At 43.5% G+C, this 256,569-nt stretch overlaps 2 protein-coding genes across 9 annotated transcripts in view; both read left to right on the forward strand.

Moving 5' to 3' along the window:
- The first annotated feature begins 33,383 nt into the window (after positions 1 to 33,383).
- Positions 33,384 to 229,121, forward strand: LOC110499114 (thyroid hormone receptor alpha). 6 transcript variants are annotated; one of them, XM_090212664.1, is made up of 12 exons: positions 33,384 to 33,917; positions 79,607 to 79,825; positions 115,889 to 115,963; positions 185,709 to 185,959; positions 206,026 to 206,087; positions 206,997 to 207,035; positions 216,880 to 216,980; positions 217,487 to 217,634; positions 217,817 to 218,022; positions 223,250 to 223,396; positions 224,621 to 224,879; positions 225,694 to 229,121. In XM_090212664.1, the coding sequence occupies exons 4-12, from the start codon at positions 185,904 to 185,906 to the stop codon at positions 225,942 to 225,944; spliced, it is 1,269 nt and encodes a 422-aa protein (XP_090068790.1). In that variant the 5' UTR covers positions 33,384 to 33,917; positions 79,607 to 79,825; positions 115,889 to 115,963; positions 185,709 to 185,903; the 3' UTR covers positions 225,945 to 229,121. The 6 variants fall into 6 exon arrangements, with proteins under 6 accessions (XP_090068790.1, XP_090068791.1, XP_090068789.1 ...); XM_090212665.1 differs by lacking the exon at positions 206,997 to 207,035; XM_090212663.1 differs by lacking the exon at positions 79,607 to 79,825.
- An 18,307-nt stretch (positions 229,122 to 247,428) lies between these two features.
- LOC110499112 (ATP-dependent RNA helicase DHX8) overlaps positions 247,429 to 256,569 on the forward strand; it is a 23,210-nt gene continuing 14,069 nt past the window's right edge. The window contains exons 1-8 of one of the 3 annotated variants that reach the window (XM_090212669.1): positions 247,660 to 247,841; positions 249,633 to 249,898; positions 250,857 to 250,942; positions 253,006 to 253,078; positions 254,565 to 254,656; positions 254,785 to 254,888; positions 254,982 to 255,344; positions 255,456 to 255,600. In XM_090212669.1, coding sequence (XP_090068795.1) covers positions 253,045 to 253,078; positions 254,565 to 254,656; positions 254,785 to 254,888; positions 254,982 to 255,344; positions 255,456 to 255,600 — 738 coding nt within the window. In that variant the 5' untranslated portion in view covers positions 247,660 to 247,841; positions 249,633 to 249,898; positions 250,857 to 250,942; positions 253,006 to 253,044. Of the gene's footprint in view, positions 247,842 to 249,632; positions 249,899 to 250,856; positions 250,943 to 251,708; positions 251,790 to 253,005; positions 253,079 to 254,564; positions 254,657 to 254,784; positions 254,889 to 254,981; positions 255,345 to 255,455; positions 255,601 to 256,569 lie in introns of those variants that run through there. The other 2 variants (XM_090212670.1, XM_036955957.2) reach the window with 2 other exon arrangements.

Genomic DNA, 256,569 nt, shown 5'->3' on the forward strand with positions numbered 1-256,569 from the left:
ACCCTACCTAATCTGTTTCACCTGTTCTTGTGATTGTCTCCATCTCCTCCAGGTATCGCTTATTTTCCCCAATGTATTTATCCCAGTGTTTTCTGTCTCTGTGCCAGTTCGTCTTGTATATTTTCAAGTCAACCAGCATGTTTTCCCGTGCTCCTTGCCTGTTTTTTTCTGGACTCTGTACCCACCTGCCTGACGGTTCTGCCTGCCCTGACATTGAGCCTGTCTGCCACTCTTTACCTCTTGGACTCAGAATCTGGTTTTGACCTTTTGCCTGTCCATGACCATTCTCTTGCCTACTCCTTTTGGATTATAAATAAACTACAAAGACTCTAACCATCTGCCTCCTGTGTCTGCATCTGGGTCTCGCCTTGTGCTCTTATAGTACGAACTGGCCATGACAGACCCAGCAGACTTGGACCAGCTCCACCACGCTATCTCCCTGCAGGGAGCCACCATTGGGAGACATGAGGAGCTGTTACAGGACCTTCTGGAAGGGCTCCGTTCCTTGACGGAACGCCACGACCAAGTGTTTAAGGAAATGATGGACCAAATCAGTGAGTCAATTCAGCTGCTTCTCATTGATTCTCCTCACAACCCTGTGGTTTTGGCATTTTCTTGGCTCCAGAAGCACAATCCCAATATTGACTGGTCCACGGATTCGCAAAGCACAACGTTCCCAGCCGGACCCTGGGGGAGGCCCGGCTAACCGGATGTTCGTTCCTGATTCTGTCTGGTCCCAAGTCCTGGAATGGACTCACTCCTCCAGGCTTACCTATCATCCTGGTGCTCGTTGTACCCTGGCTTTCCTCCGACAGCGCTTCTGGTGGCCCACCTTGGCTCCTGATGTCAAATCAAATCAAATGTTATTTGTCACATACACATGGTTAGCAGATGTTAATGCGAGGGTAGCGAAATGCTTGTGCTTCTAGTTCCGACAATGCAGTAATAACCAACGAGTAATCTAACCTAACAATTCCACAACTACTACCTTATGCACACAAGTGTAAAGGGTTAAAGAATATGTACATAAAGATATATGAATGAGTGATGCTACAGAAGGGCATAGGCAAGATGCAGTAGATGGTATCGAGTACAGTATATACATATGAGATGAGTAATGTGGGGTATGTAAACATAAAAGTGGCATAGTTTAAAGTGGCTAGTGATACATGTATTAAATAAAGATGGCAAGATGCAGTAGATAGTATAGAGTACAGTATATACATATGAGATGAGTAATGTTGGGTATGTAAACATTATATTAAGTGGCATTGTTTAAAGTGGCTAGTGATAAATTTTTTACATCAATTTCCATTATTAAAGTGGCTGGAGTTGAGTCAGTATGTTGGCAGCGATGGCCTTGAGATAGAAGCTGTTTTTCAGTCTCTCGGTCCCTGCTTTGATGCACCTGTACTGACCTCGCCTTCAGGATGATAGCGGGGTGAACAGGCAGTGGCTCGGGTGGTTGTTGTCCTTGATGATCTTTATGGCCTTGCTGTGACATCGGGTGGTGTAGCTGTCCTGGAGGGCAGGTAGTTTGCCCCCGGTGAAGCGTTGTGCAGACCTCACTACCCTCTGGAGAGCCTTACGGTTGAGGGCGGAGCAGTTGCCGTACCAGGCGGTGATACAGCCCGCCAGGATGCTCTCGATTGTGCATCTGTAGAAGTTTGTGAGTGCTTTTGGTGACAAGCCAAATTTCTTCAGCCTCCTGAGGTTGAAGAGGCGCTGCTGCGCCTTCTTCACAATGCTGTCTGTGTGAGTGGACCAATTCAGTTTGTCTGTGATGTGTATGCCGAGGAACTTAAAACTTGCTACCCTCTCCACTACTGTTCCATCGATGTGGATAGGGGGGTGTTCCCTCTGCTGTTTCCTGAAGTCCACAATCATCTCCTTTGTTTTGTTGACGTTGAGTGTGAGGTTATTTTCCTGACACCACACTCCGAGGGCCCTCACCTCCTCCCTGTAGGCCGTCTCGTCGTTGTTGGTAATCAAGCCTACCACTGTTGTGTCGTCCGCAAACTTGATGATTGAGTTGGAGGCGTGCGTGGCCACGCAGTCGTAGGTGAACAGGGAGTACAGGAGAGGGCTCAGAACGCACCCTTGTGGGGCCCCAGTGTTGAGGATCAGCGGGGAGGAGATGTTGTTGTCTACCCTCACCACCTGGGGGCGGCCCGTCAGGAAGTCCAGTACCCAGTTGCACAGGGCGGGGTCGAGACCCAGGGTCTCGAGCTTGATGACGAGCTTGGAGGGTACTATGGTGTTGAATGCCGAGCTGTAGTCAATGAACAGCATTCTCACATAGGTATTCCTCTTGTCCAGATGGGTTAGGGCAGTGTGCAGTGTGGTTGAGATTGCATCGTCTGTGGACCTATTTGTGCGGTAAGCAAATTGGAGTGGGTCTAGGGTGTCAGGTAGGGTGGAGGTGATATGGTCCTTGACTAGTCTCTCAAAGCACTTCATGATGACGGAAGTGAGTGCTACGGGGCGGTAGTCGTTTAGCTCAGTTACCTTAGCTTTCTTGGGAACAGGAACAATGGTGGCCCTCTTGAAGCGTGTGGGAACAGCAGACTGGTATAGGGATTGATTGAATATGTCCGTAAACACACCGGCCAGCTGGTCTGCGCATGCTCTGAGGGCGCGGCTGGGGATGCCGTCTGGGCCTGCAGCCTTGCGAGGGTTAACACGTTTAAATGTCTTACTCACCTCGGCTGCAGTGAAGGAGAGACCGCAAGTTTTCGTTGCAGGCCGTGTCAGTGGCACTGTATTGTCCTCAAAGCGGGCAAAAAAGTTATTTAGTCTGCCTGGGAGCAGGACATCCTGGTCCGTGACTGGGCTGGATTTCTTCTTGTAGTCCGTGATTGACTGTAGACCCTGCCACATACCTCTTGTGTCTGAGCCGTTGAATTGAGATTCTACTTTGTCTCTGTACTGGCGCTTAGCTTGTTTGATAGCCTTGCGGAGGGAATAGCTGCACTGTTTGTATTCGGTCATGTTACCAGACACCTTGCCCTGATTAAAAGCAGTGGTTCGCGCTTTCAGTTTCACGCGAATGCTGCCATCAATCCACGGTTTCTGGTTAGGGAATGTTTTAATCGTTGCTATGGGAACGACATCTTCAACGCACGTTCTAATGAACTCGCACACCGAATCAGCGTATTCGTCAATGCTGTTGTCTGACGCAATACGAAACATGTCCCAGTCCACGTGATGGAAGCAGTCTTGGAGTGTGGAGTCAGCTTGGTCGGACCAGCGTTGGACAGACCTCAGCGTGGGAGCCTCTTGTTTTAGTTTCTGTCTGTAGGCAGGGATCAACAAAATGGAGTCGTGGTCAGCTTTTCCGAAAGGGGGGCGGGGCAGGGCCTTATATGCGTTGCGGAAGTTAGAGTAACAATGATCCAAGGTCTTTCCACCCCTGGTTGCGCAATCGATATGCTGATAAAATTTAGGGAGTCTTGTTTTCAGATTAGCCTTGTTAAAATCCCCAGCTACAATGAATGCAGCCTCCGGATAAATAGTTTCCAGTTTGCAAAGAGTCAAATAAAGTTCATTCAGAGCCAACGATGTGTCTGCTTGGGGGGGGATATATACGGCTGTGATTATAATCGAAGAGAATTCTCTTGGTAGATAATGCGGTCTACATTTGATTGTGAGGAATTCTAAATCAGGTGAACAGAAGGATTTGAGTTCCTGTATGTTTCTTTCATCACACCATGTCACGTTAGTCATAAGGCATACGCCCCCGCCCCTCTTCTTACCAGAAAGATGTTTGTTTCTGTCTGCGCGATGCGTGGAGAAACCTGTTGGCTGCACCGCCTCGGATAGCGTCTCTCCAGTAAGCCACGTTTCCGTGAAGCAAAGAACGTTACAGTCTCTGATGTCCCTCTGGAATGCTACCCTTGCTCGGATTTCATCAACCTTGTTGTCAAGAGACTGGACATTGGCAAGAAGAATGCTAGGGAATGGTGCACGGTGTGCCCGTCTCCGGAGTCTGACCAGAAGACCGCCTCGTTTCCCTCTTTTTCGGAGTAGTTTTTTTGGGTCGCTGCATGGGATCCACTCCGTTGTCCTGTTTGTAAGGCAGAACACAGGATTCGCGTCGCGAAAAACATATTCTTGGTCGTACTGATGGTGAGTTGACGCTGATCTTATATTCAGTAGTTCTTCTCGACTGTATATAATGAAACCTAAGATGACCTGGGGTACTAATGTAAGAAATAACACGTAAAAAAACAAAAAACTGCATAGTTTCCTAGGAACGTGAAGCGAGGCGGCCATCTCTGTCGGCGCCGGAAGTAGTCTTGCACAAAGCAAGACTCTGTGGCAAGCTCCGTCTGGTCTCCTTCAGCCACTTCCTGTTCCTCATCGCCCCTGGTTCCATATTTCCCTGGATTTTGTCACTGGGCTTCCTCCGTCAGGTGGAAACACCACCATCCTGAAGGTGGTTTACAGGTTCTCCAAGGCCGCCCATTTCATCCCTCTTCCTAAATTACCTTCCGCCAAGTAGACGGTCCAGCTCATGGTGCAGCACGTCTTCCGAATCCATGGACTCCCGATCAACATTGTCTCAGATCAGGGTCCTCAGTTTTCATCCCAATTCTGGAAGGCATTCTGAACCCTTATCGGGTCATCAGCCAGCCTGTCCTCCTGTGTCTTGTTGTCAGTAACCCCACCACCTGGAGTCAGCAACTGGTCTGGGTGGAATATGCCAGGAACACTCTCCCCTGCTCGGCTACTGGACTATCCCCCTTCAAATACTCCATAGGATATCAGCTCCCGCTCGTCCCAGAGCAAGAAGCGGAGGTCAACATACCTTCAACCTTCCTGTTTGTCTGCCGCTGTCAGCGTACCTGGAAAAGAGCTCGGGCGGCTTTTCTCAAGACAACCTCCAGGTATCGTCGACAAGCAGAATCTGGTGAATCTGGTTTTGACCTTTTGCCTGTCCACGATCATTCTCTTGCCTACTCCTTTTGGATTATAAATAAACTACAAAGACTCTAACCATCTGCCTCCTGTGTCTGCATCTGGGTCTCGTCTTGTGCCCTTATAGATTCTAACTGTAAAATGTAGAATTTTGTTATTTCAGGGGGAATTGGCTAAATATAAATTGGTAGAGGATGGCGCTTGCAACGTCAGGGTTCTGGATTCAATTATCACGGAGGACCTGTACAAACAACGTATGAAAATGTATGCACTCACCACTAAGTTGCTCTGGATAAGAGCATCTTCTGAATGACAAAAATGTTAATGTATTAAGATAATAAATTATAAACGTTATCATTTTGTTGAGGGTAGACCTGTTTATCAGAGTATTGGACATAGGTTTAATGGATAGCCACCTGGTTTGTATGGATATATTAGGGCTGTAGTACAGATGTAGACATGGTTTGGATGAATATTGAGGCTTGCCCACAGCGGAAGACCTGTTTATTTTTGAGTACCATAAAGCTTTATGCCCATGAATTTACCTGGTTTATATGAGTAATGGGGTGTAGACATGTAACAGGCTCGTACAGGTAATGGATATGAATGGATGTCTATTGTCTTTTCAAATCCTTTCTGGTCAGTCTGTCGTCAAAAAAGTTAATGAGGCTGGGGAAAATGTGTTATACCACTGTACTATGAGTTTATAAAATTGATAGGGAATGCAGGTCAGAGGTCACAGGACTAAGATATGCAAAAGAAAACAGGGTTGGAGTGCGCAGCGGATAGCTGGATATATTGGTGACTTGGGGGAAAACAGGCCTTGGCAAAGTGTCTAACAGGGCATAGATAGGCAAGTAAAGGCATCCGCATACGTAGGTTCAGTTTGCTCCTAGCAGAACTCTACTCTGTCCTTGCATACTCCCTGAAGACCTTAACTTGAGCCACTGTAGCAACAACATAACCAGTAACACTTCCTCTAAATAGTCCAAATGAATATAAGATAAATCAAGAAATCTGTAACTCATTTTGACGTTTTTGCCGAGGAGGTCTTAGTCGCACATTTCACATCTAGCTAAGATATTTGGTGCAGTTCTTCTCAAGTGATAAAAATGTGCATAAACACTAGTAGCGCACTGCAGATAGTAGGGCCTATCTGCTGCTGCCCTCTCTCGTCACTCTCGTTGAATGACAGCAAACACTTAATTGAAGAAACCCGTCCATAGTTCCCACCCCTTCTGTTGACCAATCACCGAAGAAGGGGCAAAGACTTTGGCTATTGAACTTCGATATGCCTCAAGATGTTTTGGTGTGCGTGCGAACAGCTGAAAAAAACCCTGCCAACACCAAATCAAACAAAAATGTCACAACATTTCGTCATAATATATGTGCAAACTGTTTTGACTGGGAAGCATGTGATAGGCTTAACAAGGCTGAGGTGTTTTGGCAAAGGAACTGGAGTCTATGCATTAGAAATCAGGCTTTTGGGCTAGGATATGGGTTTATTGGGACTCGATTTTATCAATATTAGGGTATTGGCATGTGGGTGTTAGGGCATTGGGGTAACAGGGCTGGGGTGTGTATATAATTGGGTTTAGGTGTGTGGGTAAGTGGGATGAGTCATGTAGATATTGGGGCTGGGGAATATAAGTAAATGTCTGTTTTCTGTTCTATAGGGGACCAATGTATGTTCCCATCGGTCACAATTATGACAGAATAAAACATCGTTTTTCACATACTTTTCAATATTATTTTTTGAAAAGCAATATGGATTACATGTGAGTTACTAACGGCACAATATTTGCATAGTGGCCTGTCTGGAAAAAAATTGGGAACAAATGGGTTAATCGGTGCAACGAGGATATTATGTCAAATCAAATCACGGGGAACAACGTCTGATCTGGCAACTCTAACAGCTCTGACCAGGATTTGAACAGCTCCCACCATGTCATTACTACAACCATCTCCCTCCAATATTAGAAAGGACCAGACAGGAAGAGAACACATCAGCAAACATCCTCAGAAGGTCTGCCATCACCAAAGCAAGATTATTTGTAATTGTGCTTGGGACTGCTGCCTCTGTTAGAGAGTGTGAGAGAGTGACTATGTTTACCAGTTGATGTCTCTGTTAATGTGTAGTGCGGTAGCCAGTAGTGGCAATGGCTCGCCCCAGCACACTGGGTAATGCTAAATCACCGCTAAACAAGTTATACCTTCGCCGTGGAGCAAAGAGGTCCCCCCTCTCGGTGGACACGTCCGCTTTGATTCCACTCTGCAGGGATTTGTCTTCCTCATCTCGTTCTTGGGGCACTGGCCAACTGGTGGAGATTGATCTTCGCTGTTCCCCAAGCTAATGAAAGCCTCTCCTTTGAAAGGAAAAAAATATCAGAAAAATAGGTTTGAAATGCAAATCTCTCAGTGTGATGAGTTCTAGCCATCTACCTCAGGAACATTGCACAAAAAGTAAGTTTAGGCAGCCCAAGAAGTTGGAAAATCAGTTGACTGATTTTCTTCAAAACCTTTGAGTTTGCTTCTGGACCCAGATACGAGTCAAAATGAAACTCATTGGAGGACATAGCTCAATGATCGGGCGTCCTCATTCAACTCAATGATAGCCTAATGGTTGGAAAGGAAGTAAAAGCAGGAAGTGAACCCATCAATATGTGCAGTGATTTGTTGATTAAACTCAACTGACATTACAAAAATACATTCCATTGCATTCAAATAATGTTATATCAGTTAACATTATTTGAATGAACATTCTACATTACCATGGAAATTATTGGATCACAATACCAGGCAGCCATTGTGAGTGTACCCATGAGTTTACCAGTCAAGTTGACACACGGCAGCTCCGTCTACAGTCAGCTGTTCGTTCCACACAAACAGTTATGGTTCTTTTACTTTCATGACGGCCGAGCAGTTGCCATATCAGGCAGTGATGCACTCGATGGTGCAGCTGTAGAACCTTTTGAGGATCTGAGGACCTATGCCAAATCTTTTCAGTCTCCTGAGGGGGAATAGGTTTTGTCGTGACCTTTTCACGACTGTCTTGGTGTGCTTCGACCACGTTAGTTTGTTGGTGATGTGGACACCAAGGAACTTGAAGCTCTCAACCTGCTCCCCCGTTGATGAGAATGAGGGCATGTTTGGTCCTCTTTTTCCTGTAGTCCACAATCATCTCCTTAGTCTTGATCCCGTTGAGGGAGAGGCTGTTGTCCTGGCACCACACGGCCAGGTCTCTGACCTCCTCCCTGTCTCGTCGTTGTCATTGATCAGGCCTACCAGTTGTGTCATCGGCAAATGTAATGATGGTGTCGTGCCTGGCCGTGCAGTCATGAATGAACAGGGAGTTCAGGAGGAGACTTAGGACGCACCCCTGAGGGGCCCCTGTGTTGAGGATCAGCGTGGCTGATGTGTTGTTTCCTTCCCTTACCACCTGGGGGCAGCCCGTCAGGAAGTCCAGGATCCAGTTGTAGAGGGAGGTGTTACGTCCCGTGGTCCCGAGCTTATTGATGAGCTTTGACGGCACTATGGTGTTGAACGCTGAGCTGTAGTCAATGAATAGCATTCTCACAAATGCTCATATGATTAACCCTTACGCATCATCATGCAACCTTATTTTCAAAAGTTGCACAGTTGATCAAGTTATTTTCTCACTTTTGGGCGTGATGCATTGGTGCTCTGTCCTAGGAACAGAAGAGGTTGGTTTTCATGATGAGTCTTGACCCACCTTTGAAGCCCTGGGAAAATGTACATCCAGGACATTATTCCAACATCATTCCTAACCTATTACTGCATACCAGATTATATCAACACACCACTTCTCTGTGATCGTCCATGTGTGGTGAACGGTCTGGTGTAAAATGGTAACCGTAATGCCTTTGGTTGGTGAAACAGTGGAGAAAGTATTCTTTCACAATGTTGAATGTTTCGGTCTTCAGTCCCACCATTCACTGACTGAACAACAACGTGTTTAATTTTCTCTCATGTATGTAGTGATGAGTACCCAATACTGCCTATAAGTATGTATGAGCTCTGAGTGAACTCTCAAATATTCTATCAATAATTTATAATTTAAAAGTATGCCTTTTTTTTGTGACAGACCTGTGAACATTCATAACTGAGTTATCAACATTTAACTGCTAAAATACTTTATTTGAAAGTGACAATCAACTGACCATTAATTAACAAATTAGTTACTAACATGTGTAAATGCTGAAAAGACACCTTTAAAGTAAGTGGAAACCTACTGACCATTCATTAACCTTTTGGTTATATATTAATGAGTTGCAAACATTTATAACAGCATAGGCCTACCAATATTTAGAACTTACCGTAAATGAAAGTGGAAACCTATTGGCTATTTATTAATAATGAGTTGCAAACATTTTTAACAGCATATCATCTCCTCAAACATGCAATACATACTATAAACAAAATGTAATCTAATAGAAAGAGACATTGGGGAGACAATTTTAATTGCAGTGACTCAAATCTGTAGCCTATAATTGGTATAGTGAGTAGCCTAGCGAATTCAGATAAACAGGGGTGTCTTTTTCTCCCCTTTTTAACATTGCAAGTCAGAATAGAAATTGACAACAGATGAACTATTTAAAATACAACTTGGGCCTTCATGGCCCCCTTCTGTGTCTTCATCTGTTTCTTTCTTGTTAAGCATTTCCCTTCCTGGAGTCTGAGACCTTTTGGGAATCCAGGGCTGCCAACTTTTGGAGAAAGCTTTGCGTGAGATTAGCTATGTGAATTTCATTGCCCCTTGGCACAAACCCTAGATAGGGGTCCTCCCCCAGTAAAAATTTACAGTTTTAAAGTTAATTTCCTGCAATTCTACGTATGGCTAAGGCCTATGACCAGGGTGGACAAAAAATTAAAACCATAGATCAGGTGAATTCAGGATGCTTTGGACATGAAATGAACACTCAAAATGCAACAATGTTGGTTAGACATTTTTGGGGGATGAAAATTAAATTATGCCAATATACTGTATTTCAAAACACAACTGTCCATGAATGCTGCAAAAATAAGTAGACTTATGTAATTCATTTTCACAGATAAAAGCATGCTTTTCAGATGTAAAATATAATACCACAGTGGTAAAATTGAGAAGAAGTGGAATAAATTAGTGTTCTTGCTGACAAGCACACTAATTACCCTGTATTTTTGCCCTTTGTTAAGAATTATAATTATTTTCTATTCATTGTCCCCACTCTAGAATCAAACTTACACTTTTGGGTTCACAATCTGTTAGATAAAATTATTCTCATAGTTACAAGTCAGGTCCCCCTACCAAACTTCCCTGCTAAAACATACTGTAGGTCTGTCTGCTGTCTTTTTGTTGTCACAGCCTAAATGCCAATCAACAAACGAGGGGACTATGCAAGTGTGGATTAAATTGACTTTAATACATGCTGTCAAAAGGCTGAATTCTGAAATAGAGATGGGAGTAACAGCAATCAAATTGTGTTGACAACATTGAACATAAAACAGAGCTGCAGTGTTACTCTTCTGACAGTTTTAAAAACTCAGTAGAGAATGTTCTCTCACTCAATTCAGCTCTACTCTAATCTTGAGTGGTGTTTCTTTAAAAAGTGCATCCAATCTCCTTGATACCTTACATAACTAGACCAATTATATGTTTCAATGTGCTAGCACTTAATGATGACAGAGATGAGTGCTACGGGGCGATAGTAAGTTCAGTTACCTTTGACTTCTTGGGAACAGAAACAATGGTGGCCATCTTGAAGCATGTTGGGACAGCAGACTGGGATAGGGAAAGATTGAATATGCCCGTAACCCACCAGCCAGCTGATCTGAGCATGCTCTGAAGACACGGCTAGGGATGAGGTCTGGACCGGCAGCGTTGCGAGGGTTAACACGTTTAAATGTGTTACTCATGTTGGCCATGGAGAAGAAGAGCCCACCGTCCTTGGGAAGAATGTGTTTAGCCTGTCTGAAAGCAAGACGTCGGTCTCGGCGAAATGGCTGGTAGTCCGTGATTGTCTGTAGTCCCTGCCACATACGCCTTGTGTCTGAGCCGTTGAATTGCGATTGCACTTTATCTCTATACTGACGTTTAGCTTGTTTGATTGCCTTGCGGAGTGAATAACTACACTGTTTAAATTCTGCCATATTACCAGTCGCCTTGCCATTATTAAATGCGGTGGTTCGCGCTTTCAGTTTCACTCGAATGCTGCCATCTATCCACGGTTTCTGGTTAGGGTAGGTATTAATAGTCACAGTGAGTACTATATCTCCTATACACTTCCTTATGAACTCAGTCACCATATCCGTGTATGCGTCTAGATTATTTTTGCACGCTACCCGGAACATATCCCAGTCCACGTGATCAAAACAATCCTGAAGCACGGATTCTGATTGGTCAGACCAGCTTTGAATAGTACGGGCACTTCCTGTTTGAGTTTCTGCCTATAGGACGGGAGGAGCAAGATGGTGTCGTGGTCAGATTTGCCGATAAGAGGGCGGGGGAGGGCCTTCTAAGCATCCCAAGAGTTTGAATAGTAATGGTCGAGAGTCTTAGTAGCGTGTGTAGGACAGTCAATATGTTGATAGAATTTCGGCAGCCTCATCCTCAGATTTGCTTTGTTAAAATCCCCAGCAACAATAAAAGCAGACTCAGGAAATGTGGTTTCCAGTTTGCACAAAGTCCAGTGAAGTTCTTTGAGGGCCATCAAGGTTTCGGCTTGAGGTGGGATGTAACAGATGACGGAAGATAATTATCTTGGGAGATAATATGGTCGCCATTTAATTTTGAGGTATTCTAGGTCGGATGAACAAAATGACTTGAGTTCCTGTATGTTCCTAGAATTACACCATGAGTCGTTAATCATGAAACTCACACCCCCCCCCCCCCGCCCCCCCTGCCCTTCTGCTACCCGGAGAGATATTTATTCCTGAATGTGCGATGTACTGAGAATCTTTCTGGCTTTACTGACTCCGACAGAGTATCCCGAGAGAAGCATGTTTCCGTGAAACAAAGTATGCTACAGGTCCGATGTCTCTCTGGAAAGAAATCCTTGCTTTAAGCTCATCAACTTTATTAGTCAAAGACTGAACATTAGCAAGTAATATACTCGGAAGCGGTGGGTGGTGTGCGCACCTCCATAGTCAAACCAGCATGCTGCCTCAAGTGCCTCTCCTCCGCCGGCGATGTTTTGGGTCAGCCTCTGGAATAAGTTCAAATGCTCTGGGGAGAGTGAACAAAGGATCTGCTCCAGGGAAGTCGTATTCCTGGTCGTAATGCTGGTAGTTCCGCCACTCTTATATCTATTAGTTCTTCCCGGCTGTATGTAATGACACAAAACACTTCCTGAGCTAATAATGTACAAAATAGTACATTAAAAAACAGAACACTGTAAAGTTTTCTAAGAGCTAGTCGCAATGTTGCCATCTCTGTCTGAGCCATCTGGCTACTTTGGCTAGACTTTCATCTAGGCTCAGATTAAAGATATGACAGATAGGAGTGGCTATAGATTCAGCTACCATCCTCAGTAGCTTTCCATCTAAGTTGTCTGGAGGTTTGTCATTATCGATTGACAACAAAAAACATTCTCCCTCTCCCACACTAACTTTACAAAATTCAAACTTGCGATGCTTTTCTTTCATGATTTTTTTTTATGCATGAATATGATGGCTCACTGTTCGTTGTTGGCATTTCTTGCCTAAGTTTTCCCACTTTGTCAATGAAGTAATCATTAAAATAATTGGCAACATCAAATGGTTTTGTGATGAAAAAGCCATCTGATTCGATGAAAGATGGAATTTGTCTTTCTGCCCATGACTTCATTTAAAGTACAAAAAAAAAAATGTATATAATTCTTTATATCATTGATCTTGGCTTCATAATACAGTTTCTTCTTCTTTTTGTTGAGTTTAGTCACATCGTTTCTCAATTTGCAGAAAGTCAGCCAGTCAGATGTGCAGCCAGACTTACTAGCCACTCCTTTTGCATCTCTTTTCAATCCATGTGTAACCGATGTGAAATGGCTAGCTAGTTAGCGGTGGTGTGCGCTAATAGCATTTCAATCGGCGACGTCACTCGCTCGGAGACCTGGAGTAGATTGCCGCGGATTTTGTGGCGCGGTGGGTAACAATGCTTCGTGGGTGACTGTCGTCCGAGGGTCCCTGGTTCGAGCCCAGGTTGGGGCGAGGAGAGGGACGGAAGCTATACTGTTACACATGGAGCCTTAACGGTTCTAACAGTCAGTTTCTTAACAGGTGCATGTTCATCAATAATTGGAAGAAGCAATTTCATAAATTCATTAAGTGCAGCGTCTGGAAGCTCCTCTTTAATCACATCAGACCAAAAAATACTTTTAACATCATCCACATAAGAGTCACAGCTAAATGTTTTGTATGATCTCTTATATACTATTTTAGGCCCAGCTGTTGGAACTTCAGCTGTTGGCTTTCCTGGATATAGCCACTATATTGAGATCACTGCATCCAATGGGTACGGATACAGCTTTGTAACAAAGTTCTACGGTATTAGTAAAATGTGATCAATACATGTAGATTATGTGTTTGTAAATACCCTGGTAGGTTGATTAATAACCTGAACCAGATTACAGGCACTGGTTACAGTGAGAAGCTTCCTCTTGAGCGGACAGCTTGATGAAAACCAGTCAATTTTCAGATCCCCAAGAAAGTAGACCTCTCTGTTTGCATCACATACACTATCAAGCATTTCACACATATTATTTAGATACTGACTGTTCGCACTTGGTGGCCTATAGCAACACCCCAAAAGAAAAGGCTTTAGATGTGCAAAGTGAACCTGCAACAACAACACTTCACTAATACTTGACATAAGATCTTCTATAAGTATTACAGGGATAAGGCTCTGAATATGTACAACAACACCTCCCCCATAAGCATTTCTGTCTCTTCTATAGATGTTATATCCTTGTATTGCTACTGCTGTATCATCAAATGAATTATCGAAGGGAGTCTCAGAAATGGTTAATATATGAATGTTATCTTATGTTAGCAAGTTATTGATTTCATGAACCTTATTTCTAAGGCTACGTATATTAATATGGGCTATTTTCAGCCCTTTCCTGGGTAGCTTCTCAGAGATAGACATAATTCTGAAAATAGCAAACAAAGCAATAGAAAAAAGTATACATTCAGCAGGCCATTAATCAATCAAATGAAATCAAACGTTATGTCACATGTGCCGAATACAACAGGTATAGACTTTACAATAGATTCTTACTTACAAGCCCTGACCCAACAATGCAGTTTTAAGAAAAATTCCCCCAAAATAAATAAAAGTAACAAATAATTAAAGAGCAGCTGTAAAATAACAATAGCAAGGCTATATACAGGGGGTACTGGTACAGAGTCAATGTGCGGGGGCACCGGTTAGTCAAGGTAAATGAGGTAATATGTACATGTAGGTAGAGTTCTGTGACTATGCATAGATTATAAACAGAGAGTAGCAGAAGCGTAAAAGAGGGGGGGGGGGGGGCAATGCAAATAGTCTGGGTAGCCATTTGACTAGATGTTCAGGAGTCTTATGGCTTGGGGGTAGAAGCTGTTTAGAAGGCTCTTGGACCTAGACTTGCCACTCCGGCCGTGCGGTAGCAGAGAGAACAGTCTATGACTAGGGTGTCTCGAGTCTTTGACAATTTTTTAGGGCCTTCTCCTGACACCGCCTGGTATAGAGGTCCTGGATGGCAGGAAGCTTGGCCTCAGTGATGTACTGGGCCGTACGCACTACCCTCTGTATTGGAGTGTGTGAGTGCTGCGAACCCATAGACGTGGCTTTCTCATCCCCTCCAGGCTTCTGGGAGGGAGGGAGGACAATGAGCCTGTCATAGCGGATGTAAGCAATGTCCCCACGCATTCTGGCAGCTTTCATGGCTGGGATTAGTTCTTTCCTCTTCTGTTGCACAGCTTCAGGATAGTCCTTGTTGAGGAAGATAAACATTCCTCTCAAGTTCTTGGCTCTTTCCAGAACAGCTACCTTGTCCTTGAACCTCAGAAACTGGACCACTATAAGCCTGTGCCTGTCACCTGGGCCAGTGGTGGGTTTTCCAGTCCTGTAGGCGCGCTCCACCTCAATCTTCCTGTGGTCCATCTTTCCCTCACTTTGTCCTCAGACTCCGTCAAGGTCTCATGTGGAGATTCTGCAACTCAATACACAACCATGTTGTTCCACCTTGACTGTCCCTTAAGACAGTCTGATTCATCCTTTTTTGTTATCATGGATTCACACACAGAACTGATGTCGTCTCTTAATGACTTACAGATTCTGTCATCTTGCTCTTCCTGTTTCAACTCATCGAGCTGACCCTTGGAGAACTGCAAACTGCAAACTCTGGTGAGGTCGTCCATTCTTTTATTAGTTGAATCCACCAGTATTTGGACAAAACACTTGAAGCCATTCTCTTGCTGTTGTAACAACTGCTTGTAGAACTCTTTTTGTTTGTTTAAAAGATTATTCACATGTGATAGAGAGACACCACTGTCCTCAACGGTACTCATGCTGGCTTTGGTCTTTGTCATGGTAGCTAGCAACGTAGGTTACGCTGTTACTCCTCGCAGTTCCAGACAGGGCAGGTCGCGGAGAAGATTGAAAATAGCAAACAGCAGGGATCTAGACAGCCACAAACCCGGGACAATCCGCGGTCCCAGTCACAATGGCTAACCACGTCGCGGGCTGCGTTCAACCCTCATGAAAACCCTGCTAGCCTAATATGCAGCTAGCTAGCAGCTAGGCTAGCTGCAACGCCAAATAGCTCCTCAGACACGTCCTTGGTTAGCAGGATCACTGAAAGAGACTAGCAGTCCCAGCAACTTATGCAACTGCGTCGCGGGATCCAAACTAAAAAGTTAGCTAGCTACTAAGAACTTTCCAATACACAACAAACTTCTCAAAACAACAAAACCAAGCTCTTCCTCATCCCACGTTCAACAGAAAGTTCAACAGAAAGTGAGTGTTGTTAGTGTCGGCTTGGTAGCGATTATGGCCTCGAGTCATCTTGGGTATAATGCTACAAGCTTGGCACACCTGTTGGCACACCTCAAGCTCTGTCAGTTTGGATGGGGAGAGTTGCTGCACAGCTATTTTCAGATCTCTCCGGAGATGTTCGATGGAGTTCAAGTCCGGGTGCTGGCTGGGCCACTCAATGACATTCAGTAACTTGCCCGGAAGCCACTCCTGCGTTGTCTTATCTGTGTGCTTAGAGTCGTTCTCCTTTTGGAAGGTGAACCCTCACCCCAGTCTGAAGTCCTGAGGGCTCTGGAGCAGGCTTTCATCAAGGATCTTTCTGTACTTTCATCCTGTCCATTCATCTTTCCTTCCATCCTGACCGGTCTCCCAATCCCTGCCACTGAAAAACATCCCCACAGCATGATGCTGCCACCACCATACTTCACCGTAGGGATGGTGCCAGGTTTCCTCCAGAGGTTACGCTTTGCATTCAGGCCAAATAGTTGAATCTTGGTTTCATCAGACCAGAGAATCTTGTTTGTCATGGTCTGAGAGTCCTTTAGGTGCCTTTTGGCAAACTCCAAGCAGGCTGTCATGTGCCTTTTACTGAGGAGTGGCTTCTGTCTGGCCATTCTACCATAAAGGCCTGATTGGTAGAGTGCTGCAGAGCTGGTTGTCCTTCTGGAAGGTTCTCTCATCTCCACAGAGGAACTCTGGAGCTCTGTCAGAGTGACCATAGGGTTATTGGTCACCTCCCTGACCAAGTACCTTCTTCCCCGATTGCTCAGTTTGGCCAGGCGGCCAGCTCTAGGAAGAGTCTTGGTGGTTCCAAACTTCTTCTATTTAAGAATGATGGAGGCCACAGTGTTATTGAGGACCTGTAATGCAGCAGAAATGTTTTGGTACCCTTCCCCGGATCTGTGCCTTGACACAATCCTTTTTAGGAGAGCTATGGACAATTCCTTCGATCTCATGGCTTGGTTTTTGCTCTGACATGCACTGTCAACTGGGGATCTTATATAGACAGGTGTGTGCCTTTCCAAATCATGTCCAATCAAATTAATTTACCACAGGTGGACTCCAATCAAGTTGTGGAAACATCTCAAGGATGATCAATGGAAACAGAATGCACCTGAGCTCAATTTCAAGTGTCATGGCAAAGAGTCTGAATACTTAATTTAATGAGGTATCTGTTTTTTGTTTTGATTAAATTTGCAAAAGTTTTTTTTTAAATGCTCAAGCTCATTACGTTTGGTTGGGAATCACTAATGGACAGCAATATTCAAATATTGTCTTGTCTTGATTTATCAAGACTGAGACTAGGCCACTCAGGAACACGCCACACAGTTTTGAAAGCCATTCTGGTGTGAATTTATGCATTAAAATGTGTGAAAATAACACTATCCCTGGGTTAGATTTTCAGAAGACTGTGGCACGTTTTCCACTAACTTTTTCCCTGGGCTTTGCTCCTTTCGTATTTCTTTCGATCCTGACAAACTCCCCAGTCCCTGCCGATGACAAGCATAATACTTGAAGATTGAGAGAGTGTTTCACTCTGTGTTGTGTTGTGTTGGATTTGGCCCAAATCTGTAGCTTTCAATTTAGGCCAAAAAGGCGTCTTGTTACAAATAGAATGGATGACTTGGAGTGATTTTTTTAACCCACACTTATTTATTTTCACTTTGTCATACAGGCCAGTAATATGGAATGAATGCAATGTTGTTGATCCCTTTGTATTTTCAAGTATTATGGTTGCAGCGTCATGTTATGAGTATGCTTGTCACCGGCAGGATCTAGAGAGTTTCTTAGGATCCAAAGAAATATGAAAGGAGAAAAGACCAGATAATAAGTTCGAGAAAAATTCACCTCAGTCTTCTCAAAACCTAACCCTGGGATTTTATTTTTCTGTGGGACAATTACATACATTGTTATGCAAATGTCACACTAGAATGGCTTTCCAAGAGGTGTTAACAGTTCCTGGGTGGTCTAGTCTCAGTCCTGACTTAAATCTGCTTTAAAAAAATCAGAGACAAGGTTTGAATATTGCCTGCCATCAATGATTCCCAAACAAATTTTATGAGCTTTAGCATTTTTGACAAAAGCAATGGATATACTTTGTATGTATGTTGTCCTAAGAGTTGTGCAAAGTTGGTAGAATCTTATTTTGAATTATTCACAGGTGTAATGGCTGTCACAGGTGCTTCTACCAAGTATTAGTATTGGTGGAGACTTCAATTCTGATATTTCAGTTTTTTTCTCTTAATTTGGAAAATGTTCCACAACTTTCTTTCATTTTGAGAATGTGAAGTAAGTTGTGTATATCTGTAGGAAAAAAATCTAATTGAACCCCTTTTTAGATTTTAAAGCAGTAAAATGTGAAAAAAGTTTAAAGGGATGTAGACTTTCTATAGGAACTATATCTTATCAAAATGAATAGCATGTCACCTAATAGTCTGACACCTGATGAAGTTCAGAGTTGTCACATAAAACATTGTATAACAGCTACAATTCCAGATAGCTGCATTCGAGAGATATTGTTGCTCTCAATACAAGCATTCAGTTTGGCACTTCTTCTGACCCTAGTCAGTATCCTCGAGTCTGCTGCTGTGTTACCTCCACATCACACGCATCGACTAACCATGAATAGCTGGACTATGAATAGCTCAAAAACCTTGTAAAAGAAGTCATTAAAAACAACCTAGCATGAGGGTATCTAAGGACCAGGATAAGTTGTCTTTTTTTTCGCAAGCTTAAGGTCGCTTGCTGACATGCACGCCCGCAGACAGATAACGCAACCATGCATGTGTTCAGATACGTGTGCACACACAGACATGAAAGCACAGATATGTAGCATGAACATGCTGCCGATGACACAGATAGATAGACACCGCCAACTTAACTGGTGAAGTAAACAGTGCAGTTTCACGGGGCCCCCTGCAAGGTCAGAGAAAGTATTATAGCTAATCTCATGCCATTTTACATATTTTGCCATGAGGCTAAGAGCTGGTGAACGGAATGAGCAGCAGTACCGGGGGAATCTGTGACACTTATCCTCTGCAGCAGAGGTAAAATTAGGATGAAATTAACTTCAGAGAGAATATCCACTGTGATAACATTTGATGTATACATTTTAATGAAAAATGCACAATGCCAACCGTCGGCTGGTGCGGTGTAAAGCTCGCCGCCATTGGACTCAGTGGAAGTGGAAATGCGTTTTCTGGAGTGATGAATCATGCTTCACCATCTGACAGTCCGACAGACGAATCTGAGTTTGGCGGATGCCAGGAGAGCCCGAATGCCTAGTGCCAACTGTAAAGTTTGGTAGAAGAGGAATAATGATCTGGGGCTGTTTTTCATGGTTTGGGCTAGGCCCCTTAGTTCCAGTGAAGGGAAATCTTAACGCTACAGTATACAATGACATACTAGACATTCTGTGCTTCCAACTTTGTGGCAACAGTTTGGGGAAGGCCCATTCTTGTTTCCCCGTGCCCAAAGTAAGGTCCATTCAGAAATGGTTGGTCGAGATCGATGTGGAAGATCTTGAGTGTCCTGCACAGAGCTCTGACCTCAACCCCATCGAATACCTTTAGAATGAATTGGAACGCTGACTACGAGCCAGGACTAATCGCCCAACATCAGTGCCCGACCACACTCATTTTTTTTATGGCTGAATGGAAGCAAGTCCCCGCAGCATTGTTCGAACATCTATTGGAAAGCCTTCCCAGATGAGTGGAGGCTGTTATAACAGCAAAGGGGGGACCAACTCCATATTAATGCTCATGATTTTGGAATGAGATGTTCGAAAAGCAGGTGTCCACATACTTTTGGAGTGTTTCTGGAGTATTTTGCATTCAGAGTGTCTCGGCTGCTCATGGCCGTTCCTTTGCACTCTGTTATCTTGTGATTGACCATGAGGATTGTGTACACACCAGAAATAAACATATGTATGCACAATTCACAGGAACCAGAATTTGAAAATAATTTAAATTAAAGGAAGTAGAATTAAATTAAATTTAAAAAGCTTAATTATTCTACATATCAAAATAATCATTTTTATTTTGACATCATGTATGGTTACCAATAAATCAAATGCAGTTTATTTGTCATGTGCGCTGAATACAACAGGTAACACCTTACAGTGAAATGCTTACTTAGAGGCTCTAACCAACAGTGCAAAAAAGGTATTAGGTGAACAATAGGTAAGTAAAGAAATAAAAACAACAGTAGAAAGATAGTGAAAATAGCAGTAGCGAGGCTATATACAGTAGCGAGGCTATAACAGTAGCGAGGCTATATACAGGCACCAGTTAGTCGGACTGATTGAGGTAGTATGTACATGTAGATATGATTAAAGTGACTATGCAGAAACAGAGAGTAGCAGTAGCATAAACGATGGGTTGGCGGGTGGTGGGTGGGTGGCGGGACACCATGCAGATAGCTCGGTTAGCCAATATGCGGGGGCACTAGTTGGTTGGACCAATTGAGGTAGTATGTACATGAATGTATAGTTAAAGTGACTATGCATATATGATAAACAGAGAGTAGCAGCAGCGTAAAACAGGGGTGGGGGGGGGGCACACAATGCAAATAGTCCAGGTAGCCATTTCATTACCTGTTCAGGAGTGTTATGGCTTGGCTGTAAAAATAGTTGAGAAGCCTTTTTGTCCTAGACTTGGGACTCCGCTACCACTTGCCATGCGATAGTAGAGAGAGCAGTCTATGACTGGGGTCCTTGACAGTTTTTAGGGCCTTCCTCTGACACTGCCTGGTGTAGAGGTCCTGGATGGCACGCAGCTTAGCCCCAGTGATGTACCGGGCCGTACTCACTATCCTCTGTAGTGTCTTGCGGTCGGAGGCCGAGCAATTGCAACCAGTGCTCTTGATGTTACAGCTGTAGAACCTTTTGAGGATCTGAGGACACTTGCCAAATCTTTTTCGTTTCCTGAGGGGGAATAGGCTTTGTTGAGCCCTTTTCATGACTGTCTTGGTGTGTTTGGACCATTCTAGTTTGCTCCACTGCAGCCCTGTCAATGACAATGCTCTGCCCACCGTTTCCTGTAGTCCACAATCATCTCCTTAGTCTTGGTTACGTTGAGGGATAGGTTGTTATTCTGGCACCACCTGGCCAGGTCTCTGACCTCCTCCCTATAGGCTGTCTCGTTGTTGTCGGTGAACACTGTTGTGTCATCTGCAAACTTAATGATGGTGTTGGAGTCGTGCCTGGCCATGCAGTCGTGGGTGAACAGGGAGTACAGGAGGGGACTGAGCATGCACCCCTGGGGGGCTCCAGTGTTGAGGATCAGCGTGGCAGATGTGTTGCTACCTACCCTCTCCACCTGGGGGCGGCCCGTCAAGAAGTCCAGGATCCAGTTGCAGAGGGGGGTGTTTAGTCCCAGGATCCTTAGCTTAGTGATGAGCTTTGAGGGTACTATGGTGTTGAACGCTGAGCTGTAGTCAATGAAAAGCATTCTCACATAGGTGTTCCTTTTTTCCAGATGGGAAAGGGCCGTGTGGCATAGAATAGAGATTGAATAGAGACCCTCTAAAACCTTCATCACTCATCCTAGGGGGACAGGAAGTACCAGTGGTAACAACAACCAAGTATCTTGGTTTTCATCTCAGTGGTGACACATGTGGAGCAGTCAGTGGGGAAGGCTTCAAAATTCCTGCACATTTTGACTGTTCTTGACAGAAATGGTCTACCCACTGAAGATCTGGTCACAGTCTATACTACACTGGTCAGACCTTGTCTGGAATACGGTGGAGTGCTGTTAGTTGGATGTAGCAAAAAGCAGCAGGCTCAAACAGGGTGCAGAGGATAATTTCCAGAGGTGGAGCAGTCCAACCACAGCTCCCCTCACTGCAGAGCAGGCGAGAGCAGGCTGCAGTGCACATGGAGTGCACATGCACACTCTTGACCACCCACTAAATGACGTGCTCCCTCCGAAAAGAGTCAACTACACCACTAGCCACGAACTGTCTTGTATAACTGTCAGTTCGAACCGGCTGAGAAACGCCACTCTACCCACTGCTGTCAGACTGTACAATAACTCTTAAATGTTTTTCCCTAAAATGATCTTTTTAACAATCACATTTTTACATTTCATCATGAAATTTCCATCATGAAAAATGTCCTGTTTTATATGTATGCCATGTTTTATGTGTTATGTATTTTAAATGAGTGTTTTGCAATTCTAAATAATGTTTTATCTGTGAGCAAGAATAAATCAACTCAAACTAAGGACATGAAAAATTGTAGAGAAAATCTTGGTTCAGTCTGCTTTCCAAGTGATTCTAACATGTATTGACTGAGGGGGTTAAAAATGTATCTAATCAAGATATGTTTGTGTTTATTTATCATTAAAATCTTCCACTTTGACATTACAGAATGTTTTGTGTAGATCTATGACAAAAAAAATGAAAAATCAATCAAACCGTGACGAGATCCTGAGGCCCATTGTTGCCATTCATTCGCCTCCATCACCTCATGTTTCAGAATGATAATGCATGGCCCCATGTCGCAAGGATCTGTACACAAATCCTGGAAGCTTAAAATGTCCCATTTCTTCCAAGGCCTGAGTTCTCACTAGACCTGTCACCCATTGAGCATGTTTGGGATGCTCTAGGTTGACGTTTACGACAGTTCCGGTCTATATCCAGCAACTTTGCACAGCCATTGAGGAAGAGTGGGACAACATTCCACCGGCCACAATAAACTCTATGTGAAGGAGATAATGACGAAGCAAAAACAGGTTTTTAGAAATATTTCCAAATGAATACAAAAAAACCCAACTGAAATATCACATTTACGTAAGTATTGAGACCCTTAACTCAGTACGTTGTTGTAGCACCTTTGGCAGCGATTACAGCCCCAATTATTCCTGGGTATGACTCTACAAGGTTGGCACACCTATATTTGGGGAATTTCTCCCATTCTTCTCTGCAGACCCTCTCAAGCTCTGCCAAGTTGGATGAGGAGTGTTGCTGCACAGCTATTTTCAGGTCTCTCCAGAGATGTTTGATTGGGTTCAAGTCCGGGCTCTGGCTGGGCCACTCAAGGACATTCAGAGACTTGTCCCGAAGCCACTCTTGCGTTGTTTTGGCTGTGTGCTTAGGGTTGTTGTCCTGTTGGAAGGTGAACCTTCAGGCCAAAGAGTTCAATCTTGGTTTCATCAGACCACAGAATCTTCTTTTCTCATGGTCTGAGAGCCGTCCTTTAGGTGCTTTTGGCAAACTCTTGTCATGTGCCAGTTACTGAGGAGCAGCTTCTGATTGGTGGAGTGCTGCAGAGATGGTTGTCCTTCTGGAAGGTTCTCCCATCTTTACAGAGGATCACTGGAGCTCTGTCAGAGTGACTGTCGGGTTCTCCCTGACCAAGGCCCTTCTGCCCTGATTGCTCATCTAAGAATGATGGAGGCCACTGTGATCTTGGGGACCTTCAATGCCGCAGAAATTTGTTGGTACCCTTCCCCAGATCTGTGCCTTATCACAATCATGTCTCGGCGCTCTATGGACAATTCCTTCAACCTCATGGCTTGGGTTTTGAACTGACATGCACTGTCAAGGCTGTAACGTAACAAAATGTGGAACAATTCAAGGGTCTGAAGACTTTCCGAATGCACTGTATATACATTTATTATTTTTGTTTTGCCCATTTCAACCAACCCACCCCATAAAAGATTGTCCTTCTGGCATTTGCTAGAATTGCCAGATGACCAATCTGCCCGTGTATGTACATTGCTAGCTTGCTTCTCTCGTTAACCTACGTTCACTTGTTTGTGTTAACTGAACTAGCTGGTATAGCCTCTTGGCTCCACGGTCAGGGTAGAAACCATCCCAAGTAGAACTCTGCCTCCACTCGGATCACTTCAGCTAGCAGCATACCTTCGCCACAAGGTAGCTATCAAGTCCCGCTAGCATTCCTACCTGCATACACAGTAGCATTGGGTTAGCCAGACCGACCAAGTTTAGCCCCCTGGCTTCTCGGCCGAGGGAATTTACCTACCTGAAGGCTAACCTGCCCCCACGTAGTTCGTTCGGCTATTACTGTGCTATCTACAGGTTACCTTTATCACAAGGTGGCTGCTAAATTTCTATTACCTCTTTAGCCTCACGGCTACAGCGTTAATACCGTGCTCACCCTAGCTAGATATTAGTCCTCTTGGGTTTTCACCTAGCTATCTTAAGCATGCCTTGTCCTTAACAATGGCCCCGCTACCCTATCCCAGAGAAGGCCATACCCTCGAGCCCCCACATTCTTGTGCTTGTAGCTCTATGATTGCGGGGATTTTCAACTTCTATGCATCAACTGTTTGGGAAGGGAACATGCCCAAGCAGCACTCAATGATCTGAGTCCTGTGAGCACTGCAAGGTGCTTGCTGACTGGGGCTGGTCTGAAGAGGAGGCTCAGCCGGGCCTCCCTCACAGCTCCCCCTCTTGATTCCAGCCCACCGGCTGAGGATGAGATTCAACCCCCCACAACTGAGCCCAATTGGGGCAAGGAAAAGGATAGCCTTGATTCCCACTCGATTCCTCGATTCCCGCTCCTCACTGAAATGAAGGGTGGAGACCCTGTTCTCCCACCCTCCAAAGTCCTTACGTCTCCCTACCCCTGGGACAGGGGAGCTGCGTTACCCCCTTAGAGTTCGGGTTTTTAGACGTTTGCAAGCGAGCAGCAGCCAGACTCAACATCGAGTGGCCGGCTCCCTTGATGGGCCAGGACCCCGTTAGGGACCTGTACAACGGGAAGAGACTCCCTTCACATACGGCCCCTACTAAACAACTGCTCCCCACAGTACCAGCCAGACAGTTAAGGGCTTGTGGGATAAGCCCCTTTCCAGCAAATTCACTACTAGGGGTTCCCTTGGCCTGGTCATGCACAATATGGAGGAATCCAAGTTTGACAACCCTCCCTGGGTGGAGCCATCAATGGCTGACCACCTCAACTCCTTGCGACGTGCGGCTAACGCCACTGGTGCCTCCCTCTTTGGAAAGACGGGGCACTTTTCTTCTTCCATTTTCCCAATGACCAATGACCAATCAGAGTACTTGACGCGACCTCTCCTCTCTACCAGGCAGAGTTACTGGAGGAAGCAGGGAATCTGAATCTGAACCCAAGTGCCTGGGACAAGATCTGTATGACTACAGACATTAAACCTCCGCACTTCCATCTTGGGCTTTGGTCGTACCATGAGCCTGGCAGTGGTGGAAGAGAGGCCTCTTTGGTTAAGCTTGTCCATCTTGACTGACAAATGAAAAGCCCCTGTGATACCCAAGGAGCTGTTTGGGCCCACCGATGGCCGAGAAAGGGCAAAAATCGCAGCTGACAGGACAAAAGCCAGGTTAAGCCCCCGAACCAGAGCACATCTGCAGGTAAACAGTCATTTGCTGCTTCTGCCCCTAAATGGACCAAGAGGAGCCGGACAATTTAGGGCACTGCCCTTGCGGCTGAGAAGGACAGCGCCCTACCTTTTAGGTTTAACGTTAGCCATACCTCTCCCTCCAGACCTCTTGTGGCAGCGGGGAGACAGGCCTGCGTTGAATAAATGAACCCTGTTCCCTGTACAGCGGCTCACCTTCATGATCTTGCTCACATGGGAATGCATGGAGGAGCTGCACTTTACCCTCAAGTGCTCTTCCTTCAGCACCTTGTCAGGTTCTAGCCAGGGGTGGAAGTCAGCATGTTCACACTCCCTCCAGCCTCTTGACATACAGAGCAGGATGACAGATGGCCATTTGCCATCTGTCATGGCTATCCCCACTTTGCCTTAGAATTGTCTATGGCACGCAGGCGCACACAATAGGAAAAACGCACAGGTGCACCTCCCATGCCATCACCCTAGGTGAGCGAGGCAGGGAATAAAACCTTGGCCTTTGCGATTCCTCTGTGAGCCTATGGCAACTCAGCTCTATTGATAGACAACCCTTTCTATGAGGTTAGAGCAGTGGTTCTCAAACCTCTCCTTTCACAATTTTGTTGTGGCCCTAAACTAACTCACCTACTGTAGCTATAGAACAGGGCTAAGATATACTAGACACATAGCTGCTCCACTGCTTGGAATTAGTACATTTCGGAAAGCCATATGTTTCCTAGTTCCTCTTAGCTACACCGTCTGATGGCTTATGTCATTCTGTGGGCTGGTCTTTGGCAGACAGCCCCATTAGGCGAGACGGTATGGACATACTTTTCACCACCCTCCAGGGCGCAGTCCAAGAGGCCCGGGCACGTCGTTTTAAGAACTCTGCTCACTCGCCTCGGGCACGTTACGAGGTATCCTAGTTGCAACGACGTAATCTCTTCACCTCCACAACAGTATCACACACCTGGGTGCACTTTAAACGGGTGCGTTATCCCGCCCCCACCCCTCTTCAAAGAAGGGAAGGCAGTCACTCTGCATTGACACAGACTAGCTGGTAAGCTTATTCTGTGGAACAGAGCACTCTTACGCTCACTACGCCTCACCCATGCCAGGCGTACCAGTTCTGGCAGAGATACGGTCAAACCACCTAAGATCTTTCTACATTGCACAAAAATGTGCACCACCAGTTGTTTTATGCGATTTCAGGGGTCACACCACCAGGGATCGACACAATGGCACACCCTTGACGGAACAGGGCTGATCCCTCATTTTGGTAGCCCCTCAATGACCAGGCAAGCTCCAGTTGGCAAAGATCTTCTCCTGCTTTACAACGAGCCCTGGCAGCCCTGATCACGAAGGGGTCTTTTGACCCTCGTGAACAGGGATATTTTCCATCCTCACCCAGACACCCTGGTCCTCTGGGCCTGGCCTGTGAGAGGTTGACTCTTCACGTGACTGACTTGCCACTTAGAGTCATTTAGACTATCCAGAGTGCCAGAGCCCCTTCTACACACTCACTGATCAATAAAGCTGGTGTGTTTTTGAGACGTGTTGTGACTGAAAACAGATCATCCCTTACCCATGCTCTGTTTCTATGGTTCTATGCTTCTTGCAGGACCTTTTTGGACAGAGGGCGAAGGCTTCGACAACAACACTGTTGGGAGACATCCCCTACTATGTAATTTTATGAAGGGAGCGCATCGCTTACAGCCGGTCTCTTCTACTTTCTATTGCGCTTGACGCTATTCCACAGCAGCCTTCGAGCCACTGTAAAGCATGGAGACGAACTATCTCTCCTTTAGACCGCTTTTACTGCTTGCCCTTACATCAGCAAGCGAGTGACTGAGCTGCATGCCCTGTCAGTTTGCCCAGGGGTTGTTCAAGGTTACGTGGTTACTTAACCCCGCCTTTTGCCTAAGGTCGGTGACCATGCCGACTGTCTCGACTTGGAGCTTGCAGCCTTCCACCCGCCACATCTATGGAAGAAGAGCGTCTCCACCGTTTATGTCCAGTATGAGTTTTGCACATCTACTGAGATAGAACGAGAGCTACCAACTCCCTCTGCAAGGGGAGGCCTCTGTCTCGTCAACGACTATCCTACTGGACAGTGGAGGATATTATATTGACTTGTAACAGCAAGGCTTTGCAACCCCCAGAGGGCTTGTGAAGCTCATTTCACCAAACGTTTGGCTACCTCTTGGGCACTGTTCCGGTATCTATTACAAGAGATCTATTACATGAGATTTACTGACTAGATGTCGCTGCGCTGTTACTGGAATAGGGATAATCCCTCAGCTTGGTAGCTTAATAGTGTGGGAGCCTCTGAGGGGTGATGTTGTTGAGACGACCCTGGCTTCAGAGAGCACGTCTGCGATGCGGGACTTGGCCATATCCTACTGTGAGAAATCGAAACAAGTATTTGAAAGAGAACTCAAGAAATACCTGCGAAACCCCGGTTCACTGACAATATGAGTGAGATACTATCTCACCGCTTTTCCCTGCTAGCAAAAGAGCAAGGAATAGAGGCATGCTCGAGAAAGTAACCTTGAGTTACTGTACAAACAACAGGATCCACTTTACTAAGCATGCCCTGCAAGGTATGTTTCTTCAGTTCGGAGTATTTCAGCTCATTCAGTTCTGGGAATAGAACATAATCTGTATTTGAAACCTATTTCCAACCTATTCATGGTGAGTTATCCTGAATTGAAGTGAGTGTGGATTGACTGAGGGTAATTCCTTCTATTATTGAGACAGAGTGAATCCTCAGTGAGAATGGTAGCCTAATTAACCCTACTGCTTTCACCTGAGGAGGACACTCGTAATTACTAAAAAGCCTTTCTGAATGATGAATAACAGTGGCAGCTAAATGGCTCATATTACGCATCAACATAAAAAAACATGCTAACCTCCCTCCTTACTCCCTACGCTTGTTTAAGAGAGCTTTCGCTTGAATATTTACAAAATAAAATTTGCACAATCAGTCTAATGTAATTATGTTGATTTAAAAATGTTTTTACTGATGTCTGTAAAGGCTCATACGAACAAAATGCCTGAAATCCACTGGCATATGTAAATCATTGTGGACCATTAAGCAAAAACATTCCCTGTGACTAGCCTATTATTGATCCGAGGAACCGGTGCTCCGTGATACGATCAACATGACAGGAACCCGAGGGGTTAATCTGGTTCAGCACAAATAAGCCCGTACACATCTAATCAAGGTTCAGCACACATTATCTGAAAGTGAGCGTTATTAAATGGCAGTAAAGTAACAACTAAAAGCATTTGACAATACGAGATAACCTGGAGATAACAGATGAGGAAGATAATTGTGTGAACTGAGACATCTGTTTTTTTTCTGCTGCATCTAAGTCAAGAGGCTTAGGTGTGTGTGTGTGTGTGTTTTACTAGTAGTCCTCACAAGGATAGTAAAACAAGGAAAATTCAGCCAAGTAGGGACATTTTGCCGGTTCACACAAAGAAAAAATGTATGTTAGGCTTAGGGGTTAGGTTTAGGGTTACAATTAGGGTTAGGGGTTAAGGTTAGGGTTAGGTTAAGGGTTAGGGTAAGGGGTTAGGGAAAATTGGATTTTGAATGGGAATCAATTGTTTGGTCCCCACAAGGATAGTAAAACAATTATTGTGTGACATAAATAAAAATAATCTAAAAGTGGACATTTGTAATTGGGTTATAGGATTTAAAACTGACTATTTAAATAAAAACACATTTTTTGTCCATTAAAATAACATCAAATTGATCAGAAATACAGTGTAGACATTGTTAATGTTGTAAATGACTATTGTAGCTGGGAACGGCATATTTTTTTATGGAATATCAACAGTACAGAGGCCCATTATCAGCAACCATCACTCATGTGTTCCAATGGCACGTTGTGTTAGCTAATCCAAGTTAATCGTTTTAAAAGGCTAATTGATCATTAGAAAACACTTTTGCAATTATGTTAGCACAGCTGAAAACTGTTGTTCTGCTCAAAGAAGCAATAAAACTGGCCTTCTTTAGACTAATTGAGTATCTGGAGCATCAGCATTTGTGGGTTCGATTACAGGCTCAAAATGGCCAGAAACAAAGAACTTTCTTCTGAAACTCGTCAGTCTATTCTTGTTCTGAGAAATGAAGGCAATTCCATGCGAGAAATTGCCAAGAAACTGAAGATCTCGTACAACACTGTGGACTACTCCCTTCACAGAGCAGCCCAAACTGGCTCTAACCACATACTTTTGGTAATGTAGTGTATATGCATGACATTGTGCAGTGGCTGGGTTCAAATTATACTTAATAACTTGAAATGAAAGGATTCCCATTTAGAAGGAGGATTGAACAACAGTTTGCTGCTCTAGTAACACTGTTTAGACCGACTGACTTCTTCCAAACCGAATGACTAATCAGCTCTTTCAGCACTCTAGTCCTCCACTCTGATGAAAAAACAGAGGAAGAAACAGAAAATACTCCAAGGCCAGTGCGGCCCATTCAATCACTACACACACATGCCACCCACACACAGACACGTAAAGGGGAGCAGGTCACATTGTGTTACAGAATGACTGCCCTACCGGCCTATACTGCTCAAAACTATGACATAATACATATGGAATAATGTAGTAACCAAAAAAGTGTTAAACAAATCAAAATCAATTGCATATTTGAGATTCTGCATATTTGAGACCCTTTGCCTTGATGACAGCTTTGCACACTCTTGGCATTCTCTCAACCAGCTTCACCTGGAATGATTTTCCACCAGTCATTGTCCTGTTGAAAAACAAATGCTAGTCCCACTAAGTCCAAACCAGATGGGATGGTGTATTGCTATAGAATGCTGTGGTAGCCATGCTGGTTAAGTGTGCCTTGAATTCTAAATAAATCAATGGCAGTGTCACCAGCAAAGCACCCCCACACCATCACACCTCCTCCTCCATGAACCACAAATTGGAGATCATCCTTTCACCTATTCTGAGTCTCACAAAGACATTTGGACTCATCAGACCAAATGACAGATTTCCACTGGTCTTATGTCCATTGCTCGTGTTTCTTGGCCCAAGAACGTCTCTTCTTATTATTGGTGACCTTTAGTAGTGGTTTCTTCGCAGCAATTCAACCATGAAGGCCTGATTCCCACAGTCTCCTCTGAACAGTTGATGTTGAGATGCATCTGTTACTTGAACTCTGTGAAGCATTTATTTGGGATGCAATTTCTGAGGCTGATGAATCTCTAATGAACTTATCCTCTGCAGCAGAGGTAACTCTGGGTCTTCCTTTTCTGTGGCGGTCCTCATGGGAGCCAGTTTCCTCATAGCACTTAATGGTTTTTGTGACTGTACTTGAAGAAACTTTCAAAGTTCTTGACATTTATGGAATTGACTGACCTTCATGGTTTAAAGTAATGACGGACTGTCATCTCTCTTTGCTTATTTGAGCTGTTCTTGGCATAATATGGACTTGGTCTTTTACCAAAAAGGGCTATCTTCTGTATACCACCCCTACCTTGTCACAACACAACAGATTGGCTCAAATGCAATAAGAAGGGATGAAATTCCACAAATGAACTTTTAATAAGGCACACCTGTTAATTGAAATGCATTCCAGATGACTACCCCCCCCCCCCCCCCCCCCCATCTATCTCTGAAGATCATCCAATTTGATTTATATTTTCCATATATTTTTAAGTGTGCTGTTTCCCAAGTTCTGAACCTATATACATTTTACAGACACATTATATTTTACATTGTATTGGTTGCAAGAATTTTGTATAATAATTTTTAAATAAAAATGTTGAATCCGGCGTCGTTTTGCGTATCAGTTCATTAACCATGTGCCATGGAATTGGTACATGGAAACAATTTTACAATCTATGAAACTGGTATACTTTTTCATTTATCATAATTATCACCAATTTAACTGAAGCCCACAATTGGTTTATTTTTAAGAGTATGCTTTCAGAAAATGTTTTGTGGCATAATTTCTGATTTGGTCAAGGCACACACACACACACACACACACACACACACACACACACACACACACACACACACACACACACACACACACACACACAGTCTCCACCAGGGTTAATTTCTGTCTCCTGGTGTGTGTGTTTCGATCAGGCTGTCGGTAGGTGAGCCTCTGGTGGAGTAGCTGCTTTGTTCCGGGAAAAAGTACTGTTGCTCAGTGTGATGAAATGGAGGATGCTGTCATCAAAGAGAGCCACCGCCAAATCAAATGGTAGCAACTACCCACTGGGCACACACTGGTTTCAATGAAATTACGTTCAAGCAATGTGGAATAGACGTTGAATTGACGTCTGTGCCCAGTGGGTACCCATATCAAACCTCACAGATCCTATCTTTTGTACATCAGTCAGGTACAAACTATGTTGACGAGGGTTTAGTAAAGAAGGGAAAGATCTTTAATCTGACTGGCACAGTAGTACATGTATTTGCACAAAAGCAACAACCAACAACCATTTCCTTCCCCAGTTGATCTGAATCGGTAGTTGACTCCGTCCAATGTAGAGTTCACATGTTCTAGCATTAAATGTTTAGAAAACACATCTCAATACACTTTACACTGTGCTTTTCTCTATACATATTGGTACAGAAGATTAGATGGATGTGTCTGATGTTGGGCTAGTAAGCATACATTTTCTCAGCCAAGTCCATGCAGCGGTTAGATGAGATGGAAATGGATAAAATGGCCTGAATCATCGTTAATGCCTTGGCAGCATACAGCTTATCATCATGCATCATGATTTCTCAAACCCAGCGTCATTTAATGGGTGAGTTATCTCTAATAGTGTTACGCTCATCGTTTGAATGAGGAGACCAAGGTGCAGCGTGGTAGAGGAACATCTTACTTTTATAAAAATTAACATTTGAAAAACAACAAAATACAAAACGAACATAAAGTTCTGCAGGCTACACAGCAACTATACAAAATCAAGATCCCACAAACTAAGGTGGGAAAAAAGGCTGCCTAAGTATGATCCCCAATCAGAGACAACGATAGACAGCTGCCTCTGATTGGGAACCATACCAGGCCAAACAAAAAAATTGGAAAACTAGATTGCCCACCCTAGTCATACCCTGACCTAACCAAAATAGAGAAGAAAAAGGATCTCTAAGGTCAGGGCGTGACAAATAGCAGAAATATCATAATGTTTACTGTATATGAGTTCTTAACACCTTGGAAAGGGTCTAGTAGGCTACTGATGGAAATATCTGCAGTCAGCCATGATAGGAATGTTAGTGTGCTAGAGGGTGATTATTCAGACCGAATGGAAGCGAGACTTGTGTTTTACCACGTCACCTTAGAATGAAGCAAGGGACAGGTTGGAGTTGAGAGAAAGTATAAAAGTAGTTGCTTTTAAATCTAATTAAGTATCAAAGGTAAATGCAATTGCTAAAATATACTTAAGTATCAAAAGTTAAAGTAAAAGTATAAATCATATCAAAAATCTTATATTAAGCAAACCAGACAGCTTTATTTTCTAGTTTAAAAAAAAGAAAGTATAGTCAGGGGCACACTCCATCACTCAGACATCTTTACAAACAAAGCATGTGTGTTTAGTGAGTCCGCCAGATCAGAGGCAGTAAGGATGACCAGGGATGTTCTCTTGATAAGTGCGTGAATTTGACAATTTTCCTGTCCTGCTAAGCATTCAACATGTAACAGTACTTTAGGGTGTCAGGGAAAATGTATGGAGTAAAAAGTAAATTATTTTCTTTAGGAATGTAGTGAAGTAAAAGTAAAAGTTTACAAAAGTATAGATAGTAAAGTAAAGTACAGATACCTCAAAAAACACAAGTAGCACTTTTAAAGTATTTTTCCTAAGTACTTTACACCACTGTTGAAGGTCTAACATAATAATTATAAGCATAGCCTATAGTAAGAATTGTTGTATTCATGTTTTCCTCTCGTATGCTTAATGTATTATAGTGTATTTAATTGTATGTTTGGAAAATGTTATGTTGTATTATAGAGAAAAAGCTCCTGATCCTCAACTCACCTCATCTTCAGGTAACACAAGGTAGAGGTCTTTCTAATTCCGAAGGGAGGAGGTGGAGCGCATCTTCAGCAGACCTTTATAAGGACGAGGATAACCCGCCGCGCCAGATACGTGTGGATGCCAAGAGATGCTCAACATCTCAGAAACTGTATTCATTTCTATTCAGACTGATGGCCTCATATTCAAAACAAGTATTGCTATTTTTTTATTGTCGTTTTTATCAAAGAAGGCAGATGTGTTTGTAATTTACTGTGGTATTCCTGTAGAGAGCGGTAGATAGTTTTCTAAAAAATGGTTTTATGCTCACCCCATACTGTATACATAAGCGGAGGGAAGAGAAATCCTAGCAGTTCTCTTGATTCCATTTCACTGTCGAAACGATACTGGAGCACTTATTTTGCACATACCTAAAGGAAAATCCCAAATAACGAGCACCTAGCGACTTTGTTTAAGTGCAATAGAGGAACTGTACGAGACAGTACGTTGCGGAGGGATTTAGAAATAAAAACCCAGTGTTGTGCAGTTGCATTCCCTACCACTTCACTTGCACTGGATACGGGGAGGCTTTGACTTTTTTCATCCCAGTTTCTGTCTCAAAACAACCGTATTCTCGTCTAAATCCGCTGAAGAACCTGACGGGTGAGTCTCATTGACACGTACTTGCTTCCAAACGTGTACTACCCACCTTGCATGTTGCATTTGTGCGTATTCATCTGTCCAAGCTAGCCACTGTAGCTGCATGGTTTGACAGATAAGCAGCACCATGTAGGCTACAGTATAGCTTCAGTTTGGCCTCCTAAAGTTTGGTTGCTAAAATATAATCCGACGCAATTAGGCTCCTGTTGTTGTTAGTGTTTTCATTGTGCATGCAGTTGTGTCAGTGCAGATAGTCAGTGTGCAATGTGTTCAGATAGTCCATTGAAGGGCCTAATTTGGATTTATGATACTGCACACAAGCACGCACGCGCGCGCGCACACACACACACACACACACACACACACACACACACACACACACGCGCGCGTATGTGCGTCTTTGTCTATTAGTGTGTAAGCTATGTGGTGTGTATTTTTTGTGTAGGAGGTTCAAATATTATTTTGGCATAAAATTAGACAGTAAATGTCATATTGTTCAAAGCTGTTGTGGGTATGTTTGCAACACATTTGCAGAAAATACTTTAGATAACTTATATTGACTCTGACAACTTCCAAGGGTTACAGTACAAATGACACATCACATTTGCTATGATACTGCAGAATGAAAGTGATAATTATAGGCCTATAACAACATTAATATTGATACGATAATACCATTTTCCTTCTGACTCTCATAGTGCATAATAATACAATATAGTCCTGAAAAATATAATGGGACACATGACAGTTATGCACAGCCATATATCATTTAGCCTTGTTTAGGAAATTCACGAGTTACTGTGTAATATTAATAGCTTGGTACAATGTTACTTACTATTCTATTGTAATAAATGTGTTGTTCGTCTTTTTTCTCCGCCCTGTCAAACAGTAAAGACCCTTAAATGTTCTTGAATGGAATTTCTCCTCTATCTTCAGATATCACTTTTACATCTGTCATACTATGGACCCATATTTCAATTCTGACAGCTATATTACAATGGCTCAGGTTTCCATATTCAAAGCACATTCAGCGCACGTCCTCTCTCTGCGTAGAATGTTGAAGTTCTTGATCTTCACAGACTTCAATTACCGATGGAAGGCTTTTTTGTTTTTGTACTGATTCAAATTGACAACTCGAAGATAGAATGCCCTTTCTTTTGACATTGTCAGTATGCAAGCAAGATGACCTCCCAAGTCGTTTTTCTCGGGGATAGCCTACTGATAACTGTTTTCATTCGTGAGGAAGATATTTTGTTCCTAGCTTCACGATAAAGCCTAATACAGCGAGCCCTTGGCTTTCATCCAGATTTCCACCTATACAGTACATTAATCATTACCTACTTGTTTTAAAAAACCCGTGTTCTTTGCCTCTGTTGATTATTAGCCTTGGTCAAATCAGACATTACACCATAAACATTTTTCTGAAAGCATACTCTTACAAATAAACCCAATTGTGAGCTTTGGAAAGCATCTGTAATCACATTTTAGCACTTGTGTACAGTAACTCAGCCTCCTACATTTTGAGTTCCATCACAAACAAATGAATGCACTAATGTCTACAGTACATGGTCTATTACATGTGTATTAGTGCATACTGTTTATGTTTGGCATGGGGGAATATCAGTAAGCATAAGGAATGAATAAGAGAGAAGGAGGAGTGGAGCAGTCATTCCGTAGCCCTATGTGACCTGCTCCCCTCTGTGTGTGTGTGTGTGTGTGTGTGTGTGTATTTGAGATGGCTGGCAGGCTGGCCCTCTTCAGGGGTGCTGAGGTGACCTTCTTCAGCCTCTCCCAGCTTATTTTTGTCTACAGTACTGTATATGTCTCTGTCTCTCTCTCTCTTTTGGTTTCTCTCTCTCTGTTTCTCTGTCTCTCTGTCTCTCTCTCTTTTGGTTTCTGTCTCTCTGTCTCTCTGTCTCTCTCTCTTTTGATTTCTCTCTCTGTCTCTCTGTCTCTCTGTCTCTCTCTCTTTTGGTTTCTCTCTCTCTGTCTCTCTGTCTCTCTCTCTGTATGGGGCAGTGGTGCTGAAAGCTTAGAAAAAGTTCAGTTATATAAGCAGGCTATGCAGTGCAGCCGATGTCCTGATCTGAATCCACTGTATTATGATGTAAGAGAGAGCAGAAAAGAGCAGAGCAGAGGAGCCTAGAGAGAGGCAGGGGCATGCTGGGTAGTCAAACATGTCGAACCCTTTCCTGAACACTCTAGGGCTTGGCTGAGAGTGGACAATAGGGCCAGACTGGAATTCGACCAGATTTTCATTAGTGTCTTACTTATACAATATTGACTGAGACTGGACAATGTACTGTCTATGAGAATGATGTATTTGGTTCCAATGTTCTTAGCGTTGACAGTGAATGGTTTTAATGTTGGCTGACTTGACTTGAATACAGTGCAGCAGAGTAAGTCATACAACACATGCCCCCGAAGCACTCTTGCGCAATTGTCTCTGCTCATGTCTATGATTAATTCGATTATATCACCCCATATGCCATGCGCTCACAGGTTGCTCTCACAGTCTCCGTTCAGAAAAGCGCAGGCAGTAAAGCAGACAATGCCATCAGCTGATCTGCATGTTTTTGCTCTGCTGGGAACATTGACAGTATTTGGGGCACGTTGTCTTTTTTAATGTCAGACAACATTCTAAGCTGGATAAACCTATATCAAAGTCCATTTGATTGATAGCTTCAGATGAAGGGAGAAATAGATGTGAGCGGATAACATTTTTGATTGTTTGACTAGTTATTGTTTTTTTTATTTTTTATTTAACGAGGCAAGTCAGTTAAGAATAACAAATTCTTATTTACAATGAAGGCCTACCCCAGCCAAACCCTAATCCGGTTGGGCCAATTGTGCGCCGCCTTAGAGGACTCCCAATCACGGCCGGTTGTGATACAGCCTGGAATCAAACTTGATTGGTTTATTCGGTTCCCCAATAGCTTTTCTTCCTGGGTTCCACAAAAAAAACACAAAACGTGACAGGTAACAAAACACGGATACACTGATAGACAAGAAGAGTTTCACAAACTTAAAATACAACAATATACAAACAATAGTTAGCATTGTCTGCCCTGACAATCAGTGCCTTCAGAAAGTATTCATATCCCTTGACTTATTCCACATTTTGTTGTGCTATAGCTAGGGCTAGGCGGTAATCTGTATTTGAATATATTGATGCACAGACCGGTTTGGGTTTTGACTTTACATTCTATAATGGTATTTGAATGTTTGGTTTGTTAAATGTGATATGCCGCATGTAACGTCGATTTTTATCGTTTACACCGCTACTTGAGTAAACCCTTTCCACTTTCCCCCTCTCTCTCTCTCCATGCCACTTTCCACACAGATGTAGCCCCGCCCCCTGTCACTCAAGGAGCGCATTTATTGCTACTTGACCACAAGACACTTGCATTCAGTCTGCATGGTCAATGCACCACATGCAACATGTTGTTTCCACTTTGCTTCTTAATATAAATCCACAAGCACTCTATAATTACACTATTACATCTGCAAACAGCTAGTTTTTCTTTTCTTAGCAAGTTTTAGCTAAATTGTTTTAGCCGCTAATGCTAATCGCTAGTAAGCTGACTAGCTAGCCTGATACCAGTGTTGGTGTAGGCCTAAATCAGCACTTGTTTGTGCAACAATATCTTCTAAATCAAAGAGGAATAGGTGAAGCATTGGCTACATGAAGAAACATTTAATGTAGCCAAAGATTACAGGGTCTAGGACTGTTCCCGACTAAAAAAAAAATCATGGTCGACCGAGAGTCGTCTGATCTTTCGACCAATCAATTGATAAATTTCTTTGGGCCATATATAGACACATCCTATGTGTTTTAATCAAATCAACTATATGCACTGAGGTTGTCTAATGCTTTAAGGGCACTGTTTGATTAAATAATTAAGACACAAATGATTAGAGGGAGTCAGGCCGCAATTGATTTGACTGTGAGGGGCTGGGCTCAGACTTGCTGTGCTGTGTTAAAGAAATGACAGCAAGTGACTGTGACTAGCACCCATTGTCTCTCTCTCCTCCCTGATGCAGCAATGACCACAGAACATTAACAGTGTTTATCATGCTGTCCGTGTTGCTGAAGATGCAACATAATTGCAGCCAATTCTGACTGAAAAGTTCTGTTACCGAAATCCCTCATTTGTTTAGGAAAAACATTCCCTATTCCCTCAACCCTTGCTCTCTTTACGTGACAGATGGTTTGGGATGAGTTGGACCGCAGAATGAAGGAAAAGCAGCCAACAAGTGCTCAGCATATGTGGGAACTCCTTCACGACTGTTGGAAAAGCATTTCAAGAGTGTTCAAAGCTCTCATCAAGGCGAAGGGTGGCTACTTTGAATTTAAAATATATTTTGTTTAGTTACTACATGATTCCGTATGTGTTATTTCATAGTTTTGATGTGTTATTATTCTACAATGTAGTAAAAATAAAGAAAAACCCTTGTATGTGTTAGTGTGTCCAAGTTTTAACTGGTACTGTATGTAATAGTGAATTGATAGACACTAACAATCAAAAGGAAAACAATTTACATAATGAAGATTTTTAAAATATATTTATTTTAATTTAACCTTTATTTAACTAGGCATGGCAGTTAGGAACAAATTCTTATTTACCCCGGCCAGACCCTAACCCGGACGACACTGGGCCAATTGTGCGCCGCCCTATGGGACTCCAAATCGCAGACGGTTGTGATACAGCCTGGAATCAAACCAGGGTCTGTAGTGACTCCTCTAGCACTGAGACGCAGTGCCTTAGACCGCTGCGCCACTCGAGAGCCCAAAATGAGACATTGAATGTGCACAAATTGGCGGGAGAGAGCACATTCCGGAGCGAGACGCTCCTAAGCGTCTAAGCCAGTCTCCCCTACTAAACTCAAGATTTTTAATTATACCCAAGACACATGATCTTCACACATACTGTAAGGAATACTCACAAATGGTTTCAGGTTCCAAGCAGTAGCAATTTATGGAAAACCATTGCAATTACACTTATTTCAACATTTTCTCAAATTGCTTGGCGTGCCTACACCTGCATTGCTTGCTGTTTGGGGTTTTAGGCTGGGTTTCTGTACAGCACTTTGAGATATCAGCTGATGTAAGAAGATCTTTATAAATAAATTTGATTTGATTGAAAGGCAAATACCCTCGCGGAATGTGTGCCTTACTTTGGAGATGCCTGTCTTATAATGATGGACTGTACCATCCCAGGACAGCTTGACAACAAAAAATCTCAGTCGACCAACAGCCTATTGACCAAACAATCAACCAGATGACTAAATGGGGTCAATGAAAAAGCTAGTTAGCTACCACATGTTCTTGTCAAGCCGTCAACAGAGTAGCTAGCAAGCAACAAGAGATGACAAATAACAGTCTAAAACCTACTTGAGGACCAGTAAATCAGATTTGACCGTTCAGACACAAGTCACATTGGAAGGAATCAGATTTGTATTTGACTTCAAATAATCTACGAAGGTGGCTTGAAATATCCAATTCCATGTGCTTTTTGGCTGTTAAGACTGCAGGAAAAATAACAGATTTGAATCGTATATGCATTATTTATGTGAACAAGGCTTAAGTTGCTCTGACATTCCTCCCCTCTGTCGCCATGTTAGCATCTTCACAATGAAATGACCCTGAGGAAGGTGGAAATGTGTTGGTCAGATGGCTTTTGTCTTGTACAACATAATGATGGATTCTAAAGGGTTAACCAGGAGTGCTATGTTAAAGTATTTCTTAATTACCCAAGAAGAGGACTTGCATCCAAATAGCACCCCTTCTACCTCACAATAAGCATAATTAGCATTTTCTCCATCTAGCAACTTGTCTGTTGCCTTTCTCCTTGGATGCAGTGATTGATGCAGGGCCCCAAACATTTTCATCCCACATACAATGAACCTCATTGTAGGTACCTGTTACAATACACCTGCAATGTGGTGTACCTGTTAACATCTCAGTGTGAACGTGAGTGAACTGGCGGTTGAATTCCTTTATGGTGACGTCCATACAGTACAAACAAAGCTTTGACAGGCCTCTTTTAGCCTGTGCAGAGTGCAACGCAGCCCCACACTACTGAGGAGCATACCTTCGTTGAACATCACAGAGTTGATCAGTGCTTGCTGCGATGGCGGTCGCGTGTCTCGCTGTCTTCGAGATAACACACGACCACAGACCACCCCACTCACACATAAACACACCACCACCAGCAAACCGTCTGCGTTTTGCTTTCAAAGCCAAACGTGGCTTTCCAAAGGTCACTCAACGCCTCGCTCCAGCCAAGCCGAGCTAAGCCTCCTCTCTTCATTTCCTAGCAGGCAGGGTCCCTATAGCGCTTCTGTTTCTGCTCCTCTTTATTCGCTTGCTTCTCCTCGGCCCGGAGTTTCCATGCAGACGGCTGCCAGAGAGCGCCCTCCTCCTCCTCCCCTCTTCCTTCTTCCTCCCTCTCCTGGTATAATCATGACTGCGAGACTCTCACGAGCCCTCTCCCCCTCTTTCTCTCTCGCTCTCTCTGTGTGCCTTTTTCTGCAGCCAATCTCAGCTCACAGGGGGAAAATAATTACACATAAAAACATCCTTTTATTGGACGGGGAGAGTTGAGAGGCTGTTTTACACAGCTACACCTTTCTATTATGAACAGCAGTCATGCGGCTCTGGCCCTGGTCCTGGCTCTGGTCCTGGCTCTGGTCCTGGCTCTGGTCCTGGCCCTGGCTCTGGCTCTGGCTCTGGCCCTGGCCCTGGCCCTGGCCCTGGCCCTGGCCCTGGTCCTGGCTATGGCTCTGGTCCTGGCTCTGGCCCTGGCTCTGGCCCTGGCCCTGGCTCTGGCCCTGGTCCTGGCTCTGGCTCTGGCTCTGGCTCTGGCCCTGGCTCTGGCTCTGGTCCTGGCTCTGGCTCTGGCCCTGGTCCTGGCTCTGGCCCTGGTCCTGGCTCTGGCCCTGGCCCTGGTCCTGGCTCTGGCCCTGGCCCTGGCTCTGGCCCTGGCTCTGGCTCTGGCTCTGGCTCTGGCTCTGGCTCTGGCTCTGGCTCTGGCCCTGGTCCTGGCCCTGGCTCTGGCCCTGGCTCTGGTCCTGGCTCTGGCTCTGGCCCTGGCTCTGGCCCTGGTCCTGGCTCTGGCCCTGGTCCTGGCTCTGGCTATGACTGCTTGCTCCCACCAGCTCCACAGCCCCTTTCATGAGCAGGAAGCCTTGGTGTGCGGCACGGGCGCTTTATTTTTTTGCCAGGGCGGTGGCTTTACGAGTGGGAGTCCAACTGACACTGGCTGGCACGAGCCTAGTAGCCACTCTGTTTATGTTCACGCACCGGGAGAGAAATAAAGTTGCGACAGATTTGCCGGAGATGTCACGGGCAAGAGTGGGGAAGACCATAAAGTTGGTTGGTTGACTGACTGGCGTAGCATAATGCAGTATAAAAATTGTCTCCTGACTACAACTAGTTTAGTCTACCCAGAATATCAACATCATAATTAAAGACAACGGTAGTAGTGTAATCTTTACTATCTTTTCAAGGAATATCTTCCTGTTTGCATCCAAATGTGTTGTATATTTTCATAATTTGAATGATGATATTATAATGGGTTTTCTCACTAATCAGCAAATACTGAAACAAAAGTGCAAAGATCAATGCCGACTCTAGTAACTCTAGGTGCTTATGAAATGGGATGATTAGAATGTTGTCAGTGGACCAAGTTCTTTGCCATGGCTAATCAGCTATTGCAGTTTCCTGCTCCTGGGGAACCAAATGACTGCACATTTTTTTGTTTGTTGCCCTAGTACTACACCCAATTCCAATAATCAACTCATCATCAAACCAGTGATTAGTGGAATGAGGTGTGTAGTGCTAGAGTGAAAACAAATATGTCCACCCCTTTGGGTCCCCAGGACCATGATTAGGGATCCCCGAGCCTTTGGGTCCCCAGGACCATGATTAGGGGTCCCCGAGCCTTTGTATCTTGCAGTTTGTAAATCGGTCATCGTTGCATTGCTGTATCAAAGGTTCTTGAATGAATAGTGAATTGCTATTTTTTTTTATTACCATCCATCAGCTTTGTATTGTACCTCCTGAATTGTACTGTATGTTTTAAATCTTTTTCTTCTTCTCACCCAGTATTTTAACTTTGTCAACAAACACTTACTCAGTTAGCATTCTTAGTCTGCATTTTGCCTTATAAGATTAATCAAACTGCAGTAAACCGGGTAGGAATCGACGAAGTAGCACCACCGTTTACATAAGATGACCATGATCTTAGCTCTCCATTACTTAAAGAACTCCCAATCAGGGTGGGAAAAATAATGGGTGGCTATGGCGAAGAAACACTAGCTTTTTATTGCCCAGTTTTTTTATCTATTCTTTCGTGCTTCAGGAAATTCGCATGGACTTATTCCAGGGGCACTCCCTCCACCTCTTGATCATTTCCCTTTTATTGCACCTTTTGATTTTAAGGCCACTTCTTACACTAGGGTCCTATTTTTGTAACGCTAAATGGCTGCACAGACAAGGCCAAATAAGAACTCCTTGTTGCAGAGTCGGCCCTTAAAATTGAAACATGCAGCTTTTCATTAAAGCCAATTACAAACATGGAGTGAATGGACCTAGGGATAATGTGTGCATACAAAAGGTAGTTACACCCCCCTCCCCCATCCCAATCGCATCCCGCCCGAAGACCTAAGGGATCAAACTAAATAAACATACATGGGAAAAAAAGAAGGAAATAAAAATAAAAACTCATGAGCAATATATCACAAAGTGAACACCTTGCTAATGTTGAGTTGCACCACCTTTTCCCCTCAGAACAGCCTCGGGACATGGACTCTACAAGGTGTCGAATGCATTCCACAGGGATGCTTGGCCCATGTTGACTCCAATGCTTCCCACGGTTGTGTCAAGCTGGACCATTTTTGATACACGCAGGAAACTGTTGTGTGAAAGACCCAGCAGCATTATAGTTCTTGACACACTCAAACCAGTGAGCCTGGCACCTACTACCATACCCCATTCAAAGGCACTTAAATATTTAGTCTTTAACCTGTCTCTTCCCCTTCATGTACACTGAAGTGGAACCCACAAACACCAGGGTTGTGGGTTTGATTCCCACGGGGGACCAGTACAACAACATGCACTCACTACTGAAAGTCGCTCTGGATAAGAGCATCTGCTAAAATGTGTAATGTCATAGACAGAACAGGTGTTCCTAATGTTTTGTATGTCAGGTGAGGGATGATAAACCCTTTTGTATAAAGTCCCCCCATTTTAGGGCAACAAATTCACTTATGTTTGTATTGATGAAGTGTTTGGGCCCATATTCATAGCACACAATGACTCTATGCATTTGCCGTTTGTTTTGGTTGTGTTTCAAATGGATGATATTACAAAGGTGAGACAATGGGGCTTGAAATGACTGCAATATTTCTAAATATAGTGAGAATCAAATTATAAACGACTTACTATAAGATTTCACCTTTCTTATAACGGTCAAATAAATGTGATCATACTTAGCGAAAGTACAATATTGGCACCGTTTCATATAACTAAGGACAGACTTCTCTGCCAAACGTCCACTGAGCGACGCAGACACCATTCAAATATGTGCAGACTCGTTAAAACTTCAGCTTTAAGTACAAAGTAATATCTGTGACCAAGAGACAGTGGTCTGGTATAAATGCTATGAGAATTCTTTTTGTATTTTTTTCCTGTTGATCCATATGAGAACATCACAGCGAGATGGAACTGCTATTGTTGCATCCGCCAGACTCTCGTTCCATATGCAAGCACAGCCACGAGGTTCACAGGCACAGGAAATCGCTCCTTTGTCTGGATAGGCCAGAAAATGTCACGTGTCGCTCCCTATTCAAATATACGATTTCCTGTGTCTGTGATCCTCACAGCAGGGTTCGATACTGCGACCAAAACAGTCGCATTTGCCAATGTTTGACTTGGCAGTGTGACACACATTTTGTATTGGTTGCAAGGGTGCCTGTGCCATTTTTTTAAAACCTGGTCACGTTCGTTTCTGGTCCACAATTTGCTTCTTTTTTTATGATCATTATTTATTTAAATAGGCTGTCTGTGTGTGTCAGAGGTCGACATACACTACATAGCCAAAAGTATGTGGACACCTTCTCGTTGAACATCTCATTCCAAAAGCACAGGCATTAACATGGCGTTGGTACCCCCTTTGCTGCTATAACAGACTCCACTCTTCTGGGAAGGCTTTCCACTACATGTTGGAACATTTCTAAGGGGCCCTGCTTACATTCAGCCACAAGCATATTAGTGAGGTTGGACACTGATGTTGGGTAATTAGGCCTGGCTCTTAGTTGGCGTTCCAATTCATCCCAAAGGTCTTCGATGGGGTTGAGGTCAGGTCTTTGTGCAGGCCATTCAAGTTCTTCCACACCAATCAAAACAAACCATTTCTGTATGGACCTCGCTTTGTACATGGGGACATGCTGAAACATGAAAGGGCCTTCCCCAAACTGTTGCCACAAAGTTGGAAGCACAGAATCGTCTAGAATGTCATTGTGTGGTTAATGCTGTATGGTTAATGTTTCCCTTCACTGGGGGCCTAGCCCAAACCATGAAATACAGCCCCAGACTATTATACCTCTTCCACCAAACTTTACAGTTGGCACTATGCATTGGGGCAGGTACCGTTCTCTTTGGCATCCTCCAAACCCAGATTCGTCCATTGGACTGCCAGATTGTGAAGCGTGATTCATCACTCCAGAGAACGCGTTTCCACTGCCATTGTTGCTCCGGGAAATTTCCACTTCACAATAAAAGCACTTGCAGTCGACCGGGACAGCTCTAGCAGGGCAGAAATTTGACGAACTGACTTGTTGGAAAGGTGGCATCCAATGAAGGTGCCAAGTTGAAAGTCACTGAGCTCTTCAGTACGGCCATTCTACTAACAATGTTTGTCTGTAGAGATTGCATGGCTTTGTGCTCGATTTTATACACCTGTCTGGCTGAAATAGCCGAATCCACTAAATTAGTAGGGGTGTACGGGCAGAGAGTGTGTAGCTCTCAAACAGCTGGTTGTTGCGTGGAGTGAAGACTGACAGCGGTAGAAGCATGAAAGTGTAGGAAAGATTTTCCAAGTTATGATATCGACCAGTAGGCCTAAATGCTAAAACAAGAATGGATAAATCTTGGTTCAATATTTGCAATGCGCAGTTCAGTCATCGTGGAATTAGCCTACCTTGAAAATCAGACATTTCCTCTAGGCTCCTTGGTAGCCGATTTAGAAGTTATACTTCTCCCCCCAAAATATTCTGTGATTTCATTTCTGATCAGCTTTTATGGGAGATGTGGGCTTCACGTTGGTCTTCCATACAAAGCGTTCCATTACAAAGGGAACCCAGATTTTGGTCACTTTCTCATTTTTAAACATGATACAGTAACCCCTCGATAACTTTTCAACATCTCAAATGGCAAGACTGACTAGCTACCACATAGACAGACATCTTAAAGTGGTAATGCATACTTTTTGCATACATTTTGGGGGGATTTTTTTCTATAGGCTATTACAACAATTACATATGAAATGTAGGTCCTTGAACATTACGATTAAGTGCTTTAAAAAGTGCTTGAAAGTCCTTGAATTTAACTTGCCAATGTCTGTATGAACCTTGTATAGGCTGCTTGCACAGCCTTCAAATGAAAGATACCACTTTGTGTTGCCGTTAGCGATGTTAATGATAGCCTAACCGGCTTCCAGTAGATGGAAAGGCAATTAAAAGGTAACTACAAAGTAGCCTATGCAACCTAGCAGAATCATGATTATTTGCATCAATCCCGCGGCCATTTGTTTTGAAAACTCCATCACAAGTGCACTACAGAAACACCACTAGCTAAACACAACTATTTGGCTGGTGAGCACCATCATTTAAAAAATCTACATTTCTCAGATTTTTCCAGGACCTCAACAATTGTCCCCTGATGTGGTTTAAGCATTGTTGTGGACATAGAAAATCCCGTCTTGTTGTTTTTCTATAAGAAAAAGTGGGATTTTGAGAGTGCAAACATGAAAAAACTTCTACCCGTTTTTATTTTTTGGGTCGTGGTATCGGTTTTGTATCAAGTATTATTATTTTTTAAATTGCCCTCTAGAGGATTTTGCACTTCATTTTAACATTTTCTTTTCTTTGCTGTTACAGTAAATCTATCCAAATCGACGTAAGAACAAGGGCACACACATTCATTAGCCTGGTTCTGTATGGAATGCAGGCACATTATGGGACACAAACCAGGTCATTATCAATTATTTAAGAAGATATATATACAAATAAATTGGTATGGCCAAATCATGTGCTGGTGCCACTAACTGAAAAAGTTTGTAGCACCAGTGCCACCAGTGGAAAAAGTTAGTGTTGAACCCTGCCTCACAGCTGCGCTTGCAATAGTGCATATGAATCAAGACAACCAGCGCTTTAGGGAGTATAAAGCAATTGATGTTGAGCCATTCACACTGTGCGCGGTGCACAGAACTGGTCCAGAACCACTCAAAGTCCCCCATATAGGGGACTTAACATCTTATGAGGATCTTGAAATGAACAAAGTCTATCATCCCCGTAGATATCTCCCAGTACATGAATTCCCCTATCCTTCCATTGAGGAAAACGTATTGGTCGACGACCAAGTAAAATATCTGAGTTGTTAAAAATAGGGGACCCCCCCGCGTGCCATTTACGTTAGATATTAAAGGATTTTTCTGCAGTGTTCCAGGTAGTAACCAGCTGTGGAACCAAAACGTAGCTTAGATTGTTTGATGGAAATATTCGAAAATAGGAGATCTTGGAATCGCCAAGGGTGCACCAAACCTTCCTCCAAAGCACGCCATGACACGGTAGAAGAAGAATCAAACCAAGTGACTAGAGGGCGTAAGCTAAAAGACCGGTAATATAATAAAACATTCGGAAGAGGAAAACCTCCATCTGTGTATTGTTGAGAATGTTATACGCAGGTGTTTGCCCTTCCAAATGAACTTGGAGATAACGGAATGCAGTTCACTCCAGTATCCCACAGGGGATTTTGTCAACATTGAGCTGACAAAATGACCACAGGGAAGCACATTCATTTTACTAATAGCAATGCGAGCTCGAAGGGAATTTGGAAAGCTAAACCATATGTCTAGATGACAAGTAACCTAATCGATTGTGTCTGTGTAGTTTCTCTTAGCAATAACATTTAAGGTGGGAAGGATTTCAACACCAAGATATTTGAAATTCTGAACTACTGAGATAAAGGGATAAAACCAGGGAGACTGGTCGACTTGCAGCCTCATTGAGTGGCAATAGAGTGGATTTCAGCCAATTGATCTTCAAATCTGGTAAAAAGTTTTAATGCCTTGTTAAGCTTTTAGTACACTGGGTAATGACAGCCTGCCTCCTTTTGACTGCCACTACACAGCTTACTGCAAGCTGCTTCAGTTGGAGAGCGCTCCAGTTTTTGGGTCACATTTCTGGCTCTCTCCCTCAGTCCCACGTCGGTTTCCCCGGGGGCGATGAACAGAGAAATGTGTATAAGATATTAATTTGGCCACAGAGAGAGTAACTGAAAGTGCTGATGTTGTCCCTCCATCATTTTTTTTTTATTAACAGGACATGACCCTTTGCCCAGTGGGCCTCAATCCCATTCCCAAATGTTCCTGCATCATCGTATTGTTCAGCTGCACATGATTACACTCCAACTAAGTTACATGCGACAGTTATCCATGCCTGTGACACCAATTTTGTTTTGATCCCCCCCTCAAGATTCTGAGTATGACATGTCATACTCTTTTTGGCCAGACAGCATCAGACACATGGGCTACAGATACTAAGACAGAGGGGCGCTGTTTGCCTCGCTTGGATGATTTGTCTGGTGAAATAGATTTAGCCTCTTGCGAATTGAAGGAACGTTAATTGTTTTATTGTAAACATCTGTGGCTTCCCTTGGCATTCATGAATACAAACAAGCCAAGCGCGTTTTACACACAGAAGGTCCTGTTAAAAAAATGGAGACCCCTGAATGTCACTGTATAATTCACACTCTGGATGGCCTTTTCAAGTGAATTTACTGCTGTATGCTAATATCCTTATATAAAATACTGACCTTGAATGCCAACACTGTAACACGACTTTTGAAATTGATTTATGATATATTTGAACAGGGAAGCCAAACCTAAAAGTTGACGCATTTACCGCATTGAACCATTATAATTCTATCTTTTGAAAAAATCTACCTTGCATCAATTTAGGTTCAAAATGTTATGGTACCCCTAAACTGGGTCTGTGCCCCACTTTGGCTACCCTATTCAAAATGTTCTGGACACGCCACTTCCTGTGGTGAAATGACCTTGTAAACCACAGTAATTAGTTGAACACCTACAGTAATTGATCACTACCACTGATATTATTATCATATGAGTTTTGATACTAATTAATGCAACACATGAAGAGAACATGATACAGTAATGTACTGTACAAGATGCAGATCATTTACAGTGATCTATTGTAGTCAAATGAAGAGAACACAGTGAGCTCCTCCATGTACAGTATGCAGAGAATGTGCAACCAATTTACTCTGTGTTAATTATGTTGATGGATAGATAGATGAGGGATGGATAGCAGGGCTGGGTCTGGGTTGCCAGCCAAGGTAAGATTCTGTAATGAGGGTTGCTGGAGATCTCTCCCATGCTGGAAACCCAACCGCTAAAGGCTCTCCACTACACAAAAACGTAACCCCCTTCCTTCCTTCCCTCCCTGCCCCTCTAGTCCTGGCACACCTGTTCCTTCATGCATGAGGTAGCTTGGCCATTAGAAGGCATCTTGATTGAACATTTACATTTCCTGTGCAGATATAGAGCACATTTAATTAGCATACCATTAGTGGTGATTGTTGTTAGCTAATATACCATTACCAACAAGTAAAAAAGTAAACGGCCATGTCTTTGACTGTGACACACCATAACTGTTGACTAAAATGTACTTTTTTAATTACATTCAGATTTTTTACCAGACAAAATATTTTTTTATGCTAAAATTAAGAAGTCATGTGGTATATTGTTTTATTTTTGTATTTTATTTTTTGTGTCCTGAGGCTTTTAACCAAAATATCATAGATGAGACGAAATGTTTCACTTGCCCCTTTAAGGGCGAGAGGTTGCCGTGGTAACGCGACTCCAGTCACGTTTGTGTCTATAGATAGTCTGACGAGTACCCGCGTTGTTTCTCTTCCCTTGCAGTTGAAACGCAAACATTGAAGAACAACCTAGCTTGTTAAAAAAACTATGCAAATAGCCAAGAAATACAACTACAAAGTCTCACTTCAGTAGTCTTTAGTTTCAAGTAAATTATATCTACTTTTATGCCTGTGCGCAGCGCTTCGAAAAATGAATCTGCCACTCATGTCTTCAAGCGCTCACAGCCCCCAGCCATGTAGTGCTGCAGCGCGAGGCAGAAATACTTTGAAAACAGCTACTGCAGCATTTATTTAGCTATAAATGTGATCATACTGGACCTTTTTACTCACAAATGCGACTGAAATGCTTGCACTGTGGAGCAGTGACCACCCGCAATTTTAGGCCCTGGTGCTGTGTCATTGCATGAAAAAGACCTCTGTACAACACCAATAAGTTATTTACAACCCAATTAAGGCACAACAACTTGCGCTACCAGTTTCGAGCAATGTAGGGCGTGCATGCACCGGAATCATCGTTGCTGAGTTTTCATCATCTTTCCCGAATGCAGGCTTCGGTGTCAGATTGACAGAAATGCTGTGTAACCAAGGCTTTGGAAGGGCGTCTCACCTGAGGCTAGGATTAATTTGGGAATGATCCATGGACATTAAGTACAGTAGAGTAGGCTGGGCAAGAAACCAATATGTTTTGTGCGTGTGTTTGGGGTGTTTTCAATCCCTACCTGCTTGTATCATTTGCCAAGTAGTCTGGACTAAAGAAAAAGGGAATAATGCCAAAAATGTGTGTTAAGGTCAACTATTGATCTAACATGAAATTCAGGAGTCTGCCGAGCGACAGTGACATACTGTTCCATTCAATTCACTGTATGGCCTGTATGAGCATGTACGTGTGCATTTGGACTGGGTTATACATGTACAATATGGATTTAAGATTTTGATATAAGTTTCAGGTGCTGTGTAGGTGTTTATGTTCTTATATGAAAGGGCAGATAACATGCATCTCACTATAGTTGCCCTTGATGTGAGGAAATGTCCTCAAAGACATGATGCAATGGATCTGTGATTACTGCATTGTGGTTACTGCACTGTGATTACTGCACTGTGATTACTGCAGTTTTCAGTGTTTCCCCTAGGATTGTTTTTATCGTGGGGCAGAGTGAAATGTTTTACAGTTTTAAAACAAGTTTCCAGCAATTCTACACATTTTGTCATGGGCCATTGACCAAAAAGCTACTAGCACTAACAGAATTTCTACTGGTCTGGACATGTGTAGTTTTTAAATGCATTGGGGTCATGCAGGTTGGCATGCTTTCTCTCTGTATTTCGCTAATAATAGGCTATATTTGGTTATACACTGCTCAAAAAAATAAAGGGAACACTTAAACAACACAATGTAACTCCAAGTCAATCACACTTCTGTGAAATCAAACTGTCCGCTTAGGAAGCAACACTGATTGACAATACATTTCACATGCTGTTGTGCAAATGGAATAGACAACAGGTGGAAATTATAGGTAATTAGCAAGACACCCCCAATAAAAGAGTGGTTCTGCAGTTGGTGACCACAGACCACTTCTCAGTTCCTATGCTTCCTGGCTGATGTTTTGGTCACTTTTGAATGCTGGCCGTGCTTTCACTCTAGTGGTAGCATGAGACGGAGTCTACAACCCACACAAGTGGCTCAGGTAGTGCAGCTCATCCAGGATGGCACATCAATGCGAGCTGTGGCAAGAAGGTTTGCTGTGTCTGTCAGCGTAGTGTCCAGAGCATGGAGGCGCTACCAGGAGCCAGGCCAGTACATCAGGAGACGTGGAGGAGGCCAACAACCTAGCAGCAGGACCGCTACCTCCGCCTTTGTGCAAGGAGGTGCAGGAGTAGCACTGCCAGAGCCCTGCAAAATGACCTCCAGCAGGCCACAAATGTGCATGTGTCTGCTCAAACGGTCAGAAACAGACTCCATGAGGGTGGTATGAGGGCCCGACGTTTGGCATTTGCCAGAGAACACCAAGATTGGCAAATTCGCCACTGGCGCCCTGTGCTCTTCACAGATGAAAGCAGGTTCACACTGAGCACATGTGACAGACGTGACAGTTTGGAGACGCCGTGGAGAACGTTCTGCTGCCTACAACATCCTCCAGCATGACCGGTTTGGCGGGGGGTCAGTCATGGTGTGGGGTGGCATTTCTTTGGGGGGCCGCACAGCCCTCCATGTGCTCGCCAGAGGTAGCCTGACTGCCATTAGGTACCGAGATAAGATCCTCAGACCCCTTGTGAGACCATATGCTGGTGCGGTTGGCCCTGGGTTTTTCCTAATGCAAGACAATGCTAGACCTCATGTGGCTGGAGTGTGTCAGCAGTTCCTGCAAGAGGAAGGCATTGATGCTATGGACTGGCCCGCCCGTTCCCCAGACCTGAATCCAATTGAGCACATATTGGACATCATGTCTCGCTCCATCCACCACAGACTGTCCAGGAGTTGGCGGATGCTTTAGTCCAGGTCTGGGAGGAGATCCCTCAGGAGACCATCCGCCACCTCATCAGGAGCATGCCCAGGCATTGTAGGGAGGTTATACAGGCACGTGGAGGCCACACACACTACTGAGCCTCATTTTGACTTGTTTTAAGGACATTACATCAAAGTTGGATCAGCCTGTAGTGTGGTTTTCCACTTTAATTTTGAGTGTGACTCCAAATCCAGACGTCCATGGGTTGATAAATTTGATTTCCATTGATAATTTTTGTGTGATTTTGTTGTCAGCACATTCAACTCTGTAAAGACAAAAGTATTTAATAAGAATATTTCATTCAGTCAGACCTAGGATGTGTTATTTTAGTGTTCCCTTTATTTTTTTGAGCAGTGTGTATTAACCTGTTAGATCTCTAGGGGCGCTATTTCATTTTTGGATAAAAAACGTTCCCGTTTTAAGCGCGATATTTTGTCACGAAAAGATGATCGACTATGCATATTCTTGACAGTTTTGGAAAGAAAACACTCTGAAGTTTCAGAATCTGCAAAGATTTTGTCTGTAAGTGCCCCAGAACTCATTCTACAGGCGAAACCAAGATGATGCATCAACCAGGAATTAGCAGAATTTCTGAAGCTCTGTTTTCCATTGTCTCCTTATATGGCTGTGATTGCGCAAGGAATGAGCCTACACTTTCTGTCGTTCGCCCAAGGTCTTAGCAGCATTGTGACGTATTTGTAGGCATATCATTGGAAGATTGACCATAAGAGACTACATTTTCCAAGTGTCCGCCTGGTGTCCTGCGTGGAATTCGGTGCGCAATTGCCAGCTGCTAGTACTTTTCCATTTGATATAGGGGAGAAACCATGTGTCCAAGAACGATGTATCAATGAAGAGATATGTAAAAAACACCTTGATGATTGATTCTAAACAACGTTTGCCGTGTTTTCAGTCGATATTATGGAGTTAATTTGGAAAAAAGTTCGCGTTTTGAGGACTGAATTTTCAGATTTTTTTTGGTAGCCAAATGTGATGTATAAAACGGAGCTATTTCTAATACACAAAGAATCTTTTTGGAAAAACTGAGCATCTGCTATCTAACTGAGAGTATCCTCATTGAAAACATCAGAAGTTCTTCAAAGGTAAATGATTTTATTTGAAGGCTTTTATGTTTTTGTTAATGTTGCGTGCTGGATGCTAACGCTAATGCTAACGCTAAATGCTAACGCTAAATGCTAACGCTAGCTAGCTACTTTTACACAAATTATTGTTTTCCTATGGTTGAGAAGCATATTTTGAAAATCTGAGATGACAGTGTTGTTTACAAAAGGCTAAGCTTGAGAGATGGCATATTTATTTCATTTCATTTGCGATTTTCATGAATAGTTAACGTTGTGTTATGCTAATGAGCTTGCTGATAGATTTACACAATCCTGGATACAGGGGTTTTTTCATAGCTAAACGTGACGCAGAAAACGGAGCGATTTGTCCTAAACAAATAATCTTTCAGGAAAAACTGAACATTTGCTATCTGAGAGTCTCCTCATTGAAAACATCTGAAGTTCTTCAAAGGTAAATGATTTTATTTGAATGCTTTTCTGTTTTTTTGTGTAAATGTTGCCAGCTGAATGCTAATGCTAAATGCTACGTTAGCCATCAATACTGTTACACAAATGCTTGTTTTGCAATGGTTGAGAAGCATATTTTGAAAATCTGAGATGACAGTGTTGTTAACAAAAGGCTAAGCTTGAGAGCTAGCATATTTATTTCATTTCATTTGCGATTTTCATGAATAGTTAACGTTGCGTTATGGTAATGAGCTTGAGTCTGTATTCACGATCCCGGATCCGGGATGGGGAGATCAGAAAGGTTAACCATCTTACATATAAAACCTTATTTGTTCATCGAAAAATTGTGAATAACTCTCCACAGGTTAATGAGAAAGGTGTGCTTGAAAGGATGCACATACAGTGGGGCAAAAAAGTATTTAGTCAGCCACCAATTGTGCAAGTTCTCCCACTTAAAAAGATGAGAGAGGCCTGTAATTTTCATCATAGGTACACTTCAACTATGACAGACAAAATGAGAAAAAAAATTACAGAAAATTACATTGTAGGATTTTTAATTAATTTATTTGCAAATTATGATGGAAAATAAGTATTTGGTCAATAACAAAAGTTTATCTCAATACTTTTGATGTTTTGGGGCTGTTGCTGGGCAACACGGACTTTCAACTTTCAAAAAAAACAAGTAAAAAGAGCTGACATAAAAAGTCTTAAAAAGAACTGTGAGGAGTGATGTTGAGTGAATTACAAGGATGAAAATCTCCAAAGATTTTCTATGGGGTTGAGATCTGGAGACTGGCTAGGACCTTGAAATGCTTCTTTACGAAGCCACTCCTTCGTTGCCCGGGCAGTGTGTTTGGGATCATTGTCATGCTGAAAGACCCAGCCATGTTTCATCGTCAATGCCCTTGCTGATGGAAGGAGGTTTTCACTCAAAATCTCACGATACATGGCCCCATTCATTATTTCCTTTACACGGATCAGTCGTCCTGGTCCCTTTGCAGAAAAACAGCCCCAAAGCATGATGTTTCCACCCCCATGCTTCACAGTAGGTATGGTGTTCTTTGGATGCAACTCAGCATTATTTGTCCTCCAAACACGACGAGTTGAGTTTTTACCAAAAAGTTATATTTTGGTTTCATCTGACCATATGACATTCTCCCAATCTTCTTCTGGATCATCCAATTGCTCTCTAGCAAACTTCAGACGGGCCTGGACATGTACTGGCTTAAGCAGGGGGACACGTCTGGCACTGCAGGATTTGAGTCCCTGGCGACGTAGTGTGTTACTGATCGTAGGCTTTGGTTCCAGCTCTTTGCAGGTCATTCACTAGGTCCCCCCGTGTGGTTCTGCGATTTTTGCTCACCGTTCTTGTGATCATTTTGACCCCATGGGGTGAGATCTTGTGTGGAGCTCCAGATCGAGGGAGATTATCAGTGGTCTTGTATGTCTTCCATTTCCTAATAATTGCTCCCACAGTTGATTTCTTCAAACCAAGCTGCTTACCTATTGCAGATTCAGTCTTCCCAGCCTGGTGCAGGTCTACAATTTTGTTTCTGGTGTCTCTTTGGTCTTGGCCATAGTGGAGTTTGGAGTGTGACTGTTTGAGGTTGTGGACAGGTGTCTTTTATACTAATAACAATTTCAAACAGGTGCCATTAATACAGGTAACGAGTGGAGGACAGAGGAGCCTCTTAAAGAAGAAGTTACAGGTCTGTGAGAGCCAGAAATCTTGCTTGTTTGTAGGTGACCAAATACTTATTTTCAACCATAATTTGCAAATAAATTCATAAAAAATCCTACAATGTGATTTTCTGGATTTTTTTTCTCATGTTGTCTGTCATAGTTGAAGTGTACCTATGATGAAAATTACAGGCCTCTCTCATCTTTTTAAGTGGGAGAACTTGCACAATTGGTGGCTGACTAAATACTTTTTTGCCCCACTGTAACTCTGCAATGTTGGGTTGTATTTGAGAAAGTCTCAGTCTTAAATAATTTTCCACACACAGTCTGTGACTGTATTTAGTTTTCATGCTAGTGAGGGCCGAGAATCCACTCTCATATAGGTAGGTACATGGTTGCAAAGTGCATCTGTGTCTTAACAGCGCGATTTGCCAAGGCAGGATACTCTGAGCTCAGACCAATATAGAAATCTGGCAGTCTTCTGATTAAATTCAATTTTAATAAGGCTCTTCAGATATCAGTAAGTGGACTGGAGGCAGGGCATGAAAGTGAGAACTATTCCAGTTGTTTGTGTCATCCATTTTGGGAAAGTATTTGCGTAATTGCGCACACAACTCACTCAGGTGCTTCGCTATATCACATTTGACATTGTTCGTAGCTTGAGTTCATTTGCATACAGAAAATCATACAATGATGTAAAGACCCGTGTGTTGTCCTTGTTAATGCAGACAGAGAAAGAGCTCCAACTTGTTAATCATAGCCTCAACTTTGTCCCTCACATCGAATATAGTTGCAGAGAGTCTCTGTAATCCTAGATTCAGATCATTCAGGCGAGAAAAAAACACCCAGATAGGCCAGTCGTGTGAGAAACTCGTCATCATGCAAGACAAGGAAAAGTTATGGTCAGTAAAGAGAACTTTAAACTCGTCTCTCAATAAAAAAGAAAAATGCGTCAATACTTTGCCCCTTGATAACCAGCACACTTCTGTATGTTGTAAAAGTGTTACATGGTTGCTGCCCATATCATTGCATAGTTCAGAAAATACACGAGAGTTCAGGCCTTGCTTTAACGAAGTTACCATTTTCACTGTAGTGTCCAAAACGTCTTTCAAGCTGTCAGGCATTCCCTTGGCAGCAAGAGCCTCTCGGTGGATGCTGCATTGTACCTAAGTGGCATCGGGAGCAACTGCTTGCACGCGCGTTACCACTTCACTATGTCTCCCTGTCATGGCTTTTGTGCCATCAGTACAGGTACCAACACATCTTGACCACCAAGAGGCTCCCACGCTGAGGTCTGTCCAACGCTGGTCCGACCAAGCTGACTCCACACTCCAAGACTGCTTCCATCACGTGGACTGGGACATGTTTCGTATTGCGTCAGATAACAATATTGACCAATACGCTGATTCGGTGTGCGAGTTCATTAGAACGTGCGTTGAAGATGTCGTTCCCATAGCAACGATTAAAACATTCCCTAACCAGAAACCGTGGATTGATGGCAGCATTCGCGTGAAACTGAAAGCGCGAACCACTGCTTTTAATCAGGGCAAGGTGACTGGTAACATGACCGAATACAAACAGTGCAGCTATTCCCTCCGCAAGGCTATCAAACAAGCTAAGCGTCAGTACATAGACAAAGTAGAATCTCAATTCAATGGCTCAGACACAAGAGGCATGTGGCAGGGTCTACAGTCAATCACGGACTACAAGAAGAAATCCAGCCCAGTCACGGACCAGGATGTCCTGCTCCCAGACAGACTAAATAACTTTTTTGCCCGCTTTGAGGACAATACAGTGCCACTGACACGGCCTGCAACGAAAACATGCGGACTGTCCTTCACTGCAGCCGAGGTGAGTAAGACATTTAAACGTGTTAACCCTCGCAAGGCTGCAGGCCCAGACGGCATCCCCAGCCGCGCCCTCAGAGCATGCGCAGACCAGCTGGCCGGTGTGTTTACGGACATATTCAATCAATCCCTATACAAGTCTGCTGTTCCCACATGCTTCAAGAGGGCCACCATTGTTCCTGTTCCCAAGAAAGCTAAGGTAACTGAGCTAAACGACTACCGCCCCGTAGCACTCACTTCCGTCATCATGAAGTGCTTTGAGAGACTAGTCAAGGACCATATCACCTCCACCCTACCCGACACCCTAGACCCACTCCAATTTGCTTACCGCCCAAATAGGTCCACAGACGATGCAATCTCAACCACACTGCACACTGCCCTAACCCATCTGGACAAGAGGAATAGCTATGTGAGAATGCTGTTCACCGACTACAGCTCGGCATTCAACACCATAGTACCCTCCAAGCTCGTCATCAAGCTCGAGACCCTGGGTCTCGACCCCGCCCTGTGCAACTGGGTACTGGACTTCCTGACGGGCCGCCCCCAGGTGGTGAGGGTAGGCAACAACATCTCCACCCCGCTGATCCTCAACACTGGGGCCCCACAAGGGTGCGTTCTGAGCCTTCTCCTGTACTCCCTGTTCACCCACGACTGCGTGGCCACGCACGCCTCCAACTCAATCATCAAGTTTGCGGACGACACAATAGTGGTAGGCTTGATTACCAACAACGACGAGACGGCCTAGGTCTAGGAGGTGAGGGCCCTCGGAGTGTGGTGTCAGGAAAATAACCTCACACTCAACGTCAACAAAACTAAGGAGATGATTGTGGACTTCAGGAAACAGCAGAGGGAACACCCCCCTATCCACATCGATGGAACAGTAGTGGAGAGGGTAGCAAGTTTTAAGTTCCTCGGCATACACATCACAGACAAACTGAATTGGTCCACTCACACAGACAGCATCGTGAAGAAGGCGCAGCAGCGCCTCTTCAACCTCAGGAGGCTGAAGAAATTCGGCTTGTCACCAAAAGCACTCACAAACTTCTACAGATGCACAATCGAGAGCATCCTGGCGGGCTGTATCACCGCCTGGTACGGCAACTGCTCCGCCCACAACCGTAAGGCTCTCCAGAGGGTAGTGAGGTCTGCACAACGCATCACCGGGGGCAAACTACCTGCCCTCCAGGACACCTACACCACCCGATGTTACAGGAAGGCCATAAAGATCATCAAGGACATCAACCACCCGAGCCACTGCCTGTTCACCCCGCTATCATCCAGAAGGCGAGGTCAGTACAGGTGCATCAAAGCTGGGACCGAGAGACTGAAAAACAGCTTCTATCTCAAGGCCATCAGACTGTTAAACAGCCACCACTAACATTGAGTGGCTGCTGCCAACACACTGACACTGACACTGACTCAACTCCAGCCACTTTAATAATGGGAATTGATGGGAAATTATGTAAATATATCACTAGCCACTTTAAACAATGCTACCTTATATAATGTTACTTACCCTACATTATTCATCTCATATGCATACGTATATACTGTACTCTATATCATCGACTGCATCCTTATGTAATACATGTATCACTAGCCACTTTAACTATGCCACTTTGTTTACATACTCACCTCATGTATATACTGTACTCGATACCATCTACTGTATCCTGCCTATGCTGCTCTGTACCATCACTCATTCATATATCCTTATGTACATATTCTTTATCCCCTTACACTGTGTATAAGACAGTAGTTTTGGTATTGTTAGTTAGATTACTTGTTGGTTATTACTGCATTGTCGGAACTAGAAGCACAAGCATTTTGCTACACTCGCATTAACATCTGCTAACCATGTGTATGTGACAAATAACATTTGATTTGATTTGATTTGATTTTTAATTGACTCCCCATAAACATAACGGATGTTTACCAGGATTTACCAGCCAAACCCGCCATATGTCTGTTGACTCATCCAGCTGTAATGCATAGAATTCACTTGCTTGTATGCGAAGCAGCAATTGTTTCAAAACATCTGCTGCCATTTCACTGATGCGTTGTGAAACAGTATTGTTTGATGAAGGCATTGACTGTATAGTTTTTATACATATAACACACTGTGGCTGAGGAAAGGCACTACTCCCAATATAAGTGAACCCCAAATCAATGTAGTTCTCATCATATTTGCGCCTCTTCGATGGTTCAACGTCCTTGTCTGTTGTTCGGTGCTTTCCCGGGTAAGGGGGTAGTAGCTCTTCGGCTGCATCAGATTCAGAATTGTCAGTGTCCATGCTAGCTGGGCTAACAACAAATGCAAAATTACTGATGCTAATATTAGATGTGCTCCTGGAAGCAGAACAACGCTTTTATTTATTTATTTCCCCTTTATTTAACCAGGTAGGCCAGTTGAGAACAGGTTCTCATTTACAACTGCGACCTTGACCTTGGCCAACAACAAAAACAACAACACACATAAACAAACGTACCGTCAAAAACACAATAGAAAAATCTTTGTACAGTGTGTGTAAATGTAGAAGAATAGGGAGGTAAGGCAATAAATAGGCCATAGAGGCGAAATAATTACAATTTAGCATTAATACTGGAGTGATAGATGTGCAGATGATGATGTGCAAGTAGAGATACTGGGGTGTAAAAGAGCAAGAGGATAAGTAACAATATGGAGATGAGATAGTTTGGTGTGCTATTTACAGATTGTCTGTGTACAGGTGCAGTGATCGGTAAGCTGATGACAGCTGATGCTTAAAGTTAGAGAGGGAGATATAAGACTCCAGCTTCAGTGATTTTTGCAATTCGTTCCAGTGATTGGCAGCAGAGAACTGGAAGGAAAGGCTGCCAAAGGAAGTGTTGGCTTTGGGGATGACCAGAGAAATATACCTGCTGGAGCGCGTGCTACAGGTGGGTGTTGCTATGGTGACCAGTGACCTGAGATACGGTGGGGCTTTACCTAGCAAATACCTGGATGACCTGGAGCCAGTGGGTTTGGCGATGAATATGTAGTGAGGGCCAGCTAATGAGAGCATATAGGTCGCAGTGGTGGGTAGTATAAGGGGCTTTGGTGACAAAATGGATGGCACTGTGATAGACTACATCCAGTTTTCTGAGTAGAGTGTTGGAGTGTTTGTAAATGACATCGCCGAAGTCAAGGATCGGTAGTTTCACGAGGGTATGTTTGGCAGCATGAGTGAAGGAGGCTTTGCTGCGAAATAGGAAGCCAATTCTAGATTTAATTTTGGATTGGAGATGCTTAATGTGAGTCTGGAAGGAGAGTTTACAGTCTATCCAGACACCTAGGTATTTATAGTTGTCCACATATTCTAAGTCAGAACCGTCCAGAGTAGTAATGCTAGTCGGGCGGGCGGGTGCGGGCAGCAATCGGTGGTAGAGCATGCACTTAGTTTTACTAGCATTTAAAAGCAGTTGGAAGCAACGGAAGGAGTGTTCTATGGCATTGAAGCTCGTTTGGAGGTTTGTTAGCACAGTGTCCCAAGAAGGGCCAGATGTATACAGATGTAAACTTGCATCGTCGACAGTTGCATGTGTAGTGCTGCTGGTAGTAGCATTACTACCAGTAGAGCTGGTATGTGTCTCTATGGACACGGGCCTTACTAAATGGACTGTTTAAAATTGTCATTATTATAAGTATAAAAAAAAAACAATTGTGAGTCACATTTTTATTTGGCGTACCCCCGACGGCATTGCGCGTACCCCTGGGGGAATACCTGTTCTACACTATACTTGGATGTTTTGTCATAATGAAATTCGGCAAACTATTAGAATTTCTGCAACCAAGAGATGACGGAGAGATTTCTGCATAGTGCATCTTTAAGAGAGTTGCGTTCCAAAATAGATATATTGTCTTGGCTACAGTAGGCTTTGCAGCCTTTTAACAGTAGCCAGCATATTGCTAGTATGTTCACTATTGAAGGTTTACTTTGGTAAATAACTTTCCCTAAAATAAATAAGCTCAGCAAGTAGTTCGATGGCATCTTATTTTTGCTCAGGACAGCTCGTGTGTGCTGTGTGAACATGTTAACTTCCGCTCGAGTGCTTGAGAAGTTGTCACTCACGGTAGCGTGGTGTAGGGTGTCCAATCAAATAAAATGACATTTGATTGGTCGCGTACACTTATTTTGCACATGCTATCACAGGTGCAGTGAAAGGCTTATGATGTTTCTGGCTCCAACAGTGTAGTAATACATAACAATACAAAACAATACACACAAATCCCCAACATAAAAATAAAGGAATGTAGAAATATCATAATGAGCAATGTCAGAGTCCAGAATATAAATATACACTGAGTGTACAAAACATTAGGAACACCACCATTTCTCCTCAGAACAAACTAAATTAGTCAGGGCGTGGACTGCCATGTTGACTCCAACCATGATGTTTCACCTGTCTTTGTGCTTGTCTCCACCCTCCTCCAGGTGTCACCCATCTTCTCCATTATCCCCAGGGCATTTATACCTGTGTTCTTTGTTTGTCTGTTGCCAGTTCGTCTTGTCTCGTCAAGCCTACCAGAGACTCGAACCATCTTCCTCCTGTGTCTGCATCTGGGTCTCACCCTGTGTCGTTATACTAAGTTTACACTGAATTGGAGTGGCAGCGGCGATTAAGCAGCGGCAACGATTTACCAGTGGCAGCCCTCCGCGAGTTTTAGAGCGATAGACTCACTGGCTGGCGATGGAGTACATACACCCAAATGCATGCACACACACATACATGCATGCATACATACATACCTACATACATACACAAGAGCATACCCAGTGCACACAGACAGGCACACAAATTTGACACACAGTCCTAAGTGCATTTGCAAGCAGCTCTCTTACATCCTCACACACACATGACCTTTCGGACAGCAAGTGTTATCCTGTACAGCTCTTATCACCCTAAGCGCCTGTAGACTGAGTTGAACTCAGGGACACAAGAAACGCACATAGCACAAGGCTTTTGATGTTTGAACTCGAGAACCCCGGACGATATATTCAGCATACACAAAAGCACTTTCACTTCATTTTTCACGAGGCCATGCATTTGTGTTTGTACAACTACGTCTAAACTCTCGTCTGCGAGCATTAGACCCAGCGCCGCGCGAGTAATGGGCTCTTGACGTGTGTGTGTGTGTGTGTGTGTGTGTGTGTGTGTGTGTGTGTGTGTGTGTGTGTGTGTGTGTGTGTGTGTGTGTGTGTGTGTGTGTGTGTGTGTGTGTGTGTGTGTGTGTGTGTGTGTGTGTGTGTGTGTGTGTGTGTGTGTGTGTGTGTGTGTGTGTGTGTGTGTGTGAGAGAGAGAGAGAGAGAGAACCGGCTTTGAAAATGTGCAGACGCGTGTTAGTGTTTTTATATTTTCCTTGTATTTTACAAACGTTACATCCTGAAAATGAGCTTTTCTTCTTGGGTAACTGTATTTCACATTCAGCAAACAAGAGACAGATTGCACGCCACTTCAAAAAAGTCTATTAGTAAAACAAATGCACGCCAAAAAAATCCAACAAGCTATTCTAGTTGAGCTTTTCCCGGGACTCCACAAGAGCTGATAAGGAGAGAGGCCAGCGAAGAGCAGGTGGGTATTGCACAAGAGAACATTGTGAAAACAAGAGGCTATAAGTTAGAAGCTTATGTATATTAACCCATCATTAATGAGCTAAATGCAAGACTAATACTGCGTTGACTGTGTTACCTAAAAGAGGTAGGCTACGACATCCATATATAAATTAGTCTGGAAAAGGATGATCTATTTTGGATGCAAATGGTAATGGGATTGATGGAGAGAGAAAGATGGCTCACATGGCCACTGATTTGAAACAACAATTTTCGAGTGATAGGCTGTTTTAAAACTCAGCAGCTGCAGGTAATTAAATGAAATAGTAATCTTCACAGTAAAAAAAAACAAGGTGACCCCTGAAAGTCAGATGGAGATGTGTAAATTAGATGCACATTCAGATATATTATTCCTAATATTACTCTAGCATAGGCTATGCTGCAGGAAATGTACCTAAAAAGCTATCAGCATTGATACATGTATTGTGAATCGTGCTTAATACTGAGATGCACTGTCTGTCCCCACCCTGAGTGTTGATGATTGATCATGCACATAACAGAGCAGAGAAGGTCGTGGAGTTGCACATAATTTAACAGTACCATTCCACGTCATTGTGTTCATACAAATAATGTATTATAATTGACCAGTTTCTCGCAGTTATTTATCCTGGGAAACGGAAGTGGGTTTGGGTGAGAAACGTCTGTAAGTCTTGGTAACCCAGTACCTGCTGTTAAACCCTAACACGCATGTACACAATTCAGGCATGGGCAATTCTGGAGATATCGCCACAACATACCGGTGTCATCAGCTGTTTGCATTTCCAGTAAGGGACACAATAAACACATGTGTTGTGTGCTTCTATACACCAGTAATCATCAACTAGATTCAGCCGCGGGACGATTATTTTCTTGAGCTGATGGTCAGGGGGCCTGAACATAATTACAAATTACTTGTAGACTGCAAATTGACCGCAAGAAGCCCAAACAGATATAGCATTTGATTGAAACATAATAATTTCAAGCCCTGCTTACATTTCTTTACGATCACATCTACAGTATCACTCTATTACACTCGGGATTACTTTGGAGCTGATTTTCTGTTGTTTGATTTTTAAACCATGGTCTAAGCAAAAGTTTACAAGTATAACCCCTACGGGTTTAAAATGACTCCAAATGTACACTCACTTACTGAAAGTTTCAAATCAAAAACACTTAAATGGGACGTAGATATGAAAATCCCTTTTGTCCCCCGTCATCCCTTCCAAAATCCATGAAAAGCTTAAAGAGCTTTCGCAGCCTCTAAAGATGGGACTTATAGCATCTGATGTGCAAACCCAAAAGGTACACACTGTGCCAACGACACAAAGGGGGTATTGACAAATTAAGGAGAAGATAGATGCCTGCACGAAGGTTAACACATTTGTTTAAAGGGTGTGTATACTGTACTCTACTGTCCTGGTTAAATTGCATTATGTTGAGAGAATGCCAAGAGTGTGCATAAAGTTGGGGAACACAGCTCTACACCATTAAAGAAAACACAGGATCTACTCGTCAATCTCTGCAATGCCCGCCTATCACAGCCAGAAACTCTCTCCTCTGTGGAACAGAACTGAGAGGGAATGGGAAAAGGCAGAGGAATAGGTCAGGCATTTCTTTTTCTGCAAAGGGTGTCAAAACGCTATCCGATCTTACCAGGCTGGCTTCGTCTTTCGCTCTCTTTTTTCCTTTCTTTCTTTCTTTCTTTCTCTCAATATATATATTTTTTTCACCCTGTCTCTTTGTATTTCTCTCTTTCTAACCCTCACTCTCTTTCCCTCGGGCTCCCCCTCTCTCTGGGCATTGAAGTGCAGAGGGGAGTGCAGGGAGAGGAGAGAGTTATTTGGCTTGGCCTGCCTGCGAAAGATGGGCCCCATTTTGGAGGGGCCCAGCTAATCAATTTCCACATTGGCTCGGCTAATGTGTGTGTGTTCGCTACAGCTTAGCTCTATAAACTATGCCGCTCTATAAACTATGTACACCAACAGGCCACTCTTAGATTAAAGTTAGTTTGAAACACAAAGATATTGGTTTTAGTTCAAGAGGGGTTTTGAAATAACAAATAATTTATGTATTATTATTAGAAAACAAATGGACTAGAATCGAATGTAATAGATCAGACAATTTAAAGTCAAATCCATTTTAGGTTCTAGATAGCACCTTTTTTCTAAGAGTGTACTGTGGTATATACAGTATTTCCTGCTCCAAGCCAGCAATTTACAGTGCCTTCAGAAACTATTCAGACCCCTTGACTTTTTCCACATTTTGTTACGTTACAGCCTTATTTTAAAATGTATAAAATTGTTTTCTTTCCTCATCAATCATCAATCGACACACATACGTTTTTTGAAAGTTTAGCAAATTTATAAAAAACACAAAACTGAATATCACATGTATTCAGACTCTTTACTAAGTACTTTGTTGAAGCACCTTTGGCAACGAGTATAGCTTCGAGTCTTCTTGGGTATGAGGCTACAAGCTTGGCACACCTGTATTTGGGGAGTTTCTCCCATTCTTCTCTGCAGATCCTCTCAAGCTCTGTCAGGTTGGATGGGGAGCGTTTCCCCAGAGATGTTCGATCGGGTTCAAGTCCGGGCTCTGGCTGGACCACTCAAGGACATTCAGAGACTTGTCCCGAAGCCACTTCTGCATTGTCTTGGCTGTTTGCTTAGTGTCATTGCCCTGTTGGAAGGTGAACCTTCACCCCAGTCTGAGGTCCTGAGCAGGTTTTCATCAAGGATCTCTCTGTACTTTGCCAGTTCAACTTTGCCTCAATCCTGACTAGTTTTCCTGACTAGTCTCCTAGTCCCTGCAGCTGATAAACATCCCCACAGCATGATGCTGCCACCACCATGCTTCAGCGTAGGGATGGTGCCAGGTTTCCTACAGACGTGACGCTTGGCATTCAGGCCAAAGAGTTCAATCTTGGTTTCATCAGACCAGAGAAACTTGTTGAACAGCCTCAATTGATTGGGGGATGGACTCTACAAGATGTCAAAATCATTCCACAGGGATACTGGCCCATGTTGACTCCAATGCTTCCCACAGTTGTGTCAAGTAGATTGGATGTGGTGGACTATTTTTGATACACACGGGAAACTGTTGAGCATGAAAAACACAACAGAGTTGCAGCTCTTGACACACTCAAACTGGTGCGCCGGATTGTGTATTTGTGCCATTCAGAGAGTGAATGGGCAAGACAAAATATTTAAGTGCCTTTGAAAAGGGTATGGTAGTAGGTGAAGTGCGCCGGTTTGAGCTAATTATGCATGATGAATAAGCTAAATCATGCAAATATAACGTATCTGTATATAAGAGAACTAACAGGTCTGCCCTGGGTGGAGCTCCTGATCGACATGTGTACTTGGTGTATTGAGTTGGTTGGAACCGCTCCAGCGCGCTGATGATAAACGATGATTCATTTAAGATTGACTTCGGGTGTCCCAGTGTAGAATTTCCACAACACATGCCTCAATTGTCTCAAGGCTTAAAAATCCTTCTTTAACCTGTCTTCTCCCCTTCATCTAGGGGCTCCCAAGTGGCGCAGTTGTCTAAAGCACTGCATCTCAGTGCTAGTGGCATCACAACAGACCTTGATTCAATTCCAGGCTGTATCACAACCGGCCGTGATTGGGAGTCCAATAGGGCGGTGCACAATTGACCCAGCGTCGTCCAGGTTTGGCCGTCATTGTTCTTAACTGACTTGCCTAGTTAAATAAAGGTTAAAACCTCTTTGGGCTGCAATCCCATTAACGGGATGATATGACAACAGCCAGTGAAAGTGCAGGGTGCCAAATTCAAAACATCAGGAATCTCATAATTAAAATTCCTCAAACATACATGTATCTTATACTGTGTTAAAGGTAGTCTTGTTGTTAATCTCACCACAGTGTCCGATTTCAAATATGCTTTTCAGCGAAAGCACCACAAATGATTATGTTAGGTCACCACCAAACCACAATAAAAACAGTCATTATTACAGCCAAAGAGAGGAGTCACAAAAAGCACAAATAGAGATAAAATGAATCACTAACCTTTGATGATCTTCATCAGATGACACTCATAGGACTTCATGTTACAAAATACATGTATGTTTTGTTTGATAAAGTTCATATTTATATAAAAAAATCAGAGTTTACATTGGCGCGTTACATTTACTAGTTCCAAAAACATCCAGGGATTTTGCATAGCCACATCGATTCAACAGAAGTACTCATCATAAATGTAGATGATAATACAAGTTATACACATGGAATTATAGATATACATCTCCTTAATGCAACCGCTGTGTCAGATTTCAAAACAACTTTATGGAAAAAGCAAACCATGCAATAATCTGAGACGGAGCTCAGAACAATAGTCAAATTAGCCACCATGTTGGAGTCAACATAAACCATAAATTACATGCTAAATATTCTGATCTTCATCAGAATGCACTCCCAGGAATCCCAGGTCCACAATAAATGCTTGATTTGTTTGAAAATGTCTGTTATTTATGTCCAATTAGCTACTTTTGTTAGCGCGTTTGGTACACCTATCCAAACGATGGTGCTGGTCGACCATTTTTTCAGACAAAATCTTCAAAAAGTTATATTACAGGTCGAAGAAACATTTCAAACTAAGTACAAAATCAATCATTAGGATGTTTTTATCATAAATCTTAAATAAAGTTCCAACCGGAAAATTCCTTTGTGTCTTGAGGAGGAACGGAACGCAGGAAGATATCATGCGGTATGCGCTTGACCTGGAACTCTGACAGCAGTCTGATTCATTCCCCTCTTATTCAGTCCCACAACACAGTAGGAGCCTCATTCAAATTTCTATAGATTTCTAAGCCCTAGGAAGTGAATCTTCATTCATATCGCAATGGGATTTCAATAGGGAATTGTTTGAAAATATACCAACCTCAGATTTCTCACTTCCTGTTTGGATTTCTTCTCAGGTTCTTGCCTGCCATATGAGTTCTGTTATACTCACAGACATCATTTAAACAGTTTCAGAAACTTCAGAGTGTTTTCTATACAATACTAATAATGATATGCATATATTAGTAACTGGGACTGAGGAGCAGGCCGTTTACTTTGGGCAACTCTGTGCACCTTTCATCCAAGCTACTCAATACTGCCCGTGCAGCCATAAGAAGTTAAATAAATAAAAAATCTGTATGAGGGATCATAGCTTTTACCTGGATTCACCTGATCAGTCTGTCATTGAAAGAGCTTTGTTTTGCATACTCAGTGTATATTTATCTCGTTTCTCTCCCTCTCTCCATTTGTCCTGTCATGTGCCACATGTTCTGAACTATGTAGTCCCCACCAGCATACAGGAGCAGGAATTTTAATGAAGAGGGGTCAGATTGAGTCCTCCCTCTCCCAGTCCCCCATCGTGTGTCAGAAACATACCCTGATAGAGGCTTCAGCTCTCTCTTTTTGTCCCTCAACCCTCTTGGTTCACACAAAGCCCCCAAATTCTGCTAACTGCTCTTTGCTCACTGTTTTTCTTTTCCTAAACAAATTAGGGATACAATGATGTTGACTTGGCTTCTGAGACGCGCTGTCCTGCACCTTCATATTGCCCTGCTAACTCACACATACAGTACAAACAGGCACAAGGCGAGCCACAGGAAGCGCCAGGGAGAGCTGGCTTGCTAAAGGTGTGACAGGCGACCAGGGGCCTTATATATCTCTGCTAGTTAACCTCCCCTACGCACGCTGATGAGAGGCCTGAATGCCCCTGAATGTGGGGTTGGAACGTTATTAGACCGTGAACTTTTAGCTACTTCCCACTGTCCTCCTGTTTGTGTAAAATGAAGGACACGGGAGGCCCGGGCCGCTGACGGTTTTAACCCTGCCTGCCCGCAGCTGGCCTTCTTATCTGGCCAGCCTGTGCCGGTGCATATTTATCCGTCTCTGAGAGGCAATGCCACCATACTGCCCTGGTTTAGCATTGGGATTAGCATAAGAATCAAATTCAAGGCCACAACAAACAGCCATAGACGCTGCACACTCTGTTAAAAGGGTACCATTGATGTGTGTGAACACAACACTTGATATCGGCGATGGGTCTAGATGGCAGCAATAGCAGTTGGTGGAATTATGAGTGCTGTCACAACCCACTGCTGACCCCTGACCCTGACCTGTGGTTAGAGGTTAGGGGTTAAGTTGTTGTCTTAGTCTCAAGCTGCTGCTGCTGAAATTATGTTTGTGCTTTTTAGGAATTTCCCTACGGGGAAATACTTGTAAACTTTTTCTTCTTAAACCATGGTCTAAAATGGCTAGCTGCTAGCTTTTCTCATAGGCCAACCTGGCCAAATTAGCCACGATGTTGAGGACAGCCAGCTGAGTAGATAATTATATCCGGTAACAAATTCAGTTTCAGCCAAGACATAAACATGTGAAGATATAATCAAGGACCAGCAGTGGAGGGTTTTCTCTTTAACAATAATCTTGCCTCAATGGGATTCCAACGCACAGCCACCATGCGTTGATACCGTGGAGTAGACTCCTTTAGAGTAGACTCCTTTAGTGGATCACTCCACCACTCCAGGCTATCAGTGGTGGGTGAATTACTGCTATTTGACAGCACCACGAGACTTGCGCTGTCTGAATACAAAGTTACATGCTATATAATCCTCCCACCTTTTTCAGTCAAAGTACATGTACAGTGCCTTGCGAGCCTTGCAAAAGTATTCGGCCCCCTTGAACTTTGTGACCTTTTGCCACATTTCAGGCTTCAAACATGAAGATATAAAACTGCATTTTTTTGTGAAGAATCAACAACAAGTGGGACACAATCATGAAGTGGAACGACATTTATTGGATATTTCAAACTTCTTTAACAAATCAAAAACTGAAAAATTGGGCGTGCAAAATTATTCAGCCCCCTTAAGTTAATACTTTGTAGCGCCACCTTTTGCTGCGATTACAGCTTGGGGTATGTCTCTATCAGTTTTGCACATCGAGAGACTGACATTTTTTCCCATTCCTCCTTGCAAAACAGCTCGAGCTCAGTGAGGTTGGATGGAGAGCATTTGTGAACAGCAGTTTTCAGTTCTTTCCACAGATTCTCGATTGGATTCAGGTCTGGACTTTGACTTGGCCATTCTAACACCTGGATATGTTTATTTTTGAACCATTCCATTGTAGATTTTGCTTTATGTTTTGGATCATTGTCTTGTTGGAAGACAAATCTCCGTCCCAGTCTCAGGTCTTTTGCAGACTCCATCAGGTTTTCTTCCAGAATGGTCCTGTATTTGGCTCCATCCATCTTCCCATCAATTTTAACCATCTTCCCTGTCCCTGCTGAAGAAAAGCAGGCCCAAACCATGATGCTGTTTGACAGTGGGGATGGTGTGTTCAGGGTGATGAGCTGTGTTGCTTTTACGCCAAACATAACGTTTTGCATTGTTGCCAAAAAGTTCAATTTTGGTTTCATCTGACCAGAGCACCTTCTTCCACATGTTTGGTGTGTCTCCCAGGTGGCTTGTGGCAAACTTTAAACAACACTTTTTATGGATATCTTTAAGAAATGGCTTTCTTCTTGCCACTCTTCCATACAGGCCAGATTTGTGCAATATACGACTGATTGTTGTCCTATGGACAGAGTCTCCCACCTCAGCTGTAGATCTCTGCAGTTCGTCCAGAGTGATCATGGGCCTCTTGGCTGCATCTCTGATCAGTCTTCTCCTTGTATGAGCTGAAAGTTTAGAATAACAGCCAGGTCTTGGTAGATTTGCAGTGGTCTGATACTCCTTCCATTTCAATACTATCGCTTGCACTCCTTGCTCCTTGGGATGTTTAAAGCTTGGGAAATCTTTTTGTATCCAAATCCGGCTTTAAACTTCTTCACAACAGTATCTCGGACCTGCCTGGTGTGTTCCTTGTTCTTCATGATGCTCTCTGCGCTTTTAACGGACCTCTGAGACTATCACAGTGCAGGTGCATTTATACGGAGACTTGATTACACACAGGTGGATTGTATTTATCATCATTAGTTATTTAGGTCAACATTGGATCATTCAGAGATCCTCACTGAACTTCTGGAGAGAGTTTGCTGCACTGAAAGTAAAGGGGCTGAATAATTTTGCACGCCCAATTTTTCAGTTTTTGATTTGTTAAAAAAGTTTGAAATATCCAATAAATGTCGTTCCACTTCATGATTGTGTCCCACTTGTTGTTGATTCTTCACAAAAAAAATACAGTTTTATATCTTTATGTTTGAAGCCTGAAATGTGGCAAAAGGTCGCAAAGTTCAAGGGGGCCGAATACTTTCGCAAGGCACTGTATGTATGTTAAATGGATGAGCAAAAACATGGAGTTTGGTCATATATGCGAAAATCCTTTTGAATTGTGTATGATGTCAGTAGCATAGTCAAAGATCTATCATGCAAAAATATATTGGCACACTCCAAATAGACCATGAGTAACAAGTTAAACCAAGCAATTGGATGATTTAACAATCTGCCTCTGGTGGCCAAATTGACCTGTTGCGATTGGATGGTGGCTCTACTGTTTGAGGTCTCTGATAGGTTGATTAGTTATTTTGTTATCGGATATAATTATCTGCTCAGCTGGCCATCTTCAGCATCATGGCTAATTAGCCAGGTTTCCCTATGAGAAAATCTAGCAGTTAGCCATTTTAGACCAATGGTTTTTAAACCATGGTCTAAGCAAAAGTTTACAAGTACGACCCATACGGGTTTAAAATGAGTCCCTGAAAACCCTCCAAATGTACACTCACTTACTGAAAGTTTCAAATCAAAAACACTTTAAAATCCCTTTTGTCCCCCGTCATCATGTCTAAAAGAGCTTTCGCAGTCTTTAAAGATGGGACTTATAGCATCTGATGTGCAAACCCAAAAGGTACACACTGTGCCAATGACACAAAGGGGGTTTTGACAAATTAAGAAGACAGATGCCTGCACGAAGGGTAACACATTTGTTTAAGGGGCGTGTATACTGTACTCTACTGTCCTGGGTAAATTACCATATGTTGAGAGAATGCCTAGAGTGTGCAAAGCTGTCATCAAGGCAAAGGGTGGCTACTTTGAAGAATCTCAAATATAATATATATTTTGATTTGTTTAACACTTTTTTGGTTACTACATGATTCCATATGTTTTATTTCATAGTTTTGATGTCTTCACTATTATTATACAATGTAGAAAATAGTCAAAATAAAGAAAAAACGTTCAATGAGTAGCTATGTCCAAACTTTTGACTGGTACTGTATATGTTTGCAGCTCTCAATGATCCAGTAGTCGCAGGGAGATATAAAGTTATAGTAGCAGTGAGCGGTGGACTGAGAGATGATTAGAGAATATCATATAGAACATAAATCCTTTGCACACTGCACCAGCCGCCCACTTTCCTGTACAAATGTTCCTAAGACGACCCATGTAAAGAGTTATAAGCAAGGTTTACTGTACATCATACAGTGCATTCGGAAAATATTCAGACAGCTTCCCTTTTTCCACACTGTGTTACGTTACAGCCATATTCTAAAATGGATTCAATAGCCCTCATCAATCTACACAACACAATACACCATAATGTCAAAGCAAAAACTGTTTTTTAGAAATGTTTGCAAATGTATTAAAAATAAAAAACAGAAATACCTTGTTTACATAAGTATTCAGACACTTATTCAGAGACGCAAAATTGAGCTCAGGTGCATCCTGTTTCTATTGATCATCCTTGAGATGTTTCTACAACTTTATTGGAGTCCAGCTGTGGTAAGTTCAATTGATTGGACCTAATTTGGAAAGGCATACACCTGTCTATATAAGGTAACACAGTTGACATGCATATCAGAGCAAAAACCAAGCCATGAAGTCTAAATAATTGTGTTGTGGCACAGATCTAGGGAAGGGTACCAAAACATTTCTATAGCTTTGAAGGTCCCCAAGAACACAGTGGCCTCCATCATTCTTAAATGGAAGAAGTTTGGAACCACTAAGACTCTTCCTAGAGCTGGCTGCCCGGCTAAACTGAGCAATCGGGGGAGAAGGGCCTTGGTCAAGGAGGTGACCAAGAACCCGATGGTCACTCTGACAAAGCTCCAGTTCCTCTGTGGGGATGGGAGAACCTTCCATAAGCACTCCACCAATCAGGCCTTTAAGGTAGAATGGCCAGACGGAAGCCACTCCTCAGTAAAAGACAGAACACTTGGAGTTTGCCAAAAGGCACCTAAAGACTCTCAGACCATGAGAAACAAGATCCTCTGGTCTGATGAAACCAAAATGAAACTCTTTGGCCTGAATGCCAAGCGTCACGTCTGGAGGAAACCTGCACCATCCCTGTGGTGAAGCATGTTGGTGGCAGCATCATGCGGTGGGAATGTTTTTCAGTGGCAGGGACTGGGAGACTAGCAAGGATCGATGGAAAGATGAACGGAGATGAATACAGAGACATCCTTGATGAAAACCTGCTCCGGAGCGCTCAGGACCTCAGAATAGGGTGAAGGTTTACCTTCCAACAGGACAACAACCCTAAGCACACAGCCAAGACAATGCAGGAGTGGCTTTGGGACAAGTCTCTGAATGTCCTTTAGTGGCCCAGCCAGAGCCCTGAACCTGATCGAACGTCTCTGGAGAGAACTGAAATTAGCTGTGAAGTGACACTCCCCATCCAACCTGACAGAGCTTGAGAGGATTGGGAGAAACTCCCCAAATACAGGTGTGCCAAGCTTGTAGCGTCATACCCGAGAAGACTCAAAGCTGTAATCGCTGCCAAAGATGCTTCAACAAAGTACGGAGTCTGAATAGTCATGTAAATGTGATATTTCCGTTTTTGCTTTGTCATTTTGTATTTTGTATTTTTTTTATTTCACCTTTATTTAACTAGGCAAGTCAGTTAAGATCAAATTCTTATTTACAATGCCGGCCTACCCTGGACGACGCTGGGCCAGTTGTGGCCGCCCTACGGAACTCCCAATCACAGCTGGTTGTGATACAGCCCGGGATCGAACAACGGTCTATAGTGACGCCTCTAGCAACACTCAGGAGCATTATGGGGTATTGTGTGTAGATTGATAAGGGAATAAAACAACTGAATCCATTTTAAAATAAGGCTGTAATGTAACAAAATGTGGAAAAAGTCAAAGGGTCTGAATCATTTCCAAATGCACTGTATATTGCCTTTGATTCCCCTGACAAGCGTAAGCCTTAGGTAAGACACCTCATTTGGCTGGAGGATTACGATGGTAAGCCTTTTAGAGGTAAGCTGGTCACATGAAATATACCGTAGAGTTTTGCATTGACCCCCCCCCCCCCCCCTTCAAACCCTTTACAGCCCCCTCTGGTTCCCACCCCTCCTGAACATTTAACTACTTGTTGCCCCATCCTGGCTAGCCAGAACACACACGGATCACCAATCCAAAAGATTAGGTGTTTTTGAAAATCAAGTCTTTTGTTTTTAGCTAACATTTGTCTTTTTCTAAAGTACTGTGTTATAAGGACTCTTTACCTTTCGGACCGTCCCTCAGCCCTATTGAGTTGTTTAATGGTGTGGATTCGTCGAAAGTTGTCGTTCAATGGGTTTCTGGAGGTCATTAATACTTTTGCTGAAGAGAACTACTTGCAATATCTGTGTGATATGTTAGTACAGTAGACACTTAACAGTAGAATAGGAGGGAGGGGAGGGTTTTATTCCCCCCCCTGTTCTAGTGCATTGTTTACGACCACAAGTGCAAATATCAGGTTTTGGTGGTTGGGAATGGGGAGGAGGGGGGTGGAGTAGGTTTATGGGGAGCTTTGCTTCTTGTATGAGCTCATTGACATGTCTGCCTCGCACACAGATGTACATACAGTACAAGGAGCTATCTTTGGCCATGGCCATGGGTCACCTTGTCTGCTCTTGCTCCCCCACCTCCCCCTTCTCCCCCTTTTTACATTCAGCTAATGTCCAGTCAGTCTTCACATGAATCACGTACCCGTTGTTCATGCGGATTCCTGTTGAATTAGACCACTCACGCTGACGGGCCGGGCGGGGCAGTAAACGGACACACTGGAATTAGCGTGATGCCGTAACAGGTGAAGGGCCTTTTTTCTTATTTTTATTTTTTTACAGCTGGCTGACTGGCATGGATCCAGCTGCATGGCACTGTCCTCAGGTTTTGTGCAGTCAGCACTTCAGGAGAATGAATATGTATTGCACAATGCCGAACTGGCACTTTTTCCCACTCGGTCAACACTGGCTCCTGTCAATATGCATTGTTGGATCACGTGAGGGAGCCTGTAGTTTTATGTGCACTGATTAGTTAGCGAAAAAGAAGACCTCCTCCCTCCTCCTCCAGAAGGACTTCCCCAACCCAGAGTTAGATTAGTGGTTCACAACAGCAGTCTTAAAGAGTAATAAGCTGATGATGGAGCGATTCATTTTTCTTTCATTGGCACTATGCATGCTACAGATATTTCCACGTGTTTAATGTCCATGAATGACCACAGCCACTGCTGTCTGTTTAAGGAATTAGGAGCCTGTCAATGTGAGGCTGTCATCAATTTGGGGATTGTCTAGCTTTCATGTTGAATAGTTTGTGCAGTAAGTTCTATGGGCAACATTGTGACGTATCATTTGATGGAAAGAGAGCATTCTTTACATTTTGAACATAGTGTGATAGTATGAAGCCATCGGGCGATATGTAACGGTTAGCATGTTGTGTGTGCAGTGTATGCAGGAACGTGTTAGCGAACAGATAGCTGTTATAGTTTGTAAGAAACAGCTTGATGTGGTGTTTTCAGAAGTAGAAGAATGCGAGTCAGGAAGCAGTTCAAAGTGAATGTGTGTTGACAGTACAGGATTTGCCAGAGAATCTGAGAGAAGAGGCACGGAGGGATGGAAAAGTGGTGACACAGATCCCTCACTCGTGCCTCTCAGGTGGAAAGAGTGAGAGTGTATTTCCCCTCTCTGCCCATCTGTCGCTGTTGGAGCAGCTAACCTAGTTAGGTTAGTTAGGTTAGCATCACTCAGTCCTTTTCTCTCTCTGTACACACACCTATTCCCACAGTAGAGACAATGGAGAAAGCAAGCTATGTTTTCAGTTCTTCCTCTTTTCTGTAGAGCTGGGTTGAGATGCATTTAGCATACAGTGTGGGATTTAGGCCAGTATTTTAGTTGCCTGCATCTCCCAACAGTATGATTCACAACCTGGCTCAGTGTAATCCCAGTCCACATGTTTGGACCGGATGTGTTCTGAACCTTGACTCTACATTTGAGAGAATTTATTGTTCAGGTGGGCATTTACGCCTATACTTTACTGGAAACCCGCTCATTGTTCCCTGCTGCATTACAATGCTTAGAGACTGTGAAATTTAAATCAAAGCCATTATATCCACAGAAAGCCAGTCAAAAGTTTGGACACACCTACTAATTCCAGTATTTTTAATTTTTACAATTCTTTAAATTGTAGATTAATAGTGAAGACATCAACCCCATGAAATAACACATGGAATCATGTAGCAACCAAAAAAGTGTTAAACAAATCAAAATATATTTAAAATTTGAGATTATACAAAGTAGCCACCCTTTGCCTTGATGACAGCTTTGCACACTCTTGGCATTTTCTCCAACAGCTTCACCTGGAATGTTTTTCCAACAGTCTTGAAGGAGTTCCCACAGGACTGGTTGCTGCTTTCCCTTCACTCTGCAGTCCAACTCATCCCAAACCATCTCAATTGGGTTGAGGTCAGGTGATTGTGGAGGCCAGGTCATCTGATGCAGCACTCCATCACTCTCTCTCTTGGTCAAATAACCGTTAGACAGCCTGAAGGTGTGGACAAAGCAGGAAAGCTATTTGTATACATGTGTGAAGGACAGACAGGTCCTATGGCACAAGATGCGACTGAAATTTTGCAGGTGGGAAGAGAGCGAGAGAGGGGTGAGGAGGAGGCTTGAAGTGCTAGGTATCTTGTTAAGACATGCATTATCTGAATTAGGTGCACAGAATTATACCTAGGAGGAGTGGCTTCTATGTAGAAATGGAATGTCCTTTGAGCTAGCTAGCTAACAAGCTTGTGTGTGCAGATCTGCACCAGAATTATACCTAGGAGGAGTGGCTTCTATGTAGAAATGGAATGTCCTTTGAGCTAGCTAGCTAACAAGCTTGTGTGTGCAGAGCGGCACCAGAATTATACCTAGGAGGAGTGGCTTCTATGTAGAAATTGAATGTCCTTTGAGCTAGGTAGCAAACAAGCTTGTGTGTGCAGAGCGGCACCAGCATTATACCTAGGAGGAGTGGCTTCTATGTAGAAATTGAATGTCCTTTGAGCTAGCTAGCTAACAAGCTTGTGTGTGCAGAGCGGCACCAGAATTATACCTAGGAGGAGTGGCTTCTATGTAGAAATTGAATGTCCTTTGAGCTAGCTAGCTAACAAGCTTGTGTGTGCAGAGCGGCACCAGAATTATACCTAGGAGGAGTGGCTTCTATGTAGAAATTGAATGTCCTTTGAGCTAGCTAGCTAACAAGCTTGTGTGTGCAGAGCGGCACCAGAAATATACCTAGGAGGAGTGGCTTCTATGTAGAAATTGAATGTCCTTTGAGCTAGCTAGCTAACAAGCTTGTGTGTGCAGAGCGGCACCAGAATTAAAAACACATCTTACCTTTTTGTAGTCAACAAATCCAAAGTGAAATGTGATAACTAGGCCTATAGTATCCTTAACTAGCATTGAAAAAGTGAATCCCTTCTTCTCTTACTAATAAAACATCTCTCCCTTTCTTCTGAATCAAGCTTGTAACACCAGTACAGTAGGTTCATTTGAGCCGGATCCGGCATCTCTCCGTTTTGGACTGTTTTGCCGTATCCGGTAACTCTCGTGGCATGAAAAATATGTTTCACTTTTTTCAATGTTAAAATTTGAATACAAGCGACCAAAAAAACGTAATGTGAGAAAGGAGATTTTCAGCCCGAGCCTAATATTCTAAGAGTTGATTCGGGTTGGGACGGCCCCGGTTTGTGGTTTGCTCAAGATTGTAACCTAATGTATGTGTGAGACCAATGGGTGGCCGTGGCTGTGTGAGAAGTGTGCCTGTATCTCTCACAAGATTCACTTTCTATGATCTCTCTCCCTCTCTGCTCTGGTAGACATGAGCCTGCAATTCTCACCTCTCCAGCGTTGCAATTGATCATTTATTTTTGTTATAGAATCACAGCTGCGCGAAAAGAGAACACTGTGCTGTAGGCTACCAAAATATTTGATCACCTTCCAAATATTGTTTTACAAGGTAAAACAAGACAGAGAGAGGCTTTTGGCACGAGCGCATCGGCCATCACCAGCAAGTGAGCTGGGCATCATTGGGTGAGTCAGTGAAACTGGAAAGCATTTGTAGGACTATAATTTCCTCCTCATAATTGTAGCCTGCAATATGTGTCTCCACACACCTAGGCCTAGGCTATTGATGGATTCAAGACAAGGTCGTTTTTATTGATCTCCGATTCTCCATTTGTCAGTGTCAAAGTAGCCTGCGATCATTTCTGCGGTATTACAAAAGATTATGCGAAAGTCTCCAGTCATGTAAAATTGCAGGAAAAGCGACTATAAAAAGGCCACATTTTTCCCGGAACCTAAGGCTACTGAAAATGTTCCCCCATGTGTGCAACTTCTGTAAGTGCCTCAACTCTACTGCTCTATGCCACTACGCAAACACGATGATATGCATGCTCCTCCACCCACTTTTTGGTTCCGACACCTCCCGATTTACAGATTAAGCACTGGTAGAGGGGCAGGTAGCCTAAACACACACACGCACAGGCAAATATTTTCAGCTTGCAGGTAGACACTGTAATATGTTTCTGAGTGACAGAGGGAGGACTTTGCATAGGCCCTTTGTTGCGTTTTGTTGTGGTACTAGAAAAAAATGCCAGGACCGTCAAATAACTTTATTAACCGATTCCCATGCTTTTGAAATAACGGTTCTGTTCCGAAACAGTATGGATCACTTACATTCCCGGTTTCGTTTCTGTTCCTTGGAAAATGTCATTCTTTTGCCGTTTTCTGTTCTGTTCCCGGAACCAGTTCTGTGCAGGCAGAGCAAGTGGTTACAATGCTGCAGGTTTTGATAGCAGTGCTGGATCAACAGTGGGATGCTATAATGTTAGGTTACAGTGTAGGGTCAACGGTGCCATGCTGTAATGCAGTGGAGGCTGGTTAGAGTAGCTATAAGAAGACGGGCTCATTGTAATGGAATGGTAAAGATGGAACGGAGTCAAACAGCGCCTGTCCTCCTATAGCTCCTCCCACCAGCATCCTCTTCTGTAATGTTAGGATGCAGTGAGGCGAAGCAGTGTGTGCTGGTAATCAGTGTTGTGGTTTCTTTGACGGCTCCGTCATTGAGTGGAGGGAAGAGGCTTGTCAATCTCTCCTCACAGTCAGCAGTCTAGAGAACACAATGTCCTCGAACTGCTTTCTCTTCAGTGATACTATTTGTTGTATTTTATTGACCTTCAGCTTTATATCAACAAAAGTATTAGAGCAGTTATTGTTTTTGGGTCAACCAGAGAGCACGAGATGAAGAGTTGGTTTGTGAAGGGACTGTTTACAATGTATTTTGGAGTCATAAAAAATGGGGTTATGATAATATTTCTTTCATGGCTCTATTTCTATTATAACCTCAGCTGACCGGCTGGAATGGTCAGAGCTAGTTCAAGATCATTTTGTTGTGGGTTACGGCTGGGGATGGGGGGGGGGGGGGGGGGGGGGGGGGGGGGGGGGTCCACAGAGAGGTGAAGGAAGGACAACAACTGCTTTGTTTAGTCTACAAACTCAGTGGAGGTATTGTATCATGTCAATTGAATCTAATCTGTTATTTCATGTTGACACAGTACATAGGCTACAGTGCTTTAACATAATGACAGATGACACTTTCTATCTTCGCTGCTTACATCCAGGTTACATGTTTCCACTTCCTGTGGTTGCAGAGTAGGCCATGTGACATGGGTCATACAGGTGTTGGTTGATTCGGTGAACAAACAGTTTGCTCAGACACTGCACAGTTGTTGATCTCAAACTGAACCTACGTTACCGCCACAACTTACTGTTTTGACTAGACTAGGCCAGAAAAAGCCAAACAACAGCAGCCTTCCAAGTGAAATAAGAGCTTGGCTCTGCTATGGGAAATATCAGAACACCATTTTTTTCACTGGGAAGCAGTGGCGTGTTTTCATGAATACCACGGGAAGCCAGGCTTCTCCAAAAAAATGGACCAATGAACAAATGTAATAACATATAATAATTCATACTTTGTCTCTCTCTGTGTTTCATCATTCCTTCAATTTTTAAGAGCCTGAATGTATCTCACAGGAGAAAGCCACCTAGCGAGTGAAACAGAGCCCCTCTGTTTCTCTACAGGTAGACCATCTATCTGATGCTGTCTGGTCCAAACCAAGTATGACAGTGTTTACCCCGGCTAGCATTGACAGCAAGAGAAGGCAGCGAGCATCTGGGCTCCGTCGAGCTCAACTGTGAAGGGTCTTGCCCCATCAACAAGAAAAGGGCTTCCCCAGTGATTTTACCCATGCACAGTTACTGCAGGCCCTCCTATACCCAGGTGACAGACTACGGGTTCAGGTCAGTGCAATTCTCTAACAGGTTGGAGTTGTCCACCAGTGGCATGTCATTTTGCATTGTTGGATTGACCCCTGCTGACCCTCACGCAGGCTGGTGAATGGTGGGTAGGCTGTGGGGGGTTTGGAGTCTGTAGCCTCCAAGCCAAGTTCATGTACTAATTACACTCATTGACAGTCTTCTGCTGTCAATTTCCCACAGCATTATATCCTGACTGCTTTCAGATAGGCTGTAGCCCTACAAATAATTGGCATTAAATAGATATTATAAATAGGCATACAGGCATGTACTGTGTGTTTTTTGCGGAACTGGTGTCATTAAATGGCTTATGAAAATTGATAAATAATCCTTTTCATTGACAAATTAGGCATTAGTGTTTAATTTTTTATTGCAAATCTTTTCCAAACCAGTGAGAATTTCCACACACTCGCCACTTTCCTATTGTGGAAGGGGTGTGAACATTCAAACAATATGCTAGCTGTCCAAACAACATTCTTCTGGTCAGAGCTTTAACAACATTGAACCATGTCGTTTATCACCAATCGCTAATTCTTTGCAATGTCGAACATTTCCAAAAGATCATTATTAATATCTCTTTGAAAGACGAATAGTTCCAGTCATAAAACATAAACAATGGTCGCATTTTAACTTTGGCTCTGTCTGTGCCTTTGTTCAGACAAAGTAAGAAGAAATGAAAAAACACAACCTTGAAATTTGCCTTCTGGCACTGTACAAAAGGAAATAGTGTACCTGAAAGATATGCTGGAGAAACATATAAAATGGTTTGTGATGCTAATCAAGACCACGGTCTCATCTCGTGGTTGTTGATCAGGGCATGGGGATTTTTTTTGTTGAAACAGGGACTAATTCGAATGATCTCGTTACTAGTTACAACCATAAATCCGTCTTTGTTTCATAATTGTATACATTGAATTTGTCATATTTTTCACATTCCAGCCATTCTGCCAAATGTTCTCCTTTTGATTCAATAAGAACTGATGGCAAAAAAGCTGCTCTGCGTGAATGTATGGGAATGTTTTCTCTTACTCTGTCTGTCTCTCTCTCTCTCTCTGTCTCTTACTTTCTCTCTCTGTCTCTCTCTCTCTCTCTCTCGCTCTCTCTGTCTCTCTCTCTCTCTCTTCCTTTCTCTCTGTCTCTCTCTCTCTCTCTCTCTCTCTCTCTCTGTCTCTTACTTTCTCTGTCTCTCTCTCTCTCTCTCTCTTACTCTCTGTCTCTCTCTCTATCTCTGTCTCTGTCTCTCTCTCTGTGTCTCTTACTATCTCTGTCTCTCTCTCTCTCTCTCTCTCTGTGTCTCTTACTATCTCTGTCTCTGTCTCTCTCTCTCTCTCTGTATTCTCTTTCTCGCTCTCAATTTCCCTCTCTTTCCCTCCGGCGGTGTCAGATGAAGTAAAAATCTTGTGCAGCCGGGAGGGAGTGATATGAACTTGAGACCCTGCTCAAACATTTGGGCGACCACGCTATACAATCAATCCGTCTAGACCTGAATCTTGCCTTTTGAACAGAATAAAAGGAACTGTTTGGAGAGCGGGACCAGGTTGGACCACTCTGATCTCAGTGTACTGACTCCCTATAGTGATGTGTGTTTGCTTTTAACTGTGTGTGTGCTCAGTGATAAGGATATCATAGCCTATATGATTTGCATGGATAAGTACTTATGTTGTGTAGCTGAGGACAGAAACAGGGTTGTTGCTGCTTCACAGCAAAGCTTTATAAGTAACATTCTCTGTAGATAAGTAGTACACTATGTCTGGAAATAATGGGCGATTTTACTCTGAGAAAGTACCTGTAAGAACATGCTGGCACACTGTGTATGTGTGTACTGTGTATGTGTGTTGTGTGTGTGTGTGTGTGTGTGTGTGTGTGTGTGTGTGTGTACGTGTGTGTGTGTGTGTACGTGTGTGTGTGTGTGTGTATGTGTGTGTGTGTGTACGTGTGTGTGTACGTGTGTGTGTACTGTGTGTGTCTGTGTGTGTGTGTACTGTGTGTGTCTGTGTGTGTGTATGTGTGTACTGTGTGTGTCTGTATGTGTGTGTGTGTACTGTGTGTGTCTGTGTGTGTGTGTACTGTGTGTGTCTGTGTGTGTGTCTGTGTGTACTGTGTGTGTCTGTATGTGTGTGTGTGTGGGTAAGGGGTTGAGGGCTTGGTGAAACACTTTGTTCCTTGCTTGAGCGATAATGAAAGGTGCAGTGATGGTGCAAAGAGCTGGTGTTGATTTCAAAGCTTGAAAGTACCAAGAAAATACACATTGTGGTCCGGGGCACTTTGGGCTATTCGGAACAGCTAGGGTGCCCATAATGAATGTGTTCATTGCATCCAAACTGAAATTAACAGTCACAAAGCTTTATATACAGTATACACCTCTGTAATCAAGACCAGACCAGTAATCCAAGTCGAGAGAAAGCAGGAACAAAGCACAAAAATCAAATCAAAGTGTATTGGTCACGTATACAGATTTGCAGGTGCAGAGAAATGCTTATGTTACTAGTTCCAACAGTGCAGTAGAATGTCACGTAAATACAATACAAGAAATCAACAAATGACAGAATAAGTCCAATTAACAATCCAGAGTAGATATATTATAGTGAGATTCCAGAATACAGTATATCCAGAATATGAAAATACGTGGTGTGTGTGTATAGACAGTATATCATTTGGAAAGAAAATGGTATGTACAGTATTAGGTATATTAAGGTGAGCTATGTCAAGAGTACAGTATATACATACACAGTGAGTAAACAATAGTATATAAACAGAATATGAGATGAGATAAACAGAATATGAGATGGCCTGGTGATAGAAGCTGTTTCCTCAGTCTCTCTGTCGCGGCTCTGATGCACCTGTACCGTCTCTGTCTGCTAGATGGTAGCAGAGTGAACAGACCGTGGCTCGGCTGAGGTCCTTGATGATCTTCTTGGCCTTCCTCTGACACTGAGTGCTGTAAATGTCCCGGAGGGCAGGCAGCGTGCCCCCCGGTGATACGTTGGGCTGACCGCACCACCATCTGGAGGGCAGTGTTAGCTAGCATTCCGTGTCTTTTTTTGTTGCCACCCAAAAGTATTCTGCTTTACTTAGCCTCTCTGCTACATGCTCACCACACAAATGAGCTGCACTGTGGAAGATTAATGAACGGGTTTGCTATAGGTCAAAGCGCCGCAAGGAGAAGAGAGGGTAGCACATTTATTCACAGACAGAGGGTGGAACGAGCGAGAGGGGCATCACTAACACACAGGGTCACTCACATATCCAGTAACCTGTATTGTACACACACAGGGCTCCAACTCAGGCAATTAATTGTTTCTGGTTGGAGGTTTTTTTCGAGCATGTGGGATAGAGTCTCTTTATACACCCTATCAAAGGGAGGGAAAAGCAAGGAAACCAGTTATTTGGCACAGTGGATTAATTAAGCCACATGCACAACACATGCAGATGTAGGATCTTAATTTGAGGCAGTTTGCTACAGCAGGAAAATAATTCTGCAACAACAGGAAATGTGAATTATTATGTGGATTATAATTTGTTTTTTAAGGAAAAGTCTGACATTTCAAAGTGGAAATTACAAGGGGGAGAGCAATGCATAACATAACTTTGGTATTTGGAAGAGTTCCAGATCAGTGAGCTGCAGGTAACTGCCAAAATAATGGAAACAAAGGGATACAAAGTATATTGAAAGCAGGTGCTTCCACACAGGTGTGGTTCCTGAGTTAATTAAGCAACTGACATCCCATCATGCTTAGGGTCATGTATAAAAACGCTGGGCAGGCCATTATTTTGGATATCATGGCTATGCCCCCATAGGATGACAAGGCACTCATACACAGGGCACGAGTGGTCACTGAATGGTTTGATGAGTAGGAAAACTATGTAAACCATATGCCATGGCCGTCTCAGTCACCAGATCTCAACCCAAGTGAACACTTCTGGGAGATTCTGGAGTGGCGCCCGAGACGGCGTTTTCAAATACCATCAGCAAAACACCAAATGATGGAATTTCTCATGGAAGAATGGTGTGAATCCCTCCAATAGAGTTCCAGACACTTAATCTACATATAATCTAATATAATCTAATATAATCTGTAATATAATCTAATATAATCTGTAATATAATATAATATAATCTAATGCCCAACGCCCATTTAAGACACTTTATATTGCCATTTCCTTTATTTTGGCAGTTGCCTGTATGTTCTACACCCATTTCAATCAAAGTGGCCAATGTCACTGTGGGCCTAGTTCCCACTGGTATAATATCCTTCATCCATGGTCCTTTATACTGTACCTTCCTACCAGAGCCTACTATAAAGGAGGACCATGGATAATGGTGTTAAGTCATGGGGACCCTCTGCTGATTGCCACGCCTCTCTCTTCCTTGCTCTTTCCCTCCTTTTTCTACCCATGCATGTCTCTGGAGTTATCATCATTGCATAAAGCCCGCAGTCCAACAAAGTGCCTCACGTGCCTTTTGGCAAAGCACCTCATTGAACCTCTGCCAAGGCTGCTAAGGTTAGCCAGGCGCAAAGTGTGCCACAGCCGGTGCCACACCCCTGAATGTCTGTGTGTATGCGTGTGTGTGTGTGTGTGTGTAGTCGTTTGTGTGTTTGTTAGAGAGCATACCGTTGCTGCTGGCCCTTGCTGCTGATTGAGGATGTGTGTTTTCTTTAAGTATTTTAGATTTTGACAGGGATGTCATACTTAGACTAGGGTCTCTTTTACAGATCAAATCAAATCAAATCAAAATCAAATCAAATTTATTTATATAGCCCTTCGTACATCAGCTGATATCAATAAGCTATCAGATAAGCTTTGCATAAATACATCAAACATAAACTACGGTTAAAATGTTTGGGGTCACTAACCCTAACCTTGTTTTTGAAGGGAAATTTACAAAATTGTTCATTAACATAAAATCAAATTGATCAGAAAAACAGTGTAGACATTGTTAATGTTGTAAATGACTATTGTAGCTGGAAACGGCAGCTTTTTAATGGAATATCTACATAGGCGTATAGGGGCCCATTATCAGCAACCATCACTCCTGTGTTCCAATGGCACGTCCAAGTTTATCATTTTAAAAGGCTAATTACAACATTAACAATGTCTACACTGTATGTCTGATCAATTTGATGATATTTTAATGGACGAAAAATGTGCTTTTCTTTCAAAATCAAGGACATTTCTCAGTGACCCCAAACTTTTGAACCGTGGTGTTCTTCACTGACACTCTTACACACACACACACACACACACACACACACACACACACACACACACACACACACACACACACACACACACACACACACACACACACAAACAAACACATATGAATATTGATGTCTCACACACACACACATTCCTTCTCACTCTTCACATACAGTGGGGCAAAAAAGTACATACTTTTTTCCCCCACTGTATGCTGCTGCTACTCTCTGTTTATTATGTGTGTCATTTTACCCCCACCTACATGCACGTATTACCTCAATTACCTTGACTTAACCCGTATTCGGTACCGGTACCCCTTGTATATAGCCTCATTATTATGTTACTATTTTTCCTTTTATTTAGCACATTTTTTCATACTTCTCACTTTAAAAAAAGCTCTGCTTTGTTGGTTAAGGGCTTGTAAGTAAGCATTTCACGGTAAGGTCGACACCTGTTGTATTCAGCGCATGTGAGAAATAAAATGTAATTTGATTTGAACTGGGTGGAATTGGTTCTCATCCCTCTGTATCTGATCTCATCCACCCTTCGGCTTTGAGTGTCATCTTCCTTTTCAGTGGGCCTGTGGGCCTCGTAACTCCTTGATTTCCCAGTCCAGTTTGAGTAGCTCTTTCCACCCCTGCACGTTTGCTGCTGGGAAGGGCCAGACCCTTGGCTGACACCCAGCCTCCTTTAACTGCACTGTAGTATCATTTTATGATCTTGTTTTCTTCTCTTTTTTTTTATCTCTCTCTCCCCTCACTCACTCTCTTTCCCTCTCACTCACTTTTCCTTCCTTCCCTGCTCTCTCGCTCGCTCTCTCACCTTTTTCTCTTTTCCTCTCCTTCTCTCTCTCTGGCTCTCTTTTGCCTTGAGATATTGTGTTGGCCTTTCCATTTGGCTTATTCAATGTATTGTACTCCCAATGCGCCAGAGTGGAAGTCTGTCCTTCCCAGACTCTGTCGTTACTCCACATTCAATCCACCCCTCCACACAAACAGTCACGTCATGTACTGTGCTCTCCATGGTAGACGTTACACACACACTCAAACAAAGACATACACTATGCATACGGGTAGAGACTTGCAGTATACACACACACACACACACACACACACACACACACACACACACACACACACACACACACACACACACACACACACACACACACACACACACACACTTTTCTTTTACTATCCTTGTGAGGACCAACCAATTGATTCTTGTTAAAAATCAAATTTTCCCTATCCTCAAACCCCTAAACCTAACCTCTAAACCTAATTGAAACCCTAACATCTACACACAACACCCTATAATGACAAAGCAAAAACAGATTTTTAGAAATGTTTGCAAATGTATTAAAAAATATAAAACTGAAATACCTTATTGAAATAAGTATTCAGATCCTTTGGTATGAGACTCGAAATTGATCTCAGGTGCATCCCGTTTCCATTGATCATCAAAACATTGATGATGTTTTTCGAGAACGTGATTGAAGTCCACCTGTGGTAAATTCAATTGATTGGACATGATTTGGAAAGGCACCACCTGTCTATATAAGGTCCCACAGTTGACAGTTCATGTCAGAGCAAAAACCAGGCCACGAGGGAACTGTCCATAGAGCTCTGAGACAGGATTGTGTCGAGGCACAGATCTGGGGAAGGGACCCCAAAAAAATCTGCTGCATTGAAGGTCCCCAAGAACATATCATTCTTAAATGGAAGAAGTTTGGAACCACCAAGACTCTTCCTAGAGCTGGCCGCCCAGTTAAACTGAGCAATCGGGGCTGAAGGGCCTTGATCAGGGAGGTGACCAAGAACATGATGGTCACTCTGACAGAGCTTCAGAGTGACCTTCCAGAAGGACAACCATCTCTGAAGACCTCCACCAATCTGGCCTTTATGGTAGAGTGGCCAGACGGAAGCCACTCATCAGTAAAAGGCACAGGACAGCCTGCTTGGTGTTTGCCAAAAGGCACTTAAAGGACTCAGACTATAAGAAACAAGATTCTCTGGTCTGATGAAACCAAGATTGAACTATTTGTCCTGAATGCCAAGTGTCACATCTGTAGGAAACCTGGCACCATTTCTACGGTGAAGTATGGTGAAGGAAGCATCATGCTGTGGGGATGTCTTTCAGCGGCAGGGACTGGGAGACTAGTCAAGATTGAGGGAAAGATGAACGGAGCAAAGTACAGAGAGACCATTGATTAAAACCTGCTCCAGAGTGCTTTGGTCCTCAGACTGGGTTGAATGTTCACCTTCCAACAGAACAATGACCCTAAGCACATAGCTAAGACAACACAGAAGTGGCTTCAGGACAAGTCTCTGAATGTCCTTGAGTGGCCCAGCCAGAGCCCGGACTTTAACCAGAACGAAAATCTCTGGAAAGACCTGAAAATACCTGTGCAGCGACTCTCCCCTTCCAACCTGACAGAGCTTGAGAGGATCTGCAGAGAAGAATGGGAGAAACTCCCCAAATACAGGTGTGCCAAGCTTGTAGCATCATACCCAAGAAGACTCGAGGCTGTAATCGCTGCTCAAGGTGATTGAACAAAGTGTCTGAAAACTTATGTAAATGTAATATGTCCATTTTTTTATTTTTAATACATTTTCAAACATTTCTAAAAACCTATTTTTACTTTGTCATTATGGTGTATTGTGTGTAGATTACGGTGTATTATGGTGTATTGTGTGTAGATTAAGACAACCTGTCCTGAGGCCTCGGCACAACCTTTCCCCACTCTATTGCATGCCAATCTAGATAGCTTCTGGCAAAGCTTCTTTGACACACTTTCCCCCCCCTCCTTCCCACTGCTTTTCTCTCTATATGACCCCCATGTGTGTTTATCGGTCTTTCTTACCCCCATCAATTTCCCCGTGACCACTTTGGCTCTGTCCCCCTCCCCTAACCCCCACATCCCTATGAGTCATCCTCTACTATTCCTTCTAGTGATGTACTGGTGAGCTCACCCATGTCCGGTGTCCTGTGTGTGTGTGTGTGTGTGTGTGTGTGTGTGTGTGTGTGTGTGTGTGTGTGTGTGTGTGTGTGTGTGTGTGTGTCTTTTCTGCGGAAGGGTTTACATTTATGGGGTAGGCTGGGGAATGTTGGTATGTGCGTCTGCATGTGTGTGTGATTTGGAGGCTTCCTCTGGTACAGTAACCCCCTCTTCTCCGCTCCCCTCTCTAACTGCCCTGCCTCTGGCCTTGTCCCTGCATCCTGCTCTGTCTTCCACTGGAGATGAGAGAGAGGAAGAAAAACGACAGAGTGGAAAAATGTGTTATACAGATGTTGTCTGTGGATCAATGCTTTTGTTGAACAGACGATCACACTCCTCCTCCTCTTCTCCCTGGCCTGTCTGCTTCTATTTTTATCCTCTACCTCCACATGACCCTTCCGTCTGATTCTCTCTCTCTCTGATTTTAAGAGCCCTTAAAATCAGCTGTCGTTATACTGTACATGTCAATTAACAAAGCCCTAATTGATTCATTATTATCTGTTTACACCGTGGTTATATATACTAGAGGTATATATACCTCCAATGAGGAGGTTTGCATGCATCTTGAGTGCTTTTGTGTGTGTGTGTGTATGTCTCTGTGCGTGCGCTAGGTCTGACCCAGTTTAGTCGACTGGTTGATTGCTTGGTCGATAGGCTGTCGGTCGACCAAGATTTTATTTTGTCGAGCAGTGGCAAATATGTCAACAACAAAAATAGACACCTGTCTGATTCACGCCTGTCTGAGGGGACTAACCCATTGCGGAGGCCGTGGGGGATGGCACAGTCCATCAGTCTAAGACACCTGTCTGAGGGGACTAACCAATTGCGGAGGCTGCAGGGGGGGCACACCAGTATCACCCAGTAGTACATTTACCGTTAATTCCCATCATTTCTAATCTACAATGTTTGTTTGGTTATGGCCATTTCTGTTAATGCATTCAATATATTATTATTCCAGTCTTACAGTTGTCATTGTAGGAGTGGACACGTTGTTTGCAGAGCGCACAACCTAAGCTACACTTGTGAGAAAAAAGTTTGGGTTTATTTAATTCCATTTCCAAGTTTAAAAAAAACAAACAATTTATGAATTGTGTTTTGTTTGGAGCGCTCCTGTAAATCTCAAGGACACGCACCTGATTAAGCATAAAGAAATAGGATTAGTCTACCTGGCCTGCGTGCAAATGTAAGCCTGCCTATAACTCTGTCCCTCTGGTGATTTGATACTATTTCTGACTGTCTGAAGTCAAAATCACTGCTTCTCAAAGTCATTTTTTTTCTCTCTGCCTCAAACAGCAAGTACACAAGGTCTGTTCTTACACCCATTGAGAATGACAATAGTTCCTCGACGGAGCCTATTGGAAAAATCTTTCCAGCTCTCTCCCAATTGCTTATCAGTCAGCATGAAAGGGAAAAAATGTCATGCTCTGATCTGGTGGAAACGTCATAAAATAGGCCTGCCTGTTTACTTCTTATCCCTTGCGCAAAATAACCTACAGCTGTGTCTGTTTTTATTTGTTGGCTTGATGTAGGCTATTTTTACATACTGGCAATGGCAATATAAGTTACTTTTAGATTTTGTATCATTCATCATTTAGAATTTGGATTAACCACGACATTGATTTTGAGACACAAAGACTTAAATAGAAATGAAATGAAACTGTTCCATAAAAATGTGCATATGAGAATCACAACTGGCACACAGATCAGTAGAAGTGGTAGGATAACTTGGCACTCCAAATGGAAAAGGTTGTCGACCACTGGTGGAGCCTATTGCCAACTTCAGGAGCATAATGGCAGCAGCGAAGGCTGTCTTTCTTACCCTCCATCGATATCCAAGTGGCCACTTTTGATCTGCCCCCCCCTCTAACCCCCACCTCCCTATGAGTCATCCTCTACTATTCTTTCTATCGGTGCACTGGTGAGCTCACCCGTGTCTGGTGTCCTGTGAGTGTGTGTGTGTGTGTGTGTGTGTGTGTGTCTTTTCTGCGGAAGTGTTGACATTCACGGGGTGGGCTGGGGATTGTTGGTGTGTGCGCATCTGTTTGTGTGGAGGCTTCCTGTAGTACAGTACCCCTCTCTGTTCCACTCCCCTCTAGCTGCCCTGCCTCTGGTCTTGTCTCTGCATCCTGCTCTCTCTTGCACTGGAGATGAGAGGGAGAAAAAATACAAATCAGAGTGGGAAAATGTGTTATACAGACGGTGGAGCAATGCTTTTGTTGAACAGAGAATCACACTCCTCCTCTTCTCCCTGGCCTGTCTGCTTCTATTTTTATCCTCTACCTCCGCATGACCCTTCCGTCCGACCCTTTCCTCTCTGTCTCTCACTATCTCTCTCTCTCCCCCCTCTCTCTATCTATCTCTCTTTCTGTTTCTCTTTCTAAGTGTCTGCTACCAGTAATTTGTTCTTTTGAATTCGTTTTTACAGTTTACTTTAGTATAAATACTGTAGTAAAAGAAAAAAGAGTAGTCATTACTGTAGTGGTTTTGCAGACTGTAGTATACAGTAGTATTTACTACAGTTTTTGTTTTATTACCTTTGACATAGTGGGGGGTGGGGGGGGTCTCCTTGAGGAAACCTCCTGGAGAAATACTAAAATAGCACATTTTCCATAACCCGTAGGTAGGACTGGATTCTGAGCAGACAGTAGGAGAATCCTTTTTGGTTCCAGGTAAAACCCTTTCCACAGAGGGTTCTACGCAGAGCCCAAAATGGTTCTGCCTAGAAACAAAAATGGTTCTCTTATGGGGACAGCTGAAGAACCTTTTTGGAATCCTTTTCCCTAAGAGTGTATGTAAGTGCTGTTCATTGACTACAGTTCAGCATTCAACACTATTGTTCCCTCCAAGCTCGTCGTCAAGGTCAGAGCCCTAGGTCTGGACACTACCCTCTGCCACTTGATCCTGGACTTTCTGACATGCAGACCACAGGCCGGGAGGGATTGTCAACAACCTCTCCTCCACACGGCCCTCCAGAGGTGTGTTCTTTTCACCCACGACTGCATGGCTTGGGTGAACCATTTTGGGCTCCATGCATGACACCAACACCATCATCAAGTTTGATGATGACAGCATGGTTGTAGGCCTGATAACCAACAATGAAGAGTCAGCCTATAGGGAGGAGGTAAGTGTACTGTCATTGTGGTGCCAGGACAACAACCTCTCCCTGAACGTCAGCAAAACTAAGGAGTTGATTGCTGACGTTCAGGAAGCAGAGGAGGCAACATGTCCCGATCCACAGGACTGCAGTAGAGAGAGTCAGCAGTTTTAAGTTCCTCTGCGACTTGGACCAACAAGACCACCACTCTTGTCAAGAGGGTGCCACAGCGCCACTACTTCCTAAGGTGGCGGAGGAAATTCGTCATGCCAGACCGGGTCCTTTCCAAATACTACCGCTGATCAATCGAGAGCAAGGCCCTCCAGGTGGCCCAGTACATCACTGGGGCCGTGTTCCCACCCATCCAGGACATCTACTTGAATTGGTTCCTGAGGAAGGCATGCAGCATCAACAAGGACCCCACACACCCCAGCGACGAGCTGTCCGCTCCCTTACCGTTGGGAAGATGGTATGGGAGCATGAAAGTGATCTAAGGCACTGGCATCGCAGTGCTAGCTGTGCCACTAGAGATTCTGGGTTCGAGTCCAGGCTCTGTCACAGCCGGCCGCAATCGGGAGACCCATGGCCCTGCGTCGTCCGGATTAGTGGAGGGTTTGGCTGGCAGGGATGTCCTGACTCCTGTGGCTGGCCGGGCTCAGTACACGCTGACACGGTCGCCAGGTGTATGGTGTTTCCACCAACACATTGGTGCGGCTGGCTTCCGAGTTAGGTGGGCATTTTGTCAAGAAGCAGTGCGGCTTGGTTGGGTTGTGTTATGTTTTGGAGGATGCATGGCTCTCGACCTTCGCCTCTCCCAAGTCCGTACAGGAGTTGCAGCGATGAGACAAGACTGTAACTACCAATTGGATACCACAAAATTGGGGATGAAGGTATTGGAGCATGAGGTCTCCCACTGTAACTATTTTCGTCTTCCTCTTCTGAGGAGGAGTAGGAAGGATCAGACCAATACGCAGCGTGGTAAGTGTCAGAGACAACGATCGACAGCTGCCTCTGATTGAGAACCATACCAGGCCAAACACAGAAATACAACATAGAAAAAAGAACATAGACTACCCACCCCAACTCTCATCCTGACCAAACTAACACACAGACATAATAAAGGAACTAAGGTCAGAACGTGACACCCACATAAAAAATGTATATGGTGTGTACTATGGTAGGAATATTGTAGAATCACTGTAGAATACTGTAGTATTTACAGTTTACTTTAGTATAAATACTGTAGTAAAAGAAAATATACTATAGTCATTACTGTAGTGTTTTTGCAGACTGTATTTACTGTAGTATTTACTGTAGTATTTACCAAAGTATTTTTGTTTTATTATCTTTGACATAGAAGGGGGGGCGGTGGGGTCTCCTTGAGTAAACCTAAATAATAAAAGAGCAAATTTTCCATAACCTGTAGGTAGGTAGGTAGGACTGGAATCTGAACAGACAGTTTGGACAGAAAGTTCTGCTCTTTTATATAACCTGGAGCAAACACAACATATGGTCTATACTTGGCATGTTGGTTTCTCAGTTACGGGTTCCACAAATTGGGATATGGGGGAGGGGAATGGGCAGGATAAATGTAAATTAAATACTGTAGTATTTACTATAATTAAAAAAGTGTTTTTGCAGACATTTCGGTAGTATTTTTTTTTTGCTGGAAAATACTATAGTATTTACTATAGTATACTAACTACAGTGTGTAGTATAGAATTCTGCAGTATACAACAAAATTCTATATAAAGTACTGTAGTATTCTATAGTAGAGGTCGACCGATTATGATTTTTCAACGCCGATACCGACACCGATTATTGGAGGACCAAAAAGAGGCGATACCGATTAATCGGCCGATTTTTATTTATTTGTAAAAATGACAATTACAACAATACTGAATGAACACTTATTTTAACTTAATATAATACATCAATAAAAATCTATTTAGCCTCAAATAAATAATGAAACATGTTCAATTTGGTTTAAATAATGCAAAAACCAAGTGTTGGAGAAGAAAGTAAAAGTGCAATATGTGCCATGTAAAGAAGCTAACGTTTGAGTTCCTTGCTCAGAACATGAGAACATATGAAAGTTGGTGGTTCCTTTTAACATCAATATTCCAAGGTAAGAGGTTTTAGGTTGTAGTTAATATAGTATTTATAGGACTATTTCTCTCTATACCATTTGTATTTCATATACCTTTAACTATTGGATGTTCTTATAGGCACTTTAGTATTGCCAGTGTAACAGTAAAGCTTCCATCCCTCTCCTCGCTCCTACCTGGGCTCGAACCAGGAACACATCCACAACAGCCACCCTCGAAGCAGTGTTACCCATGCAGAGCAAGGGGAATAACTGCACCAAGTTTCAGAGCGAGTAATGTTTGAAAAGCTATTAGCGCGTATCCCGCAAACTAGCTAGCCATTTCACATCGGTTACACCAGCCATTAGGCTGATAGGTTTGAAGTCATAAACAGCGCTTTGCTTGCGAAGAGCTGCTGGCAAAACGCACAAATTGCTGTTTGAATGAATGCTTACGAGCCTGCTGCTGGCTACCATCGCTCAGTCAGACTGCTCTATCAAATCATAGACTTAGTTATAACATAATAACACACAGAAATACGAGCCTTTGGTCATTAATATGGTCAAATCCGGTAACTATAATTTCGAAAACAAAACGTTTATTATTTCAGTGAAATACGGAACTGTTCTGTATTTTATCTAACGGGTGGCATCCCTAAGTCTAAATATTCCTGTTACATTGTACAACCTTCGCCTAGTGGTTAGAGCGTTGGACTAGTAACTGGAAGGTTGCAAGTTCAAACCCCCGAGCTGACAAGGTACAAATCTGTCGTTCTGCCCCTGAACAGGCAGTTAACCCACTGTTCCTAGGCCGTCATTGAAAATAAGAATTTGTTCTTAACTGACTTGCCTAGTTAAATAAAGGTAAAATAAATAAAAATATCATAATTACGTAAAATTCTGGCAAATTAGTTCGCAATGAGCCAGGCTGCCCAAACTGTTGCATATACCCTGACTCTGCGTGCAATGAACGCAAGAGAAGTGACAATTTCACCAGGTTAATATTACCTGCTAACCTGGATTTCTGTTAGCTAAATATGCAGGTTTAAAAATATATACTTCTGTGTTTTGATTTTAAGAAAGGCATTGGTGTTTATGGTTAGGTAGTCGTGCAACGATTGTGCTTTTTTCGCAAATGCGCTTTTGTTAAATCATCCCCCTGCGTTGCATCGATTATATGCAATGCAGGACACGCTAGATAAACTAGTAATATCATCAACCATGTGTAGTTAACTAGTGATTATGATTGATTGATTGATTGTTTTTTATAAGATAAGTTTAATGCTAGCTAGCAACTTACCTTGGCTTCTACTGCATTTGCGTAACAGGCAGGCTCCCCGTGGAGTGCAATGAGAGGCAGGTGGTTAGAGCAGTGGACTAGTTAACTGTAAGTTTGCAAGATTGAATCCCCCGAGCTGACAAGGTAAAAATCTGTCCTTCTGCCCCTGAACAAGGCAGTTAACCCACCGTTCCTAGGCCGTCATTGAAAATAAGAATGTGTTCTTAACTGACTTGCCTAGTTAAATAAAGGTGTAAAAAAATTATATATTTTTAAAATCGGCAAAATTGGTGTCTAAAAATACCAATTTCCGATTGTTATGAAAACTTGAAATCGGCCCTAATTATTCCGATGAATCGGTCGACCTCCATTCTATAGTAAACTGTAGTATTTAAAAAAAATGTGATACCAACAGGCTCAGAGACAGTTTCAATGCACAAAACATTAGACTGCTGAACACGTGAACCGGACAGACCACCTGCACTGACTCTCCGCAGCTTAGCACACATTCACTCACCTACACATCCACACAGACACACACATACACACAATCACAACTGCTGCTACCCGACTCTCATTTACTATTGCTAATACTGCGCAATTTAGACACTTGCCCCCCCTGATACATGTGTAAATATTATACTGTAAATTGTCTTCTTGTATTATACTAAAATGTTCATACTAATCTACTGAGCCATTTACTTTATGTTCATATTGTTATCTTTCATTATTTCTTATTGCATTATCAAGAAGGAACCTGCAGGTAAGCATTTCGTTGGACGGTGTATACATTCACACTTTACATTTGAGTCATTTAGCAGATGCTCTTATCCAGAGCAATTTAGTGAGGGCATTTAGTGAGGGCATTCATCTTAAGATAGCTAGGTGGGACAACCAAAAATCTCAGTCATAGTTCCAATCAGCAAACTCAGTGCTAGCGGGTGGGGGTGGGGGGGTGTGCAAGTGTTAGTTTGTAATGAGGAGGGGGTGCAGGGGAGGAGGATTGCTATGGGATTAATTTAAATTATCTTTGAAGAGATAGGGTTTCAGATGTTTTTAGAAGATGGGCAGGGACTCTGCTGTCCTAGCGTCTGGGGCAAGCTGGTTCCACCATTGGGATGCCAGGACAGAGAAGAGATTTGACTGGGTTGAGCTACCCTCATGTAGGGGTGGAAGGGCCAAGAGACCAGAGGTGGCAGAACGGAGCACTCGGGTTGGGGTGTAGGGTTTGAGCCTAGCCTGAATGTAGGGAGGGGTGGTTCCTCTTGCTGCTCCTTAGGCAAGTACAGTCGTGGCCAAAAGTTTTCTGATTCAGCGTCTTTAGATATTTTTGTCAGATGTTACTATGGAATACTGAAGTATAATTACAAGCATTTCATAAGTGTCAAAGGCTTTTATCGACAATTACATGCAGTTGATGCAAAGAGTCAATATTTGCAGTGTTGACCCATCTTTTTCAAGATCTCTGCAATCCGCCCTGGCATGCTGTCAATTAACTTCTGGGCCACATCCTGACTGATGGCAGCCCATTATTGCATAATCAATGCTTGGAGTTTGTCAGAATTTGTGGGTTTTTGTTTGTCCACTCGCCTCTTGAGGATTGACCACAAGTTCTCAATCAGATTAAGGTCTGGGGATTTTCCTGACTTTGCTATTAATTGCAATTCATAACATTCTGGAGTATATGCAAATTGCCATCATACAAACTGAGGCAGCAGACTTTTTGAAAATTAATATTTGTGTCATTCTCAAAACCTTTGGCCACGACTGTACTATAGTCTTGTAGTAGATGCGAGCTTCTACTGGAAGCCAGTGGCGTGTGCTGTGGAGGGTGCTGACATCCAAGGTGAGATATCTGCCAGGCACTCAGAGATTTGTGTCACCACCTGGGTGTCAGTAGGGGGGAAGGAGAAAAGTATTTGAGTTTCATCTGCATAGCAATGATAGGAGAGACCATGTGAGGATATGATGGAGCCGAGTGACTTGGCGTATAGAGAGAAGATGAGAGAGCCTAGAACCGAGCCCTGGGGGACACCAGTAGTGACGGAATGTAGTGCAGACACAGATCCTCTCCACGCCATCTGGAAGGAGCGGCCTGCCAGGTAGGATGCAATCCAAGAGTGTGCAGAGCCTGAGACGCCCAGCCCTGAGAGGGTGGAGAGGAGGATCTGATGATTCACGGTGTCAAAGGCAGCAGATAGATCTAGGAGGAGGAAAACACCGGAGAAAGTCAGCTTTTCCAGAGCACAGAGCCTCCGAGACACAGAGGAGAGTGGTCTCGGTTAAGTGACCCATCTGGTTAGGGTCAAGAAGATAATTCTGAGAGAGATAATGAGAGAGTTGGTCAGAGACAACATGCTCAAGTGTTTAAAAAATAAGAAAAAAAAGAAGGGATACCGGTCTGTAGTTTTGGACGTCAGAGGGGTCAAGTGTTGGTTCCTTGAAGAGGGGAGCAACTCTGGCAGTTTTGAAGTCAGAGGGGACGCAGCCAGTGATCAGGGAGGAGTTGATGAGGGAAGTGAGGAATGAGAGAAGGTCTCCAGAGATTTCCTGGAGAAGGGAGGAGGGATGGGGTAGAGGGGGCAGGTTGTTGGGTGGCCAGACACTACTAGTCACAGGATTTCTTATGGAGGGAGAGGGGAGAAAGAGGTCAAGGCGTAGGTTGGCTCTGTGTGAGTGGGACCAGTGGACTCATTAGGCTGAGGGAATGAGGAGCGGCTGTCGACCTTATTTTCAAAGTGGTTGACAAAGTCTTCAGCAGAGAGGGAGGAGGACAAGAAAGGCTCATTCTGTTGCTCATTCTGTTCACCATCTCCGGAGGTGCGCTGAGATTAGTAGGCGAATACCATCTAGTAAAGATGAGTGCATTGCCTGCCTTGTGAGTGGGAGGGGACGGGAACAGGGGAGGTCAAAAGACGACCTGGCATTGAAATGTAAATTATATAATTATATTACACTGCCTTGGATGGTATTGCATCAGATGGTCAAACCACGTGGGTCTTTTTATGTCTCACCGTCACTATTTATTGTGTGTCCTTTTGGACCTGCTTTTTGGGATCACATATGTCTTCGGGATGTCCATCTTGCCATCTCTACCTAATGCTCTGGGTCATAAAGTCTTATCGTGTAAGCTAAAAACAGAACATATCTTAACACACATTACTGCGTCTGTTGACAAATGGTTGATTTTGAAATGTCTCCCAGCCAAGAAACTAGGCCTGTTTTAAACTGCTACTGTCTCATATCAGTTTGGCCTAAACTTATCACTGTTTCGTTTTTACAGTTGGACATTCCTGCTAGTCTATAACTTGACACGACTCATCAGGCCATGCGTTACACCGGAACAAAGCAGGCATCATCGAGAAGGCTTCATCGAGAGGTCACGGAAAGTGTAACCACTTTATCACTGATTTCATCGCCACTCTCGTATACATGCCACCTCTCCGATTCAAAGTGGCACAAAAGGCAGCATACAATTACTCCCCAAGGAGTGCCTCCTAAATACCCGACTCACAGATTGTTCTGTTGTTGGAGACACCTGATCTCCTGCCACACTGTAGCTCATGTGTTTCACCATAAATAATGTACAGTCTATGGCTGCAGGCCTGAGTGTCAGGGACCATCTTGGCTCTTGCGGCTCTGCGTTCGCATGGAGGTGACTGTAAAGAGACACTCTGCCTGTGCGGAGTGGCTCCCTCCTTGGGTTGTTTGGTCTGTACGATCGGCTACATTGGCGAGCTGCCAGCGGCGGGAGTTTAACAGAACCTGTCACAGGATTCATTATCCCACACAGCACTCCATCCCCTAACCCACTCCATGCCTTGTTTTGGGACAGTTGCTAAGGGAACCACAGTTTGGGGAGACTGCCAATGTGAACGCTGTGCCATCATCCGCGTGCTTGTTCCCCTGCCAGCACTACTTGATTGTTGTTGTGGTTATCCGGTGTGGAGGGAAAGAGGAAGAGAGGGAAGAGAAATTAGCTTGACTTAATGATGAACTCAGACGAGATCAGCTGGGGAATTTTGGCTACTACTTCGCCAGGACTGACCAGTACAGATAGTGTAGAAATGATTCACTCAGCCGCTGCTTCTCCAGTCGAATATCTATCTCAATCAATATCCATGCTGGTGTACCTGCATATCTACATAATTGTTATCTCTAGTAAATGTTTTCTTTTTGTTCTGCTTTCAGTAGACAAAGACGGCTCATTTGAAGTGCATTGGTAGTAAATCTATCTTTTAACAACGCACACCTGGCCATTGCCAAGAAGGCAGTTAGTATATATTTACCAATTCCCAAAACAACACCTGACTCAGTCAAAACCCCATTCATTTAATAACATCTCTCTTAGAGGATTAGGCTCCACGTTTGGAACAGCATTGCCTTCCCAGTCAGTCACTGGGTGCAGTACAGCCTATTTTTGGAACCAATGGCTGCTCAATGGCAGGTTCACGTGAGGACAGGCCAGGTGCAGTATTCCACTGTACTCTAGCTCTATCCCGCTATCATTTATTAGCTGCTGCCTGGTGAGCATAAAGGTATATGTAATCAGGTCTTGTGAAGGCAGTGTAAGCCTGTATACTTTATAGGTCTGACTCCCTTCAGCTGAGCCTTCCGGCTAAATATTTATTAAAACACGGAGAAAGACAGGGGGCTAGGCTAGGTTAACCTATGCTAGGTCTAGCTCTGTACTGTAGCTTTAGCCATCTTAGCAAAGATGTATTGTAATTGTAGCAAGTCATTTTGTGGCTTCTAGGAATACCTAGATGACCTTTACCTTTTAGGGATCACCAGTGACCCTTTTGCCACCTCAGCTTTTCTTTATGATGTACCCTATTTGTCGAGAGCGGTCATTAACCTAGTATGTTTTTTAGCCCTCGAGCTGGATTAGCCTTGAACTCCTCATACATGAGATGTTATTGGCTCTGGGGGGGGGGGGGGTCTGTCAACAGACAATGTTTCAGTCTCATGGCCCTGCCTGCTACCAACGCTCCGAATGTTGGCTCTCTTTCAACGCCCCCTACTCCCTCAACTCCTTCTCCCTATCACACATGCTAAAGGCTAAAGGAGGCCATAACCCCACCAACGATCTGAAAGACAAAGGCAGGCTTGTGACTTTAACCGATAAAGCCCCCTCTGTTCATGGTAGAGATCCATTGGTGTCGCCTCTCCACAAGGACAATGCCTTTAAACATTAGAGCACATAGGCAGCGGCCGTTCTCCCCTTCTAGTGGCCTGGGTCTGGGCCAGAGAAACAAACAGCCTGGCAGGCAGACAGGCCTGCCAAAGAGAGACGCATTACCCCAGGGCCTGGCAATGTACTGCAGTACCATGTCATGGTAAGTAAATCGTGTACATTACACGCAAACACTCACACATACCACTCATACGCTCAGATTAGTAGATAAACGTACACACGCGCTCACAAATGCTCTTACACAGCACAAGGAAAGTATACTATTATTACTTGTCATCTTAATGGGAGAATGAATAATCAAGCATGTCAGCTAATTTTGCCATGCGGCCTTAATATAATGAATACAGAGAATATAGCTCAGCAGGAGCGACAGGCCCTCACCCTAACTATGAAGAACAGAACGTCTGTGTCTACGGGGCAGGGTTTCTGTTAATGTGGCGCCTGACACTTGACCGGCAGTATTTTCATTTATGCAGTGGTTGTGTAACCTGATTAGGGCGTCCACCCACGGTTCTCAGAAGGACAGAAGCGACAGAAATCAGATTTAGTTTATAGTAATTCATCTTAACAGAGCATGCAACTCAGAACGCAGTGGCGTGCGTCATTCTTACCCGAATTCCGATGAGCAATTTGAAGATGTCCGTAAGGCTAGGGGAAGCTAAGCTTTCCCCAAAGTAAATTGAATTAAGTTGCCATAATGATATAGCCTAATTAGCTTACTCCGGTCTATACAGAAATAAATCCTTCAAAACAGGCTACTAAACCAGAAAGCGTGATTCGGCCACTGATGATCATTAGCTTAACCTGCTGTCGGAAGAGCTCGCAATTTGGGCAGAGCCCGTGGCAAATACTGTACCAAATAGATGATTGTTGAGTTGCGACTGTCAGTGAAAAGCAGAGGAGACCCAGCCAGTCATATGGCAATATTTAAAAATACAATCGCTGGAAAAACAATTTAGAAGACAAATGGTTATTGCTGTAAAGAAAAGACAATGAAGAGACTCCAGTCTGTCTTTTTTTGCTATAAAAATTCTCGACTTAATTGAGCGATCTTATTGGCACCAAGCTGAGAACATCGGCCCTATGAAATCAAATTCCCACTGAGTGTGCATATTCACTGTCTTTATCATTGGCTCCGTGCCGCATTTGTTTGTTTTTGGACAATCATTTCCTCCTCCAGGTTAGATGGGACCTCATATTGGATTTGTGTCTCCCCTTTTCGTAGTAATTGATCTGTTTGCCAGTGTCAGCAGAGTAGGCTGTAATTGTCGTTAATTACCCTGTAATTGTCGTTGTATTAATAATTATTCTGCTAATATCTCCATTCATATAAAGTGTAGTATGTCAATCTCCAATCCCCCATAGTATAAAAGTGTACCTATTCTATTGGCTAGCTTGTAGTTCTGTGTGAGAAAGAAATATCCTATTCCAAACACTCTGGGACAGTTGTGGGATGATAGATCCCAAATTCATACAACCAGTAGGCCTAAGCTACATCCCCCCAAAAACGTTAAAAAGCAATGAGGCTCGTGCAACAGATCAGAACGTTTAGCATAAAATTATGATAAGCTATTATTTCCACACTTTATAAGTGCAGCAATGTGCACAAGGCAGTAGGCTACTTGCAAATGTTCATTCCATAATGCAATTAGCGGGAAAACACCATTGTGAGAGATGAAAATATCAGTTAGAAATTTAGAAAGAGGGGAGATCTAAAGATGCAACAACTAGCATGGGTTGCTAATATGACAAGGATTGGGCCTTTGGTTACTGGACAATGAATGAAAGTTGATTAGAAAACCAATAGAACATGAGAGAAAAAGACTACTGTTTCAATGGCATATGGAAGTCTTTATAAAATAATTGCCTGCACGTTTGGTTGGATTTTGCCGAGGCTACTTTGAAGCAAGGTAAGACATGCCTCATAATATGTAGTAAAACGTTCTGGCTTCAAACAATTAAGTAAATGGTTTCAAAACGCATACTGCCTCCAGCTCATTGCAAAGTGGTGTGTCTTGCTCAAGCCTGCCTAGTTGCCTATGCACTTGAATGGCGAATGGAAAGCGTGCTTCATTTACCAGCTGAGAAGTAAAAATAGAAGCTCTTTTTAATTGTGGCCATTTGTTTTGTTTTTTTTACACACACGATTTCCTTTATAATTGTTGCGCAATGATTGGGCTTATTAAAGCACGTTTCCCTCCAGCAGCAACAAACAGCTGTTTGAGCTGTATCGGCAGCTCTCACGCTACAGCGACTGGTATTTGAATCAATGAATAGGCTTAAATCCATTATTTTGCTATGGGAATGTTTTTTTCTCCTGGATAATTGGCCGGCGCCAATTTTATTTAACAGCTTTGAATTTGATTTATTTTTGCCAAAAAATGTATATTGCCGGCAAATGGGAACCCTGCTATAGGGTATGGACTCCCCACCCTCCAAAACTGAGCTATACCTTATTTTCCTATTTCTTTCCCCTAGTTTTCTTCCTTTCTTTCTCCATCTCTTTCTCCCTCTTTCTCTCTCTCTCTCGCACTTCATCTCTCTCTGTCTCTCTCTTTGTTCTGATTTCTTCAGGCTGGGTCAGCGCTCACTCTCTCTTTTCCTCTTTCTCCTTCCCCATCTGACCCGTTCCCCTTCTCTCCCTCTGAGTGTCTGCAGAGGGCATGCGAATGCACATGGCACAGGCCAGAAAGAGAGAGAGACAGCACACATACCTACAGCACTGCTGCTCACTCAGTACTAAAACGTATACACTTGCACATACAGAAAGACACACACGGACAAATCCATGGAGAGGAGCACATTGAGCTTTGTCCAAGCAGACACACAGTCTCTTTTTTATTACATCTCCCACTCACAAACAGCTCCCAAATCCTCTTTGCGCCTCAATGGATTTGTGTGTGTGTGTGTGTGTGTGTGTGTGTGTGTGTGTGTGTGTGTGTGTGAGCCCATCTGCCTGGGCCTGTCAGTGGGAATCAGATGTGATTGTGTGAGGAGGAGGGTATGCTGGGCATTTGGGGATGTGCTCTCTCTCACTCTCTCTCCTCTCTAAGGGTGTGCTCTAAATCACTGTTGTTGTTTCCTCTTATGTCACTGTTGTTTTAAATGGGGCCAATCAATATCTCTGAACGGGACATCAGTGGAACCAGACGGTCTTGACGAGCGCCAGCTCTCTAGGGAGACATTGGCTGTCTGTGTGTTGTATGTGTGTCAGGTGTGTGTGTGCTCGTATAAATAGACCAACAAAAAAAATCTATTCCAACAAAGCTGTTGTGCTATTTCCGATGCTAACTCTATTAATAGAACGTTGGTCGTGTTATCACCTCTTTTAGCTGTTGATGGATGCTACGACATGTCTGTCTATCAATATGACCTCACACAGACAATGTGCGACAGAACATTGAAGTATTGTCTCGTGTTTATCTCCGTTTCAAACCAAGCTCTCCAATGGAATGAATGGATTGTTTCGAGTCTTGAACTATTCATGCGGCTGAATCAAAGATCAAAGTTGTGGTATTCCAACTTGTCTTCCAGCTTTTATGCTGTGACTGTGAACTCGGAGGGCCCATGTTTTAATGACATGGCAGCACATAGCAGCTGTCTTCTTTAATTATGGAAGAGTGATAGCTTGGCCTCACTGCTCGTCCCCCTTCCTTTCCCATTTTGATGCTCCTCCTTTCCTCTCTTCTTTTCAACACCGACTTCATACAGCCCCTTGATTTCCTCCCCTGTCCTGCACGGAGTAATCCCCTGAATTGTATGTGTTACGTCCCCTAAGCAGCGCTGAATGGGCCAGGATGGGCGCCAGGCACTAATCGCGTTCAGCCCCCGATGCTAGCTCTTTGTCCCTGGTCTCTGGTGTTACAATGTGAATGGACGCTGTACGGCCTGTATCACATCCCAGCTGTTTCCAGGCACCTGTTGCCCACCCCCCATGTTGAAACCATATTGAAACCATGTTGAATGAGACGCACCATGTTGAAAGAGGCACACGAGATAGACAGCGACATAGGCATTCACTAATGCAACATGTTGAAAGAGACACGCGAGATGGACAGTGGACTGGGAAGTGACTGGGTCTTGATATGTGTGTTCAACTGTAACTTTAACGGCTTGGGTAAAGTAAGCCTTGTATGCCTCACACCCAGCAAGCTGTGATTGGGCTTGACGTGGGGGGCACAGTGGTGAATATTGGGAAGGGCACAGAGATGGTTGTCATGAGGGTGGGCTGCCCATCCCAATAAAAGGTTCCTAACATGGCAGGACAGGGTGAATAGGGCTTAAAGCGTTCTCGCATTCACAGGACCTGACCTAACTGGTAAGAGAGGCTTAGACGGGACACAGTGTTCCTAGAAACCAATGTGGGTTCTTTGACATGTGTATCACCAGGCCTAGCCGATGCTTTCCAGTCCAGATTGTTTAATTGGTTTAATTATCCATCACTAAGGGCTCTATTTTAATTAATAACAAACCTTGCACAATGGTAAATCTAAGTCCAGGCGGTAGCGCTATAGGTTCAGGGGTGTGTCAGAAATATTTTTGCTATTTTCACTCTTGGCTGGGATTTGATGAATAAACAAGTTGTGGTTGTGTCGAGCCTTGGCCCCTCACTGGCCAATCAGAACGTGCTCCATGGCGAAATATGTGGTTGCTTCAAGTTGTGTATTTCTGGTCTCTTATGTATTGCCTTGGAATCAACTCCAATGTCAATGTTAGTCAGTTATAGTTTGTTAAATGTCTTACAGAAAAATACAAATAAATTGTAGCCTTATCTTTTCTAAATATGTTAAGTTGAACCCATTTGCAGTCCACATTGTTCTAAGTAATTGTATAGCTTCAATAGCATTCACATTGATATAGGGTCTAGGCCTACTGTAAATTGCAATATGGTTGAGTATGGACATGCCAAACATGGTCAATAAGCAAGATTCAATTCATTATTGATAATGCCTAAAAAGAGAACGAATAATTTGAATGAAATTCTAAACTAAACTACAGCTTGTTTTAAATAGGCTATGTCACACTTACAGGCACCATAATTTATCCCGTGGCCATATACAGTGGGGAGAACAAGTATTTGATACACATCATTGGTTTTCCCTACTTACAAAGCATGTAGAGGTCTGTCATTTTTATAATAGGTACACTTCAACTGTGAGAGACGGAATCTAAAACAAAAATCCAGAAAATCACATTGTATGATTTTTAAGTAATTAATTAGCATTTTATTGCATGTCATAAGTATTTGATCACCTACCAACCAGTAAGAATTCCGGCTCTCACAGACCTGTTCGTTTTTCTTTAAGAAGCCCTCCTGTTCTCCACTCATTACCTGTATTAACTGCACCTGTTTGAACTCGTTACCTGTATAAAAGACACCTGTCCACACACTCAATCAAACAGACTCCAACCTCTCCACAACGCCCAAAACCAGGGAGCTGTGTAAGGACATCAGGGATAAAATTGTAGACCTGCACAAGGCTGGGATGGGCTACAGGACAATAGGCAAGCAGCTTGGTGAGAAGGCAACAACTGTTGGCGCAATTAGTAGAAAATGGAAGAAGTTCAAGATGACGGTCAATCACCCTTGGTCTGGGGCTCCATGCAAGATCTCACCTCGTGGGGCATCAATGATCATGAGGAAGGTGAGGGATCAGCCCAGAACTACATGGCAGGAACTGGTAAATGACCTGAAGAGAGCTGGGACCACAGTCTCAAAGAAAACCAATAGTAACACACTACGCCGTCATTGATTAAAATCCTGCAGCGCACGCAAGGTCCCCCTGCTCAAGCCAGCGCATGTCCAGGCCTGTCTGAAGTTTGCCAATGACCATTTGGATGATCCAGAGGAGGAATGGGAGAAAGTCATGTGGTCTGATGAGACAAAAATAGAGCTTTTTGGTCTAAACTCCACTCGCTGTGTTTGGAGGAGGAAGAAGTATGAGTACAACCCCAAGAACACCATCCCAACCGTAAAGCATGGAGGTGGAAACATCATTCTTTGGGGATGCTTTTCTGCAAAGGAGACAGGACGACTGCACCATATTGAGGGGAGGATGGATGGGGCCATGTATCGCGAGATCTTGGCCAACAACCTCCTTCCCTCAGTAAGAGCATTGAAGATGGGTCGTGGCTGGGTCTTCAAGCATGACAACGACCCGAAACACACAGCCAGGGCAACTAAGGAGTGGCTCCGTAAGAAGCATCTCAATGTCCTGGAGTGGCCTAGCCAGTCTCCAGACCTGAACCTAATAGAAAATCTTTGGAGAGAGCTGAAAGTCCGTATTGCCCAGCGACATCCCCGAAACCTGAAGGATCTGGAGAAGGTCTGTTTGGAGGAGTGGGCCAAAATCTCTGCTGCAGTGTGTGCAAACCTGGTCAAAAACTACAGGAAACGTATGAGCTCTGTAATTGCAAACAAAGGTTTCTGTACCAAATATTAAGTTATGCTTTTCTGATGTATCAAATACTTATGTCATGCAATACAATGCAAATTAATTACTTAAAAATCAATCAATGTGATTTTCTGGATTTTTGTGTTAGATTCCGTCACTCACAGTTGATAAAAATTACAGACCTCTACATACTTTGTAAGTCGGGAAATCCTGCAAAATCGGCAGTATATCAAATACTTGTTCTCCCCACTGTAATATTAAAACAATGCAGACTCTGGAGGGTTTTACGACATGTCCAAACTTTTCACAGTAGCTGGACAAAGATCCAAGATAAAGTGAAAATGTCCACTCACCCTTTCTGCTCCCAAATAGACTGCTCCCATCGTGAGAACCATTTTACAGATCAGATGCCACAGACATTGTAACCATAAAACCAGGAATGTGAATCATTCTAATACGATTTGTTGTGATAAAAGGAACTAAAAACAAGAAATCTGCTTTTTTTTTTTTACTACAACAACAACAATAATTAAATGCAAAATGTAATATCATAAAATCGTCCGGATAAAAAAGACACGCATTGCTGTTAATCCAGCCTTCGTTATAGTAGGGAGGACTTGGGTTTTTGAACATATGAAATGGAAAACAAGGAATTGTTACAGGTTATAGATAACTTCTAAATATGAGGTTCACCATTATTCACCGAGGTTCTCATCTCTCATTTCATGATGGCCATGGACACGTAGCGTACATCATGGAGCACATCCAAAACGGGACCTGCATGTCTAAAATCATGTGGGTTTGCCTACAATGCATAGATAAAAAGGGAATGTCAGCTCACTGTTTTACTCCTATCAAACGTTATATTTAAATAATTTATTTACAAGCGGTCTCAGGAGCTAGGCCCTTTGTCGACAGTCTTGACTACTTCGCGATTGCATTGGGCAGGGAAAAAATGTTTATTGCGAGGATGGGAGGCTATGCTTGGCTGTCGAAACGTTGGTATTACATTTTTGCATCTGAGCTCCTAGAGTGTGCGGCTGTCTTTTATTTTTATGCTTGGTTTTTGACCAAATTAAATGAAATGGGAAAAACATAAATTTTTTATGTTTGTAAATACGAAGTATACAGACACTAAAACCACATTAGGCTACTCTTGTTCCATACGACTATGGGTAGTGACTAGTGTTTGTCACGGCTGTATAGGCTGCGTTTCCGCTGTCAAAATTCATACCATAACCAACTGTGTTACTGCTAAAACCAACTTTTGGTTGGTCTTAAAAATACCCTATCAGCGCTCTCTGAAATGAGCACTTTGGATCTAGTTTTTAAGGGCACCTCAAAAATGTCCACCCCTCCCATCTGAGCGCAAGCGAGCTGATACAAGACAGGCAAATTGCCGAACCTGGCATTAGGGCTGGAAAATGCCAGTGCGCCAGTTTTTAGATGACGAAATTGCAGTCTAACGTGTTTGACACTAGCGCCGCTTTAACGCCAGACGAAAATAGAGCCTTAAGTGTGCACCTTACTTAAACAGTTTGCACTTATTCAACCATGAGTGTAACCTGAATTAGACATAGGCCTAACCCAATTCCATAGCATTTTCCTTCAAGGGATATGTATTTCGCCTCAGAGAGCCGAGAATAGGATATGTATTTCTGTATATTCGTGAGGTTAAGCACAGTGCATTTATACACAACGGCCCAATAGCTTTCCCTCCTTCCCCACATCCTGACCCATCCTTCCTGACCCATCCATGCAAATTAACTGGGGCAAACTGCTGTTCGCTGCTTGACCAGCAATGTATTTGAGTTTTGACAAACCCATCTGCATTGTCTTCCCCCTCCCTCTCACCCCTTTTCTGGAAGTTGCCCAGCCATGAAGCTTCTTGTCAACGTGGCCTTGTTTTTCTTTATCACTCTTTCCCTTCTGCTCTCTCTATCTCTTCTGTCAATGTACCCTCCTCTTTGAGTGCTGTGCATTATACGGCTACCCACAATGTGAATGTATAATTTTAGTGGTTCTAAACAGCCGCCCTTGGAATGACACTATGAACATGTTGTGTTTTTAAAATGATTTGGCTAGTTTGGACACACAGATGGACTGCAATGTAATTTAGTGTAATGTCCGTGGGTGTGTGTGTGTGTGTGTGTGTGGTCAGGGAGTAGCAGGTATCCTAGCGGTTAAGCTTAAGCACGCTGGCCCAGTAACCGAAAGGTCGCTGGTTTGAATCCCCAAGCCAACTAGGTAATAAATCTGTCAATGTACCCTTGAGCAAGATGCTTAATCCTAGTTGCTCCTGTAAATCACTCTGGATAAGAGCGTCTGCTAAAGTGTAAGTGTTCTCTTGAGAAGTGCATGAATTGTACCATGTTTGTTGTGGTTCAGTTTGGTAGGGCATTGTGCTTGCAACGCCAAGGTTGCGAGTTCGATTCCCACGGGGACCAGTAAGAAAAGAAATTGAAGAATGAAAATCTATGCAAGTCGCTCTGGATAAGAGCATCTGATAAACAACTGAAATGTAAATGTCTTGTCCTAGGTAAAGAACATGGGATATAAATCATTGAAAGGGCTGCACAAGGGTGCAGTCATGCAAGAGTGATCATCTGATATGGCGGGCATGGTTATCGTGTTGTTTTTTGAAACAATGCCATAAGACATGTATAAGATCAGACGACTGCTAGAATTGGTTACACGGTGCCTTCAGAAAGTATGTATATCCCTTGACTTATTCCACACTTTGTTGTGTTACAGCCTAAATACAAAATGGATTAAAAATGTAGTTTTTCTTTCACTCATCTACACACACACACACACACACACACACACACACACAATATCCCATAATGACAAAGTAAAAACGTGTTTTTCGATTTTCTTTGCCATTTATTGAAAGTAAATACCGAAATATCTCATTTACACAAGTTTTCGCACCCCTGAGTCAATACTTTGTAGATGCACCTTTGGCGGCGATTACAGCTTTGAGTCGTCTTGGGTGTGTCTGTATCAGCTTTGCTTCCTTGCAGATTTTCTCAAGTTCTGTTAAGTTAAATTGGGAGCGGAGTTGAACAGTAGTCTTCCAGTCTTTCCACAGATTTAATGGGATTCAAGACTGGGCTTTGGCTGGGTCCACTCAAGTACTTTCACATTATTGTTCTGAAGCCATTCCAGCGTTGCTTTGGCTGTATGCTTGTGGTCATTGTCCTGTTGGAACGTAAAGTCTTTGCCCCCCCCCCAGTCTAGGGTCGTTTGCACTGTGAAGCAAGTTATCATCAAGGATTTGCCAGTATTTGGCTCCATTCATTGTTCCCTCTATCCTTACCAGTCTACCAGTCCCTTCTTCTGAAAAGCATCCCCATAGCATGATGCTGCCGCCTCCATGCTTCACCGTAGAGATGGTGTTAGACGGGTGATGAGCTGTGCCTGGTTTTCTCCAGACATAGGTCTTTGCATTCAGACCAAAGTGTTACATTTTTGCCTCATCAGACCACAGAATCTTTTGCCTTATGCTCTCAGAGCCTTTCACATGCCTTTTTGTAAACTCCAGACTATCATTTGCCTTTTTCTCAGGAGGTGCTTCCGTCTGGCCACTCTACCATAAAGCCCAGATTGGTGAAGTGCTAGAGAGATTGTGATCCTTCTGGCAAGTTCTCCCATATCAGCCAAGGAACTCTGTAGCTCTGTCAGAGTGGTCATTGGATTCTTGGTCACCTCCGTGACCAAGATGATCTTTTCCGATTGCTCAGTTTGGTCGGACGGCCAGCTCTAGGCAGTGTCTGGGTAGTTACATATTTTTTCTATTTCTCAATGATGGAGACCACTGTGCTCTTGGAAACTTTCAACATTCTAGAAAGGGTTTTATACCCTTCCCCAGATATATGCCTCCTCACAATTCTCTCTCGGAGATCTACGGACAGTTCCTTTGACTTCATGATAGAGTTTCTGCTCTGACATGCACTGTCAACTATGGGACCTTATATAGACAGGTGTGTTTCTTTCTAAATCACTTCACAATTTAATTGGCCTCAGGTGAACTCCAATCAAGTTTGGAGTGCCATAGCAAAGGAGTGTGAATACTTATGTAAAGGAATACTTTCTGAAGGCACTGTATGTACAGTAATAACCTGAATCTCTATCGAAACCAAATGTACAAATGCCACAATAGGTGCTTGCATGTGTGTGTGCCTGTCTCTCACACCATCATGCATGAGCAACTCTGCTGTGGTGCCAGGATGTGCGATACCAGTGGCACAGTGTAGAACAAGCACTGAACATGGAGGCGACTGGCACTGCCCTGCCCTACGGACTCAACCCGGGTGTCCATTCCATGCCCTGGCATGGGTCCCCTTTCAACCCCCTGATTTTGCACACACAAACACAAACACAAAAACCGAGACCATGTGTGGGAAGGGCAGTGACTAGAGTTTCATCAATGTACAGAACCCCTCTGTGTCTTTTATTGACAATGGATGCTTTCCCGCCATCGCTCCCCTGCCTACTCTTGAAAAGCCATTCGACCCCCAGGCTGCTGGTATGAAAATTGAGCATTGCCATTGTTTCCTGATAAAATTTCCCATTCATAACCTAACCTACTCTCTGCCTGCCTGGGATTTTTCCTGCAGTTTTGTCTTCTTAATTGTCTCACGTGATTATAAAGATTTTCAAAGGTTAGTGTGTTTGTTTTTAGGTGGTTATGGAAGTCAGAGTTCAACATCATGGGAACAGGGGGGCCGCCACATAATCAGTCCAGTAACCATGGTAACACTCCAAAGCCAATGGCACAGGCTCTAGCAGGGATGCACACGCCATCCATCGGTGCTCCCTAGCTGAATCTGATCCCAGAGAGTAGCCACCAATTGCCGAAGCTCCCATGATGCAACAGACCCTCTGGTTTCATATGGAAGACGAAGGATGCTTGAGATTCAAAGTGCATATCTAATGAAACAATACAAGCTCCCCGGACCCATGTGCTGGCTGGTCAAGAAAGAAATGCAGCTTATTACATTTTTAATCTCTTCTGGTTTACTTCACCTATGAAATCAGGAAAAAGGTAGCCACTTGAAAGTAAAATGATTGAAATTTCTCCGCAACCCTTGATGTCTGATTACCGCACTTGGAAAAGTACTCAATAGCCGTAACTGGGTCATTGCTGCAAAGGCGACTTACAGTAACCCCACTGCTGGATATCTTAATATGTCTTGCCATGTTTCAGTCACTGAACCTGTGACATAGCAGTGAATTAGCCCTACAACATCAAAGCCCTTCCCTGGCCACTAGAGAAGGGGGCCTTTTCAGGTGCGGAAAACTTGGGGCCCACTGAATCTACCCCCCAAGGTGTTTTCAGTTGAAACAGACACACTTTATACCTTATCCTCATGCGATCTGCCTTGAATCGCTGTAGAAGAGTTTCTCTGGTGTGCTTATCTTGGCCGGGGTGTGATTTTTCACACAACCCAACACCTTCCTTAGTCAGTAGTGAGGGGATCCCCACAAAAAGTATAGTCGCCTTCTAACCAGGAATCTCGTAACCTACACCCTGGAGACATGCACATGTTAAAATGCAGCTTGACTTGCACTTGGGATTTATTGTTGTGCGTGCCGAGCGAGCTGCTCGGAAAGGCTGCAGAGTTACTGTTGCTATCTCATTCACACTAGCAGGGAGAGGCCCTTTTTATTTGGATTTGATTAAAAGGTTCTCAGATTCAAGATGAAGTTGCGGACAGACTATCTATCAAGGCTTACCTTTTTTTTAAAGGTCTGCTTTGTGTTAGATCGTGTCATGACCAAGAAAATTGATTGAGAGGACCAGTCACAGATCACTTTGAAAGGAGTAGACTGTTTTTATATGGAGCGTTTAACAGCTTCCCATAGTAAATGTGGAGTATAACGATTATGAAGGGCTGTTGGCAGGCAGGGCTTGACCTCGATCCCCTAGGCTTGTCTTAAGTCAGATAGATTTAGGGCTGCCCTCAACAATAGCAAAAATACTGGTTAACCTAGAGTCGTCTGTTCTTTCGACCAATCAATTGGTCAAAATGTTAAAACGTGTATTTTTCCCTATATAGGCATTCCCTACGTGTTTTAATACAAATCAACTATATGTAAAGCTACTGAGCTTTTCTGACGCTTTAAGCACAATGTAATCAAAATAATTAAGACACACAAATGACTCACGAGGGAACCAGAGATAGCCTAACCAGAAAAAAAAAAAACTGTTCCCGACCCACTTCTTCCCGCTGCTTTGCAGATTTTGCTGTTACCCTCCTGAAGTTGTTGGTAGGTAATAGGTTACACCAAGGGTCTGCAACCTTTTCCATTTGGAGTGCCAATTTCTCTTTCCATTTCTATCGATCTGTGTGGCAGTTATGATTTTCATATGTACTTTTTTGTGGAACCATTTCCTTTCATTTATAGCAAAGTCTTCGTATCTCAAAATCAGTATCATATGGTTAATCAAAATTCTAAAAGTAACCTCTGTTGCCATTGCCAACTATGTAAAAAATAGCCTACATAAAGCCAACAAAGAAAAACATGTAGAAAAAAGTCCTGATAAAAATAAATATCCTATAAATCACATTGGCTACACATGGCCCGTCTTCAAAGAACTTGAAACATTGTATGGCTGAGGCCTGAAGATCTCTCTAGCAAACTTGCAACATTATATAAAATATTCTGGGCCCTCAGCGTTTCTTGCACAAGTGAGCTCCGGACAGACATAGCTGTAGGCTATTCGCGCAAGGAATAAGAAGTAATCAGGTAGGCCTATTTTATGACAATTCCACTGGATCAGAACATTACATTTTTGTGGTGGTTATCGAAAGAGAGCTGGAGAGATTTTTTTAAATAGGCTATGTTGAGGAACTATTGTCATTCAATGGATGTAAAATCAGACAGGTGAAGAGAAAATTGCTTTGAGAAGCTCCACAGTGGTAGTGAGTTAAGACAATAAGAAATACTATCAGATTCCCAAATGGCACTACTACTACTATGTACAGTGCATTCGGAAAGTATTCAGACCCCTTGACTTTTTCCATGTTGTCACGTTACAGCCTTATTCTTAAATGGATCTAATCGTTTCCCCCCCTTATCAAGCTAAACACAAAACCCCATAACGACATAAATATTCAGGCCCTTTACTCAGTACTTTGTTGAAGCACCTTTAGCAGCAAATACAGCCTAGAGAATTCTTGGGTAAGACGCTACAAGCTTGGCACAGCTGTATTTGGGGAGTTTCTCCCATTCTTCTCTGCAGATCCTCTCAAGCTCTGTCAGGTTGGATGGGGAGTTTCACTGAACAGCTATTTTCATCTCCAGAGATGTTCGTTCATGTTCAAGTCTGGGCTCTGGCTGTGCCACTCAATGACATTCAGAGACTTGTCCCAAAGCCACTCCTGCGTTGTCTTGGCTTTGTGCTTAGGGTCGTTGTCCTGTTGGAAGGTGAACCTTCGCCCCAGTCTGAGGTCCTGAACTCTCTGGAGCAAGTTTTCATCAAGGATCTCCCTGTACTTTGCTCCGTTCATCTTTCCCTCGATCCTGGCTAGTCTCCCAGCCCCTGCCGCTGATAAACATCCCCACAGCTTGATGCTGCCACCACCATGCTTCACCGATGGTGCATATTTTCCTCCAGACGTGACGCTTGGCATTCAGGCCAAAGAGTTCAATCTTGGTTTCATCAGACCAGAGAATGTTTCTCATGGTCTGAGAGTCCTTTAGGTGCCTTTTGGCAAACTCCAAGTGGGTTGTCATATGCCTTTTACTGAGGAGTGGCTTCCATCTGGTCACTCTACCATAAAGGCCTGATTGGTGGAGTGCTGCAGAGATGGTTGTCTTTCTGGAAGGTTATCCCATCTCCACAGAGGAACTCTGGAGCTCTGTCAGAGTGACCATCAGGTTCTTGGTCACCTCCCTGACCAAGTCGCTTCTCCGATTGCTCAGTTTGGCCGGGTGGACAGTTCTAGGAAAACATCTTCCATTTAAGAATGATGGAAGCCACTGTGTTCTTGGGGACCTTCAATGCTGCAGAAATGTTTTGGTATGCCTCCCCAGACCTTTTCCTCGACACAATCCTGTCTCGGAGCTCTACGGACAATTCCTTTGACCTCATGGCTTGGTTTTTGCTCTGACATGCACTGTCGACTGTGGGACCTTACATAGATAGACAGGTGTGTGCCTTTCCAAATCATGTCAAATCAATTTAATTTACCACAGGTGGATTCCCATCAAGTTCAAGAAACCTCTCAAGAATGATCAATGGAAACAGGATGCAGATGTGCTCAGTTTTGAGTCTCATAGTAAGGGTCTGAATACTTATGTATTTCTAAATTTTGAATTACATTTGCAAACATTTCTAAAAACATGTTCACACATATTGTGGGGTATTGTGTGTTGATTGCTGAGGATTTTTTAAAATGTATTTAATCCATTTTAGAATTAGGCTGTAACGTAGCAAAAATGTGGATTAAGTCAAGTGGTCTGAATACTTTCCGAATGCACTGTGTATTTCTGCCAAGACGCGCTTTTAAATTGATTATTAATGATTAGTGGAAGTTCATTCTGACAACGACAATCCTTTTGTGGGGCTGGGGCGAGAATAGTGGAGTTGGCACCGGGCATCTCACTCTGAAGGTAAAGCACCCGAGACTTGACTTTTGAAGCCTGTTTTTTTTTTACCAGAATACAAGCAGTCGTCGACCTCGACTCTGCCCTCCAGCTTTTCCTCCTTTTCGGCCTGCTTTGCCTTTCCCCCATGTGTTTCCTCCCTGGCCTACTCCATCCGTCAGTTGTTGTAACATGACTGCTGGGATGGATACCCCACAGAGGGGTAAAAGTATTTGACCCAGCCTTCTCTCACACCCTGTTCCCATGTACTGCTTGCTCACTCGCCTCGTCATGAGCACATAGTGGAGTTATTCTCAGCGAGTCTCTCTTCACGGAACGTCTGATACCTATTCCTTAACTACACCCCCACCACCACCAACCACACCCACACACACAGATACACAAACCACCCTCCACCTGCCCCTGGGTCTCGGTTTCCAAGCCCATGAGGTCCTCTGAGCAAACATAGACCCCTGACCCTGTCTAATCAGGCACAAATTAGGCATGTCGAGAACAGACCCCCCCCCACCACCACTAACATCCCACCCCCTCCATCACATCTCCACAGGGCCAGCTTTCTGTGAGCTGTATCTACTCTTGCTGTGAGGGAGGGACCCGGGAGGGACCCCCCCCCCCCACACACAATTTTATGGGCTTGTAGCGGCATTTTTACCCTTTTCTCCACACACACACACATCGGCACAAACGCCCTCCTCCGGCGCCTCCCTTCCGATGGGACCGTAATGACATTAACAGCTTCTTCCTCCCGGTGAACCTTGGAACAGTTTCCACTTTGTACCCATTTCTTCTTCTCCTCTCCTTTTTCCCCTCCTTCCTCCTCTCAGAGACCCATGTAGCCCAATTAAGAGTAATGCAAACGATGCCGTGAGAGCCAGGGGTCTACAATAACAGAAGCCAGGGGTCTACAAGAGCTGACTACGTCATCAGATTCAGTCCCAGACATGTACAGAATCCAGATCTGAGACCCCAGGCCCCCGTCTAGCTAGCTCACTAGCAAGGCTTGTCCACCACCTAAAGAGAGGGAGGGTAGCGTTGGTGGGTGGTGCTATTGCTGATGGTCTTTGTACTGCCTTGCACTGTTTGTTTTCCATATGCTTCTATTTTCCCCCTTACAACTTTACTGTGCCTCCTCTCCTCCTCGCCCCACCTCTGAACAATCTCCTGTTTATGTCTCACAGGGCAGAAGCCATCATCCCACAGGACATACTAAAGGCCTGGGGAAGTCATTAGCCACCACATACAACAGGACACTGGTAGGTTCTGCTGCCTGCTTCTCTCTCCTTATAGCTAGCTATATGTAGCATGTCTGTGGACTGTATGCACACCCACACACACATATATACATATATATATATACACATTCTCTCTTTCCTTTCTCTACCTCACTCACTCAGGCAGGGTAACTTATAGCCCCGTCTGCAGGGTGATGTATCGACTCCCACTGATCAGATGCCAAGAATTCCCAAATAGGGTTTTTATGCTGCCTTCGTCCTACTGTGGAAATATGGATGCGCTCCTTGTCAGATTTCTCCTCCATCCATCTCTCTCTCTCTCTCTCTAAAATGATGTGTGTTTGCAGAGTGGCGTTAAAGTCAGGGTCCTGATATTAACGGTAACATTTCCTGCCTCCCTCCAGTCCAATGTAGGAAATCCAAGAGGCACATTCCATGGTGTTTCCCTAAGCCGGGGGCCTTGTGTGTCTGCTCGACTCAGACCCCCTTTCTCCCACTCACTGGAATATGGAACATTTTGTGGAATAATATGATACTGTGGTGTTGGATACACATGGATACATAAGTCTAAATACCCTGTCTAGGAGGTTAGCCAATATTGCCAATAAAAAGTCTACACCCCCTTTAACTTTTTTCACATTGTGTCAGTGCCTTAGAGTTTAATGTATTTATATAAGGATTTTCCCCCCACTTATCTACACACCATACTCCACAGTTTTAAGGGGACATTTTTTTTTATTGAAAAAAACACACTGAACAAAAATGCAACATGTAAAGTGTAGGTTCCATGTTTTAATGAGCTGGAATAAAAGACCCCAGCACAAAAAGCTTAGTTCTCAAAAAATTTGGTGCACGAATTTGTTTACATCTCTGCAAACGAGCATTTCTCCTTTTGCCAAGGTAATCACCTTGACAGGTGTGGCATTTCAAGAACCTGATTAAACAACATTATCATTACACAGGTGCACCTTGTGCTGGGGGACAATAAAAGGCCACTCTAAAATGTGAAGTTTTGTGTAGAGGTCGTCCGATTAATCGGCATGGCCGATTGAACGAGTGGAAATACAAAATCGATCGTGCGTGCTATATGGACCTTTTTAGGATATGAAAAAGGATATTTTATCTAACAAAACGACACTTCACATTATCTCTGGGACCCTTTGGATGATAAATCAGAGCAAGATTTCAGAATGTAAGTACACATTTCACCTCCAGAGGTGAATTTATCAAACCTATCGCTGTGAAAAAAAGTGTTTTGTTGTTCGGAGCTCTCCTCAAACAATAGCATGGCATTTTCTCCGCAGTAATAGCTACTGTAAATTGGACAGTGCAGTTATATTAAAAATAATTTAAGCTTTCAGTCGATATAAGATACTTATATGTACAGGCATTTGTTGTTTTGATAAAAAATGTGATCTTGACATAACGCGCTGCTTGATTTACAACTGTCCCGTTAACGGAATGCCGATCCCTATTATCAAAAGTGCATTCGCGAAAAAAAGCTCAATCGTTGCACAAATGTACTAACCATAAACATCAATTCCTTTCTTAAAATCAATACACAAGTATATATTTTTACACCTGCATATGTAGTTAAAATAAATTAATGTTAGCAGGCAATATTAACTAGGGAAATTGTGTCACTTCTCTTGCATTCAGTGCAATCAGAGTCAGGGTATATGCAGCAGTTTGGGCTCATTGCAAACACCATTTCTTCCTAACAAAGACCGTAATTAAGTTGACAGAATTTTACATAATTACAGTGCCTTGCGAAAGTATTCGGCCCCCTTGAACTTTGCGACCTTTTGCCACATTTCAGGCTTCAAACATAAAGATATAAAACTGTATTTTTTTGTGAAGAATCAACAACAAGTGGGACACAATCATGAAGTGGAACGACATTTATTGGATATTTCAAACTTTTTTAACAAATCAAAAACTGAAAAATTGGGCGTGCAAAATTATTCAGCCCCCTTAAGTTAATACTTTGTAGCGCCACCTTTTGCTGCGATTACAGCTGTAAGTCGCTTGGGGTATGTCTCTATCAGTTTTGCACATCGAGAGACTGACATTTTTTCCCATTCCTCCTTGCAAAACAGCTCGAGCTCAGTGAGGTTGGATGGAGAGCATTTGTGAACAGCAGTTTTCAGTTCTTTCCACAGATTCTCGATTGGATTCAGGTCTGGACTTTGACTTGGCCATTCTAACACCTGGATATGTTTATTTTTTAACCATTCCATTGTAGATTTTGCTTTATGTTTTGGATCATTGTCTTGTTGGAAGACAAATCTCCGTCCCAGTCTCAGGTCTTTTGCAGACTCCATCAGGTTTTCTTCCAGAATGGTCCTGTATTTGGCTCCATCCATCTTCCCATCAATTTTAACCATCTTCCCTGTCCCTGCTGAAGAAAAGCAGGCCCAAACCATGATGCTGCCACCACCATGTTTGACAGTGGGGATGGTGTGTTCAGCTGTGTTGCTTTTACCCCAAACATAACGTTTTGCATTGTTGCCAAAAAGTTCAATTTTGGTTTCATCTGACCAGAGCACCTTCTTCCACATGTTTGGTGTGTCTCCCAGGTGGCCTGTGGCAAACTTTAAACAACACTTTTTATGGATATCTTTAAGAAATGTCTTTCTTCTTGCCACTCTTCCATAAAGGCCAGATTTGTGCAATATACGACTGATTGTTGTCCTATGGACGGAGTCTCCCACCTCAGCTGTAGATCTCTGCAGTTCATCCAGAGTGATCATGGGCCTCTTGGCTGCATCTCTGATCAGTCTTCTCCTTGTATGAGCTGAAAGTTTAGAGGGACGGCCAGGTCTTGGTAGATTTGCAGTGGTCTGATACTCCTTCCATTTCAATATTATCGCTTGCACAGTGCTCCTTGGGATGTTTAAAGCTTGGGAAATCTTTTTGTATCCAAATCCGGCTTTAAACTTCTTCACAACAGTATCTCGGACCTGCCTGGTGTGTTCCTTGTTCTTCATGATGCTCTCTGCGCTTATAACGGACCTCTGAGACTATCACAGTGCAGGTGCATTTATACGGAGACTTGATTACACACAGGTGGATTGTATTTATCATCATTAGTCATTTAGGTCAACATTGGATCATTCAGAGATCCTCACTGAACTTCTGGAGAGAGTTTGCTGCACTGAAAGTAAAGGGGCTGAATAATTTTGCACGCCCAATTTTTAAAAAAGTTTGAAATATCCAATAAATGTCGTTCCACTTTATGATTGTGTACCACTTGTTGTTGATTCTTCACAAAAAAATACAGTTTTATATCTTTATGTTTGAAGCCTGAAATGTGGCAAAAGGTCGCAAAGTTTAAGGGGGCCGAATACTTTCGCAAGGCACTGTATGACATAACATTGAAGGTTGTGCAATGTAACAACAATATTTAGACTTAGAGTATTTCACTGAAATAATAAACATTTTGTTTTCGAAATGTGCTGAGGCGTATTTCTATCTGTAATAAAGCTCTTTTACCGGGAAGAACTTATTCTGATAGGCTGGGCCTGGCTCCCAAGTGGCTAGGCCTTTGCCCTCCCAGGCCCACCCATGGCTTAGATTAGGGTCTAATTCATTAATTTCATTTGACTGATTTCCTTATATGAACTGGAACAATATTTCAAATTGTTGGATGTTGCGTTTATATTTTTGTTCAGGACATGTATCTTTTTATTCCTTAGCCATTTCAATGTAGATTTGGCTGTGTGCTTCGGGTCGTTGTCATGCTGAAATTTGATCTTCCGTTCTAGTTTCTTGCAGAGGGCAGCAGGTTTTCCTCAAGGACTTTTCTGCACATTTCTCCATTCATATTCCTTTCTATCCTGATAAGTGAAATATAACTGAAACATCCCCATAACATGATGCTGCCACCACCGCCATGCTTCACAGTAGGGATGGTGTGTTGGGTTTGCACCAAACATAACACTTTGCATTTAGGCCAAAAAGTTCCACAACACTATTGGCCACATGGCTACAGTGTTTTTTTTGTTGTTGCATATTCAGATTCAAGGTGGGCTTTCTTGAGTAATGGCTTCCTTCTTGCCACCCTACAATACATGCCAGACTTGTGCCTTCTCACAACTTTGTCCTGGAGTGTTTAAAAAAAAAAAAATCTTTGGTGCTCATGGTTGAGTGTTTGCTTTGCAATTCACTACCCAGCAGAAGTAACCTACAGGAACTGCTGAATGTATCTTGACATCATGTGAATCACTGCAATTTAACACAGGTGGAGGCCAATTAACTTGGTGTGTGATTTTGAAGGTGATTGGTTGCACCTGAGCTAATATAGGATCACTATACAAGGGGGGGGGGGGGGGTAGACGCTTATCTAACCAAGCTATTTAATTTGAATTTTCTTATAGATAAATAAAAAAATAAAACAATTTTACTTCGAAGTTGTGGGGTAGGATGTGTAAATCAATGGGGAAAAAATAACAATTTTAATGCATTTTATATCCAGGCTATAAGGCAACAAAAGGTGAACATTTTGGGTGTTTAGACTTTCTGTAGGCACTGTATGTATGTTTCTTTTAGCTCTCGTTGGATTTAAGACTTTCAGTGTGTGTCCCAATACTGTAGGTGGTGGCATCGTGGCAAAACAAATCAGGCAGGACAGTTTAGGAGTATAATGCATGCTGGGGTTCAGTTCATAAATAGACGTTGGACATTCCTGTTATGTGTACTTTTCTCTCCGTGATTTGAATTTATATTTGCTCTCCTTTTAATATCCTGTCCTCTCCAGCTGGGTGAATGGGAGAGAGAGGGAGAAATGGATGGAAGTTTTTAATCCCAGGGTAATCCTTGCCTAAATCTGAACGCATTAGGAAACAACAGAAAAAGAGAATGCCGCCCAAGCGAAACACTGAGCTGAGGGTTGTTGGACAGATGTTGGGAGGGAAATACCTCACAATGACTGCAACGGCGTAGTACAGAAAAGCTTTCAGCAAACTCTGTTTGTCCACATCTAGGAGGGATGGTGAAGTCAGTGGGGAGGGGAGGAGGCAGCTGTGGTTGAGACATTGAGTCAGTTTTGGCATGGAAAGCATTAGAATGGCCATTTTGGTCAGAGATGGCTGTGGGACTAAAGGTGAATGGTTTGCTTTTTAGTCTGCTTTAAACTGGCGCCTCGTGTTTACCTCTGCACTTACAGTAATACTGCACCTACAGATGGGTTTGGCCATTCGAAGTAAGGTCATAAAATATATATAAATGTTTTAAAGCCTTTTGTGAACTAACACTTGCACTTGACTTTTTTCTCCCCTACTAGCACTGACTTTTCTTATAGCTACTTTATTAGGTAAAAATGTACTTAACTATGACTGAGATATGTGGTTGTCCCACCTAGCTATCCTAAGATGAATGCACTAACTGTAAATCGCTCTGGATAAGAGCGTCTCCTAAGTGACTACGATGTACGTGTAAATGCAATCTGCCTGTTTGATGGATGTGGCAAGTGGACGCCACTAAAATAACTCTTTGTATATCTTGAACTGTTTTCTACAATTTCGGGTGCCTCCGTTACATTAGACTTAGGGGTGACTATCGGCCTCTTCGAAAAGCCTCGATGAGAATTTCTTCCGAAAAGTAAACCGAAGGCGTCGAAAGCAAGATGCATTATCCACTGCCCTGTAGGAGGAGCTACTTGGTCATTTGAGAGAGAAAACAGAGAGCTGGAGGATATTTTAGAAGGTGTGTTTTGCCTGAAGGATGAGGGTAGAGGACAGGGGGGGGCTATATTGGTGTTACAGACATCATGAGCTCACGCTTTGGGGTTAACGGGTTTAGTGAAGGGTGTGGTGTGTGTTTGGGGTTGGGAGGGGGGTGTTAGGTTGAGGCGCAGGCTTCAGCCCCCAGAGTCCCATTGCTGGGTTACAGGCTAACACCTCGTGAATCTCGCCTGGTGCAGCAAGGCTTCTGCCGACACAGTCTGCAGTGTTTGCACACACGCACACTTACATTCATTCACATGCATCGCACGCGTGTGTCGTGCACACCCGCTTAGGCCTACACTCGTCCACACGCATCGCACACACACACACCGTCGCGTCTCACAGACACGCACACTCTCCTTGAGTGCTGACGGGATGTGAACTCTGTCAGCAGCAGGACTGGTGCAAAATGTAAACGATTGAGATCATTCTTTGATAGATCATCTGTTAGGATTTATTATTCAAACAAAGTCAATTCCAAAATGTATACAGGTGCCGGGCGAATAATACATCCACAAAATAGGAATCTTGTTATAACAGACTGTAACGTACTGGGTGTAGTGGGTGAGAAGTCAGGCGCAGGAAGCAGAGAGTTCAGGGTAGTGCTATATTTAATGCACAAAACGGCGAACATAAGCCAACCCCACGAAAACACAGGGCGCACAACAAAACAAATGCCCCAAACACGGGAACTTAAACTGTCCAGCAAAACCCACGACTGTCCAGCAAAACCCACGAAATAGGAAACACGTAACCCACAGACGTGCACACAAGTTACACAAAACAGTCCCGCACAAAGAGCAGGCGGACCTACTGGTAAATAAAGACAGACTAATCAGCCCAAATAGAACCTCCACAGTCTGAGGCGCAGGTTCCGCCCGTAACGCCCGCTCAATGTCCGAGTCCACCTCCCATACCACTGGTGCCACCAGCCTAGGGGCTGGAAGGATGGGAGTAGGATCGGTGGGCCGATCCTCCGTGTCATAGAGACGGGACAGTGCGTCGGCCTTCGTGTTCAGGGAGCCTGGTCTATAAGACAAAGTGAACCTGAATCGGGTGAAGAACATGGCCCACCTTGCCTGACGGGGATTCAGTCTCCTAGCTGCCCGGATATATTCCAGATTCTGGTGGTCGGTCCAGATGAGAAAAGGGTGCCTAGCCCCCTCAAGCCGGTGTCTCCACACCCTCAGGGCCTTTACCACTGCCAACAACTCCCGATCCCCACATCATAGTTACTTGAAAAGAATGCGCAGGGGCGGAGTTTTGGTGGTTTACCCGAGCGCTGTGATAGCACGGCACCCACCCCAGCCTCGGACGCGTCCACCTCCACTATGAATGCTAAAGAGGGGTCCGGGTGCGCCAACACGGGTGCATCTGTGAACAGCGCCTTCAACCTATTGAAGGCTCTGTCAGCAAACGCACCGGCCCCCCCAGTGAGGTAATGGGGGCTGCTACCTGGCCAAAACCCCAGATAAACCTCCGGTAGTAATCGGCAAACCCTAAGAACCGCTGCACCTCCTTCACCATAGTTGGAGTCGGCCAATTACGCATGGCCTTAATGCGGTCACACTCCATCACCACCCCCGAGGTGGAAATGTGATAACCCAGGAGGAGACAGCTCGTTTGGAGAACACACACTTCTCAGCCTTGACGTATAGGTCATGCTCCAGCAGTCTAACAAGCACCTTGCGCACCAGAGACACATGCGCGGCGCGGGTGGCGGAATAGATCAGAATATCATCGATAAAGACAACCATGCCCTGCCCGTGCAGGTCCCTGAGAATCTCGTCTACAAAGGATTGAAAGACGGCTGGAGCATTTTTTAACCCATACGGCATGACGAGGTACTCATAATGACCCGATGTGGTACTAAACGCGGTTCTCCATCCCGAATACGCACCAGATTATACGCGCTCTTGAGGTCCAGTTTTGTGAAAAACCGTGCTCCATGATTCCACCGCCGTAACGATGAGAGGTAGTGGGTAACTAAACCCCACCGTGATGGCATTTAGACCTCTATAATCAATGCACGGACGCAGACCTCCCTCCTTTTTCTTCACAAAAAAGAACCTTGAGGAGACGGGTGAAATAGAGGGCCGAATGTACCCCTGTCCCAGAGATTCCGTGACGTATGTCTCCATAGCTAACTTCTCTTCCTGCGACAATGGGCACACGTGACTCTTGGGAAGCGCAGCGTTTACCTGGAGATTTATCGCACAATCCACCTGTCGATGAGGTGGTAATTTAGTCGCCCTCTTCTTACAGAAAGCGATAGCCAAATCGGCATATTCAGGAGGAATGCGCACAGTGGAAACCTGGTCTGGACATTCCACCAACGTGTCACAGATGGAAACTCCCATACACCTCCCTGAACACTCCTCTGACCACCCCTGGAGAAGCCCCTGTCTCCACTAAATCCTAGGATTGTGACTAGCCAGCCAGGGAACCCCCAGCACCACTGGAAACGCAGGTGAATCGATAATGAAGAGACTAATCCGCTCCTTATGATTCCCATGCGTTACCATGTCCAGTGGAACCGTGGCCTCCCTGACCAACCCTGACCCTAATGGCCGGCTATCAAGGGAGTGCACGGGGAAAGGTGGGTCTATCAGCACTAGCGGAATACCCAGCTTGATGGCTAGTCCACGATCCATAAAGTTCCCAGCTGCGCCTGAATCGACTAGTGCCTTATGCTGGGAAGAGTGAGAAAAGTCAAGAAACAAAATCGATACAAACATGTGACTAACAGGGGGTTCTGCCTGAGTTTGGTGCTGACTCATCTGGCGTGACCGAGAAGTGTTCTGCCTGCCCTCTCGACTCCCAGACGGGCTCCCCCAGCACCGATCGGCCGTGTGTCCTCTCCGACCACAGCTGGTGCAGGAGGAGCCTCCTCCTCCGGTACCTCTCGGCACGGCCCCCCTTAACTCCTAGCCAGCAGATTGTCCAGCCGGATAGACATGTCTATTAGTTCATCAAGGGAGAGAGCGGCGTCCCAACACGTTAGCTCCCTGTGGACGTCCTCCCGGAGACTACACCGGTAGTGGTCTATCAGGGCCCTGTCGTTCCACCCAGCGCTAGCGGCCAAGGTCCGGAACTCCAACGTGAAATCCTGCACGCTCCTCTTCTCCTGCCTAAGATGGAACAGTCGCTCAATTCTGGGTAGTGCTCCTTCGCCGAGTCTGGGCCATTCCAGACGTCGCTGGCCCACTCCAGAGCACAACCCGTCAGGCAGGAGACGAGGACACTCACACTCTCCTCCCCCGAGGGAGTTTGCCTCACGGTAGCCAGGTACAGTTCAAGTTGGAGCAAAAACCCCTGGCACCCAGCCGCCGCTCCATCATAATCCCTCGGGAGCGCAAGATGGAGAGCGCCGGATGCGGAGGGAGGAGAAGGTGGATTCGTCGGAGGAACCGGAGGTGAAGAGAGGAGACCACTCCTCTCCCATCGGTCCATTCTCTCCATCATCTGATCCATCGCCGATCCTATCCGATGGAGGACGGTGGTATGATGGAGGACGCGTTCCTCCATCGATGGAAGGGGGTTGGCAGCTGCTCCTGCTGACTCCATTACAAGGTGCGGGATTCTGTAACGTACTGGGTGTAGTGGGTGAGAAGTCAGGCGCAGGAAGCAGAGAGTTCAGGGTAGTGCTATATTTAATGCACAAAACGGCAAACATAAGCCAACCCCACAAAATGGGAAACACGTAACCCACAGACGTGCACACAAGTTACACAAAACAATCCCGCACAAAGAGCAGGCGGGCCTACTGGTAAACAAAGCCAAACTAATCAGCCTAAAACTCAAACAGGTGAAACCAATAAACAGAAAGGGGAAAAAGGATCAGTGGCAGCTAGTAGGACGGTGACGACAACCGCTGAGCGCCACCCGAACAGGAAGGGGAACCACCTTCGGTAGCAATCGTGACACAGACAGGCAGACAGGCAGGCAGGCAGACTGGATGTGTGATTTAATCTACATGATGAACTATAGCCTATACTTTATATGACTTAGAACTGTCTATGTGTACAGTATTTGGGCAAAGGGAAATATTCCTACTGATTCATGTATTAAGGCAAAGCAGCTGACTTTTTCCGTAAAGACATTGGAGAGCATTCCAACCGGGGAAGACGAAACACCGCAAAGGCCTGGTGTTGAACAAGTGGCATTTTACTGTTGACTTGGCAGCGACAGCCTCATTGCTATAGAGTCACCCGTGGGACTGTATGTGCCAACGTGCAGACCTATACAGGGCCCATGGCAGCTGGCACTGAGGCACTGTAGATCAAGGCCGTTAGCTGATAGAGACCCTGCCGTCTTGTCGTTCTGCGCTGCTCCACAGTGACCCCATGTTATAAAAAAGTGTTGAAACAGCAGGTGGACTTGAACAAGGCTTTAATATACCTGAAATATCGTATGGTAGGTCACTGTGAAACGCTGCATTTTATTTACAAATTGGTCGAGCTTCTGCTCCTAACCAGCAAATATCACCATGGCAATGCGGTGTGTAAAGTAATTGGATGACTCGTGTTGTAGGTAGGCTACAGCCAGTTCTTCTTCTGCCTCGTATGCTACAGTGTGTTAGTGCTGGAGTGTAATACATATGACCTCAGTGAACTGCTGTATAGCCGGGGATGTTTGTCTACAAACATTTATCTGTCCAACTAGTTCCCCTGCGTGTTTGGCTTTGGGTTCCTCTGTGGTTTACTGTGTGTACACTGGCCTTCCAGTGGTGGCTCAGAGGAGGCTGGTGGGAGGAGCTATAGGAGTGCTGCCCGTTCCAGCCATTACAACGTGCCCATCCTCCTATAGGTCACCTCACCTGCCTCCTCTGGTGTGTGTGTGTGTGTGTGTGTGTGTGTGCTTGTGTCTGTGCAGGCTTTTGCTTGATTAGCTGAACCAGGTGTGTTAGAACAGAGCAGGATTTCCCGCCTGCCGACCAGTAGCTCTTCAGGAAGAGGGCTGGTCACCCCTGTCACGGGTTAGCTGACAATGTCATGAAAACAATGTCCCATTGAAGCGAGCGCAGAAGGTAGTTGTGATTCTGGATGGCCAGATATCTAGCAACAATGACAAGATGCTGACATGTGGTGAATCGTAGCTGGCTCGTTTCAGCTGGTTTTATCTTGTTCTTGATACCGTGTCTTGTTTACCCCCTTTTTATGGTATCCAATTGTTACTGTAGTTACTGTCTCATCACTACAACTCCCGTACAGGCTCGGGAGAGACGAAGGTCGAGGTGCCATGCGTTCGCCGAAACACAACCAAACCAAGCCGCACTGCTTCTTAACACAGTGCGCATCCAACCCGGAAGCCAGCCGGAAGCCAGCCCTAGCGACCTGGTCAGCGTGCACCTGAGTCCTTAGTGCGCGATGAGACAACGATATCCCAATCGGCCGAACCCTCCCTAACCCAGACGACGCTAGGCCAATTGTGCGTCGCTCCATGGACGTCCCAGTTGCGGCCGGCTGCGACAGAGCCTGGGCTCGAACCCAGAGTCTCTGGTGGCGCAGTGATGCAGTTCCTTAGACCACGGCGCCACCCGGGAGACCCTGATACTGTGTCTTGTTTTGAGGTGTTTTGACTGATGTCACTGATGTCTATGCTAATATGGATTAAATTTGCTAGTTAGCTAATCAAGAACTGTAACAATGTATTTGAGTGACAAGTGCTCATTGTGCAAATGTATTTATGTTTTCAATAAACCATTTTTTTTACAAAAATATAGAAAGATTTGATAAAGAAAAAATAAACATTGGAGACGAAATATAGCTTACATATCAACAATCTAAGCCAGCCCCGTCTGTTTTGCCCCATAGTGGCGCACTCTTCGGTTTTGTCGCTAAACAACCAACCCGTTGTCAAGTGTCAGTGTGCAGCGGGTAGGATGGAGTCAGGCGCAGGACACAGAACTGAGTAAAAACGTACTTTACACGAATAAATCACAAACTAATTCCATACAGGGAAAAATATTCCAGCTCGGCACAAAAGATTGCCCACTTAACAAAGAACAAACACGCACAAAACCATGTGGGAACTAGAGAGTTAAATAGGGAATGAATTATAACGTAATGGAAACCAGGTGTGTACAATCAAGACAAAACAAATGAAAAAAAGAAACGTAGATAGGTGGCGGCTAGAAAAGCCGGTGACGTCGACCGCCGGACGCCGCACGAACAAGGAGAAGCACCAACTTCAGCGGAAGACATAACATCCGTCTATAGATCTAGGTTATAGATAGGGTTTTGGGCATCGCTGCAACAAGTTCTCATAGTTTCCCTTCACAATTCGACGTATTATGGATAAACATATTTTTGTACACATGAATTCAGCGTGGTTACATGATTAACCTCGCATGGTTACAGGGTTAAAACAGAAACAACTCAAAAGTTCAAGGCATTCATTCCAAGTTGTTAAGGTTAGGGCTATGGTTTGGGGAAGGCTTAAAACAAAATAATACAAAATAATGCGCTATGGTCTGTGCGCGCTTTGGCTCCGAGCATCATGACTTTGCGACCAGTGCCGGGCAATCGTTGATTTTTTGTTGTTGTTGTGAGCGCCGATTTATGGCATTCAAAAACGTTCTCAGGATTTTTTCAAATGTCCAAAATCCATTTCTAGTGTTGATCATGTTGATCTGTCTATGCCCCTGGACCTCTATTGCCACAGCAATAGAACTGTCACCTGCATGTTGACACAGGCCTCATGCCCTTATCATTGACAGATGCCAGGATGTGGGCACTGCCAATGCTCGACTCACCCCTCTGTTCCACAGCTGGCTACTAGAGATCCTCAACACTCGGCTCCTTATCTAGGCCTTGTTCTCACCAGCCACCAGCCAGCTTGCCACACACACACACACACACACACACACACACACACACACACACACACACACACACACACACACACACACACACACACATAAATTAACATAGACATACACAAAGACATAAAAACAGCACCTACACACCCCATGGCAAAGGCTCTTAGTGAGCTATTTAGTGAGAATTATTTCACTTCATCTTAACCAACTTGCCTAGTTAAATAAAGGTTAAGAAAATAGATCACAGTAGGACTCCTGGGGCCAGAAGGGCTATAGTATGTGCAGCATTTTCCTCCCCAGTGGACTCTGTCTGCCACTTTTTAAAGTTGTTTTTTGTTATTGTAAGGAAGACAGACAGACAGACATCATTTCCCCAATTTTAGCTCAGGCAGATCACCAGTGATTTGTGTGATTGTGAAATCAGCTCTGCTAGATGTGTTTGGCAGGTCCCTGTTCAGTGGCTGACAGAGATTGTCCGTGTGCTCCCTCCTTCCTTCTTCACTTCAATGTTTTTGATGACCTGTTTTTGGATCTGAGAGAAACTCTGTCTATAGCAACTTATATACACACAAAGACACACAGACACATCCTGTGCGCCCTGGCCCCCTGCCACGTTCTTCTCCTTCCCCCGGTTTCAGAGTACATTACGCCAAAGTTGTCCCAGCCATACCCCTCCCTTCTCCACCTTTCACATGCCCATGCAGAACACACACTTGCCTGTGAAGACTTGCACAGTAATGGCAGGCCAAAGCCACCAAACCCATCCCGGGCGAACACTCTTACAGACTCCCACACACACGCGCACACACACACACACGCGTGTGTGTTTGTGCAAGTGTGTGTATACAGGGGCTGTGGCTGCCTGACTAATGCCCCCTATACAGCACTGAGTCTAACCTCCAGCAGGGAGAGTATAGCATTAGTGCCTAACGGGCTAGCGGTTAGCGTCTACCTTTCACAGCTCATTGATTGTGCCCTCCCTGTGTGATATGCCACTCCCCACTAAGAAATGGTTTCCTGGTAAACAGACTAAAACTGGCAGTATAGAGTGTGGACTGTAAAGACGTGTCCTAGCTATGAGAATTTAGTCCACACCTTAAGTCAAGTAAGCAAGCTTTTTACCCTTGCACCGCTAATACGGGAGATTGAATACATTAGGGGGAAAAATACAAACTGTTGACGACCCGCCACCACACTATTGCTACTGTATTTGTGTGTGTATGTGTACGTGTTTGTGTTCGTGCGTGCGTGTGTGTGTGTGATTATACCCAGTTTTCCTGCTGTCGTTGGTTCAACCCAAACCCAGTCATTTCCCCTCAGGATTTGATCTCTAGTTTGCTCACGACACAACAGTGGTAGGCCTGATTACCAGCAACGACGAGGAAGGAGGTGAGCGCCTTGACAGAGTGGTGCCAGGAAAATAACTTCTCCCTCAACGTCAACAAAACTAAGGAGCTGATCGTAGACGTCAAGAGACAGCAGAGAGAGCACGCCCCCGTCCACATCGACGGTGCTGAGGACCTGGAATGGTTCCATCGCACTGACAGTGTGGTGAAGAAGGCGCAACAGAAATTCACCTTGGCCCCTTAACATGCTGACCATACCGCTCGTGTCGCGTGCCCGAGCGTTGCAAAATAAATGTACACATACTGTTGAGTCATTAAAACTCGTTTTTCAAATCACTCCACAAATTTCTTGTTAACAAACTATAGTTTTGGCAAGTCTACTTTGTGCATGACACAAGAATTTTCCCAACAGTTTACAGACAGATTATTTCACATATAATTCACTGTATTACAATTCTAGTGGGTCAGAAGTTTACATACACTAAGTTGACTGTGTCTTTAAACAACTTAAATTCCAGAAAATGATGTCATGGCTTTAGAAGCTTCTGATAGGCTAATTGGCATCGTTTGAGTCAATTGGAGGTGTACCTGTGGATGTATTTCAAGGCCTTTCTTCAAACTCAGTGCCTCTTTGCTTGACATCATGGGAAAATCAAAATGAATCAGCCAAGACCCCAGAAAAAAAATTGTAGACCTCCACAAGTCTGGTTCATTATTGGGAGCAATTTCCAAACGCCTGAAGGTACCGCGTTCATCTGTACAAACAATAGTACGCAAGTATTAACACCATGGAGCCACACAGCCATCATACCACTCAGGAAGGAGGCGTGTTCTGTCTCCTAGAGATGAACGTACTTTGGTACCAAAAGTGCAAATCAATCCCAGAACAACAGCAAAGGACCTTGTGAAGATGCTGGAGGAAGCAGGTACAAAAGTATCTATATCCACAGTAAAACGAGTCCTATATCGACATAACCTGAAAGGCCTCTCAGCAAGGAAAAAGCTACTGCTCCAAAACCACCATAAAAAAGCCAGACTACGGTTTGGAACTGCACATGGGGACAAAGATCGTACATTTTGGAGAAACTGTTTGGCCATAATTACCATGGTTATGTTAGGAGGAAAAAGGGGGAGGCTTGCAAGCCGAAGAACACCATCCCAACCGTGAAGCATGAGAGTGGTAGCATCATGTTGTGGCGGTGCTTTGCTGCAGGAGGGACTGGTGCACTTCACAAAATAGATGGTATCATGAGGATGGAAATTATGTGGATATGTTGAAGCAACATCTCAAAACATCAGTCAGGAAGTTAAAGCTTGGTTGCAAATTGGTCTTCCAAATAGATAATGACCCCAAGCATACTTCCAAAGCTGTGGCAAAATTGCTTAAGGACAACAAAGTCAAGGTATTGGAGTGGCCATCACAAAGCCCTGACCTCAATCCTATAGAAATGTGTGGGCAGAACTGAAAAAGCATGTGCGAGCAAGGAGGCCTACAAACCTGACTCAGTTACACCAGCTCTGTCAGGAGGAATGTGCCAAAATTCACCCAACTATTGTGCGAAGTTTGTGGAAAGCTACCTGAAACGTTTGACCAAAGTTAGACAATTTAAAGGCAATATTACCAAATACTAATTGAGTGTATGTAAACTTCTGACCCACTGGGAATGTGATGAATTTTTACTCTGATTAAATGTCAGGAATTGTGAAAAACTTAGTTGAAATGTATTTGGATAAGGTGTATGTAAACCTCCGACTTCAACTGTACATGTTATTCAATTATTGCACCCACACATCAACGAGCATCTGCGTAGCCAGGCGCTGACATTGAACTTGGCTTTATTTGTGACGCTCGACGCGATGGAAGTCCTGGCTCTCCCATCTCCTCATTGATTTTTAGGAGAATATACCCACGTGCCATCTCCTCATTCGTTTTTAGGAGCATATATCCATGTGCCATATCCTCATTGGTTTTTAGGAGCATATATCCACGTGGGTGACTGAAAGATGAACTGTGGTCCACACTCCAGTCCTGTTGTTGATGGTAATGCACCTTAAAGTTGGTTACAAACCGCCATGTACAAAGAAGAAGAAGCCTGAAGGAGGAGAGATTACTAGAAAACAAACTTTTACCCTTTTATCTGTGGATTAATTGTCAGAGTAGAGGACCTTGTGCATTTCAGGTAAAATAACAACCCAATGTTTATATCCCAGGACAAATTAGCTAGCAACAGCAAGATAGCTAGCTGAATTGCCATACATGTTTAATGATATTCGACCTGTCCCCAAATTAGTATAATTGGTTCAGTTTGTTTTGATATTTCAACCTGCGTGTCCTGAATGCGTCTGGTGTGGGTGGACAAAATCATTTTGCGGGTGCATGCGCGCATGTTGTCTGGTCAGCATGTTAGTCCCTCACAAACTTCTACACATGCACCACTAAGAGCATCCTGTTGGGCTGTATCACCACCAGGTACAGCAACTGCAACCGCAGTGCTCTCCAGAGGGTGGTGCGGTCAGCCCAAGGCACCATCGAGGGCACACTGCCTACCGTCCAGGACATCTACAGCACCCGTTGTCACAGGAAGGCCAAGAAGATCATCTAGGACATCAGCCGCCGAGCTACGGCCAGTTCACCCCACTACCATCTAAGATGGAGACAGTACATGTGCACAGAAGCTGCCCAGCACTCTACTCTGCCCCTGAGTCACTGTCATCAGCCTGCTACCACCAGGCACTCTACCATGCACCTTAGAGACTGCTGCACTATGTACATAGTCATTGAACACTGGTCACTTTAATGATGTTTACATACTATTTATACATCTGATGTACAAAATGTGGGATTATTGTTTAAATGTTAGAATTATTGTGTGCTTCTTGACATGACTTTCATTGATTGATAGGAACTAGGAACAAAAACATTTAGCTGCGCCTGCCATAACCCTGTGAACGCGACCTATTTTAGAATGTCAAAAATCCCCAGAGACGCTTATTTTGGCCTATTAGCTTTCTATTCACGGCCCAGATCATATTGATGATGTGTAGTCATAGCGACAAAGGTGGTAGGTAATCAACTTTTGAAATCACAAACAGAAGAGTATTTAAAGCCCTTTTACCAGTTTTTTTTCCACACCTATTCCCAATTTAACCTGCCAAGACAATGTGCTGTAGGACGTTGGTACCCAGCCAGACACTAACGCGTCGCTCTCTCCTCACTGAATGAATGACAAATGGATGAATGGGTGAAAATTGTGTAAAGGCATGTGTATAAGGGTACAATAGAGTCTCCGATACAATTAACAAATTACTTTTCTACTGTGCCTTGCGAAAGTATTCGGCCCCCATGAACTTTGCGACCTTTTGCCACATTTCAGGCTTCAAACATAAAGATATAAAGCAAAATCTACAATGGAATGGTTAAAAAATAAACATATCCAGGTGTTAGAATGGCCAAGTCAAAGTCCAGACCTGAATCCAATCGAGAATCTGTGGAAAGAACTGAAAACTGCTGTTCACAAATGCTCTCCATCCAACCTCACTGAGCTCGAGCTGTTTTGCAAGAAGGAATGGGAAAAAAATTCAGTCTCTCGATGTGCAAAACTGATAGAGACATACCCCAAGCGACTTACAGCTGTAATCGCAGCAAAAGGTGGCGCTACAAAGTATTAACTTAAGGGGGCTGAATAATTTTGCACTCCCAATTTTTCAGTTTTTGATTTGTTAAAAAAGTTTGAAATATCCAATAAATGTCGTTCCACTTCATGATTGTGTCCCACTTGTTGTTGATTCTTCACAAAAAAAATACAGTTTTATATCTTTATGTTTGAAGCCTGAAATGTGGCAAAAGGTCGCAAAGTTCAAGAGGGCCGAATACTTTCGCAAGGCACTGTATATCTTGTCATGAATATATTTCCAAAAATATTTATTTACACAATTCATCCTTGACATTTTATTCATACACTGGTGGCCGGTTATATTATTATTATCTTTTTCGTTTCTACTTTGTCAAAAGAAACTGTAAATGGGCTTTATTAATTAATATTACTCTATTACTCTATTATCTATTACTCTACTCTAATATTACTCTACTAATCGAATCTACAAATAAAGTTGATAGAAGGGAATACACTGTAAAGTTTTTATTGTAAGGGAAATATAAATAGGCAACAGGCCTACATTTTTTTCTAGGACTTTGTAGAATTATACAAAACATCCTTGACTCGAAACAAATAAGCATTTTGATTTTCTATTGGTTTATTTCCACAAATATTTCTTCATGCAATGAATCCTTTACAATAGTTTCCACACTATTTATCAAGCGTCGGTGCTTATGTTTGCCCACCTTGCGGGTTGATATGCATCCGATACATATACTGAAAGGGACGCCCGGCAACGTTCTCTAGCGGGTACTTATTGGATGAAAGGCCAGGCGGTTCTAGCGTCAAAGGGGCAATCAGCAGTTGCTACACCCGTTTTTTTTACTTATAAATTAATGATATGTACCCCATTGATTCTTGAAGAATATCACTTAGAAATGCCTCATGAGCTTAAGTTCAACTGTCGTACCCCATCAGAACCCCAAAATATAAGCTTGTTTCACTCCAACGTTGGTAAACAAAGAACATGTAAACAAACACTATAGAGCTATAGGTTAAAACTAAAATGTTGATATCATGGGTGGTCAGTCCTTGCAACCGTAGCTCTGTCTAATGAATTTGAGAGTGGTTACATTTCTCCAGCCTCATCCCTCAGCGTTTTACCGAACCAGGGGCGGGGGCCCGCTTTGCTATTGTTTCTGCTGCTGATTGCCACTTTAATGTTTTTGAAGCCACCAAAATAGAGACGGTCCCTGGTATTACACTGTACATGTCGCAAACAAAGTACTATATCGCATGGTAGTCCAGAGATATAGAGAGGCCTGAGTTTGCATTTCCAAAGGCAAATAGATCATTCCATCTGAGATAATTGTCTTCTACACTCCCCCTCTCCTTCTCTGATAGCAGGAAGGTTAATGCCTTCCCATCTCGCCTCCTTCTGCTCCTTCCCCCCATCCATCACTCCTTCACACATGGCCACCATCATCTCACTTCATTAACAAAACACGGCTTTCCTGCTGTTAAATTCCTGTTTATTGAGAAAGCTGGTTCTGGAACCGGACCAAAAACACCTATTGTGTGTGTGTGTGTGTGTGTGTGTGTGCGCGTATTTGAGGGAGCGTCCATTCACACACACACGTGTGTTTTTTTCCCCCCAACAACATTAAATATGAAAGACTGTCAATATTCCTACTTTGCTTGTTAATACCAACCTTTTGAAGAAATGTACCTTTAAGGGAAATAATGAAATGTTTGTTACACAGCCAAAACATGTCTCCATCCATACGAAGAAGGAACACAGATTTTTTTGTTGTTGTTGCAGGGTCTGCGTTTTCAAACCAGATGGCCTAGCTGCGTGACAGTATTCACCTGGGTGACTGGCAAGTGTTGATGAAATCACTCTCACACATGCTGAGTGGTTATTCCAATTCATTGATTTTCTATCAAACTGCTCTTGAATGGGACTGTAGTCTGGCCATTGTCATATCGTCGAGGTTGGAAATGTCCGAGGTGGGATGTGGAATAGTGTAGAACGAACTTAAGGCGTATGCTGAGTTTCTCTAATACTGGAGAGCCAGATCTCTCTTCTCTGTACTGTGCCGATAGCCCGATACATAGGACAGATTGGTGCACCAATACATTTTCTTTGCTAGGCTCTGAGATCTGCTAGTTGAAATTCATATATTAATCAAGGGTATGGACTGCTTGGTTAGTCACTTCATACGGTAATGGTTCATTCAGAGAAAACAACAGAGACAAACAGATAATGGTTAGCCCAAGATGTTGAATGGGACTTGGTTAGTATGTTGTGTTGTGTTGTGTAGATGCTGTTTTCACCATGCCCTTGAAGGCACATTCATCATAAGGCATTTTTTACACTGTGATGAGACGTTGTCCACAAACACAGGTCTACGATCAGTTCTCAGCAGGCACAACCACAACCCAAAGCATCCAAAGTGACTACAGGAAACGGACCCAGGGTCTGTGCTAAGCTGAGCCTCCCATGGTGATGAGGATTAGTGCTGGGTGACTGTATCAGGGCCGGTCCCGTCTATCTGTTTGATAGGCTAATTACCCTGATTCTACTCTGTGCCCCAGAGATAGACCTACATGGAGAGAGGCACATTTCTTCTCAACCCCCTCTCCCTCTTTCCCCTATCCCTTATTCTCTCTGACTCTATCTTTTACTATCTCAGCCCCCCCCCCCCCTTTATGTTTTCTCTTCCCCTCACATTTTGTCCTATCAATTCAATTCCATTTCAATTTATGGAGTTTTATTAGCATGGGGGAAAAAATGTACATTGCCAAAGCAAGTGAAATAAATAATAAACAAACGTTTACTGTTACTGTTCATGCCTAAATTAAATCACAGTAAACATTACACTCACAAAAGTTTCAAAAGAATAAAGACATTTCAGACGTCAGATAATGATGTGCAAATAGTTAAAGTACAAAAGAGAATATAAATAAACATCTTTATGTGTTTACAATGGTGTTTGTTCTTCACTGGTTTCCCTTTTCTTGCGGCAACAGGTCACAAATCTTGCTGCTGTGATGCACGCTGTGGTATTTCACCCAATAGATATGGGAGTTTATCAAAATTGGATTTGTTTTCTAATTCTTTGTGGGTCTGTGTAATCTGAGGGAAATATGTGTCTCTATGGTCATACATTTGGTAGGTTAGGAAGTGCAGTTCAGTTTCCACCTCATTTTGTGGGCAGTGTGCACACAGCCTGTCTTCTCTTTAGAACCAGGTTTGCCTACGGCGGCCTTTCTCAATAGCAAGGCTATGCTCACTGAGTCAGTACATAGTCAAAGCTTTCCTTAATTTTGAGTCAGTCACAGTGGTTAGGTATTCTGCCACTGTGTACTCTCTGTTTAGGGCAAAATAACATTCTAGTTTGCTAAATTTTCTGGTAAATTATTTCCAGCGTGTCAAGCAATTATATTTTTGTTTTCTCGTGATTTGGTTTGGTCTAATTGTGCTGCTGTCCTGGGGCTCTGTGGGGTCTGTTTGTGTTTGTGAACAGAGCCCCAGGACAAGCTTGCTTAGAGGACTCTTCTCCAGGTTCATCTTTCTGTACGTGATGGCTTTGTTATGGAAGGTTTGGGAATCGCTTAACAGCTCTTTTCTAGATTTTGATAATTAGCAGGTATCGGCCTATTTCTGCTTTGCATGCATTATTTGGTGTTTTACTCTGTACAAGGAGGATATCTTTGCAGAATTCTGCATGCAGAGTCTCAATTTGGTGTTTGTCCCATTTTGTGGATTCTTAGTTGGTGAGCGGACCCCAGACCTCACAACCATAAAGGGCAATGGTTTCTATAACTATAACTATAAGTATTTCTTTAGCCAGATCCTAATTGGTATGTCGAATTCTATGTTCCTTTTGATGGCATAGAAGGCCCTTCTTGCCTTGTCTCTCAGATCGTTCACAGCTTTCTCTTTCTCCTTCGCTGCTCTTCCGACACTCTTCGAAAAGAGAAACACATTTCCCCCTCTTTTGCATAATCGATGGCTGCCGTGGCACTGTTTTCCTATGCTTCTGGCTAGTGTGCGTCAAGCCCCCCCCCTGACCCCGAGGAAACAAATGACCATTCTTTGCATAGGAGCAGTTCCTGCTCGGAAAGGATTAAGGTCATTACATGGCAAGTGGAGCTGACATTCCAACCCAGTGCATTATAGCCTTAAACTTGAACCTACAGCTAATACCCAAAGAGTAGGAAAACAAACAACCGTGTCATAAATGGGTTTCCCACATGTTGTTTCCTCAAAAGGGGCAGTCTGGATGCAGAGGTAGGTCGGTTGCCGAGCCAAAGCATACATCACATGCATTTCAGGATCCAGCCACCCCGTTTTCTCTAAATGTATTATTTTTTATTCTTTTTTATGAAGTAATATTCCAGAACTTTGAGAGAACATGCTGTCGTAGGCTCACGACTTAACCTCGATTCAGTTTGCTGAAGTTGTTGAATTGCGAATTCCCCCGGATGTGCTAATGCACAAGTTCTTACATGTTTGCGCACGGTGTGTATCATTTTTTAAATTTTTTTATTAAATGAGCTTTACATTTCCGCACAATCGTTTCTGCGTATGTAAACGACAGCTAAGCACCAACCACAGAGAAAAAGCCACATACTCTGGACCTATGGACGGCTTCTAAGCCCGTTACGGAGGCGAGGTGTGGTGTAAAGATGGATAACGCTGAACGATGATTCCACCTGTTACATCCCCTCTATAGGGATAACACAGTGGGTACAGCGTGGACTCGTAGAAGATGCCACAAAATATGGACATGGGAATATTCATAAAAGGAACCCCTTTTTTTGTCCATTAAAACTGAGGTCATTCATTTTCTCCCTTGGCATCTGCGGAACTATTCGGTCGTATCCTTCCTTTGACAATCTGCTTGTCATGGACACTATGACCTCATTTCAGATTTTTCAGTCTGCCCAGAAACACCAGTCGTCAGTAGAGAGCTTTTATCGCACCCCCCCCCCAGGTGGAAATCACTTTTGCTTCAAAATCATAAGTAACAACAGACAGTTTCAACAAATACAAAGATACACAGTATGGGAATAATCCATACGCCAGACATTACACATGGTTGCTGCGAAGTACAGGGGGTCAGGAAGGGCAGAGCATGTGATGATGTTTTGACTCGGATGACCACTCTTGGCAGATAGCCTCTTTTGACGCGTCCTGGATCTGATGATCAGACAGTCAGGCCTAATACACCATGGCTGTTGCTATGGCGCCACGGCTGTGTGCAGCAGATACGAACCATGCAAACCTGAACTGTAATTGCCATGCCGATAAAACTAGGGGACTGATGCCAGAAGCCACAACAAACAGTGAAATGTGGGCATGTCGGGCGTAAGTACCCTTCTTGACCAATCAAGATGTGTTCTTGAACAGGAAGTTGTCTTGTGGGGCACGTGTTTCAGCAACAAAGAAATCAAGTCAGGAGCAGCAGCTGGTCGGCAGAACATACAGTAAGGCTATTTTTGCCAGGTCCTGCTTCTGCACTATTTTATACCATTCAGTTCATTTCAGTTCCACTTGAATGGTGCCGCAACCATTGCATTGTCAAAGAGTTACATATAGTCTACTGTGGCACACAGTCGAAATCATGTAATAGAATATAATAGGCCTATTGTGTGATTGTGTGTGAAGTGCCCCGTGCATTTAGATAGACAGACACACACAAACACACGTTTGTTTTGCTATCCTCGTGGGGACCAAACAATTGATTCCCGTTCAAAATCCTATTTTCCTAAGCCCTAACTATAACCCTTGACCCTTAACCCTAACCCCAAACCCCTAATCTTAACCTCACTCCTAAACCTAAACCCTAATCTTAACCCTAATTGTAAACCTAACCCCGATTCTAAAATAGCCCTTTTCCTTATGGGGACCACCACACAGCACTCTTTATACTATCCATTCATGGACAACCAGAGAATATTATCTCTGTAGTCATTATTTCTCCTAGACAGTCATACAAAGGCACAAAGACATCATAGCTGTAACGGCTGTTGGAAGGAGAGGACCAAGGTGCAGCGTGGTATGTGTCCATATTTATTTAATGAACACAGCAATAACAAAAATAACAAAGTGAGCGACCGAAACAGTTCTGGCTGGTGCAGACACACAACAGAAAACAACTACCCACCAATCATAGTGGGAACACAGGCTACCTAAGTATGGTTCTCAATCAGAGACAACGATTGACAGCTGCCTCTGATTGGGAACCATACTAGGCCAAAAGCAGAAATACAAAACACAGAATGCCCACCCCAACTCACGCCCTGACCAAACTAAAATAGAGACATAAAAAAGGAACTAAGGTCAGGCCGTGACAATAGAACATAGCAACAGAGGAAGATTTAATGACGGGTACATACAACCCTGTGCGTGTAATTCGCCTGTAATGTACATGCATCGCTCTAGCATGAGACACATCAGCAGAGAATCATGAAAGAAAAGCCCACACGTGGTAAACTGTGCGTCCCCCCCAGGGCTTTATTCAATCATCTGTATTCGATAAACAATGGTTTTTGCCTGAAACTGCCTCCATCAGGTGCACAGCCTTATTGTGAGCAGCCCTCCATGTGGAGGTGGGTGTATGGTTGGGCATATCACCTGCACATGGTATCCGTTATTGGTTTGGCCTGGGCATTTGACTTGCATGGCACAGCGTGGGCAGCTGGTGGTCGGCCTGTGCCGCGCTGACGGGTGTGTGTGTTGATGAGTTGCACGTGGGAAGAGGAGAGAAGGCCTGGCTTGCTTGTCAGCGGCAGGCACACTCACCCAACAGAGCAGGGCACTTGGCTAATCAGATCTTCCTCAGCTTGTGCTTTGCATACAGGCACAATGGCTCCTTTTCTCCGGGGCCCCGCGCCGAGCCTGGCATTTCCTGCTCGGGGCCGGCTTTTTCCCAGACTAGAGGAAATTGATTTAATGGGTTTGATTTAGTGGCTCAAAAGGCGACATCCGTACGGAGGGACTCTCTCTCTCCATCTCCATTTCTCTCTCCTCGATCTCTCTCTCGCTAAAAATATATATATCTCTGTCATTGTGCTACAGATATCATGGAGAGAGACAGGAGGGTCTCAGATCTCTGGTAATAGGGAGCCACAGACAATCAATAGAAAAGTGAGCGTACACCCAGAGCCCAGGCCTTACTGTTCAACTCCATTAAGACACGCATATCAGTTCTGCTAAAGCTTTCTAAAATGAAGGGTGTGCCCTTTCCAGCAACAACCTAAATGTACAGTATGTAACTAATTGGACATTGCGTCATGGCACTGTACCGGCCAGCAATTCCATTGATTCATGATTTCAATTGACAGTGTAGCACGTTTTTCGCACACTCAAAGACCTTTTATAGGTCATTTTCTCCACCTACAACGTTGGAGTACCTATCCACATGTCATGTTTGCCCTCATTGGCGGAGTTTACAGTCAGTGTGTTTGGGCAGTGGTCCTTGCTAAAGACGGGTACAGAGAGACCAGTGGGCTGCTTGGTATGTTACGTGCGCTGATGTTATTGTTCCCGTGTTGGCCTGGGCAGCAGACCAGGGGTTCCTCCATACTGGAAATCAATCCTCCTGTCAGATGTGTAGGTGGTGTATCTGGTGGTGTATGTGTTGGTGGTGTATGTGCTGGTGTATGTGCTGGTGGTGTATGTGCTGGTGGTGTATGTTTTGGTGTATGTGTTGGTGGTGTATGTGTTGGTGGTGTATGTGTTGGTGGTGTAAGTGTTGGTGTATGTGTTAGTGTATGCGTTGGTGGTGTATGTGTTAGTGTATGCGTTGGTGGTGTATGTGTTGGTAGTGTATTTGTTGGTGTATGTGTTGGTGGTGTATGTGTTGGTGTATGTGTTGGTGTATGTGTTGGTGGTGTATGTGCTGGTGTATGTGCTGGTGGTGTATGTTTTGGTGTATGTGTTGGTGGTGTATGTGTTGGTGGTATATGTTTTGGTAGTGTATTTGTTGGTGTATGTGTTGGTGTATGTGTTGGTAGTGTATTTGTTGGTGTATGTGTTAGTGGTGTATGTGTTGGTGTATGTGTTGGTGTATGTGTTGGTGGTGTATGTGCTGGTGTATGTGCTGGTGGTGTATGTTTTGGTGTATGTGTTGGTGGTGTATGTGTTGGTGGTGTAAGTGTTGGTGTATGCGTTGGTGGTGTATGTGTTGGTGTATGTGTTGGTAGTGTATTTGTTGGTGTATGTGTTGGTGGTGTGTGTTGGTGTTGAGGGCGTGTCTGTGTACGGTCTATGCACCCTGCACTACCATGCTTGAACTGCACATCCTCATTAGGTACCTGACTCTTTTCATTTGTATATTTCCTCCTGTCATTTTTTAATACATAATTTCTAATGAAGTTTAGTGGTTATAGTGTAGCCTGTAGTTCTTAGCGAACGGTGTACATTCTGCATGTGGATTTGTGTCAAGCCTGCGTATGAACACACGCTGTATGTCTGTATATTCTGTTCATTGTGGCAGCACCATTTCACCGAGTCAAATTCCTGTTTGCAAATGTGTTTGGCGAATAAAGGTGATTCTGATAAAGATTAACCTAATGTAGACCTATTTGTGGTTTTGTAGACTCGCTCGTCTTCACAGCCATATAGAGATGCTGGACTCGGCCCCAACACACCAAACCCAAACCCACATGCACGTTACACTCTTCTGGCTGTTTACAGTGCCTCTGTTGATATCTAAAGCTTCTCTTTAACCCGAAACACACAGCAGACACGAGGTGACCGTGTGCTGCACCCAGATAGCTCTTAATGGCTCATTAGCATATCCGTTTGTTCCTGACAAAACCTGCCGGGTGGTTACAGTAGCTCGCCTCTGGTCGCACAAACAACCTCGAATGCATTACATTGTCGAAGAGGCAGAGGCACAATCGCAGACTGACACGGCTAACGGGTACTAATGGAACCATTGGAGTCATATTAATTAGCCATAGAAGTGTGGTGGATGTGTGCCTGGTATAGCAAACAGTTATGCTCACGAGTTAATAGGGATAATCGCTGGGCTTTAGCTTAATGAGCTACATAATTACATATACAATGTGATTAGCTTTAGCATGCAGACACTAGGGTCAGAGAAAGGCCAGCTAGCGCGCCGCGGCGGTGCTAATCGACCTTTAGAGACGAATGCCAGGAAGGCTCAAATGTTCCTATGTGCGGTTGTTCCCCAACTCAAATCAAATTTGATTGGTCACATACAGTGCCTTGCGAAAGTATTCGGCCCCCTTGAACTTTGCGACCTTTTGCCACATTTCAGGCTTCAAACATAAAGATATAAAACTGTATTTTTTTGTGAAGAATCAACAACAAGTGGGACACAATCATGAAGTGGAACGACATTTATTGGATATTTCAAACTTTTTTAACAAATCAAAAACGGAAAAATTGGGCGTGCAAAATTATTCAGCCCCCTTAAGTTAATACTTTGTAGCGCCACCTTTTGCTGCGATTACAGCTGTAAGTCGCTTGGGGTATGTCTCTATCAGTTTTGCACATCGAGAGACTGACATTTTTTCCCATTCCTCCTTGCAAAACAGCTCGAGCTCAGTGAGGTTGGATGGAGAGCATTTGTGAACAGCAGTTTTCAGTTCTTTCCACAGATTCTCGATTGGATTCAGGTCTGGACTTTGACTTGGCCGTTCTAACACCTGGATATGTTTATTTTTGAACCATTCCATTGTAGATTTTGCTTTATGTTTTGGATCATTGTCTTGTTGGAAGACAAATCTCCGTCCCAGTCTCAGGTCTTTTGCAGACTCCATCAGGTTTTCTTCCAGAATGGTCCTGTATTTGGCTCCATCCATCTTCCCATCAATTTTAACCATCTTCCCTGTCCCTGCTGAAAAAAAGCAGGCCCAAACCATGATGCTGCCACCACCATGTTTGACAGTGGGGATGGTGTGTTCAGGGTGATGAGCTGTGTTGCTTTTACGCCAAACATAACGTTTTGCATTGTTGCCAAAAAGTTACATTTTGGTTTCATCTGACCAGAGAACCTTCTTCCACATGTTTGGTGTGTCTCCCAGGTGGCTTGTGGCAAACTTTAAACAACACTTTTTATGGATATCTTTAAGAAATGGCTTTCTTCTTGCCACTCTTCCATAAAGGCCAGATTTGTGCAATATACAACTGATTGTTGTCCTATGGACAGAGTCTCCCACCTCAGCTGTAGATCTCTGCAGTTCATCCAGAGTGATCATGGGCCTCTTGGCTGCATCTCTGATCAGTCTTCTCCTTGTATGAGCTGAAAGTTTAGAGGGACGGCCAGGTCTTGGTAGATTTGCAGTGGTCTGATACTCCTTCCATTTCAATATTATCGCTTGCACAGTGCTCCTTGGGATGTTTAAAGCTTGGGAAATCTTTTTGTATCCAAATCCGGCTTTAAACTTCTTCACAACAGTATCTCGGACCTGCCTGGTGTGTTCCTTGTTCTTCATGATCCTCTCTGCGCTTTTAACAGACCTCTGAGACTATCACAGTGCAGGTGCATTTATACGGAGACTTGATTACAGACAGGTGGATTGTATTTATCATCATTAGTCATTTAGGTCAACATTGGATCATTCAGAGATCCTCACTGAACTTCTGGAGAGAGTTTGCTGCACTGAAAGTAAAGGGGCTGAATAATTTTGCACGCCCAATTTTTCAGTTTTTGATTTGTTAAAAAAATTCAATAAATGTCGTTCCACTTCATGATTGTGTCCCACTTGTTGTTGATTCTTCACAAAAAATACATTTTTATATCTTTATGTTTGAAGCCTGAAATGTGGCAAAAGGTCGCAAAGTTTAAGGGGGCCGAATACTTACGCAAGGCACTGTACACGTGATTAGCAGATGTTATTGCGGGTGTAGCGAAATGCTTGTGCTTCCAGCCTGACAATGCAGTAGTATCTAACAAGTAATATCTAACAAATTACACAACATATACCCAATATACACAAATCTAAGTAGGAATGAATTAAGACTGTATGAGATAGAAGCTGTTTTTCAGTCTCTCTGTCCCAGCTTTGATGCACCTGTTCTGACCTCACCTTCTGGATTTTAGCGGGGTTAACAGGCAGTGGCTCGGGTGGTTGATGTCCTTGATGATCTTTTTGGCCTTCATGTGACATCGAGTGCTGAAGGTGTCCTGGAGGGTGGGTAGTTTGGCCTCAGTAAAGCTTTGGCCGGACCACACCACCCTCTGGAGAGCCTTGCGGTTGGGGGTGGTGCAGTTGCCATACCAGGCGGTGATACAGCCCGACAGTATGCTTTCAATTATGCATCGGTAAAAGTTTGTGAGGGTTTTAGGTGACAAGCCAAATTTCTTTAGCCTCCTGAGGTTGAAGAGGCTGTTGCACCTTTTTCACCACACTGTCTCTGTGGGTGGTCCATTTCAGTTTGCCAGTGATGTGTACGCCAAGGAACTTAAAGCTTTACACCTTCTCCACTGCGGAATGTAGATAGGGGGGTGTTTGGATGGGTACTATGGTGTTGAATGCTGAACTAAATAAACAGCCTTCTTACATACAGTTGAAGTTGGAAGTTTTCATACACCTTAGCCAAATACATTTAAACTCAGTTTTTCACAATTCCTGACATTTAATCCTAGTATTCCTAACATTTAATCCTAGTAAAAAGAAAGTCTTAGGTCAGTTGGGATCACCACTTTATTTTAAGAATGTGAAATGTCAGAATAATAGTAGAGAGAATGGTTTATTTCAGCTTTTATTTCTTTCATCACATTCCCAGTGGGTCAGAAGTTTATATACACTCAATTAGTATTTGGTAGCATTGACATTAAATTGTTTAACTTTGGTCAAACGTTTTGGGTAGCCTTCCACAAGCTTCCCACAATAAGTTGGGGGAATTTTGGCACATTCCTCCTGACAGAACTGGTGTAACTGAGTCAGGTTTGTAAGGCCTCCTTGCTCACACACACTTTTTCAGTTCTGCCCACACATTTTCTATAGGATTGAGGTCAGGGCTTTGTGATGGTCACTCCAATTCCTTGACTTTGTTGTCCTTAAGCCATTTTGCCACAAATTTGGTAGTATGCTTGGGGTCATTGTCCGTTTGGAAGACCCATTTGCGACCAGGCTTTACCTTCCTGACTGATGTTTTGAGATGTTGCTTCAATATATCCACAATTTTCCATCCTCATGGTGCCATGAAGTGCACCAGGCCCTCCTGCAACAAAGCTCCCCCACAACATGATGCTGCCACCCCCGTGCTTCACGGTTGGGATGGTGTTCTTCGGTTTGCAAGCCTCCCTCTTTTTCCTCCAAACATAACGATGGTCATTATGGACAAACAGTTCTATTTTTGTTTCATCAGACCAAAATACATTTCTCCAAAAAGTATGAGCTTTGTCCCCATGTGCAGTTGCAAACTGTAGTCTGGCTTTTTTATTGCGGTTTTGGTGCAGTGGCTTTTTCCTTGCTGAGAGGCCTTTCAGGTTATGTCGATATAGGACTCGTTTTACTGTGGATATAGATACTTTTGTACCTGTTTCCTCCAGCAACTTCACAAGGTCCTTTGCTGTTGTTCTGGGATTGATTTGAACTTTTCTCACCAAAGTACGTTCATCTCTAGGAGACAGAACACGTCTCCTTCCTGAGCGGTATGACGGCTGCGTGGTCCCATGGTGTTTATACTTGCGTACTATTGTTTGTACAGATGAAGAGGCACTGAGTTTGAAGGTAGGCCTTGAAATACATCCACAGGTACACCTCCAATTGACTCAAATGATGTCAATTTGCCTATCAGAAGCTTCTAATGCCATGACATAATTTTCTGGAATTTTCCAGAAAAGGCACAGTCAACTTAGTGTATGTAAACTTTTGACCCACTGGAATTGTGATGCAGTGAATTATATGTGAAATAATCTGTCTGTAAACAATTGTTGGAAAAATTACTTGTGTCATGCACAAAGCAGATGACCTAACCGACTTGCCAAAACTATGGTTTGTTAACATGGAATTTGTGGAGTGGTTGAAAAACGAGTTTTAATGACTCCAACCTAAGTGTATGTAAACTTCCAACTTCAACTGTAGGTATTCTTCTTGTCCAGATGCGATAAGGCAGTGTGTAGGGTGATGGCGATTGCATCATCTGTGGATCTATTGGGGCGGTAAGCAAATTGAAGTAGGTCTAGGGTGACAGGTAAGGTAGATGTGATATGATTCTTGACTAGTCTATCAAAGCACTTTATGATGACAGAGGTGAGTGCTACGGGGCAATAGTCATTATGTTCAGTTACCTTTGCCTTCTTGGGTACAGGAACAATGGCCATCTTGAAGCATGTGAAGACAGCAGACTGAGATAGGGAGAGATTGAATAAGCCCGTACACACACCAGCCAGCTGGTTTGCGCATGCTCTGAGGAAGCGGCTAGGGATGCCGTCTGGGCCGGCAGTCTTGCGAGGGTTAACATGTGTAAATGTTTTTCTCACATCGGCCATGGAGAAGGAGAGCCCACAGTCCTTGGTAGTGGGCCACGTCAGTGGCACCGGGTTATGCGCCGCTAATGCACGGCTAACGGGTACTAATAGAACCATTGGAGTCATATTAATTAGCTATAGAGGTGTGGTGGATGTGTGCCTGGTGTAGCAAACAGTTATGGACACGAGTTAATCTCTGGGCTTTAGCTTAATTAGCTACATAATTAAATATACCAGTACAATGTGATTAGCTTTAACATGCAGACAGTAGGGTCGGAGAAAGGCCAGCTAGCGCGCCGCGGTGGTGCTAATGGACCTTTAGCGATGAACGTTGTTCCCCAACGGACCGCGCCGCTAATCCATCCATCCACAATGCATGTCTGGATTCATTAGCATAACATCCAACAAGCCCTCTTGTGACCTTGTGACCTCTTTCTCTCGTCTCTATGTCTCTGGAAGTGTACACAAGGCAGACGAGGTGGAGGTATGTCATTAGTCTGTACAGGGAGAAGCTATGAGGGTGAGTCATCAGAGAGACAGAGTTCGGATGGGAGCGAACCAGTGGAGGGCGAAATCAGAGGAGGTGCTCTTTAAAGTGACACCAGCCTCTACTGGAGTGAACAGCCTTCTGCCTCTGCTCCTTTTAGGTACTGACCTAGAACAACCCACTCAAATAGAGAGGCGTTATTAGTGTATACAACATGGCAACTTGATAATGTACTTTAATGTTTTTTTTTTGTTGGTTTTTTTTTGCATTTTTTTTACCCCTTTTTCTCCCCAATTTCGTAGCATCCAATTGTTGTAGTAGCTACTATCTTGTCTCATCGCTACAACTCCCGTACGGGCTCGGGAGAGACGAAGGTTGAAAGTCATGCGTCCTCCGATACACAACCAACCAAGCCGCTGCTTCTTTAACACAGCGCACATCCAACCCGGAAGCCAGACGCACCAATGCGCCGGAGGAAACACCGTGCACCTGGCCACCTTGGCTAGCGTACACTGCGCCCAGCCTGCCACAGGAGTCGCTGGTGCGCGATGAGACAAGGACACCCCTACCGACCAAGCCCTCCCTAACCCGGGCGACGCTAGGCCAATTGTGCGTCGCCCCACGGACCTCCCGGTCGCGGCCGGTTACGACAGAGCCTGGGCGCGAACCCAGGACTCTGATGGCACAGCTGGCGCTGCAGTACAGCGCCCTTAACCACTGCGCCACCCGGGAGGCTCTTTAATGTTTTTCTAAGAATTAGACAGTAAGTATGGTAGGCTAAGTAAGGACGCAAGGAAGTAACTCTCACAACTAGCTTTCACTGTGACAGGATTAGTGATTTAGTGTACACAACATGGCAACGTCAAGCTACATATTTAGATGTTTTTCCAGGAATTAAAGCTAAAGCGACCCACTCTTACACCGACCACACCGGGCACATTCAGACTTTAACGAGGTATTGCCTTGCCGTCAAAATGAGGAAAAAATATTCCTCTATCCATTGTTTTGGGAGTTTTCGATGCTCCCTGACTGTTTAGCTTTCATTTTGGTGAAGCTTAGCGAGCTGGACACAGTCAAAATACTGTATGAATGCAGGTACATAATCATGTCTACATAGTTTCCATTTGGTTTTCGTCATTTTAAAGTATATTGAGTTTGTAAACCACTCCCACACATACACTTTTTATATATAGACCTGTGTAATAATATATATTACTATTATTATTGTTTTAGTTATTTTTTACTAAAAACCACCCGCGGGCCGGATTGGACCCCTTCGCGGGCTGAAGCATCTGAAGTACTGTATTGTGGTTGTTTGAGGTTCTAGATTGAAAAAATGGAAGTGAAGGTTATGATGGCTGCTTCTGTGACTGATCCAAGGCTGAAACTGAGCTTACAAACTCACAGTTACTGTAAGATAACGATGGTTGTTCCAAGCCCACTAAATAACTAAAATAACCCATAGGAGGAGTATGTTCAAAAGATCAAGTTCATAAGAACAAAGAGCCAATGGAAAAACAAAGGTTCAAAGGACTCTATATCCACTTTTATCCCGTAGAGAAGGGGTAAGACCTCCACAGACCAAATCACATGTATGTGGTGAGCAGCATGAAGTTGTTATCAATGCTATGCGTTGACTTATTATCGCTCTCCATAGAGCTCCTCTACTTGTTTTTGTGGGCAAGAGAACAAACTACAGTACAAAGGGCCTTTGTCTGTTTAGGTGTACGATTGAACGTATGGGTAAGATAAAGTAAAAAAAAAAAAGGTATGCTCCCTCAGGCGATTCGTTAATTATTCAAATATTTTACACATTTGACACGGTATACAATGTGTTTCCATGTGAGAAATCTGCAGCTGATAACGTGACGACTTCAAGCTGTGCAAATAACACACTGTACCGTAGGCTATAGGGCATATAGACAAATAACACACTGTACCGTAGGCTATAGGGCATATAGACAAATAACACACTGTACCGTAGGCTATAGGGCTAATAGACAAATATCAAAGTACAGTTAGATGATATATCACCCTATATGCCATCTCCTCTCAGAAGAGTCATTAGTATACTATAGGTCTGATAGGTCGGGGTGGAGTCGGGACACAGTAGGCACGTCGTCAACTCCCCACTCGAGAGGGGCCCCTTGAGAATGCTGTCAGAGAGTGTGTGTTACAAGTGGCACTAAGCCGCAGAGGATACAGGGGCGACACACAGCACTCGAGTGTTACGGAAGCACTTAAGGGCACTAATTGACGTGCTGGTTGACGTTTATGATGTTTGCCCTTGACCAAAGTAGCGTATGATGGATAAGCCATTTCAGCGGTCACACCAGTCAGCATTATAGAGGGAGGATATTATACAGCCCAGTATGAAGTCATAGACAAGAGAAGGCACCAAGGGACACATCACGTCCTCTTCCAAAAGGGTTCCTCAAAGGGTTCTCCTATGGGGACAGCCCGGAAAACCCTTTAAGGTTCTAGATAGCACCGTTTTTTCTAAGAGTGTAAGTATAGATTGTCCTATAGATGTCCTACTCACATTGCATCTCAAAGTGTTCCCTCACTCTAGTGTGAAATAAACCTATTGCCCGCCCCTAACCATCCCTAACTTCCCAAGTTGACGTAAACATTAAGAACACTTTCCTAATATTGCGTTTCACCCCCCCCCCCTCCCCCTTGCCCTCAGAACAGACTAAATTTTTCGGGGCATGGACCAATGTTCCCTCACATTTTTTTGTGGCACTGAGCAATTTTTTAAAATGTTGTGCAACTCCTGGCGTGGGTTTACAGTGAATACTGAGGCTGTACCCTTACAGTTTAGGCAGTAGCCAATAGGCCATTGTAGCCCAGAGAGGCCTACCAACAAATCCAATGGCGCAAAATGGCATTATGATGGGCTTGACATTAATTCATGATTTTTTACTTGGTCTGTAACACCATGGGCCAAATAGGTGACTGTAAATTGCATTGTATTGTTTTGAATCATGCAACAAACCACTTTACAAAATAGAACACATTATTATTACCATACAGAGACTTAGACAATGTAGGCTTACCCCTCTGCCTATTGGCATACTTTCATATTCAAGCCTGTGTCAAAATACAACACTGCCCCTTTAAACACATAAGCTTTTTACCTGACTGGCTTTTCAAAACCAGCTTGAAATGTAAACCTACAAGTTCAGTCCTCTTGAAGGAAGCAGCAACTGCCCATTGCTGGCCTATACTTACCTATAACTGGGCTAATAACTCGCTAACTAGCTAAGAATATCAACACATACTGTATCAACAAATGTGCGACTCTGATCTGAACTGATCTGAAACGTGTATTCACTCATGGGTGTTTGAAAGACCACCCGTGGGCTACCCCAGCCAAAAGAATTCTACTCCGTTGCACTCCTGGCTCTGCCTATAACAAAATCACAGACTTAATCTTGCAAAGTTAGATTTGTTTTGGTTTGTTGCATTGAAAAGGGGACTGATATAATGTTGATTAGATCACAGAAAAAAACATTGAACTATTGGGTCGAACTCGGTGAAGTTAAATCTCGCGCGTCACGGGCATTTCATCTGCATGGTAGTCCTGGAGGAGGTGTGTGGCCGCACGCATGCAGCTTATAGGCAATATTGCTATGGACTCTGCAACGTGTCGAAAAGCGTTCCACAGGGATGCTGGCCCATGGCCTTTGGGTGGTGGACCATTCTTAATACACACGGGAAACTGCTGAGTGTGGAAAAACCCAGCAGCGTTGCAGTTCTTGACACAAACTGTTGTTCTGTACACTCAGTGGTGTGTGTCTCGCCACGTAGATAGCGTACGGGTGTGAGCACTCTGTCCTACCTCGACTTTCTCACCCTGTCAGAGCCGCGCTCACCTTTCTGCGGCAGTGACGTGAAAAGGCAAGAAGAAGATCACCTGCGTGTGTGACAGAGATGCACACACAAACACCTACTGTAGCTAACACCCCCCAACCTGGCTGTCTCACTGTTCTCCTATGGTGTTTTATTCAACCAGTTTATAATCATTTTACGAGTAACATTCTCTGGCTTAGAGGTACCACAGGGAAATATGCCGTTGCTTAGGAAACATAGAGCCCACCTGCTGAGCACCTGACCTACGGGAGACTCTCCTCTTGTCTCTCTACACAAGTCTTCTTTCCCTGTAGTAGGAGCGTTCACTTGAGAGAGAGAGAGAGAGAGAGAGAGAACCATTTTTTCCCTTGTGGGACAAGACACATTGAAGATGTAAGGGAGTTGTAGGGAGTTCTATTTGCTTTGCAGTTCTGTTATGGCTGCATGTCGTGCTCGTTAAACGGAGCAACGTCCCCTTGCCAGACTTGTCTTGATAGGTCTTTATTTAGGATTTGGACGTGGGGTTGCTAATGTTGATCGTCTACAGTAGAGACGAGAGAGAAACCTTTGACACTTTAAGTTACTTGAACTAAACCTGACACTTTCCAGATGGCTACCTCTCAGTGTCTCTTCTCTTCCTTCCAGGGGGCGTAAAGAGTTTGTGGGGTTATGGCTGTGGTGAGTCCTCTGCCTTTTAGGGCAAGCTCTCCTAGCGCTGCCTATAGCTCAATGGCAAAGAGGATTTTCACTTTCCACTGAGTTTTTCAACCTCTTAAAATGTAACTAAATGTAATTGAAAATGTTATCTACGTAATCACCAAAATGAATTATTTATCATGAGAGGGCCATAAACAATAACTAGTAATGCTACAGACTCCAAGAAAGGCTCAAATATTACCTTTCTGGTAAAAATAATTATAAATTGCTGAGGTGTAGTCACTTTTGAGGACACAAGCTCAGGTGCACAGTACAAATATGATAAAACATATGTTATGATGCATTTCCTATTCAACAAAACTGTTCGAATAAGGCTTGATGTGACTTGTATTTTTTCTAAATACAGTATAATAAATGGATAAAATGACTAACTATAAGATTTCACCTTACTTTTAAATGTAAATATATATTTGTATATTTAGTGTGCATATTTTCTAAAGGTCTCTCTTGATCAAAACGTCTGTCCCCAGCGCTGTGGACGTCTCAGAGAGCTCCTGAACTCGTGAGGAACTTGCGTTTCATCTCATATTAATATTGCCAATCTATGACAAACAGAAAGCGTTTTTTGTTTTAAAATCTATTAACTATTTTAGATTACTGGCTATAAAATCGATCTCTGAATGGGCTATAGCGACGAAACAACTCTCCTGCTGCGTTACAATCTTAGGATTGCAGGCATATGCGTTTTTAGTGACTGTGACATAATGGCGGGTTCAGCCAGAAGTTGATGGACAGTCGGAAGAGCATATGACATGTGAGGAGGGACATCCCAGCTTCAAGTGGCGGCAGATTTCACATCCTGCTTCACACAGGCAGAAGAGACATCCTCCTTTGTCCGTGATAATCAGGGCTACCACTTAATGCAAGCCATTTCGATCTACAGCGTCCACATATCGATTTATAAGCAAAAATCTAGGTCAGAAACAGTACCAGAACCAGAACCATGTAGGTACCCAAAACAGGGGACTTTACATCTAAGATTAAATTACGGCGTGCGACATGGTTTAATGCGCCAATAAATCAGCATAATAAACTTTTTAAATTTTATACTTTTTCAGTTCTCCATGCTAGAATTTTGGATCACGTATACTGTTCTAATGAACAGCGAACTTAGTAAACAAGGCATTTGTGGTAAGTGGATGGGGCGCACCATTTTTATGAACTTATTGGACAAGGTGCATAATACTGTACAGTATTGCGGCATTGCGCCTTCACATCAAGGCAAGAAAACACGGTACACAGAGAGAGAGAGAGAGAGGGGGAGTCGTACAGGATGAGAGATGGATGATGTTTACAGATGCCTGGCTAGCTGTGTGATCCAGAATGTCTCGCTCCCCAGGTCTGTCCAGAGGCTGCTTCCTGGCGGTGTGTGTGTAACACGTGTGCAGGCGTTGGGAAACTGGGCAAGAGTATAGAGAGATTTCCCCCCGCCATCTCTCTCTCTCTCTCTATGTCGATGCTGAGGCAACTCTTTCTACTGCAGAGAGCAGCAGCAATTTAGCACAACACTAGATGGGATCAGGCATTGATGGAGTATTGAATGTGAGATGGGGATATGATTTATACTGCTTGGAAAAGCAGCTGGCAGGGGACAGAGAGAGAAAGAGAGGGAGGGAGGGGGCACACACTGGTTGAATCTACATTGTTTCCACGTCATTTCAATGAATTTACATTGAACCAACGTATTATGGACGTTGAATTGATATCTGTGTCCAGTTGGAGGGAGGGAGGAGGGCTTTGAGAGTGAATCCTCACCACTGTTAACACTAGGGCTGGGAATTGCCAGGAACATCACGATACGATATTATCATGATACTTAGGTGCTGATACGATATGTATAGCATCAGTGTCTCTGTGCGATCTCTCATGTTTTTTGTGTGTGTCCGTGTGTGTTTGTGTGTGTGCGCAATGTGTATGTGTCTTGTGAGGATCTCCGCGCTCCCGCCCACACTCCCCTTCCACCCCTGTGTGTGTATGTTTCTTTATGTGCGTGTGCTCGTGATCGTTCACCGAAATCTCCTGCGATGTCAACTTGCGATTGCGACAGTATTCTCCCCACCACTTCTCCCTGCTCGATATCACACATGCATGCTGCTCTTCTGCCCCCAGCGAGCCAACCAAACCTCCTCCACGTTCTCTCTCCATCCCTCCCTACTTCCCTCCCTCCATCCCCATCTCCTCCCACATGGATAAGCTGTATGGCAAAGATTATTGAAGACAAATCTCCCTTTAATAACGAGCTTAGGCTGTGTACAATCTCTGTGCTGGCTCGGGAAGAAGATAGATCCCAAAGTACTGTATAATGATCCAACAGCCTACGACTACATAATATCATCTTACTTCATACATTTGTATAAGCAGGGCTTAGGTCTGAGCCTAATCTATGCTAGATTCACCGAAAGAGGTATACTAGGGACACATAATGCAGAGGTGAGATATACTTATCGAATAGATGCTATAGAGTAACTGCTTTAGTCACTCTGTCTAGCCACTTATTTTACTGCGTTCCATATCGACCCCTAGCCCCTACACCCTAGTCATCCTGTAGATATGAGAGGATTGGGTAGGTAGTATGTCCTCAGGCTACTGCCCAGGGCTGCAACAGTTAAATCAATATTACAGTGGTGGAGAAAGGGTACTGTTGCCCCTCCTCTTGCATCACATTGCCCCCTATAGGTCAGGTTAGGGTACTACACTGTGGCACCCCAGCTCTGCTACTAAAATTCTTATTTACAATGACGGCCTACACGACACTGGGCCAATTGTGCGCCGCCCTATGGGACTCCCAATCACGACCGGTTGTGATACAGTCTGGATTCAAACCAGGGTCTGTAGTGACGCCTCTTGTACTGAGATGCAGAGCCTTAGACCGCTGCACCACTCGGGAGCCCGAGTGCATTCCCACAACCCACTTAAAATGAATCGCTCTTCTGGGGAATTGTGTTCGTACCTGTTCCAAAATCTTGTTCAATTACAAAAGCAATTTACATAGAAAGCCGCACCACTCTATATTGATACATGGGGTTCAGTGAGTTTGTTCAATCGATCAAGTACGATCAAATAAGTATAGGCAAGTTCATGGCCTAGCTGTCTATAGGGAGTGCCCTTATTTAGTCTCCACAGCATGGAATGGAATGGAGGGATCTGCAATGCCAATGCTTCACACAGCCATGGCTTTCAAGGGCATAGCTATATTTGCATTTTGGGGGTAATGTGAATGGCAAAGGGTGTTTGTCAAAGTGTGTGTGTCTGTGCGTGTGTGTGTGTGCTGCGCGTGTGTACGGTCATGTTTTAGGCACTGCTGCATCTCTCCCCAACATCTCTTTTTCCTTTCTCCTCTGTCACAGACATGGGTTGAAATACTATTTAGGGTATTTCAATAACTTTCAAAGTCATTTGGAAGTAAGTATTTTGATCATTGTGGGGGGAAAACACATGTAGTTGAATATTGGAATGTATTTTGAAATACACTTGGAAAGTATTGGCATGTATTTGAAGATACTCAAATACAAATAAATACTCCAGTGCATTGAACCCAGATATGTTTGTTTTTAAAAATAATGTATTTAGAAATAAGTAACATTTGAAAATATTTTCAAATAGTGGGCTTTTTATATGAAATAATTTGTAAATACTTTTTCACGCACACCAGTGGCGGTCGGTGCCGTTTAAGATTAGGGAGGACGGACATTTGTGTTATGAGCATGGGCTTATTCTTTTACAGCATATGGGATGACTGTCATTCATATTCCATTCACCCAGCTCAAGGTAACATTGATAGGTTTAGGCTATTACATGATACTCAAATGTTCCCTATACCCATCATGACGTTGCTACAACCTAGCCTACGAATGAAAGTTTACAACATAGGTCGTGCACAGGTCGAGAGAAAAATGAGAGTAATCAAGGTGACAGATAGTGACACATTCAATACCGCCTTGTACACTCTTGCCTGAATTTAGCAGTTTTAAGGTGTAATCATTTGTCCAAACAGTTACAAACAATAGTTTCTATTGGACAAATTCAGGTATGTTTATCCCCATTTCGTTCCGTTTGACTCCGTTTAAAAAACGTTTTCAACAGAATCGGCGGAATGAATACACCTCTGATCACCCGCACACACAGTTCACTTTCATAGCAGCCACAAACAGCACGATCACTTTGCTCATTGTATAATTCCTTCTTGCATCTACTCACTCTCCTCCTTTCACCTTTTCCCTTCGCTTGTGGACTTCAGTGGCAATAAATTAATAAAACCAAAAGCTTACCTTGACTTGGAAGAGTTCCAGTGTTGGATAGCCATAGCCAGCTAGCTAACATAGCATCCTTCTCTGTTTGAGCCGGGTGTTTGAGTAGGCTAAACTAGCTAGCTGCATTCGCTAGCTAAGTAAGTGAAAGTGAAAAAAATACAAGTAAGAGAATGTGAAAATACAACAAACTATAGCTAGCTCTCTATCTCTTTCTTTCCCTGTCTCTCTCTCTCTCTCCTGCTTCTCCTTCATTTTTGAAGAAATGTATTTGTTCAACGCTGTTCAATTATTGTCATTTTCTCTCTTTGAGTCAACTATTCACCACATTTTATGCACTGTTGTGCTAGCTAGCTGTAGCTTATGCTTTCACTACTAGATTCATTCACTGATCTTCTGATTGGGTGGACAACATGTCAGTTCATGCTGCAAGAGCTCTGATAGGTTGAAGAACATCCTCCGGAGGTTGTCATAATTAGTGTGTAAGTCTATGGAAGGGGGTGAGTACCATGAGCTTCCTAGGGTTTGTATTGAAGTCAGTGTACCCAGAGAGGCTACTGTAGACCTTCATTACCTTCATTATTTTGTGACATATATTTAGTATAGTTTTATCTAAAAAGGATAGCTTTTTGAAAGTTTCACTATTGAAATTTTTATGAAATTCACTCAGGAGGATTGTCCTCCCCTTCCTCTGATAAGGAGCCTCCACTGACGTACGCACACGCACACACACACACACACACACACACATACACCGAGAGTTACTGGCTGTAAAGCGTGTGCTCTCTGTCTCACCGCAAGTCTTGTGGGAATCCACTCCTATCCCTTCCCCTCCCATCCATATGCCTTCAATCAGAATCCACTGATGTCATAACAATGGCTCCTCCTGTCATTAGCGAGCGCTCGTTAGCCAACCACCGGGACCACACCTTCTGTCAAGCTGTGTTGCTGCGCTGGGAAAGGAAACTGTAACACAAACACACTCTGAGGTGTAGCAGCAGTTCAAAATCAATGCAGTTCAATAGCCACAAGGAGAGGGAAAGAGCGGGAGAAAGAGAGAAAATTAAAGAGATGTGTTTACATATCAATAAATAGACCCATACTCCCCACACAGAGTTGTACATGCCCTGACACACAGCCCTAAACATCCACATTAATTAGGCCTGGACATAGTATAAATAGCCCACCGCCCATCGCTACACATCGCCCTCAGGGCTTTCTAAGCAAATAGCCATGCACAAACAAACTTGAAGACAACCATTAAACACACACCATCATCATCATCGTCATCATCATCGTCATAGACAGGAAAAAGACACAGTAATACTGCTACACAGGAGAACACAGGCAGAGAAAATAATGGACAGTATACATGTGTCGACTCAGAAACACATATGGACACAGAACCACACACACGCTGGTACCTACACACACAAACTGACTTTCATCCGTTAGATCCCTCTAGCCTTAATTCGATACAGTCTCTATGTGTTTGTGTGTGTGTGTGTGTGTGTGTGTGTGTGTGTGTGTGTGTGTGTGTGTGTGTGTGTGTGTGTGTGTGTGTGTGTGTGTGTGTGTGTGTGTGTGTGTGTGTGTGTGTGTGTGTGTGTGTGTGTGTGTGTGTGTGTGTGCATGAGAAAATACGATTAAGTAACTGTTTCATGTTATACCCCTGGGCACTTTGCCATAAAAACTCGCTCTTCATTCCAACCTCCCTGGCCCTTCTGCTTTTTTCTTGGTTATCTGTTTTCTTTTCGCCACTATGTCTTATCTGTCTGGCTGGCTGACTGAGCTTGACTGTATGTGAACAGGGGATTTGTCTGAGTGAGTTTGTGTGGGAGTGGATAATGTTTATCAGTGTGTGCGTGTCTACTTTTGTGTTTCTTAGTGTGTGTACCGATGTGTGTTTGAGAGAAGATTTGTATATGCAGTGTGTGTATCAAAGTATGTGTGTGTACATGAGTGTGCGTATATCTGTGTGTGTGTGTGTGTGTGTGTGTGTGTGTGTGTGTGTGTGTGTGTGTGTGCGTCTATGTGTGCGTCTACGTGTGCGTCTGCGTGTGTGTGTTTGAGTGGGCCGGGGCGCTAATCTGATCCAGGACCACACAGGCGCCTGAGAGAGAGCGGTCTGCCCCGGGCCTGGTCCACAAGTCTTGCCAAGAAAATCACCTTCCAACCGCCGGCGCTTGCCAAGCCCACCACCTTCTCCTGTCACCAGGATCCGCTTCAGTGGGGAAGGGGCCGAGGCAGACACCCACACAAACACACACACATCAACCTCGGTCCCCTTTAGGCCTCTATAGACCACGTCGGGACCGGCCCTGGGGCAGGGTGCTTACAGCTGTGTATGTGTGTGTGTGCGTATGTCTGGATTTTTCCCTCCCACTAGCACTATTACTATACCTTTTGTTATTGCTCATTATAGAGGTGGCTGAGATGGGGATCAAATGAAGGGCCTCTTTTTATATTGAAAGGTGACAGGAGCTGTGGTAAGTGTGTGGGTGGGTGTGTGTGTGTGTGGGTGTGTGTGTGTGTGGGTGGGTGGGGTACAAGGCTGTTATTTTTTTTTTTTGTGGTTGGGTGAGTAGGCGGTTGCATGTCTGCATATATGTGAAATTGTATGTCTGTGAGAGTGTGTGTACATGAACAGTGCATTCGGAAAGTATTCAGACCCCTAGAATTTTTCCACATTTTGTTACGTTACAGCCTTATTCTAAAATATATACTTTTTTAAATGTCCCTCATCAATCTAAACACAATACCCCATAATGACAAAGCAAAAACAGGTTTTTAGAAATAAAAAACTGATATACCTTATTTACATAAGTATTCAGACCCTTTGCTATGAGACTCAAATTGAGCTCAGGTGCATCCTGTTTCCATTGATCATCCTTGAGATGTTTCTACAGCTTGATTGGAGTCCACCTGTGGTACATTCAATTGATTAGACATGATTTGGAAAGACACACACCTCTCTATCAAGAGCAAAAGCCAAGCCATGAGATCGGAGGAATTGTCCGTGAGCTTTTAGACAGGAATGTGTCCAGGCACAGATCTGGGGAAGGGTACCAGAAAATGTCTGCATTATTGAAGGTCCCCAAAAACACAGTGGTCTCCATCATTCTTAAATGGAAGTATTTTGGAACAACCAAGACTTTTCCTAGAGCTCACCGCCCAGACAAACTGGGAGATGACCAAGAACACGATGGTCACTGTGATAGAGCTACAGAAGTTCCTCTGTGGAGATGGGAGAACAGGACATCCATCTCTGCAGCACTCTACCAATCAGGCCTTTATGGTAGAATGGCCAGACAGAAGCCATTCCTCAGTAAAAGGCACATGACATGCCGCTTGGAGTTTGCCAAAAGGCAACTAAAGACTCTCAGACCATGAGAAACATACTTTCCGAATGCAATGTGGTGATTTCTATCCTTTGGTGGTCAAATTTTACAATTTAATTCAAATCAAAGTTTATTTGTCACGTGTGCCACCTTACAGTGAAATGCTTACTTACAGGCTCTAACCAACAGTGCAAGAAAATGTATTAGGTGGACAATAGTTAAGTAAAGAAATGAAAACAACAGTAAAAAGACAGTGAAAAATAACAGTAGCGAGGCTATATACAGGCACCGGTTAGTCAGGCTGATTGAGGTAGTATGTACATGTATATATGGTTAAAGTGACTATCATATACAGTGGGGCATGATAAACAGAGAGTAGCAGTAGTGTAAAAGAGGGGTTGGCGGGTGGTGGGTGACGGGTGACGGGACACAATGCAGATAGCTCGGTTAGCCAATGTGTGGGGGCTCTAGTTGGTCGGGCCAATTGAGGTAGTATGTACATGCATGTATTGTTAAAGTGACTTTGCAGATATGATAAACAGAGAGTAGCAGCAGCGTAAAAGAGGGGTTGGGGGGGCACACAATGCAAATAGTCCAGGTAGCCATTTGATTACCTGTTCAGGAGTCTTATGGCTTAGGGGTAAAAACTGTTGAGAAGCCTTTTTGCCCTGGACTTGGCAGTCTGGTACCGCTTGCCTTGCGGTAGTAGAGAGAACAGTCTATGACTGGGGTGGCTGGGGTCTTTGACAATTTTTAGGGCCTTCCTCTGACACTGCCTGGTGTAGAGGTCCTGGATGGCAGGCAGCTTACCCCCAGTGATGTACTGGGCCGTACGCACTAATCTTTGTAGTGCCTTGCGGTCGGAGGCTGAGCAATTTCCGTACTAGGCAGTGATGCAACCATGCTCTCGATGTTGCAGCTGTAGAACCTTGAGGATCTCAGGACAAATGCCAAATCCTTTTAGTTTCCTGAGGGGGAATAGGCTTTGTCATGCCCTCTTCACGACTGTCTTGGTGTGTTTGGACCATTCTAGTTTGTTGAAGATGTGGACACCAATGAACTTGAAGCTCTCAACCTGCTCCACTACAGCCTCGTCGATGAGAATGGGGGCGTGCTCAGTCCTCTTTTCCCTGTAGTCCACAATCCTCTCCTTAGTCTTGGTTACGTTGAGGGATAGGTTGTTATTCTGGCACCACCCGGCCAGGTCTTTGACTTCCTCCCTATAGGCTGTCTCGTTGTTGTCGGTGATCACTGTTGTGTCGTCTGCAAACTTAATGATGGTATTGGAGTCGTGCCTGGCCATGCAGTTGTGGGTTAACAGGGAGTACAGGAGGGGACTGAGCACGCACCCCTGAGGGGCTCCAGTGTTGAGGATCAGTGTGGCAGATGTGTTGGTACGGGTCTGTAGTCATTTAGGCAGGTTGCCTTCATGTTCTTGGGCACAGGGACTATGGTGGTCTGCTTGAAACATGTTGGTATTACAGATTCAATCTTAGCCCTGTATTGACGCTTTGCCTGGTTGATGGTTCGTCACAGAGCATAGCATGATTTCTTATAAGCTTCCGGGTTAGAGTCCCACACCTTGAAAGCGGCAGCTCTACCCTTTAGCCTAGTGCGAATGTTGCCTGTAATCCATGGCTTCTGGTTGGAGTATGTACGTACAGTCACTGTGGGGACGACGTCCTCGATGCACTTATTGATAAAGCCAGTGACTGATGTGGTGTACTCCTCAATGCCACCGGAAGAACATGTTCCAGTCTGTGATAGCAAAACAGTCCTGTAGTTTAGTTTAGTTTAGCATCTGCTTCATCTGACCATCTGACCACCATCACAAATTGTGGCTTTGATCACAGTTTTGAGGTTTAGATTGCTTGATGTTCATAGCTAGCTAGTGGCATAAGCAAACATGGTTGTGCAAATCTCTATTTACCCAACATCAACACCAACAACCTCTACAATCCTCCTACATGTCACTGACCTTATGAATTTCTATCTGTATTCTAGCAAAGCAAAATCATATAGAATTGGAAAACCAGACACAGCGAAGATTTGCTTTCCTCAATGTTGTTGTTGTTGTTTGCCCAGAACTAATGACAGGCGAAACAATGTTTCATGAACACACCATTTTCAAGCAAACATCTGCTCCCCACCTGATTGGTTTACAGCAGCGGTGTCCGTGTGCAATTTGCAGAGCAGAGCTGAACGTTTTCTATTGCTCCGCTTGCAGGGTTCGCGCCGCTCACGAGTCCATAATCCCCCGCGTCTTGCTCCGCTTGCTCCAGTTGAAAATGTAATGGGGGCGGAACTTCGTCTAGCCAACTGGGGAAGTGGTGGAAACCCTACTTGAGTGGTAGAGTGCGTTTGTAAACATGTTTTTACATGCACACTTCACACTCTAATTAATTTGTTTCCTCTTCTCACATATGCTTAGTATATCAGGTAGTGTTTGTTGGCATGTTGTGGTCCAGAGGACTTTCCCTAGATCCTAGAACACAGCCAGGGTTATATTGAGTCACCGCCTTGGGCTGTCCACATGGCAACCCTTACCTCCAACTAGCTATCACTTTTGAAGGAGGCGGGAGGGAGGGAGAGAGACTGCCCGGATCGCTGGCACAGTTAGAAGAAGTAACTCACCGTCTCGTGTCTGTTTATGAGTGTGCCACTGGTTTGGCTTTCTGCCTAGATAGTACCGCTCCCACTCCCAGCCCCTGGAACTCATATTCCCAACCTGGCTAATGTCACACACACCAACCCAGGGCTGCCCTGGTTAATGATATCACTAAAACACACACACACTGGCAGCGGGAATTCCCTTTGTGGCGTGGCTGCCCCATTCATAAAAGCTTACCTGCTGATCTGAGCGTCTGCCAATGCTCACCTAGCCTCCACTTTGTGACCATGAAATGAACACAGACACACACATGGAAAACAAACACAGGAAAGCATATGTTCACATGTTCTTACCTCCCTCAGACTTCCAGTTGTTCCATCTTTTCCCATCTATAAGGATATGGGATATATTGTGTGTGTGTGTGTGTGTGTGGTGTGTGTGTGTGTGTGTGTGTTGGTGAATACGTGTATGTAGGTGTATAGATGCATTTGTGTGTTTGATTTATAGAACGAGAGGCATACGCCATTACATGCCAGTTGAACACACACAGACATGTGAAATGCATAATTGTCCTTTATTCCCAGATCTCCCATGATCTTACAACTAAGACCTGTTCCAACTGGGTCAGCAACAGTGATGGCTTTAAAGTTTTTAGTTTGTTATTCATCTAAATGCCATTTATACTTTATATTTCAGCGATTTAATTAGTCTTTGAAAATGGATTAATCCAAACCACAAACAAACTAGGGATTGGTACGGTTATTACAAGTTAAAATATCAGAACAATCGATAGTATTTGAATAGTTGCGAGAGTATGAATTGTTTTTTTTAAATACAGTGCCTTGCGAAAGTATTCAGCCCCCTTGAACTTTGCGACCTTTTGCCACATTTCAGGCTTCAAACATAAAGATATAAAACTGTATTTTTTTGTGAAGAATCAACAACATGTGGGACACAATCATGAAGTGGAACGACATTTATTGGAAATTTCAAACTTTTTTAACAAATCAAAAACTGAAAAATTGGCCGTGCAAAATTATTCAGCCCCCTTAAGTTAATACTTTGTAGCGCCACCTTTTGCTGCGATTACAGCTGTAAGTCGCTTGGGGTATGTCTCTATCAGTTTTGCACATCGAGAGACTGACATTTTTTCCCATTCCTCCTTGCAAAACAGCTCGAGCTCAGTGAGGTTGGATGGAGAGCATTTGTGAACAGCAGTTTTCAGTTCTTTCCACAGATTCTCGATTGGATTCAGGTCTGGACTTTGACTTGGCCATTCTAACACCTGGATATGTTTATTTTTTAACCATTCCATTGTAGATTTTGCTTTATGTTTTGGATCATTGTCTTGTTGGAAGACAAATCTCCGTCCCAGTCTCAGGTCTTTTGCAGACTCCATCAGGTTTTCTTCCAGAATGGTCCTGTATTTGGCTCCATCCATCTTCCCATCAATTTTAACCATCTTCCCTGTCCCTGCTGAAGAAAAGCAGGCCCAAACCATGATGCTGCCACCACCATGTTTGACAATGGGGATGGTGTGTTCAGGGTGATGAGCTGTGTTGCTTTTACGCCAAACATAACGTTTTGCATTGTTGCCAAAAAGTTCAATTTTGGTTTCATCTGACCAGAGCACCTTTTTCCACATGTTTGTGGCAAACTTCCAGGTGGCTTGTGGCAAACTTTAAACGACACTTTTTATGGATATCTTTAAGAAATGGCTCTCTTCTTGCCACTCTTCCATAAAGGCCAGATTTGTGCAATATACGACTGATTGTTGTCCTATGGACAGAGTCTCCCACCTCAGCTGTAGATCTCTGCAGTTCATCCAGAGTGATCATGGGCCTCTTGGCTGCATCTCTGATCAGTCTTCTCCTTGTATGAGCTGAAAGTTTAGAGGGACGGCCAGGTCTTGGTAGATTTGCAGTGGTCTGATACTCCTTCCATTTCAATATTATCGCTTGCACGGTGCTCCTTGGAATGTTTAAAGCTTGGGAATCTTTTTGTATCCAAATCCGGCTTTAAACTTCTTCACAACAGTATCTCGGACCTGCCTGGTGTGTTCCTTGTTCTTCATGATGCTCTCTGCGCTTATAACGGACCTCTGAGACTATCACAGTGCAGGTGCATTTATACGAAGACTTGATTACACACAGGTGGATTGTATTTATCATCATTAGTCATTTAGGTCAACATTGGATCATTCAGAGATCCTCACTGAACTTCTGGAGAGAGTTTGCTGCCCTGAAAGTAAAGGGGCTGAATAATTTTGCACGCCCAATTTTTCAGTTTTTGATTTGTTAAAAAAGTTTGAAATATCCAATAAATGTCGTTCCACTTAATGATTGTGTCCCACTTGTTATTGATTCTTCACAAAAAAATACAGTTTTATATCTTTATGTTTGAAGCCTGAAATGTGGCAAAAGGTCGCAAAGTTCTCGGGGGCCGAATACTTTCGCAAGGCACTGTAAATCAGAGCCTATTTTAATAATGAAGGCTTTGTCTCAATTAAATAAAATTATCTATGTGACTTTGGTACACACAAGGATATACCATGAGAATTGAAATTCTTAATTTAATAAAACACTTTTGAATATAGCTTTTATGACATGCCGTTGGCCAAAAAAAGAGGCACAGTGGGAGATCACTAATCAATGCAAAATGGAATTACAATTAAGGAAATAAGTTAGCTAAATGAGCAACCGACAAGTAGGCTATTGTTTAATCTGAATGTAGTTGTTGAAGACAAGAATGGGGAGCGCAGAAGAATTGCATCAACTTGCCTAGCTAGCTTGCTCACTAACATAACATATTAATTACACTAGCATTAACACTGGAGTGATAAATGTGCAGAAGATGAATGTGCAAGTAGAGATACTGGGCTGCAAAGGAGCAAAAAAATAGATAACAATATGGGGATGAGGTAGTTGGGTGGGCTATTTACAGATGGGCTGTGTACAGGAGCAATTATCGGTAAGCTGCTCTGACAGTTGATGCTTAAAGTTAGTGAGGGAGATATAAGACTCCAGCTTCAGTGATTTTTGCAATTTGTTCCAGTGATTGGCAGCAGAGAACTGAGGAGTTGGCTTTGGGGATGACCAGTGAAATATACCTGCTGGAGCACGTGCTATGGGTGGGCGCTGCTATGGTGACCAGTGAGCTGACATGAGGCGGGGCTTTACCTAACAAAGACTTATTGTCACGTTCTGACCTTTATTTTGTATTTATTTAGTATGGTCAGGGCGTGAGTTGGGTGGGCAGTCTATGTTTGTTTTTCTATGTTTTGGGGTATTTCTATGTTTCGGCCTAGTATGGTTCTCAATCAGAGGCAGGTGTCATTAGTTGTCTCTGATTGAGAATCATACTTAGGTAGCCTTTGGTTTCACTGTGTGTTTGTGGGTGATTGTTCCTGCCTCTGTGTTTGCACCAGATAGGACTGTCTAGGGTTGCACTTTTCTTGGTTTGTTTAGTCTGTTCATGTATTTATTAAAAACATGAATAACCACCAAGCTGCATTTTGGTCCACCTCTCCTTCACCACAGGAAAACCCTTACACTTATAGATACAGTAAATAGTGCATTTGGGAAAGTATTTAGACCCCTTGACTTTTTACACATTTTGTTACTTTACAGCCTTATTCTAAAATGGATTAAATCGTTTTTTTACAAGCTTGGCACACCTGTATTTGGGGAGTTTCTCCCATTCTTCTCTGCAGATCCTCTCAAGCTCTGTCAGGTCGGATGGTGAGCATTGCTGCACAGCTATTTTCAAGTCTCTCCAGAGATTTTTGATCGGGTTCAAGTCCGGGCTCTGATTTGCAATTGACTCTCATAGCCCCACATTAAAAGCATGTGATCGTGAGTTGAGAAGACAATCAGAAATACTGTTAGAATGTCTTGCCATTGACGCCCCAAACATTTTCTGTTAATTACATTTTCGTTTTTCCACATGGTAAGTTTGTGAACCGCTGAACTAGTCAGTGGTTACTTTTTCGCTCTCACCCTCCACCACACACACACACACACACACCGGCCCCTGCCCATCCCCCATCCTGCTGCACCCTCTCCCGAGGTCATGCAGGCTGCGCAGCAAGCAAGTGTCCAAGTTTAAGTCAATAATAAGTCAATAATATATATATATTTTTGTTGAGTATCTGGATCTCCAGCATGTTTTTTTTCTCTTCATTTTATTTTAACTGTGAAATGATTTCAAATGCCCTTCCCTAAAACAAACTCACAGTTGTCGGCCAGACAGTGGAACATCTATCTATCTATCTATCTATCTATCTATCTATCTATCTATCTATCTATCTCTCTCTCTCTCTCTCTCTCTCTCTCTCTCTCTCTCTCTCTCTCTCTCTCTCTCTCTCTCTCTCTCTCTCTCTCTCTCTCTCTCTCTCTCTCTCTCTCTCTCTCTCTCTCTCTCTCTCTCTCTCTCTCTCTCTCTCTCTCTCTCTCTCTCTCCATGCTGGGAGTGAGTCGTCAAGCAGGAGTGATTGTGAGAACGAATGGAATTTCTTTTCACTCTATTGGGTTTTGGTATGTACATATATATATATTGATTAGTTTAGTTGTTTTAAGGGTATATTGCCACTCGCGGAAATGTCGAGTTTGAAAAACTTAGTCGGAGGCATGGAGTAAAAATTCCTGCTGCGGCTGGGTGTTCAGTGGAAGAATGTAGCTTGGCTGTGGGTGCTATCATTGGGTATGATAGCATCAAATCAGCCTCAAGGATGAATAGCGCTGTAGTGATATTCTTAGATTCAATTGAAAAGGTGAATAAGATAGTTGAGAGGGGTGTTGTGTTGCGGGAGACACAGACGCCGGTATTTCCGCTTATGAATCCTGCGAAGAAAGTTATGCTTTCTAACGTGCCACCATTTGTTAGAGATGAAGTGTTAGAGCGAGAGTTATCTCGCCATGGTCAAATCGTATCTACAATAAAGAAGGTTCTTTTTGGATGCAAATCTCCGTTGTTGAAACATGTCGTGTCTCATAGGAGACAAGTGCATATGATTTTAAAAAAGGAAGGAGATGAACTAAATTTAGCGTTTAGTTTTAAGATTGATGGATTTGATTATGTATTCTATGCATCTACTGAATCAATGAAATGTTTTGGATGTGGAAGAGAGGGGCATTTGGTGCGTAATTGTCCCGAGAATGAGCGTGCTGAGCCTGGTAGTAGCTTTAGTGCGGGTGCAACTAACGTACCACAGCGAAGGGATGAAAATACTACAGGTGTAGGGGAAGAGAGAAGGTGGGCAGATGTGGTTGGAAAAGTAGGAGAGGAAGGCATTGTGGATACGGGGGCAATTGTGGTAGATCAGAACAAAGAGGGAGGGGAAACAGTAGGTGAGATTGCGACTGCCGTCGCTGAGGTGGTGCTGGAAAATGAAATTGGAGGTCAAGAGGAGATTGTGAGGAGAGGAGACAGTGGTGTGTAGTCATAAAAACTCAAAAAGTGGGGGTGTGGTTATCTTGTTCTCAAAAGGGTTTTTGCCTTTGTCATACGAGGTTGAAGAGGTAGTTGAGGGGAGGTTATTAAAAGTTAGAGCAAGGTATGAAAATATCAATATGTGTCTGATAAATGTATATGCCCCAGTGGTGACAGTTGAGAGGGTATGTTTTTTAGAGACATTATCAAATACCATTGAGAAATGTAACAAAGAAGATTATTTGTTTATTGCTGGGGATTTTAACTGCACAGTTAGCGATTTAGATAGAAATCACCAAGAACCTCATATAGCCTCAAGGACGTTTTTAAAATGCCTTATTGTAACAAATGAACTGTGTGATATTTGGCGGAGTCAACATGAAGGAACAAGGCAGTACACCTGGGCGCATGTGAGAGAGAACATCATCTCTATGGCCAGGTTAGATAGGTTTTATGTTTTTGAGCATCAATCTCAGGTCTGTAAATCAAGTGTGATAACTCCAGTGGGATTTTCTGATCATTGTTTAATAACAGAGGTGGTGTTCATTAACGATGTAAAACCTAAAAGTGCATATTGGCATTTTAATATAACTTTATTGAGTGATGCTCACTTCAGGAACTGTTTCAGTTTTTTTTGGGAGAGGTGGAGGTCTCAAAAGGCCAGTTTTGTATCCCTTCAACAATGGTGGGATATAGGGAAAATCCAGATTCAACAATTTTGTAATCAATACACGAGGAATGTCACCAAGGATATCACCAGATCAATGAAAGCCCTAGAGATTGAAATAGTGGAACTCATGACGTTGGTTGAGACCACAGGAGATCGAGGCCATACTCAGGCCCTCAAGAGGAGAAAAGCTGCATTGGCAGATCTGCTGGGTATCAGAGCACAGGGGGCATTGGTGAGAAGTACATTTCAGGGCATATCTGAAATGGATGCCTCATCCAAATTTTTCTTTGGTTTAGAGAAAAAGAATGGACAAAGAAAAATTATTAATTGTCTCAAATCAGCTGTTGGACAAGAGCTCACTAGCCCTAGTGAAATTAGAAAGAGGGCAGTAGAGTTCTATGCTGAGCTCTACAAGTGTGAGTACAAAGAGGACAAAACAGTGACACAGCAGTTCTTTGATGGGCTCCCAAAGGTGCCTGCAGAAGCTCAGGTTGAGCTTGAGCAACCATTGTCTTTGCAGGATTTATACACTGCATTAAAAGGCATGGAAAATGGAAGGGCACCAGGCATTGATGGGCTTCCCGTTGACTTTTTTAAGTCTTTTTGGGCTATGTTGGGAGAAGATTGGTTAGAAGTAGCTAATGATAGTTTAACCGGAGGGTTACTACCAATAAGCTGCAGAAGGGCTGTCCTCACCCTACTGCCCAAAAAGGGTGACCTGAGGGAGGTGAAGAACTGGAGGCCGGTGGCTTTATTGTGTACTGATTATAAAATATTGTCAAAAGCTTTGTCCAACAGGCTGAGGGAGGTGATGGGGCAAATCATACATACGGATCAGTCCTACTGTGTTCCTGGCAGGCAGATAGGGGATAACATTTCTCTGATTCGTGATTTTTTGGACGTCTCTAGGGCTATTGGGTTGGATGCTGGTCTAATTTCAATTGATCAGGAAAAGGCATTTGACCGAGTTGAACATCAATATTTATGGCACACGTTTGAGGCGTTTGGGTTCAGCTCTGGTTTTATTGCCATGATAATTGCCATTTATTGCCACCATTTTTTTATGGTGACATTGAAAGTGTATTGAAAGTTAACGGTGGTTTGAGTGCTCCTTTTAAAGTGTGTAGAGGTATTAGGCAGGGATGTTCTATGTCAGGGATGTTATATGCTATTGCCATAGAGCCACTACTAAATAGCATTAGAAGTCGCATTGCAGGGGTGTGCCTTTCAGAGGATATTCCTCCTATTCGTCTTTCAGCCTATGCTGATGATGTAGTTGTGCTAGTGAAAAATCAAGCGGAGGTGGATAGTTTGAGTCTAATGGTTGATCGTTTTAGGGGAATATCCTCTGCAAAGGTAAATTGGGAAAAGAGTTGTGCTTTACAGATTGGAGAATGGTCTGGAGGGATCATGGCTTTGCCAGGGGAGCTAGAATGGTGTAAGGGAGGTTTTAAGTATCTTGGAGTGTACCTAGGAGATGAGGGGACTATGGAAAAAAATTGGAGTGGGGTGGTTGAAATGGTGGAAGGGAGGATGAGGAGATGGCGTTGGTTACTATCTAGTATGTCATATAGGGGGCGCACTATTATAGTTAACAATGTGATTGCCTCTGCACTGTGGCATCGGTTGTCAGTTTTAGAACCACCATCTGGCCTTCTGGCTAAGATACAGGCAATTATTGTGGATTTATTTTGGGATAAATATCACTGGGTTCCACAAAGTGTTTTGTATTTGTCAAAAGAGGAGGGGGGACAAGGTCTTGTACATCTTGCTAGTAGGGCTGCTGCTTTCCGTTTTCAGTTTATTCAAAGGTTGCTTTATGGACCGGAAAATGTGGTGTGGAGAGGGGTGGCAGGTCTTATATTACAGCGGGTTGGAGGATTAGGTTTAAAGAAGGCTTTATTTCTGGTTGATAGTAGCCAGATTTCTAGGGAGGGAGTACCTCCGTTTTACAGAGGCCTTCTCAGAGTGTGGAGCATAATGAAGGTGTCCAGAAGAACTTCAGCGGAGTCAGTGCATTGGCTGTTGGAGGAACCTCTGGTGTATGGGGCAAGACTGGATTGTACAACTGCAGCTGTTCCACATTTCTCCAAGATTCTGGTGAAGGGGAAAATCATCACCTTAAGACAGTTAATGGCCATGGCTGGGCCCGCCTTAATGGATGGAAGACGGGTGGCAGAACATTTGGGGATGAGGTCGGAAAGGATTGTCGGACAAATGCTGGGGAGCTGTAGGAAGGCTCTGTCAGCGGAAGAATGAGGTATGCTTAGTAGCCACAAGAAGAAGGTGCAAGATGAAGACGTCTCATTTCCAAAACTAGGGATTACACCAAATATCCCAGAGTCAGAAAGAAAGGCGTTATTGCTGGATTTGAGAGGGTTGGAGGAGGTGGGTTTGGATGAGGTGAATGGGAAGGAATTGTATAGGGGGTGTGTCAAGGTGTTGAATAAAGATAAATTGAAAAATAGAAAAGATGGAGGGTAAAATTGGGCATTGATGACAAGGTAAAGCCAGCATGGAGAGCACTGTACAAACCACCGTTACAAAAGGGTACTGGTGATATGCAATGGAGGGTTTTATTGCAGTTAATGGCATCATTGCAGTTAATGCTTTTGTATCTGTTATTAACTCAGATGTTAGAGATGGATGTCCTTTTTGTAATATAAGAGAAACCTTTTTTCACTGTTTTATGGAGTGTGAGAGGATAAAACCTCTATTGGAAATGCTGGAATCTTTGTTTAAAGCTGTAGGGGAGTTTTTCAATAACACTGTTTTTATTTTGGGGTTTCAATATAGTAAACAACAGAAAAGAAAATGTCAAATGTTAAATTTTATTTTGGGACAAGCTAAGATGTCAATTTTTCTGAGTAGGAAACATAAGATAGAAACGGGATATGGGCAGGATGTAAGATGTGTTTTTAAAGGTTTAGTGAAAGCAAGAATAAAAGTAGATTTTGAGTTCTTTTCAGCTGTAAAAGATCTCCTATTATTTGAGGAGAAGTGGGCCTACGAAGGAGCGCTTTGTTTTGTAGAGGAGGGGAAATTATTTTTTGCTGCTGAAATAAGTTGAATGTATATGTTATGTATTTATTTTTGTTTAGGAATTACATTTGTTGTTTCATTTCTGAAAAGGCAGTGCGTCATTTTTTATGTTAACACTTGAGTAAAAAATAAAGGTTTTATAAAAACTCAAACTCTCTCTCTCTCTCTCTCTCAAGTTAGGCAGCAGTACAAATATATAGTCATTCCCCGAGTGTAGTTCGCTACAATTAGACATTTCCAGTTGCCATTCGGAAATGAAGAATTAGAGAGGTGGGAAGTTGAAAAACAGAGCATTAACAAACTCAGAACAGAAAGTGTGTTTTCACACAGTGTGTTTCTGTTAAGGTGGGCTGGGGGAACATTAACTTTATGTCAAGGAGTTGGTTGGGTTGGGGATGAAAAATATGTTGTGCTCAATCAAGTCAAGCGACCTGAAAGAGGGATGCAGACCTGTATCATTCCAAATCCGTTTTATTTTCCTCTTGGAAGTACCCAGGCTTGCGAGTGTTGATATATCTACCTTAAAAAAAAAAATCAGGAAGGGAAGAAAAAAAACCCGGTGGAATTTGTTTTCTAACCACTAGTCACATTCTTGGCAGGGTCTTAATTTGTCTAAGCCAAAAACAGGCTGAAATGGGGAGGGAGGAGTGGGGAAAGGGAGGAGAGAGAGTATGAGGAGAGAGAGAGAAGGCGGGGATAGAAAGGGGGATTTAGGGCAGGCCTATAATCTTGTTTACATCTGTGCATTTACACTCTTTTCCCCTCCCATCTACCCTGTATATTGACTCAATTTAGCCCTATGCATTTAACTCAACTACCCTGACTACCATTGTCTATGTAAACCCCTTTGTTTATAATCGCCCCATACTGCCCCTGTGTATCTACACCCCTGTGTGTTGCACCCTACAACTCTACTATCCGTCACCCACTCCTGCCTGCCATCTGAAGCCCTCCACTTGCACACACACACACACACACACACACACACACACCAAGCCCCACAACTGCCAGTCTCAGTATCAGTCCCAGTGCCCCTCTCTGTATCTCCCTCAGACAGCTGCCCCTGTCTGTCTTTCAAGTAAGAGAAAGTTGGTCCTAGATACTGATCTAATGTCAGTTTAACCCCCCCCCCCCCCCTCTCCTTTAAACTAACTGTCCAATGACATTTTAAAAGTTAATTTTCTGTTAACTCATTCTAAAATAATATTGTTGACTCATCCTATGCTCATATTTTTGGCAAAAGCATAAACTAGAGAAAAAAAAGAAGAAAAAAAATCCCCCCCCCCCCACACACACACACACACACACACACACACACACACACACACACACACACACACAGTACCACGGAGTGTGCAAAGCTGTCATCAAGACAAAGGCTGGCTACTTTGAAGAATCTCAAATATTAAACCTATTTTGATTTGTTTAACACTTTTTTGGTTACTACATGATTCCATTTTTTATTTTATTGTTTTGGTGTCTTCACTATTATTCTACAATGTAGAAAATAGTAAAAAAATTAAGAAAAACCCTGGAATGAGTAAGTGTGTCCAAACTTCTGACTGGTACTGTACATTCATGCTACACACACACATCACAACTACCAGACTCTTATTATAATTCCTAAATACTGCACAATTTAAACACTCCCCCCTTCCCCAAAATATTAGACTATAAATTGTGGATTCCTGTATTATACTTGTGCTAAAATGTTTATTCTATTCTACTGAGCCATTTACTTTATGTTCGTATTCTTATCTTTTCTTAGTTCTTATTGTTGTGGCATTGTCGAGAAATACCCTGAAAGTAAGCATACCATGTGTACATACGACTAATAAAGCTTGGAACTATAAACTCTAAATTGTGTCTCTAACAGAACATTTAAAAAATGCTTGATATTTCCTCATAGAGGATGATGTCATCCTCTTGAGCAAGATGAGCTGACCAATCACGGACTACTTGCATGAATATTTTTAATGACCAGTGCGTGGCCATACCAGAGGTGGCACCACAGATCCCAGAGTGTGGGGGAATTTTTTGCTCCGGGGCCAAGAGTTCTTCCTGATCTAGTAACCTGATAGGGTCTGACAGAGATTAATCAGTTGAAAAAAGTTTTATATGGGCTGTGATGGGACCATAGTTTTTCTAATCAGGTCACTTAGGTTTTAGAAAACTCCTGGAAAAACTCCTGCCCTGGGGACAGGCCCGGGACCAGGATAAAGTGACTAAGGGGGCATTTTTATTTTTCTAATTTCTACAGACAGATTAGTCTTCTCTTTTAACCTTTCTGATCCTCCCATCCCGGATCCGGGATCGTGAATACAGACTCAAGCTCATTACCATAACGCAACGTTAACTATTCATGAAAATCGCAAATTAAATGAAATAAATATGCTAGCTCTCAAGCTTAGCCTTTTGTTAACAACACTGTCATCTCAGATTTTCAAAATATGCTTCTCAACCATTGCAAAACAAGCATTTGTGTAACAGTATTGATGGCTAACGTAGCATTTAGCATTAGCATTCAGCTGGCAACATTTACACAAAAAAACAGAAAAGCATTCAAATAAAATAATTTACCTTTGAAGAACTTCAGATGTTTTCAATGAGGAGACTCTCAGATAGCAAATGTTCAGTTTTTCCTGAAAGATTATTTGTTTAGGACAAATCGCTCCGTTTTCTGCGTCACGTTTAGCTATGAAAAAACCCCTGTATCCAGGATTGTGTAAATCTATCAGCAAGCTCATTAGCATAACACAACGTTAACTATTCATGAAAATCGCAAATGAAATGAAATAAATATGCCATCTCTCAAGCTTAGCCTTTTGTAAACAACACTGTCATCTCAGATTTTCAAAATATGCTTCTCAACCATAGGAAAACAATAATTTGTGTAAAAGTAGCTAGCTAGCGTTAGCATTTAGCGTTAGCATTTAGCGTTAGCATTAGCGTTAGCATCCAGCACGCAACATTAACAAAAACATAAAAGCCTTCAAATAAAATAATTTACCTTTGAAGAACTTCTGATGTTTTCAATGAGGATACTCTCAGTTAGATAGCAGATGCTCAGTTTTTCCAAAAAGATTCTTTGTGTATTAGAAATAGCTCCGTTTTATACATCACATTTGGCTACCAAAAAAAATCCGAAAATTCAGTCCTCAAAACACGAACTTTTTTCCAAATTAACTCCATAATATCGACTGAAAACACGGCAAACGTTGTTTAGAATCAATCATCAAGGTGTTTTTCACATATCTCTTCATTGATACATCGTTCTTGGACACATGGTTTCTCCCCTATATCAAATGGAAAAGTACTAGCAGCTGGCAATTGCGCACCGAATTCCACGCAGGACACCAGGCGGACACTTGGAAAATGTAGTCTCTTATGGTCAATCTTCCAATGATATGCCTACAAATACGTCACAATGCTGCTAAGACCTTGGGCGAACGACAGAAAGTGTAGGCTCATTCCTTGCGCAATCACAGCCATATAAGGAGACAATGGAAAACAGAGCTTCAGAAATTCTGCTAATTCCTGGTTGATGCATCATCTTGGTTTCGCCTGTAGAATGAGTTCTGGGGCACTTACAGACAAAATCTTTGCAGATTCTGAAACTTCAGAGTGTTTTCTTTCCAAAACTGTCAATAGAATATGCATAGTCGAGCATCTTTTCGTGACAAAATATTGCGCTTAATACGGGAACGTTTTTTATCCAAAAATGAAATAGCGCCCCTAGAGATCTAACAGGTTAAAGGAGTAGGCATTTGCTTTCCAAACAACGTGTTTTCCTGTGATTGTATTTCAAAATGTTGCGATAGACCGATACAACCATAGACATAGAATCCATACAATAGACGTGCCCATTCAAGTCAGGAGTGCCAGCCATTTGCCAGTGTACCCACGCGTTTACCAGTCAAATTGACACGGTTACAGGTGGCAAGATGATCATTTTCATGGCCGCAACGCTACAACAACAGCCTACTCAGAGCGTGGAGAGAGAGTGTGGTTTGGAGGATGGACAAGATGGACAAGATGTCCCTCTCCTACGAAGGATGAAAACATTGTCAAACTGCAGCAACCCTGTACTTGTTCATATGAATTATATTTTAAACTAGACTATCAGGAGGGGTTTTTCCTTTACGCAGGTAGAGAGACAACAGCATAGAACCTACAGGGCTGAGCTTTATTTATGTGGGTTTGCATCGTGAAGGCCTGTGCAACTGTAATTAAAAAGTTACCCACACAGTCTGTCTAATTATGTCATCACTATTGTGATTCATTCCAGTTCATCATTTTGGATTGAAAAAGGTCCAGGTAGCCTAGCAATCCCGAGTTTCGTTAAACTTTGATCACATCCACATTCTTCTCCTAACACAAATAAATGGGCTATAAATATGTAACGTTGCCATTTTGTTTACCCTGGCCAGAGGGGGACAAGGCGTAAAGGCTATATGCAGCTGCGCTTATCAGTAGCCTCCCCAACAGTTGATCAGAGGGAAAAATATTCTCTTTTTCATCCCATACAGCATGTCAGATCGCTCATGTTTAAGAATAGGCTGCTGCAACATTTGTATAGAGTTTTGACATGTGTCATGTTTGCTAAATAAATACCAGAGGAGAGTGGAGAGCGCACTTTGCTAGAGTGCGCGATCTGGGATTTCTGTGAATCTGATCAAAAACATCTGGTCAAAACACACAGAACTGGGCCTCCCGAGTGGCGCAGCGGTCTAACGCACCACGTCGCAGTGTCACTACAGTCTGGGGTTTGATCATGTTTCGGACGACGCATGACATAACCTAAGCCTCTCCCGAAACCCGTTGGGGAGTTGCAACGATGAGACGCAATTGAATATCACAAAATTGGGGAGAAAATTATTATTCTAATTGTTTTTTTAGTCAATAGAAAAAACACACTGAACTTTCAGAAGGAAATCAGGAAACCGTGAACAGTTACAGTGGGGCAAAAAAAGTATTTAGTCAGCCACCAATTGTGCAAGTTCTCCCACTTAAAAAGATGAGAGAGGCCTGTAATTTTCATCATAGGTACATTTCTACTATGACAGACAAAATTAGAAAAAAAATCCAGAAAATCACATTGTAGGATTTTTAATGAATTTATTTGCAAATTATGGTGGAAAGTAAGTATTTGGTCACCTACAAACAAGCAAGATTTCTGGCTCTCACAGACCTGAAACATCTTCTTTAAGAGGCTCCTCTGTCCTCCACTCGTTACCTGTATTAATGGCACCTGTTTGAACTTGTCCAGGCCCGTCTGAAGTTTGCTAGAGAGCATTTGGTTGATCCAGAAGAAGATTGGGAGAATGTCATGGTCAGATGAAACTAAAATAGAAAAATTCAACTCGTCATGTTTGGGGGACAAAGAATGCTGAGTTGCATCCAAAGAACACCATACCTACTGTGAAGCATGGAGGTGGAAACATCATGCTTTGGGGCTGTTTTTCTGCAAAGGGACCAGGACGACTGATCCGTGTAAAGGAAAGAATGAATGGGGCCATGTATCGTGAGATTTTGAGTGAAAACCTCCTTCCACCAGCAAGGGCATTGAAGATGAAACGTGGCTGGGTCTTTCAGCATGACAATGATCCCAAACACACCGCCCGGGCAACGAAGGAGTGGCTTCGTAAGAAGCATTTCAAGGTCCTGGAGTGGCCTAGCCAGTCTCCACATCTCAACCCCATAGAAAATCTTTGGAGGGAGTTGAAAGTCCGTGTTGTCCAGCAACAGCCCCAAAACATCACTGCTCTAGATGAGATCTGCATGGAGGAATGGGCCAAAATACCAGCAACAGTGTGTGAAAACCTTGTGAAGACTCACAGAAAACGTTTGACCTCTGTCATTGCCAACAAAGGGTATATAACAAAGTATTGAGATAAACTTTTGTTATTGACCAAATACTTATTTTCCACCATAATTTGCAAATAAATTAATTAAAAATCCTACAATGTGATTTTCTGGATTTTTTTTTCTCATTTTGTCTGTCATAGTTGAAGTGAACCTATGATGAAAATTACAGACCTCTCTCATCTTTTTAAGTGGGAGAACTTGCACAATTGGTGGCTGACTAAATACTTTTTTGCCCCACTGTACTTTAATGTTTAAGGTTAGAATTTGGGACGTGTATAAGCTGATCCTGGATCTGTACACAAAAGCTAGTTTTAACTGGATCACATTCTCTATCTACCCCTAGAATACCCTCACGTCCTCTCTCTAACCCCCACAAGCCCCTCTGTTGTTAAGGATAAAAGGTCCCTTATTACTCTATGGGATTTGGGGCTCCGTTATGCCTCGGGGGCTTTGCTGCAATGTTGTTTCAAAATGTGAAACAGTTCGCCTAGTATTACGGAGTGGTGAAATCGTTTATTTGTCTATTCATCATCGTTTTTCAAAAGTATCAAATAAAAGAGGAAAACAGATCAGCGGGAGAGGAGGGGAGAGGAGAGGAGAGGAGAGGAGAGGGGAGGGGGAGCGATAGAGGGAGACTGATTGATTACAGAAAATATGAAATATGAGATAGATATGTCTGAACAAAGACCAAGAGAGAGAGCGATTGAACATGGTTCCAAGTGGCCCCTACCCTGCCCTGCATACTGTACCTAGGGCAGAGCTTCTGCAGCACATCCCATATGCCCTCACAACACACACACACACACAATTTACTTTTTAACAACTGGTCCTAGGTCAAATATATTAATTATTAATAATTGTTAGGATCCCCAGTGGGAGTATGGATATCTGACACACACAAACACAAAGAGGTTTTCTCTCTCTGCCTTAAGGTGGTGATGACACTGAGACGCGTACATTATTACACACTAGTATCAGTATACCGCCTTTAGCAACGGTGGCTCAATGCATTGATTAACACTAGCTTCACCAACTGTAACAAGGCCACGTGAATCAGGGTGAATCAGATACGCACTTGGAAAGGAGGAGTCTTGGGAGACTTCCACTGATCGCACTGCAACAGACCGAGCAACAGCAGTTCTCCACGTTGCAAACAAAGATCTCTCACATCAACTTTACAACTCAGAAATCCTTCATCTTAACTTCTCCCCCCCCCCCCCCCCAAACAAAGCAACAGCCCTAGATCTCTCACATCAACTTTACAACTCAGACATCCTTCTTCTTAACTTCTCTCCCCCCCCCCCAAACAAAGCAACAGCCCTAGATCTCTCACATCAACTTTACAACTCAGACATGCTTCATCTTAACTTCTCCCCCCCCCCCCCCCCCAAACAAAGCAACAGCCCTAGATCTCTCACATCAACTTTACAACTCAGACATGCTTCATCTTAACTTCTCTCTCCCCCCCCCCAAACAAAGCGACAGCCCTAGATCTCTCACATCAACTTTACAACTCAGACATCCTTCTTCTTAACTTCTCCCCCCCCCCCCCCAAACAAAGCGACAGCCCTAGATCTCTCACATCAACTTTACAACTCAGACGTGCTTCATCTTAACTTCTCTCCCCCCCCCCAAACAAAGCGACAGCCCTAGATCTCTCACATCAACTTTACAACTCAGACATGCTTCATCTTAACTTCTCTCCCCCCCCCCCCCAAACAAAGCGACAGCCCTAGATCTCTCACATCAACTTTACAACTCAGACATGCTTCATCTTAACTTCTCTCTCCCCCCCCCCCCCCCCCAAACAAAGCGACAGCCCTAGATCTCTCACATCAACTTTACAACTCAGACATCCTTCTTCTTAACTTCTCCCCCCCCCCTCCCCAAACAAAGCGACAGCCCTAGATCTCTCACATCAACTTTACAACTCAGACATGCTTCATCTTAACTTCTCCCCCCCCCCCCCCCAAACAAAGCAACAGCCCTAGATCTCTCACATCAACTTTACAACTCAGACATGCTTCATCTTAACTTCTCTCCCCCCCCCCCCCCCCCAAACAAAGCGACAGCCCTAGATCTCTCACATCAACTGTACAACTCAGACATCCTTCTTCTTAACTTCTCTCCCCCCCCTCCCCAAACAAAGCGACAGCCCTAGATCTCTCACATCAACTTTACAACTCAGACATCCTTCTTCTTAACTTCTCCCCCCCCCCCCCAATCAAAGCAACAGCCCTAGATCTCTCACATCAACTTTACAACTCAGACATGCTTCATCTTAACTTCTCTCCCCCCCCCCCCCCCCAAACAAAGCAACAGCCCTAGCTAGATCTCTCACATCAACTTTACAACTCAGACATGCTTCATCTTAACTTCTCTCCCCCCCCCCAAACAAAGCAACAGCCCTAGATCTCTCACATCAACTTTACAACTCAGACATGCTTCATCTTAACTCCCCCCCCCCCCCCCAAACAAAGCGACAGCCCTAGATCTCTCACATCAACTTTACAACTCAGACATCCTTCATCTTAACTTCTCCCCCCCCCCCCAAACAAAGCGACAGCCCTAGATCTCTCACATCAACTTTACAACTCAGACATCCTTCATCTTAACTTCTCTCTCTCCCCCCCCCCCTCCCAAATAAAGAACAGGGAGACATCAATCATATTGGTGGGAAGTAAAATAAAAAAAGGGATGTTTCATTGATATGCAGGCAGCTCCACACGCCAACATCATTCCGTTCACTAGTTATCATCTTTTTTTAATGTGTTTTAAAGTTGCCATTTCATAGTGTGCCAATTAAAGGAGTGCAGCTCTGGGACCGAGGCTAGATTCTCGAGCCCCAATTAAAAGTTGGAGGGTTGATTTCAGTGGAGAGGGAAACAAGGTAAACCAGACCAGACCATGTGAGAGAGTGACTGGAGAAATCGCTTGGCTCACATTGCGTAGATGCAGATGTCGGATCTTAACGTGACCCGTTTCGTCGCAGGAGGAAAATCATCCTGCAACAGGAGGATTTAAATGAATATTGAATATTTAGAATCGTCTCCAGGGGGCAGCTGGAAGCGGTGTTTGTCGGCTATACAATACAGTACCGTTCCTAGGAGGATATGGTTTGGGGAAGGCTCTGCAAACCGACCTCATACCATCCAGTAGCAAGTATTCTCACGGCTTGCTAGAGCATTGTGAACTGCCGTAGCGCAGTGGTCTGAGCAGCAGTGTGGGGCAATCGTTTTGACACTATGACTGGAAACTAAAGTGTTCAACCAATCCAAAGGCAGCTGCCTGCTTCCTACCTGCCTTCAAAGGCACGTGCCTTAGTAAATAGCACTTCTCCAGTAGGTTACTGCAGCATCACGTGACAACGCATTCAATTCTACCGAGCGCAAGACGTTCGTAGCCACATTGTAGCCACTGTAGCAGTGTGAACATTGTAGCCACCCCTCAAAAAGAGAACACTCACTTGAATCCCCCCCCCCCCCTTACTAGCTCTGACCTTTCTGATAGCTACTTTATTGAGGAAAAATGCACCGTCAACTGTGGGACCTTACATAGACAGGTGTGTGCCTTTCCAAGTCATGTCCAATCAATTGAATTTACAACAGATGGGACTCCAAACAAGTTGTAGAAACATCTCAAGGATGATCAGTGGAAACAGGATTCACCTGGGCTCAATATCGAGTCTCAATGAAAAGGGTCTGAATACTTATGTAAATAAGGTATTTCTGTATCTTATTTTTAATCATATGCAAAAATGTCTAAAAACCTATTTTTGCTTTGTCATTATGGGGTATTGTGTGTAGATCAATGAGGGGGAAAAACGATTTAATCAATTTTAGAATAAGGCTGTAACGTAACAAAATGTGAAAGAAGTGAAGGGGTCTGAATAGTTTCCGAATGCACCTTATATAGCTAATTGATATACTAGTCTTGCTTGCCAGATTCATGACGCTTGTACAAATTGGGATATGGGGGAGTGGAATGGGCAGAGTACAGTGGACAGAAAGTATTCATACCCCTTGACTTTCAGATTTTGTTGTGTTACAGCCTGAATTCAAAATGTATTTTAAAGAAAAATGTCACACCCAACTACCCTATAATGACATAGTGAATACATGTTTTTGGAATTTTTCTAAATGTATTGACACTGTGAGATTAATTCACACAAGGCCAAATCTACACTGTAGTTGCTTACCAAGAAGACAGTGAATGTTCCCGAAGGGCCAAGTTAAGCAGATTTAAGTCAAAACTGTTAAAGATCTATGGCAAGACCTGAAAATGGTTGTCTAGCAATGATACATAACCAACTTGACAGAGCTTGAAGAATTTTGAAAATAATAATGGCAAATGTTGCACAATCCAGGTGTGGAAAGCTGTTAGAGACAGAAAGCTGTTAGAGACAGAAAGCTGTTAGAGACTTACCTAGAAAGACTCACAGCTGTAATCGCTGCCAAAGGTGATTTTAGCATGTATTGAGGGGTTGAATACTTATCTAATCAAGATACATCAGCGTTTTATTTTTCATTCTTTTTTTTAAAATGTTCTTCCACTTTGACATTACAGAGTATTTTGTGTAGATCGTTGACCAAACAAAAATACAATTAAATCCATTTTAATCCCATTTTGTAACACAACAACACAACAACACAACAAGTCACGGGTGTGTGCATAAGCCACCTGAAACCCTTAAATCTGTTATTCGGCATGTTCACTCCCGTTTCCTGTTATTGGTCTGTAAGCCCTGAAAACTAAGTTCATTTTCTCTCCTCTCGTCAACCAACAGTAACCTCATTCAAGCTCCCTCCTTACCTCTCATCAACTCTATCTTCCTCTCTCTTTCTTGCTCCCCTTCTCCTTGTCTCCCTCTTCTCTCTCTTTTACTGAACTTTCAGAGGAAAGTGTAGAAGTACTGTATGCTGTACTCTCTCTCTCTCTTTCTCTCTCTCCCCCAATCCCATATCTTTCTCTCTCTCTCTCTCTCTCTTTTTCTTTCTCTCTCTCTCTCTCTTTCTCTTTTTTCTCTTTCTATTTCTCTCTCTCTCTCTCTTTCTTGCTCCCCTTCTCCTTGTCTCCCTCTTCTCTCTCTTTTACTGAACTTTCAGAGGAATGTGTAGAATTACTGTATGCTGTACTCTCTCTCTCTCTTTCTCTTTCTCTCTCTCTCTCTCTCTCTCTCCTCTCCCTTCCTCCCTCCCTTCTCTCTATCCCATCCTTTCTCTCTCGTTCTCTCTTTCTCCCTCTAGAACAGATATTAAAACAAGCTTTAGTGGGGCTGAGCTGCTTTTTGGGGTTGACCTTGGCTATAGGGAGAACTCTGCATCCGCATGGGTGCTTGGAGAGGGTGCAGGCAAGGTTACTGATGAAACTAGAGATGAGCTAATGATAGAAAACAAATTGACACCCTACATAGAGGGAAAATGACACATGATAAATAGACAAAATACAATTTCTATAGCCAAACTTATCTGTTGGAGCGTATTTGGAGATTTAACTGATTCCGTCACTTCTTATACTTCAAAACCTGGCCGCATTATTTATCTCCCTTTGACTGTAACACAATGAGTCCCTTTATCCTCTTCTCTGTTTTATTGCTGAGGACAAATTGTTCCAACAGCCACAGGCAGCAGCAGCACGAGAGATAGCTCTGTCAATGGATCTGATGAGAGAGAGGGAGGTTTGTTTATGTGTGGCTGAAGGCCACTCTATTCATTTTCATGTGATAGGCCTTCTGGTGATTCTGTGTCATTACTGTCCGAGTTTTTATTTAAAAAAAAAATACTAATTACACCACAGTTTGTCCTCACATTTGTGGTGTAGGGTCGCGGAAGGCTCTATGACAATGCATCGCTTATGTGCTGTGCTGGATTCTGTGTGTGTGTGTGTGTCTCGTGTTACCAGTTCTGAACAAACACATGCTATGTGAGGTGAGGTTATAGGCCAGCTGAGCACGTGTTAATACAAAATATACCAGTTCACCATAATATTACCCCACCACTGCCCAAGATTATGGTATACTGTAGTGCCTTGAAACACCCTTGAACTCCCTGTAGAATATTAAATATCCAACATGAGGTCATTGTGCCATTATGTCCACGGGGGCATATGGTTAAGCGTTATCTATCAGGGTCATGACACCACTGTAGGAGACCACCTTGTTTTCTCCCATGATGCCGTAGTTAAACACTTGTGTTCATAGTATATAGCAGAGGTGGGACCAAGTCATTGTCCCACCTCTGGCGCCGGACAGGCGGGAGACTCCGGCAGCGGCGCCGGACAGGCGGGAGACTCCGGCAGTGGCACCGGACAGGCGGGAGACTCCGGCAGTGGCGCCGGACAGGCGGGACCACCTGCAGGGAGGAGACAGAGAGACAGCCTGGTGCGTGGGGCTGCCACAGGAACCACCAGGCTGGGGAGACCTTCAGGAGGCTTGGTGTTAGGAGGAGGCACCTGAAGGACCGGGCTGTGGGGGAGCACTGGAGCTCTGTTGCGCAGCCTTGGCACCACTTCCCCAGGCTGGACAACCACTCTAGCCCGGACCCTCCAGAGTGCAGGCACAGGTTGAACCGGGCTGTGGGTAAGCACGGGAGATCTAGTGCTTACTACACGCACCTCTCCCTTAGGCTCCATTCCCACATTCGCCCGGCACGAGCGGAGCGCAGGCAGAGGACGCACTGCACCCTCCCAGCGCCCCGGAGACACAGCACGCAGAGCCGGCGCAGGATACCCTGGACCAAAACTGTGTACCGGCGACCAGACCCGCTGAGCAGGCACCATACGCTCTGGCTCGATGCCCGCACTCGCATGACACTCTCGGGGGGCTGTCCTATAGCGCACCGGGCTATGGCCACGTACTGGCGACACCGTGCGCTTAACCGCATAACACGGTGCCTGACCAGTAACGCGCTGCTTATAATAAGCACGAGGAGTGAGCGCAGGTCTGCTACCTGGCTTAGCTCCACCCCTCGTGTGCCTCCCCCCCCCAAAACAAATTTGGGGCTGCCTCTCGTACCTGTCGCACTGCCGTGCTGCCTCCTCATATCGCCGCCGCTCAGCTTTCGCTGCCTCCAGCTCTGCTTTGGGGTGGCGATATTCCCCAGCCTGTGCCCAGGGTCCTAATCCGTTCAGTATCTCCTCCCATGTCCAGGAGTCCTGTGATGCTGGCCGCTGTTGTTGCTGCTGCTGTCGTCGCTGTCTTTTACCACGCTGCTTGGTCCTTGGTTGGTGGGTGATTCTGTCACGGTCGTCCTCCTCTTCATCGGAAGAGGAGAGGCGAGAAGGATCAGAGGACCAAAACGCGGCGTGGTATGTGTTCATAGTGAATATTTAATAAAGAAAGTACTGAACACTGCATACAAAACAATAAACAAATAACGACCGTGAAGCTACAAATTAGACCTGTGCTGACACAAGCCACTAACATAGACAATCACCCACAAACAAACAGTGCAACCCAGGCTACCTAAGTATGATTCTAAATCAAAGACAACTAATAACACCTGCCTCTGATTGAGAACCATACTAGGCCGAAACATAGAAATGCTCCAAAAAATAAAAAAACAAACATAGACTGCCCACCCAACTCACGCCCTGACCATACTAAATAAATACAAAACAAAGGAAATAAAGGTCAGAACGTGACATCATCTTTCCAAGGGCTCCATCTGAATTCACTCGCCGACGTTCCTCTGCACTGCCAGGCACAACTTTTTCTCAGCTGGCACAATTTGATTGGCTGCTGTTCGACTCATACTGTAATCCGTTAAAAAAAGAGTTGATGCGCTGCACACTTGTTAATAGCATATTTTTTTATATTTGGGCTTGTTGAGTGTATCTGGTGAGGGTATCAAGTGAGGTTGAGTCAAAAGGCTCAAGTCCAAGTCAAGTCACGAATCATTGGTTTTAAAGTCAAAGTCGAGTTGCAAGTCATCATATTTGTGACTCGAGTCTGACTCGAGTCCAAGTCATGTGACTCGAGTCCACACCTCTGGTAAATAGTCATGCTAACATGACTTTAAAATAAATGTAATGATTTTTGTGTACATTTACCATAAGAGAATATCCATACACCAACTAATTCATTTTCAAGTGAAATATTTAAAAAATATATATATATGAAAAATATTATCTTGGAGGAAAACACAATACAGTGAAGACGTAGTAGGTTTCTTTTTCTTATCAAAAGCCAACACTTTCCACCTTTCCACCCAATCAAAGTGCTATGAAATAGAACACAGCAAACTTGGAGATTTTCATGAAGCAATGTAGTAAATTGTATTCCTGTGGTCCATTAAAATCACAGCTTTTCAACTCACACTATTATGTGTTACCACTATTATACCATAGATTTACTAACAACAATCTGATGCTCGCAATCCCTCCATCCCTCTGTTTGGGATTAGAAAGGCATTGAATGAGAGATTAGGGAGGAAGAATAGAACCGAGGGAGGAGTGGTCAAAATGGTTGAATAAGGGAGGAACCCATCAAGTCTCCACATCGGTCAACTGTGCCTAACTAAATGTATCCTATCCTCTCATTGACAGATCTTGTACGGTCCAGTCCATTCGTCAGTCCCAGGGCCAGCACAGGGGGGTCGCTCCGGAGGCCAGAGCCCATCCGGACCGGGACCCTGTGATGTCGCACTGACTGACCCCCCTATCTGCGAATGACCAGCAAGCATCTGAGGGTGGGGCCCGCCTCAGTCTCGCATGATTGGCTGCTGGATGGAATTAAGGTGAATGGAACACATGCCCAAGGAGCAGGACCCTAACCTATCAGAGGGAGAAGAGAAACTGTGAGTCCCGCCCCCTACTTCCTAGTCTCAACCCTACAGGCTATGACCCTGCCGCTAACATCACGCGTGAATAGGTATCACATGGTCTTATCATTTTAGAGGTCGTCTGAGGAAAGTGTAGAATTACTGTGTGTTTTACCTTTTTGTTTTGAAAGTTTGCTCTCCGGTTTCTCTCTCTCGCTGTGCTTCTCGACTATGCTAGTATTTATTTTATCTCATCCATCTCTTCCCTCTCTCCCGGCTCCCTCTATTTCTTCTCTCCGTTTCCATCTCTCTCTGCCTTTCTCTCTCTTTCCACTTTCTTTACTGTATGCAAGTTGAAACAGCTCCAAAAGGTGATCTTGTTTTCTAAGAAACCTGTAAACTAGGCCTCCAGGCTTCCCAACCCTGAACCCTTGTGAGTGTGTAACTGCAACTTACAAACTGTACCGCTCAAAGACAGTCCGCCCTACACGAACATAGGCTGTTTCCCTGTTCATCATTAATTAAAACACAACATCAGTGAAATGGAAGCTCCTCTGTCTCAACCAGTCAGGCTGTGGCAGAGTGGAATGGGGATTTTTATCAAAGAGAAACCTGCTCTTGCTCAAAGGGCACAACTATCAGTCAATCTGAAATGCCTCGGGGCGATTGGAGGCACAGCTCCACCTGGCTAGGTTAGAATGATATCACATTCTGGTAGCGTAGCCTATATTTTCATATGGTTGATAGTGATGATGTTTGGGTTCTGTTACTGTTGTGTTTATGTACACACAATACCCTATAATGACAAAGCAAAAACAAGTTTTTGCAAGTTTTTGCAAATGTATTACAAATAAAAAACTGAAATATTACATTTACATAAGTATTCAGATCGCTTTACTCAGTACTTTGTTGAAGCACCTTTGGCAGCGATAACAGCCTCAAGTCTTCTTGGGTATGACGCTACAAGCTTGGCATACCTGCATTTGTGCAGTTTCTCCCATTCTTCTCTGCAGATCCTCTCAAGCTCTGTCAAGTTGGATGGGGAGTGTCGCTGCACAGATATTTTCAGGTCTCACCAGAGATGTTCGATCGGGTTCAAGTCCGGGCTCTGGCTGGGCCACTCAAGGACATTCCGAGACTTGTCCAGTAGCCACTCCTGCGTTGTCTTAGCTGTGTGCTTAGGGTCGTTGTCCTGTTGGAAGGTGAACCTTTGCCCCAGTCTGAGGTACTGAGCACTCCCTTTAAGAATAATGGAGGCCACCGTGTTCTTGGGGACCTTCAATGCTGGTACCCTTCCCCAACTATGTGCCTTGACACAATCCTGTCTCAGAGCTCTACGGTCAATTCCTTCAACCTCGTGGCTTGGTTTTTGCTCTGACATGCACTGTCAACTATGGGACCTTATATAGACAGGTGTGTGCCTTTCTAAATCATGTTCAATCAATTGAATTTACCACAGGTGGACTCCGATCAAGTTGTAGAAACTACTCAAGCATGATCAATAGAAACAGGATGGTCTTAATTTAAGGTTAGGTTTAAGGTTAGGGGTAGGCATTAAGGTTAGCAGTGTGGTTAAGGTTAGCTTTAAAATAGGATTTTATGACTGTAGCTGTGCCAGCTAGTGACCAGTCTGCAGAGCTGCCTCCAGAATAATTAACACAGCGACAGATTAGCGTTTGATGAAAAATGCTAATCTGCCCACTTCTCCATCAAAGATAATAAAACAAAAACACTATAATAAATACCACAGTAATATCCGCAGAAACACTACAGTAAATGCTACAGTATACTACAGTCCTAAAAAACACTACAGTAAATACTACAGTATACTACAATCAGCAAAAACTCACGTTAACTGTAGTGTATATACTATGGTAATTTTCTTTTACCACAGTATTTATACTATAACTTTAAATACTACAGCATACTATAGTAAATACTACAGTATTCACTGTAGTGTTTTTGCAAACTTTAGTCAGTGACTAGTACAGTAAAGGCAGCAAAAACACTACAGTGAATACCATAGTATTTATACCATTGTATGCTATAATATTTTTGTTCATGTGGGTGTGCTTGCACGTGTACCTGGGTGTGTGTGCATGTATGTGTGTGTATGTTGTTCCTTTGTGCTTGTGTCTGGTGTGTGTCATGTTTGTGACATATGGCCTCATGGAGAGGGTCTTTGGCTCCCTGGAATGCTGTGTCAAATTCCCCGGTGCTGATCCCTGTGGCAAATTACCAGGGCGCAAATGAAAGGAAAGCCAGACTAGATTACTCAACCGCGATGGACACCTGTCGCTAGATTAGCAACTGGGCTGGTGTGTGTGTATGTGTGTGTGTGTGCACATGTGTTTGGGATTCTGTGGGTTTGTATGTGTCTGTTTGTATAGTGGACGTTCAGGGCTAAATTAAGCCTGCTGTTGCTGTGTTAATTAAAGAGGAGGAATTAAAGAGCTTGCTAATCACATTGAAGTTGATTAAACGGTTTGCTACTGTAGTGGATTTCATTTTACTTCTCTAGGGTAGGGGGCAGCATTCGGAATTTTGGATGAAAAGCATTCCCAAATTAAACGGTGTGCTACTCGGGCCCAGAAGATATGATATGCCTATAACTGGTATATTTGGATAGAAAACACTCTAAAGTTTCCAAAACTGTTAAAATAGTGTCTGTGAGTATAACAGAACTGATTTAGCAGGCGAAAACCTGAGAAAAATCCATTCAGGAAGTCGTTTTTTCTTTGGTTTTGTAGATTTCTATTCAATGCCATTACAGTATCCATTGATTTGGGACTCTATTTGCAGTTCCTATGCCTTCCACTAGATGTCAACAGTCTTTACAAATCGTTTCAGGCTTGTATTCTTATAAATGAGGGAGTAAGACATGTCTGAACAAGTGGACCCTACCATGTCGCAGAGCTTTTTCATGTGCATGTGCATTTCTTGTTTACCTTTTACATTGACGACGTTATTGTTCGGTTGAAATATTATAGATCATTTAGGCTAAAAAACTACCTGACGATTGAATATAAACACAGTTTGACATGCTTCTATGAACTTTACGGATACAATTTGGATTTTTTTGTCTGATTGTTTTGACTGCGTTTGAGCCTGTGGATTACTGAAGAAAACACGCAAACAAAACAGAGGTTTTTGGATATAAAGAGACTTCATCGAACAAAAGGAACATTTATTGAGTAAATGAATGTCTTCTGATTGGTACCACATGAAGATCATCAAAGGTAAGGGATTCATTTTATCTCTATTTCTGAGTTTTGTAACGCTTCTGCTTGGCTGGTTACTGTTTGTAATAATTTGTCAACTGGGCTATGTTCTGGGCTAGGTATGTTCTGGGCTAGGTATGCTTTCGCCGAAAAACATTTTATAAATATGACACTGTGGTTGGTTTAACAAGAAGTTAATCTTTAAACCTATGTAAAATATGTTTTGTTTTCTGAATTTTTATAATGAGCATTTCTGTAATTGAATTCGGTGCTCTGCAATCTCACTGGATGTTGGCCAGATGGGACGCTAGCATCCCACGTACCCTAGAGAGGTTAAGCTCTCCTTCACTGTGTTGCCCTTCTATACCTTTGAAGTGATACAGGGGTTAAAAGGATAGTTCAATAAAATGACAGATGTAGACATTTGTTTTCCTAGTCAAGTGTGATCAAACGCACACAAACACACAAAAACACCCTTTAGTGGGGTGCAGGGACAAGAAATAGAGCCCGCACACTCACAACGTGTAAAATAGTAAATAACGGCTACTTCTCAGAGAGTTTTGAATTGTCAAGAGGCATTAAAACAAGGGTGTCCACTGTCAACATATCTATTTGTTATGGCCATCTAAATGCTAGCTATTAAAATCAGATCCAATAACAACATTAGAGGATTAGAAATCCAAGGCTGAAAAACAAAGGTGTCCATGTATGCCGATGAGTCAAGTTTTGTATTAAGTCCGCAAGCTAGATCCCTGCAATGTCTCATTGAAGTTCTAGATAACTTTTCTGTACTTTCTGGACTAAAACCTAATTATGATAAGTGTACAATATTACATATTGGATCTTTAAAAAATACAACTTTTACCTATAACATGAGCTGATGGTGAAGTAGATATACTTGGTATTCATATCACAAAATATATAAATAAGCTCTGCACAATGAATTTCAATAGAACACTTGTGAAATAGACAAGATCCTGCAACCATGGAGAGGTAAATACCTGTCTATTTATGGAAAAATTGCCCTGATTTAGTCCTTAGTCATATCTCAGTTTACTCACTTACGGCGCTGCCTACTCCCGATGATTCGTTTTTCAAATCACATGAGCAAATAATATTTCACTTTATCTGGGACGCTAAACCAGACAAAATAAAACATGCCTATCTATATAATGAATATCAATTGGGTGGGTTGAGATTATTACATATAAAAGCACTAAACCTCTCTCTGAAAGCTTCACTTATTAAAAAGTTTTACTTCAACCCTAAATGCTTCTCAAGTAGATAACTAAGAAAAGCTCATCCATTGTTTAAAAATGCCCTTTTTTGCCTTTGTGCACATTACAATGTCTCATTTTAGATTAATTGAGTATAGCTCTCTTTCAAACAAGCATTGCAGAGCTGGCTACAATTTCAATTTCATCCCAATGAAAGATAGAACAAATATTACAACAAATATTATGGCTGAACTCAAATGTGCTGGTTGATAAAATACTCAACGTCAGGGGGCGTGGTTAACAGTGTGCACCTCATCTCTCCTTTCACATCCAAACTGGATCGATATTTGGATTCAATGCAGACGAGAGCACTGTTGAATCAAGCATCACACAGATATGAGCTGGTGAAGGGTACCATGAGTGTTAATACTCTGAGGGAGAAGGCAGGTTATTCTCTTTGAGTCAGAAAGCAAAACTCATCCTAGTGACCCGTGAATGCATTGTCTGCAGCATTCGGTCACATGACAGCTCGAAAAGCCTCACTTCACTGTTGCACTAGAATTATTCCAATTCAAGCGAAACGGTCAAATGCGGCCTTTTCCCACAGCCTTTTCCCACCAAGGGCACTCTCTGGTTGAATTTCATCTCTTAGATTTCAATAATTTTCATTTAGATTTTTAAGGTCAACCACATTACAATGATTTTTAGATACGAAGACAATAAATATATATATATATATATAGAGTTGAAGTCGGAAGTTTACATACACCTTAACCAAATACAGTTTTTCACAATTCCTGACATTTAATTCCCTGTCTTAGGTCAGTTAGGATCACCACTTTTTTTAAGAATGTGAAATGTCTGAATAATAGTAGAGAGAATTATTTATTTCAATTTTTCTTTCTTTCATCACATTCCCAGTGGGTCAGAAGTTTACATACACTCTAGTATTTGGTAGCATTGCCTTTAAATTGTTTAACTTGTGTCAAACGTTTCAGGTAGCCTTCCACAAGCTTCCTGTAACGGCTCTCGTTGGTGGTAGGAAGAGTAGACCAAAGCGCAGTGTGGAAAGTGTTCATAATTATTTTATTCAAAAAACACTCAAACAAAATAACAAAAGCGAAAACGAAAGCGCATAGTTCTGTCAGCCTGCTAAGACACTAAACAGAAAACAAGATCCACAACTTAATGGTGGGAAAAAGGGCTGCCTAAGTATGATCGCCAATCAGAGACAACGATAGACAGCTGCCTCTGATTGGGAACCACACTAGGCCAAAAACAAAGAAACAGAAAACATAGAATTTGCCACCCAAGTCACACCCTGACATAACCAAACATAGAGCATAATAAGGATCTCTAAGGTCAGGGCATGACACTTCCCACAACAATTTGAGTAAATTTTGGCCCATTCCTCCTGCCAGAGCTGGTGTAACTGAGTCAAGTTTGTAGGCCTCCTTGCTCGCACACACTTTTTCAGTTCTGCCCACAACATTTTCTATAGGATTGAGGTCAGGGCTTTGTGATGGCCACCCCAATACCTTGACTTTGTTGTCCTTAAGCCATTTTGCCACAACTTTGGAAATATGTTTGGGGTCATTATTCATTTGGAAGACCCATTTCTGACCAAGCTTTAACTTCCTGAGACATCTTGAGATGTTGCATCAATATATCCACATAATATTCCTCCTCATGATGCCATCTATTTTGTGAAGTGCACCAGTCCCTCCTGCAGCAAAGCACCCCCACAACATGATGCAGCCACCCCCGTGCTTCACAGTTGGAATGGTGTTCTTCGGTTTGCAAGCATCCCCCTTTTTCCTCCAAACATAACTATGGTAATTATGGCCAAACAGTTATATTTTTGTTTCATCAGACCAGAGGACATTTCTCCAAAAAGTATGATCTTTGTCCCCATGTGCAGTTGCAAATCGTAGTCTGGCTTTTTTATGGCGGTTTTGGAGCAGTGGCTTCTTCCTTGTTGAGCGGCCTTTCAGGTTATGCTAATACAGGACTCGTTTTACTGTGGATATAGATACTTTTGTACCTGTTTCCTACAGCATCTTCACAATGTCCTTTGCTGTTGTTCTGGTATTGATTTGCACTTTTCGCACCAAAGTATGTTCATCTCTAGGAGACAGAACACGTCTCCTTCCTGAGTGGTATGACGGTTGCGTGATCCCATGGTGTTTATGCTTGCATGCTATTGATGTACCAATTTTATGGTACAGGGTGTATGAGATATATGAGAAATATAAAATAACACAAGATTCAAGACTTCGTGCTGTTCAGCTAAAAATTATTATATAGAATTCTTGCCACCAACAAACTGTTGAATATTTAGGGCATAAAATCATCTAAACTCTGCAGATTTTGTTGTGAGGATACAGAATCAATAGACCATTTATTTTGGTATTGCCCTCGAGTAGCCTGTTTCTGGACTCAGGTTCAGGAATGGCTGAAAATGCATAACGTTGATCTGAAATTGACCCTAGAAATAGTACTGTTAGGAGATCTGGAGAGACCAGGTCAGTCAATTACTAATATACTAATACTCTTAGTGAAAGTATTTATCTTCAACTCGCAATCTGTGGATTCTATTGGATAGATTGAGATTGTACGTTAAGCATCACAGCATAGTTGAAAGATACATGAATTTCCGAAGAGGGTGGCCAGTAGAGATAAGTGGGATGGGTTGAGGGAAGCTGAGGGTTGGGATGTGGAATTGGAGACAAGTGGGAGTGGAGTTGCTGGGCGGGAGATGGAATGATGGTCAAAGATAAAGTCAAAAGTAAAGTCAAAATAAAACATAATAAAAATTCAGTTTGAATGACACCGAGGGGCAGTGTTTTTACAGCTAATGCCGGTTTGGCTGAGGCTGATGCCGTGCAGGTGTTTGTACACATGCATATGCACACACTCTCATTCAAATACACGCATACACACACATATGTAATAGTGCCAGACATGCACTCAGATATATACAATTGGCATTGCTGTTATGATTTCAGTTGTCCTTGATGTCCTTTGTTTTTTGTTATTGCATTTAAGTTTGCTGTTTTCTTTTGTCTTTTTCTTTTTTCTCTTTAGTTAATTTTCTTCGTTGTTGGTGCATTGGGGGGTTCTTGGGGGTGGGGAATGGAATTATTATTATTTTTTTTTATTTTTTTTTATTTAAAAAAAATCTTCTTTGGGGGTTACTGTGGGAGGGGGATCTTGGAGGGTTTGGGTCCCCGTTTTTTATGGCCTGGTGGGAGATCTGCCGACTTGCCCTTGAGCAGGGCATTGACCCGGGATGCTTCTGTGTGTCGCTCTGAATGGGAGTCTGTTGGATGACTGTGTGGTGCAGTTGTTGAGCGGCTTCACTGCAGGTATATTGTATGTTTTGGAAATGCAATCAGATATTTTTACGAAATTCCAATGATTTTTTTTTTTTTTTAACTACGTTTGGATCCTGCAAGGATCTTCGTCAGGTCAGGATCTAAATTATTGTTTGTTTATTAATAAAAAGGTACGTGGTAGAGCTTATGAGTGTGCAACATTTGTTTCCTTACCTTGAAAGCAGTCTATGAACAAGGAGTGACTGCAATCTACACTTTGGTTTTTGTTAAACTAGCCTCTGTGGACCGCAGTCACTCCTGCTTTTCAAGTTAGGCAACACAAATTTAAATCTAGCATTTTGCTGATCTATCCCTTTAACTGCACTGCTAAGGTGAGAGTAGCTCTTGTACTATTGCCCTTAATAATAACAATGGCATATAGTAATATTAGATGTTGTGGTTTTGTGGGTGCTGATGGTAGCAAATGGTAGCTCTTGTACTATTGCCCTTAATAATAACAATGGCATATAGTAATATTAGATGTTGTGGTTTTGTGGGTGCTGATGGTAGCAAATGGCTTAGCATTAGCTTTTTTTGTTTCCTTATTGGTTTTGGTTTTCAACCTTGCCAAAAAAGGCAATGTCCTATCTAACACACGCACACACACGCACACACACACACACACACACACACACACACACACACACACACACACACACACACACGCACGCACGCACACATCCATTCAGACAAGACAACAGCATTTGTATTTCGACACATTTTTGCAGTCTGAAAACGACCGACTTCAGTTGAGAGATCCATTCAAACAAGCCTTTTTATGAATAGATAACAGCCATCTAGCACATTGCATTTGACCTCCTTGAACTTCTCCAGCCTCTGTGGCTCTGTTTAATTCAATTGCCATACCAAACAATGCAATTGAAGTCACTGGAGACATAAACAAGATTTTGGCCCAATTGGCTTTTCCTTGCCCTGCTGACGTCAGGATTTCCCACCATGGCTTCGCTATACGAGCTTTGTCCTCTCAATATTGCTTTTATGACTTCCTTGTGTCATATGGAAATGAATAGCAGTAGATGTGATGCTCAGGTTGATAACGAACAATATGAAAAGCAACAATGCCTGTAGTACCCTATTGTTATCTTGTTACGCATTCATTGGACATGTAAGACAAACAATGTTACGATTTCCTTTTGGCATGGGCCTCAATCATAACCAGAATCATAATTGCTTGCTGTTTCCCTCTCTCTTTGTTTCTTTTTCTCTCTCTCAAGTCAGTAATGACAAGGATTAACCTCTTCAAACCAATCCACACACATCACCACAAGAGGCCAGTCCTAGACAGACAGACAGACAGACAGACAGATGTGCATGTGTGTATGACCTGCTCTCAATACTTATTTTCACCATAATTTGCAAATAAATTCATTAGAAATCCTACAATGTGATTTTCTGGAGAAAAAAAATCTAATTTTGTCTGTCATAGTTGAAGTGTACCTATGATGAAAATTACAGGCCTCTCTCATCTTTTAAAGTGGGAGAACTTGCACAATTGGTGGCTCACTAAATATTTTTTTGCCCCACTGTATAATAAAGTCAGCCTTCCGTGAAAGTACCACAACTTGTTTCCTTTAGTATTAGTATTTCAGTGCCCGAAAACTTGAGTCACACGAAATCACATCTGTGCCAGTTTAAAGGTGTCAGTCAATCTACTTGTAAGTTTGATTATATTTCTTTGTTGTTTCTTCACTCGAGTATTGCCAATCTCTGTTTTGCCTCAAAATTGTTTTGAAGCGCAAAACTGGGTTGTTGGCAATTAGCTACGTTTCGAAATAGCCCTCATTTCAAGATATTGAGCTTTTGGCTCCGTCGCTGAGGTACAAGAATATACCCATCGAGCCTGCCTTTGAGGTCAGAGCTGACAGCTACCTGTTTGTTGCCATATCAGCCTACCTTCAATCATCCCCAAACCTGCTGTCAACCCCTCAGGTGGAGAGGCTGGCCCACAGCCAATCATGAGCATGGGTGGGTCTAACAGGAGAGTGAGAGCCACAGACACGAGAGAGAGTGAGAAAATGACAGTGAAAAGCACAGCGTTGAGATTGTAGGAGGGATTCAGAGAAACAGATCAGCCAGAGAGAGTCTGCAGGGATTCATACAGCGAGAGAGAGACTGAGAGAGTGAAAAAGAGAGGCAGAGTGGGTGTGTGTGCTAGCGAGCCAAGGTCTTTTCAGAGCTAAACATAGCAAGGTTGGCAGCAGTGTCAGTGTACAGTAGATGTGACTCGTATTTGCCAGCGCTGTTTGAGGCCAGCAACTCTTCTCGCCATGCATATTCTACACTCGCACTGCGTCATAAGGTCAGAAATGGTCTTCTTTTTTGGACTGTCAACTTTTGTTTAGCAGATGAATTGTCTCGTGTTGGTGTTGTTGGGGGTCTGCTGTGTTGTTGTAGTTTTGGGCACAGGAATGATGGTACATAGGAAATAGGTCATGTTGCTTTCTTTACTACTTGAGTAAAGAAAGCAAGACTTTAAGGGTTCTTTAAAGGTTCCGACAAGGCACTTGGCCCCCTAATGGTACAAATGTGTAGCCTCACCATTTAAATGTGAAATCATTTGTTTGTTTTGTAAAAGATCCGTGCACAGTATTTTTTTCCCCTTCTTTTTCACTCTCTCTCGCCTCAGCAGAAGACTTGAGCTGTGAAGCTCTGAAGGGCATTTTTTTGATAGAGCACAACAGAAAGCGTTAAGAGGGGACTGGACGCTATAGGCTAGCTACTTCTGAGGGGTCCGCTAAAGTTTATCACTCCTCAGTCTCTGTCTGCTTGACTGTGATGATGGAGGTTGTGTATTTCTGAATGGATTACCTGAGGTGTGATGTTGTTAATGGAGGCTTGGAAGGTGGCAGTGGCATCCCTAGAGTAAATTTATTGACTTTTTAGCCTTTATTTAACTAGGCAAGTCAGTTAAGAACAAATTCTTATTTTTAATGATGGTCTAGGGACAGTGAGTTAGCTGCCTTGTTCAGGGGCAGAACGACAGATTTTTACCTTGTCAGCTCAGGGATTTGATCTTGCAACCTTTTGGTTATTAGTCCAACGCTCTAACCACTAGGCTACCTGCCGCCCCGTTGGGCGTTTTATTTGTGGGGTTGGTGGGCGATGGGGGTCGTGAGTAGGTGCGTGTGTGCGTAGCAGATGTGAAGACCCTGGTTGGGAAAACAGGGACGGAACTTTTTCTGTCTCTGTGTGTATGTATCAGGATACTAAGTGGTGTTGTTCTGTGTGTGTGTGTGTGTGTGTGTGTGTGTGTGTGTGTGTGTGTGTGTGTGTGTGTGTGTGTGTGTGTGTGAGTGAGTGCTGTGCATGCTTGTGTAGTTGTGCGACACAGGCAGCATCAGAAGGCCACAGGGTGGGAGGCTGTACTGTCAGTGGGTTGACAATTTGATGGCTATCACCCAGGGCATCGGCATATCTGATGGCTTTTGATGAGGAAGCCAAAGCTGGGAGTGACATTTACCGTTGGCTATCACCCAATGACAACGCTATACTTGCTGCATTGTTGTTACAGCTGGACATGTTCTATCGGTTCATCCCATAGTGGCACTCGATGATTGATATATACATACTAGATGACTGATATGGGGCGCCTTGTAGAAGCCACCATGCCACCATCTTGGTACTCCCCCACCATTGTAAAAAGTATTTTGTATGCAATAGAAATGCCTTTATTAATGTCTACAAACATTTCTGATAGGCTTATTATATTACAGACACGTTCGTACATACTTTGAAATTGTATTATGTCAGCTAGACATACAAATAAAAACAATGCAGAGTTTTTTAAAAAGTAAGAAGAATTTGCTAAATAAACTAAAGGAAAAATAGTAACACAAAACAACAATGACGAGGCTATATACAAGGGGTCAATGTGCAGGGGTACTGGTTACATGTAGGTAGGGATAAAGAGACTATGTATGCATAGATAATAAACAGAGAGTAGCAGCAGCGTATGTGAAGAGTGTGAAGGAATGTCAATATGCATGCATGTGTGTGTGTGTGTGTTTTGGAGTGTCAGTGTAGTATGTGTGAGTGTGGGGTTAGAGTCCTGTGAGTGTACATCGAGACTGTGCAAGAGAGTCAGTGCAAAACATTTTAATAGATAAGAATAAAATAAAGGGGGGGGGGGGGGGTCGATGTAAATACTTTGGTGGGTGACCATTTGATTAACAGTTCAACAGTTTAATTGCTTGGGGGTAGAAGCTGTTGAGGATCCTTTTGGTCCCAGACTTGGCGCTTCGGTACCGCTTGCCGTGTGGTAGCAGAAAGAACAGTCTATGACTTGGGTGGATGGAGTCTGACCATTTTTAGGGCGTTTCTCTGACAACGCCTGGTATTGAGGTCCTGGATGGCAGGAAGCTCGGCCCCAGTGATGTACTGGGCCGTACCCACTGCCCTCTGTAGCATCTTGTGGTCGGATGCCGAGCAGTTGCCATACCAAGCGGTGATGCAACCAGACAGGATGTTCTCGATGGTACAGGTGTAGAACTTTTTGAGGATCTGAGGTCCCATGCCAAATCTTTTCAGCCTCCTGAGGGGAAATAGTCAATGTCGAGCCCTCTTTACGATTGTCTTGGTGTGTTTGGACCATGATAGTTCGTTGGTGATGTGGACTCCAAGGAACTTGAAGCTCTCGACCTGCTCCACTACAGTCCTGATGATGTGAATGGTTGCGTACTCGAACCTCCTTTTCCTGTAGTCCACGATTAGCTCCTTTGTCTTAACCACGTTGAGGGAGAGGTTGTTGTCCTGGCACCACACTGCCAAGTCTCTGACTTCCTCCCTATAGTCGGTCTCATCGTTGTCGGTGATCAGGCCTACCACCATTGTGCATGGCTACGCAGTCGTGGGTGAACGGGGAGTACAGGAGGGGACTAAGTATGCACCCGTCAGGGGCCCCCGTGGTGAGGGTCAGCGTGGCAAATGTGTTGTTGCCTACCGTCACCAGCTGGGGCGGCCCGTCAAGAAGTCCAGGATTCAGTTGCAGAGTTAGGTGTTCATTCCGAAGGTATTTAGCTTAGTGATGAGCTTGGAGGGCACTATGGTGTTGAATGCTGAGCTGTAGTCAATTAATAAAACATTTTAAAAAGTGTATTTGTCACGTGAGCCGAATACAACAGGTGTAGTAGACCTTACAGTGAAATGCTTACTTACAGGCTCTAACCAATAGTGCAGAAAATGTATTAGGTGAACAATAGGTAAGTAAAGAACTAAAACAACAGTAAAAAGACAGGCTATATATAGTAGCGAGGCCATAAAAGTAGCGAGGCTACATACAGACACCGGTTAGTCAGGCTGATTGAGGTAGTATGTACATGTAGATATGGTTAAAGTCACTATGGATATATGAGGAACAGAGAGTAGCTGTAGCGTAAAAGAGGGGTTGGCGTGGGGTGGGTGGCGGCATTCTCACGAAGGTGTTCCTTTTGTCCAGGTGGGAAAGGGCAGTGTGGAGTGTAACAGAGATAGTGTCATCTGTGGATCTGTTAGAGTGGTATGTGAATTGGAGTGGGTCTAGGGTTTCTGAGAAGATGGTGTTGATGTGAGCCATGACCGGATCACTAATGATACTGTCCCCACTACAACAACAAAGTAGTTAAATACATGTAATTTTATCCTTGAAACATTTTCTTGAAATACTGTAGAATTCCATTATGTCCAATGGAGGACTGCTCCTACTGGGAGTGCCAATATGGCCGACCTGTAGCTTCAAAGCCTTTCAATGGCCAGTACATAGCATCAGCAATCCAGGGTTTACAGTGCATTTGGAAAGTTTTCCACGTTTTGTTACTTCACAGCCTTATTCTAAAATGGATTCATTTTTTCCCCCTCATCAATCTACACACAATACCCTATAATGACAAAGTAAAAACAGTTTTTTAGACATTTTAGCAAATGTATTAAAAATAAATAACTGAAATATTACACTTACATAAGTATTCAGACCCTTTACTCAGTACTTTGTTGAAGCATATTTGGCAGCTATTACAGCCTGGAGTCTTCTTGGGTATGACGCTACAAGCTTGGCACACCTGTTTTTGAGGAGTTTCTCCCATTCTTCTCTGCAGATCCTCTCACGCTCTGTCAGGTTGGATGGGGAGCGTCACTGCACAGCTATTTTCAGGTCTCTCCAGAGATGTTTGATCGAGGTTCAAGTCCAGCCTCTGGCTGGGCCACTCAAGGACATTCAGAGACTTGTCCCGAAGCCACTGCTGCGTTGTCTTGGCTGTGTGCTTAGGGTCGTTGTCCTGTTGGAAGGTGAACCTTTTCCTAAGTGTGAGGTCTGTACTTTGCTCTGTTCATCTTTCCTTTAATCCTGTCTAGTCTCCCAGTCCCTGCCGCTGAAAACAGCCCCACAGCATGATGCTACCACCATCATGCATGACTGTAGGGATGGTATTGGCCAGGTGATGAGCGGTGCCTGGTTTCCTCCAGACGTGACGCTTGGCATTCAGGCCAAATAGTTCAATATTGGTATCATCAGACCAGAGAATGACCATGTTTCTCATGGTCTGAGAGTCCTTTAGGTGCCTTTTGTCAAACTCCAAGCAGGCTGTCATGTGCCTTTTACTGAGGAGTTGCTTCAGTCTGGCCACTCTACCATAAAGGCCTGAATGGTGGATTGCTGCAGAGATGGTTGTCCGTCTAGAAGGTTCTCCCATCTCAACAGAGGAACTCTGGAGCTTTGTCACCTCCCTGACCAAGGCCCTTCTCCCCCGACTGCTCAGTTTGGCTGCGTGGCCAGCTCTAGGAAGAGTCTTGGTGGTTCTTCCATTTAAGAATGATGGAGGACACCATTTTCTTAGGGACATTCAATGCTGCAGAAATGTTTTGGTACCCTTCCCCAAATCCTGTCTCGGAGTTCTACGGACAATTCCTTGAACCTCATGGCTTGGTTTTTGCTCTGACACTGTCAACTGTGGGACCTTATATAGAGAGATGTGTGTCTTTCCAAATCATGTCCAATCAATTGAAGTTACCACAGGTGGACTCCAATCAAGTTGTCGAAACATCTCAAGGATGATCAATGGAACATATATTTTTAACATATTTGCACACAACAAAAAAATATATGTTTTTTTCTTTGTCATTATGGGGTATTGTGTGTAGATTGATGAGAAAAAAAAGCATATTTAATTAATTTTAGAACGAGGCTGCAATGTAAGAAATGTTGAAAAAGTGAAGGGGTCTGAAAACTTTTCACCTGTCTGAAAACTTTTTACCGGTCTCTCATCTTGTCATATCTAGCATGAAAGCAGTCATACATATATATTGCAGCCCTATAAACGTGTCTACTTGTTATTGTGGCCCTTTTTGGTTGAGTGTCAAATGACCTCACGCTGTTGTAAAATAAGTCACTTTATTCCTGTTTGGGTTTGCAGAGTCGCAAATCACATGCGCTTCATTACAAGTGCTGAATTTATTTTTTTTTTTTTTTTATTGCCCCAATTAGCCATTTCTCTATTAAACATTTAAGGGTGTTTTTACATTTCGCCTCCTCAAAAGAACCATCTCGGTCCTCTTTAACACTAGATCCGCCAAGACCGTCAATCTGACCGTTTTCAATTTTGGAATTTCAATAACTTCATTTCAATAAAAACATTGAACCCACCTGTCCCTGACTTCTCCTAAATATGTGTATTTTACACTCTAGCAGTACTTTCGGACAAATTTCATAAAAGACAAAAACGTTCTGAGCATGCCATCCTCAAAGCGCCATGACTGCATATTTAGTAGAAAGCCGGGCCTCGAAGAACCCCAATAGCCACCAGTCCAATAAATCCATTCAACTAGAAAAGCCTGGGCTAATTGGACCCCCCTTCGTGACAATGTAATTTGTTTGCGTTTATGAAGGTCTTAGCTAAGACTAGAATACAAAATGTAAATACTTAAAAGAACATAACATGTTCATTGGTTTATGTTACTGTAGACGATACAGTATGACTCATGATGAAGTCTCTCCTGCTCATGGGTGTTGTTCATCCGCTGCTTGAGCAACACGTGTGCGTCGATAGCAGCCAAATCGAGCATGTTGTAAAACACAGCAACAGGCCAGCGGCGAGTTTCTCCATCCTCCTGTCATCTCATACAGCCATGCCATCTGATCTGAAACATTATCCGACTCTCGCTCACCTGCTGCCCGATACGGATCCTTTCCCAGATATGGAAAGCCGTTCACCACGAATCAGAATAATAATCATCAGAGATCTCATGATCCATTTATTCCCCGCCATCTGAGTCCGTTTTCATTCAGATCTTGAAAGCAAGGCTAACGCAGCACGTGCGTCCTTTTCGTTTTGGGCTTGCCATTGTACGTTATGCACGCTCTCACTGTGTAGCCTACTCCAAGTTTTATTAATTTATATTCATATATTAATATATTTATATTTATTAATATAATGGAATATCCCAAATGGCTATTGCTGATTGTCACCAGTAGCCTACTCACATGAGGAATACATGGAAATATGGTTATTCTAGAAAAAAAAAATTATATTTTAAAACAGTGACCATCCGCGCAATTGTACAGAGTTTTGGCAAAAAAAAAAAAAAGGTTAATTAGAAACCTTGGCATCTGCACTTTCAGATATGGTATAGCAATCAAAATGTCTGGCCTGCATGGACCTCTGTGTGATGATATGGAAGTAGCGCTATTTGGTAAGCGCCTTGCTTCTTTGTCAATGCAGGACATCAAGTCTCTTCGTTTTCTATTCGACAATATATACTATTGTCACCCATCATTGACTATTGTAAATGTAATCTTGTCTTTAGGCCACATCAATTACTATTATTCGTATTCGTATTAGTATGTGTGTGAAATTAGTTTCGATATAGTTAAGGTGTAGTCTGAACGGGCCAGCTGGGCGGGAGACTTGTCTTACAGTCGAAAATACACTATCATCTTATTTTAGTATTTACAGTCTATGCGCTTCTGGATCAATCAAGTCATTTCGTGAACCTGAGGTTAACAAAATCTTTTAACATAATAAATGCATTCGTTTATCAATGTATTATGGAATATTTATACAATTTAACTATAAAAAATGGTCAGAATAACCGTCATGGCCATTCTAGTAGTTATTGAATTAAGGCGCTGTCAGTTTTAAAGTGAACTTTGGCGTTAAAAAAGGTAAATAACTGAGCTCTCTTTCTATTCACACTGCCCTTGCCTTTCAATGAGGACTCAGATATTTGCCAGTTCACTACACCCATTTTGTGGCCCGAGTCCTCTTTGCATTCATATCGCTATGTTTAGAAAGGAACCACGATCTTTTTCCTACATTCACTCAATACACTCTGGGTTTTTACAAAGCACAGGACAAGCCATTTAATCAGAACGTGTTATCGGACATCTAGATATGCCTACTTACATTTTGGAAGCTAATAGATTGCATTTCGTTAAAAGATGAAATGATAATTGTAATCGAATAATACCAATAATATATACGTGTTAATAGTAACAAAATAAACAACAGCGGAATAACTGCCAATTAAATAGTGCTGTAATTGAAAATTGTACACCCAATGTAGGCTACTGCTCCTTTAAAAGCTATCATTTATTGTATACCCTATGTTGTGATTCTCACCAAATATGTTGTCTCCTCACACTATTCAAACCCCACTTTCGAATAAACAGTGTATGAAGCTCTCCTATGTATCACGTATTGCAAACAAATAACCTGACTAAAAACTCCATACAAATTTTGGGATTTCTGTGCATCCTCACATTGGCAGCGGTGTAAAGTACGTAATACTTTAAAGTACCGCTTAAGTAGTTGCTTTGTGTATCTGTACTTTAGCATTTCTATTTTTGAAAACTTTTGCTTTTATTCCACTACATTCCTAAAGAAAATTCTGTAATTTTTTAAACATTTTCCCTGACACCCAAAAGTACTCGTTACACTTTGATTACTTAGCAAGACAGGAAAACGGTCACAATTTCATTTTAATGATGGACATTTGAATGCAGAGATACAGAGGTCCTGATGGCCATTGTCGTGACATTCATCCCGCTGCAATCAACTCATGTTTCAACATGATAATGCACGGCCCGATGTCGCTAAGATCTGTACATAATTCTGGAAGCTGAACATGTCCCAGTTCTTCCATGGCCTGCATACTCACCAGACATGTCATCCATTGAGCATGTTGTGGATGCTCTGGCCGACGTGTACGACAGTTTTCCAGTTCCCGCCAATATCCAGCAACTTCGCAAGGCCATTGAAGAGGAGTGGGACAACAATCCTCAGGCTACAATCAACAGCCTGATCAATTCTATGTGAAGGAGATGTGTCGCCTTGCATGAGTCAAATGGTCCCCCCCCCTCCCTTGACACAACTTGTTTTCTAATCTTTGCCCGTATTTTTTTTCTTAAGGTATCTGTGACCAACATATGCATATCCTTATTCCCAGCCATGTGAAATCCATAGATTATGGCCTAATGGATTTATTTCACTTGACTGATTTCCTTGCATGAACTGTAACTCTGTTAAATCGTATAAATTGTTGCATGTTGCATTTATATTTTTGTGTAGTGTATATTTTAAACCAAATACTTTTAGACTTTTACTCAAGTAGTGTTTTACGTTGAGACTTTCACTTCTACTTCAGTTATTTTCTAACGTATCTTTACTTTTACTCAAGTATGACAATTTAGTACTTTTTTTGGTGCCTAAAAGAGAGAAGATAACGATGTGCAGATTCACCCGAAAGAAACGTGTGCTGTTTTGGATAGTGATCAAGGATGCACAGGAATTCCCAAATTTGTGTGGAGTTTTTAGTCAGGTTATTTGTTTGCAATATGTGATATATACGAGAGCTTCATAAACGGTTTATTCGATAGTGGGGGTTGAATAGTGTGAGAAGACAACATATTTGGTGGTGAGAATCACAACCTCGGGTACAAAATCATTTCTAGCTCTTAAAGGGGCAGTAGCCTACATTGGGTGTACATTTTCCAATTATAGCATTATTGAATCTGCATTTATTATCCTGTTATTTATTTTGTTACCAATAATATATACATGTTAATAGTATATTTTGATTACAATTATCATATCATCTTTTAACCACAAAATGGGTGAAGTGAACTGGCAAAAGTGTTGAGTCCTCATTCAAAGGCAAGGACAGTGTAATACAAAGACAACAGAGTTATTTTGCAATTTTTTTTTTAAACCACAGAGTTCACTTTAAAGAGGACTGAGATCGGTTCTGTTAAAGGGGACTATATGTGAAAACACACTAAGACTCGATTTGGTTCACTGTGGCACCGACATTACTGTAATTGGAAACAACTCAGTCGGTAATGCAACAAGAAGGCATACACACAGGGTCAGACACAGTTGGCATTTCAGCTCGATTAGGGAGTCAATGAAACAGCCACTTAAGTCCTTAGGATTTCCCTGGCAACAATGGATCGCTATTTACTGAGAACGGAGAGGGGGAGTTAGACCAGACAAACTAGTGTCCAAATTCACTTTAGTAAACTATATTATGTTTTATTAAAACATTTTTTAAAAGGAGTGGCAGATAGCCTAGTGGTTAGAGCGTTGGGCCAGTAACTGAAAGGTTGATAGATCGAATCCTCGAGCTGACAAGGTGAAAATCTGTCATTCTGCCCCTGAACAAGGCAGTTAACCCACTGTTCCTAGGCCATCATTGTAAATAAGAATACTTTCCTAAATAAATAAAGGATAAATAAAATATGGTGAGATATGCTGAAGTGCTGAGGAGAGTCTGGATGGTTGCAGAGGAGGGACCCTTGGAAGACTACTAGTGTTGACATCTGATAGATCCTACAGCATGACTTGTTAGTGCACTCTCTTCTGGGCTGTGTGCTTCCAGAGCTACCTAATTTCTTCTGTTGCAGAGCTATGTTCAGGTGTGTGTGTGCGCATAGGTGTGTTTTTGTATGCGTGTGAGTGTTGCCAACTGTGTACGTGTGTGTGTGTGTGTGTGCGCGCGTATGTGTGTTTCGGCGTCGTTGTATGTGTGTGTGTGTTGTTGTTGTTGTTCTTGCCTTCCCCTCTAATGTAAATTGAAGTGGCAGGGCAGCCATTTTCCCGACCACAGACACTTAGCGCGAGCACTGCTTACAGTCCTGCAAGACTCCCGCAGGAGAACTGTCAGGAGAAGACATGTCCTTCACGCCGCCTGTGTTTTTGAATTCCTGTGTGTCCTATTGTACGTAGACTCTAATGTCTCTCTCCTCTCTCTCTCTCTCTCCCCCCGTCTCCAACTATCTTTTATTCTCTCCTTCTCTACAGGTGGATCGATGGCCCGAAAAGGAAAAGAAAGAACAGTTCATGTTCTGTGAAGAGCATGTCTGGTAGGTACAGTTACGGTAGATTTACAGCCGTTTGCACACAAGAACACTATGCTCCCAATGTGGGTTTGATTGAATTCCAGCCTTAGACTCTTCAACTCTGGGGGAAAAAAAACTCAAACCTGCATTGTGTTCCCAACCTGTCACCTGGGTTGTACGGTGTGTGCTTGTGTGGAAGACCCAGAAGCCTCAGCTCATAAATCACTGCCACCTTCTTTACATTTTAGTCTGTGTTTATCACCAAAGAGAAGGGGGGGGGGGGGGAGGGATCTCTTTCAACGGGAGGCTGTCGCTCTGCTCTCGTTCTTCACGCGGCAGAATGCACTGACTGACAGCTTGGAAGTTGAGGGGCGGAGGGTGAAAGAAAGGAAAACAACTTTGAGGAATTTGCAGGACGCTACACGTCGCCTCTGCCGAGATGCCATAAAACCTCTGTGTTTGTCATCTCCTAAACACGCCCGGGCAGACAGACCAATGAGGAAGCCTGTAGGCCCCCAAAACCTAGCATGCTCTCTGGCAGCTAGACCTGAATCATGTGACCCTCCACGGTCCATCTCAGCTGGGAAACTATGACAATATGTCTGAACCGGGCTTTGAGGGGTGGTGGGGCATAGTGCAGGTCCTTATTATCTAAGTGTTATAAGTTATGTCATTGGCATATGGCGTGGCACGGAGGGAAGGAAGGAAGGAAATGGGTTTCTTAAAAAAATATATTTTGGGGGGGAAGAAGTTGTTTATTACCAAAACTGAGTAGAGGTTTAACGGTTGCCTAAAATAAACAATATGTCATTTTGCTTGAAATTAATTTTCTATCTAGATTAAGTGTAGTATTTTTCTATGAAGAAAGCATTGCCCCTTCCATTTTGTATTCGGTGAAAATAGATTCAAATGTGACTTTTCTTTTCTAAACAGAAATGAATGGATACGGACAGACTGGGTCAGAGAGTACAGGTCAGTTACATACATCCTTTTGGGTCGGAGCATATCGAATTGGAATTTGAATAGATGGGACAGTACATCAATTGAGATATTGGAGTAGGGGTGACTATAGCAGTGGGTGTGGGCTGCAGCAGCACTATTGAGTTTGGGCTCGGGTTTCTAACAAAACCACACAGACTGGCTTGGGACCAGCCTGAGACTGAGACTGGGCATCCCTACCCTGCCTTACCCTGTCTTTCCCTGCCTTCTCCCTGTCAAGTGTCCACTCCTTCGCCTCTGTTTTTCTGCCATAAGGGGAGGGCCAGACTGACACTAGTAAGACTGTACTCAGTGTGGGCCAGACATAAACACACACGCCAAAACACCCACACGTTTACTCCCTTTTTACTCTCTCTCTCTAGGGATAGTACACACACGTGTGCATACAGTGGTACACTCTCACATTCGTACACACACACACACACACACACACACACACACACACACACACACACACACACACACACACACACACACACACACACACACACACACACACACACACACACAGCAATGCAGAGAGAGCAGCCTACACAGACATTACATCTTGGCTCCCTAAGCTGCATCCAAGGATCTGCTATTGGCAGTGTGTGTGTTTGTGTAATACCATTTCCCCTCTCTTCCCCTCGTATCACAGCTATATATTTTATTAAACGGCGGGCTGGAGGCCGTTTCCTGTTTCTACGCACTCCCCCACTAAATCCCAATGTTCTGTATGGAAATAGTACAGATTTACCTTTCTCCCGAGGTGGCTTGAGAAGGGGAAGACTAGAAGAGCACTGGCCTGAAGGAGGGAGGAGAAAGAGAGAAAGGGAGGAGGTAGAGAGAGAGGCTGTCTGGTGGGTGTTTTTGTCTTCTACCCGAGGGCGAGGCATACTTGATTGCCTTAGAGTGTCTCTCACACTGAAGGGTGCTTGTTGGAGTCTCTCTCTGCCAATGTACCATTTCTCAAGTGAGGAGATGTATTTAAGGACTTACACCTTCATTACATGCCAGGAAAAGAAAGACAGTACCCGAAATGGTTAACCTCCTCACTCTCAGGCGAACACAGAGACACACACATGCATGCGCGAGTGCACACAAACACACATTGTCACACTGTCGTTTCCTCTAGTGGTTTGTATCCTGACTCTCATGTGATGGGGTCCTCAGGCCAAGATCTTAGGATAAGATCATGAGTTTTTGTTTGACTGTGTTCTATTGTATGTCTGCTTATGCCAAGGTTGGGCTCAATTCCATTTCAATGCCGATCAATTCAGAAAGTAAACCCAATTCCCAATTTTCCTCCGTGAAAATAATTGAAGGTAATTGGAATTTCCGTGTACTTCCTGAATTGTCTGAAATTGAAATGGATTTGACCACAACCCTGTTTCATACTTTATATGTATTTGGAGTAACTGCCAAAATAAAAGAAACACCAACATAGTTTTACTCAACCCTCTGTTACTCAATCCACAAGCAAGCATACAAGGCCTTCCCTCGTCCCCCCCCTTTGGCAAATCAGATTACGACTCTATACTCCTGCTTCCTCTTTACAGACAGAAGCTCAAACAGGAAGTACCCATGATGCGCTCCGTAGAAAAATAGTCAGACGAAGCCGAGGCTGTGCTGCAGGAATGCTTTGCTAGCGCTGACTGGAATATTTTCCCGGACGATTAGCGTCGACGAGTTAACCACATCAGGAAATGCATCGCAGACATCGTCCCCACAGTGAAGGTTCGCTGCTTCCTCAATCAAAAGCCCTGGATTAACTCTGAGGTGCGCAGTAAACTAAAGGACAGAATGACCGCTCACAGAGCAAACGCATCCAACCCCAGGGCTACGGCTGAGGACACGAATGTCACGTTCTGACCATCGTTCGTGTGTGTTTTCCTTGTTTTAGTGTTGGTCAGGACGTGAGCTAGGTGGGCATTCTATGTTGTGTGTCTGGTTTGTCTATTTCTATGTTTGGCCTGATATGGTTCTCAATCAGAGGCAGGTGTTAGTCATTGTCTCTGATTGGGAACCATATTTAGGTAGCCTGTTTGGTGTTGGGTTTTGTGGGTGATTGTTCTTGTCTCCGTGTTTGCACCAGATAGGACTGTTTTAGGTTTTCACATTTCATTATTTTCTGTAGTTTATTCATGTATAGTTTTTTCCTTTATTAAACAAACATGAATCATCACAACGCTGCATTTTGGTCCGACTCTCTTTCACCCAAAGAAAACCGTTACAACGAACATGTACAAAAAGTCAGACTACGACCTCCACACAGGAAAAAATACAAATTGGAACAAGGTGGAAACCTATTATACCGGCGCCTAAGCTTGACGCATGTGGCAGGGGCTACAGTACATTACAGACTACAAAGGAAGCCTGATCTGCCCAACGATGCCTCTCTACCAGATGAACTCAATGCCTTGTATGCGTGCATTGACAAAAAAACAACACAGAGCCCTGAATGAGGGCCCCCGCTAATCCGGAGGACCGGGTGATCTCTCTCTCTCCGAGGCTGACGTACGTTTTTTTAATGGGTAAAGACTCGTAAGGCTGATGGGCTAGACACTATTCCAGGGAGTGTCCTCAGAGTATGCCAGACCAACTGGCAGTCATCTTCACAGACATTTTTAACCTCTCCTTCGCCCAGTCTGTAATCCCCACATGTTTCAAACTGACTACCATCATTCCTGTTCCTGCCACAATGACCACCACTCTGTAGCACACATCTGTGATAATGAAGTGCTTTGAAAGGCTGGTTATGGCACACATCAACTCCATCATCCCGGACACCCTGAACCCACTCCAATTTGCACACCGCCCCAACAGATCTCAATTGCACTCCACGCTCCCACCTAGAAAAGAGGAATACCTATGTGAGGATTCTGTTCATTGACTACAGCTCAGCATTCAACACCAAAGTGCCCTCCAAGCTCGGGACCCTGGGACTGAACACTCCCCTCTGCGACTGGATCATGGACTTCCTGACGGGCCGACCCCAGGTGGTAAAAGTAGGCAACAACAGCTCCGCCACGTTAACCCTCAATACGGGGGCCCCCCATGGGTGTGTGCTTAGCCCCCTCCTGTACTCCCTGTTTGACACATGGCATGGCACCCTCAACATTTTTTGTCTGAATAACCCATGAAGGAAATGGGTTTCTTAAAAACAATTATGCGAGAAGTGGTTCGTTACCAAAACTGAGTCGAGGTTTAGCTGTTGCCTAAAATAAACAGCATGTCATTTGCCTTACATTTATTTTGAAAGACTTTATTTAATCTAAATGTATTTAGATTAAGTGTAGTATTTCTCTATGAAGAGAGCATTGCCCCTTCCATTTTGTGTTCGTTGAAAATAGATATAAATGTGACTTGTCTTTTCTAAACAGAAATTAATGGATATGGACAGACTGGGTCAGAGAGTACAGGTCAGTTACATACAGCCTTTTGGGTCAGAGCATATTGAACTGGAATTTGAATAGATGGGACAGTACTTCAATTGAGATATTGGAGTAGGGGCAACTATAGTAGTGGGCGTGGGCTGCAGCAGCACTATTGAGTTTGGGCTCAGGTTCCTAACAAAAACCACACAGACTGGCTTGGGATCAGACTGAGACTGGGCATCCCTACCATGCCTTACCCTGCCTTCTCCCTGTACAGTGCATTTCAGTGTACTTACTGAAGTGTCTGGAATTGACCTCAACCCTGGTTTGTACTTTATATATATATATATATATATATATATATAAACACACACACATACAGTGCCTTGCGAAAGTATTCGGCCCCCTTGAACTTTGCGACCTTTTGCCACATTTCAGGCTTCAAACATAAAGATATAAAACTGTATTTTTTTGTGAAGAATCAACAAGTGGGACACAATCATGAAGTGGAATGACATTTATTGGATATTTCAAACTTTAACAAATCAAAAACTGAAAAATTGGGCGTGCAAAATTATTCAGCCCCCTTAAGTTAATACTTTGTAGCGCCACCTTTTGCTGCGATTACAGCTGTAAGTCGCTTGGGGTATGTCTATCAGTTTTGCACATCGAGAGACTGAAATGTTTTCCCATTCCTCCTTGCAAAACAGCTCGAGCTCAGTGAGGTTGGATGGAGAGCATTTGTGAACAGCAGTTTTCAGTTCTTTCCACAGATTCTCGATTGGATTCAGGTCTGGACTTTGACTTGGCCATTCTAACACCTGGATATGTTTATTTTTGAACCATTCCATTGTAGATTTTGCTTTATGTTTTGGATCATTGTCTTGTTGGAAGACAAATCTCCGTCCCAGTCTCAGGTCTTTTGCAGACTCCATCAGGTTTTCTTCCAGAATGGTCCTGTATTTGGCTCCATCCATCTTCCCATCAATTTTAACCATCTTCCCTGTCCCTGCGAAAGAAAAGCAGGCCCAAACCATGATGCTGCCACCACCATGTTTGACAGTGGGGATGGTGTGTTCAGCTGTGTTGCTTTTACGCCAAACATAACGTTTTGCATTGTTGCCAAAAAGTTAAATTTTGGTTTCATCTGACCAGAGCACCTTCTTCCACATGTTTGGTGTGTCTCCTAGGTGGCTTGTGGCAAACTTTAAATGACACTTTTTATGGATATCTTTAAGAAATGGCTTTCTTCTTGCCACTCTTCCATAAAGGCCAGATTTGTGCAATATACGACTGATTGTTGTCCTATGGACAGAGTCTCCCACCTCAGCTGTAGATCTCTGCAGTTCATCCAGAGTGATCATGGGCCTCTTGGCTGCATCTCTGATCAGTCTTCTCCTTGTATGAGCTGAAAGTTTAGAGGGACGGCCAGGTCTTGGTAGATTTGCAGTGGTCTGATACTCCTTCCATTTCAATATTATCGCTTGCACAGTGCTCCTTGGGATGTTTAAAGCTTGGGAAATATTTTTGTATCCAAATCTGGCTTTAAACTTCTTCACAACAGTATCTCGGACCTGCCTGGTGTGTTCCTTGTTCTTCATGATGCTCTCTGCGCTTTTGACGGACCTCTGAGACTATCACAGTGCAGGTGCATTTATACGGAGACTTGATTACACACAGGTGGATTGTATTTATCATCATTAGTCATTTAGGTCAACATTGGATCATTCAGAGATCCTCACTGAACTTCTGGAGAGAGTTTGCTGCACTGAAAGTAAAGGGGCTGAATAATTTTGCACGCCCAATTTTTCAGTTTTTGATTTGTTAAAAAAGTTTGAAATATCCAATAAATGTCGTTCCACTTCATGATTGTGTCCCACTTGTTGTTGATTCTTCACAAAAAAATACAGTTTTATATCTTTATGTTTGAAGCCTGAAATGTGGCAAAAGGTCACAAAGTTCAAGGGGGCCGGATACTTTCGCAAGGCACTGTACACATGTATCTATCTATATATATATATACACACACACACACACACACACACACACACACACACACACACACACACACACACACACACACAGTGGGGCAAAAAAGTATTTAGTCAGCCACCAATTGTGCAAGTTCTCCCACTTAAAAAGATGAGAGAGGCCTGTAATTTTCATCATAGGTACACTTCAACTATGACAGACAAAATGAGAAAAAAAATACAGAAAATCACATTGTAGGATTTTTTATGAATTTATTTGCCAATTATGGTGGAAAATAAGTATTTGGTCAATAACAAAAGTTTATCTCAATACTTTGTTATATACCCTTTGTTGGCAATGACAGAGGTCAAATGTTTTCTGTCTTCACAAGGTTTTCACACACTGTTGCTGGTATTTTGGCCCATTCCTTCATGCAGATCTCCTCTAGAGCAGTGATGTTTTGGGGCTGTTGCTGGGCAACACAGACTTTCAACTCTCTCCAAAGATGTTCTATGGGGTTGAGATCTGGAGACTGGCTAGGCCACTCCAGGACCTTGAAATGCTTCTTACAAAGCCACTCCTTTGTTGCCCGGGCAGTGTGTTTGGGATCATTGTCATGCTGAAAGACCCAGCCACGTTTCATCTTCAATGCCCTTGCTGATGGAAGGAGGTTTTCACTCAAAATCTCACGATACATGGCCCCATTCATTCTTTCCTTTACACAGATCAGTCGTCCTGGTCCCTTTACAGAAAAACAGCCCCAAAGCATGATGTTTTCACCCCCATGCTTCACAGTAGGTATGGTGTTCTTTGGATGCAACTCAGCATTCTTTGTCCTCCAAACACGACGAGTTGAGTTTTTACCAAAAAGTTATATTTTGGTTTCATCTGACCATATGACATTCTCCCAATCTTCTTCTGGATCATCCAAATGCTCTCTAGCACACTTCAGACGGGCCTGGACATGTACTGTCTTAAGCAGGGGGACACGTCTGGCACTGCAGGATTTGAGTCCCTGGCGGCGTAGTGTGTTACTGATGGTAGGCTTTGTTACTTTGGTCCCAGCTCTCTGCAGGTCATTCACTAGGTCCCCCCGTGTGGTTCTGGGATTTTTGCTCACCGTTCTTGTGATCATTTTGACCCCACGGGGTGAGATCTTCCGTGGAGCCCCAGATCAAGGGAGATTATCAGTGGTCTTGTATGTCTTCCATTTCCTAATAATTGCTCCCACAGTTGATTTCTTCAAACCAAGCTGCTTACCCATTGCAGATTCAGTCTTCTCAGCCTGGTGCAGGTCTACAATTTTGTTTCTGGTGTCCTTTGACAGCTCTTTGGTCTTGGCCATAGTGGAGTTTGGAGTGTGACTGTTTGAGGTTGTGGACAGGTGTCTTTTATATTGATAACAAGTTCAAACAGGTGCCATTAATACAGGTAACGAGTGGAGGACAGAGGAGCCTCTTAAAGTAGAAGTTACAGGTCTGTGAGAGCCAGAAATCTTGCTTGTTTGTAGGTGACCAAATACTTATTTTCCACCATAATTTGCAAATAAATTAATAAAAAATCCTACAATGTGATTTTCTGGATTTTTTTCTTTCTCATTTGGTCTGTCGTAGTTGAAGTGTACCTATGATGAAAATGACAGGCCACTCTCATCTTTTTAAGTGGGAGAACTTGCACAATTGGTGGCTGACTAAATACTTTTTTTGCCCCACTGTACATGTACTTCCTGAAGTGTCTGGAATTGACCTCAACCCTGGTTTGTACTTTATATATATATATATATATATATATATATATATATATATATATATATATATATATATATATATATACACACACACATATATCTATCTATCTATCTATCTATCTATCTATCTATATATATATATATATATATATATATATACACACACACACACACACACACACACACACACACACACACACACACACACACACACACACACACACACACACGCGTGGACACCCCTTCAGATTAGTGGATTAGGATATATCAGCCACTCCCATTGCTAATAGGTGTATAAAATTGAGCTGTTATAGCAGCAAAGGGGGGGGGTAACTCCAAATGAATGCCCGTGATTTTGGAATGAGATGTTTGACGAGCAGATGTCCACATACCTTTGGTCATTTAGTATATTTGGTGATACAGGTAACTGGCATAATAAAGGAAACACCAACATAGTGTTACTCAACCCACTGCTACTCACACCTCCTGTACTCCCTGTTCACCCAAGATTGTGTAACCACACATGACACAACAGTGGTCAGCCTGATCACTGATGTCGACGAGACAGGCTATAGGGAAGTTGTCAGAGACCTGGCCGTGTGGTGCTAGGACAACAACCTCTCCCTCAACATCAGTAAGACATAGGAGCTGATCGTGGACGACAGGAAACAGAGGGCCGAGCACACCCTCATTCACATCATTGGGGCTGTAGTGGAGCGGGTCGAGAGCTTCAAGTTCCTCGGTGTCCACATCGCTAAGGATTTGGAATGGTCCAATCACACCAACACAGTCGTGAAGAGGGAACGACAACACCTCTTCCCCCTCAAGAGGCTGAAAAGATTTGGCATGGGCCCTCAGATCCTCAGAAAGGTCTACAGCTGCATCATCAAGAGCATCTTGACTGGCTGCACCACAGCTTGATTGGTATGGCAACTGCTCGGCATCCGACCACAAGACGCAACAGAGAGTATTGCGGGCGGCCCAGTGCATCACTGGGGCCGAGCTCCCTGCCATCCAAGACCTCTATACCAGGCAGTGTCAGAGGAAGACCCAACAATTTTTCAAAGACTCCAGCCACCCAAGCCACAGACTGTTCTCTCTGCTACCGCACAGCAATTATGGAACCAACAGAAACCTGAACAGCTTCTACCGCCAAACCATAAGACTTCTAAACAAGACCGCTAAATTAGTTAATCAAGTGGCTACCCGGACTTCCTTCATTTCTCCTTTTTTTGCACAAACTCTGTTGCACTGACGCTATGCACACACACTGAACTCTACTCACAAATAAAGTTGAAGTCGGAAGTTTACACACCTTAGCCAAATACTTTTAAACTTAGTTTTTCACAATTCCTGACATTTAATCATAGTAAAAATTCCATCTTAGGTCATTTAGGATCACCACTTTATTTTAAGAAAGGGAAATGTCAGAATAATAGTAGAGAGTGATTTATTTCAGCTTTTATTTCTTTCATCAAATTCCCAGTGGGTCAGAAGTTTACATTCTCAATTAGTATTTGGTAGCATTGCCTTTAAATTGTTTAACTTGGGTCAAACGTTTTGGGCAGCCTTCCACAAGCTTCCCACAATAAGTTGGGTGAATTTCGGCCCATTCCTCCTGACAGAGCTGGTGTAACTGAGTCAGGTTTGTAGGCCTCCTTGCTCGCACACGCGTTTTCACTTCTGCCCACAAAGAACAGCTTCAATGCACCTTGGCATATATTCTAGAAGTGTCTGGAACTCGATGCGACACCATTCTTGTTTTTTTGTTTGTTTGTTATTTTGGGTATTGATTAGGATCCCCATTAGCCTCTGTAAAAGCATCAGGTACTCTTCCTGGGGTCCACATGAAACATGACATAGTACAGAACGTTATTAGTCAAGGACTGAACTACATCAATTTAAAACGTCACACAGAGTACATACACACAATATCTAGGTCTAATTCATAATACAGTGCCAATTACAATACAATATATATAAAATGGCTGTCTCTTCACAGTCCCCTTTGTTCAGTAAGGTGTTCTTTTATCGTCTTTTCTTTATTGCTAGCTTGAGTTACCTGCGGGGGCACAGAGTTCCATGTAGCCATGGCTCTATCTAATACTGTGTGTTTCCCAGCCTCTGTTCTGGACCTGGGGACTGTGAAGAGACCTCTGGTTGCATGTCTTGTACTGATGAGTGTCCTAACTGTGTCCTAACTGTGTCCTAACTGTGTGCCAACTGCTTGGTACCTGCAACAGATCAATACTTCGCACAAAGACCAATAGTGATGTAGTCAATATCTCCTCAACTTTGATGTCGGTGGAAAACGCGGTGTTCAATTGGGTTGAGATCTGGTGACTGACACATACACACACGCGCCCTTTAACCCCCCTATGCCCTTTTAAGACCCTTCTTTCAAAGTCGCTGAGATCTCTTCTTCTAGCCATGGTTGCCAAAATAATGGGCAGCAGGGCCTTTTTATACATGACCTTAAACATGACGGGTTGTTGATTGCTTAATTAACTCAGGAACCACACCTGTGTGGAAGCACTTTGTAGCCCTCATTTACTCAAGGGTTTCCGTTATTTTGGCAATTACCTGTATCTATTACGCCTATCCTGAAACCTCTGAGGTCCGTAGTACTGACTATCTTTAAAGCATCAGTACTGCGTGGCAATAGTGTGAACTTCAGGTCTTATCCTCATACTCACTCCTTCTCATCCCACTCTCCTTCTCCACCTCTCTCTGTGTGCTGCAGGGTACATCCCCAGCTACCTGGAGAAGGATGAACCGTGCGTGGTGTGTGGAGACAAGGCCACTGGCTACCACTACCGCTGCATCACCTGTGAGGGCTGCAAGGTGAGACACACAGGGCCACATGCACACGCTACAGAGCACAACTTTTGAATGGAGACTGCACTGTTTAGGTTAGGACAAGGCCAGGAAAAACAAAGATGAGATGGGGGAAGGGTTCATCCCAACATCAACCATAAATTAATAAGGATATTCACATGCATTAAATTTGGGGCAGGTGTTTTTTTGCCTGAATTTAATGCACACACACACACACACACACACACACACAGCGTGACAGCTTCCTCAATATTTACAGTATGTCATATCTATGTCAGTTCTGTCATCCTCACTCTAGTCCAATGGACTCTGACTGACTCTCTCTCTGTCTCTCTCCTCCCCCACTTCAACTCTGCATCATGGTCTGTCTGCCACCCCTGTCAAATCCTCTCACACACACACACACACACACACACACACACACACACACCCACCCTCTGGCTCCTTCTTTCTTCCTTCTTCCCTTTCTGTTCCTCCATTGTTTTTCTTCACCCTCTCGCTCTCTCTCCCAGGGTTTCTTTCGGCGGACAATTCAGAAGAACCTCCACCCCGCCTACTCCTGTAAGTACGATGGCTGCTGCATCATCGACAAGATCACCCGCAACCAGTGCCAGCTGTGCCGCTTCAAGAAGTGCATCGCAGTGGGCATGGCCATGGACCGTGAGTGTCTCTCTCGCACTCACATGCATGCACGCACACACACCGTGTCGTGCACAATGTAATTTATCCAACACATTTACAAACATTTTACAAGTCATACGGATGCCCTCAGTCGTGACTCCTTGATGTAACTGAAATACATTTTCTCTCTCCCTTTTTTGTTCCTCCTTTCTCTCTCTCAGTCGTCCTGGATGACTCTAAGCGGGTGGCCAAGCGGCGTCTGATCGAGGAGAACCGGGAGAAGAGGAAGAAGGAGGAGCTGGTGAAGACTCTGCAGAACCGGCCGGAGCCCACCGGCTCAGAGTGGGAGCTGATCCGCATGCTGACCGAGGCCCACCGCCACACCAATGCACAGGGCTCCCACTGGAAACAGAAACGCAAGTTCCTGGTAAGAGGATGAAGGACAGGATGGCTGTCAGACTATGAGATGTTTTAATGACAAAGACAAGCAGAGACATAACAGGCGTTGAAGCAAGCAGACATGACCAGGCCCCCCCGGGACAAAACTCTAGTACAAATCTAAAGTAGATTTTCTCAAAGCCTTACTTCCTGTTTATACCTGGTTTTGCATCATAATCTGCCTTGCAATAATTGGTTACAGTAATCAAATTCAACATGTCGCAAAAGCTTGATTGTAGAGTTTCAATAAACCGGTAGACCAGATATGGCTAAGCTTCCAGGTGACGAACTTACAACAGTGTTGTAGACATGAGACCACAGCTACAAGTAGCTTGTTAGCGTCTGGAGTGTACAACAGGGCCTTCTCTCTCGACCTTGGGAGGAAACTCCTCCATGACTTAGACTCGATGGATCTTTACAAAAGATGGAATACGTTTCCCCATATGTCCCCATATTCTATGATAAGTATTTTGTTTTTCAAAGGCCCGTTGGACATCACTGCTCATTGTCCATTTGAGCTTACACACGAAACACACAGAGAAATATTTGTAGCCTGTATGTTGAGAATGCCAAATCACTGTGGACTATTTCTACGGTGCCTTCCGAAAGTATTCATACCTCTTATTCCACATTTAGTTGTGTTACAGCCCAAATTCAAAATGGATTAAATGTAACTTTTTCCCACCTCACCCATCTACACACAATACCCCATAATGACAAAAGAGAAAACATTTACAAATGTTTGCTAATTCATTGAACATAAAATGTAGAAATATCTCATAAGAAATAAGAAATAAATATCTCATCAGAAATATCTCATTGAACATAAAATGTAGAAATATCTCATAAGTATTCACACCACTGAGTCAATACTTTGTAGAAGCACCTTTGGTAGCGATTACAGTTGTGAATCTTTCGGGGCGGCAGGTAACCTAGTGGTTAACAGTGTTGGGCCAGTAACCGAAACAGGTTTGAATCCCCGAGACGACTAGGTGAAAAATCTGTTGACCCTAATTGCTCTGGATAAGAGCGTATACTAAATTGTATACTAAGTCTCTAAGAGCTTTCAACACCTGGATTGTGCAACATTAGCCCATTATTCTTTTCAAAATATTTCAAGCTCTGTCAAATTGGTTGTTGATCATTGCTAGACAAAACTAAGTCAAAACTGTAACTCAGCCCCTGAGGAACATTCATTGTCTTCTTGGTAAGCAACTCTAGTGTAGATTTGGTCTGTGTTTTAGGTTATTTTTCTGCCGAAAGGTGAATTAATCTTCAAGTGTCTGGTGAAAAGCAGACTGAACCTGGTTTTCCTCTAGGATTTTGCCTGTGCTTAGCTCCATTCCATTTGTTTTTTATCCTGAAAAACTCCCCAGCCCTTAACAATTACAAGTATATCCATAACATGATGCAGCCACCACTATGCTTGAAAATATGGAGAGTGGTACTCAGTAATATGCTGTATTGGATTTGCCCCAAACATAACACTTTGCATTCAGGACAAAAAGTGAATTGCTTTGCCATATTTTTTTTGCAGTATTACTGTAGTGCCTTGTTGCAAACAGGATGCATGTTTGGAAATAATTTTATTCTATACAGGTGTCCTTTTCACTCTGTCAATGAGGTTAGTATGGTGGATTAACTTGAAAGTTGTTCATTCATCCTCAGTTTTCTTCTATCACAGCCATTAAACTGTTTTACAGTCTCCATTGGCCTCATGGTGAAATCCCTGAGCGATTTCCTTCCTCACCGGCAAGAGTCTTTATATAAGAGTCTATAAGAGTCTTTATATTTGTAGTGATTTTTTTTTTTTTGTCTATTGATACATCATCCCAAGTGTAATTAATAATGTCACCATGCTCAAAGGGATATTCAATGTGACTTGTTAAGCAAAGTTTACTCCTGAACTTATTTAGACTTGCCATAATAAAAGGTCATTTTTTATTAATTAGTAAAACATTCTAAAACATAATTCCACTTTCACATTATGGGGTATTGTGTGTAGGCCAGTGGGAAAAAATCGAAATGTAATCCATTTTAAATTCAGGCTGTAACACAACAAAATGTGGAAAAGTCAAGGGGTATGAATACTTTCTGAATGGATTAAATTTGTCTATTGCAAATCACTTTGACCTCGCCTGTATGTATAAGCCTTTATTACATTCAATGCCAGCGGGGGCACCAAACTCTGACCTATGACTTTTCCAGACCCTTCAAGGACGACCAACGTTCGTCTCGCCCCCACTAGGGCTGATAATGTTGCCAGCTTCTGATTGACTGGCTGGCTGGTTCCCTAAGTGTTTGTTTGGTTCTCAGTTTTGCTGGCTGGCTGTCAATTTTAGGCTCATTTGTGATAAATTTGGCTTCTGCACTTAATAATTACACTAAATAGTCCCATTAGCATTTACGTTGAGTGCCGTCCATCATCTCGACTGGCAATCAGCATTTACTTACAACTCCCCACAGTAAAATCATTGCTACAGCCCCTGTCACGCACACGAGTACAAGCCTAAATTGTCTATAAGGACTCTAGTCTAGGCTATACAATAAGGTTTCTATATGTTTTAAAAGTAACATGGGTTAAGTTATTTATAGAAGTTTTAAAAGGAACTCATGGGTTTCTTCTGGCACCAGTTGAAAGGCGTTATTTTCCATATTGGTTGGTATAAGTTGCAGCTTTCTCAAATCCAGTTTGATTTTGGGTTGTCAGTACTTTCACACACCTCGTAATGGTTAGGGCAAATTGAATGTGGCTTTGCGGGTGAACATTCTGTGGTATGGATGATTCTCTCTATTTAGAGCCGTTCTGGGTGAATTGGGGCCTTACACTGGTGTGCACATGTGGGTATATGAGAGCGGTATTGTATCATGTGTGTGTGAGAGTGAGTGAGTGAGCCCCATTAGCTGACGCCATAAAGCTAGCGAATCTTTCTGGGGTCCAACACCAATTAACAAGACATTACAAACAACCACGAATCAAGACTTCAAACATTCAACAAGTAGACAATACAGACAATTAAAATTCCTGACAGAAAAACAGAAAGTGTGAGAAAATATGGAAGTGTGTGTGTATGTTTTTGTGTGTTCAAACCACACGTACCATTTCCTCCTACTCATAACACACCACTTGTTGAACACAGTTGCCTTGCAATTCTTACCACACCTGCTATTCACAGTGAGCCTCGGAAACCCCCACCAGGATCACCCCCATTTCCTCTCATCTTCCTCCCAGGTAGATCACCCGTTCATGGGGCAGGTTGCTAATAAAGGACCCTGCTTCTTGCCAAGGCTTAGTGTCAGCCATGCTGTGAGTGAGTGAAGTGCCCAGCTCATAGCTCATCACCTGCTAGGCCTAATCCCTAGCTACAACCTCCTGCCGCTGTGTGCCCAGAGCTCGGGGATTCGATCTTGCAACCTTTCGGTTACTAGGCCAACGCTCTAACCACTAGGCTACCCCATGTTGTCCGGACTAGCCCTGTCAGGATACCCTGTGGTAGAACTGGTAGGCCTATTGATCTGATGTGCTATTCATGGGCCACCATGTTGTCCGGAATAGCACATCAGATCAATAGGCCTACCAGTACTACCACAGGGTATCCTGACAGGGCTAGTCCAGACAACATGGGGTAGCCTAGTGGTTAGAGCGTTGGCCTAGTAACCGAAAGGTTGCAAGATCGAATCCCCGAGCTGACAAGGTGAAAATCTGCCGTTCTGCCCCTGAACAAGGCAGTTAACCCACTGTTCCTAGGCCGTCATTGAATTTGTTCTTAACCGACTTGCCTAGTTAAATAAAGGTCAAATAAAAATGGAAACTAGGGATATAGGGCTGTGGTGGTCATGAAATGTTTTCAGCCGGGGATTGTCAAGCAAATAACTGCCGGTCTCACGGTAATTGACCGTTAATTAACATCGACACATTTAGCACATTTCGCATCTCCACAACAAATTCCTATTTACAAGCTGTAGGCTGCCTTCATCCACTTGGAATCAAAGTCACCCGACCAAATTAAGGTCCAGTCCACTGCATCCCCCCCCACCCCCACAGTCGAAAAACCTCCCCTGCCACTCCCTCCCCATCTCCACTGCCCCCGCCCCCAAGTCGCTGTCCCCCCTCCAACCCAACCAAAACAACCACCCACCCAATGTGCCAACAACCAACAAAATTAACAAAAGAGAAAAAAAGGAAAACAATGCAAAAACAAAAGGCATCAAGGACAGCAAAAAACTCATCAGCAAGGCCAACTACATGCATTTTAGTGCATGTGTGACACTATTGACATGTGTGTATGTGCGTTTTCAAGCGAGTGTGTGTGTGTGTATGCAGGTATACACCCTTGCAAGCACCTGCGCGGCATCAGCCTCAGGCAAACATGCATGGGATGTAACAGCGCAGTGTCAACCCTCAGTGTCATTCAAACGTACTTTCTTAAAAACGTTCATCTTTGACCGTCATTCTACTCCCCGCCAGGCAACTCCACTCCCACTTGTCTCCAGTTCCACATTCCAACCCTCAGTTTCCCTCAGCCCATCCCACCTATAATGCCTTTTGTTATGTTACTTTTCAGCCCTTTCTCAACTCCCAATGACATTGGCTGGACCAACATTAAGAGTTTGAGTCTGATGTGCCTTTTATTTATTTAACTAGGCAAGTCAGTTTTAAGAACAAATTCTTATTTACAATGACACCGGCTAAACCCGGGCAACGCTGGGCCAATGTGACTCACAATCACAGCCGGTTGTGACACAGCCTGGATTCGAACCAGAGTGTCTGTAGTACTGCTTCAAGCACTGAGATGCAGTGCCTTAGACCGCTGCGCCACTCGGGAGCCCATAGGTCCATAGAATCCCATCTGCTTAGTCGTGCATGTAAATCAACAGCTGATACCGAATTTGACCATGTGCTATGCATCTCTATGTGTATTCTCTTTTTGCACACTGAGGAGTTGTTTACTACACATGATCTGATCTTCCTCAATGATGTCAACCCTTACTTTAAAAAAAAAAACGATTCAGTCATTGTAATGTATCTACTATGTCTAATTCTGTACTTTTGTCGGATGTGCTTAAATGTGTCATCTTACCAGCGAACAAGTGAATTAACTCTCATGGAATAACAAAGGACTTAACTCAAGTCTCTTGACCCGTGTTCCTGACCGCAGCTGCTGGCTATCTGTTGACATGTGTTGTGTCCATGTGTCCCCTGTCCTGTCCCCTAGCCAGAGGACATAGGTCAGTCTCCCGTGGCCCCCACGTCGGACGGAGACAAGGTGGACCTGGAGGCCTTCAGTGAGTTCACCAAGATTATCACCCCTGCCATCACCCGCGTTGTCGACTTTGCCAAAAAACTTCCCATGTTCTCGGGGGTAAGGCCCTACGTGTGTGTGTGTGTATGCAGTGGGGTGTGTGTGTGTCGGGATGTGTCGGTCTTCCTTCTATCAGTTCTTAATACTGCCTTGTGTCTTTGTTTGTGTGTTTGAATTGAAGCCTGTTGACCAATAATGAGCCTGCATTGTGTTTGGTGTTGACTTAATTAGGTATAGATTCTGTCGTTGCTGCAGTGTTGTTGCTACTAATGACAGTATGATTACTATGGACATTAGCAGGATCAGCAGCCAACAAGTGCTCAGCGAAGTGGAGATGTTGTTTCCTACCTTCACCACCTGGGGGCGGCCCGTCAGGAAGTCCAGGACCCAATTGCACAGGGCGGGGTTCAGACCCAGGGCCTCAAGCCTAGGATAGATAATAAGCAGTAGCAGAAGCGTATGTGATGAGTCAACAGAGTTAGCGCAAAAAGGGTCAATGCAGATAGTCCGGGTAGCTATTTGGTTAACTATTTAGCAGTCTTATGGCTTGGGGGTAGAAGCTGTTCAGGGTCCTGTTGGTTCCAGACTTATCGGTATCACTTGCCGTGCGGTAGCAGAGAGAACTGTTTATGACCTGGATAGCTGGAGTATTTGACACTTGTGCATATGGCTGAGACTCGCGCAAATAGAGGGCCGAGGGGAATGGGGGGGGGATTTGGCGATTCAGTCATAGACTGCAGCTGATATAACAGAATGTTATATACAGACTTGGAACTCTACACACAAAGCCTACAGCACTACATTTGGGAAGTATGTAGGCTTACGTAACTATACTTTGAAATTCCAATCGAAGGATGGAAGAGTGTCTTTAAAGTTCACTTTGTTTACATTCAGTAATAGTCTCTCTCGCCCTCCCTTCCTCGGCCTGAAAACTCCAATAGCACAAACAGGATGCTAGCAGATCTTTCCTATCCCATTCTTCACCAAACTGATCAATGCACACACACACCACATAGCCCAGTGGCTTTTGAGAAGTCTACCAAAGAACTCAAAATTAGAACTGTTGTTGTTTTTAAACCTGCCACTCCGAATATTGGTCGTTGTAGAATTATTGTATTGGATTTTCCATATAGGATTGTATTAGAATGATGGTGTTTTTTTAGGATCTTACTATTTGATAAAAGTCTGATTGTAAATTGGTCTATTGATCTAAATTCAGTCTATGACGGCGAGCAACCAAAAAACTCTTACTATTACTCTCCTCCTTTTCCCTCCTCCCTCTAGCTGCCTTGTGAGGACCAGATCATCCTATTAAAAGGCTGCTGTATGGAGATCATGTCGCTGCGCGCTGCCGTGCGCTATGACGCAGAGAGCGAGACGCTGACCCTGAGCGGCGAGATGGCGGTCAAGCGGGAGCAGTTGAAGAACGGCGGCTTGGGCGTGGTGTCGGACGCCATCTTCGACCTGGGCAAGAGCCTGGCGCAGTTCAATCTGGACGACACGGAGGTGGCGCTGCTGCAGGCTGTGCTGCTCATGAGCTCAGGTGAGGACCGGGTCAAGGGTCAGTGAACAGAGGTCAATTGAGGTCATTCAGGTCAGAGAGGATTCAGGACGCGTTCCAAATCCATCCCCTACCACCTAGGCACTTTGTGTGGCTCTGAACGAACTATAACGTAAGAATAAGTCAAAGATGCTGTACTATTAGATGAAGGTAACTCGGCTAAAACCCAATTGTGATAAGTGTACCATATTACATATTGGATCGTTAAAAATACAATTTTTACATTATCTTGTAGTTTACCAATAAAATGGTCTGATGGTGACGTAGACATAATTGGTATTCATATCCCTAAAGATAGAAATTAACTTACCACAACCAATTTCAATAGAAAGTTAGCAAAAATAGGCATAGATTCTGCAACCATGGATAGGTAAATACCTGTCTATTTATGGAAAACTCACATTGATTAATGCTCCTAGACATTTCCACTTCACAATAACAGCACTTACAGTTGACCGGGGAAGCTCTAGCAGGGCAGAAATTTGACAAACTGATGCGTTGGAAAGGTGGCATCTATGGTATAAGGCACTGCATCTCAGTGCAAGAGACGTCACTACAGTCCCTGGTTCGAATCCAGGCTGTATCACAATCTGGCCGTGATTGGGAGTCCAATCATGTCATAAATAAAAGTACAATGAAGGTAGTATGTCAAATGTATGTATGTAACAAACAAAAAAATGTTTTATTTTGTCCTCCTTTCCCCATGATAGGCTAGGTGAAATTTTACCCTCTCTGTTTACTGACACACACCTTTTTCTCCTCCTTCTCTCCCTCTCACCCTCTTCCTCGGTCACAGACCGCTCGGGCCTCACGAGCAGTGACAAGATCGAGAAGTGCCAGGAGACCTACCTGCTGGCGTTTGAACACTACATCAACTACCGCAAACACAACATTCCCCACTTCTGGCCCAAGCTGCTGATGAAGGTGACGGACCTGCGTATGATCGGGGCGTGCCACGCCAGCCGCTTCCTCCACATGAAGGTGGAGTGCCCAACTGAACTTTTCCCCCCGCTCTTCCTGGAGGTCTTCGAGGACCAGGAAGTGTGAGTGGCGCCCCCCCCCCCCCCCTCCCCGCTGCCAAATAGTAGAGTGGCGACTTGGGAAGGAATGGCTGTTTTTCTGGAGCGGGGGAGGGTTTTGGCAGGACTTGTGTTTCTCCGACATTTACGTGGTAAAGAACAAACAACAGGCAACAACCACACACCAGCAGCAGAGGTCAAACAAACAATGATTTTTGCTTTTAACCAACCACCTCTTCGTATCTGTTTTGGGGAATCAGTTTGGCGGCCCTCCCTGTCTGAGCAGTCTCATCCAGTGGGAGTTGCATCCCTTTGCCAAGGCGCGCGCACGCACACGCACACACACTCTGGGTCCCTTCCCAGAGCCTTATCGGCGGCACCTCATTTGTCACTCGCCACTAGATGGTGGTCTTCACAGCTTTGCACCGATTTGAACTGATGGCAACCATGTTTTAAACTGGTCCGCTAATTTCAGTCTCAGAATTGGTGTAAAACAATAATTCAGGTGACGCTGTCACACACAAGCAGAGGTCCTGAGCGTGTGCCATATAGCGCCTATCGTAGAGCAAAGCTACCAGTACCTACTATCATCTCCCAACGCAACTGAGCCATGAGCGTGATCATGTTTGAAACAAGTCAGGTGCTATGTTTATAAGTCTCCTTTAATTGTCTGAAATGTGTAAAACTACAGACCATGGCTCCGTATCTACCTTCAGTTCTGTCATTAGGCCGGTTCCTGTGACTCACACACACACACACACACTGGGCAGACGTGCCTTGTCATTGCCTGTGCTGCTGGTGCCAGCAGTAGACCCTCTTATGAATGACAATTGAGCCCTTCTCTCTCCAAGGAAAGTCATCGCAGTGAAGGAAAGAGGGGAAGATGGAAGGGGGCCCACTGACGGGGAGAGTTCTCAGAGGAGTACGAGTGAAAGAGAAGAGGGGAGGAATAGGATGAGAGAGAGAGAGAGAGAGAGAGAGAGAGTTAAATCACTGGCAAGTAGACTCAATGGCTGGAGACTGAACAGCATCCATATAGACTCCCACACCCTGTCTGAATAGCAGTGAACAAGGCAGGCAACTCATGTCTCTCACACACACACACATCCTCACCTCAGAAACTCAAATGCCATGTTGACTGTACACATTGCAGTGATGTAGCCCTGACCTGCAGGGTAAGTTAGTCCGAGTCTGCGCCTGTGTGACTCAGCTCAGTATGGCCCCTCCAAGCTTCCATACTCAGTTGTTAGGGTAGCGGTCACTGAGAAAGGGCAAGGTCAATGACGTCTGCCATTTACCTCAAAGTGGGCACACCTTCACGGCTGGGGCGCCGCCATCGCTCCTGTGCCGACAGGCTCTACCTCACCTCTGGACACAGGGCAGCAGCCCCCAGCCTCCTCACCCACCCACCCACCCATCTACACACACACACACACACACACACACACAAAAACACACACACACACACTCTTAAGGATACTCAACAAACACACATGGGTGGAAACTCATAAGCACACATACATTAAGACGAATCCCTCAAACACACAATCTCAGTACTATCACTCAGTTGAAATGAAATACCACTGAAGACAGGAGGGCCTGCCTTTCCCTATGGGGACCTCATTGGTTTCACTGACTTCTCTCCTCTTTTTCGGGGGAACGGGGGATGGTAACCATTACGTTCGGCTTTTCTCTTTTTTGTTATGTGGGACCAAGTGTCACTATTCAAATTTGGAGTCCCTATTTTTTATTTTTTTCAGTTGAAACAGAAGCCAATAAATCACACGACGGAGGAAATTGCATGTCGCCCTGGAAGAGGATTGGCTGGAGAAGCGATACACCGCAAGCAAGCGGAGAACCCCAAGGTTACCAGGCCGTAGACGGGCGGGTTTAGCACTGTTGAGGGAACAAAAAAAAGTTCAAAGAGACAACCAATTTTCATTGAACGCTAAGCAGTAGTTTGTGAACGACTGAACGAGGCGGCGGGAGGGATGAATGGATGGATGCGTTTCAGCATTCCGGGAGCATGTGGAGGAACGCGTGAGGACATGGAGCCGAGCGTTGAGTGGGACCAGGATGGCGGGTACTCATAGCAGACGGCCAAGCCTAACTGCAGCAACCTCAACCGCCGAAATCGACTGTTACCAGACTTCAGAGCACTCTAGTGGAGCAGCCAGAGCCCCCTCACACTACTGCAGTAGTCCCATCCCCTCTCTCCACCCTCCCCACCCTCATCAGCAACTATACAACCCCTAATCCTCAAACCTAGCTTCAAGTCCTCTGTCAGGCATGCCCCCTCCTCTGAGAGTCCTGGCCGACTCTGTATAACATAGGCCACTGGAACAGGGCTCCCAACTAACCATGTCACATTTTCAGTATTAAACCAACAGCCCTCCTCCCCAACCCTCATCCACTCTGGGCTGGAGACGTCCCTGGGTGAGGGAGGGATGGTCCGGGGTCTGTTTGTCACTCATACACTCTCCTCTCAGCATTGGTCTCCAAGTCTACCCAGATCCAGCCCCAGTACATACTCCTTCCCTTGCCCAACCACCCATTCACCCAACTCAATGTAGGAGGCCAACGGTAGGTCTGAAAAATGTACACCAAACTGAATCCATGCCTCTCCCTTGTGAGACAAGGCTGGTCATAACCGCTCACTTAGAGCGGCGTTACCGAATGAATGTGAACTGCAAAGCAGCAATGGGAGCGAGTGAAGGAGAGAGCGTAAGGGAGCGGGACAGAAAGAAGGTGGGGGCATCAGCCCTTCCTTCCGTCCTTCGTATGGCGTGGGTCGGAGGGGGACCGTCGCCCGTGGTCAAAGCTCCGTTATGAACTCAGAGGACGGGGAGATGATCAGGTGGTCTCCCCCTTAACTCCCAGCGAGTCCCCACCTTCGGCTCTCCATCAAGGCGAGCCACCAACTTTCACATGGAGACGATCGGCAACGGAAACAGAAGCGCCATTCAATGGATGCGGGTATGAAACTCCAAGCTTCGTGGACAAAGAACGAAGTGACAGAAAAAAAAGGTCCTTAGTTCCTGTGAGCCGATTGGGTGTGTGTGTGTGTGTGAAATGGTTGGTTGAAATGCTGCTTTTACCTTCTGAGTTGAATTTTTATTGAGAAAGACATATATGATGATAATGATTATGTACCCAGAAAAGTGAAATGAGGAATATATGACTTTAAAAAGACTCCTGAACAAAAGTCGAATGCTTGGAGATCTTTTTCCCGTCATTGTATCTCAACGTTTTTTTTGTGTGATGTTTATGTAATTTTTTTTTGTTTTTAACGCTTAAACTGCTTTACGTAAAAGAGAGAGAAAAAAGAACAGCCGTAGTCACTTTTTGACCACCCGTGCAGCGTAACGTAGACATTTTCCATCACCTATAGTTTATGTTGATAAGCCAACTGTTCTGTTGTCTGTGCATCTGTCTGATTGTCCGTCCCTTTTCAGGAGGAATTTACAACAAACAAAAAACAGGAATATTATTTTTATATATATTAATATATATATATATATATATATATATATATATATATATATAAATATAATGTTTGCTTTTTTATGAAAGAAGACTTTGAAGAAAAAAAATTCACAAGCAGGAAAAATAATGCAACCGAAACTGAAACACAATCTTCTCATACCTCACACAACACAAAACTCAAAAAGGAACTTGGGAGGAGTGATGATTCACAGGCACATGTGGAAGTGCGTAAATGCATTTTTTTTTAAAGAACATTGAGGTATATATGTGCTTGTGGCGTGTACGCATCTGTAGCGATTACAAAAAGACTCAACCACAAGCCTTGGCGCTCGCTACCTTTTAAATTGGTTCTTGGAAGATTGTGGACCCAACGTAAGTAAAGTCTCGCATCATCAACAGGTGCTGAAATGGATTGCTGGCAGTTGGCCCCTTCCAGGTGTATCCACGACCATAGATAGTGAAGTCAAATGTGAATGGCCCAGAGCTTGGGGGGGGGGGGGGGTGTCTTTTGTAATGGCTGAGTGCTCTATGGTATTGAATGTAGCTGATAGGATGGGGCTGGATCTGAGCCCGGTACCCACAACCTCACTTCCGCTCACCAGCAGAATGGACAGTGGTGTCACATAGACGTTACACGGAAACAAACTGAGAATATTGCCCATCTGCAAGGTGCAATATATACAGTATGTCTTTTTTTGTAAATACTTTTCTTTTTCATTATTTTTTGTTTTATTTTGGCCACAACCAAGGATGTAAATACAAAAAAATTAAATATGAAAAACCAGTATATGTGAAAACATATGCAAAACTCACAAACTGGAGGCTTGAGCACCAACTTGCCGGCACCTGCGTCCCACCATCTTGTAAAATAAGCTGGGGGGAGGGGGATGCTATGTATATTAATGCTTCATACTGTACATCTGTGTGCTTGTGTGTGTACTCTCACACGCGCATGTCGATCCGTATTCAGAAGTGGCCCCGTGACATTACGCATCCCTGTGCCTCCTATTCTTTGCAAAGAGATAGCTAGCCATCGCTACATTATGTCCTGGCCACAACTCTAAGCGCTATACAGTCAAGACTATACAGTGTGTGTCCACCAACAGACTGGTCTCTCCAGGTTAACGACTGGAGTGGGTAGCAGCCACAGTAGACAGAGTATGTGAAGGTGTAATGGATATTGTCGTTTAGAAGGGGAGGGGGATGGCAAGACTTCGCTAAAAGAGAAATCAGTCAATATTCCCAATATAAAAGCTACGCCTAAACCACAGCTTGCCTGGCTACTGCCCGCTACATCTTAACTTGGGATAGCCCATTTAATGGAATCCCCCAACATCCCTGTCCTTTCATCAGCATTCATAGCATGGTTCAGTCCAACAGGCTGAAACATGGGGAGAGGGAAGAGAATGTCTGTGATGTTACGTTTTTTTGCAGGGGGGCTGTGTTTGCTCCACATATGTCAAAATGTAGTTTTGTGAAAACAAAAAAAGGAACTCAAGATATCTATGCAAATCCGTTACAACCCCTTCAAAAGCGTGCTCCCTTTACTGGCGAGGCAGACTGGCAGTCATGTTTAAATTAAAGCAGTTTCAACCCTGTCCGGATTCCCCTGACCCAACTCAACTGCATGAATCCCATGGGTCCTTATTTGATCTGGGTACAAAGGCCCTTGCTACTCTGTCCGGGCTGAGGGTCAGGGCTGTCAAATGAGTGGGGCCCAGGGTTGACGGGATACTCGAAGGCTCTGTTCTCCAACCATAACCCAGCTCACCGGCTGATCCCTGGGGTCCAGCAAGTCTACTTGTTGAAATGACAAAAGGCCAAGTGTTGGAAGGGCACTGGCATAGAAAGGTTGTGCAGTTGTAAACTGCTCCAGAATCAGTGTGTGTGATGTGTGTATCTGTGTTACAGTATTTGTCTACATGATACAACGCTCTCATGGTTCAGCAGATCGATTTGGTGCTACCTAACAAGGCCCACGCAGCCTCAGACGAGTCCCTACATTTTTGTAGAGTTCTTTTAGAAAGACGAGTGGATAAGAAAGAAAAAACGCTGGCATAGATGAGCTTTCAAATATTTAATCTAGCGGCCAAAGGAATGTCATTCAAGACGTCATGGCGCTCAGTGGGTGTCGAGCGACGTATGTGGGCGAGATGCGAGTAACTTGTGCAATGGCCGGATGATCTCTCACCTCTCCTCATGGAGGTCAAAGGCCAGACCACTCAGAGACACGAGCGAATGCACTGATGCACAATCGTTGAACAAACCAAGTTGCCACACATTAACAGGACAGCTTTAACCCGCTGTACACTGACATAGCAGCATGTACGTAGTTGAGACGCACTTTCAGTAGCCTCGATTCGAGAGTCTTTCCCGGAGAATATAATAATATAAAAACAGTTAATGATTGTGTCAGCGTAAAGCGTTTAAACTTACTGATTGCACCCGATAATGACCAAATAGCGCTTGCAACATTTGAACTATTACTTAGAATTAGTTGAACCGTTATATTAGTGTCGCTGTAGCCTCAAAGCTACAACATATATATATATATATTTTTTACAAATGTTTTGAATGAAGTGCGTTATGTGAGCGAGTGGTGCTGTAGTCTAACTAGTCTTGTCAGACCCTATTAGGCGATTTACTGTGAGACAATGTGAATATGCATGACCCATGAAAGTGTTGGCTAGAACACCTACTCTAAACATGCACACTCACAGACACGCACCTTGTTTATCCGGACTGGGTAAGAAAGCTATTGAAGGATTCTCTCAGGTAAAAAAAATAAATAACATTTTCTAGATAAATGATGATAGACCTTAGATGAACCACAATTGTTAGCTCATATTTGTTGCCCAATGGATGGAGAATGTTATGCTATGTACTGTTTGCACTGTGCTCCCTCTCGTTGGTTTTCCCAGTTCCTTCCCCCTTTACCCTTCCTCGTACGAAGAAACTGCACCGCATCCTCATAGCTTTGTTTTAAATGAGAGGGTACTTCTGCCCGCGTGTGTTGGTTTGTGAGTATATCTGTCTTTCCGTCTCTGTCTGCCTGTATTTATAATGTATGTCTGCTTCGGTGTGTGTGTGTGTGTGTCGGTGGGTGAATGTACGTGCGTGTGTTTGGTGATAAACAGGACTTTTCTGTATTTGGGCCAGTTCCTTGCCCGCAGACAAAAATAATTATACCCTACGGTCCAGAAGGAATCACGCCTCACCTTTGCTTACTACATACAGACACACATACAGTGTGCAAAACAGATTGTAACAATCACGGACAGTGGATTCCTGTTTAATATTCCAGTCTATGTGCTTTCCCCCTTTTACAGCTACAGTGCAAGCAGCAATACTCAGCTCCCGCGCACAGTTAGCGAACGGTCCACTTGCATGGCTTCCATCCAATATGGCAGCAATTCCCCATCAGAGGAAAAGCTTTGCACCTCTGTCCACAGACGTGTTCTATTTAGGTGTGCTTAATGCCAATACTTAGTGATGCATTGGAAGCTTGGTATGGCTCAAATTTGTTTGTGGTGTATGTGTGTGTGTCCGTCTTCGTCGGTTTGTATGTGTGTGTTGTGGTGTGTTGAACATCCACTGACCCGCTTTGGTCTCCCCAACTCCCTAAGCATCTTTTGAGGCCGCAGTACGAGACAGATTTCTGTAAAACAGCCTTGTCATAGGCTCACATTTTTATTTCCCTTGAAGAATGTAGCCAATAACGTGTTCGAGAGGTCAAATAGGGGTGCTTATATTTGTCCTTTTTTGCTCCATGTACAAGTTTTTTTGCATTTCTCAACTCCCTCTGAGGCACCCTCGAAGAGTGGGGTCGCAGCCAGGGATCAGAGATTATTGACCGTGACCCTGGAGCAATTAGGGTTAAGTGCCTTCCTCAAGGGAAGATCAACAGATTTTTCACCTTTTCGGCTCAGGGATTCTGAACTAGCAACCTTTCGGTTACTGTTCCAATACCCTGACCACTAGGCTACCTGCTGCCCAAAAGGCTTGGGAACCGTTCGGGGGTGGGTGAGGGGGGTTGTAACTCACAAGTGAAGAATGCGAGCTGGTAGGAATGCTTTTTAAAAAGGGGCTCAACTGGATGGACTTTTATGCTTGCAAATGGAAACCAGACTGTTGATAGTGTTACCTCTGTCCCTGGGTTCTCTTGTTTTTGGCATTGCAGGTTTTGAAACGGCTGCCTTATTGATTGTGTTTTGTATTGCTCCCATGTGAAACTGTACTGCAGTATTTTATGTAGAGATCGATGATTTGTGTAGACTTTCATTGGTTTTCTTTGAAAAAATGCAGACAATAGAGTTGGGCTCTTGGGGGAAAGATAGGCCTATATGTATGTTTGCTTGATTTTTTCCAGTTTCGGTCTCTTAAGAATAACATTAGTAGGATATCGTCACAGAGAAATAGAAATGACTAGAGCAAACACCCCCATGGAGGCAATTCTGATGCAACAGAAAAACTAATTTTCGAGTTCAGAGATCGGAGGGATCTAATGAAATCACCAGATTGCCATGTTCATCCTGCCAACAATAACAGGGACAAGGGAGTTAGTGTGTGTGTGCGCGCCTGCGTCCATGCGTGTGTGTATGCGTGATATAGAGAAAGAGGTAGGTCACGCAGCTCTGTGCGACTGTTCAAAGTCGTGGCGTCGGTAAGCCATCCTCTAGATGTGCTTGTGTACAGTAGTAAGTTGAGTAAGAGTGAGCACATGACTGTAGTCATTAAAAAGCACTATGACCCTTCTATGGCACATTGACCTGCACTGTGGCCTGCTCACTGTCTCAGGCATGGACAGCTGGGCAAGTTAGAACGTGTGAAGATCTTTGAATTGGAGTAAAGCAATTGCTCTGGCGATTCGTCCGATTGTGATGTATTGAGTCTGTTACTTACTAGGCCAAATTTTTCACATATTTTTCCAATTAGTTATTAGCACTATTAGGTAGTGCCTTCAGGAGCTTTTGAAGGCAGGTGATTATAGTTGGTTGGTCGGCTTTATGCTGCTTGGACATCCTATGTGTCTATTGAAATTTGTAAAATTGTGGAGATATTTTTTGTAAAAGGTGTGGCGGAAATGTTATGCCTAGAAAGCAAGGATGTACACTATTAATGAAAAAAAATATTTAGAGAATTAACACACCATATGCATGAATATATATGCAAAGTTTGTCAGGTTGAAAACGGGTTTGATCGGTCGGGACTGCTCAGGTTTGAATGTGAGGCCTCAAAGGGTGCTTTCCTTAAACCCCTCCTCTTCTCATGCTGTCCATCAAATGTGTCTCCTGTCTTCTTTTCATGGCACTGCTCTGACATGTACCCTCCTAGCTCAGATCAAACCTCAATCCAATCGACCAATACTCTACTATAGCCTTTTATTGTATGGACAGCCAGAGATACTCTGTTAAGATAGTGAAGATAATGCCGCAAAAGGGATCAAACGTTCTCACAGAGAAGTTCCACACAGAAACAGACGGGTCTAATTGAGTTCCATAGTTCACAAATACCCACTACTCAATCCAGTCTACAGTAGCTGGTCTTGACAGAAGGGTCCATGTCAAACTGCCTTTCTTACAGTCTCCACTGTTCTCCAGTCCTGGAATAGGGACTACACTCTGGGCGATGTTTTGCTGTACAGGTGTGTATGATCTCTTTGTGTTGACGTCTATCACCTGCACTCTTGCAGTCCACTGTTCTATCCAGAGAAAGGCGACGTGCCAATTTTATTCGAAAAGGTCTTGAACGGTGCACTTCGACATGACACCTGATTCAAATCTATTGGGTTTTAATCTTACCAAATTTGACCAATGGAGAGCCTCGATATGGCTGGGTTGGATTGTATTTTCTCTGGTTCGAGTCATTTTTGTGTCTCTTGATGTTGTTTTTATGGATATGTTTTTATGGATAATTGTTTTTTTTCTTCAAAAAAGTTTTTTAACCAGTCCGTTAGCTAATTTCTCATTATATTTGTGGTTATTGTTAGATAAAACAGAATTCAAAGCCTTCAGCCAGAAGTATATGTAAATCTATCAAGGCTCTAGTCTTAATCTGAGACTGCCGTAACTGGTGGTGGCCAGAGAGCACACAGTACCCTGCTGAAAAAAACTGCATAGGCTGGTGACCAGCCTTCTCTGTGTTGTTGCTGGTGACCAGCTTTCTCTGTGTTGTTGCTGGTGACCAGCCTTATCTGTGTTTTGGAAACTGGTCACCAGCGTACCAGCATATGCTGGTCACCCACAAAACCTGCGTCAAATCACATTATGCTGGCCTGCAAGGTGACGTCTCATTCCTATTATAAACTGGGTGGGTCGAGGCCTGAATGCTGATTGGCTTACAGCAGTGGTATATCAGACTGTATACCACAGGTATGACAAAACATTTATTTTTACTGTCCTATTAGGTTGGTAACCAGTTTATAATAATAATAATAATAATAATAATAATAAGGCACCTTGAGGGTTTGTGGTATATGGCGTCATGCTTATATAAGAACAGCCCTTAGCTGTGGTATACTGGCCATATACCACACCCCCTCGTGCCTTATTGCTTAACTGGAATCCAGTCTGAGGGGGGATAGCCAACAATTCACTATCTTATTCACCCACAACCTGCATTCAGAATGACCGCCTGGGTTGGAAAGACAAATAAACCATCTAAACTGGAACAACCATTTTAGTAACGGTGCAATAAATCCAACTAGCAGATTGGATTAGTTTAGAAAAAGTGATTTATCTTTGTGTAGTTAATTGATTAATAAATCAATGTACATGCAAAAACACAGATATTGAAACAAACAATTGTAAAAAATAAAACTGCATTAGAGCATGCTGGGAAATAGGATTATTATGGGCGTGGTTTAGCAGACCAGCTTGGCCAGCTAGACAATGCTGGACCAAAGCATACAGGCATATCAGGAAGGGTTCTTTACTGCTGTGATGGTTGTGAAGAACCATCCTGTTCTTTCCCTCTCCACCATGTTTTCCTTTCATACAATGAAAATGCTACACTGTTAAACAGTTCCTGTAATTTTACAGTACACTACAGGCTACTGGTTTCAATGAGAGTATGCTAAACGACAACAAGTTACAGATGTTTTACAGCTGAATTAAGGCATTATTGCTGTAAAAGGACAGTATGCTGCTGAATGCTGGTTACCTGAGACTATACCACACTTGGATTTGAACTCACCATCTCTTGGTTGCTAATGACCTGAATTTCCTGCTACATCGCCAGGTCTGTGGGCATGACAGAGATTGGCCATAGATTTTAATGGCAAGAATACATTTCTGCACTTTGCTAAAAGTTATCCCAGAATCAGGTCAATCATTGTCAGATAATCTGACAACACAAACTTAAAAATAGCAGTGCTCAGGGACACTTGATGTAAAGTGTGCATAATTGCTTTGGGGATTTGAACTTGTAAGCTTTTGGGCTGAAGTGCAATAATGTTTCAGCAGTGCCACAAGGTACACCTTTATTACCAAGAACATACAGAGCCTTAGGAAAGTATTCAGACCCCTTCACTTTTTCCACATTTTGTTAGGTTACAGCCTTACTCTAAAATGTATTAAATAATATCCCCCCTTATCAATCGACAACGATACCCCATTATTTCAAAGCAAAAACAGGTTAAACATGTTTGCTAATTTACTCAAAATAAAAAAAAAACTGGAATATTGCATTTACATAAATACTCAGACCCTTTACTCAATACTTAGTTGAAGCACCTATGGCAGCGATTACAGCCTCAAGTCTTCTTTGGTATGACGCTACAAACTTGGCACACCTGTATTTGGGGAGTTTCTACCATTCTTCTCAAGCTCTGTCAGGTTGGATGTGGAGCGTTGCTGCACAGCTATTTTCAGGTCTCTCCAGAGATGTTCGATCGGGTTCAAGTCCGGGCTCTGGCTGGGCCACTCAAGGACATTCAGAGACTTGTCCCGAAGCTACTCCTGTATTGTCTTGGCTGTGTGCTTAGGGTTATTGTCCTGCCCCAGTCGGAGATCCTAAGTGCTCTGGAGTAGGTTTTAATCAAGGATCTCTCTGTACTTTGCTCCGTTCGTCTTTGCCTCAATGCTGACTAGTCTTCCAGTCCCTGCTGCTGAAAAACAGCCCCACAGCATGATGCTGCCACCACCATGCTTCAGTGTAGGGATGGTACCAGGATTCCTCCAGACGTGACACTTGGCATTCAGGCCAAAGTGCTCAATCTTGGTTTCATCAGACGAGAGAATCTTGTTTCTCATGGTCTGAAAGTCTTTAGGTGCCTTTTGGCAAACTACACACGGGTTTTCATGTGTCTTTTTAATAAGGAGTGGCTTCCGTCTGGCTACTCTACCATAAAGGCCTAATTGGTGGAGTGCTGCAGAGATGGTTGTCAGAGTGACCATCGGGTTCTTAGTCACCTCCCTGACCAAGGCCCTTCTCCCCTGATTGCTCAGTTTGGCCGGGCGGACAGCTCTAGGAAGAGTCTTGGTGGTTCCAAACTACTTCCATTTAAGAATGATGGAGGCCACTCTGTTCTTGGGCCCCTTCAATGCTGCAGACATTTGTTGGTACCCTTCCCCAGATCTGTGCCTCGACACAACGACACTACGGACAATTCCTTCGACCTCACGGCTTGGTTTTTGCTCTGACATGCATTGGCAACTTTCAAATCATGTCCAATTAATTGAATTTACCACAGGTGGACTCCAAGTTGTAGAAACATCTTAAGAATGATCAATGGAAACAGGATGCACCTGGGCTCAATTTTGGAGTCTTATAGCAAAGGGTCTGAATACTTATGTAAATAAGGTATCTGTTTTTCGTTTTTAATACATTTGCAATAATTTCTAAAAACCTGTTTTCGCTTTGTCATAATGAGGTATAGATTGCTGAGTTTTTATTTTTATTTCATCCATTTTAGAATTAGGTTGTAACGTAACAAAATGTGGAAAAGGTCAACAGGTCTCAATACTTTCCGAAGGCACTGTATAACCACAAACTCTCAAAATTAGGATACGGTTAGGCTACAGTGTTGTTCCCTGGGGTACAAAAAGGTCATACTCACATGGTACTTGTCGTTTCCTTTTTAGGGGACATGTGCAGATTATCTAGTATAATGTCACATTTTTCTACCCAATATTTTGAATATAAGGTACAATCATCGCTGCACTTTGAAATCCAGGTGGTGACAATGTACTGGTGGGGCTCATTAGCATATTTGTGTGTGTGAACTAAAATACATGTATTTGTGCCAACCGTCAGTAGAAGTGTTTTACCACTTTAATTGGATGATGGTTATGTTGTCAAAGGTTGAGCACCTCTTTTAACACTGTCAGTTCTGGAATCTTTGTAAAGAGCATGTGACATTAAAGAGATGCACTGTTAAGATGTTACTGTGCATTTCACAGTAACTTAATGGAAGTTAGTTGCCTGGAAGTTGCTGTGAATTTTGTATTACCTAATTGGCAACCAGCAGTCAGAAAATTGTCAAATTCACATGAACTAAATAGCCAGTAACTGTTAGAAACTAACTGCCAGTAACCTACAGGCAGCCTTAACTGCCAGTAAGATGTTATTGTAAAAGCACAGTAACTTACTAGCTGCCAGAAGTTCACAGTACCTTCACTGATTACAAGAAAGCTTATAACATTAGCTGACAACTAATACACAGTCTTTGAGACCCAGCCTAAACTTGCCTCAGCCTCTTGGTTGTGTCAGAGATCAGTTACTGTGAATTTTACAATAACTACTTTCCACAAGCTGACAATATATTATTGAACATAAACTTCCCGGTAACCAACTGCCATTACGTTATTGGAACATGCACAGTCACCTCTTAACAATGCAGCTCTTGATTGCCACAAGCTCTTGCAAATACTACAGAACTGGGAGTGGACAAATTAGGTGCTCAACCTTCAACAACATAACAATAAAACCACTTAAACTGGTACAACACTTCCTCTAATGGTTGGGACAAATACAACATTTTAGACCATGCCCACAAATATGCTAATGAGCCCTCACCTGCACATTGCCTCCACCTACATTTCAAAGTACTGTGAAAGTAATGTTGCGTTTGTAACCAAGTGGGAAGAGAGCATTTTCCAGTTGTGAAGTTGTAAATACCAGCATTCACGTCCTTTAAACACATTGAGAAATGCCGATTGGCTGATGGATAAAAAGCTGCAAAAACCATAAACTAAAAGTACACTGTAAAAAAAGCCAAATTGTTTTTATGGTAACTTACTGGCAGCCATGTTACTGTGCAAAAAGTTACAGTATGTTACTGTAAATTCCAAAGAAACTTGGTTTAACAGTACATTCATTTTTTTTTACAGTAATGCACTGTTAAACCAGGTAACTGGCTGCCAGTAAGTTACTGTAGAAACAAGTTATGGTTTTTACAGTGTGGTCAACAGTGAAAACACAACAAAGGCTGATCACCAGCAAAAACACAACGAAGGCAGGTCACAAGCAACTCCACAATGAAGACTGGTCACCAGCATAAAAACAACGAAGGCTTGTCTGCCAGCTTGACCATGCTGGTCTGCCAGCATAACCAGTGACCAGGAGTAGGCAGCCCTGGTCCTGGAGTGTCGCAGGCACTTCCAGGTCCTCCCCCCACCCCCACATTTTGACATGACTTATGCCATGTTAATATGATATCTGAGATCTGAAATGGGGGCCCCCTAGAGGTCAGACAAGCTTAGATAGCTGGCTAGACTAACTACCCTAATTTACCAATCTAAATATTGTTAATTGACATGGGCTAATTGATTGACTGACAGTGAGCTACATATAACAAGAGGAAACTGCTAATGCACAACAAAGTTTTGAAATGGTACTATTCTAATTCATCAGTAAATTGAGACCCCGACTGAGTTCCACATAAAAATAAAAAAAATAATAATAAAATACACCTCGGTGTCCTCATATGTAGCTACTGCAGGGTCACCCCCTTCCTCCTGAACCTGTACCCTCGTCCCATTCCCCCTTCTCGCCCTAGCATCTGAACCCCCCCCCCCCCCCCTCTTCCTCCAAGAATCCAGTGGGTGGTGTGATGTCAGGTTTTTGTGGTGGGCTGCTTATGACAGGTCCAGACAATCAGCGTGTTTGTAAACGTCAGTATGTGATTTTTTTTCAAACCTTTGTTTATGGTCAGGATTTTAAAGGAAGATATTTTTATGGTAATTGTCGCTGGTCTATTTTACTATATATTTATGTAATAAATATGTGACTAAATTTACATTCCCCCGCTCCCTGGTCTGTTATTGCCTCCTCCTCCATCCCTTTCTTAACAGTTGGTTACCTGAGCCTGCCAATATCTGGGGTAAGCGGATATATCAGAAGAAAAACGTTGTATCAGCTTAGCGAGCTATTTCTGTGCCTGTGCATTGCAGAGTGGGTATTATATAATAGTAGCTGGCAGGTAATAAATAGGGGGGGAAAGAGAAACTGCTGATTGTTATTTTATTTCATGACTAGTAATTGTGATAGTTGGGTAGATGTGAAGCTCACATTGGAAATGTAATTTTAGATCCAGTGTTTCCTACTGCAGCACGGCTAGACATACAGTATTTCTGAGTGTAGCCAGGCCTATTGTGTGGATAGCGGACCACTATAAAAGAACGCTTGGGAAGGTGGGAGGGTGGTTGCGTCTGGACTTCACTGACTTCACCCATGTTTACCTGACATTAACCTAACGTAGCAGGCGTAAAATAAATGCCTGAGCGGTGTTTCTTTCTTTCTGGTCCGGATGAGAATAAAAAAAACTATTGGGCGAGGTTCTCTTCTGCACTATTGTACCAATCCAGTAAAATGTGGAGGAGGAGTTATGTTGTCACTTTGTTAACTTCCAAAAGTGGAATTTGCATCACAGGCTCTCTTTCCATTTCCCCTGAAAACCTGGATGCATACGGTTGTTGCCGAACCCCGGAGAGGGTGACATGACATAGACACATCGAAACAGTCTTCCTTTCCCCATTCAGTCAGTGGCCCCATCACCCTCCTGAGGAAAAGACACCGCCAGGGTAATTCTAGAGCAGACTGATAGTTTGTCTTAACACAAAAAGAAAAGCCTGGCAACTAAAGCAGGTAGTGCTTGGCAGGGTCCCCCCACCAGAACCCCTAAGCTTTCTCTCCATCCCTTCCTGACACTGCTTTACTGAAACCCATACAGTGGCAAGAAAAAGTATGTGAACCCTTTGGAATTACCTGGCTTTCTGCATAAATTTGTCATCAAATTTGATCTGATCTTCATCAACAATAGACGAACATAGTGTGCTTAAACTAATAACACACAAATTATTGTATTTTTCTTGTCTATGTTGAATACATCATTGAAACATTCACAGTGTAGGTTGGAAAAAGTATGTGAACCCCTAGGCTAATGACTTTTCCAAAAGCTAATTGGGAGTCAGGAGTCAGCAAACCTGGAGTCCAATCAATGAGACGTGATTGGAGATGTTGGTTAGAGCTGCCTTGCCGTATAAATAAAATAACTCACTTGAGTTTGCTAATCACAAGAAGCATTGCCTGATGTGAACTATGCCTTGAACAAAAGAGATCTCAGAAGACCTAAGATGAAGAATTGTTGACTTGCATAAAGCTGTAAAGTGTTACAAAAGCATCTCTAACAGCCTTGACGTTCATCAATCCACGGTAGGACAAATTGTCTATAAATTGAGAAAGTTCAGCACTGTTGCTACTCTCCCTAGGAGTGGCCATCCTGCAAAGATGACTGCAAGAGCACAGCGCAGAATGCTCAATGAGGTTAAGAAGAATCCTAGAGTGTCAACTAAAGACTTACAGAAATCTCTGGAACATGCTAACATCTCTGTTGACGAGTATACGATATCTAAAACACTAAACAAGAATGGTGATCATGGGAGGACACCACGGAAGAAGCCACTGCTGTCCAAAAAAACATTGCTGCAAGTCTGAAGTTTGCCAAAGTGCACCTGGGGTTACTGGCAACATATTCTGTGGACAGATGAAACTAAAGTTGAGTTGTTTGGAAGGAACACACAACACTATGTGTGAAGAAAAAAATGGCACAGCACACCAACATCAAAACCTCATCCCAACTGTAAAGTATGGTGGAGGGAGCATCATGGTTTGGGGCTGCTTTGCTGCCTCAGATCCTGGACAGCTTGCTATCATTGATTGAAAAAGTAATTCCCAAGTTTATCAAGACATTTTGCAGGAGAATGTTAGGCTATCTGTCCGCCAATTGAAGCTCAACAGAAGTTGGGTGATGCAACAGGACGACAACCCAAAACCCAGAAGTAAATCAACGAAAATGTGCCTTCTGGAGTGGCCCAGTCAGAGTCCTGACATCAACCCAATTTAAAATGCTGTTGGCATGACCTACAAAGGGCAGTTCACACCAGACATTCCAAGAATATTGCTGAACTGAAACAGTTTTATAAAGAGGAATGATCCACAATTCCTCTTGACCGTTGTGCAGGTCTAATCCGCAACTACAAAAAACGTTTGGTTGAGGTTATTGCTGCCAAAGAAGGGTCAACCAGTTATTAAATCCAAGGGTTCACATACTTTTCCCACCCTGGAATTTATGCAGAAATACAGGTATTTCCAAAGGGTTCACATACTTTTTCTTGCCACTGTATATAAACCCAAGACAGATTATGAGTGCACATTGGCTCCCTGAGTGTGCGGTTGGGACCCATCCCGCTAAGCACTTATCGATAGCGACATCTTTTGGATGTCTTTCTATACTACTAATCATTTGGTCCTGTTCGGACTGGCCTTGATTTCAACGTCCAAGGAAGTAGATTTTTGGTTTGAACTGGACCAAATCTGAACCAATTATAGAGGTCTGTGTTTGGTTTAGAAGAACTTTAAAAGTTACTTCAAGTGCAGTCGCAAAAACCATCAAGCGCTATGATGAAACTGGCTCTCACGAGGACCGCCACAGGGAAGGAAGACCCAGAGTTACCTCTGCTGCAGAGGATAAGTTCCTTAGAGTTACCAGCCTCAGAAATTGCAGCCCAAATAAATGCTTTACAAAGTTCAAGTAACAGACACAACATCAACTGTTCAAAGGAGACTGTGTGAATCAGGCCTTTGCGGTCGAATTGCTGCAAAGAAACACTACTTAAGGACACCAATAATAAGAAGAGACTTGCTTCGGCCAAGAAACACGAGCAATGGATATTAGAGAGGTGGAAATCTGTCCTTTGGTCTGATGAGTCCAAATTTGAGATTTTTGGCTCCAACCGCCGTGTCTTTGTGAGATGCAGAGTAGGTGAACGGATGCTCTTCGCATGTGTGGTTCCCACGGTAAAGCATGGAGGAGCTGTGATGGTGTGGGGGTGCTTTGCTGATGACACTGTCAGTGATTTATTTTGAATTCAAGGCACACTTAACCAGCATGGCTACCACAGCATTCTGAAGCGATCCACCATCCCATCTAGTTTTCGCTTAGTGGGACTATAATTTGTTTTACAACAGGACAATAACCCAACACACCTCCAGGCTGTGTAAGGGCTATTTGACCAAGGAGAGTGATGGAGTGCTGCATCAGATGACCTGGCCTACACAAATCACCCGACCTCAACCCAATTGAGCTGGTTTGAGATGAGTTGGACCGCAGAGTGAAGTAAAAGCAACTAACAAGTGCTCAGCATATGTGGGAACTCCTTCAAGACTGTTGGAAAAGCATTCTAGGTGAAGCTGGTTGAGGGGATGCCAAGAGTGTGCAAAGCTGTCATCAAGGCAAAGGGTGGCTACTTTGAAAAATCTCAAATATAAAATATATTTTGATTTGTTAAACCCTTTTCTGGTTACTACATAATTCCATATGTGTTATTTCATAATTTTGATGTCTTCATTATTATTCTACAATGTAGAAAATAGTACAAATAAAGGAAAACCATTGAATGCCTAAACATTTGACTGGTACTGTAAGTGCAGTTGAAATTTGCCCCAAAAAATCAATGACAGAAAAATATGTATTTTCAATGTCTGTAAATTACATATTCCATTCAGCACCTAAAATGCACCTGATTTCAACGTCCGAAAAGTATGTATTTTCAACATCCAGAAAAATATCTTCAACTTTCATTCAGCACCTAAAATGCGCCTGACGTCAACGTCTGGAAAAGACATCTAAAATGTTTTTTTTCAACGTCAATTTGCTTTCTGTGATCTTTGTATTTCCATACGCCATACATTTTCACTGCGATAACAACACATACAAACAGACTATACAGTTGCACGGCCCTTTTATGTTTGTTGATCTTCAAGGCTTTCAGAAATGTTCTGGGGGGGGGGAAGTAAATTTGTGGTACTTTTCCAGTTAGACTTACCCCCACACCAGTGGGTCACCATTGTTTTATGTTCATGTTGCCTCTAGTGTTATTGTGTTTCCATCAGGAGTGTGACATTCAAGACTCGCGGCGAGCAGAAGCAACAACCTCCGCATCATTCAAGACTGTTGCTTTGTGAGAAGGTGTGAAAGTTCACAGTTAGCCATTGTGATGTCAATGCCAGTTAAAGTACCAGTGGCCTGGCTTTGGTCCTAAGTTAGAGCTGGTCCGCCGGAGCCATGCACGGGTGTCAGCCTGCGTACTGTAGATGGAAACAGAAAAGTCTGAGCCTTTTGGGTAAAACACAGGGGTAAATCCTCATTGGAAATGCACCATTGCTAAGCTCAGTTTGCAGTCAGCCAAGGATGGAAATGCATAATGCACGAATTGTAGCAAATGATGAGTACACAGAATCTGTCATGTCACATTGCTATGGGACTGAATGGAAGGGACTGCCACCACTGTTCGGTCCATCAGTACGTCACACTGCATTCTCCCCCATGACTGAGTGCTGTCTAAGTTTTATTCATGTTTTCATGTTGTTGTTTGATGATTGCACGCACTAGATTGCAGGTGAAATATAGCAATAAACACTTGGTGTGGGTGGGTAATCGTTCCAATTTCACAATCCCAGACAGCATGATGTGAGGGTCCCTCAGTTGAGGACATGGCCAGCCTGACTCTGTCACCCTCTGGTGGCGGAAATACTGCATTACCCAAGCTTGACAGCTGCAGGTCAGCATGTGCAAGAGTATGGGAAAGCTATCACCTTCGCACACATATACAGCTGACATGACTAAAAAAAAAATCTGAAGTTGGTGGACAATATATGATGAAATGTTCCTTCTCTTAAATGTTTTTATTTTATTTTTTAACAAGGCCTAGCTCTACTTAAACACATGTTCATCAATGTTGATGTCAGTCCATTAGCCAGTAAATATGAATGAGTCACATAATAACAGATGCGCAGCGTTTTCTCATTGATACTTTTCTTGTCTCAGAATCTTTAATAGGGAGCCCGCTCACTCGTCATGTGGGTGGGAAGCTGTTGTGGGGGCTGTGATCTCACAAAGGCAGCTTTTCCGCCAACCAATCCCTCCCTTGCTTTTCGGACCCTAGCACGGCCCCCTCAGAGGCTCCCTCCTCCTCTCTTCCCTATTTTCCCTCTCTCCATCCTCAGTTGTAGCAGGAATTTTCCACTCAGCGGCAGGCAAACATCTCAGCCAGCTGTGCTGTCAATTCAAGTATATGCACGCATGTGTACGCGCATACAGAGGCTTCACCTCTCTCTCGTACACTCCTCCCCTCTCTCACCCGCTCGTTCTGACACAAACACATTGCCATACTGAACATATAGCGCCACTGTGAATTCACTTCCTGCCTGTAGGTCAACGGCACATTTGTTTGGAACTCCATCTTGCCGCTCTTTTTTTGCCCCACGCTCACTAATGTAGCAAAGAGCTCGGATGAAGTGACAAGAAATAAACATAAACACGAGGAGGGGGGAACCTGCATTCCATCCACCTTTTTTTAATGTATGAGTGCGGGGATCTTTTCCCATGATGGTTAAACAGGGAAATGTAAAAACAGACACGGAGATGACTGCCTGTCGCCCCCCCCCCCCCCCGAGTTGGTTGTAAACAATCAGGAAAGAATGTACTCTTGAGAGGGGCTTTCTCTCTCTCTCTCTCTCTCTCTCACTCTCTCACTCACTCACTCACTCACTCACTCACTCACACCACACACATAGGCTAAACCCACACAGGTATAAGTCCATTGTGAAATAGTCTCCACTCCCTCCTCAGCTCCACTCCGCTGGGTCAGGTAAGGACAAGAGAGGGGGCCTCAGCTGCACCACCCCCCCCCCCCCACCCCCCCGGATCCATTTCAAAACACATAGGAATATGTAGGCTACACCGTGCTGGAAAAGTGAAGAGGGAAGTGGGGGATGATTATACAAGCCCTTGGCTGGGACCTAAGCAGTGAGCCAGGGGGTAGAGAATGAAAGGGGATAAAGGATACACAAATCTTTAATGAAGGAGGAGAGGAAAGAGACTTTAGAAGAGGAGGGGGAGCAAGTGGGTCTCTTGAAGGTAAGGAGATGGTTCTCAGAGACGGCAGTGCAAAGAAAAAGTTTGAAATTCAGGGCAGTTGGGTAACTCATCATACATAAAGACAAGGAAACCTATTCAATTAGGGTTATGAAAACACATTAAAAGAGTGTGTCGTAAGAGAGATGATGCCCCTGTGGCAGCAGCTCTTCCTAGATAGCAGTGGTTCAGTGCAACTGCATGTTCAGGGTTGGGCAGGTTGCTTTCTAAATGTAATCTGTTACAGTTACCTGTCCAGAATCTTAATCAGTAACAACTTTTGGATTACCCAAACTCATTTATGTAATCTGATTACTTTCCCTCTTTTATTTAACCTTTATTTAACTAGGCAAGTCAGTTAATTAAGAACAAATTCTTATTTTCCATAATGGCCTAGGAACAGTGGCTTAACTGCCTTGTTCAGGTGCAGAATGACAGATGTTTACATTGCCAGCTCAGGGATTCGATCTAGCAACCTTTCGATTACTCGTCCAACACTCTAACCACTAGGCTAACTCGTGTATGTCTGTCACTGTGGCAGTCATAACATCCGGTCAGTGTCCATAGAGACAGTGTCCATCTTGGGAGAGCCCTAAAAACACGCCCCTTCGATACAGTTACGTCTTTTCGTAGAATATTAGGAGGATTTACGCAAGAGATTGTGATAATTAGGTTAAGATTAGGACTAGCGAAAATTCTCTGCTAATTTTACCTGCTACGAAGTGTCTTGTATCGAACTGGAGTGTTTTTAGGGAGTCCCCTTTTGGGAATGGTTTTAGCACCACCAGGTGACAAAATTGAAGAACTACACCACACACACTAATTTCCGGCAGAACCGGAAATGGTGTCATACTCCATCAAATTCCAAATATGTCTGCTGCTGGTTTCTTCTGAAAACAACAATCTCGTGGAGAATGGCAAATATCGGAGATAACGAGCTAGAACAGCTCGAATACCTTTCGTTAGTATCCAAAGTGTGCACAGAACTCGACAACCATCTGGGGATAAGCGATAAAGATCTAGGTATGAAAACCGCAAATTGTTTAGCAGCTAACTAACCATGTTATCCAACGATAGCTAGCTACCTAAGTTAACTGTCTACGGTCTTATACCCCAAATGAGTCCCAGTAACTCGCTTGGCACTGTTGTGGTTGTCTTGTTGCCAATACAAACGTATCTGGACTAACGTTTAGTTAGCTAACTAACACAGCATTGACATCTGTCTGACCTAGCTAGCTAAATTAGTTCTCAATCTCAAGGCGGCATTCTGGCTTCTCCCTGGCTACAGTTCTGAGCCAAAATTAGCTTCGCCCACGACTGCCTCATGTGAACTGCAATCCCGACGTTGTTTTAACGTTTAGGAACTTCAATAATCATTGGCACTTGTCTTCCATAAGCGATGAAGAATCCTCAAATAAATAGATATACACTTACGGTATCCGTTTTGGACAGATCCATAACGTTATAACTATTGTTGACTCAATCTACGAAACACTTCCGCTACACTTACACACAGGTGTTATGCGAATGCTAGATGGACAATTAGCACAAGTGGTCGCCTCTTGTCTTCTGTCTGTTTTCTTTTTTAAACAATGTAACATGGATGTGGCAGTGTGGGAACACTAACTATATCAAGGTGTGCATCAATGTAATCATTTATTTATGCATATACACTACCGTTCAAAAGTTTGGGTCACTTAGAAATGTCCTTGTTTTTGAAAGAAAAGCACATTTTTGGTCCATTTAAAAGAACACCAAATTGATCAGATACAGTGTAGACATTGTTAATGTTGTAAATTACTATTGTAGCTGGAAACGGCAGATTTTTAATGGAATATCCACATAGGTGTACAGAGGCCCATTATCAGCAACCATCACTCTTGTGTTCGAATGGCACATTGTGTTAGCTAAATCAAGTTTATAATTTTAAAAGGCTAATTGATAATTAGAAAAACATTTTGCAATTATGTTAGCACAGCTGAAAACTGCTCATTAAAGAAGCAATAAAGCTGGCCTTTAGACTAGTTGAGTATCTGGAGCATCAGCATTTGTGGGTTCGATTACAGGCTCAAAATGGCCAGTTTCAAAAGAAACAAAAGTTTATTTTGAAACTCATCAGTTTATTTTTGTTCTGAGAAATGAAGGCTATTCCAAGATCTCGTACAACGATGTGTACTACTTCCTTCACAGAACAGCGCAAACTGGCGCTAACCAGAATAGAAAGAGGAGTGGGAGGCCCCGGTGCACAACTGAGGAAGAGGACAAGTACATTAGTGTCTAGTTTGATAAACAGATGCCTCACGAGTCCTCAACTGGCAGCTTCATTAAATAGTACCCGCAAAACACCAATCTCAAGGTCAACAGGGAAGATGCAACTCCGGGATGCTGGCTTTATAGGCAGAGTGTCTGTGTTCTTTTGCCCATCTTAATCTTTTATTTTTATTGGCCAGTCTGAGATTTGGCTCTTTCTTTGCAACTGCCAACGGAACATTTCAAGAACTTTTAACATTTCGTCAAGTACAGTTGCAAAAACCATCAAGCTCTATAATGAAACTGGCTCTCATGAGGACTGCCACAGGAATGGAATACCCAGAGTTCAAATCAAATCTTATTGGTCACATAATGTGTATAGCAGATGTTATTGCGGGTGTAGCGAAATGCTTGTGCTTCTAGCTCTGACAGTGCAGTAATATCTCTGTCATTTTATTTAGAATTCAAGGCACACTTGACCAATATGGCTACCACAGCATTATGCAGCGATATGTCATCCCATCTGGTTTGGGCTTAGTGGCACTATCATTCGTTTTTCAACAGCACAATGACCCAACAAACCTCCAGGCTGTTTAAAGACTATTTTACCAATAAGGAGAGTGATAGAGTGCTGCATCAGATGACCTGGCCTCCACAATCCCCGACCTCAACCAAACTGAGATGGTTTAGGATGAGTCGAGCCACATAATGAAGGATTTTGGGATGAGTCGGACCGCAGAGTGAAGGAAAAGCAGCCAACAAGTGCTCAGCATATGTGGGAACTCCTTCAAGACTGTTGGAAAAGCATTCCAAATCACATACACTTCCAGGTGAGGCTGGTTGAGAGAATGCCAAGAGTGTGCAAAGCAGTCAACAAGGCAAAGGGTGGCTACTTTGAAGAATCTCAAATATAAAATCTATTTTGACTTTTTTTTGGTTACTACATGATGTGTTATTTCATAGTTTTGTCTTCACTATTATTCTAAAATGTAGAAAATAGTAAAACTTTTGACCGGTAGTGTGTGTGTATATTTATGGAAGATGAGGTCAAAGATTTTTAGCACTAACTCAACAGACCAGAGCCTGTCATTTCCAATGGGAGCAAATTAATCATAGTGGGCAGAACAAGCAAGGAGGTGGGCCCAGCCAAGCACAAGCTAGTGAGTTCCCATTGGCACGTTCTAGCATTTATTTGCATATTTTCGCGAGGGAACGCCTACCCTGATGTGTGTAATAACTAAATTCGCCCTTGCACTCCTTCTAAACACAATGTTTTGAAACTTTAGCAAAGGGTGAAGTCTACAAAACACTCTGTTACAGATTCTAGTTTTTGTATGGAGATCAAATGTTTCATCGATGAGTAAATTTGCAGAATGTTGGCCAAATTCCATGTTCTCCCACTGCCGGTCACTTGGCTTCCTCATCACAATATTTGGTAGTGAGTGGAAACGCCACCTGGAAGCTTCACATTTTATATATCCAGTGAACGATCTGGCTCATTGTTCTATATGTGATGAGGTCCTTATGCTTCCGATACCCTACCGCAAGCAACGAGTGTTAATGGTCTTAACAAAACATCCCTGTAAGAGGATCTCTTCATTCAATGACTCTTATGTGTAATGGAACTGAGTCATGCTCAAGGGCTATGTCTGGCCTTAAAGTTGGCTAGCTAGCTGGCGTGATAGCCCTGTTTAACAAGCAAACGAGTACATTCTTAATGTTTAGGAGTAACATTACTTGGCTAATCAGGTTAACCCTGAACTAATGGGTCGTTTCTTTGCCACACAGCCGAGTTTGTCATCAGCCTTGCTGAAAAGCAACCAACGTTTGATGGCTTTAAATCACTTCTATTGAAAAATGGCGCAGAATTCACAGTAAGTACTGTCCACTGCTATCTACTGTAACTAGCTAGATAGCCAGCAGATCTGACCCACTTGTGTACAGCTGGTCGTACGGACTTTCTGTGTAGATTAAGACACTGCGGAGCCTGCGCAAGATGTTAAGGTTTGGAAAAGGCACATCAATCCAGGGATAAGAAATGCTTGTGCTGTTACACCGAGAAGATTGAACTACCAGCCACAGCAGCCATTATAGAATGGCATGTCTTGTTGAACAACAAAGGAGTTGATTGGCTGACACTATCATTCCAAAATGGCTGCTAAAAACTAGCAGCCGTTCAATCTTCTCTGTGTAACAGTTGGGATAATGGAACAAGTCGGGAGTACAACATTTCTCATCCCTGAATTGAGGTACGTTTTCCAAGCCATATCTCGCGCTGGCTCCGTGGTGTCTTAATCTACACAGAACGCCTGTCCGACCCTAGTGCAGCTGTAAGCAAGCGGGTATGATCTGATGGCTACAGTTGAAGTCGGAAGTTTACATATACCTTAGCCAAATACATTTAAACTCAGTTTTTCACAATTCCTGATATATAATCCTAGCAAAAATTCCCTGTTTTAGGTCAGGTAGGATCACCTCTTTATTTTTAGAATGTGAAATGTCAGAATAATAGTAGAGTGATTTATTTCAGCTTTTATTTCTTTCATCACATTCCCAGTGGGTCAGAAGTTTACATACACTCAATTAGTATTTAGTAGCACTGCCTTTAATTTTTTTTTTTACTTGGGTCAAACGTTTCAGGTAGCCTTCCACAAGATTCCCACAATAAGTTGGGTGAATTTTGGCCCATTTCTCCTGACGGAACTGGTGTAACTGATTCAGGTTTGTAAGGCCTCCTTGCTTGCACACGCTTTTTCAGTTCTGCCTACGCATTTTCTATAGGATTGAGGTCAGGGCTTTGTAATGGCCACTCCGATACCTTAACTTTGTTGTCCTTATGCCATTGTCTGTTTGGAAGACCCATTTGCGACCAAGCTTTAACTTGACTGATGACTCAAGACTGATGTCTTGATTTTGCTTCAATATATCCACATAATTTTCCTTTCTCATGATGACATCTATTTTGTGAAGTGCACCAGTCCCTCCTGCAGCAAAGCACTCCCACAACATGAGGCTGCCACCCCCATGCTTCACGGTTGGGATGGTGTTCTTTGGCTTGCAAGCCTCCCCCTTTTCCTCCTAACATAACAATGGTCATTATGGCCAAACAGTTTTATTTTTGTTCCATCAGACCAGGGGACATTTCTCCAAAAATTACGATCTTTGTCCCCATGTGCAGTTGCAAACCATAGTCTGGCTTTTTTTATGACGGCTTTAGAGCAGTGGCTTCTTCCTTGCTGAGCGGCCTTTCAGGTTATGTCGATTTAGGACTTGTTTTACTGTGGATATAGATACTTTGGTACCTGTTTCCCCCCAGCTCCAAGTACATTCATCTCTAGGAGACAGAACGTGTCTCCTTCCTGAGCGGTATGACGGCTGCGTGGTCCCATGGTGTTTATACTTGCATACTATTGTTTGTACAGATTAACGTGGTACCTTCAGGCATTTGGAAATTGCTCCCAAGGATGAACCAGACTTGTGGAGGTCTACAATTTGTTTTTCTTAGGGCTTGGCTAATTTCATTTGATTTTCCCATGATGTCAATCAAAGAGGCACTGAGTTTGAAGGTAGGCCTTGAAATACATCCACAGGTACATCTCCAATTGACTCAAATGATGTCAATTAGCCTAACAGAAGCTTCTAAAGCCATGACATAATTTTCTGGAATTTTCCAAGCTGTTTAAAGGCACAATCAACTTAGTGTATGTAAACTTCTGATCCACTAGAATTGTGATTAAGTGAAATCTGTCTGCAAACAATTGTTGGAAAAATTACTTGTCATGCACAAAGTAGATTTTCCTAGCTGACTTGCCAAAACTATAGTTTGTTAACAAGAAATGTGTAGAGTGGTTGAAAAACAAGTCTTAATGACTCCAATCGAAGTGCGTGTAAACTTCCCGACTTTAACTACGTGTTCAATTTATTTTCGATCTTTCAGGATTCACTTGTTGGCAATTTGCTCAGACTTATTCAAACGATGCGGCCTCCATCAAAGACATCTACAAACAAAGGTATGTGAGCTATATTCCACCTATATCGTCTGATTTATGGTGATGTATGCTTTTCACTTACAATTGCAAAGCTATGGGCTTTGTGCAGTGCATTCGGGAAGTATTCAGACCCCTGCCCTTGACTTTTTCCACATTGTTACTTTACAGCCTTATTCTAAAATGGATTAAGTACATTTTTCTTCAATCTACACACTATGAAAAATGTACACATACCTTATGTAATTTTCAGACCCTTTGCAATGAGACTTGAAATTGAGCTCAGTTGCATCCTTTTTCCATTGTTTATTCTTGATGTTTCTGCGTCTTGATTGACGTCCACCTGTGGTAAATTCAATCGGTTGGACATGATTTGGCAAGGCACACACCTGTCTATATAAGGTCCCACAGTTGATGGTGCATGTCAGAGCAAAAAACCAAGCCATGAGGTCGAAGGAATTGCCCGCGGAGCTCCGAGACAGGATTGTGTCGAGGCACAAAGCTGGGGAAGGGTACCAAAAACATTCTGCAGCATTGACGTTCCCAAACTGAGCAATCAGGGCAGAATGGTTTGGAAGGTGACCAAGAACCCGATAGTCACTGACAGAGCTCCAGAGTTCCTCTTTGGAGATGGGCACCCATCTCCGCAGAACTCCAGCTATCAGGACTTTATTGGTGGAGTGCTCAGTAAAAGGCATATGACAGCCCGTTGGGGTTTGCCAAAAGGCACCTAAAGGACTCCCAGAAAGTGAGACACAAGATTCTCTGGTCTGATAAAACCAGGATTGAACTCTTTGGCCTGAATGCCAAGCGTCACATCTGGAGGAAACCTGGTACCATCCCTATGGTGAAGCATGGTGGCAGCAGGATTGAGGGAAAGATAACCCGAACAAGGTACAGGGCGATCCTTGATGAAAACCTGCTCCAGAGCGCTCAGGGCCTGCGACTGGGAGCGAACAGAACAACAACCCTAAGCACACAGCCAAGACAACACAGGAGTGGCTTCGGGACAAGTCTCTGAATATCCTTGGGTGGCCCAGCCAGAGCCCGGACATGAACCCGATCGAACATCTCTGGAGAGATGTGAAAATAGCAGTGCAGCAATGGTCCCCATTCAACCTGACAGAGCTTGAGAGGATCTGCAGAGAAGAATGGGAGAAACTCCCCAAATACAGGTGTGCCAAGCTTGAAGCGAATACCCAAGAAGTCTCGGCTGTAATCGCTGCCAAAGGTGCTTCAACAAAGTAAAGAGTCTGAATACTAATTTTGTTTTTTTCATCGTTTTTTTGTTTGTTTTTTGTACATTTGCAAAACATTTGACATGTTTTTGCTTTGTCATTATGGGGTTATTGTGTAGATCGTTACATACCAGTATTATTCTAAATTGATGGGAAAACAACAATTTAATCCATGTGGAAAATATAATGGTGTCTGAATACTTTCCGAATGCACTGTTTATGCTATTGTTACTATGTTGTAGACTTGCTGACTCTTTACTCTATGATCCTAGCTGTTGAGCCTGTGGTCAAGCAGAAGAGTGAGAAGGACAAACTGAAGGAGTTGTTTCCTGTGTTATGCAGGCCAGACGATCCGGCTCCTAAGGTAAGTCTTTGTGCTTTAACGTAGTTCATTTGCAGGTAAAATATACATTATAGACTACTTTGGTTGACTGTGTGACCTACTGATATTTGGCCTACCATTTCTGACCCCCCCCCCCCCTCCCCCCCCAGGCCATACTAGACGAAGACGATGTGAAAATCGCAGACGCCGCCATGAAGGAGTTGGAGATGTTCATGCCCAGTGTGAGTAGATCAGACTCAAAGAGCAAGAGCAGGTAAAGAGATTTCCCCAATTAAACTCTTATTGGTTTCAAGTGTACATTTTCCTCAGTTACATAGATTGGAGCTCATAGATTTGCATTCCTCAGGTCGGACAAAAAGAGGCGGCACAGCAGAAGCCGGAGCCGAGACAGGGACAGGAGGAGGCGTCATCGTTCTCGGTCCCGCTCTCGCTCTAGATCTCGATCTAGGGACCGTGATCGTCAGAGAGACCGCGACCGTGAGAGGGACCGCGACCGTGGTAAGAAACGTGCGTCTCGCTGGAGTGAGCGCAGTCGCACCCCCAGCCCCCACAGAGACCGAGACAGGGACACAAAGGAAGGCTCGGACCGGTGGAAGGACAAACATGTGGACCGCCCACCACCAGAGGAGCCTACCGTGGGAGACATATTCAACGGCAAAATCACCAGCATCATGCAGTTTGGCTGCTTTGTGCAACTGGAGGGTCTGAGGTCAGTAAAAGAGTTGTTAATGCCTCGGCAAAAGTCATTAATTCAATAGTGATGAACCCGGTTCGCGTTTGATTGTGCAATGTTGAACGCCTTATCTGTTTTGCATTGTAGGAAACGCTGGGAGGGGTTGGTGCACATCTCTGAGCTACGCAGAGAGGGACGTGTTGCCAATGTGGCTGATGTGGTCCAGAAAGGTCAACGAGTCAAGATCAAGGTGCTGTCCTTCACTGGCTCCAAGACCAGTCTCAGCATGAAGGTATGTGCCTTCAGGAAGTATTCATAACCCATCAAATTGTATTGGTCACATACACGTGTTTAGCAGATGTTAATGCGGGTGTAGCAAAATGCTTGTGCTCCTAGCTCCGACACAACATATACCCGATACACACACATTTAGTAAAGGAATGGAATTAAGAATATAAAAATATATGGACGAGCAATGTCAGAGCGGCATAGAATAGGATACAGTATATACATATGAGATGGGTAATGCAAGATATGTAGGCATTTTTGAGTGACTAGTGTTGCATTTATTAGTGGCCAGTGATTTCAGGTCTATGTGTAAATAGGCAGCAGCCTCTGTGCTAGTGATGGCTATTTTAACAGTCTTGAGATCAGTCTCTTGGTCCCATCTATAATGCACATGTACTGACCTCGCCTTCTGGATGATAGCGGGGTGGTTGTTGTCCTTGATGATCTTTTTGACCTTCCTGTGACATCGGGTGCTGTAGGTGCCCTGGAGGACAGGTAGTTTTCACCCTGTGATGCGTTGGGAAGACTGCACCACCCTCTGGAGAGACCTGCTGTTGTGGGTGATGCAGTTGCCATACCAAGCAGTGATACAGCCCGTCAGGATGCTCTCGATTGTGCATCTGTAAAAGTTTGGGGGTTTTAGGTGACAAGCCAAATTTCTTCAGCCTCCTGGGGTTGAAGAGGTGCTGTTGTGACTTCACCACACTGTCTGTGTGAGTAAACCATTTCAGTTTGTCAGTGATATCTACGCTGAGGAACTTGAAGCTTTCCACCTTCTCCATTGCGAGACTGCAAATGTGGATGGGGGGTGCTCCATCTGCTGTTTCCTGAAGTCTACTATCATCTCCTTTTGTTTTGTTGAGTGAGTGCACCACACTCCAAGAGCCCTCATCTCCTCCCTGTAGACGGTCTCGTCATTGTTGGTAATCAAGCCTACTACTGTTGTCATCTGCAAACTTGATGATTGAGTTGG

Source organism: Oncorhynchus mykiss, chromosome 20, assembly GCF_057628025.1.
Source record: "Oncorhynchus mykiss isolate SJ-2025 chromosome 20, ASM5762802v1, whole genome shotgun sequence".
Taxonomy (NCBI): domain Eukaryota; kingdom Metazoa; phylum Chordata; class Actinopteri; order Salmoniformes; family Salmonidae; genus Oncorhynchus; species Oncorhynchus mykiss.

Excerpts from the sequence above, each read along its gene's own strand:
- LOC110499114 (XM_090212664.1), top strand. The coding sequence starts at position 185,904 with ATGGAACACATGCCCAAGGAGCAGGACCCTAACCTATCAGAGGGAGAA. Across the intron at positions 185,960-206,025 it reads TCAGAGGGAGAAGAGAAACT|GTGGATCGATGGCCCGAAAA; the intron begins GTGAGTCCCGCC and ends CCTTCTCTACAG. Across the intron at positions 223,397-224,620 it reads AACTTCCCATGTTCTCGGGG|CTGCCTTGTGAGGACCAGAT; the intron begins GTAAGGCCCTAC and ends TCCTCCCTCTAG.